This window comes from Tamandua tetradactyla, chromosome 7 (assembly GCF_023851605.1).
Source record: "Tamandua tetradactyla isolate mTamTet1 chromosome 7, mTamTet1.pri, whole genome shotgun sequence".
NCBI lineage: Eukaryota > Metazoa > Chordata > Mammalia > Pilosa > Myrmecophagidae > Tamandua > Tamandua tetradactyla.
The window spans coordinates 162,037,305-162,325,662 of NC_135333.1; the positions used below are offsets into that span (position 1 = coordinate 162,037,305).

A 288,358-nucleotide genomic window follows, 5' to 3' on the forward strand; every position below is an offset into this window, starting at 1 on the left:
TACAGAAGTTTTCATAAAATCCACCCGAGAATTTAATCAATACTGTTAAAACAAAAACCATGTCTAAATTCATGGTTATGATATATTTTTAAATAAATTGTATTTAGAATTCCAAGTAGTAAATTTATAACATAATAGTGCAATTGAGCTATGGACCTATATATAAGGAAGAAAGGTAGTCAGAAAGTTTTATAGCTCTGTCAGGACTTCACAAAGAGAATATTTAAAATAATTAATGAGTTATTGTGCAACAAAAACAGCAACAAGTGATATATTATCCATGTACATTTTTGCACTTTAAATTTGGGAGCAAAAAGAAATAAGCTATGTAACTATATTCATGTCATATGTAAGCAATGAAATTATATTTAATAAAAAAATACATTGCTATTTTCTGTCCAAAGTTTATTTACATTTCATCGGCTAATTCTAAACTCGGCATGAAAGCTGTTCTGGGAGTCAAATGGAAAAAAGTAATGAAAGATGAGCCCAAGTTTCACAAAAATAGAAGAATTTTACTGGGTATTGATAACATTTCAAAATATACCGATACTAATTTGGTCTAGGATTGCAACCACTGCCCAAATCAAACAGTAGTCCAAGTACTCTACACTAAAGTACATTTATTACAAATTTATCATTAGTGTAATACTACTCTGATGTTATGATAACCCATTATCCTTGCAAGTCATTGAAACATGCATTACAAACACGAACAGGCTTCTTGGAAGAAGGAGTTAAGGCATTTTTGGCTGAACATTCAGCACAGAAGATATTTCCACATTGTCTGCAGTGATGCTGTAAATGAGAAAAATGAAACAATTTCAAGCATAAAAATTTTACAGAAAGAATTACGAAAATATACGAATATTGTCAACTATACTAGTTAGTGAATTATTTAATGATATACTACTTAATTTAATCCCTTAGTGACAGTAAGATAAACATAACTAACATTTGTTGAATGCATCTTATTAATCAGGCACCATGCAAAACATTTGATATGGATTGTATTATGGAATTCTCAAAAAGCCCTACGATGCATTTAAACAATGTTAATAAAGCACCCACACCAATTAAAAACTAATCCTTTTCAACAAATGTTTTAAGCATAATGTCATTAATAGGAATTCATCATCCCATTATGATGGTATTATTTAGAATACTTTATGTTTTGGTCTCTCTGCTTTTTCTTCCTTTCAAAAAATTCAGTGATGGATTAAACATCTCAGTTACTACTGTAGCACTGGTCCAGAAAATGATCATCCCAGATGGTGACTCAATAGGAGGGCAATACCTGAATCTAATACTATAAAATTCAAATGCATGTATTTACCAGAAACAAGACTGCATGAAGTTTAATTCATATATGTTTAGTTGTATATTAAAATGTGCTAATAAATGAGAAAACTATTAAACCTTTCAAATACAGGACTACTGTAATGGTTAAAACAATTATCACTGAGAAATGAAATCCAGAAATATAAATATATGAATAAAATCATTTACCCGTCTCACAGTTACTGAAAAGCCTTTCCCACAGGCCATACAGTTTTGTACTTCATTGTCTTCGGCCCACTTTCTATTTAATGCTTGAGTATGCTTGATCTATTTGAAAGAAAACAACAAATAAAGAGTTTCAATACATTATAATATTCAGTGTTTTAGAGAGTTATGAATTATTTCTAATTTGCTACCAAGATTTTATAAAATTTTGACTATATGCACCTGGGATAAAAGTTTTACGATCAAAAATACTTTGGTCAACTTCCATTGCCAAAAGGAGAAACATTCATAAGTCTGAATGACAAAATTAAGGTAAATCAAACTTTTTCTCAGAGGCATTAGTGATTTCCAACTTTTGGTGATTTCCTGTCCTTTCTAATCCTGATGATCAATCCTTCCATGGGTCTCTGTGAACATACATTCAGATTGCTTCTCTAACAAATACCGACTCATTTATTCCATGGTATTTTTACATTTTGTAATTCTTTTCCTTTTCTGACAATTTATTAATGATATGGATCTCTCATTGATCCCTGGGGTCTCTCAGACAAGTTCTTTTATCTTTTATATTTAATTACCCATAACAAAAAGACAGTAGCAATTCAAAAATTATTTATTAAATATATGATATCAATTTTTAAAAAAAGGTTGAAAATATACTTTCATCAAGAGGTAAATTCTAGACTAAGAACTGCCAGGTGACTTACCTGAAGGGATTGATTTTCTCTGCCCAATTCTTGCACTGCTGCAGTTGTATTATCCAGCTTTCTTTGCAATTCTAGTACTTTGGTTTGAAGCTTTTCTATTTCACCTTCTCCTTTAAGACACCTGGAATGGATTGCAAAGAGATAATTTAAAAAATCATTAAAGACCCTTCTACACGATACGTAATGGACTACACTTTAATAGCTTTATTTAAACACTACATTATTTTCAACTATCTGAGTTTTAAGGGTTAGTTTTTAAATGGCTACTTAAACACCTGCTAGAGCTACATATTTTTCTCAAGATTCTTCTTCTATATTAAATTTTTAAGAAAAATGTGAAGTGTTAAAATCTCTTCGTCATTTACAATGGAAATAAACTAAATTTACTAAACATTAATCACCTTTCTAGTAGTGCTCTCCTTTCATCTTGATTATTTTGAACTGTTGCTTCTAAAACTGCAATTTCACCCCGTAAATCATCTGTCTGTTTCTCGAGTTCGCTAACTCTCCGTTGACCAGATTGCCACTCCTTCTTTACAGTGCCTAAATTTTCATTTAATGCTGTAACTTGCATGGTAAATTTAGCCTCATTTTCTTCATGCTTCTTAATTTCTACTTCTTTTTCTTTTATTTCAGAATGCTGAGAAAAAGAAAAAAAATCACTCATTACAAAAGTAGTATAAAATAAATTTGTACTTATTGAATGTGAAATATTGGCAACATAAATATTACTACTTGTGCTGGTTTGAAAGGATGTATGTCTCCTAGAAAAGCTATGTTTTGATCTAAATCCCATTTCATAAAGGCAAAATAATCCCTATTCAATACTGTATGTTTGAAACTGTACTTAGATCATCTCCTGGGAGATGTGATTTAATCAAGAGTGGTTGTTAAAATGGATTAGGGAACGTGTCTCCACCCATTTGGATTGGTCTTGGTTGATTTACTAGAGTCCTACAAAAGAGGAAACATTTTGGAGAATGGGAGATTTGGAAAGAGCAAAGAATGCTGCAGCACCACGAAGCAGAGAATCCACGAGCCAGCTACCTTTAGAGATGAAGAAGGAAAACACCTCCCAAGGAGCTTCATGAAACCGGAAGCCAGTAGAGAAAGCTAACAGATGACGCTATGTTCGCCATATGCCCTTCCAGCTGAGAGAGGAACCCTGACCATGTTCACCATGTGCCTTTCCAGATGAGAGAGAAACTCTGAACTTCATCAGCATTCTTGAATCAAGGTATCTTTTCCTGGATGCCTTAGATTGGACATTTCTATAGAATTGTTTTAACTGGGACATTTTCTCAGCCCTTAACTGTAAACTAGCAACTTATTAAATTTCCCTTTTTAAAAACCATTTTGTTTCTGTTATATTGCATTCTGGCAGCTAGCAAACTAGAACACTACTTCTTTAGGAAAGGAGGCAAGCAAATACATTTCATTATATACCAATAAAAATGCTTCCACAAACATTTGTCTAATTTCTACTGGCTCAGAGGCTGTAATTGCTAAACAGATCGTTAGTAAGCCTCTCAACAGGTCAAGCTAAAGTGAAGCAATTTGAGACATTTCTTTCTCTATCCAAGCAGGGGCAGACACAAGGATAGGGACAGAAAGGTGCCCCGGAGACAGTACTTCTATTCCTTTATATCTCCCAATTCCATATGCATACTTTTGTCCCTATCAACCTGCCAAAAAACAATACAAACCCTTCAAATCACTAGGAATTTGAAATTGCAATTGTCAGGTAAAGCACTGGGAGGTCAAGTTATCTGAAGGTATTTGAATTTAATTCAATAGAGGAAAGTCATATGCTTCCCATTTGGCATGCACCCCTCAGGGAAGGAAAATAAACTTTGGTTATCATCATTCCAAACTAAAGTTTCTGTTCCCCCTTATCAACCTTCACTTTGACCAAACAAAAGTGAGGTTGTGGGCTTTGTTGTGTTTTTGTTTTTGTTTTTTTGCTGGGGGGAGGCACTAAAAATATTTGTTCTGAATTATGTTTTACTCTGATTTTCACTTATATAAACTAAACTCTGATTTCAGAGTAGAATATTTCCAATCATATGTCAGCTATTTAAACAAATTTCTTAATTCAAAACTAAAATGCAAAGTGAGCATTTCAATCATCAATTCTAAGTAGAAGACTCTCTCTCACCGGATTGATTTAGAGCTCTGTTACAAAATGTCCTTCCCACCACTATTCACTGACCAGTTTAGCTTCCTTCTCAATAAATTCTTTCTTCAGCCCATCTTCTTCCTTTTTCACCTGCTCTTTTAGAATTTGCTGGTTTCTCTTCTCCTGTTCAAGAGCTGTCTTTAAGGAGTCGACTTTTCCCTGAAGTTCTAATTTCTGCTGAATCAAAAGCTGTTTGGCATCCTTGAGATTTGTTACTTCCTGTTTCAAAAGGGAGGGTAAAAATAAGCCAGCCTTAATTTTAAATATTTTGAAACCTAGCTGAAATTTATGCAAAGTATCATAATACAGTATGAGATTCCATCACTTCTTTTATAAGTTCCTAAAGTATTTAAAACAATTGATTAAAAAGATGCAAGATTATTGACTTCCAGCTCAACAATCATTAAAATTCAGGTGATACTTGGCGTGCATATGTTTTGATTAAATTACGTGAACAATCTCTACCCCCTATTTTCCCTTTTTTCACTTAGTAAGCATTTATTAGCCATCTTTTAGGCATCAAACACTGTGGTAGGGTCTGGGAATATAATTTAAGATGTTATATGCATTCCCTGCTTCAAGGAAGTCATAGTCTGGAGAAACAGAACAACACAAAGAAATAATTATAAAGCAAACGCTAAGTGTACTGATAAGACATATCGGGTCCACGAGAGCACTCGGAAAGGAATCTAACCTTCCTCTAAGAAACCGAGTAGCATTTTACAAAGCTACCGATATACAATTAATTTCTTCAATAGGCACCCTATCTATACTTATGAAAGGTAAAATTGTCCAAGGAAGAAATTATTAAAGGGTTTAGGAAGAAAAAAATTTCAAAAAAACCAGAATCTCTTAAAACCTTAATTCTAAACTCCTACATATTTTGACATTTACTACCAAATTAGAAGCATAATTTTCTAAATCAATAGTTTTCTAGATTACCGTTTCAACAAAATCAAAATTCTTAGGGTTTCTTTGCTATATTCTGTGATCTGAAAACAAAAGCAATACAGTTGCAATACATACAGAGATAACTATGTAACAAGAGAATACTCCAACAAGAGTATTGCCAAAAACAACGAAACTATGTGCCTAACATGCCGTATGTTTTCGACAAATACATATTTTTAAATTAAAGCACAATATTATCTTAACATACCTTTATGCTTTCTTCCTTGTGAGACCTGAGTTCTTCACTCAATTTAGTGATTTCTTTTTCTTGTCTACACTTAATTTCCTCTATCTCTACCAATTTAGATTTTTCATTTAACAGTTCTTTTTCCTTCAGTGACTGTAAAAAAATGATTTGTTAAAAATAAATAACAGTTTAAAAGCAAATACTTAACTTGAAAATTAGTGCAATATTAACAACTATGACCACTGACTCAAATTACTTACCCTCTCTTGCCTACTAATATTGTTATGAGGATTAAATAGTAACAGTTAATACTGTACAACGCCTGGCCTGAGTTAGAATACTTATAAAATCAACCATAATCACCATTCTTATTCCTATTACTAGTATTACCACCCTTTATATCAGGCATCAAGCTAGGAACATTATATATTATCTCAATCTCTACAAGAGAAGTTTTTTTTATTCCCTTTTTTTTGTATGCTGTATGGCGGGATCACATTTCATTCTTTTTCTATGTGAGTATCCTGTCATTGCAACACTATTTGTTGAATTTTTGTTTATTTGTTTGTTGTTTTGCTTGTTTGTTTTTTGGGAAGTGCATGGACCAGGAATCAAATCCGGGTCTCCTGCATGGCAGGAGAGTTTAATTCCCATTTTATAGGCAAAGAATGAAAACTTAGAGAAATTAAATAAATAAATACAGTACCAAAACTAAAACATGGGCTATCTGATCTAAAGCTTTAACAAGTAAATTCCTGTAAACTTCTAAACTTGAGGTATAAATAATGTTTTTTACTCCAGCTTTACCTTTCCTACCCTCACACAAAAAAAATCCCAAATATTTTCTTAGTTAAAGAGAATTTCAGGAAGTCACAATTTAGACTATATCAAGAACTTTAGGAATTGCTCACTTCAGAACAATATCCTATTTGTTAATAGGAACATATGGTTTTAACTATTAGACTAAAAATAAAATGTTTCCTAGAATCTGAATTTCTTTTTGATGTAGAATTTAAGATTTGTTTTTAATTGTATTGGTCATAAAAACTGATATTTTCCACCTTATAACTTAGTATCTTTTATTTAAGCATATATTTTTAAATATACCCTCACTTTTCTTGGAAAAAGCTTCTTAATTTTATGAGTTCTTAACAAGCTTAAGAACTATTTCTAGAAACCTTTTATGATTTATTCACATGTGGAGGATAACCAAGGGTCTGTCATGTGAAACACATTTGTTTATAAAACTAAAATGAGAAAAGTAAGAAAAATAGGTAGAAATGACAGAGAGGTTAAGAAATACTTCCTAGCATTAAAGTATAATTATCAAAAGTGTTTTTTCAGAAACTAGAGGTCCATTTGAGGAAATTGTTGAAAATAAAGGTGATGCTTGTACTGGATAAGAGGTCTAACTGGGTGATCTCTATGGCACTGCACTAAGACTTTAGATTTAAGCTAGAAAATTACAAATACCTTTTCTTTTTGAATATCTTGTAGTAATTTACATTGCTCCTTCAACTGTTGTTCTTTCTTAGCTGAATCCTGTTCCAAGGTAGCTTTGGCAGTCTTTAGTTCTTGAATCAATTTATTCTGGTTTCCAATTTGATTTCTGTTTGAAATCAAGTCCTCCTGTGCTAGAGAGAGCTTCTCTTCTACAGACTTATAAAAATAATTTCCAAAAATTGTGTTATTTTTCAGCAAATTTCCACAGAAACTATACGCTTGCAATAAGCATTGTAGAGACATATAAACATGAGCAATATACTCTTTAAAAAAAAAGCAGCATTTTATGTCCTTCAGTTAAGATTATGTAAAAGAAAAAGAATTTTAGATTATTAACACTCTTGCCTATATGTAGTATTTTAGTACAAATAGTGTAAAATATTTAAAGCTTTAAGACTGAATCAATTCCAAAACCTCCAGAAATCAATTTATAAGTATGTACTAAATGTTTGTAACACTTTTCAATTTTGCCTAGATGATGAAGGAATATTAAAATAAATAGGCACCATACCAAATACGCTCAGAGAGCATATATATGGTTAGAGAAAAGACTGAAAGAAAATTTCAAAAGAGATAGAATTAAATGCTATATTTATATAACATTATATTATATAGATATATGTATATCTTATAGGATCTATGATCTCACTTAACATGCTAAATAGAAAGGGTTTTTAATGTCTTGGGGAAAAAACAACAACAACTGTATTTCACATCTGCCAACCAGGATATCAGGTAAAAGGAGAAAAGCCAGCAGACAACTGAGACTCTAATCCTGAGAAGGCAATCTCCCCACCTTCTCTAATCTTCCCATCTATGTGGTAAAAGCAATTGTCAGTTAACACAGTCCATAGTTACCAACTGTTCTAAGACCCAAATATTTTGAGAATCTGAAATTGGGGAAAGGGCAAGCTTCCTGAAAGAAAAAGCTTATTTCTTACATAGCCAGTGCAGAAGTCCTTCTGATATAAATTAAATTTGAATTTTCAATTACTGCCCAGTAGAACACTAAGAGTTCTTTTTCAGGAAACACATTAATAAAGGGCCTTTATTAATCAGACAGCTAACTATTTATTGACCGTATTGCTAAGATACAACAGAAAGGTATAAGATAGCCTTTCATTTAGCGGAGCTTAGTAGGTTATCTGAGAAACTGAATGGGCGTGTAAAATGGAAGCCATAAAAAGTAGTAGAGCATATATTATGTACCAAATACAGAGATGAACACAAAGTTTGAGAGCTCTTCATGGAATGTGGTTTACAGAAGGCTACATGGTGCATGTGGGAACTGATCTAGACTTCACAAAGGATAAGAGTAATTTCACAAAAAATAACAATTTGAAAGCCTAGTCCATATAGTACAACACAATTGAAATTAGGTAATAGAGGCCCTGATCTAATGTTAAAGAATATTAAGTCTTGCTAGAGCCTGGAAAGCCATAGTATTCCTCATCTCTCACCACAAGAATTCCAAAATGCCCATGATGTAAATAGTAGTCTATAAAATTTTAAACTCACAAAAACCTAGACACTAATTCTTTAAAGTCAAGCTCAAAATCTTGATTGCTCCCTGAAGTCTTTTCTGAAGATACCAAGACACACTGCTCTACCCTGCTTCTAAACATTCAACTTTGTCATTCAGTGGTATGTTGCCAGGCATTTTAAGTGTTCTTTTTATCTTTCTCATAGAAGACCATGTTATTTTCATTTGCTCCAAATCTCCTTTGGGGTACACCTCCTCTCACAATCCATAGTTTTGTTGGGGCTATCTTTAACCCATCCACTCCCAATGGAATAAACAAATCCCTCAGAGTGGTTTGATCACCAATCTGTACCCTGATTATGCTAAGATTTATATTTAATTCCTAATTTATTATCCTGGAACTTTTATTCAACTCTGGGTACAAAACTTAAATTCTCCTTCTACCTTTCCTTAACAACAAAGAATAGCACACTACATAGCCAATTTGAAATATCCAATCAACAAACTTAAAAATTTCATAAATAATCTAGCAGATGGTGCTAAAGGCATTTATCTGGTCAAATTGTCTTCCATTTTACTGGCATCTTGGTATACAAGGTCAGGCCAGGGTAGCCAGTCTTGACTGAGTTAGGTATGTGGCATATTACCAGGTTCTGAGTCTCTCTCTTCCGTCTTTTAAACAATGAGATCATATAACATCATTGAAGAAAAAGAAAAATAATGATTGATAACTATCTTCTATTCTGGTCTATGGATATCATTTGAAATGCCTTAGGAATTTATTTCTCTTTTCTGTTTTAAAATTAACTTCCTAAGTATAAAGTAACTCAGACATTTCTCATTTTAGAGCCATTGTTATAGAAATCATAAATCTTCTACTTTATTAAAAAATATTATACTGAAATGGTGGTTAGAAGAATAGAGGGTTATGCATCAGGAAAATAGATCTAATGATGGTTCTGCTATTGTGCAGCATCAGGGCTGTTACAAATCAAGAGGGCCCTCAGTCTCCTCAACTGAAAAAGGAAAGCTTTGGAATAGATGATCTATCCTAAGGCCTCTTAACAGTTCTAAAACTCTATAGCAGCTTTGTCCCTCTGTCTTTTTCTTTTTGTCCATATTTACAAATATAAATTATATATACTTATGCATAAAACCACTAGCAATATGATGTCACTTTCAGACATAATAAACATAGTTGCTGGCTTAAAACATTGATTTGAGAGATCTAAGTTGTGGTACTATGTCATGTTCTTAGGTAAATAATTAGCCCTGTCCAATCCAAACTGTCTATAAACCATTTCCAGGTTAAACTTCCTAAAGTGCAACTTTTCTTCATTTTGCTCCTCTGCTGAGAATCTTCAAAGGTTCTCCCCACTTTTACCTGCAAATACAAAGTCCAATCATCTTTGCTAAGCACCTAAGATGCACCACAATTAGAACCCACTCTTTTCTAAACTTTAACTTCCAAACATAAGCAGATAATTATGTTAACTGTCTCCTGGCTTTGCTCATACCACTGCAGCATCTTTTCTCAAATATGTCCATGATTTGAAATGACCTTTCTCAGGACTCTCTGTGTCGTCAAATTCTACAGATCCTTCAGGACCAGTCAAGTCCTGCCTCCTTCATAAAATCTTCTCTATAACAGCTTGGGAATAAAAGTTATATATAGTACATTTACATAGATTATTAGATGGCATATGTACATACACATATGTGTATATATAATACATTTTAATAGTTTATGATTTTTCATCAGAATTTTGCAAAAATACGCTTCAAATTAAACAAAACAAAATAAATGGAGGAAAGAAGCACAAAGCATGATATTTCACCTCGACAAAAAAAAAAAAAAAAAAAAAGAACTTCCTGAAACACCTGAGAGGATACAAATGCTCTATTTCTCTAAAAGAACTGATGCAATATAAAATTGATTACCCTTTTCCCAAATCTTTCATTTCAACACGTGTGATACTTTAATCATAGTACTGACAAGGAAAAAGTTTCCATACATTTTTGGATAACTAAGGTTTAAGTTTATTAAATAATTTAATCTGTAGGCATTCTCACAATCTTAGGAAATAAAGAAATATATAAACTAAAGTCAATATTGCCTAGCAAGCAATGGTAAAATTGCTTGGATTTTCATAAGTGGTTTACATTTAAAACTCCTTAGGTTTTCTAAGGACACACAAATACAGCCATGTACTTAGATAAGTTAATATACAATAATCCTTTGCAATATAATTATACATACTATAGAATTAACATATTTTCTAATTGTTTATCTATAATAGATTCAAGTAATTTTGAAATAATCACATTTACACACATATTTTGCTATAGTATAAAACAATTTGACCAAAAAGTTTGATACCCCCTGAATACTAATTTAATAGAATACAAACATGAGATTCCACAAATACTAACATTTCCTTAACCATTTGGGTTTAAACCAACCATTTAATGATGTCTATAAACAACTTACTGGATTTTTTATGATATAATATTGTTTACTATACCTTAAGATCTTGCCTTGTGGCCAAAAGCTCAGATTCCTTCCCATATAAATCAGACTGAAGCTGTTTCAAATTTTCCTGACTTTTTTCATAAGTATTTTGTAACACTGATATTTTCTCTTTCTCTGCTGTGAGTTCTTGTGCTGCCTGTTTTAAATGCTGCTGTAGTTCATTCTCAAGCTCTGTCTGAAACATACAATCACCGTTTAAAAACATTATGCATACCAAATCCAGCTGCAAACCTAGAATGAAATCCATACAACAAAGAAGATCCCTGAGAACAAACTGAATCACACTTAAGTCCTAAAATTCTTCTACTTCAATAAAGAGTAACTTACTTACCTTATAGCTACAAAGTCAAATAATATTATAAAGTCAAATAAGTCCCACATTAAAAACCCAAAAATGCCAAAGTTGTGTGAAATAAAGAGAAAAAAAATCAATTTATTGGGCAAATACTGAGTACCAAGGTTGCAGGAGACTGAGAATAACAACTGCGTTCTGGGGGAGGATGCAGTGCTCAATGTTTCAGAAGATTACACAATTTTAGGATGAATTAAAGAAAACATCAGCATGAAAGAAAGAAAAAAGTTATCACATGTTGAAGTATGTAGACTCTACTCTTTGAAATTCAAGAACAAATTACAAAATTTCTACAGATCATCTTTTTTTTTTAATATAAAGGTATAAAGAGAAAATCTCCCAAAGGTCCAACTGCTCTAAACTCTAGATTGTCTTTTAGCTTTTCAGAAGAATCAGAAAATATGTGCAAATTATGACATTTAAAATATACATATACAAAGCATGAAAATAAGCACTTGGTTTAAAAAATAAATATATCAATTCAATGAAACTGCTAAGGCCACCAATAGCCAGTAACCACCATGTTTCAAAACCCAATATTCTTGCCTTGTCCACAATTTACTTGACTTCCCAACAGTATTTGATACAGTTGTTTATGTCACTTCATAGAAACATTTTTTTCAACCTGGTTTCAGGGCACCTTATGTTTTAGGCTCTCCTACTTCACTAGCCATTCCTTCTCAAAAACCTTTTACAAGTTCCTTTTCTTCTGCTTGATCTCTCAATACTGTAAGTCTTCCAGGATTCCGTCCCTTGGCACTCTTTTATTCTATATGCACTTCCTCCCTAGAAGATCACATCCAGACCCACAGCTTTAAATATCTTCTATTTACAATTTGATGGAATTTATGTCTCTAGTTCTAACCTCTTTGGCATGACCTCTAGGCTCATTACATCCAAGTATTTTCCTGACCTCTCCATTTAGATGATTGACAGACATCTATTGCAGGCAGAATGACAGTACCTCTTCACATAAAGCTGTTGCTTCCCCCAAAAATGGCATTACCATCTATACAACTCATAAATTTAAAGTTAGTTTCAACTCTTCTGTTCATTACTTCTCACCACCTAATCTTTCCTCTGACTGATAGATTTATTTATTCATTCATTCAAAAAATTATGAAGAGGTTATTTCCTAGAAAAGAACACTGTTTCCTCACTGCAAGAAATTCAAGTCTGTTAGTGGGGAGAGTAAACAAGTATATAGATAAATGCAACAGTTTATTAACTGCTTTAATAGAAGTAAAACTAAAGTTCCAAAGGAGAATACGGAGAATCATCATCTACAACTTATCCTTTACAAACTGATCAGTTTTTGCTCAAAAAAGATCTAATTACATTTCTCCCTTCTTAAAAAAACTGTTAGTTTTCAAATGCTTAATATTTTAAAGTAGAAACAACTATTCAATAGCCACTGTGATTTATTCAATCTTTTAGCTTTATCTCCTTTCACTTCTCCACTTATCATACACATGAATAGCTAATGTTCTATAATTTTTTGAAGTCTTGCAAGCTTAGACAATAGTTTCCTTTTTTTTGAAATGTCTAATTTCCCCCCTTTTCATCCTCTCTAAATTATAATAATCTTCAAAGGTCCTGTTTAAATGCTTCTTCTGCTAGAAAGCTATGTCTGATCACTCCAGTCAAAACTTCCAAGCTTTCATTTTTCATACATATCCATAAAATTCTTGTTTCATTCCCCTTTACAACAGTTTTCTTTTTCTTTACATGCCTGCTTCCTTGTTAAATTATAGGCTACTTGAGAATAGGAGACCATATCTTATTCATTCTGTATTCTTACAGTATGTTTTAAATAAAGTTGGTGCAAAGGTTGCTGACTTATAGCCTGCTTGGTGGATCCTTGATTGCCAATATTATGAAAACATTTGCATTTCTAGATATGCATATATAACTATATATATGTATGTTTGTGTATGCATGAAAGTGTATACAATCACATATCTATACCCGTTTAAACATTATCCTTGTTTCTCCTGTGGACCAGTAATAAGTTTGTCATGGACAACCACTGCATGGTTTACCATATACAGTAATACTTCCCAAATCGTATAGTTTTTTATTCTTCCATTTAACAGCCAACAAAATATTTTACTTCCACACTGCACTGGAACAGTGCAAGGTACTCTCAATATACCATCGCAATCCTTACAGCAACTCTAAAGTCCCCTTTTTTTTTTTTGAGATAAGAAAGATCAATTACTTCCCCATGATCATAACGCTAATGTGTCACATAAAATTTAAATTCAGATCTGTCTGGCTTCAAAACCTATCATCTTTCTGTTATGTTACACTGCTCTTCAACAAAACCACACTGCTCTTGCTTTGCAATCACTCAACATTCATTACGAATTCCAAACCGAATTTACAAAGACTGGCTGTTCTCCCAACACTCCTCCCCACCCCCAAATGCTGCCTCCTCCAATGTTCAGAAGGCTGCTTTTTTATTCTGGCACTCATAAACTAATATAAAAGTAAACTACTGGGCAGGCCATGGTGGCTCAGCAGGCAGAGTTTTTGCCTGCCATGCTGGCGACCCGAGTTCGATTCCGGGTGCCTGCTTGTACCAAAAAAAAAAACTACCAAAAAAAAAACTAAACTACATTAGCTCTAAATCTAATAGAGGACTAATAATCCTCTAGGTGTCATCTAGTAAAGCCATGAAAAGTGTAAGCAATAATCATCAATTACAAACCTGAAAGACAACGTATTATAACTATTAATTTAATAACAAAATAAAACGTGCTAAAAAGTTGTGTTTTTTTAATTCACTAAATTACAAAGTCATAAAAGTGATGATCTGGGGAACATCAGGCTAACAGATTTTGAAAAAATATGACTTCAAGATATCAAAGTGTGAAACGAAATATCTATTATGATAACTACATCCTGACTTTTGATTATATATGATAAAAACACAAACAAAAAGATAGGCAAGTTTGTTTACTCTTATTTGTGTTAGAAAACAACTCCTTTGTGAAGGAGCAAAATTATAGTACTAAAATCACTGATCAACATAAAATTCATATTTGTATTTTTTATATATATTCTTTTTATTCTAGTATTATGAAATCCAACTCTAAATGACAGAACAAATTTGTTCATTCTAAATACTAGGAATCTTATTGCTCCCTTCCCCTTGGAGAAATAATATGCACATATCAACAGTGTGGAAAACTAACTTTGTTCATCTATTTTATATTAAGCACAATTCATTTTTATCAACTCTTGGTTCAGACTAGTTTTAAACACATTTCAGAATGAAAATCAGAACCTCAACAATACATGAGAATAGGTTTGGGAATGGAAACCATTATGATATAACTTTAAAATATCAATTATAACTATATGAAATTGACATAACAGAATTTTTTTATTTTATAAAAAACCTTTATAAAAAGTTGTGACTTTTATCCTTGACTATTTTCCCTTAATAAGGATAATTTATTTTTTAAATCCCTTTAAAACCTTCTAAGAAGCCTAGAAATATTACATAAATCATTCCTTCTCACTTTAAGTGTTAACTATCTGTTATTTTACAAAAAAGGTAGTTTCATGTCCATCTAAAAAAGACAAGCAAATGATTAACACTAGAATTTTAACTAAGAATAATATGACATGTTTATATTGAATGGAAATCCAGACTTAGATATTTAATCACATAATCAAATATTTTCATACATTTAACTTATAAAATTTTGAGCACATATTAACTTTCCGATATTGTAACTCATCTGCATTAATCGTATTATTTTGGTAATAAATGAATTTTAATAAAAAATGCAAAGATCTTCTTCCCATAAAAAGTAAACAGATATCATATCACTACCTTCTGTGAAAGAGCAATTTTAACTTCTCCTTGGAGCACTTCAATTTGTTTTTTTTTCTTTTCAGTCAATCGCTTTAGCTCATTTATGTTCCCCTGAAGTTGTTGTTCTTCTTTTTCCTTTTGTTTTAAAGTATTCTGAGCCTGCACAACTTGTTCCTGCACTGTATTGAGTTCTATTTTCATCTGATGAGAAGTCTAAAAGAAAATAAAAGCTTTTTGGTATTCATTTTTTCATTGTACAAACATTTATTGATTACTTACTATATGCCAGGCACTAGGTAGAAACTACTGAGCCTGTGGCCACAGGTAATCAGTAGTAAACAAAAGAGAAAAATCACTACGCTCATGGAGTAAGCAGGCCCTCACCATAACTGGCATTATTCACTATTAGATAACATGCAGGATTAATCTTCAATATTTGTTTAATCCTACCTTTCTGTTAAACTTATAAATGCATATTTGGATAAAGCTTGTAAATGAACTAAATTAACTCGGAATATCATCAACAATCTCTAGAGTGCTAGAATGTCTATTGTCTTCCCAGAACATTTCAAGAAGCTAAGTCTGTAGGCCACAAGAAATCAGAAAGAATAGCTTTATTTTAAATATGATAAAACAAAAATTATTTTTGGCAAACTTGTTTACTATCTACCTGATGACATTTCACTGCAAAGTTACCTCATAACTGGGGTGTATTTTGCTACTACCTAATTTTTACAGTTCATTAGGATACATTTCTATTCAAAATGAGATACTCTATAGAAGTTTCTTCTATCTTCTACTACTATCTTCTACTTTTCTAAATAAAATCATGTTTTCATATTTTATGCACATTTCATTAAAACCTAATTTGAACGTTTGACCATATTCAAGATTTACTTCTGAAAAAGTTTCAGCACTATATACAGTTGCCTCAGCTTATCTGCAAAGAATAGAGAAATATGTATAATGGGAACCAGGTAGTGTAACAGTAATGATGAAGATAAAATAATAGCAGTTAACATTTAAAAATTTATTTTGTTATAGTCGGTGTTCTAAGCACTTTAACTACATTAACCCCCTTGTTTCTCATAATAACCCTATGGCATAGATTCTATTATTAGCCCCATTTAACTGCTGAGGAAACAGAAGCACAGAGAGATAAAGTAACCTGCCCCAAATGAGGCAAGAAAGCATAACTAATAAATGGCATAGACAGGATGTAAATCTGAACAATCTGGATTCAGAGCGTGGGCATTAAACCACGATAGTTTGCCACAATGCGGGTGTCTTCTTTCAATCAATGATCAGAATACAAGCACATCAAACCCTTGCTAAGGGTTAATATCTGCTTTATTACATCAGATTTCTAGAAAACTACATGTCCGGACTCGAGCTGCCAACAGATACATCTTCAGAGAATAAAAGCCACATATTATACCCATTTATTTACACTTATTTACTTTAATACAACCGTTGTCAATATACCATTAATACAAACGTCTATGAAATAAAGAGCCCTTAAAAGTTCATTTCTATGGAAAGTCTATCAAGATTTTTTCAACCACAATAATGCTCCTTAGTTTAGATTAATTATAACTTTTTGTTGACTCAATTTTCCACCTTTATTAATTATATTCCTTTATTTGGGCCTTTAATTATGAAGTAGTTTCAGTCTTTTTAATAGTAGGTAGAACACAAATTACAATTTTATACTGTATCTAAATATTTTGAAAATATGATGGTCATATTATGCTTTACATGTTTTATGTTACAGAAAAAAGAAAATCTTACCTCCTTTTCTATTTCAAGTGACTTTTTCAAGTCATTCTGTTCTTTAAGCATACTTTCCCTCTGTACTTGAAGTTGATGCTCTAATCCTTTGCAAGTTTTTTCCTAAAAAAATGCAAACTATATTATGCAGAAAATATTTGTAGTAAGTTTAAGGAGTTTATTATATACGTTTATAATATTCACATAAGGAAATAAATTAGAATCACTGATGGGCTAAGGTATGATAGGACCACCCATTTCAATAACAGAATTAGGCAAATATTACAAGAGTAAAGGGAGAAGGACAGTAAAAGCTTAAGGGTTTCCATAATCACTCAATTTTCTAAAATATAAAGACAAGAGCAATTATTCTATTTTCTTATTCCCTCAGATGTTGATATTCACTCTCAGAAACTACAGCATACAGTTACTGGTTTTACAGTATAAACACACACAATGCATAATCATAGACAAATCACCACTAAATATTTTAGACATCTAAAATACTTTAGACAATACCTTAGAATACTTTGGAAATCACATTTTTATGTCACAGAATTAGTTATTAACTAATGTATCATACTCTTAAAAGTAGAACAATGGGCTCTAAAAAAATAGAAGAAAATAGAAAATATTGAAATAAACAAAAAATAATCACATATATCTCAGGAGGGAAGATGATGTACAGATAGAAAATATTTTCTCCACATAGAGAGGAACAAAAAGGCAACATGCGAATATCACTATTTATTTTAATCTACTGAACTAGTGTACTCTCAGACACTCATATTGAGAGTAGGAGAACTTTGCATTATCGTTACTCTGTGCTATACTGGGTTAAAATATTTCTGAGAATATATTTATATTTAAGCATTTCCTGAGACTGCAACTTTTTTCCTCTATAGTTTAGTATGTTTTATCTCTAAAATACGGTATTCTCTGGAGTTTTGAAGATTCAGTAAAGAAATAGAAAGTTTATAGTAACAGAATTAAAAGAGTCATCAAGATCTGTCTGATCTCTTTTCCTTTTCTCAGGCAAGTGAATAACATTTCAACTAGCAGTCGTATTCTCTGTAGAAGTGTCCTCAGGGATAAATATGCTACAGTCTTCTCCTAATTGTAGTACCATACCAGCAATAGAGAAGGACTGTTATAGTTAACTGAAAATGACCTTTAGAAAATTATACACACACACACACATACGTATACACACTGTTATAAACTGAATCATGTCCCCCCTCCAAAATATATGATGCTTAAGTCTTAATCCTCAGTCCTTTCATTTATAAATTGGATCTCCAAAGATCTTGTATATTCATATTTAAACTTTTATCTTGGCTTTTTCTTAAATTTTGTAAATCTAATTCTTTCCTCATAAGAATTCTTAAATCTTTTAATGTAGAATTAAAAGTCAATAGTGAATTATGCAGAAAATTAAAGCATTTTAAATAAAATAATTATTTCTTCTTAAAGAAAGTAAACGTAAACAACTAACCAATTCTAATATAGCAGCTTTTCCTTTCTGATTTTCTTTTTCAAATTCACTTTTGGAGTTTTTCAAAGAATCAGAAACTTTTGATAATTTTTCTTTTGATGCAGAAAGTTCTGTTATAACAGTTTCTTTTTCCATCTTCACTTTTTGTAGTTCTGTTACCATTGCTTGAATTTTATTATTCAATTCATTATGCTGCATCTTTGTATCTTGACTTAAATTTTCAATTTCTTGTTTAAGGATTAGTTTTTCTTCCTCTTGCTTGGTAAGCATTTGTTTAGTATTTTCAAGGACTTCAGATTTTTTCTGCAGATCCAATTTCGTCCTGCAAACTCTAAATATTTAAGAAAATAATATTTTTAAAATACTGCATCATTTACCATTCCCAATTTACCATTTAAAATTAATAATAAATAATTTATTGATTTTAGAAGCTTTTTTACATGGTTCAGAAGTAAAATATAATGCAATTTCATAAAACAATACAACTGAAAAAAAAGTCTTAGATCATCTGATCTGATCATTTAATAGATGAAGTTCATTTTCATCTAGTCAGATAAGTTCATGGTAAAGCCAAAACCATCTAAACTCCTAACTGTATCTAGTCTTGTCTACCACAGTGGATCCCCAAAGAAAACTGTGCATAGGGCAGACAGTCTAGCCCATTATTGTCAGAAAAGTCCTTTCTGTGCTCTTTAAAGACTCTATTATTAGTTTTAGCTCCCAAGCACATGGAGGACATTACCTCTTTCCCTGCAATTTATAACACATTATGTGTGGTAGGTCTTAAACTTCAAATAGCTTAAGGTTACCCAGAAAAAAAAATTAATAAAAGGCTAAAAAAGTTTTATTTCTAAATTAGAGGAAAGGCAAATTATTTACTTTAATCCTAGGAACTAGTTAATAAAAGGGGTCTGTTACCAATTTTCCCTTAACACAGGTTTTCTGCACCTAGGAAATGAAGCAATAGTTTTAGGAATGTTTAACTATGGACTTCTATTGTTTTCATAAAAGAAATGAAATTGCATACTATTCAGGAAAAAAACAGATTCAAGAGCAACCATTTTTAAAAGCGAAATAAAACTATATACAAACTAATAATATTTTAAAAATGCACACTATTTCCAATGTACATTCCAATGAATCATTATAAATTCAAAATTATATTGAAAGAAGGTTGTTGAAAGATGCATAGCCACATAATTGAAGTTGAGTATTAATAAAAACTAGAACTGTTTTTATACCCTGAAATTTTCCAAATTTTAGTCTTAGAAACTTCTATTTTCTAAAAAAAGTTAGAAAGTTGCTGAGTCAAGTACATTAGAAAACTGTGCCACAAGGATTTTTAAAGGTCTAAATAGAAGTCATCAAAACAATATTTTACTACTTTATATAAAATCCTTGTTAAGCCACCCTAAAATTATGAGTTGATTTATTTATTCACTATGCTACTGGTTTCTAATAAATAATTATTGTTAAATCATAACATTATGTGAGGCAGAGAAGGCAAAACAGACATAAATGTTTATATAGTCACTATAAAGCTTTTTGTTTATTAAAAAAAAAAAGAAGTAACTAAAGGAAGAAATAAGCAAATCCTCAACCACAGTTGGAAAGTTTAATACCCTTTTTCAGAAACTGATAGGACAACCAAAAAAAAAAAACAGCAAGGATATAAAAATTAGAACAAAAACAGCAAGGATATAAAAATTAGAACATTATCAACCACCTTGACCTAAGTTAATTTATAGTACACTCTACCCAATAACCCAGAGCACAGATATGTGCACATAGAAAATCAACCAAGACGAATTATCTGCTAGACCTTAAATAAGATTCTATTTCAAAAGTTTGAATTTTACAAAGTATGTTGCCTGGCCACACTGGAATTAAATTAGAAAGCAAAAACAATAAGATACATAGAAAAGTTTCAAATATTTGGAAAATAAACAATAAACTTCTAAATCACCCAGGCATCAAAGAAGAGATCACACGGGAAATTAGAAATTATGTTGAAGTATATGGAAATGAAAACACAGCATTTGTGCAATGTATGTTGGAGAGAAAGATTGGGTACATAGATGTAGATGGGTCCTGAGAAAGGGGAGCTCTGTATCCTGTATCCTGTTTTCCTGCTCTCAACCTTGGCTCAGGGTTGGGCTTAGCCAAACTCCACAGATGTTTATATGACATAGGAGTAGGAGGAACCTAGCCTCTCTTTTCTAGTAGTACTCTAGAAATATAAAAGACCCCAGAGGAGAAATGTTTGCATGAAGTATATAAGCAGGAAAAAAAGACTTAATCTTAAAGGCTTTCTACTCAGTATGGTATGGAAGTCTCTGAGTGATTTCTGAACCCTGAGATTAGAACACAGGTAATGCAAAGAACCATTAGGCATACAGGCACCTTGGGGAAGAGAACAAGAACTCAGAGGTAATCTACACGAACCAATGACTGGGATATAAAGGTAACCGTGGACTACCCAGTGGATGATGGACCACTCAGATGTGCTCCCCAATACCTAGACACTGGAAATTCTGACATATATGAGAGGGAATGCCATCTTGAGGCACAGAATGCATCTTTATCCTCCAATTCTAATTATCAGGACCAATTTTACAAGATGTAAGAGAATAAGAAAATTTTATCAACACATCTCAAAACAAGGATGAAATCATGAAGGTGAGAAACAAAATAATCATCAACCGCGATGCATTTTATTTCTTCTTCCTGAAGGGTACTTTTCCTAGGCTCTCAGACTCGGCCTTTATTACCAGAAAAGTAAAGAGCCCTCATCCCCTTGGTCCAAGATAGAGTGGCCTATGAAGCATCTAGAGAGAAAAGTATATTTGAATGTGACCAATTATAAGTCTCCCAAGAAGACTGGATTAGAACTGATTTTCAAGTATCAGAATTATGGTGAGTTATATGCCCACTGGAGATATCATGGCAGGACCCCAGATGAGCATCAGCATCAAGGATGAACTGGAATTGGACCAGACTGATTCTCCTTTGAGACTGAAGCAAAGATGTGACAGCTAGGTATTTAATATGGCTATATGGGATGCACCCAGAAGAAAATATCCATTCTGACCCCTGAAACATTTAAAATTTCATATTCCAATTAACCTTAAAGCTCATATATTAGCTAAACTAAGCCACCATTATCCCCAGGGCTATAAGGAACTTATTTAGCACGTAGCACAACAAACTAGAGAAAAAGATACCCTTTCTCAAGACATTTTATTTCATCTGTTGAAAAACTGTCATAATATACTGACTTTATTAGAATAAGACACTCAACTACCATCTGCCAGAAATTTTATATCTAGCATTTTCAAAATGCAAAAAGAGCATGAAAGGGGCAAGGAACCGAGAAAAACAAAGAGATATTGAAAAGGGTAAACCAGTCAGGGAAGCTTTCATATTATGAGGCTATAAAAAGAAAAGCAAACTAAACCCAAAATAAGTCTAAGAAAACATTTGGTAAAAGTAGTAAGAGAATTATATTAAATAGAAAACAGACAAAGAAAATCAATGAAATTAAAATCTGGGTTCTTTTTGTAGACTGATAATATTGATAAATCTTTATCTAGAGTAATCAAGAAAAGGAAAGTCTCTCAATAAATGGTACTGGAACAACTTCAACAAAGTATTGAAAATAGTGGTCCTGGACCACTCATTTATACATCACACAAAAAATAATTCAACATATATTCTATACAAACTTAAACTGTAAAACTTCTAGAAGAAACACAGGGAATTCTTCATAATTCTAGGGATAGGCAAAAATTTCTTAGAGTAGGCAAAAAGCATTAAACCTAAAGAAAAAAATGACAAGTTGAACTAAACCAAAATTAAAAACTATTCATTGAAAAACATTACTGCCTGGCAGAAAATAGTTGAAAAAATACATATGGCAAAGACTTTGTATCTGGAATATATAAAGCAATCCTACGACTCAACAACAAAGAAGATACAGTGCAAAAATTTAAAATAGCAAAACTATTTAACAAATACTTTATAAATAAGACATTTGAATGGCTAGTAAGAACAGGAAAAAGTGCTTAGCCTCATCAGAGAACTGCAAATTAAAACTACAGTGATGGGCAGGACAACAGTGGCTCAGGGGCAGAATTTTTGCCTGCCATGCCAGAGACCCAGGTTCGATTCCTGGAGCTTGCCCACGTAAAAAAAAAAACCACAGTGAAACACCATTTTACACTCCACAGAGTAGCTATAATTAAAAGGACCATACTGGCAAGGATGTGAAGTAACAGGAACATTCTTAAGGGCAGTGGAAACACCACAAAATTGCTCATCAACAGGAGAAAAGATAAATTATAGCATATTCATTTAATGGAATAATAGTAATAAAAATAAAAAAGAAATCAAATAATTCACTCAATTTCACAGAAGAATTTTTAAATATTGCACTGAATGAAAATGGTTAGTCAAAAAATAACAATCTATACTTCCATTTACACGAAGTTCAAAAACACAAAAGTAATCTATGGGGACTGAAATCAGAACTGTGGTTGTCGATGGGGAAATGGTCAGGTATTGACTGGGTGGGTGCATGAGGGAATTCCAGAGGTGATGAAAGTGCTCAGTTTTCAAGGGTGAGGGGAAAACATGCTTACACAAAATATATATTTATCCAAACTCAAACTGCATTGTAAGATCTGTGCATTTAACCATATCTACTTTTTTTTCATATGTACATTTTTAACCTCAATAATAAAAACAGAAGGAGGTTTCCCTTCTGAACTGATTCAGGTGTTTCCCTTGCACTTATAGCAATAGACAAAACTATAATGCTGAAAAGGAGTGTTTCATAAAGAAGAATCTATTTCCTACTTGATGTGGTGTCTCAGCAAAAGCCTGACAATTCTTGGGTGATATATATAAACATCCCTCAATTTGTTAAATTTACACTAATTTACTCAAATTTTGAACAATTTAATTGCTTTACTTCAGAGAAACAGGTACCATCCATATTATTATTGAAAAGAGACAAGATGACCCAAATTTCATAAAACTAATTTTCAGTCCTTTCTAGTATAAACATTAATCATATTGTGATGGCCTTATGTTTCATTTACATTAACATCAGTAGTTTACTGAATCAACACAAAATAAACATTTAATAAATCTTTAAGTACTGCAATAACAAAATCAAAACCTTAAGGAAATTTCAGTATTTGAATTCACAGTCCTCCCCCATAATTAAATGCAAAGTAGGTTAGCTTACATTTCTTTCTCCACTTCAAGTTGTTTACTCAGTTCTGTAAGTCTAAGCTCTAAATCTGTGTTCAGCTGTCTTTGCTGCTGTAGATCCTGCAAAGTTTGTTCCTTGCTTGCTTTAACTTCAAAAGTATCCAATTCTAGCTTCTTTGAAAGAAATATGGTATAATAGCATTGTAATGTTAATAATTACCTATTATTAAGCAGTATAGCATTTTTGTTTATACTCAAATTGGTGTTGATGTAACATAAAAATAGACATAAAATAATTATGTTATAATAAAAACACACTCTGAAACCATTATTAAGTAAAGGATATTTATCTGAGAATCTTTTAGAGGCCCTACAATAAGGCTTTAAAACTATGGGCAGGGCCACGGTGGCTCAGCAGGCAAGAATGCTTGCCTGCCATGCAGGAGGACCCGGGTTTGATTCCCAGTGCTGCCCACCAAAAAAAAGTAAAAAAAAAAAAAAAAAAAAACTATGGGCAGTCACTAAGTATTTATTTTATAAAAATAACTATGAGTAAGAGAATATTTAAAACAATCATAAATATTCATTACTTGAATTAAAGTTATTAACACAATTACAAAAAGAAACAGGCTCACACATGTACCCACTTAAAACATACTTTATATTCATAGCTACCAAAATTGATGTAATTGTATATATTCAAAACTACAATGGAATTGTCATTTAGTTCTCTGCATTAATTCCCATTGGCCTTAATTATAAAGCCAATTCAATTCCTGATTTTGCTTCTTTAATCTCTTGATGTAGATGCAGTTTGCATCTCTTACATATACATATTAACTATGTGTATAATTTTTGTAAAATTTTTTATTGTGAAATAGACACAACAAAGCAATAAATCTCAACATACATTATAACAAATAGTTATAAAAGAGATTTCAAAGTTTGGTATGGGTTACAGTTCCACGATTTCAGGTTTTTCTTCTAGCTGCTCCAAGACACTGGAGACTAAAAAGTATCAATATAATGATTCAATAATCATATACATTTGTTAAATCCTAACTTCTCTGGTATAACTTCTCCTTCCATTTTGATCTTTCTCCCAATCTTTAGGGATATATGGGTTATGCCCATTCTAACTTTTTTCATGTTGGAAAGGGATATCAACAATATGGGATAGGAGGATGGAATGGGTTGATTTTCTTGGAGATTTTCTTGGACAGGACAGATTTGGCCTAGGAACCCTTCTGGAGGTGGTAGCTTTTTGAAAAGTAATTTCAGTAATGAAACTTTTGTAGAATCTGAAATAGAGCCCTGGATGTTCTTTAAGTTTAACAGGAATGGTGTTGATTGGAGTCTGGTAAACTATGGTAATTAGCAATATCCAGCTGAAGCTGGCTCTGGAACCATCTGAAGGTTTCAGGTTTCTGCAAAGTAAAATCAGTGCGTGCAACTTTTGTAGGAACTCAAAAAGAACCCTGGGTGTTCTTTAGGGTTAACAGGAATGATGCTGGTTGAGGTTTGGCAAACTCCAGCAATCAGCAATATCTGGCTGAAGCTTGCATATGAGTATGCAAGAGTAGTCTCCAGAATAGCCTCTTAGCTCTATTTGAACTCTCTTAGCCACTGATACCTTATTGTTACAGTTCTTTTCCCCCTTTTGGTCAGGATGGCATTGCTTATCCCACAGTCCCAGGGCTAGGCTTATCTCTGAGTATGTATGTAATTTTCAAAACTTATAAAATCAAACTAATAAAGATACAGTTTGCTTATCTATAAATAATGAATTTTTTTCCATAGTTCTAATGATTTTGTACCTTAACTCTGCTATAACCAACTCAGGTACCTGTGGCTCTTACCCAACACCTACATTGTAATTCTTCTCCCATATTATATTGGTATGGACACACACACACACACATACATTATATTTTCTCATCATATATGGGTACTCAACCTGACTGTGGAAGCATATGTGTGTGTAACTTGAGTTATTGCTGTTTATCTGAAGCAGATAACTCAACTTTATTATTTTTACTCTCTACTATTAAACAATGAATTGTTTGTTGGTAAAATGTTCTAATTTAAAGGACTCAGTAAAATCCTTTTCTGGTATGTCTAATCAACATTTTCACTTGGAGTTGTGTTAAAAGGTGCAACTTACCATGTCCTAAATTTATTATTAATTAGAAGCAATATACAAAGTATACAAACGTAAAGTCAAAAGAGGAAAATATCTACAATATCTGAAATATTATGCTGGAATAAGGATGCAAGGAGGTGGAAAAATGATGGAACAGAAGTGACTTTTCAATAACAACAACAACAAAAATAAATTCCTCTAATGATAAAATATACCCCTGGTTGGCTGTCTCTCTGCAATAGTGACATACTACCATGTGATATTATCACATTGTAAAGGCCATCCATTAATGAAGAGAAAAAATTAAGACGGGATTCTAAAATAAGACAGAAAAGTACAAGTAATTTTTTAAAAATGTATATCACAATTTCAACCTTTCCTTGTTAAATAAAAATCTTTGATTCCTTCTCGGTCATATGCTTTCATTAATATAACTGTAGAATATTTGGCTAAATTCAATTCTTGTAATACAAACCTTAATTTGACCTTCTAGCTCTTCAGTTTTCTGTTCTAAAGAGAGATGTTTCTCTTTATATTCTTTAAGATAACTTTCCAGCTGACTACAATGTTCTTGCTTGTCCTGCAACTTCATAGTTACTTGATCCAATTGAGTAGTGATCTTATTTAACTCCTAGAGAAAAGAATAATTGAAGAAAAGTTTGGTAAGGTTTATTTTATTGTAGTGCTTAATCAAATTTTAGTCAAAGTAAAATTGAAAATTCTAATTTTATTCAAGAAACCACGCCAAGTAAGAGATTAGTCACAGGATATCCCAGAAGCTATATTTACCCACCAATATAAAATAAAACACCTGAAGTGTCTCATAGTCTGAGATACTAAATTTATATACAAAGCAATTTAATAACTTTTCAATGATTTTCTACACAGAATTATTTTAGGAGCCAGCAATAAAATATTAAATAGGCTAATAATAAAATAACACTTTTATATCATAATTGTTCTCAGTGTTCTAGACACTATTTTTATAATAACATTTTTTAATATTACAGTGATTACACCTATGATACCTGTTCAATTTATTTGGAATATCCTCTTGCACAGAAAGAACAAAATAAAAATTACTAGTAAATCCACTGCCAGCAGATAATCACTATTAATCTTTGAATAACGTTCCTTGCAGTCTTTTCTGTTTGTTAGTTTATATATTTTTTTCTTTGACCTTTTAAGATAAAGACAGGATTTCACTTTACAGACTGTTTTAATGTAACCAACCACCTTTGTCTTTACATAATAATGCATAATGAATCTTTCTGACTTATTTTCTATAAAAATCATTATATTTGACTGCATAGAGTCCCATTTTATGGCTATGGCCCATTTTTAGCCAAATCTCCTGTTTTAGATATTTAGATTGCTACTAAAATTTTCTGCATTTATTAACAGAGATACAAACAGCATCCTGAAAGTTATGATTATTCCCCTTGGATAAAGGATTAAAACTAGGTTAAGAATGGGCAGGCGATGGTGGCACAGTGGCAGAGTTCTTGCCTGCCATGCCATAGACCCGGGTTTGATTCCTGGTACCTGCCTATGCAAAAAAAAAAAGTAGGTTAAGAATAAGAAAAATTTTGAGTTTTTGAAATATATTGCCAAACAGCATCCAACCAAAAAACTGAACTAATTCAGTCCCATTAGCAATCAATAAAAGTGACTTGTTCCTCTACATCCTCTCCAACCCTCTTCAGTGGTAACAGAACACACATACTTGTACACACACACACACACCATTATTGTCTTAATTTGCAATTGATTCTTAAAGAACTTGAGCACTTCCTAATATAGTTTTGTCATTTATATTTTCTTGTAGGTCCACTTTTTTTTCCTAAGTAAAAGTGGTTGAAATATCAAGGCTATAAACCCTTCAACAGACAAAATTCAGAAGCATTTTATCCTTTTGAGCCTTAGAGTTTTGAAAATATTTTTGACAGATAAAGTATAAACTTTTGTGTGGTTATTTCTAATGACATGAAGGTTTTATTTTCTTTATGGTGTCTTATAGTGATCTCATGCTTAGAAATACTTTCCAGATGTGTTTAACAATACTGTCAAGTAAAAAAGCAAGTTGCAGAACAACATATATAGTATGATTCCGTATGCATAAAAGAAAATATTGTTATGTGTATTCAATTCTTATACAGATCTGGAAGGATACACGCTAAATTTTAATAGCAAACATTCCAACTAAGGAGGACAATAGGGTTGGGGTTAAAGGCAAGCATAGGAAAATCTTTTTTTAGCTTGATATATGTATGTACTGTTAAAAACATGTTAAGTAATAGTGAGTATTACGTCTTGAATGAAAACTAAATTTTAAAATTTCATACCTGATAAAAGCTAAGAAAAATCAGTACCTTAAACTTGGAGGTAAACTGGAAGCTTCTATTCTATTAGAAGTAGTGAAAAAAGTAACTTCTGTATATTTCCTCCAGTCCCTCATTTACTCCTACCCTTGAAAAGGAGATTACCTTTATAATTAAGATGGAATATGTAGTGCTATTTTTCTGCTTCCAAGTGGTAAGTATATCTGGGTCATGGACCAATCTACCACTAAAAGCAAGTTGTAGAGAGCTATCTATATTACCCAATCATTGACATTTGATGGGATGAGGTGACAACAAGGAGCAAATGTTTCAGACCCACATCAAGGTCTAGGCTAGGGAAGAAATACACTATTAGGAAGCCTAACCACAGCTGCTAGTCTAACTTATACAAATCAGTTGAGCTTTATCAAAAACAAAGCTGATGAGGAGGGGCCCAGATGGCGGCTTAGCAATGTGCACATTTTAGTTCGTCCTCCAGAACAACTACTAAATAACCAGAAACAGTACAAAACAGCTTCCAGAGCCACGTCAGTGACCGGACACACAGCGTACCCCAGTCTGGACTAGCTGGACTGGCTGCAAGCCTCCCCAAAACCGTGAGTTCCCCAAGCTACAGCGGCTGGTGCCCAGCACCCCTTCCCCACAGGCGACTTCCCAGAGGGAAAGGAAAGAGACTCTAAACCTGGTCAAGGCAGAGTTCGCTCATTGGGCTCATGGAAAAAGAGGAAAGGGGAGGAAACAGAGGTTTTAGTGGCTGTGTATCTATGGAGACTTGGCAGCCTCTGGATTCAGCAACGGGACTTCTCAGGCTGCAACTGCCCCAGGCACAGGCAGAAATGGGCTGCTTTCAGGGCTGTCTCCCACCTGTGCCTTCCCCAGGGGAGGGTGAAGCCCAACTCAGGTGGAATCCCTTCCTCAAGGAATTCAGACTCCAGGGCCTGGCAATTTGAAGCCATTAAAACCAGCCTACAACCTCTCCTCCGTCTCTACCATGCCCCCAGCAGGGAGAGTCTTCCAAAGTTAAAAGTGCCGCAACATCTTTTGCTGGTGCGACCCGCAGGCAGACATGCCACATACTGGGCAGGATAAGAAAAACAGAGCCCAGAGACTTCACAGGAAAGTCTTTTTACCTGCTGGCTCTCACCCTAAGGGAAAACTGACGCAGGTGACTCCTTCCCCCTGATAGGAGGCCAGTTTAGTCCGGGAAAACCAGGCTGTAGTCTATACTACTTACGAAGACCCTCCTAAGGGTGGGGAGGAAAAAGGCACCATACAAGCAGGGCAAAAAAACAAGAAAACAAGAACTGAAAAATTATCCTCTGTTAAACAAAACCTAAGCTAGAGGTCCGGAAAAAGCGGAACTGAAGGTCAAAGAATAGACAGACAACAAATTCATCTAGCAAGAAAACCCTAGGTAAGAGAAGTGAAAGCAATCTCCAGAATAAACTAATCAAGGTAATTAAATGTCTGGACACCAGCAAAAAATAACAAATCACACCAGGAAAATTGAAGATATGGCCCAGTCAAAGGAACAAGTCAATAGTTCAAATGAGATACAGGAGCTGAGACAACTAATTCTGAATATACGAACAGAAATGGGAAACCTCTTCAAAAACCAAACCAATAAATTGAGGGAGGACATGAAGAAGGCAAGGAATGAGCAAAAAGAAGAAATGGAAAGTCTGAAAAAACAAATCACGGAACTTATGGGGATGAAAGGTACAGTAGAAGAGATGAAAAAAACAATGGAAACCTACAATGGTAGATTTCGAAGACAGAGAATAGGATTAGTGAACTGGAGGACGAAACATCTGAAATCCGACAAGATACAGAAACTATAGGAAAAAAAATGGAAAAATATGAGCAGGGAACTGAATGATAATATGAAGCGCACAAATATATATGTTGTGGGTGTCCTGGAAGGAGAAGAGAAAGGAAAAGGAGGAGAAAAACTAATGGAAGAAATTATCACTGAAAATTTCCCAACTCTTATGAAAGACCTAAAATTACAGATCCAAGAAGTGCAGTGTACCCCAAAGAGAATAGATCCAAATAGACATTCTCCAAACTTACTAGTCAGAATGTCAGAGATCAAAGAGAAAGAGAGGATCTTGAAAGCAGCAAGAGAAAAGCAATCCATCACAACAAGGGAAACCCAATAAGACTGCAGATTTCTCAGCAGAAACCATGGAGGCGAGAAGACAGTGGGATGATATATTTAAATTACTAAAAGAGAAAAACTGCCAACCAAGAATTCTATACCCAGCAAAATTGTCCTTCAAAACTGAGGGAGAAATTAAAACATTTTCAGACAAAAAATCACTGACAGAATTTGTGACCAAGAGACCAGCTCTGCAAGAAATACTATAGGGAGCACTAGCGACAGATACGAAAAGACAGAAGAGAGAGGTGTGGAGAAGAGTGTAGACAGAAGGAAAATTAGATATGACATATAAAATACAAAAGGTAAAATGGTAGAGGAAAGTACTACCCAAACAGTAATAACACTAAATGTTAATGGATTGAACTCCCCAATCAAAAGATATAGACTGGCAGAATGGATTAAAAAACAGGATCCTTCTATATGCTGTCTACAGGAAACACATCTTAGACCCAAAGATAAACAAAGGTTGAAATTGCAAGGTTGGGAAAAGATATTTCATGCAAATAACAACCAAAAAAGAGCAGGAGTAGCTATACTAATATCCAACAAATTAGACTTCAAATGTAAAACAGTTAAAAGAGACAAAGAAAGATACTATGTACTAATAAAAGGAACAATTCAACATGAAGACATAACAATCATAAATATTTATGCACTGAACCAGAATGCCCCAAAATACATGAAGCAAACACTGCAAACACTGAAAAGGGAAATAGACACATCTACCATAATAGTTGGAGATTTTAATTCCCCACTCTCATCAATGGACAGAACATCTAGGCAGAGGATCAATAAAGAAACAGAGAATTTGAATATTACAATAAATGAGCTAGACTTAACAGACATTTATAGGACATTACACCCCACAACAGCAGGATACACATTTTTCTCAAGTGCTCATGGATCATTCTCAAAGATAGACCATATGCTGGGTCACAAAGCAAGTCTCAACAAATTTAAAAAGACTGAAATAATACAAAACACTTTCTCAGATCATAAGGGAATGAAGTTGGAAATCAATAATAGGCAAAGCGCCAGAAAATTCACAAATATGTGGAGGCTCAACAACACACTCTTAAACAACCAGTGGGCCAAGGAAGAAATTACAAGAGAAATCAGTAAATATCTCGAGGCGAATGAAAATGAAAACACAACATATCAAAACCTATGGGACGCAGCAAAGGCAGTGCTAAGAAGGAAATTTATTGCCCTAAATGCCTATATCAAAAAAGAAGAAAGGGCAAAAATTCGGGAATTAACTGTCCACTTGGAAGAACTGGAGAAAGAACAGCAAACTAACCCCAAAGCAAGCAAAAGGAAAGAAATAACAAAGATTACAGCAGAAATAAATGAAATTGAGAACATGAAAACAATAGAGAAAATCAATAAGACCAGAAGTTGGTTCTATGAGAAAATCAATAAGATTGATGGGCCCTTAGCAAGATTGACAAAAAGAAGAGAGAGGATGCAAATAAATAAGATTAGAAATGGAAGAGAAGACATAACCACTGATCCCACAGAAATAAAGGAGGTAATAACAGGATACTATGAACAACTTTATGCCAATAAATACAACAATGTAGATGAAATGGACAACTTCCTAGAAAGGCATGAACAACCAACTTTGACTCAAGATGAAATAGATGACCTCAACAAACCAATCACAAGTAAAGAAATTGAATCAGTCATTAAAAAGCTTCCCAAAAAGAAAAGTCCAGGACCAGATGGCTTCACATGTGAATTCTACCAAACATTCCAGAAAGAATTAGTACCAATCCTGCTCAAACTCTTCAAAAAAATTGAAGTGGAGGGAAAGCTACCTAATTCATTCTATGAAGCCAACATCACGCTCATACCAAAACCAGGCAAAGATATTACAAAAAAAGAAAACTATAGACCAATCTCTCTAATGAATACAGATGCAAAAATCCTCAACAAAATTCTAACAAATCGAATCCAGCAACACATTAAAAGAATTATGCATCATGACCAAGTAGGATTCATCCCAGGTACGCAAGGATGGTTCAACACAAGAAAATCAATTAATGTAATACACCATATCAACAGATCAAAGCAGAAAAATCACATGATCATCTCAATTGATGCAGAGAAGGCATTTGACAAAATTCAACATCCTTTCCTTTTGAAAACACTTCAAAGGATAGGAATACAAGGGAATTTTCTTAAAATGATAAAGGGAATATATGAAAAACCCACAGCTAATATCGTCCTCAATGGGGAAAAACTGAAAACTTTCCCCCTAAGATCAGGAACAAGACAAGGATGTTCACTATCACCACTGTTATTCAACATTGTGTTGGAAGTTCTAGCCAGAGCAATTAGACAAGAAAAAGAAATAAAAGGCATCAAAATTGGAAAGGAAGAAGTAAAACTATCACTGTTTGCAGATGATATGATACTATACGTTGAAAACCCTGAAAAATCCACAGCAAAACTACCAGAGCTAATAAACGAATACAGCAAAGTAGCAGGTTACAAGATCAACATTCAAAAATTTGTAGTGTTTCTATACACTAGTAATGAACAATCTGAGGGGGAAATCAAGAAACGAATTCCATTTACAATTGCAACTAAAAGAATAAAATCCTTAGGAATAAATTTAACTAAAGAGACAAAAGACCTATGCAAAGAAAACTACAAGAAACTGTTAAAAGAAATCACAGAAGACCTAAATAGATGGAAGGGCATACCGTGTTCATGGATTGGAAGACTAAATATAGTTAAGATGTCAGTTCTACCTAAATTGATTTACAGATTCAACGCAATACCAATCAAAATCCCAACAACTTACTTTTCAGAAATAGAAAAACCAATCAGCAAATTTATCTGAAGGGGAGGTTGCCCCAAATTGCTAAAAGTATCTTCAGGAAAAAAATCGAAGCTTGCGGTCTCATGCTGCCGAATTTAAGGCATATTATGAAGCCACAGTGGTCAAAACAGCATGGTACTGGCATAAAGATAGATATATTGACCAATGGAATAGAATAGAGTGTTCAGATATAGACCCTCTCATCTATGGACATTTGATCTTTGATAAGGCAGTCAAGCCAACTCACCTGGGACAGAACAGTCTCTTCAATAAATGGTGCCTAGAGAACTGGATATCCATATGCAAAAGAATGAAAGAAGACCTATATCTCACACCCTATACAAAAGTTAACTCAAAATGGATCAAAGATCTAAACATCAGGTCTAAGACCATAAAACAGTTAGAGGAAAATGTCGGGAAATATCTTATAAATCTTATCATTGGAGGCAGTTTTATAGACCTTACACCTGAAGCAAGAGCACTGAAGAAAGAAAGAAAGAAATGGGAACTCCTCAAAATTAAACACTTTTGTGCATCAAAGAACTTCATCAAGAAAGTAAAAAGACAGCCTACACAATGGGAGACAATATTTGGAAACGACATATCAGATAAAGGTCTAGCATCCAGAATTTATAAAGAGATTGTTCAACTCAACAACAAAAAGACAGCCAATCCAATTACAAAATGGGAAAAGACTTGAACAGACAACTCTCAGAAGAGGAAATACAAATGGCCAAAAGGCACATGAAGAGATGCTCAACATCCCTGGCCATTAGAGAAATGCAAATCAAAACCACAATGAGATGTCATCTCACATCCACCAGAATAGCCATTATCAACAAAACAGAAAGTGACAATTGCTGGAGAGGATGTGGAGAAAGAGGCACACTTATGCACTGTTGGTGGGAATGTCAAATGGTGCAACCACTGTGGAAGGCAGTTTGGCGGTTCCTCAAAAAGCTGAATATAGAATTGCCATATGACCCAGCAATACCATTACTAGGTATCTACTCTGAGGACATAAGGGCAAAGACACAAACGGACATTTGCACACCAATGTTTATAGCAGCATTATTTACAATTGCAAAGAGATGGAAACAGCCAAAATGTCCATCAACAGAAGAGTGGCTAAACAAACTGTGGTATATGCATACAATGGAATATTATGCAGCTTTAAGACAGAATAAACTTATGAAGTATGTAACAACATGGATGGACCTTGAGAACATTATGCTGAGTGAGATTAGCCAAAAACTAAAGGACAAATACTGTATGGTCTCATTGATATGAACTGACATTGGTGAATAAACTTGGAATATTTTGTTCGTAACAGAGACCATCAGGAGATAGAAATAGGGTAAGATATTGGGTAATTGGAGCGGAAGGGATACAGACTGTGCAACAGGGCTGGATACAAACTCAGGAATGGACAGCACAATACTACCTAACTGTAATATAATTATGTTAAAACACTGAATGAAGCTGCATGTGAGAATGATAGAGGGAGGAGGGCTGGGGACATAAATGAAATCAGAAAGAAAGACAGATGTTAGAGATTGAGATGGTATAATCTAGGAATGCCTAGAGTGTATAATAATAGTGAAATGCACAAGGTACAATCTTAAAAATGTTTTTGCATGAGGAAGAACAATGGAATGTCACTGTTGCAGGGTACTGAAAATAGATGGCAATTAATATTTTAAAATGTCACCTTCTGTGTGAGACTAAAGCAAAAAAATGTTTATTTGTTATAAAATTTATATTTTGACTAGTGCATTTCCTAATATAACTTACGTAGATAGTTTGACTGAACGCCATAAGTACTTGGAATCTCAGGTAGGACATGAGATTTTGCTGGTTTGTCCAGAGTGATGCCCCGATGAATCCCAGAGTGATTTGATCAGTGAGTGGAAAAGTATCTGCAAAGCCCCCTTCAGGGAGTGGTGAGACTGGGGAGAAATTCAACTTCCCCAAGTTGAATTCTTGATATTCTCACAAGCAGTGTGGACAACCAAAGCTATAGGCAGAACCCCCAGTCTTGGGGTTTGTTCATATGAAACTTAACCCCACAAAGGATAAGTCAAGTCTACTTAAAATTTAGGCCTAAGAGTCACCCCCAAGAGAGCCTCTTTTGTTGCTCAGATGTGGCCCCTCTCTCCAACCAACACAACGAGCAGTCTCACCACCCTACCCCTCTCTACGTGGGACATGACTCCCAGGGGTGTGGACCTTCCTGGCAAAGTGGGACAGAGATCTTGAAATGAATGGAGACTCAGCATCAAGGGACTGAGAAAACCTTATCAACCAAAAGGAGGAAGAGGGAAATGAGACAAAGTGTCAATGGCTGAGAGATTCCAAACAGAGTCCAGAGGTTATCCTGGAGGTTATTCTTATGCATCAAGTAGATATCATCTTGTTACTCAAGATGTAATGGAGAGGCTGGAGGGAACTGCCTGAAAATGTAGAGCTGTGTTCCAGTAGTCATGTTTCTTGAGGATGATTGAATAATGATACAGCTGTCACAGTGTGACTGTGTGATTGTGAAAACCTTGTGTCTGATGCTCCTTTTATCTACCTTGTCAACAAAGGAGTAGAACATATGGAATAAAAATAAATAATAGGGGGAACAAATGCTAAAATAAATTTAGTTTAAATGCTAGTGATCAATGAAAGCAAGGGGTATGGTAGGTATAATCTTTTTTTTTCTTTCCTGTGTTCATTTTATTTCTTTTTCTATTGTGTTTTTATTTCTTTTTCTGAATTAATGCAAATGTTCTAAGAAATGATGAATATGCAACTAAATGATGATATTGTGAATTACTCATTATGTATGTTGTTTTATTTTGTTTCTTTATTTTTTAATTAATAAATAAATTTAAAAAAATAAAAAACAGAAAGCTGATTTTTATCTCTGTCTGACTCCTGCATCTATTACTCAACTGGTTCTGAAATCAGGGAGGAATTAAAGGGTATAATAACAAGATCATATAAAACTGGGCATCATTTTTACATGCTTGCAATTAACTTATCTACTAAATATCTAGATTATACCATTAACTTGCATCAGGTCCTCCTACCTGTTGTTTATCTTGCAATGCATTTTGGGCTGTGTCCAAATGATTCTGAAGATCTGCTCTTTGGGCAGTTTTTGCTGCTTCTGCTGATAGCAATAATTCAGTTTTGGCTTTAATCTGTAACAGAATTTACATATTATTTAATTCATAATTTTCTTTTGATTTTCCCGTGCTTGAACACACGTTACTTTTGTAAATTATTTTAAAAATTAAGTCCTCTGGCAAAATAATAATAAAATATGCATGTGAAAATCCCCAAAACTGGAATGCCTAGGAAAGAAGACTGCTAATAATGTTTATATAAATGATGAAAAAATATGGTACCAAATACTACAGTACCCTTTTTCTAAGAAGGGAAGGTATGCTTTTTTAATGAAAAGGGCCACTTTTACAGAAGTAGACATCTGAAGTATACCTACCGACATGATAAAACAAACCACTGCGCCAAGAAAATGAAGCTCTAAAGATGATCAGGAATTCCAGAAATCCAGGATTCAACACAACCAGACTATGACAATCTGAAACTGCAACTTCTTTGTGAAATTCAGTATTTACTGATAATTTCTTAATTACGGGTTTTTATTTTTGATGCCCATAAAAGGAAGACATTAAAAAAATGCACATTAAAAATTCAAAGCTTTAATAATAAGCTCTTAACTAAAACCAAACAGGTAAAAAAATTCCATCATCAAAATAAACACTTTTAAATGTTGAAATAGCTTTAATAGAATTCACCTCAAATAAGTAAAGCAAAAAAGAATAAAAAAGATAAACACATATTTGCAATTAAAGTGTCTTGAGACAACGGTAAAAAAAAGAACAGGCATTCTTTGGTTAGAGAGAGGATCGATGAAACAAAGAAGTCTAGGATTTACACTGTAGGAGTAATCTGAAGCAGGAATGAAAAAAATTCAAAATTCTTTTTTCAAGAGCTTTTTACAGAAACAATGGTTATATCAAATTATATGCATCCACAGTGAATTAAAAGTGAAAACTAGAGAAATCTACACTTTAAATAAGTAGCAAATCTCTACTAATTGATGAATATGTAACAGAGACTAGGAAAAAATACATTTCTGCAGATGTCAGTTTCATTTATGTATAGCATTTCACCTATCCGCAGAATAAAAAATTCATGAAATCTTTAAGGACATAGTAATTCTCATGATCTCTAATACATGTATTTTCAACCAATGTGACATCTTCTAAAGTCATGTTAGATGTAAAGAAAATCTGGGGGGAATTAAAATAGTTCTACTGATTTACCTTATTTCAGAAATGCTTCTTCTGAGGGTGGGGGTGGGGGGTGGAGAGATGGATTGTGTCCAGTTAGCCAAACTAGCCTCTCTTTCAGCCCTTTTATACATAAGAAGTTCAGACTTAACAAGAAGGTGCCAATTGCTACAATGGCATTGTCACAACTTCTGCATTAAAGCCCTTAAAATAGCAAGAGCAGTGATGAACCCTCTCACAATGTGCTGCCATTTATGTATATAATTTACCCTGACACTGTCATGATCCTGCAAAGCAGGAAGTACCTTGAAAGAAGACATCAAAAGGTATATTACAGAACTCAAAACTAGGAGGCAGCTTAAAATCATATTTGTGTCATTAAAGGCACACTCTAGAAAAAAATATTACCTTAACTGCCTGTATTTAATGTATGTGAGCAAAGACGGAGCCAATACCCTTTGGTCAAGCAGTTCTGGTAGGCACTCTCTTCTTAATGCTATCATTTAAAGCACCAGAAGTAATCAAAAGTCCTAATTCTTGAAAGAAAAGTCTTACATTCTACTTTATGAACCAAAAGAAATCCAAAAAGAAGTTAAAATATTTTTGAGAAAAGCCTCAAAATTAAAAAATACCTATAGCTACCATTTTTCAACAATTAAAGGCAAAGAAGAGGCTACTGTAATGATATAATAGGATCAATGATAGCAAGGAATTTGGCTGATCCAACTATAATTACTAGAATCACATGAGTAACAGTGACAGGGTGATCTTTTGTAAAGGGAAGCATCTTGCAATGTAAATAGAATCAAATATTGTCTTATTTATTCATTCAATCATATTCTGTCCCCTCCCTCTTCAAGTCTCTCTCTTAACTTGAACATCCACATATTGAGTTATCATATAACTCACTTAACCAATTACTATACTGAAAAAAAGTGTACTTTTTCTCCAAATTCTAGTAAGTGTACGAGTTACAGTACTTTATCATTGTATTTTTTATTTCTAATGGAATCAGTCTCCTAAAATAAAGAAAATTAAGGTTTAGAAAAATTTATATAACTTTCTCTATTGTACAGAACAGGAAAACAATGATGAGAAAGGAGAAAGAAATACATCTTAATTCCCACTTCATGACTGGTCCATTGAACAAGATCACGACATTGGTCTCTGAAAGAACACATGTTAAAATATGTAACAGTGCTATTTAAAGTTATTTTTTAAATACCAAACTTTTATGGTAAAGATAAAAAATCAACATCAGAAAAGATTTACACACAGAAATCTAATGGCAAAATATTGAACTAATTTGAACTTCAAAAGCAGTAAGAACTTGATCAAAACAAGAAGTTAAAAGGCCCAGGAGTTTCAGGGTGCAGTTTACTAGAAAAGCAGGAAAAAAAAAAAAGCAGACAAGAATGCTCAACCAAGTTTAACCAACTGTCTAGATTCAACGTTTATCTAATTCCAGTTGTCAACTTGTTAATATTAATAGGTAAGGCAAAAGAGAGTATCAGAATTGAAAACATTTGATAGCCTAAAAAATGGTGCTTCTTTCATACAAACTCTTATTAAATAACATAATTCATTATTACCTGTATGTCAAGCTGGGAGACCTTCTCCTTGCTTTCATTTAATTGACTATTTAATTCACTGAGACTGGTTTCTAAGGAAAGGACACGGTCTTGTGCAGCTCTAAGATGTACCTTCTGTTCCTGTACCTGATCATGTAAATTCTCCTGGGCTTGTTTATGACTTTCAGACTGATTCTTCAGCTTCTCTGTTAGTTGTGTTACCTAGCATACAAGCAAGACACTAATTAGGAAATTCATCAATGATATAATAAGAATTAAGAAACCCAAATATATGTATCATGAGTATATTAAACTGCTGTATGATAGCATTATCTCATATATGTTACAATAATAAAATATGTGAAAATAAAATTATTCACATATTTCCAAAAATAAGTAAATATACTATCTCAAAAATCATAAAAAACAAATTCAGACTCAAAGATTATATTATTTTTAATCAACTTTATTGAGCTATAATTTATACAAAATAAAATACATTTAAGTGTACTGTTTCAGATTTGATAAATGTATACACTCATTTAATCAACACTACAATCATGATGTATAACATTCCCGTTCTCCCACAAATATTTCCTCATGACCCCGTGTCCCCGCCCATTTCCAGGTCCAGACAATCGCTGATCTCACTGAGCTGTAAGAACTGCTTTACATATTCTAGATATTTCTGTATTGTCAAGTAAATGAATTGCAACTATTTTCTCCCAGTTTATACATTTTTGCATTTTATTTTGTAATGATATCTTTTGAAGAACATATTTTTCAAAACTTAGAATAAATCTAATTCATCTTTTTTTTTTTTTTTAATGATTAGAGCTTTTTGTGGTCTACCTAAGAAATCTTTACCTATCCCAACTACCATAAAGAATTTCTATGTTTTCTTCTGGGAGCTTTAGAGGTTTAACTTTACGTTTTGGTATATGATTCATTTTAAGTTATTTTTGTGTACTGTGTTAGGGGATACTCAACTTTGCTTATTGTCAGATAGACAGTCAGTTGTTCTAGCACTTTTTGTTGAAAAGACTCTTCTTTATAATAAAGTTACTTTGGCATTCTGTCAAAAAGTCAGTTAACTATATTTGTGTGGGTCTATTCTGCTGCAGAGATCTAACATCTATCTATCCATAGACAAATACTACATTGTCTTAATTACTGTAGTTTTACGTAAGTCCTGAAGTCAGGTAATGCAAGTCATTACTCTTTATCAAAAATTACTGGCTACTCTAATCTTTACACTTCCATATAATTTTTAAATTCAGCTTGTCAATTTCTACAAAAAAAAAGCCTGCTGGTACTTTAATTGCATAATACTGAATTTCTAAATCAATTTGAATTTATGCTACCTTAACAATATTAGTATCAAGTTTTCTAATTCATAAACATGGCATATTTATATAGAAAATATTTAATTTTCTTAGCACTGCTTTGTAGCATTTCATACACAGGTCTTCTAGTGCTTTCAATAAATTGATTCTTAAGCATGTTATGTTTTCTGATGCCGCTATAAACGGTATTTTTATTTTGTGGTTTGCTGATATATACAAATATTCTTATTCTTTGTATCTATTATCCTACACCCTTGCTAAATTTATTCTAAAGGATTTTTCTATAGAGTCCTTAGAATTTTTTATGTGAACCATCTTATTGTTTGGTTATAGTTCACATATTTTTTTCTACAGTTTTAGTTTTCGCTTTCTAAAGTGTATGCCTTTTATTTATTTTATTTTTTCTTGACTTTGGAATTGGCTAATACCTCCAGTGTAATGTTAAATACAAATAGAGCAGATATCCTTGCCATATTCCTGACAAATTCTCAGATTTTACTTGTCGGAATAGTCTTTACTACACTTTCATTATTGAAAATTATTTTTGCTAGATCCAGAATTCTAAACTGACAGAACTTTCTCTTGGCAGCCTAAAGAATCATCATCTCCACTGTTCTATGACTTACATTGCTTCTGACAAAAAACATCAGAAATTCTTATTCTTTTCTACTTGTTAATATACACATTTTCCTCTGGTTGCCTGTGAGATTTTTCTCTTTGTCACTGACTTTTTGGCAATTTAATTATGAGGTGCGTTGGTGTGTATTTCTTTGTATTCCTGCTTGGATATCACTGAGCTTCTTGAATCTATGGGTTTATATTTTTAATCAAATTTAAACATTTATCAGTCATTATTTTTATAAATCTTTTCTCCTTTTTTGACCCTAATTATATGTAAGCTAGACTACATGATACAGCCAAATGGGTCTAACAGATACTATTTCATGTTTTTTCCAGCCTTGTTTCTCTCAGGGCTTCACTATGTTCAATTTCAATCACCTTATGTTCATGTTCAGGCATAATAAAGTAGATGCAAACTTTAAAAAATATTTTAATTATAAACAATAAGCAAATATACAAACATTCTTGACATACAATCCGTGGCTCACAATATCATCACATAGCTTTGTATTCATCACCATGATAATTTTTTTGAACATCTCTCTAGCAAAAGAAAAAAGAAAAACTCATACATGCTATTTCCCTAACTCCTCCCTTTCACTGACCCCTCGTATTTCAATCTACTCAATTTATTTTAACCTTTGTTTCCCCCTATTATTTGTTTATTTCTTATCCATACTTTTACTCATCTGTCCATACCATAGATAAAAGAAGCATCAGACACAAGGTTTTCACAATCACACAGTCATACTGCAAAAGCTGTATCATTCATTATACAATCATCTTTGTATGGCTACTGGAATACAGCTCTACAGTTTCAGGTACTTCCCTCTAGCCACTCTAATACACCATAAACTAACAAGGTGATATCTATATAATGCGTAAGAATAACCTCCAGGATAACCCCTCAACTCTGCTCGAAATCTCTCAACCACTGACACTTTATTTTGTCTCATTTCTCTCTTCCCCCCTTCAGCTGAGAAGGTTTTCTCAATCCCTTGATGCTGAGTCCCAGCTCATTCTAGGACTTCTGTCCCACGTTGCCAGGGAGATCTACAACCCTGGGAGTTATGTTCCATGTAGACAGAGGGTGGGTGGTGAGTTCACTTGATGTGCTGGCTGACAGAGAAAGAGGCCACATTTGAGTAACAAAAGAGGTTCTCTGGGAGCGACTCTTAGGCCTAATTTTAAGTAGGGTTTGGCTATTCTTTGCAGGGATAAGTTTCATAGACACAAACCCCAAGATTGAGGCCTTGGCCTACTGATTTGGTTGTCCCCACTGCTTGCAAGAATATCAGGAATTTTTCAAATGGGGAAGCTGAATTTTCTCCCATTCTCCCCACTCCCCCCAGGAGACTCTGCAAATACTTCTTTATTCACTGTTCAAATCACTCTGGGATTTATCAGGGCATCACACTAACCTGGACAAAGCTACAAGATCTCATGCCCTATTCAAGGTTCCATGTACTTATGGTGTACAGTTAAACTGTCCATATAACTTAAATTAGGAAATGCACTAGTCAAAATATAAATTTTGTACCAAATAAACACTTCTTGCTTTAGTCTCACACAGAAGCTGAAATTTTAAAATACGAATGACCATGTATTTTCAATACCCTGCAATTTTGACATTCCTTTGTTCTTCCTCATACAAAAACATTTTTCAATTTGCACATTTACTATCATTGTACACTCTAGGCATTCTTAGATTATACCTTCTCAGTCTTTATAATCTATCTTTCCTTCTGGTTTTTCATATGTGCCCCCAGTCCTTCTTCCTCTATCATTTTCACATTCAGCTTCATTCAGTGTACTTACATCATTGTGCTACAATCAGGTAGTATTGTGCTATCCATTTCTGAATTTTTACATTCAGTCCTGTTGCCAATTAGTATACCTTCAGCTCCAATTACCCAATCTCTACCCTATTTCTATCTCCTAATAACCTCTGCTCTTAATTGAAATTTTCCAAGTTCACTCATTACTGTTAGTGCATATCAGTGAGACCATACAGTATCTTCCTTTAGTTTCTGGCTAATATCACTCAGCATAACGTCCTCAAGGTCCGTCCACATTGTTACATGCTTCATGACTTTATTCTGTCTTACAGCTGTGTAATATTCCATTGTATGTATATATCATAGCTTCTTCAGCCACTCATCTGTTGATGGGCATTTGGGCTGTTTCCATCTCTTGGCAATTGTAAATAATGCTGCTTATAAACAGTGGAGACACAAATCTTTGAACTTCAGTTTTGAAGTAGAAATTTCTTCTACTTCATATTCAGATATGAAGTAGAAATATCAGCAGGTATTTTTTCTACTTGCTTGATCTAATATTAAGTGCATTCAATGAACTTTCCATTTCAGGTATTTTTATTTTGTATCTCTACAATTTCCATTTGGTTCTTTTTTATGTTTTCCACTTACTTCTTCATTATGTGTAGGATTTCCTGTACACCATAAGCACACGTAAAAGAGCTATTTTAAAGTACTTTGATGATTCCATCATCTCATTTTCAGGTCTGTTTCTGTTGAATGATTTCTCTTACAGTTACGGTTCACATTTCTCTTTTGCTTCTTAATATCTAGTAATTCTTTTATCTGACAGGTCCAGATTTTGTTCTCTTATTTTTTTTTAACGTTAAGTTTTCTTCCAGAGGAAAGTTAAATACATGCATTTCAGCGGCATCCTTTCAAAGGTTGTTGTTAAGCATTTTTTAAAATTTTTATTGCGATATATTCACACATTATACAAACCATCCGTAGTATACAATCAATTGCTTACACACCATATAAACCAGCTGTAGTATACAATGACTTACAGTATCAACACACAGTTGTACAAACATCCCCATGATCAATTTTAGAACATTTTCATTACTCTAGAAAAGAAATAAAAATAAAATAGGAAGCTCAAATCCTCCATAACCCCTGACCCCCCATTATTAACCCCTAGTATTGGTGTGGTACATTTATTACTGTTGATGAATTAAAGTATTACTGTTAACTACAGTATACAACTTGCAATAGGTACATTTTCCCATATACACCTCTACGTACTCCTTATAGTAGTGTCATACATTTGTTACAGTTCATGAAATAATTTTTTTATATTTGTACAGTTAATTACAGACACTGCCCACCACAAGATTCACTGTATTAGATATTCCTATGTTTTAACCTCCAACTTTCCTTCTGGTGACATACATGACTCTAAATTCTCTCCTTCCACCACATTCACACAACATTCAGTACAGTCAATTATTCTCATTATAACATGCTACCATCACCTTATCCATTTCTAAACATTTAAGTTAAACCTAGTGCACATATTAATCAGCTGCTCCCCATTCTTTAGTCTCATTCTATATGCTGGTAACCATAATCTAGTTTTATATCTTTGAGTTTATACAAATTAGTTCACTTCAATGAGATCATACAATATTTGTCACTTTATATCTGGCTTATTTCACTTAGCAGTACGTCCTCAACATTCAACCACACTGTTTCCTATTTTCGAACATCATTTCTACTTACTGCTGTATATTCCATCATATATATACATACTTTGCTTATCCATTCATCTGCTGATGGATACTTGAGCTGTTCCATCTATTGTCAACTGTGAAAAAAGCCGCTATAAATATTAGTGTGCAAATGTCTGTTCCCTACATCCTTGTTTTCATATTTTCTGGTTATATTCTGAGTAATGGGATTACTGAGTCATAAGGCAACTCTGTATTTTGCTACCTAACGAACTGCCAAACTATAACTGTACCATTTTATAATCCCACCAGCAATGAAAAAGTGTTTCAATTTCTCCACACGCTTGCTCACACTTCTAGTTTTTGTTTAATGGTCACCATTCTAGTAGGTGTGAGATGATATCTCATTGTGGTTTTGACTTGTATTTCCCTAACAGCTAGTGGAGCTGAGCATCTTTTTCAAGTGCTTTTTAGCCACTGGTATTTCTTCTTTGGAAAAATGTCTATACATGTCTTTCGTCCATTTTTTAAATTGTGTTGTTTATATTTTTATTGTTGAGTTATAGGATTTCTTCATATATTCTAGATATCAAACCCTTACCAGATATGATTTCCAAATATTCTCTCCCAGTTGCCTTTTCATCCTTTTGACTAAGTTCTTTCAAGCACTGAGTATTCAATTTTGAGGAGTTCCCATTTATCTGTTTGTTCTTTTGTTGCTTGTGTGTTGGGTGTAAAGTCTAAGAAACTAGTGCCTATAACTAAATCTTGAAGATGTTTCCCCACATTTTTTTTCTAGGAGTTTTATTGTCCTGACTCATATTTAGACCTTTGATCCATTTTGAGTTAACTTTTGTATAGGGTGTGAGATAGGGGTCCTTTTTCATTCTTTTGATAATGTATATTCAGTTCCCAAAAAAACGTTTATTGAAGAGACTGTTCAATAAACAGAGAGGACTTGGGAGCCTTGTCAAAAATCAATTAACCATAGATCTGATGGTTTATTTCTAAACTCTCAATTCAGCTCCATTGATCAATATGTCTATCTTTATGCCAGTCAGATACTATTTTGGCCACTATAGTTTTATAATATGCTTTAAACTCTGGAAGCATGAGATCTCCCACTTCAATCTCTTTTTCAAGCTGATTTTGGCTATCTGAGATTCCTTACCCTTCCAAATAAAATTGGTAATTAACATTTACATTTCTGCAAAGTAAGGTATTGGAATTTTTATTGGTACTACATTGAATCCAAAAATGAATTTGGGTAGAGTTAACATCTTAATGACATTGAGCCTTCCAATACATAATACAGAATGTCTTTCCATTTATTTAGTTCTTTGATTTCTTTTAGCAAATGTTTTCTATTTTCCTGTGTACAAATTTTTGACAGGCTGCTGGCATCCAAGACACCTCTGTCAAATGGAAGACACATGGCCAGTATCTGCTGGTACTTCGCTCCCAGGTTTTGCTGCTTTCAGCTTCTGGTTCTAGTGACTTCCTCTCTGCATTTCTGTTGGTCCTCTCTGAGTTCCTCTGGGGTTCTTCTCTGTAAACCTCCTTTAATTTCATCTCTTAGCTTCTATATGTGCTTTGTCTTCTTATAAAGGACTCCAGTAAAAAGGATTAAGACACACTTTGCAGGGGGTAGGTCAGTTCCCATTTGAAATAACCTTGTCCAAAGGTGTCACTCACAATGGGTTTACACACCTAGGAATGGATCAAAAGAACATGGCCTTTTCTGAGGGACAATAACACCGTCAAACTACCACAGTGGTAATGCACCCCACCACACTCATTTCTGATTTTATTTGTACCTTCTCTCTTTTTGCCTTTTTCAATCTAGTTAAAGAATTTGGTGATTTTATTGATCTTCTCAAAGAACCAATTTTTGGTTTTATGATTCTCTTGTTTTGTTATTCTCCATTTCATTAATTTCCACTCTAATTTTTGTTATTTCTTTCCTTTTGCTTATTGGGGATGAGTTTGCTGTTCTTTCTCCAGTTTCTCCAGTTGTTTAGTTAAGTTGTTGGTTTTGGCTTTTTCTTCCTGTTTAATGTAGGCATTTAGGGCTATACATTTCCTTCTCAGCACTGCCTTTGCTGCATCCCATAAGTTTCAATACATTGTGTTCGTGTTTTCATTTGTCTCAAGTTATTTACTGATATCTCTTGCACTTTCTTCTTTGACCCACTGATTTATAGATCATATGATTTATTCTGAATGTTCCATGAGCACTTGAGAAGACTGTATATCCTGCTCTTTTGGGGTTCAATGTTCTATATATGTCTGTTAGGTCTTGTTCATTTATCATACTCTTTAGGTTCTCTATTTATTGATCCTCTGGTTAGATGTTCTATTTATTGAAGAGAGTGGTGTGTTCAGGTCTCCCACTATTATTGTAGAGATATCTATTACTCCCTTCAGTTTTGTATTTGCCTCATGTACTTTGATTAGATGCTTAAATATTTATGATTCATACTTCTCCTTGGTGATTTGCCCCTTTTATTAATATACAGTGTCCTTCTTTATCTCTAATAACATTTTTGCTATTAAAGTCTACTTTGTCTAACATTAATATTATTATCCCAGCTTTTTTTGTTACTATTTGCATAGAATGTTAATCCATTAACATTCAAAGTTATTACTGTGAAAGCAGTACTTACTTCAACCATTTTATCCTTCAGCTTTTATTTGTCAGATCTATTTTTTTCCTCTCTTTTTATCCTTTAAGTTATCCTTACCAGTAGTCTTCAATTCTGTTCCACTCCAGACTTCTCTCCTCTATTCATTTCAACTTTCAAAACTTCCTTTAATAATTCTTGTAGGGCCAGTCTCTTATTAACAAACTCTCAACTTCTGTTTACCTGTGAATATTTTAAACTCTCCCTCATTTTTGAAGGACAGCTGTGCTGGACAGAGAATTTTGTCCTGGCAATTTTTCTCTTGCAATATCTTTATTTTTATCATATCATTGCTTTCTTGACTCTATGGTGTCTGATGAGAAGACTCAGTCTTATTTGGCTTTCCTTGCATAGGGCAATTGCTTTTCTCTTGCTGCTTTCTGAATTTTCTCCTTGCCTTTGGCATTTGACAGTCTGATTAGTATGTGTGTCTATTCAGATTTATTCTGTTTGGATTACGTTGGGCTTCTAGGATTTGCATACTTATGTCTTTCATAAGGGTTGGAAAATTTTCAGCCATTATTCCTTCAAATATTCTTCCTAGCCCTTTATCCCTTCTCTTCTCCTTTTGGGACACCAAGGATCTGTATGTTTGTGCAATTTGTGTTGGCAATCATTTCCTTGAGACCCTGCTCAAATTTTTCCATTTTTTTTCTCCATTTGTTCTCACTTGTCCAAATTTGGTTGCTTTGTATTCTAGCTTGCTGATCCTTTCTTCTGCCTCTTCAAATCTGTCATGTGTCTCTAGCATATTTTTAATTTCATCTACAGTGTCTTTTATTTCCATAATGTCTTATTTTTCTATGTATTCTTTCAAATTCTTTATGGTACCCTAGGGTCTTCTTAATACCCTTTATCTCTTTAGACACATTTTCCTTCATTTCTTTGGATTGGTTCAGTAAATCTGCCTAAACATCTCTGATTAGTTGTTCTAGATTCTGTGTCTCCTCCAACTTTTTGATTCATTCCTTTGACTGGGCCATTTCTTCTTGTGTTTTAGTGTGCCTTGTGATTTTTTTTGCTGATAACTGATTATCTGATTACTTTGATAGGTCAATTTCTCTCTTGTCTAGGATTTAGTAGCTACCTGGGTTTATATTAGAGACTGCTTTGACAGTTGGATCATATTTCCCAGCCAAAACAAGGTTGGGTACCCATGCTGGAGGTGTAGACCAACTCCAGTGGGCCTGGGATAAGGTCTGAAGAGGCTCTAAAAAACCCTGCTGTCTTTCCCTGCACCTTCTGGCCTAACTTGCAGATGGTGCTCTTAGTTACTTATTTGTCCTCAGAAGCTGTTTACTTCCTGGAGCCTAGCAGTGTCTAACAAGATGGAGTTGAAACCATGGGGTCCCTGTGCTCTCACTTTGCTGGCCGTAGTGTGGCTCAGGGTAAGGCCGTGACCCCCTCTGTACTTGGGGCAGAGGACTCCCACAGAAATCCCAGTTTTCAGCCATGCCCCAAGCAAGGATCAGGTTGTCCACTGCTGATTCTTTCATGGGTGGGGATGGGCACTAGGAGTTGCAGTCATTATCTACATTTTCTCAGACTTTATCCTTCACTGATCTGGGCCTTGAATGTCCTCCCCTGTCCCCCAGGTCCCAAAAACAGTTGATTTAGACAGTTTCTGGTTGGCTACTTACTGTCTTTGGGGACAATTTTGCTGTTCTCTCCCGAATCCTCTGTTTGGAAGCTCTTCCTTGATGCCCATTTGTATTCTGTCTTCCCCAGTGGCTTAAGTCCTGCTGTGGGTCCCTGTGGGCTTGGGTCTCTGTGTCTAGATATAGGTAGGCAACTGTATTGCTGCTGTGAGAGATTTTATACTCTGTATAGGAGGTAGAAGAAATCCCAGCTACTGCTTCTGGGCACTCCCCAAGCACTGGGACTGAGTGAGGAGGGCGAGAAGAGATCTGGATAGTATGAGATGGAGGTTTCCTACCTGACATTCTTCTCTTCTTTCAATTCAGCCTTTGTAGGATCCTTTTCCAGTCTTTACCTTCTTCCAGAGTTCTACACAAGCGAGATTTGTTCTTTTTTTTTACTGAATCTCTGGAGAAAGGTTTTCAGTAGCTGTCTTATGTTGCCATATTGATTACATCACCTATAGTCTCTCTGTTTTTAAGCTTTTTAAGGTCAAGCATACAGTAGCTTTTACTACAGGGCTGGTTTATCCTTACCTCCCTCCGAGGCCATTTCTGGGACTTCTACTGAATGCCCCAAGTGTTCAAACATTTCTTTCTACTCTGACTGACTGGAACTTGAACATCCCCCAAACCTCTGGAAGGAGGGCCTACAGCTCCCCAATAATTGTTCAATGTCTGGCCTCATGGACTCCCACTTTATGAGTGCAAAGTTTAGCAGTCAACCAATGGCAAGTGGATCCTTATGAAAATTCCTGGAGCCTTTTCTCTGCATTGCCCCCTCTCCTATGGTATTATGCCTTGCCAATGTGAGTTGCCTCAATCTCCCTAAATTTCAGAGAGACTACTCCGATTTCCTTGGATTCCCCCATCCTGAACCAGTCTGGAATATGTTGCCAAGTCAAAAGTTACTCATTTGTATCTCTTCTCTAAAGGATCACAATCCTGTACTATCTCTTTTCTAGTATCTGAAAATAGTGACTTTCTACCTATTTTTCACTTTTCTTGCTGTGCATAGTAGAAGGGCTAAAGAGGCATCTACTATGCCCACATGGTCAGAAGCAGAAATACACAGACTTATTTTAAATTACTATTTTTAAAAAAAATGCATAGGATATGAGAGGCTCATAAGGCAGCCCATGACAAACTCCGGGATCTATCCTGTAACCACTTTTTGAAGAGTGCTTTGAAAACTATTGCTACTTTATTTCTTTGCTTTGTATATATGTTATACTATACAATAAAAAAAGTTAAAAAAATAATGCATAGGAGTCCATGATCATATTTGTATAATAAGCAATGTCAAGCTATATGCATCTTAAAACTATAAAACAGCTTTTAAAATTCTCCATAAAAATTGGTAACCAAGGTAAACCTTGAAATTTGAAGAAAACAACACTCTAATCCCAAATATGTTCCAAATTAGAAAAGTAATATGACCTACTTACTGATACTTTAATACTTTCTCATTTAGGTCATGACAATTCTCAATTGGACATTTATCCCCAATAAAACAACTGCTAATTCTTCTCAGTTTGAAAATTTATTACTCTTTTATCAGTTTTCCTTAAACATGAATACTGAAACAATAGACAACTTATTAGAATTATGTACATATTGTGCAAAGACATAACGCATTATCAAAATAAAAGCAATCACTAAGCCAATATATATTAGTCAATGTACAGTAGTAACAATTAGTGTCTTTAGTTTATAAATATATTTTATTATTCATTCTTTTATTAAATATTAAAAATGTCATGAGGCATGTACACATTAATAACATCTACTTTTCAAATAAACTAAAAACATGAACTGATTTACCCCTGGTCATACAGGTAAAAAGTTATAATCCTTGGACATGAATTGGAGTTTTCCTTTGTTAAAACATGTCAATTTACTTTCCTCCAATAGTAACTCACTCTACTCAAGTTAATGAAATGTTATCCATCATATATAATATTTCAAAAGTACTAAAAAGAGAGCGCATGGGTAGTTCAGTGCTTAGAATTGCCCACCTCCCATGCGGGTGGCCCAGGTTCGATTCCCGAACCATGCACCCCCCAAAAAAAGTACTAAAAAGAGCTTGAAAAGAAAATCATTTAAATAAAGCAGTTAGTAAGATTTGGAGAGATAAAAATTTAATACATTTTATAAGCTTACTTGTTCCTGTAATGTGTGGTTTTTTTCTTGTAACTGGTTAAGAACTGCAGTCTCTCCTTCACCAGCCTGAATTTTTGCATAAAGATCTTCTCTTTCCTTTTCTAGTAATGAAATATTTTCTTTACTCTTCTGTAATAAGGCTTCAAGATTCTGGATCTTTTGATCCTTGTCACCAATTTGACGTAGCACTTGTTCCAAATCATTCTGCAAAGAATTGAAAACTAATATCTTAAAATAGAAACTTTAAAAAGTTATTCATCAAGCATAAAATATTGATAAATTCTATGACTCAAACTCTTATTTTTACATTTCTTAAGCTAATTATGACATTTTGGGGTGGGGGGTTATGCATGGGCCAGGAATCAAACTCAGGTCTCCATATAGCAGGCAAGAATTCTACCACTGAACCACCTGTGCACCCTAATTATGACATTTTGACATGGGAATTCAATTAAACAATTAGAATTACATATTTAACAACATAAATCTATACTGTTGATAATAAAATAGAATTTAACAAACAGCCTTCAATTAACCACATTCTTTTTCTAACACTATGATCTCACCACCTACCACACTCTTTCTTATTCAACCCATTTCAGACATATGGAACTCCTCTATATACCTCAGAGGCTTTGCACTAATTGTTTCTTCTTCCTGGAACTCTCTTCCCCTACCTGGTTCATTTCTTTTCCTTCAAATGTTTGCTCAAATGTTACCTTCTCAATCAGCCTACCCTAACCATTTACATTTAAAATTGTAAACTTTCCTGTATTCCCTATCATGATTATTTTTTAGCTTCCATAGCTCTTATCTTCTAATATTCTAAATAACTGACTTATTTCATATTTATCTGCCTCAAACCTTCCACCACCACCCCTATTAGAATGGATGCTCCACAAAGGTGGGGATTTTTGTCTGTTTTATTAACTGATGTAACCAGGACCTTCCATGATTTGTACCAATATTAAAATCTTTGAGACCAGTCACTTTCAAACATGCTTTTCATCCCTCTAAGCTGCAATCACCAAATGATTAAAGGAAAGCTAATTTCTTTTGCTCTTACTATATGTTTTTTACTCTAATGACCCCTCTTCTCCACATTTAATCTTCTGCAATCACAGTTCTAGTCCTAAGTTTTTTCTCAGAGGATTCACTCTATTTCCAAGTCTTAATCGAAATCAGGTTTTCCCTTTATAGATGCTGACTCCCCCCTCAACCCTCTCTGGTTAGTAAGAACTTTTCCACTGGACAAGCAGGGGAGTCAGCCTTTTCCTGTTTATTCACTGCCATTATTCTCTCCTTCATGCAAAAGCTTCATGCTGTTTTGAAGAATATGCCATTCACTTATTCTACCCTCTACTCTTGGTGCTATTATCTAACTCCCTACCTCATTTACTGAAGACTTCAGACCTGATTTAGTCTTTCTCTCAATCCTAATTTCTGTACATTTCCTGAAAGATTCAAAATACATAAGGACACAGCTCAACATTCAAGTAATTTTAATTCCTGGATCTTTACTCATTGTACATTTCAATCACTTATTCATAAGATTTTGTAATCACCTGAAATTGCTCCAACTGAAATATTCCAAGAGTCCTACTCTGTGACCACAACTTCATGATAGTCTTCTAACTCTTTTATGGCCTCATTTCTGCTCTTCAATGTTAGAGATCTCAATTCCCTTCTAGCTTATCCAGCATATGCCTGGCTTCCCTTCCTGAACCTCATTTATGGATATGAACTAAAATTAACCATTCTTTCAACAACATTGTCCATTTTCTCTCATCCCCAAATTTCCAATACAGCTACCCCCTCCCCCCAAAAAAGCAGAAAAAAGAAGAGAGAAAGCAGATCTTTCTCTACTCCTATACTTTTAAGCACTGTTAGAGAAAAATTACAAAACTCAATCCACTAAAGATTTCTGAATTCTAACCTCCATTATATACTCAGAGTCATCTTAATCCTTTTACTTGAGTGAGGTCCTCACCTTCAAACATAAAAGATCTAATAATGTCTCCAAGTTCTCAATCTCTATCTGCCTGACATTCAGCTACTACTACTACCTCCAATTTTATTCCCCCCCAAAATGTGGATTTTTAGGAATGATCTACCTTGATTTTCTACTCCCTTACCTATAAACTTACAGACATCTATATTTATCTCCTTTCCTCAAGTTTTAGAGGATAAATTCAAATTCAGCCCCCCACTTGTCAGTGACATAATATCTTCTTATCAATCACTTTCTTCTTCATTCATTTTTCCCTATTTAATATGCTTAATTATTCCCTCTCTACCAGTCTCTTTGTCGTGAGATTTTAAACATGTTCAGATGTCTCACATTCTCAAAAACACTTCCCAGGCCACAACCTTCCTCCAGTTTCCACCAAGTTTTTATACAATTCTCATTTAAATTTCAAAAGTGATGTATACTTTACTTTTCCAATTTCTTCATCTTTCATTTACTAGTCAATTAAAAGCCAGACTTCAACTCTATCACTTTATTAAAATTATGTTTAACAAGGTTATCAATTTACTTCTTCATTGCCTAATCCAATGGACATTTTTTATTCATCATACTTGGCATCACCATAACACACCTGCATTTGAAGTTGCTGATCACTCCCAACTTTTGACTCTCCTGTTCCTTTAGCTTCCATTCTGTAGGCTCTCCTTAATTACTCTAAATCGTTCTCACTTTCCTTGGGCTGCTCTTCCTCTACCCATTATCCCGTAAGTGCAGAATTTCTGTTATTGGTTGCCTATTTTCCTTACTCTACACTCTCTGGCTGATTCCATATTCAAATAATTCAATTTTCTCCTTATATATACTGATGTCTCTCAAAGCTATATATTAGCATGGTCCCTTCCCCCATGCTCTAAACTAATATAGCCCAAAATTACTTGAAGAAAAATTGTCGAAAACCAAACTCACCGCATTCCCTTATAAATGTCTGTCTCATGTTCACCAATCCAGTTGCTGACTCCTCCATTTACTCTGTACCCAGTGTTATCAATCTGGAAGTCATTTCCTTTATCCTTCATTCACTACATTCAATATAAATTGGACTTGTGGACATGTTAACTCCCAAGTAATTCTCATTTCCCCATGACATTTCTTAGCAATTGCTTGGACTAAGACCCTTATTTTTTTCATCTAAACTACTCATATATTAGACTTTTAACTGATTTCCTATTCCAGGATCTTTTCTTACAAATCTATCTTTCATACAACCACAAGAATAATCTATTTACAAGGCAAATTTGGCCAAGGCACATCATTCTTAAAAACCTGCAATAACTTTTTATCTTCAAGAGTAATTATCACATAAGGCCTTCCTATACTTAACCCTAACACTCTGTCCTCTTCAATTAATCTTTTATATTTTAAACTCCAGCAAAATGTAACCGTTTCGTTTGTATTAGCCTCAGAGTTCTTGTCCTCGTAACTTCCATGTTTAGCATACTTACTCCTCACTGTCACTATCTTTGCACCCCAGGAACATTTACTCATTCTTTGAGACTCAGATTGCTACTTCAAAGTTTTCTACAACTGCTCTTTTCCAGAATCTGTCTGCGTTAGATTACTGTCCTTCATGCTACTATAATTTTATATACACATACACATCCAGAACTATGTTCATTAGGTCTCTTTAATGATTTTAGGACTTCTCATGTTTCCAAAATGAGGGGCTTTGCCTGGTTTCTTTCTCATCCTTTTATACTACTTCCAAGGGAATAAGAAGTTAACTTACTGGAAAATTTGGAATAAAAAACTAGGAATGTTCCTTCTAAGGAAAAAGGAACTCAGGCCCTTGCTCTCCCCCTCAGTATGAGAGACAACCTGCCTATAAGAATGTGAAAGGCTGACTTTTATAGCTTTCTCTGTAGCTGGATGGATAAAATTCATTGTAGGGTACAATATAAAAAAGGCTTCTTGGCTACATATCAATGCCAAATTCTCTACTTCATCTTTACTACTCCATTTATTTCCCATATTTCACAGTATAACCCCTAGAAAGAGTTAGACTATACTCACCATATCAAACTTCTTTCTTCCCTTTCTCTCATGAACTGTCTTCAATCATGCTTTTGTCCCACCTTCTACCCAAATTACTCTTAACAAGGTCACCAGTGACCTCCATGTTGCCAAATCTAATGGGATTCTCAGTCTTCATCTTGCTTGACCTCCATCCTTCCAATTTCCCAGGCCCAAATTTTGGAGTCATCATTGGCTTCTCTTTCATACTTTACATTTAATCTATCAGTAAATCCTTTCAAATTTCACCTTTAAAACACATCCAGAATCTGGCTACTTCTTACTACCTACACTATTTATACCCTGGTCAAACCACATCATTTCTTTCCTAAACTATTACAACAGTCTCTTAACTGTCTCTCTGTTTACACTTATGTATCACTATAGTCTAGTCTCAATATAGGAGCCAGAGTAATCCTGTGAAATTATAAATCAGATCATGTCATCCTTTGCCTAGAACCCTCTAACAGCTTCTCAGCTCACTCAGAGTAAAAAGAGAGTCCTTAAAATGACCTATGAGGCTCTACATGTTCTGATCCCTGTTATCTCTATGACTGTCTCTCAGAAATCTTCTCATTGCTCAGGCCACTCCAGTCACTGGCTTCTGCTATTTCTTAGACATATTCCTGCCTTATGACCTTTAAATGTACTGTTCCTCTCCCTAAAAAGTTATGATATCCATATGGCTCACACCCTCCTCTCCCTCAGGTCTTGCATCTCTCAGAATGACCTTCCCCGGCAAACCTAAATAACATCGCCATCCCACCTCCAACCCAAGATATTTCCTACTTCCCACCTCTCCCTTTTTCATCTCCATAGCACGTAACATTATCTAATACACTATCTAAAATATATTTTGCTTAAATTTATCTTGATTTGTCCCCCTCACTAAGCTCCATTGAGAACAGATATTGTGTCTGCATTGTTCACTGCTGTACCCAAAAAATCAAGCAAATAGACATTAATAAGTACTTGTTGACTGAGAGAATAAAAGAACAAATAAATTAATCTAATATTTTGATCTTTGTCCATCTGATTCCATGCCACTCAGAAGGGAAAGGGAAGCAAATTACTTACTGCCTTCCTCAAACTCCAACATTGTTTGTATATACATGATTATACTACCATTTCCAAGAAGGTAGGCACTATGTTTTGTTCATCTCTGTATTTTCAGTGCTTAGCACAGTTGTTGACATACAGTGCTAAATAGTATTCAATACACTAATGAAAGAATGAGGGAATAAATGGATATCAAAAGCCAATCTCATTTCAAATATTTGGAGAGCCTCCAGTCATAACAAAACAAAAATTTCATCTATTTCAGCCTTCTAAGCTATACTTTAAATCTGTATAAATTCAACCCACTTATATTTTCCATACATACAATTGTAATGTTCAGAATAACAGTTATGAAGCAGGGAGAGACATAATCAACAAGCCTTAAGTTCTACTGCAGGAAATACAAAACATTCTCTTAACTCAGCTAACTAAAATTTCCTGTATATTTTTAAATTTTTCAAATAAGGTATTTTACAAATAACTCAATAAATAATTTTAAAATACATTTTAGAAAAATTATCAAACTAATATTTTTTAAAAGGCGTTTTTTCTGGTTTTATCATAACAAAAGAATAATGATTTGGTTTCATCTCTGAAATGTTTACCTGGGCTTCTCGAAGTTTTGCTGTGGTACTTTGTTGAAGTGCTTGCTGTTCTTGATGCTGTTGCTTTGTTTTATCTAATTGATGCTGCAATTCTGTGGAACTTGTTACTTTTTCCTTCAACTTAAAAGAAAAAAGGTAGATGGTCAGTTAACAACTTAAAGGCATAATGCTATCATTTACAAATTAATGAAATTATTCAAATTTCACAATTCTCAAAACTGAAGAGAAAACTAAATTCAGTCAGTATAAAATATCAACTTTAAAAAAAGTATCTCCAATACAATTTTTTTTTCTAAAGCAGTATCTCACTACTAGTGAAATCTTAATCTTATGATGAAGAAATTATTCTCTAGGAACAAACTCTCATCCTAAGAAGTGTTCATTCCTGGATAGGAAGACTTTTTCTTCAACAGCCTGACACTTTTACCCCTAGAATTTTTCCTACCTAAAGTTTAAAGAGTGGTCTTTTTTGTACATTTTTTTGTTTTTGACAACTTTAGGGGATGCAATCACAACAAAATGGTGTAATGTACTTGTATTGGTTTGAAAGGATTTATGTGCCCAAGAAAAGCCATACTTTAAGCCTAATCAGTCTTGTGCGAGTAACGGTTTCTTCTAATCCCTATTCAGTACTATAGGTTGGGAACTTGATTAGATTATCACCACAGAGCTATGGTTCAATCAATTGTGGGTATTAAACTTGATTAGATGGAGACATGTCTCCATCCATTCCACGTGAGTCTTGATTAGTTTACTGGGATCCTATAAAAAAGGAGACATTTTGGAGAGAATGCCTTTTAGGAATGACAAGAAAGCTACAGCAGAGCCAAGCAGAGCCACGAGACTGAGCAAACCACAGAGCCCACCAGCCAGTGACCTTTGGAGATTTTGAGAGAGCAGAGAAGGATGACAGAGTGATGAGAGCCATGAAAGTCCAGCCTCTGACGTTTAGAAATGAAGGAAAATGTCCTTGGGGGAACTTCATGAAGCAAGAGGCCTGGAGAGAAGCTAGCAGATGACGCCGTGTTCGCCATGTGCCTTTACAGATGAGAGAGAAACCCCTGACAATGTCTGCCACGTGCTTTTCCATTTGAGAGAGAAAACCTGAACTTCATCGGCCTTCTTAAATCACGGTACCTTTCCCTGGATGCCTTAGATTGGACATTCTATAGACTTTCTTTAGTTGGGACATTTTCATGTCCTTAGTACTGTAAAACTTATTAAATTCGCCTTTTTAAAAAAGCATTCCATTTCTGGTATATTGCATTCTGGCAGCTGGCAAACTAGAACAGTAGTCAACAGGAAAGATTTTTGATTATGACGAAATGTCTCAATTTATACTTAAAAAAAATAAATTGCACAATTAAAGCTCTTCACAATTAAAAGACTGATGAACCATAATAATATAAAAACGCCTCAAGTCTATCAATAAATTTGCTAATATAAATTCATTTTAAATGCTGGTTTACCTCTTCCTCTAAACGAGAAAGTTTGAGTTGCAGATCAGCCACTTGCTGTTCTTTATCCATCAGTTTTTCACTTGAAAGCTGTCTCTGCTCCTTCAGCCTTCCGTGAGCTTCCCCTAGTTGGCGCTCTGTCTCCAGAAGTTTGCTATGTAACTATAAAACAGAAAACAAAAAGTATATTGTGTGTATAAACACACACATACCACTACCATCACTATCAACTACTTTCCAATGTTTTACTTTCGACCAGAGTAGGTATTATATGACACAATTCTCTCTATACTTTGGAGGAACTAAGATTTCATAGAACAATTCTAACTTTCTAACTACAACTGAATTTTCGTCACATGCAGGTTGTTTTGTTTTTGTTTTTGCTCTCTTTCAAAAAAACAAAAAAGGAATATAGTGAACCAGAGCCTCTAGTTTAGATATATGCCAGTATCACCTGAGGAAGTTAAAATAATAAGTGAAAATTAAGACACTCAGACCTATGCCACAATAATTGTTAAAGGTCCACAGGGATTCTTGTTGGTTTTCCCTAGTTAAGAAACAACTTAATTAACTTCTCATATCTGGCTACTGGATAAAGCCCAGAGCATTCCCCAGGTCCTCAAACTGGCACACAGTCAAGACTAAAGAATTTTACCTTGGGGCTAAGAACCATCACTCAAATTCTTTGTTTTCTCTAATACCACCATAAATAACAATTGACTAGATTTTTCTTGGGGGAGGGGCATTTTTTCTATCAAAATTTTTTTTAAAGTTTGTATTAATTTCAGAAGAAATAAATGTTTTGGGGGTATAGAACAAAAGAGTGATGCCTGGAGATAAGAGTGAGAGACATTTGCCAAGGCTTACACAATAAGTGTTCCTACATACCAGCCTTACAACACATCAAATGTGTGTCTCAACAAAATTAAAAAGTACTAACAAGCATTTTAGACAATTGTTACCATCGAAGCTAATCATATTAAATCTGAAAATATTAATAGCCTTTGCATCATATTTACATTTATTTCTCCACATAAAATCATAGTCAGCAAGGAAAAAAGAGTTCTATCAGAAAAGTTGACACCCAATATTTTCTTACACTATACTATCAGATTATACCCCATTCTTAATAAAGATAACCAAACTTAATTTCTAAAGCAAAATATCACTTCTATCTAACCAAAACAGGAAACAATAATAGTTAGAGAACATGCATTCATTTTATACTTGTCCTCATCTAACAGACGGGCACCTTTTTCCTTTTTATTCTTCTCCTCTTCCTTTTACTGGATTTGGGGCACAAACTCAAGTTCTACAATATACTCCTAAATTAGCAAATGGAAAACGCCATGAGTCAGCACTTTAATACCTACCAGCTCACTAAAAAAATTAAGCCTAATTCTCATATGTGTAACAAAATTCAATATAAACTCCATATTTAAACATCTTGCTGGATGAATCTTCTGAGACCATTGTTAATACATGGATGATTAGATTTCTCCCCTCAAAAGTTTACATTTAGCATGTTTGAGCTTGAGCCCAGGAATCCATGTTTTTATAACAAACACCAGATGATTTTTCGTTTTGGGAAATGCAGAAATTGCTTGCTAAAAAGTAACATTTAATAAAGCTATAGTTTTCAATCTCAGCTATGCAGTACAATCACCAGAGTAACTTTTAAATACACCAATGCCTAGGCCTATATCATAGATTCTGATTTAAGCAGATTGAGGGTGAGGTCTCTGGCACTGATAATTTTTTAAATCTCCCCAGGGGATTCTGATGTATGGTCAAAGTTGAGAACCATCAATTTATAAAGATAACTATTGCTCTAAAGTAAAGACTTAACAAAAAGGGCTGAAAAGGAAATATGTATTATAAGTAGCATCATCATTTTAGTATAATTCCTGATAAATCCCTAATCTTTAATAAAGAAATGAATCTCAAATTAAAACCAGCCAAGAGTACAGGCAGGTAAAAGTCACCTAACTGATGATGCCTATTCCATTGTAGAGAAACTATTAGAGAAAAAGAGGTTAAGTTAACAGTAAATTAACATGCATTGGCATAATTAATAGTCTACCTTAAAGTCATATTTTATGATACAAACATACATGTATATGTTTCTCAAGTAAATTCAGTTTGCATGTTTACATACATAATTCTTTATTATACTCCTGTAATGTTTACTAAGCACCAGGCCCTATTCTAAATGCTTTGCAAATATTAACTAACTTAATCCACATAACAACCCTGTAAAGGAGGTTCTAGTATTATCTTTACTTTACAGATGAGTAAACTGAAACCCAGAGAAGTTACATAACTTGTCCAAGATTACATGACTTGTAAACCATAGAAATGGGATTTATATCCAGATGGCTGGTTCCCAAATCCATTTTTGTAACCACTATGCTATTCTACCTCTCAAAACAGCATGTTAAATAATTTCTAGAAATTAAATTGACAACATTTAGATTTTTAATTATGTAACAAATTATTTTCTGTACCTCTGTGGCTTTTTATAGGTGCTTATTAACACAAGTATGAAAAATATAAGCTACTTTGTTTTCAAGTTCTTTGTGAATAATTGCAAGCTATCTAATTTTGTCAGCACTATAATGGATGCTGAGAATATCTAGTGGACACCCAAATAGAGCCAATTCATGCCTACATTCTTTAAAAGTATTGATAAGAGTGAGGTTTACTTCCATTCTTCCAATAAATATTTACCAAAAGCCCTAAGTATACAGGCTTATATGAAATAGAAAAAAAAATCCTGACATTATGGAACCCATATTCTATTGGGGGATACTGGACAATATACAAGTAAACAAAAAATACACAATATAAAGTGCTATAATGGGGCAGAAAAATTCTTTAAATGAACAAGACATGATTTTTGCACCTGAACAGTTCACAGTCTAGTGCAGAATGACATGTAAACAAGTTACAATAATCCTACAGTGTGATAAGTAAAATGGCCAAAATATGTGTGTGTTTAAGCCACCCATTTTTGGTGGGGGGTGGGGGAAGGGGCAATGGCAATGCTTAGAAAAGGATTTCTAGAAAAGTAACAACTGAAGTAAGTAGTATTTATCAAGGTGAAGAGGAATAGGAAGATATCTTAGGCCAAGGAGACAAAATGATTGAAGCCACAAAAGCAAGATATAACATAACATGTAGTAAAAATGCACTATATTCTTGCAGTGGAGAATAAAAGACAACCATAAGAAAAAGATAAAGTTGGAGAGGTGGGTAGACAAGGTCACTTGGCATTCTGTATGGTATAATTAGGCACCTGGACTTAATCTCGTGGGCCAGAGAAGCTACTAAAGGGTTTAGAGCAAGGTTAGGACATGGTAAGGTTGCTTTTAAGATAGATTATTCTGGGGGCTATATGGAAAACCAGTTTGTCAGGGATAAGAATTATGGTGGACAGATCAGATAGAACTTGTTAAGGTAGTTTAAGAAAGAGTTGAGAAGAACTAGGGCAGTGGTAAAATGGATAGAGAAGAGAAGACAGAAATATTCCTAATTCTTTTGGTCCATTGAATTTACAGTCTAATCTCAAAAATTAGTGATAGTACATGTGAAGTATTTATTCCAATTCCTGGAACATGGTTGAGGGTCAATAGGTTACTATTATAATTTTTATTAATATCATTTTATGATTAATGGAATTAGAGAACCATGAAAAGAATTAATTACAATAACATGAAATGTCACTTTTATTTAAGCAAAAATAGTTGAACATTATCCAAAAAAAGGTGGCTGAGTACCTTACTCTCTTCTAAATTTCCATGTTTCATGTTGTTACGTTATCTATAAACAATTAGAATACAGATCAAAATATTAATGGACTGGCAAAGTCAAAATTTGTATCAAATTTCATTCCAGTGAGTACATCTTACCTATAAAAAATAGTCATGTTAGGGCTAATTTGTTTTCTTCTTTTAAAATATCTAATTGTTATGCCATTAGTTTTATTAAAATTATACTTTATAAAAACAAACAAAAAAAGAAAATAATCTTTAAATTAAAGGCTGATCAATAATCTAAAATAATCATAATCACTAATACCAACTGACTATCTACGATATGCCAGGTATCATCCCTAAGAGATTTCTATGCATTAATTTGTAAACACTTCACAACAATGCTGTAAGGTGAATTTTCATCTTTCTAATAAGTGAAATTGAAACCAAAGGAAATGAGATCTGACTGAATGCCACAGAATTTAACAATTAGGAGTTATTTCAAAAGAATGACCATCCCTTTTTTAAATGAACTATATTGTGATCAAATAACCAAGTACACTAAGAAGAAACCATAGGGGGAATTATAATAAATAGAACTATTATTTCTTACTTGATTAATTTCACTTTGGAGTTGTAAACCATGCTGCTCCTTTTCTTCTCTCTGTTGTTGTAGCTGTTTAAACTCTGCCTTAAGATGCTGATACTTGGTCTCTACTTCTGATAATTCTTCTTTGAGTTTTTGAGTAGCCTCTCCCTTTTCACCTAGTTCTGCCTGTATTCTCTGTAGTGAGGTTTCAGATGCAGATAATCTTGATTGAAGCTGTTGACAATCTAGATCTTTTTGATGAAGACTTGCTTGTATATTCTTTTTACTGACAGATTCTTCATTATATTTCTCCTCTAACTGAGTACAGTCCAAGTCTTTCTTCAGCAACTTTTCCGTCAAGTTCTGAAATGTCAATTTAACAATTTATTTCCTTTTCTAATATTTTTAATTGCTCCAGCTATTCAAACAATCCTTAGTGCAATACTAAAAGTTTTAGTTAATATTAAAATATAAAAATACTCACTTCCCGGTGCCTGCCCATGCAAAAAAAAATACATATATATACATATATATATATATATATGTATATATATATATAGTTAAAATATTCTGGTCAAAAAAATAAATTATTACATAACTGTATAATCATTCAATAATTTATGATTTTATTATTGGCTAAATTATACTAATATAATGTAAAAATTGCCAACAAAGTTCTGACATAAAAACATTAAAATACACTTGATTTTTTAAAATATGCAGCATGTTTACATTCTTCCATTTGGGTTAAAAATTAAAACTACATTTCTGCCAGCAGTAATTACTTTGAACAATGTTATATTATAGCAATTCTGAGTTCTGACTTTGCAATTTCAGAATTAGTAAGGGTTTTCACATAACAACATCATCTACTGCTCTAGTATGCCTGATTCTGCCAGTTCCTTATATTTGCTCTTCTTGATAAAGACCATCATTTAGAGTCAAATTGAATTCAAACTGCTTGGTATATAAAAATAATGATCTCAAAATATCACCAGTTTTATAATTTTATTATTTTACACAATGCCTTCACATCCAAAAGAAGAAAATAATATCTTCAATCAAGGATCTAGATCAACCATTCTAATTAAATGGCAAAATCTGATGTCAGGGGAGTTGTTAAAATTAGTATCACACAATTAAAGTCAACATGTTTAAACATAAGATATGGATCAGAATTTTGACTCAAATCTCTAAGGAAAACAGCCAGGATAAGAAGCCACTATAAACACCTACTGAGCCAGTCAGCTGACATTTATTATACTCACTTACATGCAGTGTGCTAGAAGGAAATAATACAGAAATAGTAAAGGACAATCAAAGCCTTTGTCTTTTAAACATATATATATATATATACGTATAAACAGAATCTAAATGAAATACATCAAAAACAAAAAAAACGTTGACAAAGTTAAAACAATGTATAAGCAAGAATGAACTGACAGAAAAATTGTGTCAAATTTCTTAGGTGCACAATATTTAAAAAATAAAATAAGCTAAGTCAGATGGGGTTAACTAGTAAGAACACCTGAAAATAATATTTGAGTTTGGTATTAAAAGTGGTGAGAAGTGGGTGGGCAACCATGACTCAGCAGCAGAGTTTCGCCTGCCATGCCAGAAACCCGGGTCTCATTCCTGGAGCCTGCCCATGCAAAAAAAAAAAAAAAAAAAAAAAAGTGGTGCGAAACATTCAACAATTGAATATGACTGCTGAATCAACATATTGATATTTCTTTTGGTCTCCAGTGTCTTGGAGTAGCTAAAAGAAAAAATGAAAACTTGAGAAACTGTAACCCATACCAAACTTTAAAATTGGTTGTATAGCTACTTGTTAAAATGTACTTGGAAATTTACTGCTTTTTTGTATATACGTAATTTTCACAATTAAAAAAAAACATTGAATAAACACATAAACACCTATGGTAAAGGTAAAGAAAAAATAGATTTGCTGGATCAAATTGTGCACATTTTAAGAGCTATTGATACAAACGACGATTTTTTCTGGAGTACCAATTTACATTCCCACCAATGCTGTAAAGGAAAATGTTCTTTTCCCTACATTCTCTCCTACCTTGGGTACTATCATTGTCATTTTTGGCCATCTCACTGGAAAAAAATGTTATCTCATACTTGGATTTTTTTATTATTACTAAAGTTAAACATCTTTTCATGTGTTTATTTAAAAAAAAAAAAGTGTCGAGAAAAATTACAGAGTAGGTATAGGGAGACTTCCAGGAAGATGGCCAAATAGAATAGCTCAAGATTATCCTTGCTCCATGGAAAAGTTAGAGAAGGGACAGGAGGGTGACTGAGGCAGCGATATGGGAATGCAGCTGACCTGAGAGAGCCTTCTGCACCTCATAGGGCACCTTGCTTGCAGAGGCCGAAGAACTGAGAAGCAGAAAGCTGGAGCCTGGAAGGAGTGCACGGACGGGAGCCAGGGACTAGGAAGTAAGCCAGGCTGTGTCCCTTGGGTGTGCTACCCTCACCAGAGCAGCCCTATGACCAGCGACTCACCCAAACCCCATGCAAACAAACTCTATCACCAACTCCTATTCCCTGCACTCCAGGCACCCCCACCCCACCAGGCCCCCATGCATGGAACTGCCCCACAACCCCACCCCAAGTGCAGCCCAACCCACCTCTCCCACATCCCTCCTGAGCACTACTTCCCCCTCCCTGTTCCTTGAAGGCTGTTGCCAGGGCATAAAGGCTGCGGGAACTAACCTCCATACCCAGGCTAACCCCGCCTCCCTGCCCATAGTGTTGCACAGCCTCACCCCACCCCCCTGAGCTCTGTGCATGTTTATGGCACTCCCAGGCCCACACATGTACACAGGCCCCCAAGCACATCATTCAGCTCCGGGGACCATACTTTACAGCATTCCAAGAACTGTACATGCTCACAGCCCTCAGCCACACTTCCCAGCTCTAAGTGCTAACCTGCATAGCCAGGTCATATCTGCCCCCAATCCATGAAGGCATAATGCCAACCTGCTGCCAGAGCTCTACGCATGCACACAAAGGGCCCCATGCCTTAGATCAGTACATACCATGGTTACACACCCCAGACTGGTGCATCTGCCTAGCTACATCCTCACTGGTCGCTGGGCGGCCACATTCACAAGCATCACTGTAACATACTCACCCTGCACCTATACCTGCCCTGAAACAAATCACTACACCGAGCGCCCCCACTGTATACCCTGCTCCCTGCTGCATAGCCATCAAACAAACACAAGATCTTAGACTGCTGAAAGAAATAAACTCCCAAAGTAAATCAATCAAGATATTTACATGCCACGAAGACAGCAGAAGGTCACTAAGAATATCACAATGCAGACAAACATAGCCCTGCCTGGTGACCAAATTAAAACACCAGAAGAGACATAGATGTTGGAACAACTAACCAAAGATGTTCAAACAACTCTACTTAATAAGTGGGATAGCAAATGACATAAAGGAGATCAAGAAGAGCATAAAGAGGAATTCAAAAGAATAAATTGAAAAATAGTGGATATAATAGAGATTAAAGACTCTGTTGACCAAATAAAGTACATACTGCAGGCACACAACACCAGATTTAACAGATGGAAGAAAGAATAAGTGAGGATAGGATAACTGACTTTGAAGACTCAAAACAGCAAATGGCAAAAAAAAAAAAGGAAATGGTAGTGATAGACAAAACAAAGTGCACAAATATAAGAATCATTAGTGTCCCAGAAGGAGAAGAAAGAGGTAAAAGACTAGGAAGAGTAGTTGTGGATATAATGAGGGAAAATTTCCCAACCCTAAAAAAAGGACATAAATATGCAACTCAAAGAAGCCCAGCGAACTCTAAACAGAATAAATCCAAATAGGCCTTCCCCAAGACACATGTTAATCAGTTTGCCAAATGTTGAAGAGAAGGAGAAAATCCTGAAAGTAGCCAGAGAAAAACAATCTACTACACACAAGGGAAACCTAATAAGACTGAGTTCAAACTACTCAACTAGCACCCTGGAGATGAGAAGGCAGCAGTGTGATATATTCAAGATCCTGAAAGAAAAAGACTTCCAGCCAAGGATAATGTACCCAGCCAAATTGTCCTTCAAAACAAAGAGCGAGATTCAAGTTTTCACAAACAAAGAAACCCTGAAAGAATCTGTCAATAAGATACTGGCCCTACAAGAAATATTAAAAGGAGTTCTGCCAGCTGAAAAAAAAAAAAAAGACAGGAGACAGAGGTCTGGATGAGGGCATGGAATTAAAGAGTACCACTAAGGGTAATTAAAGACTACAAAGAGAAAAAGGGAAAAGAATATACAGATCTGACAAATTAAAAAGATAAGATGGTGGATCTGAGAAACACCTTTTCCATAATATCTTTGAATGTTAACAGACTAAATTTGCCAATTAAAAGGTACAGATTGGCAGAATGGATTAAGAAACATAGTCCAGCTATATGCTCTGACTCAGGAAGAAACAGAAGACCTCAACAAACACAAGTAAAGAGATTCAATCAGTCATCGAAAATCTTCCTACAAAGAAAACCCCAGGGCCACTTGGCTTCACAGCAGAATTTTATCAAACATTCCAGAAAGATTAACACCAATGCTGCTCAAACTTTTCCAAAAATTGAAGAAAAAGGAACTTTATCTAACTCATTTTATGAAACTAATATCACTTTAATACCCAAACTGGGTAAAGATGCTATAAAGAAAGGAAAACACAGGCCAATCTCCATAATGAACAGAGATGCAAAAATTCTCAATAAAATATTAGCAAATCAAATCCAACAGCACGTTAAAACAATTATACACCTTGACCAACTGGGATTTATACCAGGAATCCAAGGATGGTGCAACACAAGAAAATTAAGTAATATAATACAGCATATTAACAAATTGAAAGGGAAAAATCACATGATCATCTCAATTGATTCTGAAAAAGCATTTGACAAAATTCAGCATCCTTTTCTGATAAAAACACTCCAAAAGATACGAATCAAAGGTAACTACCTCAATATGATAAAGTGAATATATGAAAAACCGATAGCCAGCATTGTACTCAATGGAGAGAGACCGATGCTTTCTTCCTTAGATCAGGAATAAGACAAGGATGTCCACTGTCACCATTATTATTCAACATTGTGCTAGAAGTTCTAGCTAGAGCAATCAGGCAGGACAAACAAATAAAAGGCATCCAAAATAGAAAGGAAGAAGTAAAACTCTCATTATCTGCAGATGATGTGATACTGTACTTGGAAGATCCTGAGAAATCTACAGCAAAGTTATTTGAGCTAATAAACAAATTCAGTAAGATGGCAGGATATAAAATTAATGTGCAAAAATCAGTAACATTTCTATATACAAGCAATGGCCTAGCTGAGGAGACAGTCAAGGAAAAAAATCCATTCAAAATAGCAACTAAAAGAATCAAGTACTTAGGAATGAACTTAACTAGGGACATAAAGGACTTCTACACAGAAAGCTACATAACATTGCTAAAAGAAATCAAAGGAGATCTAAATAGGTAGAAAGACCTTCCCTGCTCATGGACAGGAAGGCTAAATATAGTTAAGATGTCAATTCTCCCCAAACTGATCTACAGATTCAACACAGTACCAATCAAAATTTGAACAACCTACTTTGAAGACTTGGACAAGCTAACAATCAAATTCATCTGGAAGGGAAAGTGACTGCGAACAGCTAAAGGCATCCTAAAAAGGAAGAATAAGGTAGGAGGATTAACATTCCCTGACTTTAAAACCTAATATAAAGCCACAGTGGTCAAAACAGCATGGTACTGGCACAAATATAAAAGCACTGACAAATGGAATTGAATTTATTTATTTATTTATTTATTTATTTATTTTTACATGGGCCGGCACTGGGAATCGAACCCGGGTCCTCTGGCATGGCAGGAGAGCATTCTTGCCTGCTCAGCCACCGTGGCCCGCCCTCGAATCGAATTTAAAGTGTAGAAATAGACCACCAAATCTATGGTCAACTGATTTTTGACAAGGCCCCCAAATCCTCTGAACTGGAACAATATAGTCTTGTCAATAACTGGGCATGGAAGAATTGGATATCAATAGCCAACAGAATGAAAGAAGACCCCTTCTTACACTATACAAAAAAATTAACTGAAAGTGCATCAAACACCTATATATAAGAACTAGCATCATAAAGCTTCCAGAAGAATATGTAGGGAAACATCTTAAAGACCTAGTAACAGGAGGTAGCATCCTAAACTTTACACCCAAAGCACAAGCAACAAAAGAAAAAATAGATAAGTGGGAATTTCTCAAAATCAAATGCTTCTGCACCTCAAAAGACTTTATCAAAAAGTTGAAGAGACAGCCAAATCAATGGGAGAAAATATTTGGAAATCACATATCAGACAAAGGTTTGATTTCCTGTATATGCTGGTTTGAAAGGATGTACGTACCCTAAAAAAACATGTTTTAATCCTAATCCCATTTGGTAAAGGCAGCCGTTTCTTCTAATCCCTATTCACTACTGTATGTTTGAAACTGTAATTACATCATCTCCCTGGAGATGTGACTCAGTCAAAAGTGGTTGTTAAACAGGATTAAATGGAGACGTATCTCCACCCATTTGGATGGGTCTGGATTAGTTTACTGTAATCCTATAAAAGAGGAAATATTTTGGAGAAAGCAGGAGATTCTGAGAGAACAGAGAATGAAATAACCACGAGAAACAGAGAGTCCAACGGATGGAGACGAAGATGGAAAATACCTCCTGGGGAGCTTCATGAAACAGGAAGCCAGGAGAGAAAGCTAGCAGATGATGCTGCGTTCGCCACATGCCTTTCAAGGTGAGAGAGAAACCCTGACCATGTTTCCCATGTGCCTTTCCACTTGAGAGAGAAACCCTAAACTTCATCAGCCTTCTTGAATCAAGATATCTTTCCTAAATGCTTTAGACTGGGCATTTCTACAGACTTTATTTAATTGGGACATTTTCTTGGCCTTAGAATGGTAAACTAAAAACTTATTAAATTCCCTTCTTTAAAAGCCATTCCATTTCTGATATATTGCATTCTGGCAGCCAGCAAACTAGAACATTGTATATACAAAGAAATCATACAACTCAACAACAAAAGAACAAACAACCTAATTATAAAATGGGCTAAAGATATGAATAGGCATTTTTCTAAAGTGCAAATGAAGCACATGAAGACAGCGGGCCATGGTGGCTCAGCAGGCAGAGTTCTCACCCCAGTTTGGATTCCCGGTGCCTGTCCATGAGAAAAAAAAAAAGCACATGAAAAGATGTTCATTTTCATTGGCTATAAGGGAAATGCAGACTACAATTAGACACCACTTCACACCTATAAGAATGGCTAATATTAAACAAGCAGGAAAACATAAATGTTGGAAAGGATGTGGAGAAACTGGCAGCACTTATGCACTGCTGGTGGGAATGTATAATGGTGCAACCACTATGGAATACTGTTTGGCAATTCCTTAGGAAACTAAACATCAAGTTGCCCTATGATCTAGCAATAGCACTACTTGGTATATGCCCAGAAGAGCTGAAAGCAATGACACAAACAGGTATTTTCACACCGATGTTCATAACAGCCTTGTTCATAACAGCCTTATTCATAATTGCTAAAAGATGGAAACAAACCAAATGCCCATCAACAGATGAGTGGATCAACAAAATGTGGTATATACATATGATGTAATATTACGCATCAGTAAGAGAAAATGACATTCTGAAGCACATGACAAGATGGATGAGCCTTGAGGACATAATACTGAAATTAGCCAGACACAAAAGGATAGATACTGTATGATTCCTCTTTTATGACCGTATAAAGGTATAATCAGAGACTTATAATACAGAATATAGGGGACTCAGTGATACATAGAAACTACAGATGGGTGAACCGTTAGCTAATGAGGTTGAACTCCAATGTAAGGGAACAGGTAGGAGTGAAGGTGGTTGTCTAGTAGATCTATAAGTAATATTACCATATTGAATTGAAGATGAACAGGATGGAAAGGGTTGTATAGACCCCTTTTAAGTGTCCGACTGATTCAAACGAGACATATGAATTAGTTGTTGCAAGAATTACTTCAAAGACGTGATTCACGTGCAAAGAGTGTTTAAGACTAGGGTACAGGGGGAAAACTGCTATTGCATGCTATGAGCTATGTTCAAAAGGAAATACTCAGCACGACCACAGCAGCAGCAGAGGTAAATAATGGGGAGAGGGACAAGAGTTAAAAGGAGATTTAGATTTCCTATTTGGCAAGAGTGTGTCTATTGATTTTCTTTCTCTCTCTCTCTCTTTATTTATTTATTGCATGGGCAGGCACTAGGAATTGAACCCGGGTCTCTGGCATGATTTTCTTTCTCTTGGGAACAATGAAATTATCTAAAATAGAGAATGTTGATAGACTGTAGACTTTGAGTTCTCTACATGATGCCCAAAGAATGCAAGTGGCACTGATGGACAAGTAAATTGGTGAACAATGGTGTATACTTATGAACAAAGGCTGTGTTGCTACAAAAAGGAACAAAGTCATGAGGTATGCAATGAGGTGAATGAACATGTGGGACATTTGATGGGACAAAACAAGCCAGAAACAAAAGAACAAGAATGGTACTGTACCACTTTAGATAATGCTTATAAGAAAACAAGAGCCTAGATTGTAAGCTTTTAGAGCAGACACATTAAGTCTGGAGTGGTGATTATTATTTCTGGATGTTGAGAGGCTGTTTTATATATATAACATGATATTAGAGATAAGAATGAAGTTGAACAGGTTAGGGTTAAAGTAATTCAGAACATAGGGGTAAGGAAGACAGTGTCTATATTTTAGAACCACACATACTCTTTGAGACCATGGGAAGAAAGATTTATTTGGTCTGCAACTGCAAGTTTCTGCAGACCATAATCTAATTCAACTTATCTATACAGCTCATTTGAACAACTGAAATACAGGGATCACAGAATAAGAAAGAGGTCTTTAATACTATAGATTATTGTAGGGCCTGGATACATCCTAGAGTATATGAAGCAGATAATCAAAAAGTATTGGAAAAGTGCCATGAGGGATGAGAGAAAGAATGTGGAACTATTAAACCTTACTATCAGGGAATCCCCTGATACTGTGTCTAACTTTAGGGACACCCAATTCAATAGGCCATGTCCTTGAACATGAGGCTTACTCTTGTGAAGCTTATGTAGGTAACAGAGAATCTTAGAATACCTACAGGCATTTCTAAGAGTTAACTCTGAAGGACCTCTTTTGTTGCTCAGATGTGGCCTCAGTAAGCCCAACTCTGCAAATGAATTCATTGCCTTGCCCCCTCTATGTGGGACATGACATCCAGGGGTGAAAATCTCCCTGGTAACATGGGTGATCACTCCTAGTGATGAATCCAGACCTGGCACTATGGAACCAACAATTCCATCCTGACCAAATGGGGGAAGAGAAGGGTAATTAATGGTGGCAAAGAGAGTTCAAATAGAGTCGAGAGGCTATTCTGGAGGTTGCTCTTACACAAGCTTCAGGCAGACCTTGCTAACTATCATAACCTGCCAACCCCCAACCAGGATCATTCCAGCCAATCCTAAAGAACACCTAGGACAATATATAAGACTTCATAAAGGTTTCAAGCACTAGAGTAACTTTCCAGAAATGTACAACCTCCATGGGTCCCTGGTCCAGATAAGTCCTGAAACTTAGCCCAGCCTCTCCAGAACATCAGATAATTCCATCTCTCTACTCCATATTGGTGATAGAACCTTCCAATATGAAACATTTAGAATTGCCATAGCCCAAACACCCCTAAAGAGAGGGATGGAAATATCAAAGGTGATGGTAGAATTGTACAGAGAAGAAAGGACTTAAAAAATGACTATGAATGCTGAATCACTAAATTGTTATCTTTTAGTCACCAGTATTTTAGAGCAGCTAGAAATAAAACTGTGAAATTTAAACACACGTCAAACTCTGAAATATGTTCTACAACTAATTATGGTGATGTGCTTTGAAATTTATAGCTTTTTCATATATATATTATTTTTCACAACAGAAAAAGGAGGAAAAAAGTCGACTGTGATGCTGTCATGGTCAGGTTCACATGTCAACATTGCCAAGTGGTGGTACCTGTTTGTCTGGTTGGGCAAGTGCTGGCCTGTCTGTTGCGATGAGGACATTTCATAGAATTAAATCAAGATCATGTCAGCTGCATCCACAGCTGATTCCATTTGTAATCAGCCAAGGGGAGTGTCTTCTGCAATAAGTGATACTTAACCTAATCACTGGAAGTCTTTTAAGGAGGGTTCAGAAGAGACACCAGGCTCCTTCCTGCTTTGGCCGGTCAACCACACCTATGGAGTTCGTCCGGGCCCTCCATCGGAATCATCGATTTCACAGCCTGCCCTGCAGATTTTGGACTCTGTGTTCCCATGGTTATGTGAGACACTTTTATAAATTTTACATTTGCGAGTGTTTCCTGATGATTCTGTTTCTGTAGAGAACGCTAACTAATACAACTTGGTACCAGGAGGGGTTATTAAGAAACAGAATTTGAAAAATGGGTTTTTATGAATAGTTTTCTACTCTGACTGGATTCAAAAGCGCTAAGGACTCTGATTCCCATAATCAGAATGACACTCCCAATCCATGGAGTGAGTCAGCAAAAGAGATAGTCAAAATATCACCATTTAATTCTCCTAATGCTTTGCTTGTACTAAGCCAGGCTCTGGGGGATAATGTTTTTGACACCTTTACGGAGTTTTGTGGAAATAAGAGGTATACAGATTTTGGCTGCTTGTTGTTAGATACATTGGATACATTAAGGAATGAAAGGGATGGGCTTAAGGCTTCAAATGAGAAGCTTTAGTGCCATCTGACAGACATAGAAGATTCTGAGTATCCTGAGGGAAAATCTTATTTCCTGTAGCCGTAGATTTGATATCTCCAAAAATAAGACTCAGAATCTTATTGTTAGAGTAGCAACTTTACAAAGTAAACTGAAATCTCAATGTTGCATGGTATCTGCCGTTACAGTGAGGAGTGGGACCCTGAAAAATGGGATGGTGATATATGGACTGATAACAATGTCAGGGGTGAGGGTGAAACCCTCGGTCACGCTGAGTCTTCTCAAGATAACCCTGTAATAGTCTGACCTGAGGACATGGCCACCCCACCTCCAGCCTGTCTTGAGGAGTTAACCACCCAACCTCCTCCTGAAGGGATTAGCCCTAGAGTGATTAATCCTGTTTCACCAGATGAAACTGCAAATGAATGTCCTGAAGCAAATGGCTTGGAAGATATTTCTAATTCTTTTCATGACCCATTCCCACCATTCCTCATTTCTTCCAGACCTATAACTAGACTAAAGTCCCAACAGGCCCCTATAGGTGAGGTACAAAGTATCACACATGAGGAGATACATTATACTCCAAAAGAACTGTGTGAATTTTCCAATTTATATAGATAGAAATCAGGGGAATATGTGTGGCAATGGATTTTAAGGGTGTGGGGTAATCATGGGAGGAATATAAGGCTGGATCAGGCTGAATTTATTGATATGGGCCCACTAAGCAGAGATTCCATGTTCAATGTTATAGCTTGAGGGGTTAGAAAAGATATTAACAGTTTGTTTGGATGGCTGGTTGAAACATGGATCAAAAGGTGGCTGACATTACCTGATTATGCCAGAACTGCCCTGGTATAATGCAGATGATGGGATCCAGAGGCTTAGAGAGATTGGAATGTTAGAGTGGATTTATCAGGCAAAGCCTGCTCATACACCCCAGGAATGTCCAGAGGATGCACCTTTCACCAGAACAGTGAGAAATAAATTTGTGAGACCAGCGTCATCATCCCTGAAGAGTTTTGTGGTTGCGCTTCTCTGTAGGTCAGATATTACTGTAGGAACTGCTATCACTGAGCTGGAATCCATAAACACAATGGGGATGACAGGATCAGAAGTCGGTAGAAGCCAGGTGGCAGCACTTAATTGCCACAGACAGGGTAGATGTGACTATTATAATAGCAAACTCAAAGCAGGAGTCAAAATTATATGACTTGCAGAAATTTGTAGCACTGGCTAGTAAACCATGGGGTACCTAGAAATACAATAAATGGGAAGTGTACTAAATTCTTGTTCGAGCTGTATAAACAAAAGAGTTCTAGGTCAACTGAATAGAAGACTAACCTGAAATACAAAAACAGAGTCACGGTCCCTTAATCAATTTCCAGACTTGAGACAGTTTACAGACTCAGAGTCCCTTGAATGAAGGGGAGGCCAGGTCCCTTTGGGAAAGAACCCTGTTACACTGCCACAAATTTATACTGTTAATCTTCCTCCCAGCTTTCCCCAAGGAGACCAATGGCCTTTTACCAGGATAACTGTGCATTGGGGAAAAGGAAATGACCAGATATTTGGGGGATTATTAGACACTGGTTCAGAAGTGACATTAATTCCAGGGGACCCAAAATGTCACTCTGGTCCACCAGTCAGAGTGGAGGCTTATGGAGGCCAGATGATCGATGGAGTTTTAGCTCAGGTCCATCTCACAGTGGTTCCAGTGGGTCCCCAAACCCATTCTGTGGCTATTTCCCCAGTTCCAGAATGTATAATTGGAATAGACATACTAAGCAACTGGCAGAATCCCCACATTGGCTCTCTAACTCATCCAGTGAGGGCTATTATTGTGGGAAGGACCAAGTGGAAGCCAGACGAACAGGCCCTACCTAGCAAAATAGTAAATCAGAAGCAATACCAGATTCCTGAAGGGATTGCAGAGATTACTACCACTCTTAAGGACTTGAAGGATGCAGGGGTGGTGATTCCCACCACATCCCCATTCAACCCTCCTAGTTGTCCTGTGCAGAAAACAGATGGGCCTTGGAGGATGACAACTGGAATATCGTATGCTCGACCAGGTGGTAACTCTAATTGTAGCTACTGTTTCAGATGTGGTATCATTGCTTGAGCAAATCAGTACATCCCCTGGTATGCCAGCTATTGATCTGGCAAATGCTTTTTTCTCAATAGCTGTTAGTAAGGACCACCAGAAACAGTTTGCTTTCAGCTGACAAGGTCAGCAATATACTTTCATGGCCTTACCCCAGGGATAGATCAACTCTCCAGCCCTATGTGATGATCCTGTCTGTAGGGACCTTGATCGTTTCTTCCTCCCACAAGACATCACACTGTTCATTATATTGAAGATTTCATGTTGATTGGACCTAATGAGCAAGAAGTAGCAACTACTCTAGACTTAATGGTAAGGCCTCTGCATGTCAGAGGATGGGAATAAATCCTAAAAAAATACAGGTGCCTTCCACCTCAGTGAAACTTCTAGGTGTCCTGTGGTGTGGGGCATGTTGAGATATCCCTTCTAAGGTGAAGGATAAGTTGCTGCGTCTGGCCCCTCCTACGACCAAAAAAAGAGACACAACGCCTAGTTGGTCTCTTTGGATTTTGGTGACAACATATTCCTCATTTGGGTGTGCTACTCCAGCCCATTTATCCAGTGACCAGAAAAGCTGATAATTTTGAGTGGGGACCTGAACAAGAGGAGGCTCTGCGACAGGTCCAGGCTGCTGTACAAGCTGCTCTGCCACTTGGGCCATATGATCCAGCAGATCCAATGGTGCTGGAAGTGTCAGTGGCAAAGAAAGATGCTGTTTGGAGCCTTTGGTAGGCTCCTATAGGATAATCACAATGCAGACCTTTAGGATTTCGGAGCAAAGCCTTATCATCTGCTGCAGATAAGTATTCTCCTTTTGAGAAACAGCTTTTGGCCTGCTACTGGGCCTTAGTAGAGACTGAACGCTTAACCATGGGCCACCAAGTTACCATGAGACCTGCATTGCCTATCATGTGCTGGGTATTATCTGACCCACCAAACCATAAAGTTGGGCATGCTCAGCAGCACTCTATTGTAAAATGGAAATGGTATATATGAGATAGGGCCAGAGCAGGTCCTGAAGGCACAAGTAAGTTACATGAGAAAGTGGCCCAAATGCCCATGATCTCTGCTCCTGCCACATTACCTTCTCTTTCCCAGACCACAGCTATGGCCTCTTGGGGAGTACCTTACAGTGAACTGACTGAGGAAGAGAAAACTCGGGCCTGATTTACAGATGGTTCAGCACGATATGCAGGTACCACCCAAAAGTGGACAGCTACAACACTACAACCCCTTTCTGGGTGTCCTTGAAGGACAGTGGTGAGGGGAAATCCTCCCAGTGGGCAGAACTTCGAGCAGTGCACCTGGTTGTTCATTTTGCTTGGAAGGAGAACTGGCCAGAGATGCGTTTGTATACTGACTCATGGGCTATTGGTAATGGTTTGGCTGGATGGTCAGGGAATGTGGAAAGACAATAATTGGAAAACTGGTGACAAAGAGGTCTGGGGAAGAAGTATGTGGATAGACCTTTCTGAGTGGGCTAAAAACATGAACATATTTGTGTCCCATGTGAATGCACACCAGAGGGTGACTTCAGCAGAGGAAGGTTTTAATAATCAAGCAGATAAGATGACCCATTCTATGGGTACCAATCACCCTCTTTCCCCAGCAACTCCTGTCATTGCCCAATGGGTTCATGAACAAAGTGGTCATAGTGGTAGGGATGGAGGTTATGCACGGGCTCAGCAACATGGACTTCCACTCACCAAGGCTGATATGGTTACAGCCACTGCTGAGTGCCCAATCTGCCAGCAGAAGAGATCCATACTCAGCCCCCAATATGTAATCATTCCCCGAGGTGACCAACCAGCTACATAGTGGCAGGCTGATTACACTGGACCACTCCCTTCATGGAAGGGGCAGCAGTTTGTTCTAACTAGAATAGACACATACTCTGGATATGGGTTTGCTTCCCCTGCATGTAATGCTTCTGCCAAAACTACCATCTGTGGGCTTACAGAATGCCTTATCCATTGTCATGGTATTCCAGACAGCATTGCTTCTGATCAAGGAACATACTTCACAGCAAATGAAGTGCAGGAATGGGCACATGCTCATGGAATTATCCAGTCTTACCATGTTCCCCATCATCCAGAAGTGGCTGGATTGATAGAACAGTGGGACAGCCTTTTGAAAACTCAATTACAGTGCCAACTAGGTGACAACAGTTTGAAGGGCTGGGGTAATGTTTTCCAGGAAGCTGTTTATGCTCTGAATCAGTGTCTGCTGTATGGTGCTGTTTCTCCCATAGTCAGGATCCATGGGTCCAGGAAACAAGGGGTGGAAATGGGAGTGATACCACTCAATATTACCCCTAGTGATCCACTAGGAAAATTTTTGCTTCCTGTCCCTGCGAACCTGAGCTCTGCTGATCTAGAGGTTTTAGTTCCAAAAGAGGGAGTGCTTCCACCAGGAGAAACAACAATGATTCCACTGAACTGGAATCTAAGATTGCCACCTGGTCACTTTGGGCTACTCATGCCCCTGGATCAACAAGTCAAGAAGGGGATTACATTATTGGCTGGGATGATTGACCCTGACTATCAGGGGGAGATAGGACTGTGACTACACAATAGAGGTAAAGAAGAGTTTTCTTCAAATATAGGAGATCTCCTAGGGCCTGTTTTAGTACTACCATGCCCTGTGATTAAAGTCAATGGAAAACTGCAACAACCCTATCCAGGCAGGAATACCAATGGCTCTGAAACTTCAGGAATGAAGGTTTGTGTTGCTTCCTATGAAACAGAGCTCGAAGGATATTAAGGAATGATGAGAAAGAAAGAATGAAAGAGAAACAAAGATGGGTTCAGGGGGTCTGAAGCTCAGCGATAACAGACCAGAGACATCAGACAACTTTCTTCTTAATTGGTTCCTGCTTATATACTGCAGGATTCACGTGGCAAAGAGTATGCATGCACCTGGTGAGAATACAGAATGCTTACTTAAGATGACCACAGAGAACCTGGGGCTAAGACAAAACAAACTTTCTCTCTTTCCCCCAGACTGTTCTCCATTAAGCAAATTACTATCTCCTCAATTTCTTGCTGCTACTTTGATGCCAGCTGCTCCCAACAAATTCTGCAGGTCTTGTTTTCACCCCTGGCTCCTACAGATTTGGGTCACTCCACCAGGCAAAGAACCACAGCCAGCTGAAGTGCTTGCTGAGGGTAAAGGCAACATGGAATAGGTAGTGGAAGAAGGTAGTGATAAATATGAACTAGGACCACATGATCAGTTACAGAAAAGAGGACTGTAATGCCGTTTTGTTCATGTTATACTATTTAAGTTGTAAGATATCAAGTCTAAGAAAGAATATTACCCAAGGATTTGCAGCCTATTCTGGAGAGATTTAATGTGTTCCAGTTATATGCAGGACAGTTGAGTATTGTTAGGTGAAAGAAAAAAAATGTGTTTATTGTTTTTCATTTAGAAATTAGGTATGGTTTAAGTGATATGTATAGCTGCCAAGTTGACAAGGGGTGGACTGTCATGGTCAGGTTCATGTGTCAACTTGGCCAAGCTGGGCAAGTGCTGGCCTGTCTGTTGCAATGAGGACATTTCAAAGAATTAAATCATGATCATGTCAGCTGCATCCACAGCTAATTCCATTTGTAATCAGTCAAGGGGAGTGTCTTCTGCAATGAGTAATGTTTAATCTAATCACTGGAGCCTTTTAAGGAGAATTCAGAAGAGACAGGCTCTCCTCCTGCTTTGGTTGGTGAGCTTCTCCTGTGGAGTTCATACAAACCCTCCATCGGAATCGTCGGTTTCACAGCCTGCCCTGTGAATTTTGGATTCTGCATTCCCACAGTTACATGAGACACTTCTATAAATTTTACATTTGCGAGTGTTTCCTGTTGATTCTGTTTCCCTAGAGAAACCTAACTAATACAGATGCTAAAAAAATATTTAAGCCCTCTAAAGCATCAAGTTTAAATTATAAAATGTATGTTAAGCTATCTCATAACATAATTACTATTTAAGACAGCAAGATTATTTCCTTCCAAATATGCAGTCCTCTTTTGATTTTCTCACCAATTTTTCTCTCAATTTATCTTACTATGAAAGTATTCCTGTATTAGGCTCCATTATTCACTTGTTACTTACTGAGCCTAAGAAGGACTTTTTAAAAATTATTTTCAAGTTTACAAACTGGTTTCAGAGATCTCAACTCATTTGTTCCTCAGAACAGTTGGGGGTAGAGAGCAATTTGAACTACTTGTAGCTCTCTGACCCCTCATATTTTATATTCTTATGTGTTTTCTATGCCTTTTGTTCATCAAAATGGAATACCATTAACCCCTCCACAATGTGAAATGTTCCTTTATCCTTAAAGACTCAGGTAAAAGCCTTTCTTCAAAAGCCTTTCCTGATTACTAACTAGACAATAAGTCAGGAAGACTTCTATCTCAGTCTTGACCCAACTCTGTATCACAGTCCTTACCAAATAATAAGAATAAAAAAGAAAAACTAACATTTACCGAGGTGCTTACTAAAAGTGACACCCTGATGTAAGCACTTTAAAATGTACTAATTTATTTAAAACTGATCAATCCTAAAAGACAAAAGGGTATAACGGTAGTTCTTTGCAGAAAAGGAAATAAACTTTGATAGGTTTAGTGTCACAGCTAGTAAGTGGCAAAGCTAGAATTTAAATATGCCTTTAACCACTGTAGTATACCGTATTATCAGTATACTACTATGCAATACAGTGGTAATACACAGTAACATAATTACTTGTATCTGGCTCCCCCAGTCTGGCCTATGAACACCTTAAAACTGGAAAGGGAGAGCAAGGAGGGACAGAAAAGGGGTGAGAAGTGAGACACAAAATAACTTAACAATGATCTATATTAGCAGTTTTAAATAAGCAAAAGGATTTTGTTCAAGGTTTATATTGAAGCAGTTAAACTGAGCTGAAGAAATTTTTTTAAATGTCAAAGATGATTTTCATTACAAACTAAGAAGGAATTTTCAATTTTCCCATTTTACTTCAAAATTTTCAAGGCCATTAATGATAAAACACCAGTTTAATGCTTACAAACTTGACATTACTACAAAAGCAATTATCGGGCGGGCCACGGTGGCTCAGCAGGCAAGAATGCTTGCCTGCTATGCCAGAGGACCTGGGTTCAATTCCTGGTGCCTGCCCATGTAAAAAAAAAAAGCAATTATCTTTCCTATCCATTATGTTTTACAGTTTTACCTATCTACATTAATACTGCCTGTATCCAACAAAATCTTTCTAAGGCAGTATGTACAGCTTTAAAAAAGGCATGTACACTTCTTGACCAAAAGGGGGAAGAGAGAAATGAGACAAAATAAAGTCTCAGTGGCTGAGAGATTTCAGAGTCAAGAGGTTATCCTGGAGGTTATTCTTATGCATTATATAGAAACCCTTTTTAGTTTATGGTGTATAGGAGTGGCAGGAGGGAAGTACCTGAAACTGTTGAGCTGTGTTCCAGTAGCCTTGATTCTTAAAGACTGCATAAAGATACAACTTTTACAATGTGACTGTGTGATTGTAAAAACCTTGTGTCTTATGCTCCTTTTATCCAGGGTATGGACGGATGAGTTAAAAAAAAAAAAAACATAAAAATAAATAACAAATAGGGGAGTCAAAGGGTGAAATAAATTGGGTAGATGGAAATACTAGTGGTCAATGAGAGGGAGGGGTAAGGGGTGTGGTATGTATGGGTCTTTTTCTTTTTATTTCTTTTACTGAAGTGATGCAAATGTTCAAAAAAATGATCATGGTGATGAATGCACAACATTGTGATGATACTGTGAGCCACTGACTGTACAACATGTATGGAATATATATGTGTAGATTTCTCAATAAAAATATTTTAAAAAACTGTTACTGTATATACCTGATGAGCAGAAATGCCTTTCTGGAATCATTTCCATCTCTTGGGTAATTAGGTAATTATACAGTGGTTGTTGTTGTTTTTAATTTCTATTTTGTTCCCAAATCATTTGACCCATTATATAATTAAACTGTATGTACTTTGTAGTTTAAAGAAAAAAATACCTTTGGAAAATTAAAAAAAAAAAAAAAACAGCATGTACAGACGTACATTGTCAACAATTATGGTTTGCAAAGGACATGTTGAAGGGGTCTGATAATGAGAATAATTTTTAAAAGGCAGATGCAACTCTTTATTTGCTGTGACTGGTACTCAAATTCCAAATCCTAGAGAACCACTTTGAAAAAATTAAAATTGTGAGTGTTACCCAAATCAATAGGCCAAGCCCTTGATCCTGAGGCTTATTCTTGGAAAGCTTATGTACGCAGCACAGAAACTCAGTCTACACACCTATAAATATGCCTCAGAGTTCCTTCCCAAGGACCATTTTTGTTGCACAGATGAGGCCTCTCTCTCTCTAAGCCCAACTCTGCAAGTGAAATTATTGCCCTCCCCGCTACGAAGGACATGGCATCCAGGGGTGAAAGTCTCCTTGGCGGCATGGGAGATGACTTCCAGGGATGACCCCAGCCCTGGAACCATGGGTCAACAATTCCATCCTGACCAAAAGAGGGAAAAGAAGTGTAACAAATATGGTATCAGTGGCTGAGAGAGTTAAAATAGAGTCAAGAGGCTACTCCGGAGTTCATTCTTAGGCACACTTCAGTTAGACATTGCTACCTACCATAACTTGCCAACCCCCAACCAAAACCATTCCTGCCAATCCTAAAGAACACCTAGAGTGTTATGTAAGATTACATAAAGGTTCCATGCACTAGGGTAACTTTCCAAAATACCTACAACCTCCAGATGGGCCCCCAGACAAGTCCTGAAATGCAGAGGGGCCAGCCTCTCCAGAACATCAACTAGCTACATCCTCCTATCCCACATTATCAACAGCCCCTTCCAACATGAAAAAGGTAGAATGGGCATAGCCCAAACACCCCTAAAGAGTGGGAGAAAGCTCAAAGAAGATGGCAGAGTTATTCAGAGAAGTTAAGGTTTAACAAATGAGTATGACTGCTGAATCATTATATTGATATTTCTTTTAGTCTGCAGTATCTTAGAGTACTTAGAAGTAAAAACCTAAAATTGTAAAATTGCAACCCATACCAAACTCTGAAATCTGTTCTACAAATAATTGTTGTGATGTGCTTTGCAATTTATTGCTTTTTTTGTATATATGTTATTTTTCACAAAAAATTTTTAAAAGGTGATTGTGATGATAAATGCACAGCTATATGATGATATTATGAACCATTTATTGTACACTTTGGATGATTAAAATTAATAACTTTTTAAAAAGATCAAGGGAAAAGGTGGAATTATAAAAGAGAAGACAGGCTTTAACAAATGAGTATGATTGCTGAATTATTATATTGATATTTCTTTTAGTCTCCAGTGTCTTCAAGTAGCCAGAAGGAAAAACTTAAGTTGTGGAACTGTAACCCATACCAAACTCTGAAATCTGTTCTATAACTAATTGTTGTAGTGTGCTTGAAATTTATTACTTCTTTGTATATATGTTATTTTTTACAATAAAAAAAATTGAGTGTTACATAAGACATTACTAAGATTAGAAGATTATTCCCTAATCAAAAATGTTACAATTTTACCACTTTAAATCATTTTGATTCTAAGTATTACTCATAAACCAACAGTACTTTCTTTCATAAAGTGCTTTGTTAATTGCTATACATTTCAGGCTATCAATATCAAATCATGCCCTTTATTACTAGTTTAATGTTTCTAAAATGAGTAATATGTTATACTGATCATTAACACTCACTGCATACAAACTGCTACTTTACAAATCCTGTTCAGTTTCCAAGAAGTAGAAGATAGGCCCTGATTTCAAATAAATTAAATCAAAGGGATAAAGACCAAACTAAATTGTAAGTAGTTTTCTGTGTATAGTTTGGCAAGAAAAAAATGGGGGGATGTGGCAGAGATTTCCAGGAAGAAGATGAAATTTTTAAAAAATTACTCAGCACCAAGAGTTAATGGAGAAATGAATAACGGTAAACTGGCACAACCAGAAAATAGTTGAGATCATCTAGGAAATCTTAACATGTGCATACCCTACAACTTAGCAATGCTACTTGGGGTACAGGTATATAGAAAAATTTTTTCCACAAAGACCTGAAATTTGTATGTAAATGTTCAAAGTTGCCATATTCAAAATGACAAAGAAAAAGAAAAAGTGGACAGAATCCTACTGTTCAACAGGAAGAAAATAATAAAGTAATAAATGTGTACTCTTCACACAATGAAATAATATACAGCATTCACATCGATGAATTTCAAAATCAATATTAAGTAAGCAAAGCAAGTCACAAAAGAATAAAAGGATATCAAAGCTACTTTCAATATAACCCTAAGAACCTATTTGCCTTTTCACTGAGTTGACATTTGCACTAAGAAGACAAAAGCAATGGTGAATAAAACTGCAGGGCTGGGAGCGCAAGGATAGTTCAATGGTAGAATTCTCATCTGCCATGCAGGACACCCTGGTTTGATTTTAAAAGATGGTTTGATTTAATGTCCGTGATGCAGTAGTGAAAATTATTATATTTAATCTTTACACTTGTGTGAATGTCTTTTTAATATTCTATGTTAAAAAAAATAGAAAGTATACCATGGAGTGCTTTTTCTGCAAACCAAAGTACCTTAGTTACAGGGAAAAGCAGTTATTTGTGGTTGTTTTGAGTTATAAGCTGAACTACTTTTTTTTCCCATGGAACACAGTTTTTAGTATAAAAAATTACTGATGAACTATGATTGTTCAGACTTTGGTACAAAGGAAACCTACCAATTCAAGGAATGGAACTAACAGTATGTGTTGTCCTGATAAAACTGAAGTTTTCAAATTAAGATTGGAATTTGGAAAGCATATATCCACCACCATGAACTTGAAAGCTTCTGGACAATTAAAGCCTATTCTGATGAGGCTGGTAGTGATATTGACAAATATGATTGTTTTTATACTGTACAATGAAAAGTATCAACATTTGGAAGACCTGGATAATTCAGTGAACTGATAAATTCTACATAACTAATGTATGATACTATAAAATCATGCACAGAAAAATATCTACTCAAAAGGCAATATAACACTGAATTATATATTTGAATGTAGTTAAAAGGGGAAATTTTAGGTTGTATATATGTTACTAAAATAAAAATTAAAAAAGAAACTTCCATGGAACTGTACAAAACAAACAACTAACCTATGGTAAACCTTGGACTATAGTTAACAATACATTTATAAAAATGTGCATTTTATTTTATAAAAATGTGCTTTCATCAATTTTAACGCAACAACTAATGCAAAGTTGGTAATAACAGGATGACGTATTTTATGCATGCTCTTTCTGTAGACTCACAATTTCTCTAAAAATAAAGTCAAGACAGAACAATGAATTTAAAGGTTACAAAGTAAAAATATTTTAATAAAATATCAGCTTTTACATTGTAAATACTTTTGACAAACTATTATTTTTCAAGTGTCAGTATAGTACAAATGAAAATATTCACAATTATCTGAAAAGGCTATTATAAAATATTCCTCTGTGAATATATATGTCTGTGAGGCTGAATTTTCTCCATGTACTTCAACCATATCACAACAGATTGAATGCAAAAGCAGATATGAGAATCCATCTGTCCTGTATCAAGCCAGACATTAAAAAGATCTGCAAAATGTAAAACATTAAAGAGATCTACAAAATGTAAAACAATGCCACTTCTCTCATAGAATTTTTTTTTTTTGAAAATTTAGTCAATATTTTTCATGTTGATATTTAATGGGTTGTTTTTAATGAAATAATACATGTTTTTAAAATTTATTTTAATTTCTAGTATGGTATGTATCAAGTATAAATAATACCAAAGAAAAAAAAAAGTTCTTTGTGATACTTAATGATTTTTACAATGTAAAGCAGTTCTGACATCAAAAAGAGAACTACTAGCCAAGAGCACGAGCAGTAAATTGCTCCAGAACTCAGCAGATTAAAAACAACATTATGTCACACAGCTTCTGAGGGGCAGGAATACAGGAACGGCTAAGGTGAATGATCCTAGTATTCTAGTTCAGGGTTTCTCACAGGGTGGTTGTAAGCTGTTGGCCAGTGCTGCAATCTCTGAAGACTTGACTACAGTTAGAGGATCAGTTTCCAAGTTCATTACATGGCCTCTCTATAGGACTGCTCAGGACATGGCTTCCTCCAGAGTGACAGATTCAAGAGCAAGAGAGCTAGCAAAATGGAAGCCACAGTGTCTTTCATAACCCAATTATCAGAAGTGACACCTCATCACTTCTGCCACAATCTATTGGTCACTCAGTCAACCTGGGTATAATATGGGAAGGATTACACAAGGGTGTGAATAACAGGAAGCCAGGATCACTAGTGGCCATCTTGGAGGTTGCCTACCTTATAAAATATTGAGAAAAAGAAAGGAAGGAAGGATAAGAACAGATTCATAACATTTCCTTAATATTTTGATTAAGCACTAGAAATGTTTTGCTTAAAACAATTCAGAAACATCTAAGAAAAGGGATAGATAACTACAAACATTTTCAAAAGGACTGGGTTTTGCTTGTCTATGTTGGAGAGAACAAAATGGAAAAGGAAAGAAATAAATACGTCTTTAAAAATCAATGTCTTTCCTATTATAACTTATGTGGACAGCTTAATTGAACACCATCAGAACATGGAACCTTGAGTAGGGCATCAGATTTTGCAGGTTTGTTCAGAGTGATGCCTCAATAAATCCCAGAAGGATTTGAACAGTGAATAAAAAAGTATTTGCAAAGTCCCCTTGGGGGAATGGTGAGAAAGGGGGAAAATTCAACTTCCCCAAGTGGAGAATTCTTGATATTTTCACAAGCAGTGGGGATAACCAAAGCAATAGGCTGAGACCCTAATCTTGGGGTTTGATCATATGAAACTTAATCCCACAAAGGATAGGCTAAGCCTACCTAAAATTAGGCCTAAGAGTCACCCCCAAGAGTCTCTCAGCCAACACAACAAGCAAACTCACTGCACTCCCCCTCTCTAAGTGGGACATGACTCCCAGGAGTGTGGAGCTTCCTGGCAACATGGGACAGAAATCCTAGAATGAGCTGGGACTCAGCATCAAGGGGTTGAAAAAACCTTCTTGACTGAAAGGGGGAAGAGAGAAATGAGTCAAAATAAAGTGTCAACGGCTGAGAGATTCCAAACAGAGTTGAGAGGTTATCCTGAGGGTTATTCATATTCATTAAATAGTTATCACCTTTTTATTTAAGGCATAACAAAGAGGCTGGAGGGAACTGCCTGAAAATATAGAGCTGTGTTCCAGTAGCCATGTTTCTTGAAGATGACTGTATAATGATACAGCTTTCACAATGTGACTGTGTGATTGTGAAAACCTCATGTCTGATGCTTCTTTTATCTATCTTATGGACAGATGTGTAAAACATACGGATTAAAAATAAATAAATAATAGGGGGAACAAACGTCAAAATAAATTTAGTAGAGTGAAATGCTAGTGCTCAATGAGTGGGTATGATATGTAGGAATATTTTTTGTTTTCTTTTTATCTCTTTTTCTGAATTGATGCAAGTGTTCTAAAAAATGATCATGATGATGAATATACAACTATGTGATAAAAAAAGAATGTTCATATTGTATGTTGATTGGTTTTATTAATAAAATTTTAAAACTAAAATAAAAACAAAAACAATGTCTTCAACAACTTCCTAATTTCTCTCTCCAACCCAGATGTCTCCCTAAATTCCCACATTACTAACCCGATATTTAATCAAACACTTTGATGTTTAATCGGCATCTCAAATTAACCTGTACAAAACTGAGATCTTGACCTTCCTTCCCTACACAAACTAGCCCCATGCAGAATCTTCTGTGTTTTAGGTAAGTCCATTTTCCCAGTTGCTCAGGCCAAAAATTTTACAGCTATGTTTGACTCCTCTCTTTTTCTTAAAGCTAACATTTGAGCCTTGAGAAAATTCTACTGGCTCTAACTTCACATATATAACTGAAAACGGGCTACTTTTCAGAACTCCCAGGAAGCCATCATAGAAGGAGCCCCCATTATCTTATGCCCAGATTGCTGCTATTAACTGGTCTTCTTCTCTTGCCCTTGTCCTTCAACATGAAAAACAATTAAGACTCTCACTCTCTGGATCTATTCCCAAGAGAGCAGTCACTTAATCTTTTTAAAATAAAAGTCGTTTCATTTCTATGTTCAAAACCTTCCAATTGTTCCCCATCGCATTCAGAGGAAAAGTCAAAGCCCTTACAAAGGCTTAAGGCCATACATAACATGGTCCCATATTATCTCTCTGATCTCATCCCTGCTATTTGCCCATGGCGCACTCTGCTCCAAGCATAGTAGCCTTCTTGTTGTTCATATCCACCCCCACTTCCACCCTCATCCCCCACTCCCACCTGAGGACCTTTGTACTGGCTGCTATTTCTGCTTGGAATGCAAGACTGATTGGTATCTCTTTCAAGTCTTTGTTCAGTGTCATCTTTCCAAGGAGGCCTACCATAAGTCTACTTTAAAATGTATTTCAAATTACAACTTGCCCTCAAGGACCTTGACTTTGCTTTATAATATTTCTTTCAAAGCACTTGCTTTCTAATTTACTTACTTATTACATATAGTATTTGTCTTGCTGCTAGAATGTAAAAATCATGACAGCATAGATTTTTCTGTTTTTCTTTTTCAGTGAAATACCCCAAATGCCAGGACAATGTCGAGCACTTAGAAGGGGCTAAGTAAATACTTAGTGAATGAAATGAACAAATAGAGAGGCTATTAGGGAGGCTACCAAGTAATGAAAAGTAAAGGAAGTAAGGAGATGAAGCCATTCTGAGAAATATTACAGTACAGTAATGTATAGACTAAGAGATAAGTGTTAACAAAATATATGAATATTTGTTCCTTGTATTATCAAAACACTAATTTAGAGAAAAATACAGAAAACTATCTAATCTTTTGAGGTAGGACAGGATTTTTACTTTATTTTCAATTGTTTCACTTACTCTAATAGATAAGCGGGGGGGGGGGGGGGGAAATGTTTAGTTTAACTCAAGCATCACCAAACATTTTCTTAAAGGATAAGACAGTAAATATTGTAGGCTTGCAGGCCATATGGTCGCTATTACACCTTTTCAACTTAACCACTGTAGCACAAAAGCATCCTTAGATAATACAAATGGGCCTATCTGTATTCTAAGAGAATAGTTACCTACAAAAAAAGAGGTAGAGAGCCGAATTTGGCCTTCAGGCTTTCAGCTTGCTAATGCTTGGTCTAAGTAATAAATATGAGCTTCCTGATTTCAACAAACATACAAAAATAATATTTACAAGTTCTCTAACTACTTAGGAGTCATAATAATATATCTTTAATAATATAATCATCTATGTTCCATTATCAGAATTATATTAAGCATTATTTTTGGGTGGTGCAATGGTGGCTCAGTGGCAGAATTCTTGCCTGCCATGCCAGAGACCTGGGTTTGATTCCTGAAGCCTGCCCATGCCAAAAAAACCTAAAAACACTATTTTTATCAATTCATTGAATAGCAAGATTTTGTTTTATTCCATTATAAATTATAGATTATTAATGTAACTTTATTTAAAAGGCACTTTATGTAGTTTAAAATACCTATAACTTGTACAATAATTATACAAAAATTACCTTCAAAAAACTGAATAGAGTTCAGTGTATTTTTATAAACAATATTTATGCCTAAAAACATTTGTATTTGACAAAATGTCAAATACATTTTGTATGTTCGAATTAGAAAAAGCATCTATTAAAAGACAGACATACTAAAGACTATAAGTTAGATAATCAGGTAAGGTTCTTTTTCTCTGGTACCTTACTATGTCAAAAAAATAGAAATTAAAACAAGAGTTACCAGCAATAGTATACTCAACTATCAAGTTACAATATTTACAACCAATTATATTTATCTCTATTTTTTACTTTTACCAACATTCTTTCCTTTCTTTATTTTTTCCTTGTTATAGTCCACCAAAATACCAGGTTCAAACTATGAAAGCAAATCTACCAAATTCACCTTGCCATCAAATAGAGGGTTTAATAACTCAGACCCCCCTCATCCACCAAAAAGTAAAGAGATGGAAAAATGTATTAATACCAATATATTCCCTACATCCACCCTCCAAAAAAAACTAAATATTCTCTCTTTTCCTTTAAAAAGAAGCAAGAGGGAAAATATTAAAATTTTAAAATGTAGAATAAGTCATACTGCTTCTGTGTCAATATATGAATAAAATACACAAGATCAAATTTAAGATACATAAAACCAATTACTTACTGTAGATAGCTTTAAAATTCTCACCTGATTTCTTTGTGTTAATTCATTAATAGAACTTTTCAGTTTTTGTAGTTCCTGCACATATACAGCAACTTCTTGGGGGCCTTTGGCAAGTTCACTCCTTAGCTGGTTTATAGTGGCCTAAAAAAATAATAATAATGAGCACAAACTAAAATGAAAAAGAAAATGGTAGTATGCAAAGGTTTTAGGGTTACATAGATTTTTGTTGTTAATGTTTGTAAACTGAAATAATCCTTAGAAGTTTCTACTTGATTATCAATCTACCACCTCATCCCACCACCACCCCACACCACTTTTAGTTGCAAACTAACTTTAAAATTGTACCCATGATACATAATTTTATATATTCAATAATACAAGAAATGAAGTGTTGACATCCTACTTTAATGTGTTTTAATAAGCATCAAATTGCAAAACTGAATTTACTGGCCTTGAAACTGTACTTTCATCTTCCTGAATTAACTACTATGGATATTAATCAAAATGTTAGGAACAACTCAGCTATTTTAAATTACTATGTTTAGTCATATAGTACAAATGCTGGCTTATCACATTTAAAACCTTACTTGTAAATACCTTATTAAAAGATTTAGCTCAGTATCTGGCACACAATAGACAAATAAATAAAAGCATATATTAAAATGCAAAGTATATATATATTTCATTGTAATACCATGATTCCACATTAACATTGGTAAAACTGTAGTAAGCCAAGTGCAACATCCATCTAATGTCTATCATGTTGATAAGCTCTAACAGCAGAAGAAACTAAATAAGAAAATATAAAACATATATACTCCGAAACAATCTCATATTTTGTAGCTGAATATTTTTAATATGTTCTTATAAATGATTTTATAATATTGACACCTACAAATGGGTCATTAGCTACATAATTTATCCCTTGTACACTAAATTCAGATATTCTGAAAGACTAAGATTAAAAAATAAATGCAGGGCGGGCCACAGTGGCTCAGCAGGTAAGAGTGCTTGCCTGCCATGCCCAAGGACCCGGGTTCGATTTCCGATGCCTGCCCATGTAAAAAAATAATAATAATAAAAATAAATAAATAAATAAATGCAAGCATTTAAAAATGTTTAATTTACTCAAAGGAGAAAAAAAGTAAAACGGGAAAGATATACACAAAATGTTACAGTGAAAGATGGGGTGGGGAAAGAGTGAAATCACGGGAGAATTTCATATTTCCTATTGAATCATTTTAATCTTTTACAATGATCATGTATTTTGTTTATATTTGAGGAAAATAAAAATTTAAGAAAAATTTCAAATGAAATAAATTCATTGCTTCATCAGATATCAGTATGAGTTAAATTCAAACAGAGAAGGATATCTAGTCTGCTACACTGACTTCCCTCACAATTTATTAGGCCAAGTCCATATGTGCCTTGGGGCTTTAGCACTTGCTATACCCTCCTCCTAGGAATGCTCCCTCCCATTTCTTTACCCTGATTCTTGCTCACTTCATGTTTCTCAAACATATCCTTCTTGAGCAGACTCTCCCTGATCATTTTATCTAAAATTTTCCCTTGTCAAGCCCTGCTCCATTACTGCCCATATCCTGCTTTATTTTTCTTCAGAGCACTTATCATTACCTAACTTTCAAGAATGATTTAATTTACTCATATACTGTTTGACTTCTGCAAAGGAATATAAGCTTTCTGAGAGCAGGCACTCTAATTCACTGCTGTATTTCCAACACCTGAATAGTTCCCAGTAGCTAAGAAGCACTCAACAAATACTCTCCAAAGGAATGAATGATTCAATCTCCTGGAAGTTAAGAAATATTTGTTCCTATGGAAACAGTATATTAGTTAGGCCTTATAAAATAGTGTGTTTCTCCTTGAAGCCATGTTAGTGAATTCAATTTGAACTTTTACTGAAAATCTTTGCTACAAAATAATTAAAGAAATATACTTCAAGCAAACATCTTGCTAGTGCTTTAGAGTTATAACTATTGCTTTAATATTCTATTACTATTAGTAAATTATCATTTACAGATGGTTGAAATTTTGCTTATTAATAAAACAAAAGTATGTCTTTGAAGTTCTGAAACTGCCTTAAACAACGAAATACAAATATGATGACAGAAGGTGCTATATTAACGATTTTACTAATATTAAAAAAGCCTTCTAAAAACACATTACCTCAAATTTAAGCATCTCCATTAGAAAGCAGAAAAAAATAATAAAATGATGGATGAAAGGTGAACGCTGGGACTGACAATGTACACATTAAACACAGAATAAAAATATTCGAACATATTGCCAAATCATGGTCTCTTACATGAGCACATTTTAAAAAGATATTAAAATTTCTTTTAACCACGTGGTAGGAACCATACACGTTCTAAGCCATTTTTGTTTTTAAAACTGATTCAAATAAGTGTATCTGGAATACAAATAAAATGTTTTAAGAGTAATTTTCATTAATGACCACACCAAATATAAGTTGATAACTTTGATATTTTCAATAATGTAGATTTTTAGAAATTCTGCTTTTTTTTACTTTAAATTCTCAATCCCCATAACAGCTATTTACAAAATATTTTCAAATGGTTTAGAATGAGTTATTTTTCTATATACCACCTAAAATATCTAGACAAAAAAAACAAGGAATGTATAAAGTACGTACTCACTGAAATTAATGAACATAAGCACATATTTACCAATGCACACCAGATTACATATCTTCACTCCCAAATAAAAATACCACTCAAATACATCAATGGGTTTTTTATCTTCTTTAATTCCTCTTTAAGTATTTTGTTTCTGATGCCTATATTTAGGTTCAGTAAAAGTCACAATATATGTAATAAATTTCTAGGAAGTACTTAAAATGTTAGAATTCACCAACACATTAACTAAGAACAAACAGAACTGAATTTTAATAAAATAATGAAATACATGCCATATACAAAGAGTAAGTAGAAGCTAAAAGCGGAGCTATAAACAAAGAAATGAAATGAGTAGACAACAATTCTTTTTTCAGATGGAAAATGGTATAAGACACAACTCAAAATATTTTAAGCTATTACTCAATAAAATATGGCAACATACATTATGGCAAGAAAGTAATAACAATGAATATTAAATCAAGATTAATTACACAAACTCACTTATAAGGCAATCATCAGACTACCTAAAATGAGAGATAACATGATACAGAAGAAAGAACACCGGCTCTGGGTAAGACCTATGTTTCAATCCTAGGTCTTATATTAGGTGTGTGCCTTGAACAAGTCATTTAAGCTTATTGAGCTTTAGAGTCCTTATCAGTAACACAGACTTAATCTGGAAGGTGTAAGCTAAGACTGACAAAAGTACTTCATTTACAGGATTACAAGAAATAAATGAAACCATGTATTTAAAGTGCCTAGCATAGTATCCAAAACCTAGTGATGTTCAAAAAGTAAGAGTCTGTTTCCAATAATAATATTACTCTTATGCTACTATTTTCTAAAATTGTTCAAAATATTGTAACATAACTTGAAGTCTCACTCATTATAAGTACATATCTATTAATTAACTAAATTAGGAAGTGTTATCCTTATTTTACTAAAAATACAATGAAATATTAAATTGCTTGTTCAATGGCTCAGCAAGAATAAAATACTTTAATTTTTAAATTTATTTCAAAATACTTTAAAAATAAATTTTATTTGCTTTCTATAATTAACCCTGTTGACAGGCGGACAAACAATGGAGATACTAAAATCCTTTCAAGGCAAATCTTTCATAATGCTAATGATAAATTTTTCACTTTAAATGCCTCTTCTCATTACTATAAAAGTATTTTAATCTACATGAATAAAGAAACAAGTTTTTTAAAACTCCCAAATTAAGTTTAGAGTAATTTTTAAAGAAAACAACACTCAGAAATATTTTCCTATTACCAAGTTGCATCATATTCCCACATATTTTTTACTAACATGCAAATAAATCTATAGTTTTTCTTCCTTGTTCAAATCCATCTGTACAACAAGTATATCTATAACTCCATAATTCTCATCTGGAAAAGTTACTGGATTTTACTTTAAAAATATGTATATTCTAAAATCACTATTACTTTAGTCCAATTTTAGTTCCATATTACATATATTTTGAAATTTCAAACATTAAAGGAATCATTTCAATGAAAAGGAAATATAATATCTTTTTAAAATTTTAGAAATATACCAGGCAGGCCAATTTAATCAAAAATAGTTTTTACTGAAGCACTAAAATTTCATCTCATCAATAAGGAGGTTAAACCCCAGGTTCTGTTATTTCTACTTTAACTTAAATGGGACGTTTCCTCATGAGTTTTCTTCAATTCATCCTCTCCTGGATTCCACACTTGCGCTCAGAGGCTTATCATTGTCTTTTGCTGACTAGTAACAGCATTAGAATCAGGAAACCCATGAACCCCAACATTGTTTGATAAAATGTGCTATTGGGCTATAGAGAGTGCTTTTGGGAAATCTGCATCTAAGGATCATAAACCTTGAAGCCTGAAGTGTTAAGCATCATACAGCCTCACATGCCCATGGGTACTATACCCACTAACTTTCACCATTCCCTCACTATGACATACAGGAAAAAGTAAACTAAAAGGTCAAAAGACATGGGTTATTTATAATATTTCTACCTAAGCAACATATTTCCAATTATGATTATAGTGGCTTTTAGATCACCAACTACAAAACTCTAAGAAAGCAATGCAAATTGGAACACCACTATGACCTAATTCTTTAAACAGAAAACATGAGAAACAGAGGTTCTTTCACATAAGGGAGTTAAAGGACTGCAAGTAGTAATAGTAACTACATATCTCCTATAAATAATACAGTAAGAAGGACAAAAGCTAATATTTTGAAGCAAATATATTTATTATATATCTCAGAGCTTGTCATCTGCTGACATAATATAAAGGTTTATAAGTCAAAGCAATGTCATAAAAGAAAAGGTGGAAGGAACTAAGAATGTTTATCCTGAAAGAGAAGACTCGGAGTAAATATGAAGAGTCTTCAAATATCTCACATGGAAAAGAGGAACAATTTATTCTGTTTAATTCCTAAAGAGAGAACTAGAACCAATACATGTAAATTATAGGGAAGCAGATGTCAACATAATATAAGAAAAACTTTTTTAAAATTTAAAATTGCCTAAATATGGCAGGACTGACTTATGAAGAAATAGGCACCACCACACAAAACTAGCAAGGGTTGAGGATTCTTATCAGGATCTGCTAAAAAAGGGAGTCCTAGATGGATGCTGGACTAGATAATTTTTAAGATTCGTTCAATTCTATGATTCAATAAGCTTGTCAATTAGAAATAGGGCTACCAGAAGATACGTATTTCTTAAATATTTTCTCTAAACAACATCAGTAATATATGTGTAGAAAAATCATATTTTCATTATCCCTACCAAAGTGATAACCCAATGACCACTTACCCACTAGCCTTGGGTAAATTTAAATTTAAATATCATTTCCCCACAATAAACATCATTTATGCAAACATTATTCTCCATATATCTAGTTTTATAAAGCAAAGGTAAAATACATTAACTATCAGAGCATACTGATTATACACAAATATTACTCAAATCAAATGAAAGAAAGGCAAATACTATTTTGTTAGGCCACACAGAAAAATCTTGAATCCTGCCTTCATTCAACATTACATGCTAAACAAGTTGATGCAGATTACATTTAAGTACATGAAACTTCATTACCTCTGAGTTAGCATATTCTGCTTGTAACTTTTTGCACTCATCTTTCAGTTTTTCAGATTCTCTCTCACGTTCCAAGGTCATGTTGTCCATTAATGTTTGAACTTGGACCAATTCTTTCTTAAGAACAGCAACATCTTCTATACCAGGTCTCTGAAGCTATGAAGCAACACATAGTTAAGTGTTAATGAAAAACTAAAGTAACACACATTTTTAGAATGGTTTCACACAAAGAAACCAAAATGCAAATCATCTTTAATATTAGCTATTTGGACACAAAACATCAAACACTGATATTTTCCCTCCAACAAGCTACCTCCTCTTCCTGCCCTTTCTGTGTCATATTTAATAGTATTAGATCTCAAGATGCAAGATAATAAATTCAAAGATATCCTTAATTCTTTACTTGCTTTCCTCTCCCTCACAAATAATACCCATTGGTTATAACAATCACATGATAAATACTACATTTCTTCATTTCTGATCTAAGGAAACTGATAATAAAAATGAACAGATATAAGCATAAATAGGATGGACTGCAGGTTGGATGTAGTATATTCATATATTTGTTCAGTGCTAAATAAAGGACACAAGGGAGTTGTTATGCTCAGGTTCTTGTGTCAATTTGGCCAGGCAGTGGTGCCCAGTTGTCTGGTCAGGTAAGCGCTGCCCTGCCTGTTGCTATGAGGACATTTCATGGACTTAAATCATGACCACATTGGCTACATAAACAGCTGACTGCATCTGGAATCAGCTAAGGGGAATGTCTTCTACAATAAGTGACATTTAGTCTAATCACTGGAAGGCTTCCAAGGCTGACCAGCCAGGCAGCCTCTCCTGAGAGCTCGGTGAGGACCTTCGTTGGAGCTGCCAGCTCACAGCCTGCCCTACAGACCTTGGAATCTACTTCCCCAAGGTTGCGTGAAACACTTTTATAAATTTTATGTTTACAGATATAATAAAATATATATACATTTTATTTATAATTATTATCCTGCTGATTCTGTTTCTCTAGAGAACCCTAGCTAATACAGCTTGGTAAGAGGAGTGGCTCTTAAGAAACAGAATCTTAAAAATGGGTTTTTATGATTGGTTTTCTACTCTGACTATATTCAAAGGCACTAATGACCATATTTCCCATAATCAGAATGACACTGCCAGTCCATGGGGTGAACTGGCAAAAGAGACAGTCAAAAAATCACCATTTGATTCCACTAATTGTTCACTTATATGAAGCCAGGCACTGGGTGATAATGTCTTTGATACCTTTATGGAATTTTGTGGAATTAAGAGGTAGATGTTGACTGGTTGTCGTTACATACGCTGTATAAATTGATGTGGGAAAGGGATGAGCTGAAGGCTTCGAATGAGAAGCTTAATTGCCATATGACAGATGCAAAAGTTTCTAAGCGCCCTGAAGGAAAATTTTATTTCTTGTAGCTGCAAACTTGAGATCTCTGAAAATCAGACTCAGAGTTTCATTGTTAGAGTAGCAACTTTACAACATAAACTGAAAACCTCAACCTTGCATGGAGTCCGCAGTTAAAGTGAGGGCATTGACTGGAAAGGAGTGGGACCCTGAAAAATGGGATGGCATCATATGGACTAATAATGATGGCTGTGGAAACCTTGAAATCCTAGATCATACTGAGTCTTCTCTAGATAACCCTGCAATAGTCTGCCCTGAGGACACAGCCATCTCCAACCTGCCCTGAGGAGTTGGCTATCCAACCTCCCCCTGAAGGGATTAACCCTTCAGTGCCTGTGAAGCATGTAATTACCTCCACATGGAGAAACAGCCCTTGTTCCTCTGCCTGGAGTGATTAACCCTGTTTCACCAGATGAAACTGCAAACAAAAGCCCTGAAACAATTGGCTTGGAAGATTCTTTTAATTCTTTTCATAATCCACCCCCACTACCCCTATTTTCTTCAGACCTATAACTAGACTAAAGTCCCAACAGGCCCCAAAAGGTGAGATACAAAGTGTCACCCATGAGGAGGTTTGCTATATTCCAAAAGAACTGCATGAGTTTTCCAATTTATAAAGACAGAGATCAGGAGAATATGTGTGGAAATGGATTTTAAGGGTGTGGGATAATGGTGGGAGGAATATAAAGCTGGATCAGGCTGAATTTATTGATATGGGCCTACAAAGGAGATTCTGCATTCAATGTTATAGCTTGAGGGGTTAGAAAAGGCATTAACAGTTTGTTTGGATGACTGGCTAAAACATGGATCAAAAGGTGGCTGACATTACCTGATTATGCCAGATCTGCCCTGGTATAATGTAGATAAGGGGATCCAACGGCGTAAAGAGATTGGAATGTTAAGAGTTGATTTATTGTGGAAAGCCTGCTCATACAACCCAGGAATATCCAGAGGACACACATTTTACCAGAAATGAGAAAAACAAATTTGTGAGACTAGCTCCATCATCCCTGAAGAGTCTGTAGTACCCTTATCTATAGGTCAGATATTACTGTGGGAACTGCTCTCACTGAGCTGGAATTCTCAAACACAATGGGGATGATCAGATCCCAAATTGGCAGAAGCCAGGTGGCAGCACTTAATCGCCTAAAATGAGATGGACATGGCTAAAGGCACAAGTTAGTTACATGAAGAAGTGGCTCAAATGCCCACAGTCTGTATTCCTGCTATATCCCCAGAGATATGGCCTCTTGGGGAGTTTCTTACAGTGAATTGACTGAGGAAGAGAAAACTCAGGCCTGGTTTACAGACAGTTCAGCACGATATGTGGGTACCACCTAATAGTGGATAGCTGCAGGACTACAACCCTTTTCAGGGATGTCTGTGAAGGACATTAGTGAGGGGAAATCCCCCCAGTGGGCAGAATTTCGAGCAGTGCACCTGGTTATTCATTTTGCTTGGAAGGAGAACTGGCCAGAGGTGCATTTGTATATTGATTTATGGGCTGTTGCTAATGGTTTGGCAGGGACTCAGAAAGAGCAAGTTCGGAAAATTGATAACAAAGAGGTTTGGGGAAGAGGTATGTGGAGAGACCTTTCCGAGTGGGCTAAAAACATGAACATATTTGTGTCCCATGTGAATGTGCACCAGAGGGTGACTTCAACAGAGGAAGGTGTTAACAATCAAGTGGGTAAGATGACCTGTTCTGTTGGATACCAGTCAGTCAGTCTCTTTCCACAACAACTCTTGTCATTGCCCAGTGGGCTCATGAACAAAGTAGTCACAGTGGCAGGGATGGAGGTTACGCATGAGCTCAGCAACATGGACTTCCACTTATCAAGGCTGACCTGGCTACAGCCACTGCTGAGTGCCAATCTGCCAACATCAGAGACCCACACTCAGCCCCCAATGTGGCACCATTCCCCGAGGTGATCAGCCGGCTACATGGCGGCAGGCTAATTATATTGGACCACTTTCATCACGGAAGGGGCAGCAATTTGCAATCCACTAGGGGGAGTGTCTTCTGCAATGAGTAAGGCTTAATCTAATCACCGGAAGGCTTTTAAGGAGGATTCAGAAGAAACAATCCCTCTTTCTGCTTCAGCCAGCCAGCCTCTCCTGAGAGTTCCTTGAGGACCTTCATTGGAGCTGCCAGCTCATGGCCTACCCTACAGATCTTGGACTCATACATCCCCAAAGTGGCCCAGCCAGCCTCTCCTAAGAGTTCACTGAGGACATTCACTGGAGCTGCCATTCAGGGCCTGCCCTACAGACCTTGGACTCTACTTCCCCACAGCTACGTGAGATACTTTTATACATTTTGTATTTACAAATATCTCCTGCTGACTCTGTTTCTCTAGAGAACCCTAGCTAATAAAGGAGTCAAGGACAGATCCAAAGATGTTAAGCCTGAGGAGTGTATGGACGATATATGATACCAATGAAAGAAATAGAGTTATGGAGGAAATATGATGATTTTGATTTTTATACTGGTTGGATTTAAAATGAACTAGAAATGCAATTGGAGGTACCCTAAAGGTAGCAGGATTTCTAAAACTAAAGTTCAAAGGAAGGTCAAGATCAGAAATACAGATATGTGAACTACTACAAATACAGATGGTTACTTAGCAACAGCAAAAATGTTTAAGTTATATATTACATATCATAAAATGTCATTTTATTTCAAAAATCATATATAGTATATATAAATTGTGAGTATATATATGTATGCATGTGTGTGTATGTGTGCATGTGTATATATATGCAGTAGAGCTATAGGGAAACTTTCATTTCCTACACTTTACTCAAGCTATATTTTTTAAACGTTTTCATGTGAACATGTATTTTTTTCTTAATTTAAAAAAGTATAAAGGTGAATCCCAATAAATGGTTTCTAGATTACCAGTTCTGTCTTCAGATCTTGAATTACAGTTGTCTCTTTGTTTAATTCTTCTGTCAGATGTGCCACTTTTTCTTCAGCAGCTTCTCTAAGACTCCTTTCTTCATCATATTTTGACTTTATATCTAATTAAATATGGTTATATATAAATATTAGAGTCAAGATATTAACTCTAGGAAAAAAGGTTTTACAAATTCCTGCATATTGCTCTGTATATCACTCTAATGGAAATTCACATTCCTTATATGGCCATATATACATAACACTATAAAATTAAATGTTGATTAAATGATGAAATTAAAAACATTAAATCTGTTTTTATCTACATAAATTCCACACAACACTAGATTATTACTTAAGCACTGATTTAATGTATATGTAATTACATGTAATATTTTACCTAAAAGTATGAAATGATAATATATATAATTGATACCATAACCAAATATTAAATCTATGTTGTATTATTTAATTAACTTCTTCAAAATGTTACTTATAGTTGTAACTATGCTTTTCTTTTCTAAAATGCATAAAAAATTACATAGAGAAAAATAAGTCCTCTTAAATTAGAAGACGGATAATCTGAAAATAATTTACAAAGCAATCCTGGTATCATTAAATTCTATTAATCATCACCTAGTCTTTAACAACTGCTTTTTGATACTAACATGCTATGTTAATTTCTTGGATATTTAATGGTACAAAGATAATGAGACTGATTTATAGGCTAAAAAGTCTTTATTCAATGTACCTGCAATTTCAGTCGCTAGTTGAGCCGCTTTCTGCTCAAATAAGTCCTTCATTTGCTTAATATTAAAATTTTCTGTTTGGGCTTCTTCTAATTGTTGTTCTAAAGACTGTAGTTCTACAAAACATGTTAGAAGTTATAAAAATACAGTATTAGTTTACATTTGTTAAACTGTTATAACTTACAATCATTGCTGTTAAAACAGTCAATATGAGTTATTACCCAGCTACAAAAGGTAGTATTTCATATTTCAAACTTTAAGCATATCTGACTTATTCAAAACTCAAGTTATAATTTTCAAACATTTAAAACAAATGAAAGGAATGTTTAGAATCACCCCAAATAATCTGTAAAGATTTCCTTAAAAGTTACTTTTATTTCACAGCTATTTTTCTATATTCTTCGACTGACCAAAGAGGAATATACTCTGCTTCACTGATAAAATTAGTTATAAAGCCATAAGTTGTTAGACATGGCTTAAGAATAAACAAGGTCTTGAATAAAATAATTGACTAAAATATGCAGTAAACTCTTACTACTTCATTCTTATAAAGGTAAAAGATTTTAGAGGAAATTAATTACAAAGACAACTTCAAAATGTAATTTTAATCATTCATTGAACATTCCTGCTGTTGAAGACAACTGCAAAGATTCCAGTTCCATCATATTATTTCTAAAGGAAAATAATAACTCATTCTTAAAAGCAGGCAAACTTTGAAGCGGGGTAGTGGAAGCAGCGGGGTCCATGGTCCAGGAATCTATCATAGGTTTCCCACATGGAAGGCAAGCACGCTACCACTGAACCACCTGTGTACCCTAGGCAAACTTTTATTAAACAACCATACTAATGTAATATTCCAGAAGTTTATTTCAAACTTCAGAACATAATGAACTAAAAAATCCTATGATTTTAGGTAACTAATTAAATTATGAAGTTTGCAGGTAGCATTCTAAACCTAGAATGTGACCATTATCTTCACTCTTTTTGAACCATTAAGTATAATCACAAAATTCATTTAGGAGGAAAAAAGATAAAGAGAGGGAGGGAAAGAAAGGAAATGAGAGAGAAAGAAAGAAAGAAAGGAGAGAAAAGAAAAAATTTGCTTTAAATAAATTTACCTGCTGATGAATCAGCCACCAATCCATCAGGTTTAGACTCCTCAAAACAAAAGACATCAACAAAGACATTAAAAGGAAAAGACAATACTGTTATAATTGCCAAAGTTAAAATTTCTGAAAACTACATTCTATCAGATAAATCAGATTTTTATTAAAAATTAAAGTTTAGCAGCTCAAATTCTTCTCAATCTCTATGGTACAATTACACAGAATGATATAATGATCTAACTATAGTTTACTAGCTCCAAGAGAAAAGTTTTTTACATTTTAACATATGTGAAACTATTACAGGTCTTAAAGTAGATGGCCTCTTAAATTTTGTGACATCTGTAATAAATAAGTTATCATAATTACATATTCTAAAGCAATTAAGTCAGCAGGCAAGATTTAATCCTATAATATATGAAGATTTGCAGAGGCTAAAATATGCCATTAAACTATTTCTACCAACAAGTTTGGCTTTTAAAGTAGAAGTTTTTAATTTAGGATTATGAATCATCTTTAAAAGACACAGGAAAAAGGATATTTCATGAGATCAATTTATCATATGTATCAGAAACAAAATAATATACCACCTTGGTAGTATTTTCACATATACAAGAATAATATACATTTGAAGCAGTTTGATAAGGCATCTCATAGTATACCTAATTTTTTTATTTTCCTGAACATTAGAATTAGATATATTAAGTGCTAAGAATCATCAATATTTAAAATACATTTTTCCCCAAAGGTAAATTTCCTACCAAGGCAAAATACACCTTGACCTGTGGAGAATTTATTTATTAAATGGGAAATAGGCATCTCAAACACAGTAAATGATTTCCTTTCTGTTTTCAGGTAGAGAAAATAATATAGTCCATGTCTGACTAACTGTCAATGGCATCTGTATAAAACAGGAAAACATGAACCATAAGTTTTTTTTTTAGATTACTAAAAAACTGTTTAATGTTAACAGCATACTCAGTTAGATGAGCACAATAATAATAAGACTGGGATCTTACTATTCATTCATCTGTTGTTTAATTTTCTATTACAACTGACAACTCTTGGTATGGATAAAAGGGCAAAAAAGATGACCAAAGGTGAGGCACAATGTGCTAAAATAATGTGCAAGTATCACTAATTACTTTAAAAAACATTAGAACTAATTTTTAGAACTATTTTTATTCTCAGCTTATCTCTTTCCTGTCGCATTTCACTATAAGCTATAAGGAGAAACCAGGCTGCACTTTCCACATTTAATTTGGAAGTCTCTTCTACTAAATATTCAAGTTCATGGTTTTTAAAGTCTGCCTTCCAGCCAAAGCCACTAGTCAATTTTGCCAGATTATCTACTTAAGAACTATTTGTGATACCCACTTTATTCTTGCAAATGAAAACTGTACCATGTATTTGGTAAAATTCAGTATTCTTTGATTCTTTATATCATTTTAGTTTAAAACTCAATCCAATTTTGGTATAATAATCATAACAGATTAAGGCATTTATTTAGAAGATATATTAAAATATAAAGAATCTAAGATACCAAAACTAACACCATGACTCAGAAATAAACATTTTTGATATCACAATCATTTCCCTCTGCTTTTTTCTATGTTTTTTTTCCCTCGCATGGGCAGGCTCCGGGAATTGAACCCGGGTCTCTGGCATGGCAGGCGAGAATTCTGCCACTGAGCCACCATTGCACCGCCCTCTATGTATTATTTTTACATAGATGAAGTCATAAAGTATAGATGTGTGTGTATGTGTTCATATACACATATCTTTAATCTGTTTTTTAAAACATGATATCATTAATATAACATTTCTCTATATCTTTAAATAAGATTCACTAACACAAACTATAGACAGCTAAACAAAAGTCCTTCCCCTATCAATGGACATTTTACTCATTTCCAGTTTTCACAAATGCAGATGCTTTGAAGAGGTTCACTGATGCTTAAATCTATATTTTATAACCCAAATAAAATAACCTGGGATAAAAAAATAATCTATAAGTGATTCTTTAAGGTAGCACCTTTAACAACTTACATCTTTGCTTCCCATATGTTTCTTTGCATTTGTTAGAAGCATATACATTGCAGACTATTAAACATTGAGAAACAAATTAGGAAGTTATTTACATCAGGCCTCCTGCTTATAAAAAAGTATTACACTTAATTTTCAATAATAAAAATGAACAACAAACATGCTTCAAATATTTGAAAGCAATTACTTGCTGCTGCAGCCCTTGAAATTTTTCTAATTCTTTCTTTAATTCTTCTGAGTACCATTTTTCTTCCTAATGAAAAAAAATATATATTTTAACTAGTAAATTTAAAAAGACTTACTCTCTGAAACACTAAAAATAAACAAATATAATCATTTTTCTTCTAACCTTAAGTGAAGCCTGTAGGTCTTGGACCTCTTGTCTGAGTAGTGTTATATCATCTCTAAATATATATGGAGGAAAAAAGGAATTAATAGTTACTATACCTTAATTAAGAATCTGGTCTATTAACAGATCATGGCTATGGACTGTATATTAATATTCTGGTCTTCTCAATTCCAAAATAAAAGAAAAACTACTGTAGCTTTTATGTATAGTAGCACATATGTAAAACCCTTCAGAAAAGGGTTTTATTGCTAAAGTTCTTTGAATTTTTATAAATGGAAAAACATTTTCTCATGGAAATCGTGATATAACTGTCAAGTGTTTAGACAGAAACAAAATGTCTCCTCACTAGATTACAAACAGTAAGCATCAATGACTTCCTATGCAGTTAGCATAAAATATAAAATCACTTTCAAGGCCAATAAAATCTGCACAATCTACTGGGGAAGATGGCAGAGTAGGGAGCTAAAGCACTCATTCCCCCTGCAAAAGCAGCTGATGGACAGGAAGAATAACTGTCTGCAACAACTGTTCTGGGGCTCCAGAGGCAAGGGGAGCATTGTGTAGCACCCAGGGAAGAGTGGGAGGAAGAGTGGTGCCCATCCCCCACAATCTAGGTTACCCAACTCGGTCTGGTTACTGGCTGGCTGCCACAGACAGAGAAGGACATGGAAATTCTCATCCACAAGGACAGGGGGGTGCAGGGCCTATACTGATCACCACTTTTGATCAGGAAAATAGATCACTGGGTCCCAGCTTTGAACCATGGTTTTAGTCAGCCCCAGACAAGAAACACTCACCATTCACTGTTTAAATCCCAGGATAAAGCAGTGGGCTGGTGGGGGGGGGCGGAAGTGGGCAGGGGTTCAAAGACACAGGACCCCCTTAAGGCTATAGGATGGCGGGTAGAAGGTTAGGGTGGTAGTTTACTGAAGAGCACCATCTGCTGGGTAGCCAAGAGAGCAAAGCTTTGAGCCCTCAAAAAAGCTTTTTGTTGTCTTTCCTGACTCTCTCCCCAGGCTCTTTAAAACTGGTCTGTGCCCCCTTCATGGGTCCCTGGCCCTGTTTTTGTTGGGAAATGTTGAATTGAGAAAGTCTTCTCCAGGAAGACCATCCTTCCAAAATTTACCCTCCAGGCAAAATCAGCCAAAGGCAATGAAAGGAGATTTAAAAAAAAAAAATCATAGAGGCATAACAAAAACGTGCAGAAGAGATTAAGATTCCCTGAAAAGGAACACAGTAAAGGAAGATTTCCCGTGAGGATTAAACAACTACACAGATAGCACAATCTTAAAAATTGTACCACACATACCCAGAATCAGATGAAGAGGAGCTGAAAAAATCTGATACGTTAAACATGGGCAAATCTAAAGTTCTAGAATAAGTTGAACCAAGTATGAAAGAAGAGCCTTGACACAAAGCCAATCAATTAACAATAAAACCTTAGGTAAGAGAAAACCTGACCTTCAGAATAAACTCTCAAAATAATCAGATACTTAAATACCAGCAAAAAAGTGTAAGCCATACTAAGAAAGTGAAAGATATGGCCCAGTCAAGAGAACAAATTAAAATTTCAGAAGAGACACCAAATTTGGAGACTTATCAAAGAAGTTCAAAAAATCTCCTAAATGGAAATGAAAGAAAATAGGGCTAAAGAGATAAATATTAGGAAGAAAATGTGTGAGCATAAAGAAGAATTTTAATGTTCAAAAAAAAGTATAAGAAATGATGGGGATGAAAGGCATAAAGGCATAATAGAAGAGACCAAAAATACAAAAGAGGCATACAACAGCAGATTTGAAAAGGCAGAAGATAAGAATAAGTAAATCTGAAGACAAGACATTCGAAATCTCAGAGACAGAAGAACACATTGAGAAAAGAATGGAAAAAACTAGGTAGGGTCAGGGATTTAAATGACAGCATGAAGCACACAAATATACATGTCATGAGTGCCCCAAAAAGAGAAGAGGGCGGGCCACGGTGGCTCAGCAGGTAAGAATGCTTGCCTGCCAAGCCTGAGGACCCAGGTTCGATTCCCAGTGCCTGCCCATGTTAAAAAAAAGAGAAGAAAGGGAAAGGGGGGCAAAAAGAATAGTTGGAGAAATAATGGCCGAAAATTTCTCAACTCTTATGAAGACATAAATGTACATATCCAAGAAGTTCAATATATCCCAAAAAGAATAAATCCTAATAGACCTACTCAGAGACACATACTAATCTGAATGTAAAATGCCAAAATTAAGAACAGAATTATGAATGTAGCAAGAATAAAGCAATTCATCACCATTACTACACTATTAAGGGCAGATTACTCATCAGAAACAATGGAGGAGAGAAGATAACGGTATGATATGCCTAAGGTACTAAAAGAGAAAAAGCCAGCCAAGAATTCTTTATCTGAAAAAACTGTCCTTCAGAAATAAGGGAGAATTTAAAATATTCACAGATAAGCAGAAAATAAGAGAGTTTGACAATAAGAGACTAGTCCTACCAGAAACACTGAAGGAGTTGGGCAGGCTGAAAGGAAAAGACATGAGAGGTAGGTTTGGAACAAAGTGTAGAAATGAAAGTTATCAGTAAAGGTAACTAAAGGGGTAAAAGTTGAGACAAAAATAAGATGTAACACATAAAACCCAAAGGATAAAATGGCTGAAGTAAGTACTGCCTTTACTGTAACAATACTGAACTTTAATAGATTAAATTCCCCCAATCAAAAGAAAAAGACAGGTAGAATGGATAAAAAAGTACGATCCATCTATATGCTGACTAGAAGAGACTCACCCTAGACCCATGAACAAAAATAGGTTGAAAGTGAAAGACTGGGGAAAAAAAAGGTACTCCACAAAAACAGAAAACAAAAAAGAGTTGAGGGGTGATGCAACGGTAGCTCGGTGACAGAATTCTCACCTGCCATGCCGGAGACCTGGGTTTGATTCCTGGAGTCTGCCCATGCCAAAAAAAATAAATAAATAAACAGTAGCTGAGGTGGCTATGCTAATATTGTACAAAACAGATTTTAAATGCAAAGCTGTTATAAGAGAAAAAAAGAAGGGCATATACATTAATAAAAGGGCAAATTTACCAAGAAGAAAAAATAATTATAAATATTTATGCACCTAAACATGGTGTCTGAAAATACAAGAGGCAAACATTGGCAAAACTGAAGGGAGAAATAGAGGTCTCTACTATAATAGTTGGAGACTTCAAAACACCACTCTCATCAATAGAAAAAGGATCAATAAGGCAGCACAGAAGTTGAATAATAAGATAAATGAACTATACGTAACAGATATGTACAGAACATCGCACTCCAAAACAGCAGGACACACCTTCTTCTCAAGTGTTCATGGATCATTTTTCCGGACAGACCTCATGTTGTGCCACCAAGCAAGTGTCAATAAATTTAAAAAGACTGAAATTATACAGAGCACTTTCTCAGACTATAACTGAGAGAAGCTGGAATTCAATAAAACATAAATACATGGAAGTTAACACATTCTTAAACAATCAGTGATCAAAGAAGAAATTGCATGAGAAATCAGAAAATATGTCAAAATGAATGAAAACTAGGACACAACATACCAAAACTTATGGGATACATGGCAGGCAATGGTGGCTCAGTGGGAGAGTTCTTGCCTGCCATGCAGGAGACCCGAATTCGATTTCTGGAGCCTGCCCATGACAAATAAAAAAAATTAAAAAAAACTTATGGGATACAGTGAAAGGCAGTGCTGAGAGGGAAATTTAAAGCTCCTAAACATCCACGTTAAAAAAGAAGAAAGAGCTAAAATCAAAGACCAAACTGCATACCTGGAGGAACTAGAAAAAGAACAGAAAGCTAATCCCAAAGCAAGAAGAAAAAAATAAAGATTATAGCAAAGTAGGTGAAATAGAGAATTAAAAAAAAAGACAGCAAATAGTAAAACCAAAATCTTTAGCTAGACTGCCAAAGAAAAAAAGATATCAGATGCAAATAAATAAAGTAAAAATGAGAGTGGGGCATTACACTGACCACACAGAAGTAAAAAGAATGATATGATGTACTATGAACAACTGTATGCTAACATGTTAAACAACTTAGATGAAATGGAAAAATTCCTAAAAACACATGAACAACCTACATTGTTTCTAGAAGAAGTAGAAGACATCAACAGACCAGACTGAATCAGTCATCAAAACCTCCCAACAAAAAAAAAGGTCCAGAACCAGATGGCTTCATAGGTGAATTTTAACAATCAATTTCAGAAGAATTAATTCCAATCTTGCCCAAACTCTTCCAAGAGATCAAGTGGAAGGAACTCTAACTCATTCTATGAAGCCAACATCACCCTACCATCAAAATCAGATAGAGATATTTCAAGAAAAGAAAACTACAGTCCAATTTCTCTGTAATGAATATAGATGCAAAACTCCTCAACAAAATACTTAGAAGTTTAATCCAACAGCACATTAAAGAATTATACACACATCAAGTGGGTTTTTCCCCAGGTATGCAAAGGTTGCTCAACACAACGAAACAATTAATGTAATACACCACATCAGTAAATCAAAGGGGAAAAAATACATGATCATCTTGATTGATGCAGAAAGACATTTGACAAAAATCAGCATCCTTTCTCATTGAAAAATTTCAAAGGACAGGAATAGAAGGAAACTTCCTCATTACGATAAAGTGCATATACGAAAAAGCCACAGCTAACATCACACACAATGATGAGAGATTGAAAGCCTTCCCTCTAAGATCTGCACAAGACAAGGATGCGCACTGTCACCACTGTGATTCAACATTTTGCTAGAAGTTCTAGCTACAGCCCCAGGGGAAGCTGTTTAAAACTGGAAGCCTAGAAACCCACAGACCCAGACATATGCCTTCCCAGATCAGCTTATCTTGAGTCAAGGTACCTGTCTCTGGATGCCTTAATTAGGACATTTTATAGCCTTGGAACTGTAAATTTGCAACAGTACAAATCCCCTTCATAAAAGCTGATTCACTTCTGGTATATTGCATTCTGGCAGCATTAACAAACCAACACAGAACCCAAACTGGAAATAAAGAAGTCAAACTTTCATTATTTGCAGATGATATAATCCTATATATGGAAAGTCAAAAAAAAAATCTACAACAAAGCTTTCAGAGCTAATAAACAAGTTCAGCAAAGTGAAGGAATACAAAATCAAGACTCAAAAAAATCACAGTGTTTCTATTCACTAGTAATGAGTAATCTGAGGAGGAAATAAAGAAAAAATCCATTTACAATAGCAACTAAAAGAATCAGATATCTAGGAATAAATTTAACTGAGGATGTAAAGGACTTATAGACAGAAAACTACAGAACATTTCTAAAAGAAATTGAAGAAGACCTAAATAAATGGAAGGACATTCCACGTTTTTGGATTAGAAGACTAAATATCATAAAGATGTCAGTTCTACCCAAGTTGATTTACAGATCCTATGCACTCCCAATCAAAATTCCAATAGCCTATTTTACAGAAATGGAAATGCCAATTATCAAATGTATTTGAATCAGAAACATATCTTGAAAAAGAAGAACCAAGTCACCTCCTGACTTTAAAGCACATTATAAAGCTATAGTGGTCAAAACAGTATGGTACTGGCATAAAGATAAATATATCGACCAATGGAATCAAATTGAGAGTTCAGAAATAGACCCTTATATCTACGGCCAATTAATACTTGACAAGGCTTTAAGTTCACTCAACTGGGGCAGAATAGTTTCTTCAACAAATAGTGCTGGGAGAACTGGACATCCATTTCCAAAAGAATGAAGGAGGACCCTTATATCCCACACCTTATATAAAAATTAACCCAAAATGGATAAAGGACCTAAATATAAGAGCTAGTACCAAAAAAACTCCTGGAAGAAGATGTAGGGAAGCATCCTCAAGATTTTGTGGTAGGCAATAGTTTCTTAGACTTTATACCCCAAAACACAAGCAATCAGAGAAGAACCAGATAAATGGGACCTCCTCAAAATTAAAGTGCTTCAAGGGACTTTGCCAAAAAAGTGAAAAAGCATCCTTCACAACAGGAGAAAATATTTAGAAACTACATATTCGAAAAGGCTTTAAGATGTAGAGTATATAAAGAAATCCTATAACTCAACAATGCAAAGACAAACAACCCAATTAAAATATGGGCAAAAGATCTGAAAAGACATCTTTCCAAAGAGAAAATACAAATGGCTAAAAAAAGTACATGGAAAGATGTTCACCATCACTAGCTATCAGGGAAATGTGAATCAAAACCACAAGATATCATTTCACACCTCCTAGACTAATGGCCACTATTAAAAAAACAGAAAACGAGTACTGGAGAGGATGCAAAGAAATAGGAACACTCAATCACTGCTGGTGGAATGTAAAGTGGCACAGTCACTGTGGAAGACACTTTGCATTTCCTCACGAAGCTAAGCATAGAACTGCATAGGATCTGGCAATTTCACTGCTAAGTATATAACCAGAAGAACTAAAAGGAGGGATGCAAACAGACATTCGCACACTGGTGTTCACAGCAGCACTATTCACAGTTGCCTAAAGATGGAAGTAACTCAAGTTGTCCATCAAGTTATGAATGGAAACACAAAATTTGGTATATTCATGATAGAATATTATTCAGTGGTAAGAAGGAACGAAGTACTGATGCATGCAACAAAAATGGATGAATCTTGAGGACATCTTGTTGAGTAAAATAAGCCAGACACAAAAGGACAATTGTTGTATGATCTCACAGATACAAACTAACTGTAATAAACAAACTCATAGACTTAGAATCCTGAATTCAGGTACAATAGAATGCAGGTAGAGAAAAGGGAACTGATGCTTAATTTGTGCAGAATTTCTATTTAGGTTGATTGCAAACATTTGGGATGAACTGTGGTGATAGAAACAAATTTCTATGAGTAATTAACAGGGCTGTTGTATGTTGGTCAATATGATTGAAAGAGGAAGTTTTAGGTTGTGTATATTACCAGAAGGAAAGATATACGATAAAACATGGGACTCTATACCACAGTGAACCCTGTTGCAGATGATGAACTATGGTTAATAGCATAAATATAAAAATGTTCTTTCATGAATTATAAAAAAATAAAGTACTGCAGGGCACTTTGCAAATAAAGGATTTTATTAACTTGTGTTTAAAAAAAAGCTATGGACAACTAAAGAAACTTGAATGGGATCTGCTATTTAGATAGCAATATAATATTATTTCCTGATTTTGTTTGTTGTAATGAGGTAATGGAAGAAAACGCCCTTGTTTGTAAAAAATGCACACTGAAGTTTATGGGTGTGGAGCAAAATGTAAGCAACTTTCAAATAGTTTAGGAAAAAACATAGGCTCTATATATTGTAACTACAACTTACAGATTGTTCTAGTTTGCCAAAGTTGCCAGAATGCAACACACTGGCGATGGACTGGTTTTTAATAAAAGGGAATTTATTTAGTTAAAAACGTATCGTTCTTCAGAAGAAAGACAGCTAACTTTTTCATCTGAGGTTCTCTCTTACATGGGAAGGCACAGGGTGATCTCTACTGGCCTTTTCTTGAGGCTTCTGGGTTTCAACACATTTCCCGGGGTGCTTCCTTTCTGCATCTCCAAAGGTCTGGGCTGAGCTGCAAGTGCTAAGATGAGGTAGGCTGAGTTGTTTGGGCTGTGCTGCGTTGAGCTCTTTCATTCAAGCATCCAGCCAATTAAATCAAACATAATGCATTGCAGCGGACACTCTCCCTAGCCAACCACAGATGTAATCAGCGACAGATGAGATTCACATGACATTGGCTCATGTCTACAGCAACAGAACTAGGCACCTGCACCTAGCCAAGTTGACACCTGAACCTAACCACCACGCAGATAAAACATGTGCAAATGATATATACACAAGGTCATATGTCACATATTCACAACATAATTTGTAATTACAAAACATTAGAAATATCTTATATGCCCATCAACAGGAAAATGATATGAAATAATCCTTAAGATACACAGAGAAACAAAAGGTGCAAGACAATGTAGAACTACTACCTTTTTTGCAATTTCACATATTTATATATTTATTTGTTAATATTAACATAGATTTAAGCATATGCTTATTATGCACAGATAATATCTGGAACTGATGACAAGAAGTGAGTGGATATGGTAAAGGGTGGAATTACAATTTTCACCATGTAACTTTGGAAACATTTGAATTTTGTACAATATACATGTTATTTGTGCATACACCTGATTGATATTGATGAAATTCAAATATAAACTGATGAAAAGAGAGCATTAAGGCAAAAAGGCTTCATTATCTACCCAAGTTATGTGGGCTTTTGATCTGAAGACATATCCTGCCCAAAGTCACATTTTATCCAATGTGTTATAGAGGAGCAGAAAATGATTGTCAGAGAATGGAGAAGTACAGAAGGACGAGAAGAGGAGATACAATAAAAGATAAGCTAGAAGCACAGGAAATAATTGGTAAGCAATAAGAAACTATTAGAATGTATTATTTAGGGTAACAACAATCAAATTTGCATTTTGAGAGTATGACTCTGGCAGCAGTTTAGATAATCAATTGGAGGCAGAATCTCTTCAGGTAAACTCGCTGCATTCCCTTCTACATGGGATATGACTCCCAGGGGTATAAATCTACCTGGCAACACAGGACTTGACTTCTGGGGATGAGCCTGGACCAGGCAGCATGGAATTGAGAAAGCTTTCTTGACCAAAAGGGGGAAGAGAAATGAACGAAAATAAAGTTTCAGTTGTTGAGAAATTTCAAATAGAGTCGAGAAGGTCATTCTGGAGATTATTCTTAAGCATTATATAGATATTCCTCTTTAGTTTTTAGTGTATTAGAATAGCTAAAGGAAATATCTGAAACTGTTGAACTGTAATCCAGTAGCCTTGGTCTCCAGAATAACAGACAAGAACTCTGCCACTGAGCCACAGTGGCCCGCCCACTATATAGCCTTTACACTGTGACCATGTGATTGTGAAAAGCTTATTGCTGGCAGTCCCTTTATTCAGTGTATAGACAGATGAGCCCCCTCCCCTTGGAGCAGGGGATAAGTTGTATGGGATGTTTGGGGTATTCATTTTTATTTTTATTCTTATTTTTATTTTTTTGGAGTAACGAAAATGTTCAAAAATTTACTGTAAGGAAAGATATTTAGAAGTATATGTAGGGCGGACCACGGTAGCTCAGCAGGCAGAGTTCTTGCCTGTCATGCTGGAGACCCAGGTTTGATTCCCAGTGCCTGCCCATGAGAAAAAAAACAACTATATGTAATAAAATCTGATTTTAAAATGTTAACTGTGAGGTGCCTTTGGAACAACCAAGGGAAGACACATAGTAGACAATTCTTGAGAGAATTCTAGATTGGAGATGTAATTTGGGGAAGTCACAGACATAGATACTATCGAGGCAGGTTATATAGAGGAAGATGAGCACAAAAAATAAAATAAAATAAATAATAAGAAGGAATGCTCACATGGTATATTGTCCAGAAGCCAAGAATGGAATGAAACAGAGTCAGCAGAACCAAACTTTACAGAGTGGGTATGGTAGATAGTCTACAAAGATGGCTGCACCAAGTCCTTTCCTTTCTATAAACAAAAGTCACTCCTCCCTCAAAAGGTAAAGTGTATTTCTTGGTCTCTTGAATCTACGTTGCCAGTGACATCTTTGACCAACAGAATGTGACAGAAATGATACTATGACACTTTTGAATCCAGGCCCTAATAAGACTGGAAACTTTTACTTCTTGCATCATGGAATGCTCTTTCTTGGAACTCAACTATTCATCTGTGAGGAAGTCTGGTAGCCCAGATGAAAGTGCTCTGAGACTCCTGACAGCCCCAGCTGAGCTCCCAGCCACCATCCAACATCAGCTCCCAGCCATGGATATAAAGCCATTTTGGACCTTTCAGCCTTCCTAGTATTCCAATAAAACAGCACTTAAAGCAGAAAAACCATCCAATCTACCCAAATAATCATGAGAAGTAATAAAATGTCATAGTTTTAAAATACTGGATTTTGGGTGGTTTGTTACACAGTAATAATAGATAGCAGAAACACAGCTAAAATAAGACCTGAAAATAATCCGTTACTATTGCCCTTTGAAGGAGCAATTTCAGGAAAAACGTGAGGCAGAAGCCAGGTTTTATTGAGCTAAATAATAAATGAAAAGCTAAGAAGCAAGAATAAGGGTAAATAGTGGATGCGCTTATATTGCAAGTTCATTTGTTGAGTTTTGTCTAATTCATAGCTGAAATAACTCTACTAAATTAAGATATTAAATATAAATATATTTGTAATAATAACAGACTATGTATTACATCTAATCCCTAACAAACGACAAAAGAATAGTGCCCAAATTATTAACTCATACATAAAAATATGGAGGAGCATTAATAGTCATATAAAAGAAAATTCATCCTTCCTGAAAACACTGGTTTTCCCACATACATTAAAAGTAAAACGCAATCATATTTTATATTCCTACATTATCTATCAATCACAAAGTTGTATGATCAGAATACCTGTACTTTATGTGGTGTTCTTTATCTAACAGCTGAATAACCTTTTTTTTTAAGGAAAGCTTAAAATTTTTTGTTTGCAAGTACAATAAAATCAAGTTTTATTCCTTAATGCAAGTAAAAGACAAGAGTTCTCAGCAATAGCAGAAGAAAAGCAAAGTTATATTGCTGAATACTCTTCTAGCTAATTATATTTTTGTTTAATTTTAATTCTCAAAACTATTTGGCTAAAAAACTAACAAGATGCACAATGTATACGGGTATTTATTATTATATGCATGCTTATAAATGTAATTTTTAAATTATATACTAAATTTTAATTCTCAGCTAAATTGATTACTCATTATAGAATCTTCTAAACAAAGTATGTCATTCTTTATGAAATAGAATACGTTAAACATAATATAACCTTCTTTCAATAACACATAATATTTATTAAAAACATAACCTTTGCACCATGTTGTAAATGCTGGTATATATAATTGCTGTTCAAAGATTGAATAGGTTACAACAATAAAGGAGGAAGACCATGCTAAACAAGGACAGATTTAAATAATACTTAAAAATCTATTTTCACAAACCTAATATTCATGATCAAACAGTGATACCACACAGACAATTCCATAACAGCATTATACTTCAAAATTACTATACTGTACCGCTTCAGAGCAAGATCAGCCTCTCCGCCAGGACTGGAATCATTGTCAGCATCATGAACAGCCTGATAGTGTTTGAAAAGTTCATCAGCAGATCCAAGAGATTTCATACACTGAGGACATATGAAGCCCTATAGAAAGGGGCAGACAAAGACTTCAAAATGCTATTTAACACTGCAAAATAACAATTTGCATACTATGAAATAAAGTCAAATGTCTTAGTCACATCAATAGTGCCATTAGGTCAATTATAATTATGGTGTTAGCCCCAATTTCTGATATTGCACAAAAGTACTTCAGTGACTATTCAGATTAAAGTTTACAAAATATAAAACACAAAGGATGACCACTGTCACTACAACTATTCAACACTGTGTTAGAAGTTCTATCTAGAGAAATTAGGCAAGAAAAAGAAATAAAAGGCATCCAAATCAGAAAGAAAGTAGTAAAACTTTCATTATTTGCAGATGACATGATTCTACATGAGAAAAATACTGAGAAATCTACAAGAAAACTACTTGAGTTAATAAATTCAGTGAAGTGACAGAATATAAAATTAATGCACAAAAATCAGTAATATTTCTATACACTATTAATAACCCAACTGAGGAAGCTATTTTAAAAAAAATCCATTTACAACAGCAATTAAAAGAATCCAGTATACAGGAATAAACCAAGGCTATTAAGGACTTCTACACAAAAAAACTACAAAACTCTGCTAAAAGAAATCAAAGAAGACCTAAATAGGTAGAAAGATATTCTGCATTCATGGAAAGGGAGGTTAAATGTTGTTAAGATGTCAATTATACCCAAATTGATCTACAGATTCAGTGCTATAGAAATCAAAAATTCAACAATCTACTCTGCAGACCTGGAAAAATTAGTTACTAAATTTAGCCTCAAATCGCCAAAAACATCCTTAAAAAGAAGAACTGGGAGGATTTACACTTCTTGACTTTAAAGCTTATTATAAAGCCATACTTGTCAAAACAGTATGGTACTGGAACAAAGACAGACATATTGATCAACAGAATCAAATTGAGAGTTCAGAAATAGATTCCCAGATCTTTGGTCAACTGATTTTCAACAAGGCCCTCAAATCCACTGAACTGGGACAGAACAGTGTCTTCAATATATGGGGCTGGGACAGATAGATATCCATAGCCAAAGGAATGAAAGCAGACCCTACCTCACACCCCATACAAAAATTAACTCAAATTAGATCAAAGGCTTAAATATAAGGGCCAGAACCATAAAACTAAAAGAAAATATAAGAAAACATTTTCAAGACCCAGTAATAGGAGGTAGCTTCTTAAACTTTACACCCAAAGTATAAGCAACAAAAGAAAAAATAGATAAATGGGAATGCCTCAAAATCAAATGCTTCTGTGTCTCAAAGGACTTTGTCAAAAAGGTGAAGAGGCACCCAACTCAATGGGAGAAAACGCTTGCAAACCATATATGTGATAAGGGCTTGATATCAAAGACATATAAAGAAATCCTACAAATCAACTACAAAAGAACAAACAACTCAATTATAAAATGAGCAAAAGATTGTACCAGTTTAAAACTGTTATGTACCCCATAAAACCCATGCTCTTTTAACCCAATCTTGTGGGTAAAGCCTTATTATGGGTGGGCTCCTTTGATTAGGTTGTTTCCATGGAGATGTGACCCTGCCCATTCAAGGCGGGTCTTAATCCTTTTACTGGAGTACCCTATGAAGAGAATAAAAGGCAGAAAGCACAGAGAGAGCACAGAGCCAACACAGAGCAGAGGGATGGAACCAAGTAGCAGACGTCTGGAGATGCAGAAGGAACTGAGACAGCCATTTGAACCCAGAAGCCAGGAGAGGATAGCAGATATTGCCGTGTGCCTTATCATGTGAAAGAGACACTCCAGACACAATCAGACTTTCCTGAGAGAAGGTAACCTCTTTTTTTTTTTTTGTATGCTATATAGCCCGGTCACATTTCATTATCTTCCCATGGGAGTATCCCATTGTTGCAGCACTATTTGTCGAATTTTTGTTTGTTTCTTTTGCTTGCTTGTTTGTTTTTTGGGGAACTGCATGGATAGGAATCGAACCTAGGTCTCCCACATGGCAGGTAAGAATTCTACCACTGAACTACCACTACCCTTGTACCTCCAAGAAGTATCTTCTTGATAGTGCCTTAATTTGGATACTTTCACAGCCTTGAAATTGTAACTTGTACCTTAATAAATCCCATTTATATAAAAGCTAATCTATTTCTGGTATACTGCATACTGGCAGCTTTAGCAAACTGAAACAGATATGAATATAAATTTTTCCAAAGAAGAAATACAAATAGCTAAAAAGTACATGAAAAGATGTTCATCTTCATTAGCTATTAAGAAAATGCAAATTAAAGCCAATAAGATATCTCACATCTATAAGAACGGCTGCCACTAAACAAATAGGAAACTACAAATGTTGGAGAGGATGTGAGGAAACTGGAACACTTATCTACTGTTAGTGGGTATGTATAATAGTATAGCCACTGTGGAAGACATTTTGGTGATTCCTCAGAAAACAAAATATTGCATTTCTTGGCAATTCCACTATTTGGTATATACCCAAAAGATCTGAAAGCAGTTTCATGAACAGACACTTGCACACCAATGTTCAAAGCAACATTATCCACAGCTGCCAAATGATGGAAATAATCCAAGTGTCCATCAACAGAAGAGTGGATAAACAAAATATGCCATATATATACAATGGAATATTATGCAGCAGTAAGAAGGGATGAGGTACTGAAGCTTATGACAATATGGATGAACCCTGAGGACATAATGCTGAATGAAATAAGCCAGACACAAAAGGATAGATACTGGATGACTCCATTAATACGAACTCCCTAGAAAACGTAAAGTCAGATTCTTAAAATGTAGAATATAGGGGACCTACAGATAGACAGAAGCTAGAGAAGGAGGAGCGAATACCTAAAATGTACAGATGTGTTAACAAGGTTGAACTTTTTTAATGTATGGGAATGCATATAGGTGACCATAGTTCATTAGTGGTATTATAAGTAATAGCACCATATTCAATATGACTGAAAGGAGATGTTTAAAGTCAAATATCTCACTGATTAGTACTACAAATACAAATAAGTTCTTGCATCAACTACTTCAAAGGTAAGGCACTTGTACAAAAAGGTAGTAACAGAGTGTTATATAGGACAAACTACCTATACCATGCTATGGACTATATTTAACAGGAATAACTCAATAGTACCATAACAATATGAAGGGTAAATAATTGAGGGTGAGGGGTATGAGTTACATAATGAAATGTGACTGGGCTATATAGCATACAAAAAAAAAAAAGAGGTTACCTTCTCTCAGGAAAGTGAGGGGTATGAGTTACAGGGTATTTTGGGTTTTCTCTTTGGTGTTCTGTTATTTTTTTCTTTGGAACAATGAAAATTGTCTAAAGTTGAGAGTGATTATACAACCAAGTTAAGATACTATGAAACACTGATGGTTTATTCTGGATAGAATGTATGCTATGTAAATATATCTCAACAAAATCTACAGATTCAAAATAAATAAGTAAACAGAAAGACTCAAATGCTAGAGAAAATATGGAGAGATGGGTTGTTTTTAGTTTGCTAATGCTGCCAGAATGCAATACACCAAAAATGGGTTAGCTTTTATAGAGGAGATTTATTAAGTTATAAGTTTAAAATTATAAAGTCATAAAAATGTCCAAACTAGGGCATCCAGAGAATAATACCTTGACTCAAGAAAGTGAGTGGCATCTGGAGCACCTTTGTCAGCTGGAAAGGCACGTGGCTGGCATCTGGCAGTCTTTTGGCTTCTGGTTTCAAACAGCTTCACTGGGGGTGTTTTCTTTCTACATCTCCAAATATCTCTGTCTGTTTTGGTTTTGAGCTTTTTCCAAGATAGTTCCCTTTTAAGGGACTCCAATAAGTGGTTTAAGATTAACCTTGAATGGGTGGAGACACATCTCCATGGAAACCACCTAATTAAAAGAGGTCCCACCCACAATTGGTACATCATATCTTCATAGAAATAACTTAATCAAAAAGTTCCTGCCCACACAGTTAGTCTGTTCTCAAAAGACTAGGGAAAAGAACACAGCTTTTCTGGGGTACACAATAGCCTCTAATCAGCACAAAGGTATACCTACTGAATGTTGGCCAGGCAGCAGAATGGAGCCCCTCTGGAGGGTAACACAGCAGATCCACAGGTAGCTAAATATAGGAATGCCATATTGAATAGGCATTTTCACACTGATGTTTATGGAGGCATTATTCATGATAGCCAACAGATGGAGGTGGCCAAAGATACATCGGCTAATGAGCATAAGGGTGAACTATGGTGTATATATATATATATATATATATATATACATACACCATGGCCCACCCTATTTCTCAGTTTTAAGTGTTATTTTTAAATTTTGAGATGCTATGCTCTCTGTGTATAACCCGGTATTTCCCCAGAACTTTGGGTACTGTGTGACACCTAAGACTTTGAGGTAGAGTTCTGCAGCTCTGAAAGTCTACATTACTCTATACAGCAACAGTTAAAGAAGCCAAAAGAAAGAGATCAGACTTCAATTAGAGATAAGAATGAGGCTGATCTGGTTGGTACTTAAGGTAAATCAGAATACAGGGTAAAGGATGACAGTGTCTGTACTTTAAAATTTCACCTTCTGTGTGAGACCAAAGGAAGAGATGTTTGTTTTGTCCAAAACAAATTTTCTGTAGCATCCAATCTAACTTAACCTGTGTGGCCAGTTCATTTAAACAACCTAAACACATGGAGCCTAGAATAGGGAATGAGATCTTGCAATTCTGTATAGCTTAATGTAACACCCTGATACATTTCAGAGTACACTGGGCAGAGAAAATGAATACAAAGAAAAGTATTGGTAAAGTCTCTGAAGGGACTAGAGAAGAAATATGGAACCATTAAATTTCCCCACCTGTGAAATCCTTGATACTCTCTCAAGCATTAGGGAGGGACTCCCAAGTTAATAGACCAGGCCCTCAATCTGGAGGCTTGCTCTTATGAAACTTATTTCTCCAGCAGAGAAGCTCAGCCTACCTATAATTACGCCTAAAAGTCACTTCCAGAGAATCTCTTTTGTTTCTCAGATGTGGCCTCTTTCTCTCTAAGCACAACTCTGCTAATAAACTCCTTATCCTCCCCACTAGTTGGGACCTGACTTCCAGGGGTGTAAATCTCCCTGGCAACATGGGAGATGACTCCCAGAGATGAACCTGGCCTGGGCATCATAGAACTGGCAATGCCTTCCTGACCAAAAGAGGGAAAGAAGTGTAACAAAATAAGGTATCGGTGAATAAGAGATTTCAAATAATCGAGAGGCTATCCTGGAGGTTACTCTACCGCAAGCTTCAGCTAGATATTGTAAATTGCCACAGTATGCTAACCTCAATCAAAGCATTAATGAAAACTCTAAAGAATACCCAGGGCCCTGAGGATCCATAAAAGTTTCACTCACTAAATTTATTTTTCAGAAACGTAAAACCTTCAGATTGTTCCTATGCCAGAGAAGCCCTGAAACTCAGAGGCACCAGTTTCTCCAAGAACATCAACTGGTTGCATTCCCCTATTCCATAATGCTGACACCCCTTTTCAGCATGAAATTAGAATAGTCATTGCATAAATATCCCTGAAGATTCAGAGAACGATCAGATAAGAGGGAGGAGTTATAACAGAGAAGACAGAATTTAACAAATGTTTATGACTACTGAGTCATTATAATGATACTTCTTTTTAGTTTCCAGTGTATTAGAACAGCCAGAAGGAAATACCTAAAACTGTGGAACTATAACCTATACCATACTTTGAAATTTGCTCTCTAACTACTTATTAAACTGTACTTTGAAATTTATCATATTTCTGCTATGTATTTCACAATAAAAAAATGTTTAAAAATATATATATATAAAGAAAATCCTTATAACCATGTTTTAGATTCAATAAATTAATGACCAGAGTATATAATCTAATCTACAATGCAGACTATTTAAGAAATCTGGCCTCACATCTTTCCTCTCTCTAGATAACCCGTTCATAAAATAATATCTGTTCCTATCTACTGCATAAAACTATTAATAAGAAAAATTAAGAAGTAAGATGATGCATTTTGATCACTAGGGGAAAAGGTAATATAGCAAAGTAATCTCACTTTCCACACAGCTCAGATGTCTACAATGGGATGTACAAGGGGAAGATGGCTTCGATGAAAAGTATTCTAGTCAGTAAATTTCCTTCCTAACCTAAGATTAACACTATGAAAGCCTAAAATTAATATGTAGTCCTATAAAATATAAAAATATTAATTATTTCGAGAACTATTATATTGTTAAGAATATAAACTAGCGTACCATGTTAAAGATACTGGTATAGAGCACTGTTTTACAATTTGGGGCTAAAATTGATCAATGAATCATGAAATCAACTTATTGAGTTATAAGCACTTTTTAAGTAATACTCTACCAATGAATATATTGGAGTTCACCATCTGTATTTAGGATAAATAGTGTTTCATAAACTTTTTGTTTTAGAATATGACAAAAAATGTTTTTCTTCACACTATGGTCATAGCAGCATTATTCTCAACTGCCAAAAGATAAAAGCAACCCTACTGCCCGTCCACCAACAAGCAGATTAAACAAACTGTGGTGTATGCATACAATAGAATATTACTCAGCTGTAAGAAGGAATGAACTCTGATTCTTGTGACAACAGGGATGAACCTTGAGGATCTTATGTTGAGTAAAATAATTGGACACAGTAGGACAAATATTGTATGGTCTCACTAAATTAATTATAATGAGAAAACTCAGAGTTAAAATCTAGAGTACAAGTTGTGAGGAGATAGAATGGCGGTAGAGAATGGGGAGCTGATGCTTAATTTGTACAGAACTTTTAATAAGGCTGATTGTAAATGTTTGGAACGGGATAGAGGTGATAGCAGCATATTATTGTTGAGAGCAACTGATGGCACTGAATTATGGGTGGGATTGTGGTTGAAAGGGGAAGTTTGGGGTTGTGTATGTTACTAGCAGAAGAAAATAGTACGTGCGACTGTATAACATAGTGAACCTTGTTATGGATGATGACTGTGATTAATAGTTTAAATATAAGAATGTTCTTCCAAGACCTAGAACAAAAAACATCACTACTTCAAGGTGCTAATAATAGGGTGGTAGAGGAGAAATAGTCCATAATTCAAACCATGGACTACAGTTAACAGTAGTACTGTAATAATCTTTAATCAATTGTAACAAAGGGACCACACCAATGCTAAGTTATAATAATAGTACAAAGGGATATGGTATTTTTCTTTTTGAAGCATTGAAAATGTCCTTAAAAAGACTGTGGTCATAAATGTATAACTCTGAGTATACACTTGAAGCCACTGACTGTACACTTTGATGGTCTGTATGGTGTGTGAATAAAACTTTTCAAAGGTATTTCTTATTGTTGTTGCCATAAATAATATTTGAGATGTTATCTAAGTTAATGTTTAATACCTAGAATTTAAGAACTTTGCTATCTGAATTTGTAGATTTTTTTCCTTGTTGCCTTCATTTTAAATTTGTTTATGAAACTTACAGAGCAAACACAGGCTTTACAATGATTATATGGCTACTTTTTAAAATATTTCTACGGTTAAGCTAACTAAGATATCCATTTTTGGTGGTTCTACGTGTACTGTTTGTTTTCTTAAATAAAAAATATAAATATAATTGAGAAGCAGTGGTATAGAGAGTTGTTAGACACAGAATAAATGGAATAATAATAATAATAGCAGTTACCATTTATTAAATCCATATTCTATGTGCCAGGTATTTTCCCTACATAATCTCATTTAAGTCAAACAACTCCTTTTTTTTTTTTTTGGTATTATTATCTCCATTTTAGAAAAAAGGAAATTGAATCTCAAAAAAGTTAAATGACTTTCAGAAAGTCATAAAACTAACTGAGCAAGAACATACACAGGTCTGTTAGACAAATCCCATGTTCCTTCAACTATCCCACACTATCTACTGAACTCAGTAAGATACACTTGAAGGTGACTTCCTTAAAATAAACTCTGATGTCTGCCAACTTGTTAGTGACTTTATTCAATAAATATTTATTGATTCTCATTTCAAAAGTTGTAATGGGTCTGTGGTAAAGTGGTAAAATACAGTCTCAGCATTTAAAGAACTGAGAAAGCAAAATATATACATAGGAAAAATACCTCTTTCCATGCAACTGAATTAATGATGAGTAACCAGATGATATCAAAATTATATTATGTGGGTACCTGACTGGAAAATTAATTAGCAAATCAAAGGCTAAGTCAGCTTTCTCCCCAAATGTTTGTTGGTTCTATAGGAAATTCTTTACTCAATTCCTGTGATCTTCAAATAGTCAATAGTCAAAATATTTTATATTATTTCAGCTTCATTAACCCAAATATCACAAAAATCTCTCTCAAATTTAAATTACTCTTCAAATTATTTGCACTAAAAAGTTTTTATGGATAATAAAGGAGTAGTTCCCACATTGTAAAAATACACACAAAAGTGATCAAGGTCTTTGAAGAGGCCCTACTCAAAAATCTTACTTTTAAAAAAGTATAACCAGAAGGAAAAATCTGAGATAATGGCATGGTAACCCATGACAAACTCTGGGATTTGCCCTGTAACGACTTGTTGAAGAGTACTTTGGGAAAAAAAAATTATATATATAACCAAATGTTAATTATGAAAATTCTTCCAGCCCCAGTTTTTCCCACTAATCTATGAGAATTTCCTTGTTCAATCTATTCTGCATGAACTTTCATATTCTACATAATATTCAGGCTCATTAATTAAATCAAAGATATACTATTAGCAAGAATGTGATAAAGTTATTTACCAGATACAATTCTGCTAATTTAAGGTAGCAAGAAATAAACTTGTTTTACTCTCATCAAGGACACTACAATTCTAAAATGCTCCTCTATTACAAATACAAAAATAAATTGGAATGGAGGAATGAATACTTCATTGTGTTTCTACACTTTAAGCAACAAGTACACACATTATGACTTCAAAGGTTCTAAGGTAAATACGTTTTGTTTTATGAGAGCACACAGCTTTCATATTTAGGGATGGTCATTCTTTTTTCATTCTATAAAATCCAAAACATCATCTTAAAGATCACTGTTCCTCAAGGCTCTCTCATTGACTTTCCCCTCTTGTGACTCATATTCCCCCCAATATATAAGAATGCAAATGGTTTCAGCTACCACATTACATTGGAATGACTCCCAAATACATACATCTAGCCAAGAACTCTCCACAACTCTTCTGGATCCATTATATCCAACAGCATACTAAACATCTCCACCTATATCCATTAAGCACCTCAAATACAACAAGTATAAACTGAACTCATTTCTTAAAACCTCTCTTTCTTACCAATATCTACCTTTCCCCCAAATTAGAAACCTAATTATGCTAAATTACTCCTTCCTCTGTCTCATTAGTAAACATTAAGCCTAAACATTGCCCCTTTTCATCGTCTCACCTCTATCCTCACTGCAACTACCTCTTTCCAGACACCCAGTACCTTGCTCAGACTACTCCAAAAACATTCCAAATAATGTTCCTAGATCTAGTCTCATCTCCCACCAACTAATCTTTCATATAGCTGCCACGGGAATCTTTCTAAACATTCTTCATTATTTTCACTAACCCTTTATCAACATGGTATAGGAGGTCCTGCATGACCAGTCTCCTAATGAACTAAGTAGTCTGATGTCCAAACACCACTCTTAATTTAATTCTCTCTATATAAATTATGAATGAGTACAGAATTTGCCTAAAAAACAGAAAAGTTTTAACAGATTATGGAACTTTTAAAGGGAAACAGTGGCCAAAGCAATAAGTACTTTGAACATGCAAAAAACTAAAAATAAATAAATTAAAATCTCTGTCCTTCATTGGGTGCTGATGCAAAATCTGTGTATCGTCATTTACCATTTACACAAACATTATGTGGCAGAATCAAGGTTCGATGAGTACTGAGGACACTTATATGTAGACAAATATTACCAAACCGTGCTATAATAAAGCATATATAAAGAACTATGGAAAACGGGAGAGAAGAGATATCTAACACTGCCTGTGGCTTTACAAAAATAAAATATATCTATATACACACATATAAATACATACAATATATTTGTTTATATGTGTGTATGTGACATTGGAGTTAGGTACTAAAGAATGAGTAGGAATTTAGTGGGGACAGAAAAAAGAAAGGCATTCTAAGCAAATGGAAGGGCACAAACAAAGATACAGAAAGAGATATGAAACACAGTCATGTGGCATATATGAAAGAGAGGCTCCTAGGTGTATTCTGATCACAAAGTCAGAGTAAGGGACAGGGGCACAAGAGGTGAATAAATGCAGTGATCCTCTACGAAATGCCTAAAATGAGCAAAGACAATAATATTGACGATATGCCTTTGGACATCAGAGTATTGCCATTAAAGACTTCAGAGATATTGTCTTCTGGATGAGAGAATGCTCACTGTCTGGGTACTAATTGAGTTGGTGCAATTCTTTCTTCAAAACCGTCTATTATCTATCATCATGTTTCATAGTGGAACTACATTATGTTTAATTTGGCATTTTTTCTATAAATCCTGCCTAGTTAGTGTTGTAGAACACTAGTTGGCATGACTTTAGTGCAAGGGTACCTAAACCCTTATACTCTTTAACCTGATATTTCTCTTTTGTCTCTCAGTTTCTGCTACTAGAAGGCAAATTATAGTGTTTCTCTGAAAATCCACATCCCCATTATGCTATTTATTCTTCACAACTTTGGCTTTTTGATTATTTTATTTCCAGGTTTGGGCTCTAGATACCTAAGAATGCCAGAAAGCGAATGACCACATAAGTCACATAAGTTAGGGATGCTATAGCTTCTAAAGCTTCTGAATATTACAGGTCAATACTCCAGAAATAACTGATTCATCCCTGAAGAAAAACTTTAGAAGGTCAGTAATACATATTTAATTATTGAAATGTTCCACACATAAGTACATTTGCCATGTAATTAAAGCTTGCATGTTTCTGAATTGATGCAAATGTTCTAAGAAATGATCATGATGAATATGCAACTATGTGATGATATTGTGAATTACTGATTATATATGTAGAACAGAATGATATGTTAAGAATGTTGTTGTTTGTTATATTTTTTTAAAAATTAAAACTTGCATGTTTAAATAAAACTTCACTTTGTTCTGATGAAAACAAATTTTTCTAAAATGTATGCGCTTCCTCACCTTCTTAAACAGATATTAAACCTTTGCTTAATGTCTCAGAGATGTAATTAATCACAGAGTGAGTGTCTTCTACTTTATTAATTCTGGCGAACCTCTTTAACAAATATACTCACATTATAGTTTTTCCTATACCCTGTTTTGTATTTCAACAAGCATTTCATAAAATTCTCATGATGCTATTTTTAGCAATGCTGGCCTAGAAGTATGGATTGAGAAAGTTTATTAAAACCACAACACTTAAAACTGACAATGAGTGAGTGCCTAAGGGATATCCCATGAATAAAGTCTTTAGTTCAAGGACTTTGTAAGACCAATTCTGTTAAGTAAGAGACTCCTCCATTTTTTCAAAACTGTCTTCAATGAGATTAAGGTTGCAAGATAGACAACTTCCAGAGAAATACTAGTAACCAACAGAAAAACACTTAAAGTAGCAGCTACATTTACTCCCCTAAATCATTCCAAATTTCTCACCAACTTTCAAAAAAAAAATTTAATTTATTTTAAATTAAAAACAAATTCTTCACTGGTAGAGTTTATTTTTATCTATAATCCTTTCACAAATCCAATGCTGCTAAGAACTTACCTTACCTACAAACATTTATAGTATTACTGTTGTATTAAGTGTTCTTTTAGTTAAAAGGAAAGCTCTTACTTAGGCGAGAGGTTTTGGCTACCCCATAAAGAAGAAAAGCAGAACCACATGTTCTGGAGGGGAGACAACTGGTAAAATGCTATGCAGATTTCAAAGAACTCTTTTATGCCTCTGTACCTTTGTTCACACTGTTCCCACTAGTTTAATTCATGTCCACCTATATGCACCAATTTCCCCGCACCAATGTGAAGGATGTCTGGTTCAACTGCTCACCTGTAAAGTTTTTCTTGAGTTCCCCTCAGGTTGAATTAACCATTGTACTCTTTGGGCTCCCACCATATCAAGCAAGTAGTATCTATCTAAAAAAAAATACCTAGGCTAGAGATCAGATCTTCTTCTTTTTATCTCCTTCACCTACCAAAATGCTGGTAGCACCTAATAGTTACTCTAAGATGATAAGTAGGTGAATGCTTGTGGGATAGTTTTTTTGTCTATGTAAATGCCTCAGAGAAAAAAAAATAAAAGTCTTATTTTTGGTCTTTCATGGTATAAAAAGTTTCATTCTTGGGCAGGCCATGGTGGCTCAGCAGGCAGAGTTCTCACCTGCCATGCCAGAGACCCAGGTTTGATTCCTGGTGCCTGCCCACGTAAAAAAAAAAAAAAAAAAGAAAGGTTTCATTCTTTTATAAGATTTGTAATAAAATCAAAAGAGCTATGGTTCTGTTTTTAGAATATCACACTGATTTTCAAGGGAAAGAGATGTATCAGCCTTATCTAAAAACCTTTTCTAACCTAAAAATTGGCAATACTTTCCCTTACTCACTCATCTCCCACTCTTAGATTGCTGAGATCCACTGTTACTGATGGGACACTAACACAGTTACTAATACATCTTTCTTCACTTCTCTAGGTCTGGGGATTCAAACCAAAGACAGAGACACTTTTGTGTAATTTCCCAGATAAGGACAGGATCACGCCATATGCAAAGTCCTCTTTCTATATTAAGAACAAAGCATCTTTCTATATTAAGAACAAAGCATTTTAACCTAAAGCATTTTAATACATTCCATTAATAAAACATTAAATAATAAAGACGTAAGTTACAAATGTTGAAATAAGAGATTATCATTCACTTTATATTTCAAATTCTGACCAAATTTATGCAAAAACATAAACAAACTTTTATATGTATTTTCAAATTCACGAAAAGCTGCAGATAGTAAGAGAAACCAAGCACACTTCCCAAGAGCCTTTTTCCTCATGGAACTTTCCTTAAAGCATGCATAATTAAAGAAATCGACATTCCCTGCTAGGATAAAAAGTTAAGCAACACTGAGGCAAGGAAAAACAAAGTATTTCAAGCAACCCATAATCAAGCTACTAAAACAAAAAAATACAGGACCCACAGTAACACTGGAATCATTAAGAAGTTTCTGTCCTCTTGCTTCATTTTCAGCGTGTACTTTCTGGTAATGCTCCGACAAATCAATAGCAGTTATACATCTTTTCATACATAACGGACAGATGAAGCCCTGTGAAATAACAACTTTTAGGAGGATATCATAAAAAAATTATAAAACAAAGCATAAACAATGAAAATAGACCAAAAAATGAGTCTATCTAGTTGATTTTCAGTATAAGTAAGGGAGATTTTCAAGTGGTATTTGTACAAAAGTAAAATAGCTATACAAATTAAGATTTTTAAAATTAGTTTTCAAACTTCTGTAAATTTCCATTTATTTGAAGTTTTTTTATTATGGTACTAAGTTAGTTGTTCTGGTTAGAATATTTTTTTTCTTTTTGTTTATGACATTTTATCCTTACTTATCTGAGAGCTATTATGAGCAAGATAATTTTTATCTTAGATAATCAACTACTGGCAGGGGTACCAAATACCTCCATGTGATAAATGTTCACAAAAAAAGAAGTCGTACAATGCAAGTCTCAACCAGTGCTAACTATAAAACTGGAAGTTTTAAAGGAGGTACTTTTTTTCCTGTTCAGTTTCCTCGTCTCCAAAATGGAACTGATATTAGCACCTATTCTTTTGGAGGTAATTATGTACATAAAATGCTTACTAGAGTGCCTAAGACATTCTAAATGTTCAGCAAATATTAACTGTCCTTAGATGTAAGGTTAGAGAAGAAAACCCAGGAAAGGACTGAGAGATAAGAAAAAATATATAGGAAATTTAAACACTGGAATACTCAGCAAGACCAAAGAACTTACATACAGAAAATATGAAAAAGAGCTGCTAGGAGACTAGGTAGTTATGGTAAAGAATCTGGAGACAGAACTTCACGATTTCTAGTAAAACTATTCTGTCTGACAAAGCCATTGGCTTGATTAATTAGAAGAGGGGTAAAAAAAAGATGAATCAACATTGACAATATTAAGGAACTAGCTGGTGAAGATGTTCTCAGATCACTAAAGTCATTTAGGATAACAGCAAGGAAGGAGGCGGAGACTGCAAACAAAGTTCCAAAGTGCGAGGCAATACAGGATGGTGGTTAAAAGCTAGGCTTCGGCTTGAATCCTGGACACACCACTCTTACTAGGTGTGCAGCCTTCAGTGTCCTCATCTGTTAAATAGAGTAACAGTAACACCTACTTCACATGGGTCTTAAGACATTAAATGAAATAAAACAGGCAAAGCGCTATTTATAATGCCCAATACAAATAAAGATTCAATAAATGTTAGCTATCATTATTCCTTTTGTTAACAACCCTCAAAGGAGATTAGCCAGGGGATGAAAGTGAGGAATATGAATTCTTTTTTCATTTGTTTGTTTGTCTCTCAACCAACTTCAATTCCATGTGTTGGTACTAGAATACACTCCTTTAAAAGAAGGCATCATTGCATTTTTGCCACCAGAGCTTCATGCTGCCTTTCACTTTAATTTTGTTTCTTGTCTAGACATTTCTACATACAATGTCCAATAATTCATTCATTCATTCAAAAAATATTTACTGAATATGATTAGTAGGTTCCAGCCATTACACTATGTGTTGAGAACACAGGGGTAAACAAGGCAAAATCCCCATCTTAAGAAGCTTATAGGTCAGAAAAGTCAGGAAATAAAAGATAATTACATTTCACACTAATCAAAATATCCTATTGGCTCTACCTTCAAAATGTATCCAGAATCCATCTATTTCTCAGAACCTCCTCTGTTACCACTCTGATCCAAGCCACCATCACATCACACATGGACCACTGCAATAGCCTCCTTAACAGCCTGCTTGCTCCTGCCCTTACCCCATGTTCTAGTTTGCTAGCTGCCAGAATGCAATATACCAAAAACAGAATAACTTTTAAAAAGGGGAATTTAATAAGTTGCTAGTTTACAGTTCTAAGGCCGAAATAATGTCCCAATTAAAACAAGTCTATAGAAATGTTCAATCACAGGCATCCAGGGAAAGACACCTTGATTTAAGAAGGCTGATGAAGTTCAGGGTTTCTTTCTCAAGTGGAAGGGCACATGGCGAACACAGTCAGAGTTTCTCTCTCATCTGGAGAGGCACATGATGAACACGGTTAGGGTTCTTCTCTCTCATCTGGAAGGGCACATGGCAAACACGGTGTCATCTGCTATCTTCTTCTCCTGGCTTCCTGTTTCATGAAGCCCCTTGGAGGCATTTTCCTTCTTCATCTCCAAAGGTCGCTGGCTGGTAGACTCTGCTTCTCATGGCTGCATTGTTCTCTGCTCTCTCAGAACCTCCTTCTATCTCCAAAATGTTTCCTCTTTTATAGGACTCCAGAAACTAATCAAGACCCACCCAAATGGGTGGAAACATGTTGTCACCTAATCCAGTTTAACAACCACCCTTGATTAAATCACATCCCCAAGGAGATGATCTGATTACAGTTTCAAATATATAGTATTGAATAGGGATTTTTCTACCTTTATGAAATGGGATTTAGATTAAAACATGGCTTTTCTAGGGTCCATAAATCCTTTTAAACCAGCACACTCCACTAACAGTCTATTTTCAACACAGTGACCAAAGTGGAGTCCATAAAATTGTATATTAAATTTTGTCATGCCCTTGCTCCAAACTGTCCAATGGCTTCCCATCTTGCTAAGAATAAAAACTAGTCTGTACAATAGTTTATGAGCCCTACATGAAGTGGGCCTGATTACCTCTCTGACTGAGTCTCCCCTTATTCACTGTACTGGAGCCACTATGGCCTCCTAGATCAACATGCCAGGTATGCTCCTGCCTCAAAAGACTTTCCACTTGTTGTTTCATAAGCTAGGAATATACTTGCTCCAGAAATACACAAAACTCATTTCCTCACTTTCTTCAGGTCTTTTTGAGCTGTCCCCTTCTCAGAGAAGCCTCCCATGACAACCCTATTTAAATTGCAACTACCCAAACACTTTCTATCCCCCTTTTCCTGCTTTATTTTTCTCAATAAACTGTCTACCACTATACATTTGTATTATGTTTTGTTTTTTGCTTGTTTCTACCCATTATAATGTAAGATTCCCCAGGATGAAGTTTTTTACTATTTTATTAACTACTGCATCTTCAGTGTCCAGGTAAGCATTTGCCACATAATAAATATTTGATTTGAGTGAATCTCAAGAGTAACAATCATTACCAAAGGGATAGTAAATACTGTTCCAAGAAGCACATGGAAGAAGCATCTATTCCAGATGTGAGAAAAGGAAAGTTTAATGGAAAAAGTAGTATCTAAGATGAGACAAAGAATAATCAGATACTAACTAAGCAAAAAAATAAAAGAAAAAGCAGGTAAGATACATGGATTGACATATGCAAAAACCCAAATAAGAAAAAAACTTGGCACACCATTAAAGCAGAAGTTCAATACATCTGGATCAGAGGACATAGAAGAGGCCTCTGAGGAGAAATTAAGCTGAAGAGGTAAACAGGAATCAGATTAAAAAAAAAAAATCTTCCTGAATGTATTAAGGAGTTTGGATCTTATTCTAATAATAACTGGAAGTTATTAACCTGAGTTTTAATCAGAAAAATGGCCTGATCAAATCCTGGCTATATATTTAAAGGACAGATTCCAGTGGGGAAAGGGTAACACAGGGGAAAAAGAAGAAAAGGAGGAGTGTGAAAATAATCTATGGGAGAGTTAATGGATAAGTGGTAGTCTAATCTAAAAGAGTGCCAATAAGAATGGACTGAAATTATTGCTGAAGTACTTTGAATAGAAAAGCTTCTCTCAGGTAATACTTAAACTGAAACTTAAAGGATTTTTAAAGAAAGGAACCAGCCATTCAAAGAGCCAAGGAAGATTGTTCCAAGCAGAGAGAATAAGTAAAAAAATTTTGAACTAGAGTCTTTTTGTTTAAGGAACAAAATGAAGGCCAGAGTGGTCCAAGTCCAAAGAACAGGGGAGACTAAAATGAAATAAGATTTGGTATGTAGGCAGAGCACATGCAGGAGCTTATATATCATGGTAACGTGATGTGTCAATTTATTTTACGCAAAGAAAAGCCACTGAAAGATCTTAATCAGAGGAGTAAATTGGGATCCTTATGGTAGCTTTCTGGAGGACTTTGAAGTAATAAAAGTAGAAAGTTCCTATAAAAGCTTAGATGAGAGATGATGTGGTAGTGAAAACAGAAAGAAAGGGATGGATTCAAAATATATTCAGGGGTTAAAGTGAATAGACAATATTCACATACTGAATATGGCAGGTGAGGGAATAGAAGAATAAAGTTCATTCCTAAATTCTTAGCTGCAACATCCAAAATTTTCCAAAATGGAGATAGCTGAAGGAAAAGCACACTGGTTGTTAGGAAGAAAAGGGAGAAGGAAAAAAATTCATTTTGAAAGTATTACATTTAAAACACATATTAGATATCTAAGTTCCCATCTAAAGAATCTGGAAAAAGAAGAGCAAACTAAAGCCAAAGTAAGTAGATAGAGAAAATTGAAAGCAGAAATCAAAAAAGCCAAAAAAGAGGCAAAAAATAGAAAAAATAAACAAAACCAAAAATTGGTTCTTTAAAAGATTATTAAATGGTTTTAAACCCCTAAAAAGTACAACCAAGAAAAAAGAAGGGAAAAGATTTAAATTACCAATATCATGGGATATCACTACAGATCTGTGCTGGTTTGAAACTATTGTATACCCTAGAAAAGCCATGTTCTTTAATCCTGTTTCAGTATCGCTGGGTGGGATTTTTTTTTCATTAAGTTGTTTCCATCAAGATGTTAACACACCCAATAGTGGGTGGGACCTTTGATTAGGTGGTTTCCATGGAGATGTGTCTCCACCCATTCAAAGTGTGATTGCTTACTGAAGTCTGTTAAAAGGGAACCATTTTAGAAAAAGTTTTAGAATCCACACAGCCAGAGACCTTTGGAGATGTAGGAAGGAAATGCCCTTGGAGAAGCTGTTTGAAGAAAGCAGAAAAGAAAGCTAACAGACATTGCTATGCGCCTTCCCAGCTGAAAGAGAAACCCCAAGCGTCATCGGCCCTTTCTTGAGTCAAGGTATCTTTCCCTGGGTGCCTTAGTTTGGACTTTCTCATGCCTTAGAACTGTAAACTTGTAATATAATCAATTCCCTTTTTAAAAGCCATTCCATTTCTGATATATTACATTCTGTAAGCTGTAACAAATTAAACAAGATCCTATAGACACTTATGCCAAGAAATTTGATACCTTAAAAATGAAATGACAAATTCCTTGCAATGTAAATGTAATTTAACATGTACAAATTTAAAATTTATATTAACAGCATAAAAAACAGTAATAACATTTTGGGCTTCAAAATATACAGAGAACTAAATGGCCAACAACTATAGCACATATGTTGGAACAGAGATAATTGAAATGTAATTGTTCTAAGATTCTTGCCTTGTTTGGGAAAAATAAAAGTACCAATTAATATTAGATGAATATAAGTCAAGAATGTGTAGTGTAATATTTAGTTCAACCATTAAAAGAATAATAAATAAGCATTTGTATACTTTTTATGTTTATGTAGGGGGAAATGGAATAAAAATTCTAAATCAATCCAAATACATGAAAGAAGGAAGAGAAAGGCAATACAGAATGCATGGAAAAATCAGAACGTGCATTATAATATGATAGCTTTAACTCAAATGTAACAGTAATTGCACTAGAAGTAAATGCACTAATGAATACTTAAGTAAATGGATGGCAGCAATAGGAGCCAGGTTTCTCATTGTTGTAGCAAAAGTTATACATAAGCAAGGGGAAAGGGCTAGAATGATCCATGTGGTAATGGACTGGAGTTGGAGATATCAGTATAAACATATGTCCAGTCTACCAGAGATAAAAAATAGTTACATATAGAAATATTTATAGATATGTGTGTATACACAGATTAGTACACACACAGATATTTCTTTGCTGTGTCTGCAGAAAGGGACTAGGGGCAATGACATTCCAATACAGTGAACACACCAAGCAACCCAGTCTTGGTTTCAAATACCATACTTCAATAAAAGGAACTAGAGCTCCTTAAAAAAATGGCTGATTTTAGGTCTAGGGCAGCAAAAATTAAAGATGAACTTGAAGCATACTGTAGTGCTAGAAAGCAAAGAAATTCTCAAAAAAAATACAGGGATGGGGAGGGGGAGAAGATGTTAAAGGGACACATGAGCCAACCAGAAAGAGCTTCCAAAGGCCAAAACTGGAAATACCTGAGCAACAAAATACTGTGGTATTAGACTACAACCCAAAGTATAAAATAAATATATGAGTTCATACTGATAAAAATAAATGAATAGTTAGATGCTTACTTAAGTTCATGATTATTATATTCTCTTGGTATATTTTATTTTTATCTTTATGTAATATACTTCTTTATCTTAATATTTTGATTTTGGACCTCTAGCCTCAAAACTGTGAGCCAATAAATGCTTATTGTTTAAGTTAACTACTGTATGCTATTTGTCACAGCAGCCCGACAAACTAAGACAACAGTACACTAAATAAATAATCTGAACCATCCTGATGATAACAACTATATGATATAAAATACATTTAGTTCCTCTAAATTGGCATAAAATTAATGTATCCATAAAGGCAAAAAATGAAACAAAAGATAGAGGTAAATAAGCTCCAAAGCAATTTCAAATTCTGTTTAGATGGCTTTGAAAGGCACAAGGTTAAAACTTAAAGCTTGTTCAAGATGGGAAGCTAACCCTCAGTGTAGGAGTAAAAAAAAACAAACCAGAGAATAAGAATGAAACACTTTGCCAAGTCTTGACCTTAGCATTAGGCATATGGAAAAAAAAAATTTTCCAAGAAACCATAACCACCAATAGCTCTCATAAGGTCAGCAGCCAGAATGTACGTTATTATGCAATTGCACAACTGCAAGCACAAAGTTTAAAGTGCCCCCAGCTTAGCGGCACCTCTAGAGCACTGGTAGAAGCAAATGTAAATCCTCTCTGGAGTAACACAGACCCAAGCTGCAAAGAGTTCTGCAGCTGCCTGGTTTTTCTGTTAGTTGTCATAATTAGCAGTCAAAAATCACAAAACACACAAAGAAAACAAGATTTATGACTGAAAAACCAGCAGAAACAATAGGCAGCAGAATCAAACCAGCAAAGGTTATCAAATACTATAATACTATAAATATTATCAGACACAAAATACAAAATAATCATGTTTATAATGTTTAAAAAAATAAAAGGGAAGCTTAAAAAAAGAACAAGAGCCTACTAAAAAGAAAGGACAGATTTGAAAAACAAACCAATAACCAATAGGACTTCTAAACATGAAGAGTATGCCACATTAGCATTTTGGATGTATTAAATAGTAGATTTTCTCCACAGTTGAGGAGAGATACAATAAATTGGATAATATTTTTTTTAATTTAGAATGAAGAACAGATAAAAAGGAAAGATATAAAATATAGCAAAGGAGAAAGGCACATGAAGAATAAAGTAATAAGTTTTAAAATATATCTAATTTGAGTTCCAGAGGCAATATCAGAAAAAAATGAGGCAACATACAAAGATAATCACTGAGAATTTTCCAGAACTGTTGAAAGACTGAAAAAGCATTCTTGACCAAAAGGAGGGTAGAGAGAAATGAGACAAAATAAAGTTTCAGTGGCTGAAAGATTTCAAACAGAGTCAAGTTATCCTGGAGGTTATTCTTATGCATTATACATATATCCCTTTTTAGTTTATGGTATATTGGACTGGCTGGAAGGAAGTACCTGAAATTGTTAAGCTGTGTTCCAGTAGCCTTGATTCTTGAAGACGATTATATAAAGATATAACTTTACAATGTAACTGTATGATTGCAAAAACCTTGTGTCTGATGTTCCTTTTTTCCAGGGAACAGACAGATGAGTAAAAAAATATGGATAAAAAATAAATGATAGTGAAGACAAGGGGTAAACTAAATTGGGTTGATGGAAATACAAGTGGTCAACGACAGGGAGGGGTATGGGCTATGGTATATATGAGTTTTTTCTTTTTTCTTTTTATTTCCTTTTCTAGAATGCCACAAATGTTCTAAAAAATGATCATGAATGGAATGTATGTGTGTGAAGGATTTGTCAATAAAAATATTAAAAAGAAAGAAAGAAAGACACATCCTTGTCTTTCTTTGAATCCCAAGTAGGATAAACCAAAAAACATCACAGCATGAAAATGAGAGAGACACACAGAGACACATAGAGATACACAGAGAGAGGGTAGAGAGAAATTGATTGATTAATTATAAAAATAACCTGAGGAATTGTGGAAAAGGAATATCAAATGGACTGAAAGCAATCTTCTCAACAGCAACAGTGAGACTCAGAGAAGACAGAGTGGATATATTCAATATGTTGAGAGAAAATAAATGTCAATGAAGAATTTCATACTTAATAAAAATAAAAAAATAAAAAATAAAAATCTTACTTCAAGAACAGGTAGGAAATTAATTTTAGGCAAAAACTGTGATTTAGCAAAACAAATTTCTTAAAAGATACCCTGAACAATGGATTTTATTTTATTCTATTTTATTCTTTTTGGCATGGGCAGGCTCCGGGAATCGAACCCAGGTCTGTGGTAAGGCAGGCAAGAATTCTGCCACTAAGCCACTGGTGGCACCGCCCAGAATGTATTTTAAAAAGAAATTAAAAATGGAAGATTTGAGATGCAAGAAGGGACTGCAAGTAAATTTACTGGTAAATAAATGAATAAATCTAAAGAGTAACAATAGAAAGCAGTAATAAGGTCTAACTTGTGAGGACAGAAAGAAAAGCAATCTAAAACAATGAATAACAACAGAATATAAAGGAGGAGGTAGTCATTTATATTAAAGTGTTCTAAGGTTCTTAAAATGTTAGGAGAAGAGTAGTAATATTGTATACATTCAGTAATATATGCTAAAATAGTACTAAAAATAAAAACCGAAGAAAATGCCTGACTTCCAAATTGGGAGAAGGGACCAGGACTGACCCCAGAGATACTCTACCACATGAAAGTTAGCTACTGAGGAGGCCAGTGAAGATTAAAAATGAACAGCTAAAGAAGTAGAAAGAAAACCATAAGAGTATGGGATCATAGAAACACAGAGAAGAGTATGTTACGAGAAACAGAAATTCAAATGAAACAAACAGAAAAAAAAAAAAGACAGAAAATGAGAACAAATAGAAAACATAAGAAACAGTAGAGACAGATAAAAATCTATAAATAATTAAAATAACTGTTCTCCCAATTAAAAGACAAATAACATGGTGTTTGTAAGAAACGTGCATGAAACAAAAGGATACAAAATTTAAAACTGAAATGACAAAAAAATGCACAAAATACTAATCAAAAGAAAGCTTCTGTCACTCTATTACATCTAACCACAATAACAAAAGAATCAATTCATCAGAAAGATCTAAACTATCTAAGAGAGAAAGTGGAGGCAATGATTTGTAAATAGTGCACAGAGAAGCCTGATTCCGAAAGAAAGCAGAATAGTTGGCAGCTAAAGGGATGATTTCAGATCAAAGGAAAGGTTTTGCTTTTGTTTTTCATTTGTTTGATGTTTTTCCTTTCTTGTTTCTTTTCATACATGCCATACTGAACACAGTTGTATGCTGAAGGAAATAATTTGGTATAGAGGTAAAGCGAAAGGTGCAGGAAGGAGACAGGGTAAATTGAGAAAATGAGGAGGAATGGACTCCAGAGAACAAGAGCAAGGATTGATCTCTGATTAGAAAAAGGACCTATCTTCCACATACTAAATTAAGGAAAAGAATAAAAGTGAAGTTTAGTTTTGCTGGCAAAACGAGCATATTCATCTGATGTTTCTTATTTTTCAATGAAGATGAAAAAGTCAAGGTGACTGATGGAACACAGAAAGGGGTAACAGACATGGGAGCTTAGAGGATAGTTAAGAGAGTACAAAATAACTGTCTCAGACCCTGCTAAGAAATATAGAAATGCCAGACACTATTCATTGCTTACTGGAGAATCTTTTTTGGTCTGACTGAGGAGGTCAACAATTACTGAATTCCCTTCCTGGGTTACAACTGAGCACTCTGAGCCCATAACATCATGAACACTGTTTGGAATATTTTTTTCAAAGTCATTCCTTAAACTTCTCTTAACAAAGTTCAACTGATACTTTTTCATCTTTTGTGAAATCTTACTACAGTTAATATACATATACATGAAGACAGATGGTCAGAGGGAGACAAAATAGAGAAATGAACGGATAGAAAGACATGAGAGATAGAAAGATTACAAACCAAGAGGTGGGGAAGAGAAGAGCAAAGAAAAGGGAACAGGATAGGTGATACAGCTGCATCAAGAGAGGGACAACTGATTAAAAACTGTCAGGGTAGTATGTGAATGTGTCAATATCTTAGTGGCAGTTTTATAAACAATTTATATGTTCTTTTCTTTCCTTTTCCCCATTTTCTAGTTTATCGGTAATGAGCAAATATTCCTTGTTAAATTAAAAAATAACAGTAATACAGCTACTAAGGTTGACATCTCAAAAAATTAGTAATGCCGTTTTTTAGACTATTATTAACTTTCTCTGTTAATTTTTAATTAGCCACCAAAGACTTTAAAGAAAGTTCTTACAAAGTTGTAAATAAGCAAATAATAAATGCATTTTATAGATAAATTAATTTTTCAATAGCTCATAACAGTATATAAACATAAATAAATAGATACTCATTAACTAGTAATCTTTATGAACAGACTAAAAAAATCTTCATTAAACTGAGATGACATTAGCATTACAAGCAAACAGCAATACCATTTAATACACACCTTCTTGGTTTTACCACTAAGCACAGGTATTCATCTACAAACATGATCCAAAAGTCACATAACAACTTTTTAAAAAAACTTTGAAGAACTTTTCCTACAAAAGACAAGTCTGGCATCATCAATTGTCATTCCAAATATTTGCTATTTCCCCCTAAATAATATTAGATTTTATTGCCAAATTATTATTTTCATACCTCTGAAGAGCTTTCATTATTAACATCCACTGTATTTATAGGAGTTGCTGATGAATCTAAATCAGAACCTTGAGAGCCAACTCTCCCAGGAGTCTGAAACACAAACAGAAGGGGAAAAAAATCAAAGCAGATATTTATAATATAGTCATAAACCATTTAATAACTTAAAGAGTAATCAGGGCCAAAGTTATACACAAGAAAAATAGTGTCTTCACAATAATAGCAACAATATTTGCAGCTATCCTGTATTGAACACTGTGCCTAACACTTTATTAAAAGATCTCTAAAGCTTTCTCTCATTTTTAGTCTTTTTAGATTAATAAAAAGTTTACATTTGTATATAGTGTTTTATAGTCTTCAACCCACTTTCACAAAACATTTTATTTAATAATGACGTCTTGAGAAAAGCAGGACAAATGTAATCTCTACGGTTGAAGAACCAGATTCAAAGGGACTGCGAAATACTCAAGATTGTACTATTAACAAAATCAGAAAGAAGAATTAAAATGTTGATTTTCTGATTCCTCTTGATTCCTCTGTTCATTAACTAGCCAAACTGCAATGATTTGAGGGGTGCTAAAGGACCAATACAGCACAAACCATCCAGTGAAAACCACTACCAGTCTCTCTACAATACTTGATATTTCACCAAGAGAAAAAAGTTTTGGAGGGGAGGAGGAGTTAAAGGTCTTTTTTTCACTGCAACATTTATGGTCTAATATTATCATTCATTAATATCTAGGCATTACCTTAGCTGAACTGGAAATCTGGTAAAACAGTAGGTAAATGAGTCAGAGCACAAGGATTGACTCAATCTCCATCAGAGATATATGTGGTAGATACTATCATCATCTCCACCTTATGAGAACTCAGACACAGAGACTAAGTAACTTGCCTAAAGTCATTTGCTAATAAATGGAAGAAAAGATTTTAACTCAAGCAGTCTGACTCTTAATCACTAACCTATAATGCTTCTCTACAGGGCATATCCAGAGATATGCCCAAGCATATCAAGTACCCAAGATCAAGAATAACTCACTACACATTTACCTCAACAAAAGAACATCCTGAAGATTACTATTAAATATTCAATCTGTCAAAGATGAATTGATACTACTATGATGATACTACTACGATGAATTGATATACTATATACTTTTTAAAAGATTAAAAAGATATACTCTAAAATGCAGATAACGATTTCTATTGCAAAACAGAATAACGGATGTTTTGGTTTTGGTTTTGGTTTCCCAGTTTTTGTGTTTGCTAAATTTTTTTGTTTTGTTTTCTTCAGAATTTTAGAGTTGTAGTTAAATTACTTTTATATTGAAAAGATTTTTACATTAAAGAAAAGCAAACTTCTCCAAATTGGATAATCCACAACCCTTTCATATTTTCCCAAAACCTAATTTTCTGAATGTACCCAGACTATGTGTTCCTTTTTTTAAAAAATATTTTTATTGAGATATCTTCACACACATACAATCCATCCAAAGTATACAATCAATGGCTCACAATGTCATCACATAGTTGCATATTCATCACCATTATCATTTTTGGAACATTTGCATCATTCCAGGAAAAGTTAGTAAAAGAAAAAACTCATATACAACCCATATACGGTTATGGGTTACCTCTTACCCCTCCCTCTCACTGACCAACAGGATAGACTATGTGCTTCTTACATTCAGTTAATGCTCACAAAATGTCCATGTTTAAACTATTATATCAGTTACCCTCTTCCAAAAAGAAAAGGCATATTCTTTCCTAAAATGGTATACTTGACACATGAATTTATCCATAAAAAAATGAAAGTCAGTTATTCGGATTTGTGGTAACAATCATGGATACAGCAAAAACGCAAGTGAATGGTGAAAAAGCTAAATTATATTCTTAAAATGAAGAATCATCATATGCAGTTAGAAATTTGTTTTTAATTCACTCACATTTTGACAGCTTCATTCCACAATGCTTTTAAAAACCACTGACTATATCAGTAAAGATGCTAGAAACAAAAGTTTTATTTCCTTTTTCCCCATTTCTATACTCTTTATTTTTCCAAAGTCCAGGTGGCCATTCACCTGAGATTTACCTTTCCTAGCAGGAAGTAATTCAAAGAAATACTATGCCCCCACGTAATCCTATTACCACCACCAGAAATACACTTCCTCAAATTTGCTTGAAATAATCCTAGTAAAAGATATGCATGTAAGTCCAAGATGCATGGAGAGTAAAAGAAGAAGCAATCGGGAAACCATCATAACATATGGACTTTTGATGGCCATATTTTAAACATCTCCCTGATAACTGCCAAATCGTCAAAGAACTTCTTGTTCTGTTCTTAGGCCACAAAAATCTCATTACAACTATAATCTTGCTGGCCCTGAAAAGGGAATATAAAGAGTTCTAACATTTCCACTTATAAATTTTATTTTGCATAAACAATGGGATAAGAATAATTTATGCCAAAAACTTAAACCAAGAGAGAAATAACCTCCAAATAATGTATTTCAAAGAAATTGTTACATAAATTTACCTCTTTCATTAACCAAAAAGTAGATAATATATTCATTCTGTTTCTTTAACAGATATTTGTCTTCCATGAAGTACACCTAGAGCTCTGCCAGCCCCAGGATGCCAAATGGGAGGAGATTCAGTATGAAGACAGGGTGAGAGAAACAAGGATCATGCCTGGCTGGGGGAAACAAACCAATGTACACAAAAAAACACTTAAGAAACAACTTTAAAAAAATTAAATGCTGAATAGAAGGATTCTGAACACAATTCAAATTCAGGGAAGAAAAGACCAATGCTAGTTTGGGTACTTGGAAAACACTTTTTTCTTGAAAGAAAAATTAAATTTACTTAAGTAGATAGGCAGCCATTCCGATTAGATTAAAAGAAAAATCAAAGCAAACAGAACAGATATACTGTACATAAAGAATACTTTACATAAAGAAAATAAATTGTCTGACAAAATTTATTATATATAACATAAATAAATATAAAGGTAAAATAAAATTCATATATAAATACACACACACACACATATATATATAAATAGGTTAAACTGGTAATGTGGAATGAGATAGAGGATCTAAATCAGTGAAATGTACCCTAGTAAAGAGATCATGTCCAGAATTCATCTTGACAGGACTCGGGGTTCACACAGAAACCAGAAACTTCTGCTCCAAGCATTGTTCAGTAATAGATAAAGAATTTTTACATATTAAAAAGACAGAAACATGCTCAAAACAAAGGTAAGTAACTCAGTGGAGAAAAAAATAAAACAGAAATACAGTATATAGGGCTCTGGGATATAAAACAAGTAGAGGCAACTAAGTTCTTATAAGAAAATACAGAGCAAAAACACCCCTAACGTAATAGGTAGTAAAAAGCCACATTCACTGTGGGAACTCAGAAAGTGGGGCAGGTTTACTATCTCTTGCCACGCATGAACAGACACATTTTAAAAAGTTGTATACCCTGCCAAACACTGTGTTTGGTTCTGAAGTTTGATTAAAACTTTTCCATGCAGGGATAAAAGGGCATTCAAAGTAAAGCATTATTTACAATAGCAAGAAATCACAAACACACTTTGAATCTTTGTTTAAAAAACCAAGAAACAGTTAACTAAATTTTGACAAATCCAATCGACAGACTCAACAATTTAAAATGACAAGTGTGAAGGTTAAATAGAAAAATAAAAATATATGTAGTATAATGTTGGCTTTTAAAAAGAGGCAAAGTACAATTGTTTTGGATGTATTATGACTTGAGTTTTATAACAAGAAAAACACTTTTTCTTTATAACTTGTTTCTTTATAACAAGAAATTGAAGGTTAATTATAGAAGTTTTACTTTAGGGCAACTTCCGTGTTTTGTTATTTTTTTCTTCATGTATTTGTGTCAAGATAATTTTGTTATTACCCTAGTAAGTGCCCCTAAAGAATTTTTATTAATATTGTCATACTTTTAAAAGTTTCAAGCTTTTCTTAAATGAAAATAAAAGAAAAATACTTGGGCTTGATTAAAAAAAGATCTAGCTAGCTATAGTTATCAAATACCTATCATTAAGATTTCCAGGAAGATGGCCCAATAGAATGGCTGGAGATTAGCCCTGCTCTACAGAAAAGTTAGAAAAGGATGTGGCGATTCGGAAGTGCAGCCGACCTGGGAGAGCCTTCTGTACCACATGGAGCAGCCCTGGTTGCAGAGGCCGAGGAACTGAGAGGCAGAGAGCTGCGGTCTGGCGCAGAGCCGCAGAGCCCACAGGAGTGCATGGACAGGAGCCCGGGACCAGGAAGAAAGCCAGGCCGTGTTCCTTGGGCGTGCTGCCCTCACCAGTACAGCCCTGTGACCAGCCACTCACCCCATACACCACACACCCAAACCCCCAAACCCACTCTCATTTCCCACGCTCCAGGTGCCCCCACTCCACCAGCCCCCAGTGGACATACCTGCCCCACACCCCCACCCCAAGTGCACCCACCTCTCCTGTACCCCTCCCGAACACTACCTCCCCTTTCCTGTTCCCCACAGGCTGTTGCAGCACATAAAGGCTACGGCACTAACCTCCAAACCTAAGCTACCCCTGCTTCTCCCCATCACCCTTTGTGTCACACAGCCCCATTCTACCCTGCCTGAGCTCTGCGTATCCATTTATGGCACTCCTAGCCCACGCATGTGTGCAGACCCCCCCAATCACATAATTCAGCTCTGGGAACCACATTTTACAGCAGTCCTAGAACCACGTATGTGCACAGCACTCAGCCACACTTCCCAGTGCTGAGAAAGTGTTGACCTGTGCAGCCAGGTCATGTCTACCCCCAATCCATGAAGGCATAACACCAACCTGCTGCCACAGTTCTACACATGTGCAGAAAAGGCCCCATGCCTTAGATCAGTGCACACCAGGATTATGATCCCCAGACCAGTGCACCTGCACAGCTACATCCTCCCTGGCCACTGGGCACCCACGTCCACAAGCATCAGTATAACATTCCCAACATGCGCCTATACCTGCCCTGAAGCAAATCACTGCACTAAGTGCCCCACCCCGTGGCCCTGCTCCCTGTTGTAAAACCATCCCACCAAAACAAGGTCTTAGACTACAAAAAGAAATCAACTCCCAAAGTAAATCAATCAAGATATTTATATACCACAAAGACAGCAGAAGATTACTAAGCATATCACAATGCAGACAGATATAGCCCTGCCTAATGACCAAATTAAACCACCAGAGGAGACACAGATGTTGGAAAAACTAATCAAAGATGTTCATACAACTCTACTTAATAAAACGTGGGATAGAAAATGACATAAAGAAGATCAGGAAGACAGTAGAGGGCAGGCCATGGTGGCTGAGCAGGCAGAGTTCTCGCCTGCCATACTGGAGACCCAGGTTCGATTCCCAGTGCCTATCCATGAAAAAAAAAAAAAGAAGATAGTAGAAGAGCATAAAAAGGAATTTGAAAGAATAAATAGAAAAATGGCAGATATCACAGAGATTAAAGATTGTTGGCCAAATAAAAACATACTAAAGGCACACAACACTAGATTTAAAGAGACAAAATAAAGAATAAGTGAATGGAGGACAGGATAATTGACCTCGAAGACTCAAAACGGCAAATGGCAAAAAAGAAGGAAAAAAATGAATGGGGACTCAGGGAAATGATAGACAAAACAAAGCACACAAATATAAGAATTATTGGTGTCCCAGAAGGAGAAGAGAGGAGTAAAGGGCTAGGAAGAGCAGTTGAGGATATAATGGGGGAAAACTTCCCAACCCTCAAAAAGGACATAAATATACAAGTCAAAGAAGCCCAATGAACTCCAAACAGAATAAATCCAAATAGTCTTTCCCCAAGACAGACACTAATCAGTCTGTCAAATGTTGAAGAGAAGCAGAAAATCCTGAAAGCGGCCAGAAAAAAAGCAATCTACTACATACAAGGGAAAACAATTAAGACTGAATTCAGACTACTCGACTAGCACCCTGGAGGCAAGAAGGCAGTGGTATGATATATTCAAGATCTTAAAAGAGAAAAACTTCCAGCCAAGAATTCTGTACCCAGCCAAACTGACCTTCAAACTTGAGGGAAAGATTAAAGTTTTCACAAAGAACTTCTGAAAGAATTTGTCAACAAGAGACAAGCCCTACAAGAAATACTGAAAGGAGTTCTGCCAGCTGAAAAAAAAAAAAGACAGGAGAGGAAGTTCTGGAGGAGGGCACAAAATTAAAGAGTACCACTAAGGGTAATTTAAAGAATACAAAGGGAGAGGGAAAAGAATATATAGATCTCCCAAATAAAATTAAAAAGATGGTGGAATCAAGAAATGCATTTTCAGTAATAACTCTGAATGTTAACAGAATTAACTTACCACATAAAAGATACAGATTGGAAAAAAAAATACAGACTGTCAGAATGGATTAAGAAACATAATCCAGTTATATGCTGCTTGTAAGAGACTCATCTTAGACACAAAGATACAAATAGATTGAAAGTGAAAGGATGGAGAAAAGACTTTCCATGGAAGCTGTAACCAAAAGAAAGCAGGAGTAACTATACTAATATCAGACAAAATAAACTTTAAATGTAAAGATATCCTAAGAGACAAAGAAGGACACTATATACTAATTAAAGGGTCAATTCACCAAGAAGATACAAAAATCATAAATGTTTATGTTTCCAACCAAGGAGCTCCAAAGTACACAAAAAAGACATTGGTAAAACTGAAGGGAGCAAAAGATGTGTCAATGATAATAGTATGAGACTTCAGTACACCACTCTCCTCTAAAGAAAGAGCAACAAGACAGAAGATCAACAAGGAAATAGAGAAGTTAAATAAATTGATAAATGAATTAGACCTAACATACATATATAGATCATTGCACCCCAAAGCACTAGGTTATACATTCTTATCTAGTGCTCAAGGAACATTCTCCAGGATAGATCATATGCTGGGGCACAAAACAGGTCTTTATAAATTTAAAAACACAAATTATTCACAGCACTTTCTCTGATAACAATGGGATAAAGATGGATCTCAATAACCACCAAAGAATGAGAACATTCACAAATACATGGAGACTAAATAATACAGTCTTAAACAACCAATGGGTCAAAGAAGAAATTGCTAGAGAAATCAGTAGCTATCTGGAGATGAATGAAAATGAGAATATAACTTATCAGAACTTACGTGATGTGGCAAAGGCTGTGCTGAGAGGGAAATTTATTGCCCTAAATGCCTTTATTAAAAAATAAGAAAGAGCAAAAATCAAGGACTTAATAGCAAACCTGGAGGAAATTGAGAAAGAATAGCAAACCAACTCTAAAAAAAATAGGAGAAGAGAAATAACAGGAGAAATAATAGGAGAAGATTAAAGCAGAGATAAATGAATGTGAGAACAAAAGAACAATAGAAAGAATCAATAAATCAAAACTTGATTCTTTGAGAAAATCAATAAAATTGACAGGCCAATAGCAAGACTGATGAAGAAAAAAAAGAGGATGCAAATAAACAAAATCAGAAATGAGAAAGGGTATTTGCCAACAAACTAGACAACACAGACGAAATGGTCAAATTCCTGGAGACACACAAACAATCTACACTGACTCAGGAAGAAACAGAAAAACTTAACAAACCAAACACAAGTAAAGAGATTCAATCAGGCATGGAAATCCTCCTACAAAAAAAAGCCCAGGGCCAGATGGCTTCACAGAGAAATTTTATCAAACATTCCAGAAAGAACTAACACCAATCCTGTTCAAAATTTTCAAAAAAATTGAGGTAAAAGGAACTCTACCTAACTCATTTTAGGGAAAGAAATATTTTAATACCAAAACCAAGTAAAGATGCTATTAAAAAAGTAAAACTAAAGGCCAATCTCCCTAATGAACATAGATGCAAAAATTATTGATAAAATATTAACAAATTGAGTCCAATAGCACATTAAAACAATTATACACCATGACCAAGTGGGATTTATGCCAGGAATGCAAGGATGGTTCAACACAAGAAAATTAATGTAACACAGCATATTAACAAATTGAAAGGGAAAAATCACATGATCATCTCTACTAAAGCTGAAAAAGCATTCAACAAAATTCAGCATCCTTTTCTGATAAAAACACTCCAAAAGAAAGGAATCAAAGATACCTACCTTAATATGATAAAGGGAATATATGAAAAACCAATTGCCAGCATTGTACTCAATGGAGAAAGACTGAAAGCTTTCCCCCTAAGATCAGGAACAAGACAAGGATGCCCAATGTCACCACTATTATTCAACATTGTGCTAGAAGTTCTAGCTAGAGTGGTCATGCAGGACAAAGAAATAAAAGGCATCCAAAATTGGAAAGGAAGAAGTAAAACTCTCATTATTTGCAGATGATATGACACTATATTTGGAAGATCCTGAGAAATCTACAACAAATTTACTTGAGCTAATAAACAAATTCAGCAAGATGGCAGGATATAAAATTAATGTGCAAAAATCAGTAACATATCAAGCAGCTCAGCATACCTCATCTCAGCACTCGCAGCTCAGCCCAGGCCTTTTTGGCAGAAAGGAATCACCCCCCGGGAAAGTTGTTGGAACCCAAAGGCCTGGAGAGAAGGCCAACAGAGATCACCCTGTGCCTTCTCACGTAAGAAAGAACCTCAGTTGAAAGTTAGCTGCCTTTCCTCTGAAGAACTATACTCAACTAAATAAATCCCCTTTTATTGAAAGCCAATCCATATCTGGTCTGTTGCATTCAAGCAGCCAGCAAACTAGAACATAAGGCATCCACAAGACCTTCTTGTAAAATTTAACTCTCAGGAAACAGCTGATTTCACCTAGTGCATCATAAAGACTAATTACAGGGCTGGCCACAGAGGCTCAGCAGTCCGAGTTCTCGCTTGCCATGCCAGAGACCTGGGTTCATTTCCTGGTGCCTGCCCATGCAAAAAAAAAAGAAAAAACTAATTAGAAAGATTTTCACAAATTCAAAAAGTATGAAATGCTATTTACTATATGAAGACCTTGGGGAGAATGCTTTAAATACATTATCAGATCCTTGTACTATAAATAAGTCACCAAAGATTTCTTAGGGCCCTCACTACCCTTTTCTTACAATTAAGAGCTAAGAATTTACCAAATACAGATGAAGTGAGAGGTATATTTGCATGTGACAAATACTATTTCATAAAAAAATCAATATCATAGAAAGTATTCCAAGGGTTTCCCAGGAAATTTTCACGCTTGAGCTCTTTTCTCACTATATACTCAGGTAATTTCATTTACTCCTTTGATTTTAATTAGCACCAACACTGACAATAAAAACCTAAATCTAGTCTTCTGCTCAACAATAACTTCACATTTTCATGTCCTGTAAATATCTCTACCCAAATGCAAAGTCAGCTTATTCAAAATCAAATTCATTATCTTTTCTTACAAACCTGTCACCTATCTGTATTCCATCTCAGATTACAAAAATATCACCCAACTTGCCTAAATCTAGAGCACCACCTTAAATCATCACTCTTCCTTGACCTTTACTTCTAATCACCAAGTTAATTCACTCACCTACATAAACTGTGAATCTATGCTCCTTTCTCCATTTCCTTTTCCACCACTTTAGTTCAAGCTGTCATCATCTCTCACTTATACTATAGAATAGAGACCTAACTTAACAATCTATACCTCTACATTCATATATCCAGTTACTTCCTTAAACATTACCTAATAGGTTTCTCACAGCATGGCAAATATATCACATTCAAAAACAAATTCTTCATTTGTTTCAACTCTTTACCATCCCAGGGAAAAAAACTTGCTTTTCCTCCTATAGCTTAATTAAAAATATCTTCACGTATCAAAAACCTCAGTCATAACACAACTGAATAACAAGTTAGTGGGATAATAACACAGAGAGAACAATTATTACAAGTAATTTAAGAGCAGTGTTTTGACTATACATCCTTAGTGAGATCTACTATAACCACAAAAAGAACTACTTAAAAAATAGTAAAATTCATTCAGCAATCTTAATAGTAATATTGGCATTGCAATTTTAAAGCTATTTAATGCATAATTTAGGAAAAGAATACTGTTCATCTCAAGGACCAAAATATTCAGTAAATATTAAAAAATATATTAAACATTTTTAAAGTAAAAATCATCTTATAAACCTAAATTTCACTCACTTTTTTTGTTTTTGTTTTCCTTTTTCTTTCTTTTCTTTTTAAAACTACATACATCCTGGTTCATATCCATTCAAAAGTATAAAAGCAGTGACAATCCAGAAGCAATGAGTACCCTAAGTGCCCAGATTGTGACCTCTAAATATCATTCTGTGATTTCAAAAAAAAAAAATCAGAGTTATTTAGAGAAATGGTTCATCCCAGCTCTGGGGCAGAAAATTTTTTTTTAAATTTTTTTATTAATTAAAAAAAAATTACAGAAAGAAACACAAACATTCCCAATATGTGTTCATTCCATTCTACATATATAATCAGTAATTCACAATATCATCACATAGCTGCAGATTCATCATCCTGATCATTTCTTAGAACATTTGCCTCAATTCAGAAAAAGAAACAAAAAGACAACAGAAAAATAAAACAAAAACAGAAAAAAAAACCATACACACCATACCCCTTACTCCTCCCTTTCATTGATCACTAGCATTTCAAACTAAATTTAATTTAACATGTGTTCCCCCTATCTCTATCTCTATTCCACATGTTCTCATCTGCTGACAAGGTAGATAAAAGGAGCATAAGACACAAGGTTTTCACAATCACACAGTCACACTGTGAAAGCTACACCATTATCAAATCACCATCAAGAAACATGGCTACTGGAACACATCTCTACATTTTCAGACAGTTCCCTCCAGCCTCTCCATTACATCTTGGATAACAAGGTGATATCTACTTAATGCATAAGAATAACCTCCAGGATAACCTCTTAACTCTGGAATCTCTCAGCCATTGACACTTTTTCTCATTTCACTCTTCCCCTTTTTGGTCGAGAGGATTTTCTCAATCCCCAGATGCTGGGTCTCAGCTCATTCAAGAGTTTTTCTCAATCCATTGATGCTGAGTCCGAGTTCATTCTCGGATTTCTGTCCCACGTTGCCAGGAAGGTCCACATCCCTGGGAGTCATGTCCCACGTAGACAGGGGGAGGGTGGTGAGTTTGCTTGTTGCGTTGGCTAGAGAGGCCACATCTGAGCAACAAAAGAGGTTCTCTTGGGGGTGACTCTTAGGCCTAATTTTAAGTAGGCTTGACCTATCCTTTGTGGGGTTAACTTTCATATGAACAAATCCCAAGACTGGGGCTCAGCCTATAGCTTTGGTTGTCCACACTGCTTGTGAGAATATCAAGAATTCAACTTGGGGAGGCTGAATTTTCCCCCATTGTCACCATTCCCCAAAGGGGACTTTGCAAATACTTTTCCGTTCACTGATCAAATCACTCTGGGATTCATTGGGGCATCACTCTGGACAAACCAAATCTCATGTCTTACCCAAGGTTCCATGTACTTATGTTATTCAACCAAGCTATCTACATAAGTTATATTAGGAAATGCACTAGTCAAAATATGAATTTTGTACCAAATAAACATTTTTTGCTTTAGTCTCACACATAAGTTGAAATTTTTAAATATTAATTGCCATCTATTTTCAGCACCCTGCAGTAATGACATTCCTTTGTTCTTCCTCATGCAATTAATTTGTACATTTAGTCACTGTCATTATATACTCTAGGCAATCCTAGATTATACCATCTCAATCTTTGTCGCCTATCTTTTTTTCTGATTTCATTTGTGCCTCCAGCTCTCCTCCCTCTATCATTCTCACATTCGGCTTCATTCAGTGTTTTAACATAATTATATTACAGGTAGGTAGCATTGTGCTGTCCATTTCTGAGTTTTTACATTCAGTCCTGTTGCACCATCTGTATCCCTTCAGCTCCAATCACCCAATATCTTACCCTATTTCTATCTCCTGATGGTCTCTGTTACCAACAAAACTCTCCAAGTTTATTCACTAATATCAGTTCATATCAGTGAGACCATACAGTATTTGTCCTTTTGTTTCTCACTAATCTCACTCAGCATTATGTCCTTAAGGTCCATCCATGTTGTTACATACTTCATAACTTTATTCTGTCTTACAGCTAAATATGCCATCGTATGTATATGCCACAGTTTGTTTAGCCACCCGTCTGTTGATGGACATTTTGGCTGTTTCCATCTCTTGGTAATTGTAAATAATGCTGCTATAAACATTGGTGTGCAAATGTCCATTTGTGTCCTTGCCCTCATGTCCTTTGCGTAGAGATAGCATATAGGTGGGTCCCAATCCCTAATCCATTCTGCCAGTCCATGTTCCCCGATTGAGAAGCTTAATCCATCAACATCAGTGTTCTTATTGCCTGGGCTTTTTGCATTTTGGCTTTTATATGTCCTTCTAATTTTTCTTCTTTTTACCTTTGTTCTAGTTTGCTAGCTGCTGGAATGCAATATACCAGAAACAGAATGGCTTTTAACAAAGGGAATTTAATGAGTTGCTAGTTTACAGATCTAAGGCTGAGAAAATGTCCCAATTAAAACAAGTCTATAGAAATGTCCAATCAAAGGCATCCGGGGAAAGATACCTTGGTTCAAGAAGGCCGATGAAGTTCAGGGTTTCTCTCTCATCTGGAAAGGCACATGGCGAACGCAGTCAGGGCTTCTCTCTCGGCTGGAAGGGCACATGGTAGACACGGTGTCATCTGCTAGCTTACTCTCCTGGCTTCTGGTTTCATGAAGCTCCCCGGGAGGCATTTCCCTTCTTCATCTCCAAAGGTTGCTGGCTGGTGGACTCTGCTTCATGGTGCTGCAGCATTCTCTGCTCTCTCTGAGTCTCTCTGAATCTCTCTGAATCGCTCATTCTCCAAAATATTTCCTCTTTTATAGGACTCCAATAAACCAATCAAGATCCACCCAAATGGGTGGAGACATGCCGTCCCCTAATCCAGTTTAAAAACCATTCTTGACTAAATCACATCAACCAGGGAGATGATCTCATTAGTTTCAAACATACAGTATTGAATAAGGATTATTCTACCTTTTAGAAATGGGATTTATATCAAAACATGGCTTTTCTTAGGGGGCATACTTCCTTTCAAACCAGCACATTCCACCCTCTGGCCCCTAAAAAAGACATGTTTTTCCCATATACAAAATACATTAATTTCATAACAATATCAGAAATTACCTATCAGTAGCAATACAATGAAGTACAAAATTAGAGATAGTATAAAATCTCATCAAGTCAGTTACAGACATGATCTGTCCTAAGGCAAAATTTTCTCCATTTGCTCTGGACCTTTGAAAACTCATAGCAAGTTATTTGCTGCCAACATATAAAGGAGGAACATTCACAGGATACATAGACACATTTCCATAGGGGGGAAGGAACACAGGGGTCACCGGACCCATACAGTTTCGAAAACCCGCAGGGCAAAGTCCATTAGATTTCAAAGTCTGAGACTCATTTATCCTCAGGGCTTTAGAAAGTGGCAGTCCCACCCTTTCCAAATGCCTACGCCTGCCTCTCTCTGAATGCAACCTTGGGGGATATTGGGGAGACCACCTTTTTCTCGGCTCCACCCTCTCCAAGCATTGGGGCCGCACCCAGGCTCTCTGCCATCTCCGGGGCACACACTCAACCCCTCCATGTGGTGGCAGCCAGGCTCTCCCCAAACCCCAAGGAATGTGCTTCACCTTCTCCAAGGCCTGAGGCGGCATGGCTCTTCCACTGCAACGAGGTGGGAGGCCCATCCTCTGCCTTTGGGGCAAACTCACCCTCTCCACAGGCTTGGGTGGGTCCGCTCTCCTGGCCCGAGGCTTCTTGACTTCAGACCTCAGCTTCCATGGTTTTGCCTCTGAAGTTATTTTTCCTCCAATGTGTCCCTTCTCTGAACCCCTCAGTCCAGACTGGCAGCAGCTCTGTTTATACAGGTCCCACAGCACTCTCGTTGGCTTTCTATGCAGTAGCCTTGGCTCATGCCCATCAGACATAAGGAGTTTCCACAAATCCTTCCTGGATAATTTCATGTCCGATCCTGACTTTCTCTGAAATGACTGGCTGGTTCCACATTTGGTTAAATCCACACACAAGACACTATACTCTGGAGTCTCCCTTTCTGTAGGCCCAGAATTTTCCAGGACCTCAGTTTCTGGTTTCTTTTTACTCAAGAGTTCAGTTCTCAGCTTATCTCTTTCCTTTCGCATTTCACTATAAGCTGTGAGGAGAAACCAGGCTGCACTTTCGACACTTAATTTGGAAATCTCTTCTGCTAAATATCCAAGTTCATGGCTTTTAAAATCTGCCTTCCAGCCAAAGCCACTAGTCAATTTTGCCAGATTATCTGCCATTTTAAAACAAGGATCGCCTTCCTTCCAGTTTGCAATAACACATGCCTCATTTCTGTGTAAGGCATCATCAGAGGTATCTTTAGAGTCCACATTTCTACCAACAGTCTCTCTAAAGCATTCTAGGCCTTCTCTATCAAGCTTCTCACAACTCTTCCAGAATCTTTCCCATATCCATTTAAAAAGCCGTTCCAGCATGTTTGGTATTTGCAAACTGCAGCAGCAGCACTCCACTCTCCGGTATCAAAATCTGTTCTAGTTTGCTAATGAGAAGCAGAGTCCACCAGCCAGCAACCTTTGGAGATGAAGAAGGGAAATGCCTCCCGGGGAGCTTCATGAAACCAGAAGCCAGGAGAGTAAGCTAGCAGATGACGCCGTGTCTACCATGTGCCCTTCCAGCCGAGAGAGGAGCCCTGACTGCGTTCGCCATGTGCCTTTCCAGATGAGAGAGAAACCCTGAACTTCATCGGCCTTCTTGAACCAAGGTATCTTTCCCCGGATGCCTTTGATTGGACATTTCTATAGACTTGTTTTAATTGGGACATTTTCTCGGCCTTAGAACTGTAAACTAGCAACTCATTAAATTCCCCTTGTTAAAAGCCATTCCGTTTCTGGTATATTGCATTCCGGCAGCTAGCAAACTAGAACAACCTTTACTCATGCTCTTCCTTTCTACACTCTTCTCCACACCTCTCTCTTCTGCCTTCGTTTCTGTCTCTAGTGCTACCTTTAATATTTCTTGCAGAGCTGGTCTCTTGGTCACGAATTCTCTCAGTGATTTTTTGCCTATAAATGTTTTAATTTCTCCCTCATTTTTGAAGGACAATTTTGCTGGATATAGAATTCTTGGTTGGCAGTTTTTCTCTTTTAATAATTTAAATATATCATCCCACTGTCTTCTTACCTCCATGGTTTCTGTTGAGAAATCTACACATAGTCTTATTGGGCTTCCCTTGTATGTGATGGATTGCTTTTCTCTTGCTGCTTTCAAGATCCTCTCTTTCTCTATGACCTCTGACATTCTGATTAGTAAATGTCTTGGAGTACATCTATTTGGATCTATTCTCTTTGGGGTACGCTGCACCTCTTGGATCTGAAATTTTAAGTCCTCCATAAGAGTTGGGAAATTTTCAGTGATAATTTCCTCCATTAGTTTTTCTCCTCTTTTTCCCTTTTCTTCTCCTTCTGGGATACCCACAACATGTATATTCATGCGCTTCATATTGTCATTCAATTCCCTGAGTCCCTGCTCATATTTTTTCCATTTTTTCCCCTACATTTTCTTTTTCTTGCCGGATTTCAGATGTTCCATCCTCCAGTTCAATAATCCTATGTTCTGCCTCTCGAAATCTACCATTGTAGGTTTCCACTGTTTCTTTCATCTCTTCACCCATGCCTTTATTCCCATAACTTCTGTGATTTGTTTTTTCAGACTTTTGATTTCTTCTTTTTGTTCATTCCTTGCCTTCTTTATATCCTCCCTCAATTCACTGATTTGGTTTTTGATGAGGTTTTCCATGTCTGTTCATATATTCTGAATTAAATGTTTCGGCTCCTGTATCTCATTTGAATTGTTGGTTTGTTCCTTTGACTGGGCCATATCTTCAATTTTCCTAGTGTGATTTGTTATTTTTTACTGGTGTCTAGGCATTTAATTACTTTAATTAGTTTATTCTGGAGATTGCTTTCACTTCTTTTACCTAGGCTTTTCTTGCTGGATGAATTTGTTGTCTCTTTGTTCTTTGACATTCAGTTCAACTTTTTCTGGACTTCTAGCTTAGGTTTTGTTTAACAGAGGAGAATTTTTCAGTTCTTGTTTCTTGCCCTGCTTGTATGCTGCCTTTTTCCCCCCACCCTGAGGAGGGTCTACATAGGTATCATAGACCCCAGCGGGATTTTTCCAGACAAAACTGGCCTCCTATGAGAAGGAAAGATTCACCTGTGTCAGTTTTCCCTGAGGGTGAGACCCAGCAGGTTGACAGACTTTCCTGTGAAGTCTCTGGGCTCTGTTTTTCTTATCCTTCCCAGTATGTGGTGCTTGTCTGCCTGCAGGTCCCACCAGCATAAGATGATGCGGTACCTTTAACTTTGGCTGGGGGTGTGGTGGAGACAGAGGAGAGATTGTAGGCTGGTTTTAATGGCTTCAAATTACCAAGCCCTGGTGTCTGAATTCCTTGAGAGAGGGATTCCACCCCAGTTGGGCTTCACCCCTCCCCTGGGGAAGTCACAGCTTCCAGACAAGCCCTCAAAACGAGTTTGTTTCTGCCTATGCCTGGGGCAGTTGCAGCCTGAAGAGCCCTGCCACTGTATCCAAAGGCAGTCAAGCCTTTGTAGAAACACAGCCACAAAAACCTCTGTTTTCTTCTCTTTTTTTCCTTTTTCCGTCAGCCCTGGCCCCATGGTGCTAGGGCAAAAATGAAAGACCTCTGCTTTGACCAGGTTCACCTGAGCTGTGGGCCTATTTTTAGTAGTCAGAATTTGTTAATTAATTCCACAACTGGCATTTGGTTGGGCTCAGCCCCCCGCTGCTGGTAAAGTCCCTTTCCTTTCCCCTCTGGGAAGCAGCCATGGGGGAGGGGCGCCAGCCGCCGTGGCCTGGGGAACTCACAGTTCTGGGAGGGCTTGCAGCCGGTCCAGCTGGTCCAGAAGGGGGTACACTGTGTGTCCGGTCACTGGCATGGCCCCAGGAGCTGTTCTGTATTGTTTCTGGTTATTTACTAGTTATTCTGGAGGATGAATTAAAACGTGCACATTGCTAAGCCACCATCTTGGCCCAGTCAGTACTCTGGGGCAGAAAATTTACAAGGCAAACCAGGAATACCTCATTAGGCCAAAAAGCAAGGAAGCTATAAAACCCTAATGAATTCTGTCAATATGACAAAGGTTGTATTGAAGGCACTCCCACCAGCTAAAGCTGGGACAATTTGTACATTGAAATAATATTGCCTGCAATTAGCTGAAACACACTAAATATTATATACATACATATATATATTATAAAAATGCATGAGTTCTCTTTTCTTTTCTCAAGTAAATAGAAAACCAAAAAAACAAATACACAAACCTCACTGATCACCACCTAGAGTAGTTAATATACCAACACTTACTCTAAAAATTAGAAATTAAAGGAAAATAATGAAGCATTTACTCTGCCTTTCCAGTATGACCTGAAACTCAGAATAACCAAATAGCCCTGGTTGATGCTGAAATTCTTCTTTAGGGAAGTATTCTAATTAATATAGGTAGAAGGAATGAAAGATTAAGAAAATCACTATTTTGCAACCCCTGGGAATCAATCTTTCCAATGCAAATGACATCATAAAACCTTCCCTGAATCTTCTCCCTCAGCTATAAGAAATCTTTCTGTCCTTTAAACTCTGTTACACTTCTTATGTATACCTCTCCTGTAGTTCTTATCCATAACACAAGGAAGAAGAAAACTGGTGTCTTTGGTAGATTGTTGCAGTAATGACCTGAATGAACCACACCTATATTTCAATGCATTTGTCCTTCTCTTGTGTAATCTTCTCCCCACTGACTCTGAGCTTAGCCATAAGAATTGCCTTGGCTGATGGCTGAGTAGCAAATGAGATACAAGCAGACTTGTTAAGTGCTCCCACAATGGGATTTGCTGTCTGACTGTCAGAAACACTCTGCCACCTCATAAGCCCAGGCTAGCCTTGGAGACAACCCGCAATACAATGGCCCAACGGATGCAAACAGCATCCACCCCAGTCAAGCAGGCAGATAGATAACTGCAATTGTATGAGTAACTGCACAGGAGACCAACAGAAGAATCACTCAGCTAAACCCAGACCAAATTGTTGATCCACAGAATCAAGAGCAAATAAAATAGTTGTTCTTTCAAGCCAAAGTCTGGGAGTGGTTTATTATGTAGCTATGTATACAACTAGATACAAGTCATATCTTCTCTACAAGAGAAGAGGAACAGAGCCTCTTTTGAGGATAGGAGCCAAAAGAAGGATCCATTCACCACAAGTCCTGAGAGGGACATAATAAATGTGTCCACCTGAATTTTAAAGACACATAATCACTTTCACACATTAAAAAAGGATTAATAGGATTTACATCATTCTGTTTTCCATATTTTTTTAAATTAGAGATGTTGTAGGTTTACAGAAAAATCATGCAGAAAGTACAGTTTCCATGTACCCCCATCCTCACAGTTTTTCCTATTATTCTATTATTAAAACTTTGTAATGTGGTACCTTTGTTACAAATGATGAAATAATATTCTTATAATTATTTTATTAACTATAGTCCATACTTTAAGATTTACTGTTTCTTTTGTACACCTCTATGACATTCTTATAATTTTTATTCTGGCAACATCTATACCACCTAAAATTTTCCCTTTCAACCACATTCAAATATATAATTGAGTGGTGTTAATTATACCCACAATTTATACTACCATCACCACCATTCATTGTTAAAACTTTAGCATAACCTCAAACAGAAATTTTATACTAATTAAGCATTAACTTCCATTTCATACTTCTACCCCAGCCCCTGGTAACCTATATTCTAGTTTCTGACTCTATGAACTTGCTCACTCTAATTATTTTATATCAGTAAGATTATAAAAGAGTTGTCTTTTTGTGTCTGGCTTATTTCATTCAACATGATGTATTCAGGTTCATCCACAGCGTACCATGTATCAGAACTTCATTCCTTTTTTATTGCTGAATAATATTCTATTATATATATATACACATACCACATTTTCATTACACATTTATTTATCTGTTGGTGGACACTGTGAATAATACTACTGTGAATATATCAGTGTGAAAATATCTTTTCAAATTCCTGCTTTCAATTATTTTGGATCTGTATGTGTATGTGTGTGTATGTATGTATGTATGTATGTATGTATGTATATATGTATTAGAGTTGCCTAGGGAAACAGAACCAACAGGTGATGTGTGTAAATATGAAATTTCATAATTGTGTCTCACACAACTGTAGGAATGCATGAGTCCAAATTCTGTAGGGCAGGCTGCAAGGTGACAGTTCCAATGAAGGTCTTCAATGAATCCCCCAGAAGACTCTGGCTGGCAGGCTGGAGGGAAGAGAAAGATTCTTTCTTCTGACATCTCCTTTAAAGCCTTCAACTGATTAGACTAAATGTCACTGATTGCAGAAGACATTCCCCTTGGCAAAATGCAAATAGAAAGCAGCCATGGATCAAATCAATGTGCTGATTTAATAAGCCAGCTTTCTGGTTTATTAACCAGCCACAAAATGTCCTTGCAGTAATTGTTAGGCCAGTGCTTGCCTGACCAGACAACTGGGTACCATTACCTGGCCTGGTTGACACATGCACTTAGACATAATACTTCCTTGTCAACTTGACATTTATACACACCACTTTAAACCATACATATCTCAAAACAGAACAAAGCACCAGACCTATTTTTTTGTCTAACAATGCTCAACTGTCCTGTGTACAACTGGAAATGTCCTGAATCTCTCCAGAATAGGATGCAAATCCTTGGCTAATATTCACTCTTAAAGTTGATATTCTATAACTTAAATACTATGACATGAACAATACAACTTATGCCATATGATAAGGGGATAAGAAAGAAAACAAAGGTATTTGTTTAAGGTGAAAATACAAACATACTTATAACAAAGCAAGGAAGAAATATTCATACCATTATAGTTCTCGTTTCTGTAACTGGTCACATGGTCATAGTTCCTATTTATCACCACTTATTCCACTACCCATTCCATGTTTCCTTTACACTTAGCAAGAACTTCAGCTAGACATGGTTCTTGCCTGATGCGGTGAGCCAAACCTTTATTCCTGAAGTTTCTGAACACTTGGTAGTCCTACCTGGATTGGGTTATTACAGTTTTCCATTTAATCACAGGGCATGGCAGTATTAAGAGACACCTAGGGGATGTCCTGTATTTCAGAAAAACTGTTCTTTACCTCTATTGTGTAGTTGCTCCTATTTTCCCTTTATACTTAGGATCAATTACCCCAGCCAGTACAATAATTCCCTTTCTTTCCTGTTGATTCAGAGGCATGAGAAGCCCAAGGTGGCCAGGCAGAAGTCTCACCTTCCAGCTCAATGTAACCACTGTTATGTCTCCTGGTAGGAGCACTCCTACTTTTGGAACTAAGACCTATAAACAGCAGAGCTTAAGATTGCAGAGATAAGAAACAAAAACTTTCCTAGTGAATGACTAGGGGTGATAATGAGTGTGCCACTCCCATTTCCACCTCTTGATTGCTGGACCCGTGAATCCTGGTTATGGGAGAAACAGTACCATACAGTGGACACTGAGTCAGAGTACACACAGCCTCCTGGAAAACACTACCCCAGCCCTGCAACATAATGCCAACTAGTTGGTGTTGTAATTGAGTCTTCAAAAAGCCATTTTATTATTCTTTCAACCCAGCTGCCTCTGGATGATGAGGAACATGGTAAGACCAGAGAATTCTATATGCATGTGCCCATTCCCACACTTCATTTGCTGTGAAGTGGGTTCCCTGATCAGAAACAACGATGGGCGGATAAAGCATTTCATAAGTTCATTGATGGTAGTTTTGGCAGAAGCATTGTGTGCAGAGATATCCATATCCAGAGTATGTGTATATTCCAGTTAGAACAAATCGCTTTCCCTTTCATGATGGAAGTGCCACCAGGTAACACCTCAGGGAATGGTGCCATATCTAGGATTGAGTGTGGGTCTCTGCTGCTGGCAGATTGGGCACTCAGCAGTGGCTGTAGCCAGGTCAGCCTTGCTGAGTGGAAGTTTATGTTGCTGAGCCCATATATAATCTTCATTACTACTATAATGACCACTTTGTTCATGAGCCCACTGGGCAATGACAGGAGTGGCTGAGGAAAGAGTCTGCCTGGTATCCACAGAACAGGTCATCTTATCCACTTGAGAACTAAAACCTTTCTCTGTCGAAGTCACCCTCTGGTGAGTATTCATATGAGACACAAATATCTTCATGTTCTTGCCCACTCAAGAATCTCTATCCATATACCTCTTCTCCAAACCTCTTTGTGGCCAATTTTCCCATCATGATCCTTCCAAGTCCCCGGCCATCCAGCCAAACTACTAGCAACATCCCATGAGTCAGTATACAAATGTACCTCTAGCCAGTTCTCCTTCCAAGCAAGATGAATAACCAGGTGCACTGCTCCAAGTTCTGCCCACTTGGAGGATGTCCCCTCACCACTATCCTTTGGGAACATCCCAGAAAGGAGCTGTAGTGCTGTAGCAGTCCACTTTCAGGTGGACCATGCAGAACCATCTGTAAACAGGCCTGTGTTTTCTCTTTCTCAGTCAACTGATTTAACGAACTTCCCAAGAGGTCATAGCTCTGGGCTGGGAAAGAGAAGGGTCCATGGGCATTAGGGCCACTTCCTCATGTAACTTACTTGTGCCTTCAGGACCTACTCAAGACCTATCTCATAGGTACCATTTCCATTTTATAATGGAGTGCTGCTATGTACTTCCGACTTTATGGCTTGGTAGGTCAGACAACACCCAGCTAATGATAGGCAACTCAGGTCTCATGGTAACTTGGTAGTCCATGGTTAAGTATTCAGTCTCGACTAAGGTCCAGTAGGAGGCTTAAAGACGTTTCTCAGAAGGGGTTCTCTGCAGAGGACAGCAAGGCTTTACCCCAAAACCCTAAGGGTCTGTGTTGTGATTTTCTTATAGGGGCCTGCCAAGGTTCCAAATAGCATCTCTATTTGCCACTGACATTTCCAGCACCACTGAATCTGCTCGATCATATGGTCCAAGTGGCAAAGCAGCTTGCACAGCAGCCTGAATCTGTCATAGGGCCTCCTCTTATTCTGGTCCCCATTCAAAACTAGCAGCTTTTCTTGTCACTAGGTAAATGGTCTGGAGTATGAGGAATATGTTGTCTCCAATATCCAAAGAGGCCAACTAGCGTTGTGCCTCTTTTTTGGTCATAGGAGGGGTCAAATGTAACAGTTTATCCTTCACCTTAGAAAGGATATCTCGACATGCCCCACACCACTGGACACCTAGAAATTTTACTGAGGTAGAAGGCCCCTGTATTTTTGTTGGATTTATCCTCCATACTCTGACACACAAATGCCTTACCAGTAAGTCTAAAGTAGTTGCTACTTCTTGCTCACTAGGTCCAGTCAACATATCAATATAATAGACCAACGGATGTCTTGTAGGAGGGAGAAATGATCAAGGTCACGGCCGACAAGATTATGAGATAGGGCTAGAGAGTTGATATATCGCTGAGGTAGGACAGTGTAGATATACTGTTGGCCTTGCCAAGTGAAAGTAAACTGTTTCTGATGGTCCTTACCAACAGCTATTGAGAAAAAAGTATTCGTCAGATCAACAGCCACATACCAGGTACCCAGGGATGTGTTGTTGATTTGCTCAAGCAATGATACCATATCTGGAGCAACAGCTGCAACTGGAGTCACCACCTGGTTAAGTTTACAATAATCCACTGTCATTTTCCAAGACCCCTCTGTTTTCTACAGAGGTCTAATAGGAGAGTTGAATGGGGATGTGATGGGAATCACCATCCCTCCATCCTTCAAGTCCTTAGGAGTGGCACTAATCTCTGCAATCCCTCCAGAAATCCAGTATTGATTCTGATTTACTATTTTGGTAGATAGGGACAGTTCTATGACTTCCACTTGGCCTTTCCAACCATAATAGCCCTCACTCCACAAGTCAGGGAACCAGTGTGGGGATTCTGCCAGTTACTGATTATGTCTATTCCAGTTATGTATTCCAGAATTGGGGAAATAACCACAGAATGGGTCCAGGGACCCACCATAAAATGGACCTGAGCTAAAACCCTATCAATTACCTGACTTCCACATGTCCCTACTCTGCCTGGTGCACCAGAGTAATGTTTTGGGTCTTATGGAATTGATATCACTACTTAGCCAGTATCTAATAATCTCTGAAATATCTGATCATTTCCTTTTCCCCAATGCACAGTTTTCCTGGTCATAGGTTGCTTTGGGGAAGACTCGGAGGAAGATTAACAGTATAAGTTTTGGGTAACGTAGTAAGGTCCTTTCCCAAGGGTTCTTGGCCTTCCCTTCATTCAAGGGGCTCTAGGTCTGTAAACTGTCTCAAGCCTGGGAATTGACTAAGTGGCCATGACTCTGTTTTTGTAACTTAAGTTAGACTTTTGTTCACTTGACTTAGAACTATTCTGCTTATGCAGATCAAACAAGAATTTAGTAGACTCCCCGTCTATTATACTTCTAAGTACCCCATGATCTACTAGCCAATGCCATAAGTCAGATGATTCTGACTGCTGCTTTGAATCTGCTGTCCATTATGGTAAGCATGCACACCTCACTTTTGGTGACAAAGTGCTCCCACATGGTTTCTGCCAATTCAGGATCCAAACATCCCCATTATGTTCAAGGATTCCAGCTCAGTGAAAGCAGTTTCCACAGTAATATTTGACCTACAGAGAAAGGCAACTACAGAACTCTTCTGGGATGACGGAGCTAGTCTCACAAATGCATTCCTCACAGTCCTGGTAAAAGATGTGTCCTCTGAACATTCCTGGGGTATGTGAGCAGGTCTTCCATGATAAATCCACTCTAACATTCCAATCTCTCTAAGCCTTTGGATTGCCTCCTCTACATTTTACCAGGGCAGTTCTGGCATTTAGAATTCAACTAATGTTGGCCGCCTTTTAATCTATGATTTTAATCCATGAATCCAACCACCCAAACTGCTAATGCCCTTTCTAACACCCTGAACTACAACACTGAATGCAGAATCTCTGCTTAGTGGGCCCATATCAATAAATTCAGCCTGATTCAACTTTATTTCCTTCCACCATTATCCTACACTCTTAATATCCATTTCCACATATATTTCCCTGATTTCTGTCTATATAAATTAGAAAACCCATGCAGTTTTTTTGGAGTATAGAGTACTTCCTTATAGGTCACACTTCGGACCCTACCTTTCAGGGTCTCTTGGAACTTTAGTCTAGTTATAGGTCTTGAAGAAAAGAGGGGTGTTGGGGGTGGGTCATGAAAATAATGAGAAATGTACTTCAAGTCAATTACCTCAGGGCATTTTGTTGCAGTTTCATCTAGTGAAACAGGATTAATCTCTCCAGACAGAGGAGTGAGAGCTGTTTCCCCAGGGGAGGTGATTACAGGTTTAGTAGACACTGAAGGGTCAATGTCCTTAGGTGGCAGTTAGATGGCAGATTCCTGAGGGCAGGCTGGAGACTGGGTGACTGGAGGGGGGGGGCGGATGGGCAGTTTCCTCAGTTTCCTCAGGGTAGACCATCAGACGTTTATCTAGCAAAGACACAACAGAATCCAAGGTTCCAATGTCCCTACCCCCATCATTATCAACCCATATATCCCCATCCCAATTTTCAGAATCCCATTCTTTTCTAATCAGTGCCTTTACTTTAAAAGCAGAAACCACGCAAGGTTGAGATTTTGTTACATTGTAAATCTGCTACTTACACAATTAGCCTCTGAGTCTGGTTTTCAGAGATCTCAATTCTGCAATCAGAGGAAATAACATTTTCTTTCAGGGCATACTTACATACTTTTACATCTTTCATAGGGCATTTAAGTTGCAAATTTGAAGTACATCCCTTCGTTTTTATAACCGTATCCGGGATATTTAAAAACAACCAGCCAATATCATTATACTTCTTAACTCCATATATCTCTATTAAGGTGTCAAAAACACTGTCACCTGAACCTTGCCTCACATAAGCATACAACTGAGCCAATTTAAATGGTGATATTTTGTGTATCTCTACTGCCAAATCATGCCATGGACTGTCAGTGTCATCTTAATTATTGGAAATATAGAGTCATTAGTGCCTTTGAGTCCAGAGCAGAAAACCAATTGTGAAACCCATTTTGAAGATTCTTTTTCTCAAGAACCACCCCCAGTATCCACCTGTTTTAGCTAGGATTCTCTAGGGAAACAGAACCAAGAGGAGATATCAGTAAATATGAGATTTTATAAATGTTTCTCACACAACTGTGGGGATGCAGGAGTCCAAATTCCATAGGGCTGGGCATGAGGTGACAGCTCAGATGAAGGTTTTCAAGTGCCTTCCCCAGGAGAGGCTGGCTGGTTGATGCAGAGAAAAAGATTCTCTCTTTTCTGACTTCTCCTTTAAAGCCTTCAACTGATTAGATTAAATGTCAGTGATTGCAGAAGACATTCCCCTTCGTAGAATGCAGATGTAATCAGCCATTGATCCAATTAAAGGGCTGATGATTTAATAAAACAGCTTTCCGGTTAATTAAACCGGCCACAAAATGTCCTTGCAGCAATGGTTAGGCCAGTGCTTGCTTGATCAAACAACTGGGCACCATCACCTGGCCACATTGGCACATGAATGCAACCATCACAACATAGAAAGTGTTCCTCAACTTTCTGAGGAAGCACCTGCACCATTTTACTTTCCCCCCAAGAATAAACAAGTGTTGCTGTTTCACCACATTGTCCCCAATATTTGTTATTTACTGTTTTTTGAACAGTGGCCATTCTAGTGATTATGAAATAATCTTATGTTTTTTTTTTTAACTTTTGAAGTTAAACTTAAGAAACTGGAAAGTCAACCTGGGTTTGAGGGTATTAAAGTAAAATCAAAGATGTTTTTAATCTTTGACAATACACATTCGTAAAAATAGTGTTAGAAAATTATAATTCTGCAACACTAATAGTGAAAGTGTAACTAAATATAAAATATATACATACTCTCTGATTCACTGCTAGGAAATTATCCAGTGGACATATTCGCAAACATACCAACTAAATACATACATAAGGATGTTCACTGTACTACTGTTTATAATAGGAAAACTGGAAACAAACTGGCTTTTAAAAGGGGACTAGTTAAAAAAAAATGTGATAACCCAAATTATACAATGCAATATAATGTTCTGAAAAATAAAAAAATGATAAAAGAGGTGGCACTGAAAGTGCTGATACTGAAAGATCCTCAAGCTACATAAGTAGGAAAAAATACAAAACCATGTTAAGAATACGATCACGTTTGTGTAATGTTAATGGATAAAAGCATCAAAAAGTTTTGTCTTCTTATATATACGAAACTATTAGCAATGACTATTGGGATCTTCTATTTTTTATATTTATTCTTCTGTTCTTCTAATCCTAATTTCCAGACCTCAACCCCAAACCAACTCCATTACAACCCTAACACCTTCAAATTTGTCTCATAATTCACTTTTATTAATTACTTTTGTTTTGTCCTCAGAGATCCTTCTCATTTCTCAACCTTCTTCTTAAAGCTGAATATACCTTGATCAATATCAAAGCTAAAGTAGAAGGCTTACTCATGCTTTTTTAACAACATAACCTTGATCTAGAAAACATGGTCCCATAGAATCCACCACATAATTGTTCAGATACTTTTCTATCTGTCATAAAACCACATACAATAGTAAGCTTCTTTCAAATATACCACATTTAACTCCAAACCTTTAAATAATCAGCTTCCAGTTGAGTACAAATACTGTTTTTGAAGTGTGAACAACCACACTAGGGCCATCTACAATTTTAATGAGCAAGTGAATACAGTCACCTACACTGTTAAATTATTAATGCTGAATCAAGTACACTTCCTATTTAATTTGCCTCTCAAAGTGACCTCTAAGAAGCTGTCTCTCATGCTGCATTTGACTTTGGCCTTCTCCAAAATTTCTCAAATACTAACATGCTATATATATCTGTATCCTAAGTCTCTCCTTCATGACTTACTAACACAAAATATTTATGCTATGCTAGAGAAAGGGGTCAGAAGCAGATGTCTATCTAACAGGCAAGCCTATGTAAATACAAGTGGCCCTTGTTTTCAGCAGGGCCTGTCAAATGTTCCAAGAGCAAATGTCCACCTTAATCTAGGTATACTGAATCAGAATAAAAGAGTTGGCGTCACACAGACTAGCATTCAACTTCCAGTTTAGCCACTTAAGAAGCTTTTTCAAGCTACTTAACTTCTCAAAGTTCCACATCCTCAATTGTAAAGCAGAACTAATAATGTCTGCCTCAAACACTGTTTAAATTGGTGTCTTGCACTTGGTGGATACAACATAAATAGTAGCTACTTACATCATTAATAAGCACCCTCTCCCCCCAAAAAAAGACCTAGAATTAAAATTTAAAAACTGGAAGGTAGCAGAAATCATCAGTTACAATTCTAGCATTTCTAAGATGAAGAAACTAAGCCCTGGAAAGTATAGCTGGCTTGCCCAACATTGCTCTGCTAGCCAATGGTAGAAATGAGATTAAAGCTTTCCAGGTCCCAATTCAAAATTCTTTCTACTATCACAAAATGTTTCTTCTTTACCTCTCTGATACCAATCAAGACAATTAATTTCTCTAATCTCAATTTCTTCATTTGTAAAATTCAATGCCTTAGGACAAGATCACAGGTCCTCCCAGTTCCAAAATTCTCATTCCATGACTAATTTGGAACTAAATTGGCAAACTTTAAAGCAAGTTCATAGAAACTAAATCAAATAATTTCTTATCTCCCTATCACTTAACTTTCTTATGGTCATTTTCAGAACTCTAAAACTTACATTACTGGTCATTAATAGTTACAAAAAAGTAATTTAACTCTCTAAAAGGAGCCAAGCCAATAGAAGACTGAAACTATTAAAACTATTTATACTTTACACCCACTACGATGGCTATTATTAAACACACACACACACATACATACACACACAGAAAATAAGTGTTGGAATGGATACAGAGAAATAGGAACCTCCTACATTGTCAGTAGGAATGTAAAAATAACACAGCCAATGAAAAACAGTTTGATGGTTCCTCAGAAAGGGGAATACAGAATTACTGTATGATTGTGGCAACTTTCCTTCTAGGTTTATACCTAGAAGAACTGAAAGCAGGGACTCAAAGAGATATTTGCACCCCAATGTTCATAGCAGCATGATTCACAATTGCCAAAAGGTAGAGCAACCCAAATATCCATCAACAGATGAATGGATAATCAAAATATAGAATGGAATGGAACATTAACCATAAAAAGGAATGGAGTTCTGGCAATATGTAAGATTCTGCAAAGGTTCCATGCACTAGGGTAACTTTCCAGAAACCTACAACCTCCAGATGGGTCCCCGGGCCAGGTAAGTCCTGAAACCTAGAGGGCCCAGCCTCTCCAGAGAATTAGCTAGTTCTATCTCCCTTCCCCATATTACTAACACGCCTTCCAACATGAAAAAGTTAGAATGGCCATAGCTCAAATACCCCTAAAGAGTGAAATAGAAAGATCAAAGCTGACAGTGGAGTTATACAGAGAAGGTAGGGTTTAACAAACGAATTTGACTGCTGAATCATTATATTGATATTTCTTTTAGTCTCCAAGCTAGAAATAAAAATCTAAAATTGTGGAATTAAAACCCATACCAAATTTTGAAATCTGCTCTACAACTAATTGTTGTGCTGCGCTTTGAAATTTATTGCTTTTTTGTATGTTATTTTTCACAAAAAAAGAAAACAAAAGTCAATTGTGATGATAAAAAAATATTTATTCTTTCTAGCCTCCTATGTTCTGGAATAGCTAGAAGGAAAAATCTGAGATGATGGTATGGTACCCCATGACAAACTCTGGGATCTGTCCTGTAACTACTTGTTGAAGAGTACTTTGAAAACTTCTGCTTTTTTTCTTTCTTTGCTTTATATATATGATATATTATACAATTTTAAAAGTTAAAAAAGAAAAAAGGAATGGACTTCTGACACATGCCACAACACAGATGAACATTAAAGTCATCAGGCTGAGTGAAAAATGTCAGACACAAAAGGGCAAATATTGTATTATCACTTATGTGAGATACCTAGAATAAGCAAAATTCATAGAGATAGAAATATTATGGGTTCCTAGGGGCTGGGCATAGAGGTAGGAGAAATGGAAGAATGGAAAGTTATTGCTTAATGGATACAGAGTTTCTGTTTCGGGTGAAGAAAAATATTCAGTAGCAGAGGGTGGTAATGGTAGCACAACATTGTTAATGTAATTAATACCATTCAATTGCATACTTGAAAGTGGTTAAAATCAGAAATTTAAAGTTGTATATGTGTTACCACAATAAAAAGTTAAAAAAAAAAAACCTAATTACAAGCATACCTCAGAAATATTGCAGGTTCCATTCCAGACCACCACAATAAAGCTAATACAGTAACAAAGCAAATCACATGATCTTCTTTGCTTCCTAATGCATATAAAAGTTATGTTTACTGCACTGTAGTCTGTTAAGTGTGCAATATCATTATATATACAAAAACATAGTATACACCCTAATTAAAATGTGACACAAGAAGAGTGAAACCAACGGATCCACACAAATGCCCTACACCACCAGGCACCGCCCTGGAAAGAAGGGGGCATAGGAGAAAGCTTCGAACAAGGAAAGGGGAAGGGAAATAATAAAGCTAATCTATAAAAGCAAATGGCCCCACATTGCCTGTAAGCTCTTGTCTCCCTCCAAGTCTTTGCATGAGTGCCCATGTATTCTCTTATATGTATATCTAATAAATTTCTTACCTACTTGCTCTAAAAAAAAAAAAAAATGACACAAGGACATGGAGTGAGCACACTGTTGGAAAATTGCACCAGTAGATTTCTTCAACACAGGGTTCCCATAAACATTCAATTTGTAAAAAAAATGCAATACCTGTAAAGCTCAATAAAGCACAAGAGAAGAAAGTGAAATAAAATTAGGTATACCTGTATAGATGATAAATTATTGATAATTAAATTGAGCTTAGAGAGATCATTAACTCAAAACTAAGTAAAATAATAAAGGTATTTTCAAATACCTAACATATAATTAAAATTGACATATACTTTAGGCAAGTTTAGGGTATACGGTATTTTGATTGCTAAAATATGGGTAGATACACAAAAACATACCAAAATAAGTGTTCACAGTATAGTTTTAAGAAGCCATTTCTCCTTTTTTTTTTTCTTTTAAGTTTTAAAATCACCTGAGGAAACAAACCGGGAAGGTGCTGATAATAAAACTTGTGGCTGTGGGCCTTACTCAAAATTCCAGCAAGCCTATCAGGTAGTACTTTATCTAACAGAAAATTGTAATCTACCAGCTATAGATTCTTGTGATAAAAGACATGCAAAATACCAGTTCTGAAGATATATTTGTAATTAAAATCCATCCAGAATAAAACAAATCTTATGATGCAAAAATCCCTGAAAAGGGTTGGGCCATGGTGGCTCAACAGGTAGAGTTCTTGCCTGCCATGCCGGAGACCTGGGTTCGATTCCTGGTGCTTGCCCATGCAAAAACAAAACAAAACAAAAATCCCTGAATAAGACTATCCCAATAGTGGATAACTGTTGTAAGTTAGGTTCCCAAAGGAAACAGACTCTAAGACTCTGAAATTTGCATACAAGAGTTTTATTGAGGGGTGCTCCCAAAAACACTTGTGTGGACACAGGGGCAGCATGACTGGACAGAAGCAGAAGATAAATAGTACCAAACAGAAACAACTGCAAAAGCGGTTTCAGCTGATTCTACTGAGAGTCCTATGAGCCTTCCCAGTTGCCCCTAATCAAGGCAAGCAGCTGATTCTTGGTATCTCCTACATCAACCAGCAATTGGATGCAGGCTGCTCCCAGGAGAGGGCTATAATCTTAGGCAAGGTAGCTTCTCCAAGAACAATTCCCAGAGAAGAACGCAGCTACAAGCCTTCCACATCATGACTCCAGGCAGCTGCAGGAAAAGTCTCTGTCCTGAAGGGGGCTCTGGGTGATGCACCAGAGCATCCTCCACACTGATGTACCTTAGTTGCATTTGATACCCATGAAGAGCCAAACACTGGAAGAAAAGATCTCAGTTGAGAAGGAGACCTCATATCTTCTGAGAGCCTACTCTTTGGCAGGTGCAGTGTTAGTCACCTTACATAAGTCTTTCTATCAATGAATCCTAACTTCCTGAAGACATTAGTTTTTTCTCAGCAGAGATGCTAGAGAATAAGTGTAAAAGGTATCAGGACTTGTTATATAACACATCTAAAATGTTACATTGGTGGTACAAATGACCTATAACTCAAACTCCTGACTCTTCGTTGCTTTCCAACTAAAACTTCAAACCTGAAAAGCACTTCAGAGGTCACCTTGCTGATGTCTTCACTGTACAGACAAGGGAAGTGAAGCTCAGAGAGCTGAATGATTTACTAATCATTAGTAGCAATGACAGAACCTGAACTCGGGTCTTTTGATTCCAAGTACAGTACTGGCTCTAATTGCTCTGGTGCCCTCATATTCAAAAACTTAACAAAACCAAAATTACCCTGAGGCATGAATTTTATTGTAAACCCCAAAATTTCAATCTCCCTTAGATGATTTGTATTTTCAAAACCACACATAAAAACCTTAGGTTTTATACCAGTTAAAAAAAAATGTCAGATGGTATTCTACTGGATGAAAGATTTTATGTTTCTATTAACATCAATAATAGCAAATAAAAATTCTGAGCCAGTCACCATGCTAAGCACTTTTTATTTGCCTTATATCATTTACTCCTCACAGCAACCCTTGGAGTAAAGTCAGTAGGACTGTTCACATTTTATCAGAGGAAAAAAATAAGGTAAAAAAAGGCAAGTATTTGTTATCTGACAAATAGGTATTATAAAGCCAATAACAGGAAAGCTGGTCCATCTGACTTCAGAGCTTATTAAACCCTCCACTGTGTTATGGCCCTATGCTACCTCTCAATTTTACTTTCCTGAATTTTTCAAATTTCCATGCTATAACATGACATTTCCATATTCAGAAACACATTCCTTTTTAAAACTAAATGATAGAAAACAGGTTCTCTTCTGGGCCAAGATGGCGGCTTAGCAATGTGCGTGTTTTAGTTCGTCCTCCAGAACAACTACTAAATAACCAGAAACAGTAAAGAACAGCTCCTGGGGCCACGTCAGTGACTGGACACACAGTGTACCCCAGTCTGGACCAGCTGGAGTACTTTTAACAGTTTAAAAGTTAACTGTTAACAGTTAACTTTTAAGTTAACTGCAAGTCCCTCCCAGAACCATGAGTTCCCCAAGCCACAGCAGCCGGAGCCCCTTCCCCACAGGCTGCTTCCCAGAGGGGAAAGGAAAGAGAATTTACCAGCAGCAGTGGCTGAGCCCGACCACATGCCAACTGTGGAATTAATTCACAAATTCTGACTACTGAAAATAGGCCCCCAGCTCAGGTGAACCTGGTCAAAGCAAAGGTTGCTCACCTTTCCCCCGGCGCCAAGGGGGCAGGGCTGATGGAAAAAGAAATTAAAAAAAAGGAAACAGAGGTTTCTGTGGCTGTGCTTCTACAAAGTCTTAACTACCTTTGGATACAGAGGCAGGGCTTCTCAGGCTGCAACTGCCCCAGGCATAGGCAGAAATAAGCTCCTTTGAGGGCTTGTCAGGAGCCTGTGCCTTCCCCAGGGGAAGGGTGAAACCCAACTCAGGTGGAATCCCTCCCTCAAGGAATTCAGACACCAGGGCTTGGTAATTTGAAGCCATTAAAACCAGCCTACAACCTCTCCTCTGTCTCCACCACGTCCCCAGCAGGGAGAGTCTACCAAAGTTAAAGGTACCGCATCATCTTATGCTGGTGGGACCCACAGGGAGACAAGCACCACATACTGGGCAGGGTAAGAAAAACAGAGCCCAGAGACTTCACAGGAAAGTCTTTCAACCTGCTGGATCTCACCCTCAGGGAAAACTGATGCAGATGATTCTTTCCTCCTCACAGGAGGCCAGTTTGGTCTGGGAAAATCTGGCTGGAGTCTATAATACCTAAGTAGACCCTCCTAAGGGTTGGAGGCTGGGGAGGCACCATACAAGCAGGGCAAGAAACAAGAAAACTAGAACTGAAATATTCTCCTCTGTTAAACAAAACCTAAGCTAGAGGTCCAGAAAATGCTGAACTGAATGTCAAAGAACAGATAGACAACAAATTCATCCAGTGAGAAAACCCTAGGTAAAAGAAGTGAAAGCAATCTCCAGAAGAAACTAATTAAGGTAACAATGCCTAGACACCAGCAAAAAATAACAAATCACACTAGGAAAATTGAAGATATGGCCCAGTCAAAGGAACAAACCAACAATTCAAATGAGATACAGGAGCTGAACCAATTAATTCAGAATGTTCGAACAGACATGGAAAACCTCATTAAAAACCAAATCAATGAATTGAGGGAGGATATAAAGAAGGTAAGGAATGAACAAAAAGAAGAAATCGAAAGTCTGAAAAAACAAATCACAGAACTTATGGGAATGAAAGGCAAGGGAGAAGAGATGAAAGAAACAATGGAAACCTACAATGGTAGATTTAAAGAGGCAGAACATAGGATTATTGAACTGGAAGATGGAACATCTGAAATCTGACAAGAAACAGAAACTATAGGGAAAAAATGGAAAAATATGAGCAGGGACTCGGAATTGAATGACATATGAAGCACACGAATATACGTGTTGTGGGTGTCCCAGAAGGAGAAGAGAAGGGAAAAGGAGAAGAAAAACTAATGGAGGAAATTATCACTGAAATTTCCCAATTCTTATGAAAGACTTAAAATTACAGATTCAAGAAGTGCAGCGTACCCCAAAGGGAATAGACCCAACTAGACATACTCCAAGACATTTAATAATCAGAATGTCAGAGGAAAGAGAAAGAGAGAATCTTGAAAGCAGCAAGAGAAAAGCAATCCATCACATACATGGGAAGCCCAATAAGACTATGCGTAGATTTCTCAGGAGAAACCATGGAGGCGTGAAGACAGTGGGAAGATATATTTAAATTATTAAAAGAGAAAAACTACTAACCAAGAATTCTATATCCAGCAAAATTGTCCTTCAAAAATGAGGGAGAAATTAAAACATTTTCAGGCAAAAAATTACTGAGAGAATTTGTGACCAAGAGACCAGCTCTGCAAGAAATACTAAAGGGAGCACTAGAGACAGATACTAAAAGACAGGACAGAGAGGTGTGGAAAAGAATGTAGAAATGAAGACCATCAGTAAAGGTAAAATGGAAAATTAGATGTGACATACAGAATCCAAAGAGCAAAATGGTAAAAGAAAGTACTGCCTGTATAATAATAACATTAAATGTTAATGGATTAAACTCCCCAATCAAAAGACATAGACTGCAGAATGGATTAAAAAACAGGACCCATCTATATGCTGCCTACAGAAACACATCTTAGACCCAAGGATAAACATAGGTTGAAAGTGAAAAGTTGGGAAAATATATTTCATGAAAATAACAATCAGAAAAGAGCAGGAGTAGCTATACTAATATCCAACAAATTAGACATAAAATGTAAAACAATTAAAAGAGACAAAGAAGGACACTATGTATTAATAAAAGGAACACTTCAACAAGAAGACATAACAATCATAAATATTTATGCACTGAGCCAAAATGCTTCAAATGTAAATTCTACCAAACATTCAAGAAAGAATTAGTACCACTCCTGCTCAAACTCTTCAAAAATATTGAAGAGGAGGGAAGGCTACCTAGCTCATTCTATGATGCCCACATCACCCTCATACCAAAGCCAGACATAGATATTACAAAAAAATAAAACTACAGACCAATCTCTTTTATGAATATAGATGCAAAAATCCTCAACAAATTTCTTGCAAATCAAATCCATCAGCATATTAAAAGAATTGCACACCATGACCTCATAGGACTCATCCCAGGTATGCAAGTTTGGCTCAACATAAGAAAATCAATTAATGTAATACACCATATCAACAAATCAAAGCAGAAAAACCACATGATTGTCTCGACTGATGCATAAAAGGTACTTGACAAAATTCAACATCCTTTTCTGTTGAAAACACTTCAAAGGATAAGAATAGAATGGAACTTTCTCAACATGATAAAGGGAATATATGAAAAACCCACAGCTAACATCATTCTCAATGGAGAAAAACTGAAAACGTCCCCCCTAAGATCAGGAACAAGACAAGGATGTCCACTATCACCACTGTTATTCAACACTGTGTTGCAAGTTCTAGCCAGAGCAATTAGACAAGAAAAAGAAATACAAGGCATCAAAATTGGAAAGGAAGAAGTAATACTTTCACTGTTTGCAGATGACATGATACTATATGTAGAAAATCCTGAAAAATCCACAGCAAAACTACTAGAACTAATAAATGAGTACAGCAAAGTGGCAGGTTATAAAATCAACACTCAAAAACCTGTAGTGTTTCTATACACTAGTAACAAACAATCTGAGGGGGAAATCGTGAAAAAAAATTCATTTAAAGTTGCAACTAAAATAAATAAAATATTTAGGAATAAGTTTAACTAAAGAGACAAAAGATCTATACAGAGAAAACTACAAGAAACTGTTAAAAGATCAAAGAAATCACAGAAGACCTAAATAAATGGAAGGGCATACCGCGTTCATGGATTGGAAGACTAAATATAGTTAAGATGTCAATTCTACCTAAATTGGTTTATAGATTCAATGAAATATCAATTAAAATCCCAAAAACTTACTTTTCAGAAATAGGAAAACCAATAACCAAATTTATCTGGAAGGGCAGGGTGTGCCGAATAGTTAAAAGTATCCTGAGAAAGAAAAATGAAGTCAGAGGTCTCACACTACCTGACTTTAAGACGTATTGCTACAGTGGTCAAAACAGCATGGTACTGGCATAAAGATAGATATACTGACCACTGGAACAGAATAGCATGTTCAGATATAGACCCTCTCATCTATGGACAATTGATCTTTGATAAGGCAGTCAAGCCAACTGTTCTAGTTTGCTAGCTGCCAGAATGCAACACACCAGAGATAGATTGGCTTTAAATAAAAGGGGATTTATTTTGTTAGTTCTTCAGAGGAAAGGCAGCTAACTTTCAACTGAGGTTCTTTCTTACATGGGAAGGCACAGGGTGGTCTCTGCTGGTCTTCTCTCCAGGCCTTTGGGTTCCAACAACTTTCCCTGGGGTGATTCCTTTCTGCATCTGCAAAGGCCTGGGCTGAGCTGCGAGTGCTGAGATGAGGTATAATGAGCTGCTTGGGCTGTGCTACATTGTGCTCTCTCATTTAAGCACCAGCCAATTAAGTCAAATATGATTCATGCAATAGGCATGCCTCCTAGCCAACTGCAGATGTAATCAGCAACAGATGAGGTTCATGTACTATTGGCTCATGTCTACAGCCAGAGAAATTGGTGCCTTCAACTGGCCGAGTTGACAACTGAATCTAACTACCACACCAACTCACCTGGGACAGAACAATCTCTTCAATAAATGGTGCCTAGAGAACTGGATATCCATAGGTAAAAGAATGAAAGAGGATCCATATATCACAACCTACACAAAAATTAACTCAACATTAGATCTAAGACCATAAAACTGTTAGAAGAAAATGTAAGAAAATATAAATCTTATAATAGGAGGTGGTTTCCTAGACCTTATACCCAAAGCACAAACACTGAAAAAAGAAAGAAAGAAATGGGAACTCCTCAAAATTAAACACTTTTGTGGATGAAAGAACTTCATCAAGAAAGTAAAAAGACAGCCTACATAATGGGAGACAATATTTGGAAATGATATATCAGATAAAGGGCTAGTATCCAGAATATATAAGGAGACTGTTCAACCCAACAACAAAAAGGCAGACAACCCAATTACAAAATGGGCGAAAGACTTGAACAGACACTTCTCAGAAGAAGAAATACAAATAGCCGAAAGGCACATGAACAGGTGCTCAACTTCCTTGGCTATTAGGGAAATGCAAATCAAAACCACAATGAGATATCATCTCACACCCACCAGAATGGCCATTATCAATAAAACAGAAAACGACAAGTGCTGGAGAGGATGTGGAGAAAGAGGCAAACTTATCCATTGTTGGTGGGAATGTCAAATGGTACAACTGCTGTGGAAGGCAGTTTGGTGGTTCCTCAGGAAGCTAAGTATAGAATTGCCATATGACCCAACAATACCATTGCTAGGTATCTACTCAGAGGCCATGAGGGCAAAGACTCAAATGGACATTTGCACATCAATGTTTATAGCAGCATTATTTACAATTGCCAAGAGATGAAAACAGCCCAAATGTCTATCAACAGATGAGTGGCTAAACAAGCTGTGGTATATACATATGATGGAATATTATGCAACTGTGAGACAGAATAAAGTTAAGAAGTATGTAACAACATGGATGGACCTTAAGGACATTATGCTGAGTGAGATTAGCCAGAAACAAAAGGACAAATACTGTATGGTCTCACCAATATGAACCAACATTAATGAATGAACTTGGAGAGTTTCAGTTAAGAACAGAGGTCATATCCAAGGATTGAGAAGAACCCTACAATGAGCTGAGACTCAGCATCAAGGAATTGAGAAAGCCTTCTCAACCAAAAAGGGGAAGAATGAAATGAGACAAAGTATCAATGACTGACAGATTCCAAACGGAATCGAGAGGTCATCCTGGAGGTTTTTCTTACACATTAAGTAGATATCACCTTGTTAGTCAAGATGCAATGGAGAGGCTAGAGGGAACTGCCTGAAACTGTAGAGCTGTGTTCCAGTAGCCATGTTTCTTGAAATCATTGTATAATGATATAGCTTTCACAATGTGACTGTGTGATTTTGAAAACCTTGTGTCTGATGTTCCTTTTATCCACCTTGTCAACAGATGAGTAGAACATATGGAATAAAAATAAATAGTAGGGGGAACAAATGTTAAAATAAATTTAGTTTGAAATGCTAGTGATCAATGAAAGGGAGGGGTAAGGGGTATGGTATGAATAAGTTTTTCTTCTGTTTTCATTTTATTTCTTTTTCTGAATAGATGCAAATGTTCCAAGAAATAATCATGATGATGAATATGCAACTATGTGATGATATTGTGAATTACTGATTATATATGTAGAATGGAATGATCAAAATAGGAATGCTTGCGTTTGTTTGGTGTTTTTGGTATTCTTTTTAAAAAAAGAACAGAGGTCATCAGGAGACAAAATAGGGTAAATATTGGGAAACTGGAACTGAAGGGATACAGATTGTGCAACGGGAGAGATTGTAAAAATTCAGACATGGATAGCACAATACTACCTAACTATATAATACAGTAATGTTAGAACACTGAATGAAGCTGTATGTGAGAATGATAGAGGGAGGAGGCCTGCGGGCAAAAATGCAATCAGAAGGAAAGATATACGACAAAGACCGAGATAGTATAATCTAGTAATGCCTAGAGTGTACAATGATAGTGACTAAATGTACAAATTTAAAAATGTTTTACATGAGGAAGAACAAAGGAATGCCAATAATGCAGGGTGTTGAAAATAGATGGTAATTAATATGTTAAAACTTTACCTCATGTGTGAGATTAAAGCAAAAAATACTTATTTGGTACAAAATTTGTACATTTCCTAATATAACTTATGTGGACAGCTTAAACGAATGCCATAAGTACATGGAGCCTTAAGTAGGGCATGAGATTTTGTAAGTTTGTCCAAAGTGATGCCTCAATAAATCCCAGAAGGATCTGAACAGTGAGTAAAAAAGTATCTGAAAAGTCCCCTTGGGGAATTTCCCAAATGGAGAATTCTTGATATTCTCACAAGCAGTGGGGACAATCAAAGCAATAGGCTGAGCCCCCAATCTTGGGGTTTGTTCATATGAAACTTAACCCTGCAAAGGATAGGCTAAGCCAACTTAAAATTAGGCCTCAGAGTTACCTCCAAGAGAACCTCTTTTGTAGCTCAGATGTGGCCTATCTCTCTCAGCCGACACAACGTGCAAACTCACTGCCCTCCCCCTCTCTATGTGGGTCATGACTCCCAGGGTTGTCTACCTTCCTGGCAACATGGGTCAGAAATCCTAGAATGAACTGGGACTCAGCACCAAGGGACTGAGAAAACCTTCTCAACCAAAAGGGGGAAGAGAGAAATGAGACAAAATAAAGTGTCGATGGCTGAGAGATTCCAGAGTCGAGAGGTTATCCTGGAGGTTATTATTACGTATTAAATAAATACCACCTTGTTAGTCAAGATGTAATGGAGAGGCTGGAGGGAACTGCCTGAAAATGTAGAGCTGTGTTCCAGTAGCCACGTTTCATGAAGATGATTGTATGATAAAGCTTTTGCAATGTGACTGTATAATTGTGAAAACTTCGTGTCTGATGCTTCTTTCATCTACCTTATGGACAGATGTGTAAAACACATGGATTAAAAATAAATAAATAAAAGGGGGAACAAATGTTAAAATAAATTTAGTAGACTGAAATGCTAATGATCAATGAAAGGTAGGGGTAAAGGGTATGGTATGTATGAATTTTTTTTCTGTTTTCTTTGTATTTCTTTTTCTGAATTGATCCAAATGTTCTAAGAAATGCTCATGATGATGAATGTACAACTATGTGATGAAAAAACAGAACGTTCATTTGGTATGCTGATTGGTTTTATTAATAAAAATTAAAAGAAAAAACATTTCCAAACATAATTTATTAATAAAGTCCATAAAGTATTACTGAATCTCGGGGAAAACTCATTTCTAATACCACACTTAGATAAAACTTAACCACAGTCCAATATTAAAATCTGAATGAGGGAAAGAATGTGATTTTTATTAAATTTCACCTGCACTGGCCCATTCAACACAAAAAGATGTCTATGTAACTTATATGTTACTGTATTTAATATGCCAATTATAGTGCATGCATAGATCCCAAATTCCAAGAGGGAATTTAAAACGTCCTGCTCATCTTTACTTATCAGGTTATGCATGGGTATCTGGATGGTCATTAGAAGTGCTTCCCCTGGGTCAGGTGTCCACTGCTCGTCTTGTCAACTGAGGGATTATATGAATGTCCTCTTCTAAGCCCTTTGGTCCATCCTAAAGTAAAGAGCTCTACCCACAGTCCATGTTGAGAATACACACTAAAACATCCAGGTTATATAATCTTGTGTCTATTGCCAATTGAACAGGTATAATCACCTGGACCTAACAGCAGTCTTTCACAGGCTAGCCAAGAGCCAATAAAATCGCCCAGGAGAGGGAAAAAAATCTGTCCCACTTCAAAATTACAGCTGAGTCCTACGCTTAATCATCTGAATTGTAAACTATGAAGAGAAATGAATAATCAGCTCCATAAAATGGCACTGAACATACAGGGCTATCATGAGATAAAGTATGATGAGGAACTTGAGCAAATAAAAGTAATATGCCAGCCAAAGTTATAACACAGCATGTTCTAGTTTGCTAGCTGCCGGAATGCAATATACCAGGAATAGAATGGCTTTTTAAAAGGGAATTTAATAAGTTGCTAGTTTACAGTTCTAAGGCAAAGACAATGTATCAGTTAAAACAAGCCTATAGAAATGTCCAATCAAAGGCATCCAGAGAATGATACCTTGGTTCAAGAAGGCCAATGAAGTTCAAGGTTTCTCTCTTAAGTGAGAAGGCTCATGGCGACCAAAGTTAGGGCTTCTCTCTCAGCTGAAAGGGCACATGGCAAACACGGTGTCATCTAGCTTTCACTCCTGGTTTTCAGTTTCATGAAGCTCCCAGGGAGGCATTTTCCTTTTTCATCTCTAAAGGTCGCTGGCTCGTGTACCCTCAGTTGCGTGATGCTGTAACATGCTCTCTCCGAATCTCCATTCTCCAAAATGTTTCCTCTTTTATAGGATTTCAGAAACTTATCAAGACCCACCCAAATGAGTGGAGACATGCCTCTACCTAATCCAGCTGAACAACCACTCTTGATTAAATCACATCTCCAGGGAGATTATCTAATTACATTTTCAAAGATATAATACAGAATAGGGATTAGAAGAAATGGCTGCCCTTACAAAATGGGATTAGGATTAAAACATGGCTTTTCTAGGGTACATATATCATTTCAAACCAGCACAGAGCATAAATTCTGAATGTACAGCAGCTATGAGGGCAAGAAAAGAAACTAGAGCAGAAGATAGGAAAATCAGTTGACACGAGAAACAATAGTATATAGACACAAGGGAAGCAAACATGAAGAATCACTGAGTCCTTTAACAGTCAAACGCTAAAGTGAAAATCTACCAAGCCTGACACTAAGATTTCAATTAGCATGCCTGAGATCTTGCAAAGCCTTCCAGTAAAAAATGTCTCAGAGGCCCAGCCATATTAAATTTTTGGTTTTGGATTTGATTTCTATTAAATTCCATCCATCCTATGGCCAACTATATCCTTATAACCACCACCATCCTACTGTTTGAACTAGCCTGTGGGGCTCTTCATTCTTGAACTAAATGAACCTAAACAGAACTATTATCACTGGTTCAAAACATGACAAAGCCTGTTTCTAAAACAGTGATCTGTAAAAAATGTATTTCATGGTGTCCAGCTGACTAGACCAGCAATGGACACCTGAGCCAGAAGATGCAATTCTACTTGCATGACCTCAAAAGAAAAAACAGAGCAAGATAGTTAAGATTTTTCTCTTAGGATTTGGAAATTGAAAAACTGACCAGTTGGCTATATAACGCCAAGGTGAAAGTCACGTAGAATCACATGTTCAGTTGGCCATATGGTGTCTTGGGTATACTGGGCAGCGAAGAGAAGGATGCAGAGAAATGGAGACAAGAAATTAGTATTCCATGAAGTCTTACAAGTCCCCCTTTCCACTTAAACTGAGTTGAGGATGTTTCTAGTCCTTGCAGATAAAAAGCTTTCACTAGAACATGTTCCAAGAATTACAAATTATACTCAAGCATTTAATATTTAATTATTCCCACTTCTACATTTTTCTTGGAAGAGTATTCTGTACTCCCTGTTTCTATTTCTTTACTTCCCAGTTATTCATATTTCCCTATGACTCTCCTGAAACTGTATGACTTAATAGTCAAATTCAGTGGGCACCTCTCAGTTCTTATTTGAGTTGACTTCTCTTCAACATTCACACATAGCTAACACTTGCCTCCACTTGTCTCCTGAATGCTAGACCTGTAATTCCACTTGCCTACTGAACATCTTCACTGGGATGTCCAGACCTCAAGCTCATCTTCCTCCTCAGACCTGTTCTTCCTTCTCTGTTTTTTACCTTGGTCCATTCCACCATCCTCTCAGCTACTCAAACTACTCACAAGTCAAAGAGTTCTATCAATTCTCTCTTTTTTTTTTTAATATTTTTTTAACTTTTTTATTAATTAAAAAAAATTAACAAACAAAACATTAAGATATCATTCCATTCTACATATACAATCAGTAATTCTTAATATCATCACATAGTTGCATATTCATTTCTTAGAACATTCGCATCGATTTAGAAAAAGAAATAAAAAAACAGAAAAAGAAATAAAATGATAACAGAGAAGAAAAAGATTATACATACCATACCCCTTACCCCTCGCTTTCATTTACCACTAGCATTTCAAACTAAATTTATTTTAACATTTGTCCCCCCTATTATTTATTTTTATTCCATATGTTCTACTCTTCTGTTGATATAGTAGCTAAAAGGAGCATCACACACGAGGTTTTCACATTCACAGAGTCTCACTGTGAAAGCTATATCATTGTTCAATCATCATCAAGAAACATGGCTACTGGAACACAGCTCTACATTTTCAGGCAGTTCCCTCCAGCCTCTCCACTACATCTTGAACAACAAGGTGATATCTACTTACTGCATAAGAATAACCTCCAGGATAACCTCTTGGCTCTGTTTGGAATCTCTCAGTCATTGACACTTAGTCTCATTTCACTCTTTCCCCTTTGGTCAAGAAGGTTCTCTCAATCCCTTGATGTTAATTCTCAGCTCATTCTAGGGTTTTACTCAGTCCCTTGATGCTGAGTCTCAGCTCCTTCCAGGATCTCTGTCCCACGTTGCCAGGAAGGTCCACACCCCTGGGAGTCATGTCCCACGCAGAGAGGGGGAGGGTGGTGAGACTGTTCGTCATGTTGGCTGGAGAGAGAGGCCACATCTGAGCAACAAAAGAGGCTCTTTTGGGGGTGACTCTTAGGCCTAAATTTTAAGTAGACTTGACCTATCCTTTGTGGGGTTAAGTTTCATATGAACAAACCCCAAGACTGGGGGCTCAGCCTATAGCTTTGGTTGTTCACACTGTGAGAATATCAAGAATTCAACTTGGGGAAGTTGAATTTCCCCCCACTCTCACCATTCCCCAAAGAGGGCTTGCAAATACTTTTCCAGTCACTGATCAAATCACTCTGGGATTCATTGGGGCATCACTCTGGACAAGCCAACAAAATCTCATGTCCTACCTGAGATTCCAAGTACTTATGACATTCAATCAAACTATCTACATGAGTTATATTAGGAAATGCTCTAGTCAAAATATAAATTTTATAACAAATAAACATTTTTTGCTTTAGTCTCACACATAAGGTGACATTTTAACATATTATCATCTATTTTCAGCACCCTGCAATAATGACATTCCTTTGTTCTTCCTCATGCAAAAACATTTTTAAAATTTGTACATTGTACATTTCACTATTATTATACACTCTAGGCATTCCTAGATTATACCATCTCTACCTTTACCATCTATCTTTCTTTCCGATTTCATTTATGTCCCCAGCCCTCCTCCCTCTATCATTCTCACATGCAGCTTCATTCAGTGTTTTAACATAATTACCTTACAGTTAGGTAGTATTGTGCTGTCCACTTCTGAGTTTTTATATTCAGTCCTGTTGTACAATCTGTATCCCTTCAGCTCCAATTACCCAATATCTCACCCTATTTCTAACTCCTGATGGTCTCTGCTACCAAGGAAATATTCCAAGTTTATTCACTAATGTCAGTTCCTATCAGTGAGATGATACAGTATTTGTCCTTTTGTTTCTGGCTAATCACACTCAGCATAATGTCCTTAAGGTCCATTCACGTTGTTACATACTTCATAACTTTATTCTGTCTTACAGCTGCATAATATTCCATCTTATGTAAATGTCATCGTTTCTTTAGTCAACTGCCTGTTGATGGACATTTTGGCTGTTTCTATCTCTTGGTAATTGTTAACAATGCTGCTATAAACATTGGTGTGTAAATGTCCATTTGTGTCCTTGGCCTCGTGTCCTTTGAGTAGAGACAGCATATAGCTGGGTCCTATTTTTTAATCCATTCTGCTAGACTATGTCTTTTGATTGGAGAGTTTAATCCATTAACATTCAGTGTTATTACTGCATGGGTAGTACTTTCTTCTTCTATTTTGCCTTCTGGATTTTATATGTCATATCTAATTTTCCTTCTTTTTACCTTTACTCATAGTCTTCCTTTCTACACTCATCTCCACACCTCTCTCTTCTGTCTTCGTATCTGTCTCTAGTGTTCCCTTTAGTATTTCTTGCAGAGCTTGTCTCTTGGTCACAAGTTCTCTCTGTGATTTTTTGTCTGAAAATGTTTTAATCTCTCCCTCATTTTTGAAGGACAGTTTTGCTGGATATAGAATTCTTGGTTGGCAGTTTTTCTCTTTTAATAATTTTAATATATTATCCCACTGTCTTCTCGCCTCCATGGTTTCTGCTTAGAGATCTGCATATAGTCTTATTGGGCTTCCCTTGTATGTGATGATTGCTTTTCTCTTGCTGCTTTCAAGATCCTCTCTTTCTCTTTACCTCTGACATTCTGATTATTAAACATCTTGGAATATGTCTATTTGAATCTATTCTCTTTGGGGTACGCTGCACTTCTTGGATCTGTAATTTTAAGTCTTTTATAAGAGTTGGGAAATTTTCAGTGATAATTTCCTCCATTAGTTTTTCTCCTCCTTTTCCCTTCTCTTCTCCTTCTGGGACACCCACAACACATATATTCGTGCACTTCAGATTGTCTTTCAATTCCCTGAGTCCCTGCTCATATTTTTCCATTTTTTTCCCTATAGTTTCTGTTTCTTGTTGGATTTCAGATGTTCCGTCCTCCAGTTTGGAAATCCTGTGTTCTGTCTCTCGAAATCTACCATTGTAGATTTCCATTGTTTTTTTCATCTCTTCTACTGTGTCTTTCATTCCCATAAGTTCTGTGATTTGTTTTTTCGGACTTTCAGTTTCTTCTTTTTGTTCTTTCCTTGCCTTCTTTATATTCTCCCTCAATTCATTGATTTGGTTTTTGATGAGGTTTTCCATGTCTGTTCGTACATTCTGAATTAATTGTTTCAGCTCCTGTATGTCATTTGAATTGTTGATTTGTTCCTTTGATTGGGCCATATCTTCAATTTTCCTAGTGTGATTTGTTATTTTTGCTGGTGTCTAGGCATTAATTACCTTAATTAGTTTATTCTGGAGATTGCTTTCACTTCTTTTATCTAGGGTTTTCTTGCTGGATGAATTTGTTGTCTATCTGTTCTTTGACATTCCGTTCAGCTTTATCTGGACCTTTAGCTTAAGTTTTTTTTAACACAGGAGAATTTTTCAGTTCTTGTTTCCTTGTTTCTTGCCCTGCTTGTGTGGTGCCTTCCCCCCTGCCACTCTTAGGAGGGTCTACTTAGATATTATAGACCCCAGCCAGATTTTCCCAAACCAAACTGGCCTCCTATCAGGAAGAAAGAGTCACCTGTACCAGTTTTCCCTGAGGGTGAGACCCAGCAGGTTGAAAGAACTTTCCTGTGAAGTCTCTGGACTCTGTTTTTCTTATCCTGCCCTGTGTGTGGCACTTGTCTGACTGCAGGTCCCACAAGCATAAGATGATGTGGTACCTTTAACTTTGGCAGACTCTCCCTGCTGGGGGTGTGGTGGAGACAGAGGAGAGGTTGTAGGCTGGTTTTAATGGCTTCAAATTACCAAGCCCTGGTGTCTGAATTCCTTGAGGGAGGGATTCCACCTAAGTTGGGCTTCACCCCTCCCCTGGGGAAGGCACAGGCTCCAGACAAGCCCCCAAAACAGTTCACTTCTGCCTATGCCTGGGGCAGTTGTAGCCTGAAAAGGCCTGCCGCTGTATCCAGAGGCAGTCAAGCCTTTGTAGATACACAGCCACAAAAACCTCTGTTTCCTTCTTTTTTTTTTTCCCCTTTTTCTGTCAGTCCTGCCCCCTTTGGCACTGGGGCAAAAATGAGCAACCTCTGCTTTGATCAGGTTCACCTAAGCTGGGGGCCTATTTTTAGTAGTCAGAATTTGTTAATTAGTTCCACAACTGGAGTTTGATTGTGCCCAGTCCCTGCTGCTGGCAAAGTCCTTTCCTTTTCCCTCTGGGAAGCGGCCTATGGGGGAGGGGCGCTGGCCGCCCCAGCTTTGGGAATTCACAGTTTGGGGGGTGCTCACAGCCGACCCAGCTGGTCCAGACTGGGGTACGCTGTGTGTCTTATCACTGACGTGGCCCCAGGAGCTGTTCTGTACTGTTTCTGGTTATTTAGTAGTTGTTCTGGAGGACGAACTAAAACGCGCACGTTGTTAAGCCGCCATCTTGACCCAGAAGTCTATCAATTCTCTCTTAACTTCTTGAAAAACAATCTATTTTTTCTGTATCCACAAAGCCACTGCCTTAATTCAAATCTTTATCATCCCCTGGACCTACAACCACAGGTCTAGATATTACGATTCAGTGGAAGAACTCAAGGATCTTTTTTTTTTTCAATATTTTCAAACAACTCTAGCGTGCAGTAATTTTAGGAACAACTACAATAACTTTCTGGCTGGTATCTCTTTCAATGTATCCATCCTCCAATACTCAACATATATTATGGAAAAAACACCAAGCACCAAACACTGTATTAGGCACTAAATATAGTAAGAAAGAAAAAAATATCCACACCCTAAGGGAGTTCATAGTCTAGTGGGGGAGAAGACAAGTAAACAAATTACAATAGCAATATAATAATTTTCTAGATATATGCAATATAGCTACCATACCTTGTTTACTGAATTGGGATACTATAATAAGTGCTTCAAGAACATTATTCCATTTAATTCTCCAGTCACTCTGTGAGGTAGATATTATACTCAGTTTACAGAAAAAGCAACTGGGTCTCAGATAAATTTTTATATAAGGTCTCACCCTGATAAGCAAAGAAGCCCAGGAGTCACTGATAGTCTAATTCCAAATGCCCATTCTCTTGAGTAGGGTGGGATACTTCCAGAGAAATAAATAAAATGCAAGCAAATAATTCCTAGTTGTCACCTGAACTGAACAATGTAGACAACTATAGGTTAGACATGCCAAGTAGAATAAAGAGCTTTTAAAGAGGTATGAAAGGATAAGAAAACAGGGCAAGTTTTCACTAATGGGAAATACAATTAGTGAGGGCTGGCAAGGGCAGAACATTTATGGAGGTATGTGAAAATGAAACTGAAGTAATGTAAACAGACCCCAGCAAGGTCTATGTGCCAAGGTAGAGTTTGGACATTTTCCTATGGTACTGAGTATCACTAACAGATTTAGGCAACAAATGAAATTACCTGGTTTGCTTTTCAGTAAAGATCAGGATGAGAGGTGCAAGGGTAGTTCAGCAGAATTCCCACCTGCCATGCAGGAGACCCAGATTCGATTCCCAGTCCATGCACTTCCCAAACAAACAAACAAGAAAGCAAAACAAATAAAAAAAAAAAAGATTCAACAAATGGTGCTGCAATAAGGGGATACTCACATGGAAAAAGAATGAAATGTGATGCCCGTCACATAGCATACCAAAAAAAAAAAAGATCAGAATGAAAAAATCTTTTTGAAGAGTTTTCCCTAATACAAATCTGATCATTTAAAAAACTTTGCCTGGCTTCTTACTGTCTATAGTATAAGGCCCAAAATCCTTAAGATAGTCTCTTACAACTATCCCATCCACATGAAGAAATACAATCCTACTCTGCTATGCTGGACTATAGGAACTAGGGCTCCCCACTAAAAGGAACCAGGGCTCCTCAGAGAAATGTAGAATTCTGGGGCTGAGGAAAGGAAGGTACTAGAACAACTTGTCATGCCAGGAAACAAGGAAGTGCTCAAAAAAATGACTAGAACATGTCAAAGGAACACAGGAGTCATCTTGAAAGGACTCCCACTGTCAAAACCTGGGATAATCTGAGTACCAAAATAATTAAGTTCAGTGATGACTTATTCATCCTTGAGGAAAAAATTAAAATTTATCAGTTCATACCAATAATTAATTAAGGAAGGAGGGATGGAAGGAAGGAAAAAAGGAACAAGATAGGAATGCTGTTTACCATAGAAAGCCAAGCACCAATTGGTAAATGTGGAGAAAGTGCTTGAATTGGAAAATCATAATTTTGCAGCCATCATGGTAAAGACTGGATTAGGCAAGAATCATCAAAGAATACTAAATTTAGGGGAAATGTTTGATAAGGAATAGGGTATTTGAATGGTCTCAAATTGTCTCTCCACAAATTGCCTATTAGTGGCAAAGGGGAAAACAAAAACAATAATTACACATTGGTGAAACTGGGCAATACCTTGACCTTTGACTCAAAATTAACATCACCTTTGAAAAGCAGATAGACATTCTGGCCCTCCAGATATGATAACCTGAGAAGGATACATCTGCTAGTCAATATTCTGGCCAAGAATGCATTATTTCAATGTAATCACAAGAAAATGTCAGGCAAACGCATGAAGAACTTTCTATTAAAAAAATTTTTAAAGGCAGGTGCAGGACTGTACTCTTCAAAATACCTTAGAAGACAGAGAAATACTGTGGAAATGTTTCAGATTAAAGGAGGATAAAGAAACATGACAACTAAATGTAATATCTAACCCTAGACAAGGTCTTGTACTAGAAGAGAGGAAGTGCTATAAAGGACATTATCAAATCAACTGACAAAAATTAGAATATGGATGGTAAGTTGAATTATTGTAAATTTATAAAACTGATAACTATAGTATGGTTATTGTGGTAGAATGACTTATGTACCCCATCAAAAGACATATTCTTAATCCACATTCCAATGGGTGTGATTTGTAAATAGGACCTTTTGAAGATGATATTCTTAGTTAAGGTATGACCAATGACATCAGGATGAGGGACCTTAGTCCGAATTACTGTATTATAAACAGAAGAAATTCAGGCAGTCAGAGAAAGCTACAAGGAGAAGTCAGAAGCCAGAAGTGAGCAGAAACTGGAAAAGCAGATATAAGAAGTGAGAGATGGCCATACGACAGGAGGCAAGCCAAGGAACCCCAAGGGCTGCAACAAGCCAACAACAGAATGACACAGGAGAAAGCACAGGCTTGTTGATGCCTTGATTTTAGGCTTCTAGCCTCCCAAATTGTAATCCAATAAATTTCCATTGTTTAAGCCAACCCATTAGCGGTATTTATGATAGCAAACTAAGTTTTATAAGAGAATAACCCTATTCACTGAAGTATTCAGGGGTAAAGGATCATACCTGACCTTCAATGGTTCCAAAAGTTTTTTAAAAATTACAGGGAGAGAAAAGTGACCAAATGATATAGTAAATAGGGTACAATTTTAACAACAGCCAAATGTGGATAAAGAAGGTACTGGTGTTCCTCGTATTTTATTTTTGCAACTTCTTGTAAGTTTGAAATTAATTTCAAATAGGTTTTTAAAATTATATAATATATACATATACATACCTATACACACATACATATATATATATATACACACACACAACTAGATCTGCACTGTCCAATATAGTAGCCACAAGCTACATGAGGCTTTGAGCAGTTGAAATGCGGTTAGTTGACGTGCTGTTAGTATAAAATGCACAAGATTTCAAAGATTTAGTACAAAAAAAAGAATGCAAATTATCTCATTAGTAAGTTTTATATTGATTACATGCTGAATATTTTAAATATACTGGGTTAAATAAAACGTATTTAAAATTAATTTCACCTGTTTCTTTTACTTTTTTTCAATGTGCCTACTAGAAAATCATAAATTATAAATTACACATGTGATTCATATATTTCCGATGGACAATGCTGAGCTAGACAGTCAATCACCTCCACAACGAGGTTCCACACTACCTTTGCAGACCTCTCTGCTCCAAATAAACATCTATCTCCAAAAATCACTGGGCTACAGGCTATTAAATGGCAGGGATTGTTTCTTATATTCCAGTCTGGCATAAAACAAGTACTCATAGATATTTGTTAAAAGGCAATATGTAAAGGAAGGAGGGAGAGCAGAAGGAATGAAATCATTCCCATCTTTGGGTTTTTTCCTTATGCTATAATTCCTTCATCAAAAGAAACTCCCAATCAAACCCATTCTTCTAAACTCCATCTCAACCCTATCTTCTCCAAGAAGACTCCCCACTCACCCAAATTCATTCTAATCTTTCCTCCTCTGTGCTACTACAGCCTAAATTGTCTATATAATTTACTTTGTCATATAGTCACATAAGTTTCTTGGATCAGAAATTAGGTCTTGTCTTTTCTTGTATCTTCCACAGTGATTAGTAGAGTGCTAACCATGTAAGTTGAGTAGGGAGCTAATGAGCAGGTTGCCAGGAAAAGAGAAATGGATTGGGAGTTGGGAAAATGTGGCTCTAGTCTCCATTTCGACAGCTACTAATTGTGTTGCTTTGGATAAATCACTATCTCTCTTGGTTTCTATTTTCTCATTTTTAAAATCAAAGAGAGAGAGAGGCCTGCTGACCATAAAAGAGCCCTTCTATTTCTACAATTCTTAAATAATTAAATCTATTTTTCTTTAGCAACATTACTAACATTTACCAGTAAAAGAGTATATAATACATCATTGTTGTATCACAGTGTGTTCCTTAAGAAAGAAATGACAAAGCAAAGTTTACAAACTGCCTAAGACACCAAATGCTGATCATCTTTCTGGCCATTAAGCACTTTAAATTCATGTTTCTCTTCAAAGGATTTTTAAGCAAAATATTCAATAACCATATTTTGGAACTACCTCAATTTTTTTTCAAGCCTCAGTGAAACACCCTTTAGTAAGGAAATAAAAAAAAAAAGAACGAGAAACTACATTTTCTGTAAAGTATCCCAGGACTTTAGTGATGATGTTCAAAGACTGAGCTATAAACAGTTACCTTGTCTGTTTCTTTTTCAAGATGCTATTTAAAGAACACTATTGAGAAGAACCTTACAATAGTTCAAATGAAAAGGTCACGTGAAAACATAATGTCAAAAGAATGCAATATAATTTCAAAGCATGTAGACCATTTCAAACAAACTCTAAATTTGCAACTATAATACTAATCACCTATCTTAATACCCCTGCTAGAAAATAAGACTGTCAGGTAAATTAAAATGGTTGCCATATAACATAATTGAAAGAGTCACGTTACACTTGTTAGTAAATATCACCTGTATAGTTAATATAGCATAAGTTCTGGTTCTCAACTACCAATACAAATCATCAGATTTAAGGCTTTTATCAAAATGCCCCTGTTAAATGCTGAGCATTAAAACTAACCCATCTATAAGGTAAAAGCTGAATATGTCTCAGAATCTAGTCTCTAGCTCCTCTGCAGCCTCATCTACCACCAATTCCTGCACAACATCTTGCTCCTGAGCTTAATTTTTCACCCTCCCCCTAGTATAACCTGTCCTTTTCATGACTCTGTGCCTTTACATTTGCTGTTCTCTGTGCCTGACATGCCCTTTCCTCTTTTGAGCAGGGAATATACACTCCTCTCTGAAGCTTCCCCTGATAGCCCCAACACCCTCCCACAAAGTGACTCCCATGGCACTCTTTATTCTCCTACTACACAACACTATAATTACTTTTAAATGTCCCCCCTCCCAGACAGGCTGTGAGCTGTTCTAAAGAGAGGACCCATATCTTCTCCAACTGTTTCCCAGGCCCTAGCATAATGCCTGGCATATAATGACACTCAATATAAGTGCAATGAATAAAAGTTAAGTTGTTAACTGTGAAAAATATTTCAAACTTTCCTATCAAAGAGTGCAGATATTAAACACAGTGGTTCTCCACCAGGGATGATTTTCCCCTAGTGAACATTTGGCAAAGTTTGGAGACATTTGGTTGTCACGACAGGAGGGTGCTACTGGCACCTAGGGGGTTAGAGGTCAAGGATGTTGGTAAACATCCTGTAATGCACCCAACAGCCCCCCACAACAAAGAATTATTTGGTTCCAAATGTCAAAAGTGTCGAGGCTGAAAAACTGGGGTTATTCATACATGATGATTCCATTGCACATCTCAACAATAACCACAGTAAATTTCAATTTTGAAACTTGTCTAACAGTTAAAGTGTATGTACCAACACTAAAAATGATCCTTGCAGGGTGGGCTACAGTGGCTCAGCAGGCAGAGGTCTCGCCTGTCATGAGGAGACCCGGGTTCGAATCCCAGTGCCTGCCCATGCCCCCCCCCCAAAAAAAATGATCCTTGTATACTACTTAACAACATTATATATATTATATATACATTTATATAATGCTTAACATTAAACCAAGAATACCGAACAGCATCCCATATTTCTGAAAACGAATCTGTAACTACCAAAAGCTACTCTTATATCAGTAAACATTTTGTTTTCTTTATAAACTTTAAAGCAAACCACACGGAAACTAATTTTCACCTGTAGAACTACGATGAAGCACAGTCTGAGGCATGAGGTAGTCAGTTTCTGTAGACCCCATAAAAGAAAAGTACTAAGTACTGCCAAGTAAATTATGTACAGAGGATTTTACTGTTGAATATAGGAATTGATGGCAAGAGTATAGGGCAAGCCCTTCCTACAGCTAGAATCACTGCTTATCAAGATTTAAAAAAACTCACGCAAAACTGCAAAAAATTATCAAAAGACAAATACAGAAGTTAACTCTTTCTTCCCCTTATATATGACTAGGAATTTCACATGACCTCAAAACTGCACTAGAGAAGCAAGAACACTCCCTTCTATGTGCCAGATGACTCAACTCTCCTTGGTATATTCCGTGGCTGAAGACTACAAATTCACTAATTTCTCTGTCCTTTGAACTAGTTATCCTACTCCCTCCATAACGAAATAACGGGTTTGGCACCTACTTTTCAATAATTCACATTTTGTTACAACCCATCTTTGTCTCAAAATAACAAAAAAACTATCTGAAATAAAAATTCGAGTACAGTAACTTTAATAGGAAAAGAGATTTTAATTGTTTTTCTAGGAACTGATTCTAAAACAATACAACCTACCGATTTCCAAAGCTCTAATCTTTACATCTTAAGGTTTCTCCAGATTTCAAATAGTGATAGCGCTGGCAGAAACTGAAGGAGTAAGTGTATATCACTTGAATCAAGATTACTATGGATTTATTCTTAGATTGCTAAAATAAGGCACCGGGCTTGGAGAGGGGAACACATTTTCAACTAAAAAAAAATGTTAAGTTTCCAACAACGAGTACTATCTTCCTTCTCAACTGACATTGCCAGTAAGTGTCGGTGCCACAACTGGGCCCATACTAGGCCGGGTTTCACCACCTCACCCTCAAACACTGTCCAGATGACGAACTGAGGCCGCGTGTGACAGGTGTGTGTCGTGCAAAGTTGGGGGCCCGGTGGGCGGGGAGGGTGGAGGGAGCTCTAAGCTTCCCACAGTGTCCCCGGGGCGTTCTCCAGCCCCTCAGGCGTCTGGCCGGCCAGTCAGCCCCACAGGCACCAACTCTCCATTTTCCTTCCCAATCCAGGCTCTGGGGAGGAGCGCTCAGCACCACACCCTCCGCACTGACAGCCCCACGCCCCGCCCGCCCCGCCCCCACCGCCGGCCCCCGGGTCGGACCACGGAGGCCTCATCACCTCCCGGGCTGCGGGGCCTAGGAAAGGAGCCCGGCAGCGGCGCCCGCTGGGACAGGCAGCCAGACCCAGGGCCGGCGGGCTCCGCTCTCCCGGCTCACGTGCTGCCCGAAACACGGTTTCACTCTTACCCTCTGCAAAATCCTCCTTAACATGGTTTAAACGCCACCCGGCGCCGCCGCGCCGACTCTCCGGACCCACCGGACCCGACGCGGGGCCACTCACTACTCGGGAGGGCCTGAGGGTGGAGGGCGACGCGAGGCGGTGGCGGCTGCCGCTCGGGCTGCCCCGACTTCCCCTCAGGAGGCGAGAGCGAACGCGCGCGAGCGAACGAGCGAGGAGACAGGCTGCGAGCGCCCGCCAGTCCGCCGGGCAGCCCCCGTGGCTGACAGCTGGGCGGGCCCGTTTCGCGGCCGCCGACGGGCAGGGCCGGCGGTGCTCCGCCTTCCAGACCCGTCCATCCGTGGGGGGGGGGGGGGGGGGGGGGGGGGGCGGGACTGAAGGAGGCTGTCCCGGGTCAGCGACCAATCGGAAGCGGTGGCGGCGTGGGCGGCTGAATGACGGACAGGCGACAAGAAGCCAGCGCCGCCGCTGCTTCCGGCGGGTCGGGCGGTCCCGCGGCGGCCTAGTGTACGCCGGCGTCCTGTGGGAGGCCGCGCCTGCCGCGTGACCGCTGGGGGCCGGGTGGGGACCCGGCTTGGGGGTACATACCAGGGCTGGGATGGGAGGACAGGGCTCCGGGGCCGGAACCTGCTACGGCACCCCAGAGTGACTGTGAAATGTGCCCGTGTGTTCCTCCCCTTCACTTAGTTTGGGAGCAGGCGTCCAACCTGAGCGGGAGCCTCCTTCCTCCAGACTTGATCTCTGGGTGGAAGCGGACCGGAGAACCACGGACAAGCTTAACCGGTGTGTTGGGCTTCCCTCCCCTTTTCCAGTCCCTGTTTTCTTCTCCCTACTCGCTTCTTGCTTCTCATTTCAAACAGAAAGTAAAGAGAATCAGAAAAAAAAAAGGGTAGGAAGAAGCTGGAATTTGAGCTGGCAGGAGAAGTTTGGGGTTGACCTTTGAGGACCGTAGCAATGGTATTTGGTGAGCCTATGTCGTTTGCCTGCGCTGTTTCTTAATAAAAGCCCACACTCCGGCCCGTTCTCCTAAGGGATTTCGAAACCTATTCTCATAATAGATACATGGAGTAAGTCGTCTTTAATGTCTTTTGTTTTATAGATTAAAAAATGTAATGAGGTCGCACGTAAGCAGTGCGCCAAATCAAGGACGTGGACTTTGAAACTGACTTCCAGGCACGTAGTCATTGTTTAATCTCAAAAATCACAGCTCTTGAGTCTTAACAAAAAGCTCCACTTTCACTCTGAGGGTGAGAGAGAAGGCATTAATATTGATTAAAAAGGGGAAGACGGCGAATAACAACACACGCCTGCTAAAGTAAAAGTGCCCTAATTCTACCCAACAATAAAATGGAGTGCTTATTGCAAAGTTCTTCCAAATTTTTTGAGAAAAAGCAAGTTAAATATTATTTTCAATTGAGTTAATGAATATGTGAAACTGTAAAGTATGTAATGTAATGTTATCTCTATCCAAACATATTCTGCTTTTGACTGTTTCTTCATACTGAAAGTCATACCTACAACTAATTATTAATCACTTTATAATAATGCACTTAAATACATTCAAACAAAAATCACAGAGCATACACTTTTCTATTTTTCTGAATGAACAGTGCTTTACTTTCAGACGATATAGGAAAATATTTACTGTTTGATTGGAACATGAGTTGATAAAAGTGACATTTGTTTCTCTTTTGTTTGTTTTTCAAAAACTGAGTTTAAAACTGCTTATTAGTGTCATATGCCAAGCCTTCCCTTTACTGGAATTCTCCTGTGGAATCTTTTGACTGATATAATAGACTCTCCATGACCGTTTATCTAGCTGGGTATTCAAAAAGCTGCACAGCCCCCTGCAGTTTATGGTAAACTCTATCACTGGAGTTATACACTAGAGAACTTAATTACTCCAAAAGAAAATGAGCACTGGGAAAAACATAATCATATAAAAATACCCTCCAGTAATGATGAAGCTTCTCACACAACAGTTTCGCTTACCCTAGCTGACCACTAATTCTTATCAAATTCTACTTACTTATATTAATATTCCCACAATATGGTGGAAATATTCTTTGACCTCATCAAGAACCTCAAATCCACTGACCCCTCATGCTTTCTATCAGCCATTTGCTTAGTGTCCTCCTTTCCATCAAAGCCCAACTTAAAACACGGCCTAACATAGCATCCCTGCACCTTTGCCAATATGCTTAACTTCTTACTTCTCTTTCCCTGGGTGGTACTGATGTAGCAGAGTCCCAACCCTAGTTCAACCCAACTGTCCACCCACTTTGTGCTGCACAGGAACAGCTGAATACCACTGGAGAAACACATATGTAACCAGGGTTATTGGTCTCCATTTACATTACAACCACAGGTCTCAGATTGGCACTGAACACTGACAACCAGCAGTCCTATTGTACTTTCCTCCTATATTCTTTCTTCCATTCTAAGATGACTTTCATGCCTATAGTTGTTTCACTTTCTTATCTTGTATTTTCTTTTCGACTCTTCCATTCCAAAATGCCACATCCAGTGATAACGCCATTGTTTTGATTTCTGTTGACTCCCAGCTACATTTAAAACAGTTGATCAGTCTCTCCTTAAATTATTTTATTCTCTTGGCTTGCTTGCACAGCACTTTCTGGTTATTCTCCTCAATGACAACTCCTCAAACTCTGATGACTTCTCCACTGCATATTTAAGATTTAAAGTGCCTGCACACTCTGTCCTAGGACCTCTTGTTTTGTCTATCACACACCACCTACACGTCATCTATTTGCCCTAGACTCAACTCTTTTCCTTGATCATAGCCTCCCATACACGTAATAAATCCATAGCAATGTAATAAGATACATGTACATAAACGAGGTAGCCTGCCCTATCTGGCACTGCCCTCTTCTCTGATCTCCCCTTATACCACTCTCCCTTTGGGTCACTGTGCCCCAGCCACATGGACTTTTATTTCCCACTTGCACCAAACTTATTCCTGCCTTTGCACCAACTGTCCCCTGCTTAGGAAATGCTTTTCCTGAGATCTAGTGGTTAACTTCTAACATTCAGTTTACATCTCAAAGGACATCTCGGAGGATTTTCCAATATCATCTCATCTAGTATGACCTCCAACTTGATCACATCACCCATTTTGATTCTCAGCATAGCAGAGAAAACGGTTTAAATTTCCTTGGCTACTCAAGCAAATACCATGCAATGGGTAGGCATAAACAGTGGGAATTTACTTGCCCAAAGTATGAAGCTAGGAAAAAGTCCAAATCAAGGTTTCATCAAGGCAATGCTTTCTTCCCAAAGCCTGGCTTTCTAGGGCTGCCTGCCAGTGATCTTTGGTCCTTAGCTCCTCTGTCACATAGCAATTGTTCTAGTTTGCTAGCTGCTGAATGCAATATACCAGAAATGGAATGGTTTTTAAAAAGGGGAATTTAATAAGTTGCTAGTTTACAGTTCTAAGGCCAAAAAAATGTCCCAATTACAACAAGTCTATAGAAAAGTTCAATCAAAGGCATCCAGGGAAAGATACCTTGGTTCAAGAAGGCCGATGAAGTTCAGGGTTTCTCTCTAGTGAGAAGGCACATGGCAAACACAGTCACAGTTTATCTCTCGGCTGGAAGGGCACATGGTGAACACGGTCAGGGTTCCTCTCTCATCTGGAAGGGTACATGGTGAACACGGCGTCATTTGCTAGCTTCTTCTGGCTTCCTGTTTCATGAAGCTCCCCGGGAGACATTTTCTTTCTTCATCTCCAAAGGTCGCTGGCTGGTGGACTCTGCTTCTTGTGGCTATGTTGTTCTCCTTTGCACTCTCTGACGCTCCTATTCTCCAAAATGTTTCTGTTAGGTCAGGAGAACAGGGATGGTCACCGTGACTCGAGCTTTGCAAAAGGTGCTGCCCCTTCCGGACACAAGCAGAAGCAGTTCCCGGAGCAAGGAGATGATCCGTTGCGATAAGACCCTTGCCAAACGTCACCTGACCCCCTTGCTTAAAAACCACGCGTGTGCCAAAACCCAGGCACGGACTCACCAGCACCTACCTTGAGTTCTGTGAGCTCCACCCAGGAGTGCAGAAATAAACCTCCTCACTCTAAGGTTTCTTTGTCTGTCTTTTCTCTCTTATGCCTTCATCTGGTGCTTAAACCCGGGAGGAAAGCATGGGTGCCGCCCGCCCGGCCAAGGGTGACCCAGCCTCCTCTCTCCTCTTTCCTCCGCATATCCAGCGACAGGGGATCTCTCGGCCCGCATCACAGATTGGGTAAGTCCCTTCCCTCCTAGCCCTGCTGTCAGGTCTCACCGTTCCGAGAGAGCCTATCCATAAATTACCCTCTAAAATCATGAATTCACGTCAGGTTCTCTTCCAAGGGCTGAGGTGAGCAGGGACACCCACAAACCTCACACCCTTTCCCGGGACTCAAAAAGTCATGGGGACACCCCACTTCTTGCTTCCCTCCCGATTCTCAGGTCCAGGACCTTTGAGACCCACCAGTATGGGCAACAAATCCTCGAAAGCCAAACCTTCTACTCCTCTGGGTTGTCTCCTGACTAACCTATCTACACTGGATTTACTTCCAGACATCAAGCTAAAATGCCTCATTTACTTTTGTAATAAGGCTTGACCCCAATATCGATTAGACAATGATTCTCATTGGCCTGAGGATGGGACTATTTTAATATCCTTACAGAACTCCTCAATTTTTGCCAGAGGAACAACAAATGGGCCGACATTCCTTATGTCCAGGCTTTTTTTCTTCTGCGCTCCTGCCCCTCTCTCTGCACTTCCTGCTCTATAGCCCAGGTTCTTCTAGCCTAAGAGACCCCTAAGCCCACACTCCTGGACAAACAGCCCAATGGAGTTTCCTCCTTTTCTGACCCCCTCGATTCCTCTTCCTTTAGATGACCAGGGCCTCCACCATATTTAGGGACACTATCCTCTTCTCCTCCACTCTACCCTCCTCTCCCTCCAGCGGCTCTCCAGCCACCATCTTGTCCTTCACTTCCTCCTTCTGCTCCAGTGGCTCTCCAACCGCCACCTTGCCCTCCTGCCCCTTCACTGGCTCCTCTGCCACTACCTGGTCCTTCACCGTCCCCGACAGCCTTGCCTTCCTCACCTATAAGCTCCCATTCCCGCTGAAAGAGTGCTTTACTCTGCCCCCTCAGGGAAGTTGCAGGACCTGAAGGGTTAATTCGAGTACACACTCCCTTCTCCCTGGCTGATCTCTCTCAGATTGAGAAATGGTTGGGCTCCTTCTCCAATGATCCAACCACCTATACTAAGGAATTCCAATATCTGGCTAACGCCTACGACATTACCTGGCATGACATTCATGTGATCTGCTCTTCTTCCCTGACTACAGATGAGATGGACCACATTGCAGCCAGGGCTCTTGCTAATCAGGTGCATATAACCGACCACACCATGCCGGTAGGGGCCAAGGCGGTACCAGATCAAGAGCCAGGGTGGGAATATCAGGTTGACACTCCAGCAGGGAAAAACGGACAGACTAGGTGAGACAAAATGCTTACGTGCCTCATAGCTGGCATGCAGAGGGCTTCCCATAAAGTCGTAAACTTTCATAAGCTGAGAGAAATTACTCAGGGTCCTGAGGAAAATCCTGCTGCTTTTCTGAACCGGCTTACAGAAGCCTTCTCCCAATATACCCACCTTGACCCTGACTCGGAGACTGGTAAAACCATCTTAGCCACACATTTTATATCCCAGTCGGCTCCAGATATAAGGCGCAAACTTAGGAGAATCAAGGACGATCCTCAGGCCCCTATTCGTGACCTGGTAAACATGGCCTTTAAAATTTTTAATACTCATGGTGAGTTGGAGAGGGCAGAAAAGGAGTCCCAGGATGCCAAAGGGCGAACCTACAAACCCAATCCCTGATTGTGGTCCTGCGGCCCACTTCAACTGACAAGAGGCTGGCTATGACTAATCCACTGCCAGGAAAATGCTTCAAATGTGGCCTCGATGGACACTGGTCCCACAGTGCCCCAGTCTTCGACTCCCCAAGGGACCGTGCCCTCTCTGTAAAAAAAAGGGACATTGGAAAAGTGACTGCCCCTCGGCACCTGGCCGTGGAAGGGCCACCCTTCCAACCCCTGACCCACCGCTGGCAGTCCTGGGCCAGGCAACCGATGACTAACGATGCCTGAGCTCAGTGACCCTGATCACCCTCATCGAGCCCAGGGTAACAATCAAGGTAGCAGGTAAGTCCACATCCTTTTTGGTGGACATGGGGGCTACCTTCTCCATCCTCCCCTATTACTCAGGTCAACTCCTTCCTTCCTAGGTCATGGCTATGGGCATAGATGGCCATCCTTCGCACCCCTTAACTACTGGACCACTTACATGTTTAATAGAAGGCTACCCCATTACACACTCTTTCTTAGTAATGCCTTCCTGCCCTGGCCCACTAATGGGGCGGGATTTTCTTAGCAATTTGGGGGCCTCACTTCACTGGATACAAAGACCTCAAACAAATTTACTATTACCCTTATGTGTGGCCTCCACCTCCACCCAGGGTTCCACCCTTCCCTCACCTCCCCTACTGCCTCACCTAGTGAACCTGGAAGTATGGGATACCTCAACTCCCCTAATAGCTTCCCATCATAAACCGGTTCTAATCCAACTGAAGGACCCCTCCTCATTCCCATCTCGGCCAGTTCTGAGTTACCCATCAGAAGGAACTCCAACCCATCATTAACCAGCTCAAGGGGAAGGGACTCCTCATACCCACTAACTCACCATATAACACCCCTATTTTGCCTGTCAAAAAACCTGATGGTTCTTATCATCTGGTCCAGGACCTCCAACTAATCAATGAGGCTGTCATCCCCATCCACCCAGTAGTACCCAACCTCTATACTCTTCTCTCACACATCTCTTCTCACACCACTCATTATTCTGTCCTGGACCTAAAAGATGCCTTCTTTATTATCCCTCTAGATCCTGCCTGATACAATTTGTTTGCCTTTACTTGAGAAGACCCGGACTCTTCTGCTGCCCAACAACTTACATGGATGGTATTACCTCAGGGATTTTGCGACAGCCCCCATATTTTTGGCCAAGCCCTAGCCAGGGACCTAACAGGGTGCAATCTAACTCCCAGTGTCATTCTCCAATATGTGGATGACCTATTAATTTGCAGCCCCTCTGAGGAAGCTTCCACAGAGGCTACTGCCACCCTGTTAAATTTTTTGGCTAATAAAGGATACTGGGTCTCCCTGGCCAAAGCTCAACTCTCTTCCTCAACTGTCACCTACCTGGGGCTCTGCCTCACTCCGACTTCCTGACATCTGATGGTAGACAGACAGAAAGCCCTCCAAGAACTCCAACCTCCAGAAAATGCTGAACAGATTTTATCCTTCCTAGGTTTTATGGGGTTCTTCCAACACTGGGTCCCCAGCTTTGTCCTCTTGGCAAAGCCTTTTTATGCAGCAGCCAAGGCAACACCCATGGGACCCCTAGATGACCCCTCTACTATAGCCAAGGCTTTTTCAGTTCTTTGTGATGCCTTACTTTGGTCACCCCCACTCGCTCTTCCAAATCCTGACAAACCCTTCTTCCTTTTCACTGATGAAAAACAAGGGATAGCGGTGGGAGTCTTAACACAACCTCTGGGACCAACTTATACTCCAGTGGCCTACCTCTCTAAACAAATGGACCCCACCACCCGTGGGTAGCCTCCTTGCCTCCGAGCACTGGCTGCAGCCACCACCCTAACTCGTGAAGCCCTTAAACTTAGTCTGGGTAGGCCTGTCCAAGTCCTGTCACCCCACCATTTACAAGACCTCCTATCCCATAAATCTCTCTCTCGGCTCACTCCTTCCTACCTCCAGGAGTTTCACTTGCTCTTCCTAGAAAACTCAGATGTCACACTCTCTGTCTCACCTGCCTCAAACCCTGCTACTCTTCTCCCCCATGGTCCCCTATCAAACTCCTCTCCACAGCCCACTCACCTTTGCGCCGAAATTATGGACGAGCTCGCCTCCCCATGCCAGGGCCTGTCAGACACACCACTCTCAAAGGCAGACCTCACCCTCTTTGTTGGTGGCAGCTCAATAATAGACCAATGGGGAAGGTACAGGGCCTCATAAGCTATAGTTTCTTCCACTGAAATACTTGAGGTGGTACGGGTCCCAGAGGGAAACACATCCCAAAAGGCTGAGCTAATTGCTCTTACCAGAGCCTTACACCTAGCCAAAAATAAATCGCCAACATTTGCACGGACTCCAAATATGCTTTTCTGGTTGCACACTGCCACTCAGCCATCTGGAGGGAACGAGGGTTTCTTACCACCAAGGATTCACCTGTAATTAACGCTAAACTTATCCAATACCTGCTTCAGGCAGTTCAATTACCATCACAGGTGGCCATCATCCATTGCAAAGGACACCAAACAGATAAATCCGAAGTCACCCATGGAAATAACTGGGCCAATGCTGTTGCACGAGAACTGACCAGAGAACCCTCACCTTTAAACCTTCCACCACCAATTCTTTTCTTTACTCTCCCCTCCCTCCAACCCACCTATTCTTCCAGAGAACGTGAAAACCTCCTTGCACAGGGAAGCTCTACTACACCAGAGGGCTGGATTTTTCTATAATAAGGTTGCTCTCCCTACCAAACAGGCCCCCAACATTCTTTCTCAGGTACATTCGTCATTTAACATCAGACCCAGGGCCCTCACATGGTTCCTCCAGCCCTTATTCCATTACCCATCCCTGACTCACCTCGTAACGTCGGTCTACTCCTCCTGTCCCACTTGCCAGGTGACAAACCCACAAGGAGGGTTGCGCCCCACTTTCCCAACCCATCAACTAAAAGGCCACCTTCCAGGGCTGAACTGGCAAATCTATTTCACTCACATGCCCACTCACAAAACATTCTGATACCTACTAACTATAATTGACACCATAACAGGCTGGATAGAGGCTTTCCCTACTACACGGGAAACTGCTGCCGAGGTGGCTGATACCCTCCTAAAACAAATCATTCCCCACTTCAGACTACCTACCTCCATCCAGTCCAGTAATGTCCCAGCCTTTATTTCTCAGGTGGTCCAGCAGGCCTCGTCTGCCTTGGGAATAGACTGGGAACTACATATTCCATACAGACTCTAATCCTCAGGTAAGGTGGAACGAGCTAACAGTCTTATCAAGATGCAGTTAACCAAATTAGCCATTGAACTATGACAGTCCTGGGTCAACCTCCGTCCTCTGACCCTTGCCTGACTATGCACTGCTCCATGGGCACCTACTTTCTTAGGTCCTTTTGAGCTCATGTATGGCCGCCCATTCCTACTCAATCCCCATCTGCTGGTGTAGCCTTCTCCCCTGGGCTCTTACTTACCTTATCTCTCCTTAATCAGGCATTTGCTACGGAAACACACGATTCCTGCCACAATCCAGGGAAACTGATCCCACTGATCCTCCCCACAGTCTCCAACCTGGAGACGAAATACTTCTTAAATAGCTCCAGCCCGAACCACTCCAACCACAGTGGACTGGCCCACACACAGTGATTCTCACCACTCCTACAGCAGTAAAGCTTCTGGGCAACCCTTCTTGGCACCACCTGTCATGGGTCAAACTATACAAACAGAATGAAAACCCATACACCTGTGACCCTCTGGGGCCCACCCGCATCTGCCTCACTCGCACTATTCACCCTCCTAACTCCCATTGAGGGCATTTCCCACATATGGAGATTCAAAATCCGGGAAACGTACAACCAAGACAACAAATGGATCGAACATGTAATTGGTACAGGAAAATACACTCTCACAGGCTGTAGCCAGTCTTTAACCATCCCCATAACTCCTAAATCGGTCGTTAGCAATCGGGGGCCATATGCCTGCTTTCCATATGATCAGACTAAAAATTACTATAACCAGGACAATTATAACAACATATATGGGGGATGCCCCTATTGGTCATGTAGAATACATAATGCTGACGATGGGGCAGGACTCTTCTACATCAGCTCCAAACAATTTTACATAAATATTGCAGATCCCTGGACACTAGATGGGTGACAGGGGTTCAAGGCAAACTGTACCACAGCGGCTGGTCCCAGTACCCCATAAGTACCATTGAGATACATCACGAGTATATCCTCATTAATAATACTCATACCCAGGTGTCTATCAACATTTTACAAGCAGAGCAGAGCCTCTCCAGCCACCTTGCCCAACTCTCTGCCCCAACAGCCCCTCTAACACGGATCCAAATCCTCCAACATACCTTACGATTCCTCAACCAAACACAAATACATCCCAACTTAGCCCACTGTTTCCTTTGTGCTTCGTTGGGAAGGCCCCTATTGGCAGCCATCCCTATAAATCATACCCATGTACACAATCAAAACCCTGATTCCTGCCATACCACCCTGAAAAACATCCCCTATGGGAACCAGAGCCCAACAACCTTCCATACCCACTAAGCATCTGCTACCTTACTCACACAACTGTGGGCCAAACGGAGCTCCATAGAAAATGCCAAACTAACTTTATCATCCACAACTCCACCCACACCCCTAAAGGACAATATTTCTGATGTAACGGGACCCTTACCAAATGCCTCAACCTCACTACCCCAGGACCATGCTTCCTGGTGACCGTAGTTCCCCAATTAACTCTCTATGGTGAATCCAAGCTAACTTGGCTGTTGCCCACCCCCACCCCTGCTCCAAAAGGGTGGCCTTCCTTCCTATTCTGGTGGTCATCAGCCTGGCTGCCTCAGTCACAGCTTCAGCCACAGTGGGAGGGGCACTGGGACATGGTATTTTAACCTCTCAAAACTTCGAGACTCAACTACAGGTGGCCTTGGACTCAACCTCAGAATCCCTGTCTTCTCTGCAACATCACCTTACCTCACTGGCCCAAGTAACCCTTCAAAACTGACGGGCCTTGGACCTGCTGACAGCTGAAAAAGAAGGAACATGCATATTCCTCCAAGAAGAATGTTGCTATTACATCAACAAGTTGGGTCTGGTAGAACAAAATATTCAAACCCTGAACAAACTGAAAGAAGATCTCTACCATAGAAAACAGGGAACCAACTCTGCCCTGAGCTGGTTTTATTCTCCCCTGGCAAAATGGCTCCTCCTGCTACTAGGACCAGTTATCCGAATCTGTCTTTTCTTTCTCCTAGCTCCCTATCTCCTCAACTTACTTCAAGGATGCATAAAGGAACTGTCATGGGTGGCAATCAACCAAATGCTCCTGCATCATCACCGCCTACCTTACTCGCCAGATTCCTATAGCCAACCTGTCCCCTCTCCTGACTATAATGGTACCAGCCTATAATCCCATGCTGTGCCAATACAGCAGGAAGTAGCCAAAAAGAACTTGGTGCCCTATTATCACAAAAAGGCTGGAATGTTAGGTCGGGAGAACAGGGAAGGTCACCGTGATTCAAGCTGTGCAAAAGATGCCGCCCCTTCCAGATGCATGTAGAAGCAGTTCCCAGAACAAGGAGATGAACCGTTGCTATAAGACCCCTGCCAAATGTCACCTGACCTCCTTGCTTAAAAACCACACATGCACCAAAACCCAGGTGTGGACTCACCAGCTACTACCTTGGGTTCTGAGAGCTCTGCCTGGGAGCACAGAAATAAACCTCCTCACTCTAAGGTTTCTTTGTCTGCCTTTTCTCTCTTACACCTCCAAAACCTTTCAGTTTCCTCTTTTATAAGACTTCATAAACTAATCAAGACCCACCCAAATGGGTGGAGACGCATCTCCCCTAATCCAGTTTAACAACCACTCTTGATTGGGATACATTTCCAAGGAAATGATCTAATTACAGTTTCAAACATACAGTATTAAATAGGGATTATTCTGCCTTTACAAAATGGGATTTAGATTAAAACATGGCTTTTCTAGGGGACATACATCCTTTCAAACCAGCACAGCAATGCACATGACAGCCTGTCCTGGACTCTCCATTCTTTTCTAAGTTCCGCTGAGTTTCAGCTATTTGCTTCCACATGGACTTGCTTTCCAAATTTCATTCCACTTAAAAAAGACTCTAATAATATCATTATGACCCATCCTGATTGAGGTAGGCCACATCTTAACTGAAGTTACTTTATCAAAAAGTCTAACTTATGATGGGTTCATACCCATACAAATGAACTAACTTTAAAAGCATGTTTTTCCAGGTACATAGCTCCAAACCACCACAGCTGCCATTTTGGATTTCTCTTGTTCAGCTATTTATGTTTTCCCCAGAAGAATGTAAGTTCCCTGAAAGCAAGGACCTTGTTTCTCATTCATTATTATATCCTTCAACAGTTAAAACAGTGTTCAACCCATAGTAAGCATAAAATAAATATTTCTTTGAGTAAATAAATAAAATGTATATTATTATTCCTATAGCAGTTGCCTGCCAGGGTTCCTCAAGCTAATATCTTCCTATTTGTGCAATACAGTCCAAATCTAACAATCTTTTAATCTTATCTGGTAATCATGTTTTTTCTTTTGATATAATATATATACTTTCCTTGACTCTTCAAAATGTCTCCATATTTGAGGGAAACAACCTTCTACCCTACTTTTCTAGTCAGGGTTCTCCAGAGAAAGAGAACCAACAGGATATGTGTGTGTGTGTGTGTGTGTGTGTGTATGTGTGTGTGCATAAAACATATAAAGAAATTTATGTGTTAAGGAATGTGCTCATGTGACTGTGGGAGCTGGCAAATCTGAAATATGTAGGACAAGCCAACAAACTAGAAATCCTGGTGGTTAGAGTGATGTTGCAGTCTTAAGCCTAAATCCATAGGGAAGACCAGTCAGCAGGGAAATCAGAGAGGAGCAGAAGGTGTGGTATTGAAGCAGAATTTTTTTCTTCCTATGGAAACCTCAGTTATTTGCTTTTAAACCTTGAACTGATTGAATGAGGCCCACCTATGTTATTAAGGGTAATCTCCTTTACTTGTCTGAAACTGTTGAGCTATGTTCCAGTAGCCTTAATTCTTGAAGATGATTGTATAACTATATATCTTTTACAATGTGTCCATGCGATTGTGAAAACTTTGTGTCTGATGCTCCTTTTATCCAGGGTATAGACAGATGAATTTAAAAATAAAGATAAAAAGTAAATAAATAATAGAGGGGTAAAGGGTAAAAAAAATTGGGTAGATTGAAATACTGGTGGTCAATGACAGGAAGGTTTAAGGGGTATAAGATGTATGAGTTTCTTCTTTTTTCTTTTTCTGGAGTGATTCAAATATTTTAAAAATGATTATGATGAATACACAACTATGTGATAATATAAGCCATTGATTGTATACTGTTGCTGGACTGTACGTGTGTGAATATTTCTCAATAAAAATATTAAAATATTTTTTAAATCTCCTTTACTTAAATCCAACTAAGTATAGATGCTAACCACATCTACAAAAGGCCTTCATAGCAATATCCAGACAAGTGTTTGACCAAAAACTTGTTTCAGTTTGCTAAAGCTGGTGGAATGCAGTGTATCAGAGATGGACTGGCTTTAGCAATGGGGATTTATTAACTTACAATTTACAGTTGTTAGGGCATGATACTTAGCCATCAACAGGATAATACCTTGATTCTAAAGGCAGGCTGTTGGCACCCAGGACACCTCTAACATATGGGAAGGCACTTGGCCAGCATCTGCTCATCCTTTGCTCCTGGATTTTATTGCTTTCAACCTCTGGTTCCAGTGACTTCCACCGTGGGTCCTCTCTCAACTTCCCTGGGGATTTTCTCTCTGAATGCTTGTGGACTTTTTCTGTCTTTAATCCTCTCATAAAGTCAAGGATTAAGACTCACCTTCAAAGGGGTGGTTCACATTTCAATTGAAATAACCTAAGCAAAAGGTCAAACCAACAACAGGTCTGCACCCACAGGAGTAGATTAAAAGAATATGGTCTTGGACGGTGCAATGGTGGCTCAGTGGCAGAATTCCCACCTGCCATGCCAGAGGTGTAGGTTTGATTCCCAGAGCCTGCCCGTGCCAATAAAAAAAAAAAAGGAATATGGGCTTTTCTTGGGTACTAACAGCTTCAGACTACCACACAACTGGATGTTATAACCTAGCAAATTGACGCAAAAAATTAACATCACACTTACCTTCTATATTAGAACAATATTGAAGCATTTTTCTTATTAATGTCATGTTTGAAAACCAAATAATTCATATGCAATTATAAACAAAACCATGAAAAATCATGACAAAATAACAAAAGGCCAGATGATGGCTCTGTATAAATAGAGTCAAAAGAGTTTATGGATTCTAAGGGATACATTTAAGGCATAACAAGCTATATGAGTTTGCAAGCTGTCAAAATGCAATATGTCAGAAATGGAACAGTTTTTTTTTTTTTGGAACAGCTTTTAAAAAGGGAGTTTAATAAGTTATAAGTTTACAGTTCTATGCCTATAAAAATGTCCAAACTAAGGCATCCAGGTAAAGATACCATAATTCAAGGAAGACTGATGGGTCTAGAACACCTCTGTCAGCTGGGAAGTCACATGGCTGGCATCTGCTGGCCCCTTCCTCCTGGGCTCTGTTGCTTTCAGTCTCTATTATTGTGGGGTTCCTCATTTTGCTTCTCTGGGGCTGACTTTCATTTCTTGGCTTCCCTTGTCTCGCTCCAGGTTCTGGCTGCTTAACATCTCATGGCAATGTCTGCTAGGTTCCAAGCATTCCAGACATCTGTGTCTGTTCTCCAAATGTAGATATCCATGCAGCTCTCCTCTGAAGTTTTGGTTGGCTCTTTCTCAGCTCTGGGGCTTCTGTCAATTCTGAGGTTTCTCCAAAATATTGTCCCTTTTAAAGACTCTAATAAACTAATCATGGCCCACCTGGAATAGGCAGAGTCACATTATCATTAATCAAAAGGTCACACTCTTAAAAAAAAGTCACACCCATAATCGGGTGTACCACACCTCCATAGAGATAATCAAAAATTTTCCAACCTACAGTATTGAATCAGAATTTAAAAATGGCTTCTCCCACAAGATTGGGTCAGGCTTAAAACATTGCTTTTAACAATAAAAAAATTTAAAATAACATGGATTTTCAGGGGTCTATGATACTTTCAAATCAGCACACCAGATATTGGCAAGTAGCTTGTTTTAAAAAATAATAATAACTAAATTTTTCACTTTTAACTAATTACATTAGCATCACTGAACTAATTAATCGACACCTAGTATCAATCTGTGCTTGTTTCAGCCCTTGAGTGTAAGGTGGAAAGGAAGGCAAAGAGGAAGACTTTAAGGGAGCAGAGAAATGCATGAGTTCTTCTATAGCTGCCTGCAGTTTCCTCCAAACTCAAGTTGACTTGAGCAACCTCAAGACAAGTAACAGGGCTCCATTGAATTTCTTTGAAGTCAGGGTTAGGGAAAACTCAAAGATAATGATTATTTTTATTTATACCTATTAACAATAGTGCTCTAAATTATGACAGGCTATGGTCAAGTCTATTATACTTAAACCTCAAGTTGATGGAGTACAAAATAGATGGTGAAAATACATTGAGATAGCACAACAGAAATCCCAACTGTGATACATAGTGAACAATTGAGTGCTGATATGATTCCTCTAATCATGGGCAGGAAGTTCATGTTTTGGAACTTTTAGACCTGATAGACTTCTCATTCCCCATGAGTTTTCTAAGACCTACAAATTTGGAGAACTAGGAAAACAATGGTAAACTAGTACAAAGCCCTTGTGTCTTTGACCTTATAAACATTCTTTCCATTGCCTGTTTGATGGTTCAGTAATGAATCAACATGAAATGAATCTTTAATCCAACTGAAGTCATTATTCTTGTCAGTCTTCTACTCCAGACCAGCCTATGGATGCCCTAGCTGAACAGCCAACAAAATGTAGAACATAGAGTAAAAGGTGGTAAGGATGAATTCTAGAAATGTGACAAATATCTCAAGCTGTATTTTCACATGCTTCTGAATGTGTTTGTGTAACAGGTGACATAATTTAAAGAGTTTTGTGTACATATGTCATTCCAGCATTAGGTTTTCTTACTCCAATGGTTTTCAAAGTGTGTTCCTCCAAGCCCTAGCTTCCTCAGAGCTGCCACTGAGAATGAGGAAAACCAAGTATTTGAGGCCCTGCTTTATTCTCCCTTGCATCAGCTGGAGTAGCTTAACTTTTATTTGACTTATATAATGGAGCTCAGAGGAAGATTTTGTTTAAAACAGGGGAATGTACAAGTCAAGGGCCTAAAGGGCAAACAATAAGGCAAAGAGATTTTTTTAAAGGAGGGCACTATTTAAATAGGTGTAGCATGGGTTTAGGGAAACCACTGAGAAATGGTAAAGCACTTTTAGGTTAGCAACAGCAGCAGTTAGAATGTCTATAGCTGAGTTAGTATCTGAAGGAACAAGAAGAGGGAGTAGTTAAGAGAATCCAAAGAGAGTATAGGAGAGGGCAGCAGGACCTTCAGTAGAGGGCTACTCAGAAACCACTTAAAAATGAAAGGGAGGGGGTGGGCCGCAGTGGCTCAGCAGGCAGGCTTCTTGCCTGTCATGCCAGAGACCTGGGGTGTATTTCCTGCGACTGCCCATGCAAACAAAAATGAAAGGGAGGGTACCAAGGGAATATACCCATAACCTCCCCCTATTCCCACTCTCTGGATTTCCTGAAGGTGCTTCCAGTTGGCTAAACCTAACCAGAAGGCAAAGGGCAAGGGAGCCTGGGATTGCAGTTGGTGAATCAAGTTCAGCCTCTAGAGGCTCAGGGTAGGGTGGAGAAGGGTGAAGAGTGGATCAATTACTATTTTCACTGGTAATTTATTACCGTAAAAGGAATCATAATTTATAAATCAAGTCTTACACAAATTGATAATAATCTCTACCTTTTCCCACTTATTCAAATCTGCAAACTAAGAATTATGGACTCTTGGGGGTCTCACCTACTTAAGTAAAATTGTTCTGTAAAAGGTTCTCCAAAGTTCTGAAAGAAAATATTTGGCAGGAGTTAATCCCAATGCTCCTGAAAGGGAATGCAATAAAATACGGTTAAGAAGAACACTGGATTCAGGAATATGGTCTGTACTAACACCAGATGCAAGTCCTCTGGATTTCTCAGGACCCTTAAAATCTCCTATTAAATAGGAGTTAAGCTGTACTCCCTCTAGAGAAATGTTAGAAGATGAACAAGATTCTATAGGATCATCAAGGCTAATTGTAAGCTATTAAGAGCAAAGCACCTGGCCCTGTACTAGATACTTTTCATATGCTGTCTACAACTGTGGTAAATATCATAGATGAGTTCACTGAAGATCAGAGAAATTTGAAATTTAGCCATGGCTACAAAGCTGTAATTCTTTCCATTTCCCACACTGTAGGGAAATATAAGGATAATAGTCAATGTTTTAAAACTCTTTTCAACTGGCAATATATGTATTATATTTGGAGTTTAATAGCTGTCAACTATGGCACACTATGCAGTCAAAATCTGTAAATGAATTGAAAGAAAAAAGAAGGGAGGGAGTGGGGGTGGAGAAGTGAGAGAAGGAAGGAGGGAGGGAGGGAGGGAGGAAGGGAGGAATTTCAGATTGGTTGTTAATAGTAAGTACATTGGAGCAACTCCTCCAAAACATATAGCCTCCATTTTTTCTGTCAGTGGTAGTTTTAAAACATATCTTCAAGTTATTTGACACCACCAACTCCGTCCAAAAAGACTCTAATTCTCCTCTCCTCTAATGTGGTCTAGCCTTAGCTACTTGCTTTAGTGAATAGAAGATGGTAGAAGTGACACTGTATGACTTCTGAGGCTGGCATAAAGCAGTTTAACAAAAACAAATGAAGTGTTTTATTATGTAATGTCTGTATAGTTTATTATGCTTTCCAAGAAATTGTCTTGTTTGAAAGATCACATGCAATAAATAAATTTGGTCTGTTCATTATTTTGAGCAAAAGAAAGAGATGTACAATTTTTAGAAATATAAAATTTATCTCTACCCCTCCCTTCCTAAATAATTATTAAAGAGGTAAATATTATTACTGTGCTCAAACACCCACATCTACTAGTCCAGCTTTACTGGACATTCCCATAGTTGTGGTGCCCACTAGAGTGGAGAGCTTTAGGTGTCTTTCTCTCAGTTCTTCACCCCATACTATATCATATGTTGTGCAGGCAAAATCCCCAAAGTCAAATCTATTCTATGATCCTATAATTTCCTCAGCTGTATACAATTAAGAGTAGCAGCAAGCCAGCTGGCTAGCATAAGCCAGGCAACAATGTTTACAGTGCAATAATAAAATGGGGAACAAAATACATAGTACTCCCCTCATTGAGCTTCCAGTCATACACTAGAACTGCTCAACATTGGAAGGACTTTGCCAAACTGCACACAGAAGAGGAAGTGGTATTGCTATTTGTTGATTTTTTTACATTTTAGCTAAGTAGAACTGCATTCAAGCTTATACCTTCAGGTTATCCACCCCCATACATTGCCTATGGGTTACTAGCCTCCCCTGTGGTTTCAATTGCACATTATTCATTTGCTAATGACCCCCAAATATCCAGTCCAGATGTCTCTTCTGAATGTGAAACCCAAACATCCAACAGTCTACTGAACAGCTCCACTTAGATATCCCACAGAATCCTCCAGATCAATTCCAATTGTCTAACTATAAATTGAACTTATCATCCCCCTCTCCTACCCAACCTTCCCTCCATCCCCATGAGCTCCTGGGTTCCTAGATCAGTTACTGCCATCACCATGCCCAAGCCAGAAAGCTGAATGTCATTCTTGATTGTTCACTTTTCATTACACATTCAATTAATGATCCAGTCGTCCATGCTATAAATTCTACTTTGCCTCACCCAATTTTTTAGAACCCCTCCATTCTAAATTGGGTTCCTAGCTTGTCTTGACTCCCTCCAATTCATTCCCTACATTATAGTCAGAGTGATCTTTTTAAAGCACTTATCTGATCATTACTCTCCTACTTAAAATTCCTCGCTGCTTCCCCCATTGTACTGAGGATTGAAAACCAAACTCCTTGCTAGGGTTTACAAGGCCTTTACATGATCTTGCCCCTGGGGACCCCTCCATCTTCTTCTCTTGCCAATACTTTCTTTGCAGTTCAGGCATACTGAATTAGTGCAATTTTCTGACTTTATCACAGTCTGTTCCATTAAACATGCCATTCCCTATGCTTGGAATGTTCCCCTCACCCATCCTTCCTTTGCTTGTCTAATTCCAACTCATCTCCAAGTCTCACCACCATCCAAGACTAACTTACACAATCTGCGCATACCTACATTTTATACTCAACCCTTTAGGACTTGTTGACTTCACTGCCTCCTCTATTAAATTGTCATACCTCTAAGGGGATTGGCATAATTGTCCCACAAAATGGGAAATGAAAGTCCCCAAAGCCAGAAGTTGACAGTTTCTATCCAGAAAAGAAGAGACCTTGGTTAACAGACTCAAAACACTTTAGGCCACATGACCTTTACAGATGGTCTTCATTTCTACATTCTTTCCACACCTCTCTGTCCTGTCTTTTAGTATCTGTCTCCAGTGCTCCCTTTAGTATTTCTTGCAGAGCCCAGGGACTTCACAGGAAAGTCTTTCAACCTGCTGGGTCTCACCCTCAGGGAAAACTGATGCAGGAGATTCTTTCCTCCTCATAGGAGGCCAGTTTGGTCTGGGAAAATGCAGCTGGGGTCTATAATACCTAAGTAGACCCTCCTAAGGGTGAGGGGAGAGAAGGCACCATACAAGCAGGGCAAGAAATAAGAAAACTAGAACTGAAAAATTCTCCTCTATTAAACAAAACCTAAGCTAGAGGTCCAGAAAAAGCTGAACTGAATGTCAAAGAACAGATAGACAATATATTCATCCAGCAAGAAAACCCTAAGTAAAAGAAGTGAAAGCAATCTCCAGAATAAACTAATTAAGGTAATTGAATGCCTAGACACCAGCAAAAAATAACAAATCACACTAGGAAAATTGAAGATATGGCCCAGTCAAAGGAACAAACCAACAATTCAAATGAGATACAGGAGCTGAAACAATTAATTCAGAATGTTCGAACAGACATGGAAAACCTCATCAAAAACCAAATCAATGAATTGAGGGAGGATATAAAGAAGGCAAGGAATGAACAAAAAGAAGAAATCAAAAGTCTGAAAAAACAAATCACAGAACTTACGGGAATGAAAGACACGGGAGAAGAGATGAAAAAAACAATGGAAACCTACAATGGTAGATTTCAAGAGGCAGAACATAGGATTAGTGAACTGGAGGATGGAACATCTGAAATCTGACAAGAAACTGAAACTAAAGGGAAAAAATGGTAAAATATAGTCAGAGATTCAGGGAATTGAATGACAATATGAAGCACACAAATATACGTGTTGTGGGTGTCCCAGAAGGAGAAGAGAAGAGAAAAAGAGGAGAAAAACTAATGGAAGAAATTATCACTGAAGATTTCCCAACTCTTATGAAAGACTTAAAATTACAGATCCAAGAAGTGCAGCATACCCCAAAGGGAATAGATCCAAATAGACATACTTCAAGACATTTACTAATCAGAATGTTGGAGTTCAAAAAGAAAGAGAGAATAAAAAGCAGCAAGAGAAAAGCAATCCATCACATACAAGGGAAGCCCAATAAGACTATGCATAGATTTCTCAGGAAAAACCATGGAGGCAAGAAGACAGTGGGATGATATATTTAAATTATTAAAAGAGAAAAACTGCCAACCAAAAATTCTATATCCAGCAAAATTGTCCTTCAAAAATGAGGGAGAAATTAAAACATTTCAGACAAAAAAATCACGGAGAGAATTTGTGACCAAGAGACCAGCTCTGCAAGAAATACTAAAGGGAGCACTAGAGACAGATATGAAAAGACAGAAGAGGTGTGGAGAAGAGTGTAGAAAGGAAGACTATGAGTAAAGGTAAAAAGAAGGAAAATTAGATATGACATATAAAATCCAAAGGCAAATGGTAGAAGAAAGTACTACCCATACAGTAATAACACTAAATGTTAATGGATTAAACTCCCCAATCAAAAGACATAGACTGGGTCTGTTGTGGCTTGGTGGGCATTGGCACTTGTTGCTGACCCTCAGCGAGCTACAGCAGTCCAAAAAAAAAAAAAAAAAGACATACACTGGCAGAATGGATTAAAAAACAGGACCCAGCTATATGCTGTCTCTACTCAAAGGACATGAGGGCAAAGACACAAATGGACATTTGCACACAAATGTTTATAGCAGCATTATTTACAATTACCAAGAGATGGAAACAGCCAAAATGTCCATCAACAGACGGGTGGCTAAACAAACTGTGGCATATACATATGATGGAATATTATTCAGCTGTAAGACAGAATAAAGTTATGAAGTATGCAACAACATGGATGGACCGTAAGGACATTATGCTGAGTGAGATTAGTCAGAAACAAAAGGACAAATACTGTATGGTCTCACTGATATGAACTGACATTAGTGAATAAACTTGGAGAGTTTTGTTGGTAACAGTGACCATCAGGAGATAGAAATAGGGTAAGATATTGGGTAATTGGAGCTGAAGGGATACAGACGGTACAACAGAACTGAATATAAAAACTCAGAAATGGACATCACAATACTACCTAACTGTAATACAATTATGTCAGAACACTGAATGAAGCTGAATGTGAGAATGATAGAGGGAGGAGGGCTGGGGCATAAATGAAATCAGAAAGAAAGATAGACAATAAAGATTGAGATGGCATAATCTAGTAATGCCTAGAGTGTATAATGATAGTGACTAAATGTAAAATTTAAAAAATGCTTTTGCATGAGGAAGAACAAAGGAATGTCATTACTGCAGGGTGCTGAAAATAGATGGTAATTAATATTTAAAAATTTCAACTTATGTGTGAGACTAAAGCAAAAAATGTTTATTTGGTACAAAATTCATATTTTGACTAGTGCATTTCCTAATATAACTTACGTAGATAGCTTAGTAGAACACCATAAGTACATGGAACCTTAGATAGGACACGAGATTATGTTGGTTTGTTCAGAGTGATGCCCCAATGAATCCCAGGTGATTTGATCAATGAGTGGGAAAGTATCTGCAAAGTTCCCCTCAGGGAATGGTGAGAACGGGAGAAAATTCAACCTCCCCAAGTTGAATTCTTGATATTCTCACAAGCAGTGTGGACAAACAAAGCTATAGGCTGAGCCCCCAGTCTTGGGGTTTGTTCATATGAAACTTAACCCCACAGGGGATAGGTCAAGCCTACTTAAAATTAGGCCTAAGAGTCACCCCCAAGAGAACCTCTTTTGTTGCTCAGATGTGGCCTCTCTCTCCAGCCAACACAACCAGCGAACTTACCACCCTCCCCCTGTCTACATGCGACATGACTCCCAGGGGTCTGGACCTTCCTAGCAACATGGGACAGAATTCCTAGAACAAGCTGACTCAGCATCAAGAGATTGAGAAAAAACCTAGAATAAGCTGAGACCCAGCATCAAGGTATTGAGAAGAACTTCTTCACCAAAAGGGGGAAGAGTAAAATGAGACAAACTGTCAACAGCTGAGAGATTCAAAACAGAGTCGAGAGATTATCCTGGAGGTTATTCTTACACATTAAGTAGATATCACCTTGTTATCCAAGATGTAATGGAGAGGCTAGAGGGAACTGCCTGAAAATGTAGAGCTGTGTTCCAGTAGCCATGTTTCTTGAAATGATTGTATAATGATATAACTTTCACAACGTGACTGGTGATTGTGAAAACCTTGTGTCTGATGCTCCTTTTATCTACCTTGTCAACAGACAAGTAGAACATATGGAATAAAAATAAATAGTAGAGGGAACAAATGTTAAAATAAATTTAGTTTGAAATGCTAGTGATCAATGAAAGGGAGGGGTAAGGGGTATGGTATGTATAATTTCTTTTTCTGTTTTCATTTTATTTTTCTATTGTCTTTTCTTTCTTTTTCTGAATTGATGCAAATGTTCTAAGAAATAATCATGATGATGAATATGCAACTACGTGATGATATTGTGAATTACTGATATATATGTAGAATGGAATGCTCATATATTAAGAATGTTTGTGTTTCTTTCTTGGAATTTTTTTTTTAATTTATAAAAAAATAGAATAATCTGAAAATTTAAAGTGGTTTATATAATACATATAAATGTTCCTTTGTGAAAATGTTAAATCTGAAATATCTTGCCAGCCAATGGAAACATGAGTGAAGAATAATAGATGATAAGGTATTTTGATAATATACTTATTTTTAGGAGCTAAATTATTATTTTGTAAAAAGTGTTCTTGGTGGAAGAGGGAAGAGTCTCTCTCTCTCTCTCTCTCTCTCTCTCTCTCTCTCTTTCTTTCCTCTCTGTCTTTAGAAAAGTGTTTTCTTTGTTGAGGGAGGAAAATCTACATGATAACTCAAGGGGAACTTCCTATTTATGTCATCACTTCCAAGTAACATTAAGAGAAATATAACCCCTTACAAATATTAACATCTGCTGATACATACTACAATGTGGATGAATCTAGAAGACACCATGTTGACTGAAATAAGCAAGACACAAAAAGACAGATACGTATGAGCTCGCTGATATGAAATTTGTGTAATAAACAAATTGATAAGAGACAGATGGTAGATTTCAGGTTACCAGGGGCCAGGGGTGAGAGAAATGGGAAGTTATTGTTTAATGGGTACAGAGTTTCTGTTTGAGGTGACAAAAAGTTCGGGTAATGAATGTTGACAGATGACTGTGAATGTAATTAATACAGCTGAACTGTACTTGAAAATGGTTCAAATGGGAAGAAGGAGTTGTATATATATTACTACAGTAAAAAAAAGATCAGTAGTTGGAGAATTACATTCAAAATAACAGTTGGAACACTTTTGTTTTTTAATTGTATGGTTCAATATTTGGAAGGTGTTCTAGTTTGCTAGGTACCCAAATACGATATACTAGAAACAAAATAGCCTGTAAGAAGAGGAATTTATTAAGTTGCAAGTCTACAGTTCTAAATTGTGAAAATACCCAAATTAAAGCAAGTCTACAGAAATGTCCAATCTAAGGCATTCAGAGAAAGATACCTTGGTTCAAGAAGGCCGATGATGTTCAGGGTTTTTCTCTCAACTGGAACGGTACATGGCAAACATGGCGGCATCTGCTAGATTTCTCTCCAGGCTTCTTTTTCATGAATCTCCCCCAGGGTTAAATATGAAGTGATCCTGCAAGCCTAGAGATGAAGAATAATGGATGACAAAGTATTTTTGGTAATATAATTATTATTAATCAAAAGATTCTAACCTACATTGTTGAATAAAAATTAAAAGAAACATTGCTCCCACAAGATTGGATCAGGATTAAAATATGGTTTTTCTAGGATGCATAATCCTTGTAAATCAGCACAGCAGGCGAAGAGGAAAAACATATTCAAGATAAAAATAAATGTTAACAAAAATAAATAAATAAATAAACAAATACGTTAACATTAATGAATCGAGTTGGTACAAAATCCCAAAAGTTTCCATTAACTTACCTTAAATGCATGCACACACTCACACACACAAAATTTTTTTTGCACATAAATGCTCACATCTATTATAACTTCTTCAGAAATTGCAACAAAATGTTCTTGATGCTTTTTGCCTTGTATCCTATTGTTTTCTGATGCTAATTTTGTCTATACTGCTCACTTTTGTATTGTATATATGTGTGTGTGTGTAAGCAATACATTTAATGGTGTTCTCTTAATAGTGCTTTGATTTTTTTTTATGTGTTTGGTATACTTTTAAAAAATGGTTAGGACAGTGATTGTTATAGGTTAGATAAAAATGGGATTCAGAAAAATATTTTATTTCATAGATTTTGGTTACAATATGAAATAGATAATTAGGTGGCTAAAAACAAACAAACATAATCTAGAGGAAAATTAAAGAACAACTTTGGGAAAATACAATCCTCTTCCTCACCTTTTTTCCTATCTCTCCTTCCTAATACTTGCCTCATGGTGTAACCTTCAAGAGAAATTATTACTTGCCCAATTCATTTGACATCTAGATTGGTAATTTTATTCACTCAAGAGACTTTAGAAGGTATGTTGTTATTGAATTATAAAATGGTGGGATAAAATTTAAAGCTAATACTAATAAATAATTTGGTTTTGTGATAAGACAAGTGACAAAAGTCATCTTTGAATCCTTTTATGTATTGAAGAAAAGTCCTGAAATGCCATATAACCAACTTCGTGGAAAATCAAGAGTAATTTTAAGTTGAAAAGATAAGGATATTGTTAGATAATCATTTTTGTCCCTCACTTTTTACAGTTTTGTTGAATTTAAAATATTGTGTGGGAAAAAAATATTGTGCAGTAGAATAGAATAAAGGAAACTGTTGTACCTTTTGCTTTGACTTGGAAAGTTGAAGGCACTTGGAAAGATCCAGTCATTTTTCAAGCCTTAAGGCATTTGGAACATCTAAGTCGTTTTTCAAGTCTGCTTAGTATTTTCTGACCCTGATTAGGAAGTGGGCTTGAATAAATATGCCAACACTTTAAATGGACTATATCTATTTTTTGTTTCATTTTATTATATTTTTAAATTTGGGGGCCTGATTGTTTCTGTTGTTTGAAAATTTTTCAACTATTGAAGTTCAGGAGATGTGAATTTATTTGCAAATCCTTTAAAGAAAGGAGAAGATTGCAAGGTCTTTTCATTGAATTGTAAATTGCTTATTCAAGCAACAGATAATTTAGGAAGTATATTTTTTCATGTAAATTAAATTCTATTCATTAAGACTTTGGCAAACAAAATTTACTCAGTGATTGTAAAATGTGCTATTATTAGATAAAATAAAGGTAAAATGCAGGAATTTCCATGCAGAAAAGAAATTACTCATTTTGATTTGAAAGAAGCTTTAGTACCTAGAACTTTTCAATATTGAGAAACACTACTGTATTAACTATTGCTAAGTGTTGCAATCTTTAACTAAATATTGCTAATTGCCAGGGTTTGCCAAACCCCAAACAACATCTTTCCTGTAAATTCCTCTATCTTCAGATAGAGCCATTCCAACACTCTATTTGAGATCCTACAAAAGTTACATGCACTAAGTTTACTTTTCAGAAACCTACAGCCTTCCAGATGGTTCCTAGGCCAGATAAGTGCTGAAACCCAGAGGGGCCAGCCTTTCCAAGAACATCAACTAGTTTCAACCTTCTATCCCATATTGTCAACACACCTTTCCAATATAAAAAAGTTAGAATGGACATAGCCCAAATAACCCTGAAGTCTTGGAGAAGGAGGTATTATAACAGAGAAGATAGGACTTAACAAATGAGTATGATTCCTAAATCATTATATTGATACTTCTTTTAGTCTCCTGTGTCTTGGAGCAGCAAGAAGGAAAGACCTGAAATCTTGGAACTGTAATTTATACCAAACTCTGAAATCTGTTCTATAACTACTTGTTGCAATGTACTTTGAAATTTATTGCTTTTTTTGTTTTTTGCTATATTTCACAATAAAAAATGTAAAAAACACATTATAAATTATTACACTTAAATTTACTAGAATTTAAGAAAGGAAATGTAACTGAAATGAAACTGAGTGGCTAGTGGACTTCACATATAAAAAAAATAAAATATTATTTCTTAGACTATCCATTAGAAATAAAAAAGAAATTGTGGGGGAAAAAAAGAAAAGAAAACCAGCAATAAAGAAGACAAAGTTATTATAGGAGTTTGAGTTTTATTTATCTTTTTTAAAATTTTTGAACGTTGTCATAGCCTTTCATCTCATCTAATTATATGATCTTCATAATTTATACTACTAATGTTTCATAACATTCTGTCAAAATTAGGATGTTAAAAATTAATCTATTGGGGTTCTTTATCTGTTTTTGTTTTTGTTTTATGTGTATTTTCTCATACAGAAGTATAACAAATCAAGATATATAAACTGTATTCTACATTAATGTGTTATTTTCATAAAAGTTAAAAACATGACTCTAATAATAAGTATATAAAGTGAACACACATCAAAGAGTTAACATCTTAATGAATGTGCCAGTTTAAAAGGATTAAGTACCCTAGAAAAGCCATGCTTTAATCCTGATCCATTTTGTGGAGGTAGCCATTTCTTTAAATCTCTATTCAGCACTGTAGATTGGAAACTTGATTAGATTATCTCCACAGAGATGTGACGTACCCAGTTGTGGGTATTAACCTTTGATTACAGGGAGATGTCACTCCACCCATTCCAGGTGGTTCTTGATTAGTTTACTGAAATCCTTTAAAAAAGGAAATATTTTTGTAAAAAGGGAGAGAGCCATGAGAACCATGAGAGCCTGCTCAGCCAGAGGCCTTTGGAGATGCAGAAGGAAAGCACCCCTGGGGGAGCTTCATGAAACAAGAAGCCTGGAGAGAAAGCTAGCAGATGTCACCATGTTCACCATGTGCTTTCCAGCTGAGAGAGAAACACTGAATGTCATTAGCCTTTCTTGAGTGAATGAAGGTTGGTGCCTTAAATTGGACTTTTCTATAACCTTGTCTTAATTGGAACATTTTCACAGCCTTAGAACTGTAAATTTGCAACTTAAAATTCCCCCTTTTAAAAGCCATTCTGTTTCTGGCATATCACCTTCTGGTAGTTTGCCGACTAGAACAGTGAGAGGGCCATCAGGATGATAAGGCAGGTTCAAAGGGAAATTCATTGGACAGACAGAAGTATTTATAGTCACTGAAAGAAAAAATGCTGGAATTAGATTACTAAATTACATAAAAACCAGTTAGTGGCCTACAGGCAATAAAATTAATTTTTAGGTTGTAATCTCTACATCTTAATATCCACTACTAGATGCAAATCATTTGCATTTTTATGGAACAAAAGTTATTTGCATTGCTATCACACAAGGCTCATTTGTTTTGCTATTTTTTACTATTTACCTTCTATCCATTACAGAGCTTTCTCTACATAATTTACATATTTAGCTTATTCAATGTCTGCTCCCTCCATTAGAATAGAAAGGCAGGGCATTTCCCCCTTTTGCATGCTACTGTATTCCTGTGCTTAGAACAGGTCCAAGCACATAGTATGCACTCAAAAATATCTGTTGAATAAATAGATTAGTAAAGCCAAGGAAAGATGCATTTAACTTTGGCTTTAAGAACACAAGCCAAAAGGGAAAAATGGGAAATATGTAAAGTGAACAATCCCAAAGTGAATAAAAAATTAACCAAAATGGCTGCCTAAATATATGTGCTTGAATGAAGGAAATTTCATGTCCACTTTTTGTTCAGAGACTAACAGGAATGACATGTGATGAGACAGAAGATAAGCTGCACCTATAGAAAATCCATTAGCCCCTCATTCTGAAGGTGAAAGTGGAGAAGGAATATTTTGTATCCTCTCTGGTGGGGGATAACCAGTGTCAGACTGAAATTCACCAACAGCAGTTCTACCTCATGAGGCCATTTGTTAGCCAGCCAATCAGCCTCCTTTGTTGGGATGTGCTCTGAAAACTAGGTCAAATTTTCTTTCTTTCCTTTTTTTAAATTTTTGTGGAAAGCCCTCCCCAAAATACAGTATTTTCTACAAAATATTGCTCTAGGGTTTCTTTCTTTCTTTTTTTTTTATTAATTTTTAAGTTAAAAAATATATATATAACAACAAACAAACTCAAACATTCTTAATATATGATCATTCCTTTCTACATATATACTCAGTAATTCACAATATCATCACATAGTTGCATACACATCATCATGATCATTTCTTAGAACATTTGCATCTATTCAGAAAAAGAAATAAAATGAAAACAGAAAAAAATTCATACATACCATACCCCTTACTCCTACCTTTCATTGATCACTAGCATTTCAATCTAAATTTATTTTAATATTTATTCCCCCTATTATTTATTTTTATGCCATATGTTTTACTCATATGTGGATAAGGTAGATAAAAGGAGCATCAGACACAACTTTTTCACAATCACACAGTCACATTGTGAAAGTTATATCATTATACAATCATCTTCAAGAAATGTGGCTACTGGAACACAGCTCCACATTTTCAGGCAGTTCCCTCCAGCCTCTCCACTACATCTTAACTAAAAAGGTGATATCTATTTAATGCATAAGAATAACCTCCAGGGTAACCTCTTGACTCTGTTTGGAATCTCTTAGCCATTGACACTTTATCTTGTCTCATTTCACTCTTCCCCCTTTTGGTTGAGAAGGTTTTCTCAATCCTTTCATGCTGAGTCCCAGCTCATAATAGGATTTCTGTCCCACGTTGCCAGGAAGGTCCAGACCCCTGGGAGTCATGTTCCACATAGATGGGGGAGGGTAGTGAGTTTGCTTGTTGTGTTGACTGGAGAGAGGCCACATCTGAGCAACAAAAGAGGTTCCTTGTAGTGACTCTTAGGCCTAATTTTAGTAGGCTTGCTGGGTCAAATTTTTGACATGGTATTTTTAAGGTTATCAGCTAAATATTCCCAAATCACTTGATCAATAATATATCAATACTGTTCAGTCTAAATCATTTAGTAATTAGAAAAAAATTTTATTGAAATATTAAATGCAAGTTTATAGCCTTTCATGTAAAAGTATTTTGTTATATTAATTAAAGGATAATTTAATACCATAAATGGGGTACGTCCCTCCCTTGGGACTGTGTTAACCCCTCTAATGGGTATGCTCTCTTTTTAATAAACTTTACTACTTATGCCTACTGGCTCTCTCATCTCTAAATTCTTTTCGTTTCACAACTATCAACCCTGGGTCAGGACTCAGCTGGCGCCATTGCCAGCAGGGCACCAGTTACATATTCTGGCAAGCTTACCAGGAGTGATTCCAAAAGATCTAAGGAAAAAGAAAGAATGGCATAGCCCAAATAACCCTAAAGAATGGGAGAAAGATCAAAGGTCATAGTGGAGTTGTACAGAGAAGATAGAGTTTAACAGATGAGTATGACTGCTGAATCATTATATTGATATTTCTTTTAGTCTCCACTATCTTAGAGCAGCTAGAAGTAAAAACCTAAAATTGTGGAATTGTAACCCATACCATTGTTGGAGAAGCCATAAAATATCGCCAACATGGCTGCCATGGCTGATGCAAGGCAACACAAAATGGCTGACCTTAAATCTGCCCTCCGCCCTAGCAACAACGGCGGCCAATCCCAGAAATCTGCCCTCCAGTCTAGCAACAATGGTGATCAATCCCAGAAATCTGCCCTCCAGTCTAGCAACAACGACCACCAATTCCAGCCCGACACATGTCCCTGCATGCTCCCAGCCTATCTAAGTCTGTGCACTTCCTGAATAAAGCAGATGCCTTCCATTCTCCCCTGAGGGTTGTCTCCTGAGTCGTGTACTGTGTGCTCTGTGTCTGTGTGACTGACTCAGTACAGCCACTTACCCCCAGCCATCAGCTAACCAGCCATCAGCCACCCAATAATACCAAACTCTGAAATCTGTTCTACACCTAATTGTGTTGTGCATTGAAATTTTTTGTATATATATTATTTTTCATTAAAAAAAGAAAAAAGTGATGATAAAACAAATATATATTCCTTCTAGCCTCCAATGTTTTGGAGCAGCTGGAAGGAAAAATCTGAGATGGCATGGTAGCCCATGACAAACTCTGGGATCTGTCCTTTAATTATTTGTTGAAGAGTGCTTTGAAAACTATTGCTTTTTTCTTTGTTTGTTTTGTATATACATTATATTGTGCAATTAAAAATGTTAAAAAAAAAAATTAAAAGAAAAAAAGATCCCAGGAGAGAAGCATCTTCCAAATAAGTACCAGCCCTCAAGATCTGCCTTTTAGTTACAGAGGAGGAGAAACCAAGGAGTAAGTGGACAAGGCATGGTTCATAACTTTGGCTGTAACCAGACATCTCAGGGCCACTCAGGGCAGAAACCATCAGGAACCTGTTATCAATGTGGAGAGCTGGGACACTGGAAGCAGGACTGTCCCCAAAGACCAAAAATAGCCTGGAAGACAGAAAGCACTTCCAGGGCCTTGTCCATGAGGTGGGAAAGCAGAACACTGGGTCCAAGAGAGTAAAAAGCCCTGTTGGCCACCCCCAACCAGGACTGCCGGGGCCCAGGGCCAATGGTTCCCTGATCTCGCTGAAGAATATTGAAATCACGGAACCCTGGGTGTCTCTAGATAAGGCGGTATTTGTGGTAAACTACAAATCAGAAATTCATCTTCAACAGAAAGCGGCTTTTAAAAGAAACAAGATTATGTATAAACAGGACCTGCCCATCTATGACGTGTTTAGAACAGCACAATCTGAATAATCACTAAAGGTGACATCCTGGGCACCAGAACTCCTGATTCAACTGCACACCAGCAGGTAGGATGGCTGTTCACATTCAGCTGTTAATGGGACATCATTATATGACAAAATAAATGAACGGGGGAGTAAAGCAACTTTAAGGGAGCCAGAGCATGCTTGCCTTCCCCCAAATGCTATTGTTTCCTCATTTGTCAACATTGCAAACTGTAAATCTGTAACCTCCCATTCCTCACTCAGGGACTGTGCTGTTTTGAAAGGAAGCATGCCCTCTAAGAAAAGCCATGTTTTAATATAAATTGCATTTCATAAAGGTAGAATAATCTCTATTCAATACTGTATGTTTGAAACTGTAATGAGATCATCTCCCTGGTTGATGTGATTTAGTTAAGAATGGTTGTTAAACTGGATTAGGGGATGACATGTCTCCACCCATTTGAGTGGGTTTTGATTAGTTTCTGAAGTCCTATAAAAGAGGAAACATTTTGGAGAATGAGAGATTCAGGGAGATTCAGAGAGAGCAACACTACAAAGCAGAGTCCACCAGCCAGCGACCTTTGGAGATGAAGAAGGAAGACACCTCCCAGGGAGCGTCATGAAATAGGAAGCCAGGAGAGAAAGCTAGCAGATGATGCTGTATTTGCCATGTGCCCTTCCAGCTGAGAGAGAAGCCCTGACTGTGTTCGCCATGTGCCTTCTCACTTGAGAGAGAAACCCTGAACTTCATCAGCCTTCTTGAACCAAGGTATCTTTCCCTAGATGCCTTTGATTGGACATTTCTTTAGACTTGTTTTAATTGGGACATTTTCTCAGCCTTAGAACTGTAAACTAGCAACTCATTAAATTCCCCTTTTTAAAAGCCATTCCGTTTCTGGTATATTGCATTCCAGCAGCTAGCAAACTAGAACAGGGACTTATCCAGAAGAGGTGGCAGAAAGACTGTAAGAGTGGTGGGATGGGGTGTATTGTACCAGAATAATATTTTTACATTTTCCAATATCCCCCAACCCTTCCAAAATTGTCAGCAATAATGCACATTCCTACATGTACTCTCAACTCTATGAAAACATAAAAATTTTATCCCTCAATCTCCCTATAAGATTAAAGGAATGAGTGCACGGGTGGTTCAGTGGTAGAATGCTCGCCTTTCATGTGGGAGACCCAGGTTCGATTCCTGGACCATGCACCTCCCCCCGCCAAAAAAAATCAAAACTCTTTCAGGGAGGGATTGAAGCAGGATGAAATATGACAACTGTAAGTTCCTGGTTTCCTATTCAACTCTGAGGGAGTTAATAGACAACTCCAAGTCCCTTGTTTCTTATCTAGCTCCAAAGGAACTAACACAGAGCTGCAAACTGCAGCTGCAAAACTTCTGGAACAAAAAGATCCCTAAAGACCCCACATCATTGAGTCCTCCCCAAACCATAAAGCTTGTAAAATTCTGGGCCCAAAGCAAACTCTTACTTAATAAAAGGAAGCATAAGGTCGTAAAGATTGTTATCCATTTGCCCAAACGCAAATTTTAGGTATGTGACAACAAACCATGAATTCTGCTAGCTATTTCCTCCTAGAACAAAGAAGATAACTAGTATTCAAAGGTTGCTATGGAAACCTGCAACTGATAAAACTTTCCTAAAAAACAAACTGGCCCACTCCACTCAATGCAGGTCCCTCCCTTAGGCACACCTGTGTTAACCTCTATAACATGTACTCTCTATTTAATAAACTTCTCTTTTTAATATACTTTACTACTTATTCCTAAGGAAAAAAAAAAGAATTATTTAATACCACAAATGAGAAAATTTCATTCTTAAATGGTACCTTGCATCCTCAGAAATACTTTATTTAGTCCTTACATAGAAACTTGTGATTATAGAAAAAGTCTCTAGGCAAGAGGTACCTGCTAAAGTAAGGTAGTCGTACTTATAACTTCTTGTTTTAATATTTTCATGAAATGATTTTATTTTTAATGGTTAAACATAGCACACATATGAATATGTAGCAAGCATTGAAGAATTTTCTCTACAAAGAGCCAGGTAGTAGGTATTGTAGGCTTATAGGCCATAGGTCTCTGTTGAAAATTTTTAACTCTGCTATTTTATTGCAAAATAGCCATAGGCATTGTCTAAACAAATGGCATTGCTGTGTTCTGATAAAACTTAATTTATGGACACTAAAATTTGAATTTCATATTATGTTCACATATGAAATATTCTTTTTTTTTCAATCATTTGAAAATGTAAAGGCCATTCTTAGGCAGGTAGAACACAAGATTTGGCATGTAGACTATAGTTTGCCCAAATCTAATATAGAAAATGTACATATAAAGTTTAATGAAAAAATAAAGTGAATCTAGTGTACGCTTTCTCCAATCACATATTTCACTCTCCTCTTAAAGATAAGTACTACCACGTGTATTGTTGCTTATTCCCTTACATTTTATCATATATGTAAATATTCCTTAAAATAACATATATTTTTAAATTCTGTCTGGGTCTTAACTATATATAAATGGAATTATATTGTGTGCATTCTTTTATTACTTTTTTCCTCTAATTTAAGGTTTTTCAATTCAGGCATACTGATATCTATAACTGAAGTTCATTCATTTTTTCTGCTCTATCATTTTCAGTTGGATGAATATTTATCCATTGTAGGTGGATATTTGAATTTTTTGTAAGTTTTTACTATTACAAGCAATGCTGTCCTGAACATTCTTATACATATCTCCTGGTGCATGTGCCAGAGAGGTACTACAAGATATATATCTAGGAGTGGAATCGCTGGAATTTAAGGAATTATACTGCTATGAAATTGTATGTACTCTGGAAAAGCCATGCTCTTTTAATCCAGTCTTGCAGGTACAGACATATTGCAGGTGGGATCTTTTGATCAGATTGTTTCCATGGAGATGTGAACCACCCAATTGTGGATGGGGCCTTTTGATTAGATGATATCCATGGAGATGTGATCCTACCCATTCAAGGTGAGTTAATTAGTTTACTGGAGTCCTTAAAACAGCTCTCAAAGAGAGCAGATGCTTAGACACAGAAACTTGAAGATGCTGAGAGCCGTTTGAAACCATAGATCTGGAGAGAAGTATACTAGATGTCACCATGCGCCTTTCCATGTGACAGAGAAACCCCTGGACTTGATCGGCCTTTCTTGAGTGCAGGTAATCTCTTGTTGGTGCCTTAATTTGGACATTTTCATGGCTTTAGAATTGTAGCTTGCAACTTAATAAATCCCTTTTATAATAGTCAATCTATTTCTGGTATACTGCTTTCCAGCAGCTTTGACAAATCAAAACAGGTATGCATATCTACAACTTTACTAGATGTTGTCCAGTTATTTTCCCAGTTGGCTGTTTCCATTTATAATTCTCACAGTGTAAATGAATTCTCCCTGCTCACAGTTGGCTGTTTCCATTTATAATTCTCACAGTGTAAATGAATTCTCCCTGCTCACATCTGTACCAGCACTTGGTATTATCAGGAATTTTAATCTTTGCCAATGAGGTATTTTGAAATGGTTTAATTTTTGCCAATGAGGTGTTTTGAAATGATATTTCAATGAGTGTTTGTATTGGGTGTGCGTGTGTGTGTGTGTAACATTTAATGAACCTCCTGATGTGGCCTCAGACCTCCACTAGGATACACATTCCACCCGTATCTCCCCCCCACCCCCCATATCTTAAGCCTCTCTTCAGCTCTTCTGCCAAGGAGTTGATCTTCACCATGCTTGGCTGCTTTAAGACCATTCCTTCCCCAGAACTTTGTAGTAGCCCAATCATACCAAATCAGTTATAAAAGCAACTTCTATCTTATTTGGGGCAGCATTTTACCTTTGCTCACTGATTAAGGCTACACAATTTATCGAAGTGAACAATTGGGCACAAGGGTGACCATGTCCTATGGTCTGATCTTCCCAGAATATCCTGGCAATTCTGTCACAATTGATCCTGTAGTGAGGCTTGACACCCATTATTACCCTGATCTCCTGGTGCTTCTGGTATTTGCCAATGTGGCACAAGCTGAGGACCACATGGCCCCAAAGGGTTTAAATTTTTCTTAGTCTAGAATAAGGTCAAAAGAACATCAATGTGGTTTTGCTTGCATTTCATAGGGAGATTGAGCATCTTTTCATATTTGACATTTTCATTTCTTCTGTGAAATTCCTGTTTAATATCATCTGCCTGTGTACATATTCTGGATATTTGTATTTTCTCTGACATATGTGTTATAAATACCTTTTCCAAGATTGTGGCTTGTCTTTTCACTCTATTATTATTTTTTTAATAGAGTTTAATAGAGTTTTTAATAGAGTTAATAGATTCAAATGTTTTCACTTATATGTTACTTGAGAAATGCTTTTCTATCTGTTGTCATAAGGATATTATGTTATATACTTCTAAAAGTTGTAAAGTTTTGCCTTTTACATTTAATTCTTTATATTCTTTAATCCATCTGAAGTTGATTTATGTATGGTATAAGCTAGAAATCCAAATTTTTATTTTTTCCATATGGATAACCAGTTGTACCATTTATTTTACGAATTTGCGTGTCATCCTTGTTCAGGGACCATGCTAATTTTCTCTGTATCAAAAATATGGAATGCTTCATGAATTTGAATACCATTTATTTTAATAGTTTACAGTACAATTTATTAAATAGTTCATTTAATAAATAGTTTATATTTAACAGTTCCACATTGATGTGCATTCCTGGTTCTGCCATATATCATATTTTTATAAAAACATATATGCAATTTGAATGAGTAACTTTCTGTCATTATATTTGTCTATCTCTTGCCAGTTTTACCCTATCTTAAATAATATGACTTTAGGCAGTAGTTTGGAGGCTGTTATGTACCCTATAAAAGACCATGTTCCATTCATCTATTCCTGTGGGTTCAGACCCATTGTAGGTGGTACCTTTTGATTTGGTTATTTCAATTGAGATGTGACCCTCTTCATTCAAGGTGGGACTTAATCTGCTTACTGGGGTTTTTTATAAAAGGATAAAACACATACAGAAGCTAAAAGAGATGAAATTTGAGAGAAGTAGAGAGAAAAGCCCCAGAGAAGCTAAGAGAGGACCCATAGAAAACAGAGGAAGCCACTGAAGCCCGAAGCTGAAAGCAATGAAACCTGGGAGAGAAGGACCAGCAAAGGTTGGCCATGTGCCTTACTATCTGACAGGGGTGTCCCTGTGCTGACAACCTGTCTTCAGAGTCCAGGTATTGTCCTTTGCATGCCTTAATAAGACATTTTCATGGCCTAAGAACTGTAAAGTGTGAGTTAATAAATCCCCATTGTAAAAACCAACCCATTTTGGTATATTGCATTTCATCAGCTTTAGCAAAAAGTATTTATATCTGGTCTTAACTGCTTGCTCCTTTTGGTATAACTGTTATCCTTGACCGTTTGCTCTTTGTTTAAATTTTTAAATATTTTGACAAATTCTTCAAAAATTATCCTGATGGAATTTATATGAAAGAAACCTGATTGAGTTTAAACACAAAATCTTTAAAATATCAAATCCTCCAATCCATAAGCATATTATCATTCTTGATTTATTTAGTTTTTTTACTTTAGTATCTTTCAATAAAGTCTGACAATTTACTGCAAAAGGGTCTTACATAGCTTTGATTAAAATTGTTTCTGGGTAGGTTATATTTTATTGTCAACATTTAACAAATGTTACTCTTGTATCAAAATGTAATAAACCTTCATATTTTGAACTTGTCCAGTAACGCTGTGTGGTGGCTTGGAGTTATGTACCCTAGAAAAATATATTCTTAATCATAATCTGTTCCTGTGGATCTGAACCCTTGGTAAAAGGACCACTTGAAGAGTTATTTCCTTTAAGATGTAGCCAACTGCATTAGGATGGGTCTTACATGCTGTTGCTGGAGACCTTATAAAAAAGACCACAGGGGAGCAGCCAGAAGCTGTGTCAGTAAAACCTGGCAGAGAAAGATGTGCATTGCCTTAGAGCGCCAAGGACTGCCACCAGTCTGAAGATACCCAAAGGAAGCCAGCCCTCTAGCCTCTGAAGCCATGAGCCAATAAAGCACCGTTATTAAACCAACCCATTGTATGGTATTTGTTTTAGCAGTTAGAAAACTAAAACACCCTGTTAAACATGATCTTATCTTCAATAATGAATCAATGTATACCTTTCTGCTTTCTTTGTAGGCTATCATTTTGTGTGTGTGTGTGACTAATGATAGTTTAAAATTATTCCCAGTCCTTATCTCTTATCTAAATGGATTGCTTTTAATAAAACCTCCACTATCATGCCATATAGAAGCAATGATAACAAACATCCAGATCTTGTTCCTGATTTTAAAAGCATTACTTTAACATTTCACCATTCAAATATGTTGTTTGCTCTATTCTTTTTCTTTTTTACCCACTGTTTTTGTCAGGTTAAGGATGTCTTTTATTGCAATTGCTGCTGAACTTCATTGAATATATTTTTCTGTATCTGCTGAGATGATCATGTCATCTTTAATATGTTAATGTAGTGAATTACACTAGTTAATTTTCCTATGTTGAGAAAATCCTGTACACCTATAATAACTCAATTTTGCAACACTGTATGACCTTCTTCTATGGATTGTTATATTCACTTTACTTGCACTTTGTTATAATATTTTGACATCTATATACATGAGTGAGAGGGCATATACATTTCATTTCTGACACTGATGCTGTCTAACTTTGGTATCAAGTTTATACCAACTTCCAAAAATTAGTTCAAAAGTGTTTCTCCTCCTCTTTTCCCACTCTCTGTTCCTTGAAAGTGTTAAAGAACTCACCTGTAAAATTATCTGGGCCTCAAAGTTTTGTGTGTCTGTGTGCATGGGAAGATTTTAAATTAGTGATTCATTTTTATTAAAAAAAATCATTAATTTTTCTATTTCCTAATTTTGATGATTTGTGCATTTTCTCTTTCTCATTTCTTTTATCATTATCATTTCCCTTTTATCTACTATCTTTGGTTTATTCATTTGTTCTTTAGCTCATTAACTTTAATTTTTTCAATGGGCAGGCACCAGGAAACAAACCCAAGTCTCCAGCATAGCAGGTGAAAATTCTGCCACTGAGCCACCATCGCACCGCCCCTCATTAACTTTTATGAGTTTTTCTTTCCAATATAAGCGTTGAAAACTATGCATTTCTCTATAAGAATTTCTGCCCAAATATTTTTATATGTATTTTCATTACCATCAAAGTTTAAATATGCTCTAAATTTCCATCATAATTTCTTGAGATATGAATTATGTGTATTTTAAAATTTCAGAACACATGCTATTTAAAAAAATCTTTTAAAATGTATTTCTAATTCAATAACATTGTGTTTTGAGAACATGCTTTGCATACACCAGTTCTTTAAAAGATATTTAAACTTGTTTTTTGGCTGTTTAATCCTAAACAGTTTCCACATAAGTGTTTCATGGGCAGCTGACAGGAATGTATGTAATCCATTTGTCAGGTGTAATTCCTCTCAGGTTTTAGGGGTCTATGTATGCCCATTAGATTAAGCCTGTTAATCGTATTATTCAGATTTTCTATATCCTTACTGATTATCTTTTCTGATTGATCTATTAATCATTGATATAGATATAGTACAATCTACCACTGTGGTGATGGATTTTTTGATTCCCCATGTAGTTCTGTCAATTTTTGCTTCACATATTTTAAAACTTTATTATGAGTCCTAAATAAACATAGAATTTTTAAAATTTAAAGTAAATCTTCTATAAAAATGTTTTTACCCTTATCACAGTAATGTTTTAATTTTTTAAAGTCTATTTTGTCTGAAACTAGTATAGTCATACCAGTTTTCTCTTGGTTATTATTTTCTTGGGATATCTTTTTTCATCCTTTGACTTTTAGTCTTTTTCTGCTTTTATGGTTTAGGTAATGGTGTTCTAGTGAATGTTTAACATCTGGCAATCTGGGGATGGGCAGAGGGGCTGATATGCAGCACTTGCCAATTTCCGTTGAATTAATACTCCCACCAAGAGGTGTCAGATGAAATACGGGATGCCTAGTTAAATTTGAACTGCAGATAAACAATGAATAATTTTTAGTAAAAATATGTCTTAAATATTGTGTGGAACACACTTATACTGAAAATAGTGTTCATTGTTTATCTGAAATTCAAATTTAACTGGGTGTCCTGAATTTTTATTTGCTAAATCTTTCAACTCTTCTTCCAACAACATGTCACTGAATGCAAAGTCGGAAAGAGATGCCAACAATCACTCACTTTCCGATAATAGCTTTATTGAGATATAACATCCTATTTACCCACTTAAAGTATGCAATTTAATACTTTAAAATACATTCACAATTGTGCAAAACCACAACATAATCAATTTTAGAATTTTCATCACCCCAAAAAGAACCCTGTTGCCATTAACAGTAACTTCCCATTTTACCCCAACTCTTCCAACCCCAAGCAACCACTAATCTACTTGCTGTCAGTAGGGATTTGTCTCGTCTGGACATTTCATATAAATGGAATCATACAATATGTGGTCTTTTGTCATGAGTTCTTTAATATAGCACAGTGTTTTCAAGATTGATTTGCATCGCAACCTGTATTAGTAATTTATTTCTGAACAATATTCCATTGTATAGATATACCAAATTTTATTTATCAGTTGATGGGCAGTAGGTCATTCCACTTTTTTTAGAAGTTGGGAATCATGTTGCTGCAACCATCAGCTCTTGTGAGTCAATATGAGCCAGCTCCAGTCCACCACTGGTTTTAAGTGTATCTTTTGTAAACACCAAATTATAATTGCCTGTTTACCTGTTTCTTTCAACCACTGACCTATCACTTATGCAAGAGTGGGAACTTTGTTCACTATTGTAATTATGGTTCCTGTATTAGTCAGGGTTCTCTGGAGAATCAGAACTGACAGGAGATTTTGGGGATAGGCAAATCCAAATTCTGTAAGGCAAACCAGAGGCTGGGAACTCTGATGAAGGTTTTTGGTGAATTCCCCAGGAGAAGTTGGTTGGCTAAAGTAGAGATAGAAATTCTTCCTTCTGAGTGCTGAAATTATCACTTCTCTTTTAAGGCCTTCAACTGATTAGATGAGTCTTCTCTCATTGCTGAAGGCATTCTCCTCAGTTGATTGTAGATATAATCAGCCATACATGCAATCAACTTACTGATCACTTAAATCCATAAAATGCCTTCACAGTATCAATCAGGCCAGTACTTGCTTGACCAAACATCTGGACACCATATTCTGGCCGAGCTGACACATCAACATAACCACTATAATTCTTAACATAGCAGATATTTAATTAATAATGTATGAATTAATGAAATGGTAAAGAAAGAGAGGGTTCTGAGTCATTTAAATCCCAGATCCACTGTGCCAGTTTGAATCTGTGGTGGACCCCAGAAAAGTCATGTCCTTTAATCCTCATTCAGTATTACTGGCTGGGAGCTTTTTTATTATTCCCATGGAGATGTGACCCACCTAATTGTGTAAATTATCAGTAAGTTGATTGCATGTAACTTTTAATTAAATGATTTCCACAGAGTTGTGTTTCCACCCATTCAGGGTAGGAAAAAGCTACAAAGCCTGTGCAGCCAGAGACCTTTGGAGAAGAAGAAGGAAAATGCCCCCAGGGTTGCTTCATGAAACAAGAATTCAGGAGAGAAAGCTAGCAGATGCCACCATGTTCACCATGTGCTTTCCAGTTGGGAGAGAAACCCTGAATGTCATCAGCCTTCTTGAACCAAGGTATCTTTCCTTGGATGCCTTAGACTGGACATTTCTATAGACTGACTTTGATTTGGGGATTTTCATGGCCCTAGAACTGTGGACTTGCAACTTAATAAATTCCCCCCTTTAAAAGCCATTCTGTTTCTGGCATATTGCATTCCAGCAGCTAGTAAACTATAACAGATTTTGGTACCAGAGAAGTGGGGTGCTGCTGCAGTTTGTAAATACCAAACATGTTGGAACATCTCTTTAAATGGATAAGGGGAGGATTTTGGAGGACTGTTGAGGAGCTTGATAGAGAGGGCCTAGAATGCTTTGAAGAAACTGTTCATAAAAATGTGGACTCTAAAGATACCTCTAACATGACTCTAGACAGAAATGAGGCTTGTGTTATTGCAAACTGGAAGAAAGGCAATCCTTGTTTTAAAATGATAGATAATCTGATAAAATTGACTAGTGGCTTTGGCTGGAAGGTAGATTTTAAAAGTCATGAACTTGTATATTTAGCAGAAGAGATTTCCATATTAAATGTGGTAAGGGCAGCCTGGTTTTACCTCATAGCTTATAGTGAAATGCAACAGGAAAGAGATAAAATGGAAACTGAACTCTTGGGTACAAAGAAACCAGAAATTGATGTTCTGGAAAATTCTGGGCTTCCAGGTGGGGAAACCCCAGAGAGTAGTTCCCCATGTGAGAATTCAGCCAAATGTGAAACCAGCCAACCATTTCAGAGAAAGCTAGTATTGGAGATGGAGTTATCCAGGAAGAATTTGTGGAAACTGCTGTCCAATGGGCATGATCCTTGCTTACTATATAGAAAGCCAACAAGAGTGTTATGGGATCTGTATAAACAGAACAACTGCCAGTCTAGACTGAGAGGGACAGAGAAGGGACACATTGGAGGAGAAATAACTTCAGAGGCAGAACTATGGAAGCTAAAGTCTAGAGTCAAGAAACCTCAGACCAAGAGAGCATACCCACCCCAAGCATGTGGAGAGGATGAGTTTGCCCTGAAGGCAGTGGATGAGCCTTCCACCTCCTTGAAGTGGAAGAGTGGTGCTACCTTAGGGCTTGGGGATTGGGAAGAGCCTGGCTTCCACCACATGGAGAGCTTGAGCATGTGCCCCAGAGATGGCAGAGAGTCTGGGCACAGCCATGATGCTTGGAGAGGGTGGAGCTAAGAAAAAGGTAGTCTGAGCAATGTCCCCTAAGGTTGCATTCAGAGAGAGGAGGGCCGCTGCATAGGCCCTTGGAAAGGTAAATGACTTTCAGATTTTGAAACCTTATGGAATTTGCCCTGCAGGTAATAGAGACTGCTTGGGTCTGGTGACCCCTGTGTTCCTTCCAATTTCCTCTTACGGAAATGGAAATATGTATCCTATAACTGTTCCTCCTTTGTATATTGGTAGAAATAACTTGTTCTGAATTTTACAGCTCCAGAGTCATGGGAGAATTTTGTCTTAAGACAGACATGCCTGTAGATGACTTTGAGATTTTGTACTATTTTTTACTTTGTATTGCATTTTTATTGTTACTGAAATGCTTTAAGGCTTTCTGATATTGTTATAGGATTAATGTATTTTGCACTTGGAAAGTACATGTCTTTTGGGGGTCCAAAGGGTGGAATGTGTCAGTTTGAATCTGTGGTGGTCCCTAGAGAAGCCATGTCCTTTAATCCTCATTCAATATTGCTGGCTGGGAGCTTTTTGATTGTTCCCATGGAGATGTGACCCACCCAATTGTGGGTGGTAAATTTGAATTAGATGATTTCCATGGAGATGTGTCTCCACGCTTTTAGGTTGCTTACTGGAGCCCTTTAAGAGGGAAACATTTCAAAAAAGCTACAAAGCCTGTGCAGCCAGAGATTCTTGAGAAGAAGGAAAACACCCCCAGGGGAGCTTCAGGAAACAAGGAGCCAGGAGAGAAAGCTAGCAAATGCTGCCATGTTCAGTATGTGCTTATCAGCTGGGAGAGACACCCTGAATGTCATCGTCCCTCTTGAACCAAGTTATCTTTCCTTGGATGCCTTAGATGGGACATTTCTATAGCCTTGCTTTAATTTGGACATTTTCATGGCCTTAGAACTGTGGACTTGCAACTTAATAAATTCCCCCTTTTCAAAGCCATTCTGTTTCTAGTATATTGCATTCTGGCAGCTAGCAAACTAGAATGTCCACTTATTATATAAATACAGACAAGCTAGCAAGTTACTTACCCTTTCTAATACTTAGTTTCCTTCTCAGTAAAATGCAGATCTCTTTCAATAGAGATCTCAGGATTAATGTTTGTAAAGTATTGAGAATTTGACTGGTGCATACTAGATAATCAATAACAGATAGTTGTTGATTTCTATATTAATAAATGTTGATAACCCAGCAGACACCCTGATATCCCAACACCTTGAACACTATCATTCCACTCCACAGTATGTTCCTTACTCCTAAGCCCACCATCGTCACCTGAAGCTTCTTCATTGGAGACATTTTAAGCTCTAAAATATCACTTCCTGGTCACAAGCCTTGTCTCTCATGGACTTGCTTAAACCTGCTCTTCAACCTCAGGAAAACCTTCAGTCCCATGATCAATTGGGTAGTATTGTGCTGTCCATTTCTGAGTTTTTATATCCAGTCCCGTTGTACAGTCTGTATCCCTTCATCTCCAATTATCCCTTCTCTTTTTTTTTTTTTTTTTAATTAACGGAAAAAAAGAAATTAACCCAACATTTAGAGATCATACCATTCTACACATGCAATCATTAATTCTTAACATCATCACATAGATGCATGATCATCATTTCTTAGTACATTTGCATTGGTTTAGAAGAACTAGCAACATAACCGAAAAAGATATAGAATGTTAATATAGAGAAAAAAATAAAAGTAATAATAGTAAAATCAAAACAAAACAACACAAAACAAAACAAAAACCTATAGCTCAGATGCAGCTTCATTCAGTGTTTTAACATGATTACTTTACAATTAGGTATTATTGTGCTGTCCATTTTTTGAGTTTTTGTATCTAGTCCTGTTGCACAGTCTGTATCCCTTCAGCTTCAATTACCCATTGTCTTACCCTGTTTCTAACTCCTGCTGAACTCTGTTACCAATGACATATTTCAAGTTTATTCTCGAATGTCCGTTCACATCAGTGGGACCATACAGTATTTGTCCTTTAGTTTTTGGCTGGATTCACTCAGCATAATATTCTCTAGGTCCATCCATGTTATTACATGGTTCATAAGTTTATCTTGTCTTAAAGCTGCATAATATTCCATCGTATGTATATACCACAGTTTGTTTAGCCACTCTTCTGTTGATGGAGATTTTGGCTGTTTCCATCTCTTTGCAATTGTAAATAATGCTGCTATAAACATTGGTGTGCAAATGTTCGTTTGTGTCTTTGCCCTTAAGTCCTTTGAGTAGATACCTAGCAATGGTATTGCTGGGTCGTATGGCAGTTCTATATTCAGCTTTTTGAGGAACCGCCAAACTGCCTTCCACACTGGTTGCACCCTTTGACATTCCCACCAACAGTGGATAAGTGTGCCTCTTTCTCCGCATCCTCTCCAGCACTTGTCATTTTCTGTTTTGTTGATAATGGCCATTCTGGTGGGTGTGAGATGATATCTCATTGTGGTTTTGATTTGCATTTCTCTAATGGCCAGGGACATTGAGCATCTCTTCATGTGCCTCTTGGCCATCCGTATTTCCTCTTCTGAGAGGTGTCTGTTCAAGTCTTTTTCCCATTTTGTAATTGGGTTGGCTGTCTTTTTGTTGTTGAGATGAACAATCTCTTTATAAATTCTGGATACTAGACCTTTATCTGATATATCATTTCCAAATATTGTCTCCCATTGTGAAGGCTGTCTTTCTACTTTCTTGATGAAGTTCTTTGATGCACAAAAGTGTTTAATTTTGAGGAGTTCCCATTTATTTATTTCCTTCTTCAGTGCTCTTGCTTTAGGTTTAAGGTCCATAAAACCGCCTCCAGTTGTAAGATCCATAAGATATCTCCCAACATTTTCCTCTAACTGTTTTATGGTCTTAGACCTAATGTTTAGATCTTTGATCCATTTTGAGTTAACTTTTGTATAGGGTGTGAGAGATGGGTCTTCTTTCATTCTTTTGCATATGGATATCCAGTTCTCTAGGCACCATTTATTGAAGAGACTGCTCTGTCCCAGGTGAGTTGGCTTGACTGCCTTATCAAAGATCAAATGTCCATAGATGAGAGGGTCTATATCTGAGCACTCTATTCTATTCCATTGGTCGATATATCTATCTTTATGCCAATACCATGCTGTTTTGACCACTGTGGCTTCATAATATGCCTTAAAGTCAGGCAGCGCGAGACCTCCAGCTTCGTTTTTTTTCCTCAAGATGTTTTTAGCAATTCGGGGCACCCTGCCCTTCCAGATAAATTTGCTTATTGGTTTTTCTATTTCTGAAAAATAAGTTGTTGGGATTTTGATTGGTATTGCATTGAATCTGTAAATCAATTTAGGTAGGATTGACATCTTAACTATATTTAGTCTTCCAATCCATGAACACGGTATGCCCTTCCATCTATTTAGGTCTTCTGTGATTTCTTTTAGCAGTTTTTTGTAGTTTTCTTTATATAGGTTTTTTGTCTCTTTAGTTAAATTTATTCCTAGGTATTTTATTCTTTTAGTTGCAATTGTAAATGGGATTCGTTTCTTGATTTCCCCCTCAGCTTGTTCATTACTAGTGTATACAAATGCTACAGATTTTTGAATGTTGATCTTGTAACCTGCTACTTTGCTGTACTCATTTATTAGCTCTAGTAGTTTTGTTGTGGATTTTTCCGGGTTTTCGACGTATAGTATCATATCGTCTGCAAACAGTGATAGTTTTACTTCTTCCTTTCCAATTTTGATGCCTTGTATTTCTTTTTCTTGTCTAATTGCTCTGGCTAGAACCTCCAACACAATGTTGAATAATAGTGGTGATAGTGGACATCCTTGTCTTGTTCCTGATCTTAGGGGGAAAGTTTTCAATTTTTCCCCATTGAGGATGATATTAGCTGTGGGTTTTTCATATATTCCCTCTATCATTTTAAGGAAGTTCCCTTGTATTCCTATCTTCTGAAGTGTTTTCAACAGGAAAGGATGTTGAATCTTGTCGAATGCCTTCTCTGCATCAATTGAGATGATCATGTGATTTTTCTGCTTTGATTTGTTGATATGGTGTATTACATTAATTGATTTTCTTATGTTGAACCATCCTTGCATACCTGGGATGAATCCTACTTGGTCATGATGTATAATTCTTTTAATGTGCTGTTGGATACGATTTGCTAGAATTTTATTGAGGATTTTTGCATCTGTATTCATTAGAGAGATTGGTCTGTAGTTTTCTTTTTTTGTAATATCTTTGCCTGGTTTTGGTATGAGGGTGATGTTGGCTTCATAGAATGAATTAGGTAGTTTTCCCTCCACTTCGATTTTTTTGAAGAGTTTGAAGAGAACTGGTACTAATTCTTTCTGGAACGTTTGGTAGAATTCACATGTGAAGCCATCTGGTCCTGGACTTTTCTTTTTAGGAAGCTTTTGAATGACTAATTCAATTTCTTTACTTGTGATTGGTTTGTTGAGGTCATCTATGTCTTCTTGAGTCAAAGTTGGTTGTTCATGTCTTTCCAGGAACCCGTCCATTTCCTCTAAATTGTTGTATTTATTAGCGTAAAGTTGTTCATAGTATCCTGTTATTACCTCCTTTATTTCTGTGAGGTCAGTAGTTATGTCTCCTCTTCCATTTCTGATCTTATTTATTTGCATCCTCTCTCTTCTTCTTTTTGTCAATCTTGCTAAGGGCCCATCAATCTTATTGATTTTCTCATAGAACCAACTTCTGGCCTTATTGATATTCTCTATTGTTTTCATGTTTTCAATTTCATTTATTTGTGCTCTAATCTTTGTTATTTCTTTCCTTTTGCTTGCTTTGGGGTTAGCTTGCTGTTCTTTCTCCAGTTCTTCCAAATGGATAGTTAATTCCTGAATTTTTGCCTTTTCTTCTTTTCTGATATAGGCATTTAGAGCAATAAATTTCCCTCTTAGCACTGCCTTTGCTGCGTCCCATAAATTTTGATATGTTGTGTTTTCATTTTCATTCTCCTCGAGGTATTTGCTAATTTCCCTTGCAATTTCTTCTTTGACCCAGTCGTTGTTTAGGAGTGTGTTGTTGAGCCTCCACGTATTTGTGAATTTTCTGGCACTCTGCCTATTATTGATTTCCAACATCATTCCTTTATGGTCCGAGAAAGTGTTGTGTAAGATTTCAATCTTTTTAAATTTGTTAAGACTTGCTTTGTGACCCAGCATATGGTCTATCTTTGAGAATGATCCATGAGCACTTGAGAAAAAGGTGTATCCTGCTGTTGTGGGATGTAATGTCCTATAAATGTCTATTAAGTCTAGTTCATTTATAGTAATATTCAGATTCTCTATTTCTTTGTTGATCCTCTGTCTAGATGTTCTGTCCCTTGATGAGAGTGGTGAGTTGAAGTCTCCAACTATTATGGTATATGAGTCTATTTCCCTTTTCAATGTTTGCAGTATATTCCTCACGTATTTTGGGGCATTCTGATTCAGTGCGTAAATATTTATGATTGTTATGTCTTCTTGTTTAATTGTTCCTTTTATTAGTATATAGTGTCCTTCTTTGTCTCTTTTAACTGTTTTACATTTGAAGTCTGATTTGTTGGATATTAGTATAGCCACTCCTGCTCTTTTCTAGTTGTTATTTGCATGAAATATCTTTTCCCAACCTTTCACTTTCAACCTATGTTTATCTTTGGGTCTAAGATGTGTTTCCTGTAGACAGCATATAGAAGGATCCTGTTTTTTAATCCATTCTGCCAATCTATGTCTTTTGATTGGGGAATTCAGTCCATTGACATTTAGTGTTATTACTGTTTGGATAATATTTTCCTCTAACATTTTGCCTTTTGTATTAATATATCATATCTGATTTTCCTTCTTTCTACACTCTTTTCCATATCTCTCTCTTCTGTCTTTTTGTATCTGACTCTAGTGCTCCCTTTAGTATTTCTTGCAGAGCTGGTCTCTTGGTCACAAATTCTTTCAGTGACTTTTTGTCTGAGAATGTTTTAATTTCTCCCTCATTTTTGAAGGATAATTTTGCTGGATATAGGAGTCTTGGTTGGCAGTTTTTCTCTTTTAGTATTTTAAATATATCATCCCACTGTCTTCTAGCTTCCATGGTTTCTGCTGAGAAATCTACACAAAATCTTATTGGGTTTCCCTTGTATGTAATGGATTGTTTTTCTCTTGCTGCTTTCAAGATCTTCTCTTTCTCTTTGACCTCTGACATTCTAACTAGTAAGTGTCTTGGAGAACGCCTATTTGGGTCTAATCTCTTTGGGGTGCGCTGCACTTCTTGGATCTGTAATTTTAGGTCTTTCATAAGAGTTGGGAAATTTTCAGTGATAATTTCTTCCATTAGTTTTTCTCCTCCTTTTCCCTTCTCTTCTCCTTCTGGGACACCCACAACACGTATATTTGTGCGGTTCATATTGTCCTTGAGTTCCCTGATACCCTGTTCAAATTTTTCCATTCTTTTCCCTATAGTTTCTGTTTCTTTTTGGAATTCAGATGTTCCATCCTCCAAATCACTAATTCTATCTTCTGTCTCTTTAAATCTATCATTGTAGCTATCCATTATTTTTTCTATGTTTGCTACTTTATCCTTCACTTCCATAAGTTCTGCGATTTGTTTTTTCAGTTTTTCTATTTCTTCTTTATGTTCAGCCCATGTCCTCCTCATGTCCTCCCTCAATTTATCGATTTCATTTTTGAAGAGGTTTTCCATTTCTGTTCGTATATTCAGCATTAGTTGTCTCAGCTCTTGTGTCTCATTTGAGCTATTGGTTTGTTCCTTTGACTGAGCCATATTCTCAATCTTTTGAGCGTGGACAGTTATCTTCTGCTGCTGGCGTCTGGGCATTTATTCAGATTTCTCTTGGTGTTGGACCCAGCAAGGTTGTAATATTTTTCTGTGAAATCTCTGGGTTCTGTTTTTCTTATCCTGCCCAGTAGGTGGCGCTCGTGGCACACGTTTGTCTGCGGGTCCCCCCAGTAAAAGGTGCTGTGGGACCTTAAACTTTGGAAAACTCTCGCCGTCCTGGGGGTTCGCTAGCCGAAGAGGCTTGAGCCGGCCCAGGGTCCGAACGCAGGGAGGGTGTCCGAACGCAGGGAGGGTTGCTGGTCGCCGCAGCCAGGGAAAGAGCCCGTCCGAATTTCCTAGTCGGCCCTGGGCAACAAGCGTGGTGGGAGGGCGCCAGCGGCAGAGGCCCGCCCGAGAGAGTGCACGTTCCCCGGGAGTCACGGGGTCACCGTTCTCCGCGGCCTGGGGGTTTCCGATCCAATTCTCTCAGTTGGTCCGGGGGCTGCGCGTGGTGTGGGCGCCAGTCGCCTTGGTTTCAGGGGACCGCCTCTCCAATTCTCCCAGCCGGCCCAGGAAGGGGGATGGGAGTAACTCCGGCCGCTTGCCACCCCGCCCGGTAAGGCCCGCGCGCCTCGGCGATCTCACCCGAGCTGCTTCTCTCAGCCAGCCAGCCGTTCCAGGATGGGGTACGCTGTCTTTTTTATCTCTGTTGTGGCTTTGGGCGCTTTCTGTATCGTTTCTACTCCCCTAGTAGGTGTCCTGGAGAAGAAACTAAGATCCGTGCGTCTTACTAAGCCGCCATCTTCCAGGAAGTCCCCCCACAATCCCTTCTTTTCTACAAGTCTCTCTCCCCTCTCCTGCCCTCTCCACATACCCATCAAGGACTCCTATGAAAGGAAGGGGAGGAAAGCTATACCAGGCCAGGTGAAAGCCTCCACTGGCTCCACAGGGAACTCTAGAGATAAAATGGACAGCAAGTGTTGTCCTACATTGGGCCCAACCGGCCCTGAGACCCAGGACTTCTTGATTAGTCGTTGGGTGTGGGCTCCTTGGGGAAGTGGAGAAGGGTGTGACTGCAGTCGAAGCAGGCTGTCAGCAGGGGCCTAAGCCTGTCTGCTGGCAATACTCCCAGCACGGGACTGCACAAGGTCATCTCTTCTAAAGTGGTAGCTACTTCGCAAATCCAAACAATTGGTGACACAATGAAATACAGACTGACAATTGCCAGGTTTCCTGTTTTCTAAGTGAACCCAGCTTTCTGAATTTTTATGTACAATCCCCTAAATATATATTTTTAAAGTTGGCAGCTAATTTTTAAAAAATCTAAATAATAAAATGTATCCATGGTCTAAAAATTGCCCATTAATTGCCAGCATGAGACCATGTAATAGTGTTACAAGAGCCCAGAAAATCCAGGCTCAGGACTGTCATTTTTCTCTGCTTAGAAAAACATGGAAAAAAATTCTCCCTGGAGCAACATTTGAGCTAAGACCTGAAGGAGAAGCAGAAGTCTGCCAGGCAGAGGAAAGAAGAGCATTCAAAAAGAAAACAGACTGGAGTCATGAAAACTCTTGGCATCTATCCATTCATTCATTCAACAAATATTTATTGAGTCACCTTTTAGTACTAGGAAATGTTTGGAACCTGGAGGGAGAGAGAGGGGAAAACAACCTGTGGGCAGACCTGGCCAGGTCCCTATCCTCAAGGAGCTTGTGAAGCCAACACTAGGAGTTTTCTTTTAAAAAACTTTTTCAATTTAGGAAGGAAATACTCTCTACTTGTATATGCGTGTTCTGCTAATGAGATAGAATGTTTTCAGTTTATTGGAACATGTATTTCTTTTGTGGTTTTTCATGTCTTTTGTCCACTTTCTATCACTATCGTTATGGGACAAAGGCTATGGATTCTTTTGCCCGATGTGCTCAATAACCAATTCCTGAAACCCCAAGTTTTCAAAGAGAGAGTTTATTACTTGATGTGTAGTAGGAGAGCAGATGCCCTAGCGGCCCAAAATCTGTCTCCCCAAACTGCAGTAATTCTGATAGCTTTATTGGAGAAAAAGATGGGCAGGGTTTAAGATAATGAGCACAGTGGTCCCACATGATGTCATTAGAGATGATTTAATTATTGAGTGTGAAGATCGCATGCTTAATCACAGAACATGTGTAAGGAAATGGTAGAATGAGGTATAGGTGATTTGTAGGTTAAAGTCTATGCTACTGGACCTGTGAGGAATCCCACTTGGGTTAGATCTGGTCTCAGTCATCAAGATTACTTCAGACTTGGGATGAGTTAGTTCTGGGCTGACCCAGGACCCTTCATTAATAAATGCTAGGGGCTGTCTTTAGTGATTATAAGACTCCAAAGTTGAAAAACTGGATAACTGGGTACAAATGAAGTTTCATCACAAGGGTTTTACAATCACAGGGGCAGAAGATAAAAGCTATATAATCATTATCAGAGATCAAGGCAGCTGGATTACAATTTAGCAATTTCCGGACTTTCCCTCTGACTACTCCAATACACCAGAAAGAAAAAAGGAATATCAATATAATGGCTCCGTAATCAAAATCATCCCTTAAATCCCATATGTTAATCTCTGTCTTTTGGATCTGTCCGAGTACTTTATAAATTAAAAATACATTGGGAGGAGGCAAGGCCTCCTCTTCCAATAACAAATGAGGTAGGTTCAGAACTGATTTTATTTGGATAACTGATTGAAAAAGTCTTGTCTGTAACCAAGGTGGAATTCACAGTATGTTGTCACGGTTACACTTGAAAAATATATCTCTGTTCAGAAATGTGCAAATTGATGTAAATATATATTACTTTCCAAGTACATTTCTTCCTTTCTCCCTGGAAAAAAAAAAAAGCCATTCAACAAGGCAACCCCTTCAAAGTAATTTTAATACAATGGATGTAAATATCCAGAAATGTTTTTAAAAACTGATTCTTCTGATCTCCTGGGTGTCATGGGAGAACATCACTGCATGGAAACGATGAGAACAGTGTGGCTTCAGCTTTCACTGGACTATATAAAATTAAGTTTCCACAGAAAATAGGCACTGATTTCTAGAAGCAAAGTCACTCCTCATGCAGTGATTCACTGAACCAATGAGGCTGATGAAGCTTCCTTTTCACTAGCATAAAGGGGTCCAGTGCAGAACTCCCGGCGTCAACGGAAATCAAGTGTGCAGTCACACTGCAGAGCTGCTGCCACGGCATCTACATGGAAAGCCAGTGTGCTCCCCTTCTTCAGATGAGGAGGGTCAACCCAATTCCGTTTCACCAGTCCCTTTCTTTCCATATTGCAGCTGTCTAGTATTTTACAAAGCACCCTGCTGCTTACCCACTTACACTACTCCTCAAGTTGATTTGAAAAACTTTTAAAAAAGAAAACACCACCACCACCACCAACAAAGAGAATATAAACCCTTTGTCCACATATATTTTGCAAATAATTTTTCCAAGTTTGCATTTAACTTTAGATTTTCATGATGTTGTTAAGTAGGCAGAATTTTTCTTTTTAATTTCTTGGAAGTCAAATATATCTATCTTTTCTGTTAAAACATTGCAGAAATACATGATATAGAAAGTTAAAAGTGCCACATATTTTTGTGATCTGCCCACCCTTTAAAACCATTGATAACAAATTAGCATATCCTCGGTGTGGAATTTCAATGTGTATCTTCAATTGTGGCTCCTTTTTCAGTGGTTCCACATTGTCTGGGCCACCATTATATCTTGCGTAGACTACCACAACAGCTTCCACTCCTTTCTCTCTCAAGCATTGTTCACATCACAGCCAAAGTGGTCATATTTATACATAAACTAGGTTTTTTTCTAAACATAATTAGCATACAGAGCATTAACCAAGTATACAAATTATTCAGCCCCTGTTTTTTTTTTTTTTTTACTTAATATGTGTTAGACATCTTTCTTTGTTGTTTTGATTTGCTAAACTTTCAGAATACAAAATATATATACCAAAAATGGGTTGGATTTTATAGAAGGAATTTATTAAGTTATAAGTTACCAGAAATGGATTGGCTTTTATAAAGGGGACTTATTAAGTTATAAGTTACAATTCTAAGGCTGTGAAAATGTCCAAAATTAAGGCACTGATAAGAGGATCCCTTCACCCAAGGAAAGCCAAATGAGTCCATGGTTTTTCTGTCACATGGGGAGGCACATGGCAATGTCTGCTGGCCCTTTGCTCCTAGGTTTGCTGCTTTTAGCTCCTGGTTCCAGTGACCTTCTCTTTGAGCTTCTGACTATCTCCAAGCATCTCCAAATGTCTGTGGCTAAGCGTCTGATCTCCGTGTCAGCTCTGAACTCTTTTTCTCTCCATGAGCTCCTTTAAGGACTACAGTAAAGGAATTAAGACCCATCTTGAATGGGCAAGGTCACAACTCCATAGACATAATCTAATCAAAAGGTCACACCCAGAATTGGGTAGGTTACATCTCCATGAAAGCAACTTAATCAAAAGATCCCTTAATCAAAAGGTCTGCTCTCACAAGATTGAATTGAGATTAAAAGAACATGGCTTTTCTGGGGGTGCATAACAATTTTAAACCAGCACAATGTTGAAATATTGCATGGGGTATACTTAAACTGAAAAAAAAAACATTGTTAATCTGAAATTCAAATTTAACTGGGCAACCTGTATTTTCATTTGCTAAATCTTACAACGTGATTACCATGTTTTATTAGAAACTATGTATAACCATTTTGAATTGATGTGCTAAGGTCTGTGTTTACATTTTTAAGTAATGGGTTTGATTACAATTGCTGGGTGGAGAACTGCTTATTCCAGCATTAACTAGAATTAGAATTAGGAAATGAAAAGAAGGCTTACTGACTCACCAAAAAGTCAGCTGAGAAAATTTTTATTTTGCTCCCAAAGTAGGAATGAACAATACACTAACCAAGAACTGCCTGATGGTGAATCAGCATTCATGAATGAATGTGGGAAGAAAAAAGCCAACTCTGTTACATCAAACTGGGCTGAAATAAAGAGTTTAAAAATGTGTGAGATGGAGGGGTGCAAGGGTAGTTCAGTGGTAGAATTCTCACCTGCCATGCGGGAGACCTGGGTTGGATTCTCAGCCCATACACTTCCCAAAACAAACAAGAAAACAAGTAAACAAACAAAAAATCCACAAATGGTGCTGCAATAATGGATACTCATATGGAAAAAGAATGAAATGTGACCCCGCCATACAGCATACCAAAAAAAAAAAAAAAAAAATGTGTGAGATGCTTCTAGATGAGTACTGTAATGGGCCAATTGAATCATGTTAAACTTACTCTGGACAGGGCTGGTCGAATACATCTGAATCTAAATATTATATACTCAAAATATGTATACACAGCAGAGTTCCAGGCTTTAGTAGTTACTACTACTACTATTATTATTGTAACATTTTTACAACATGAAATTTCCCATGTTAACACTTTCAAGTATACAGTTCAATGGCATTAATTACATTCACAATGTTTTTGGTAGGGTCATAGTAAATCTTTGTGGTAGAGGAAGGAAGGCAGGGAAAGTGAAAGGGAGGGAGGGAGAAAGGGCAGAAAGAAAGAGGAAAGGGTGATTGGTTTTTATTACCTCATTGTAACAAAGGAGTAAACATAAATGGCAATCTGTTTTTTCACACTGTAGTTAAAACATTAAATTTAGGTTGATTGTGTAAAAGAAATAAAAATAAACATTTTAGAAAGATCATTTTATGGTAATAAGTGAAAGAATGACAACAGACCATGAGTTTGAAAAAGGAATGCTGAGAATTTGTTTTATGTCTTTTGTGGTTTTTTCTTTTTTTTTTTTAACTCTGGCATCATGAATTAACGTTAACATTAAACATTCCAGAATATCAAGTCATTGACTGGCTCTCTTAGAAAACCCATTTTCAAAGTCATTTGAATTTAATTACAAATATATTTAAACACAAAAAGAGTCTAATTAATAGAAAGCAAATGTGTCAATAAAGAAAAACAATGTATAAAACAATGTTTAAATGGAATTAAACATTGTTTAATTCCTGAAATGGAATTTCAGGGCAGAACAGCTCACTATCATTCTTCCCAATTCTGCCACATGAGCAGATTTTTCCATTATTCTTTCTATGTCTACATCTCAGTCTCAGATACAAATGCAGCAGAGCAGATCACAGCCACGGTTTCAGGGTGCTCAGCTAGAAGCAGCACCCCTCAACCTTCCCTCCATTGCACAGGACCATTGTCTAACCTGCTGTGCCTTCGTCACATAGTGTTGCCATCCACCTTTCAGAAACCCACAAGGACGTGACAGGAGACGTGAAATGTTTTACCTCCTGGTCAAGATAGCCCTTCCCTTCAGCATGTTTGTCGGGTACTTTATGCAACCCTCTCACACCGCACTTTCACAGCACTGATCACTGTAATTTGTTTTAGTAGCTGTCCCAGAACACAGACTCCATATAAATAGAGTTATTATTGATTTCTAAACCTTAATTCAACAATATTCATTGCATTCCAACAATGGTCAAAGTCTGAGTTAGACATGAAATTTAGACTTAAACAAAATCAATGTGGCCCTTGAATTTGGGGGATGTGCCATTTTCCAAGGAAGAGAGTCATTACCTAAATAAACAGGAAAATTAGGAGATTGCAAATTGTGTTGTGAAGGAAGAAACCAAGATGTGCTGGTTTGAAAGGATGTGTGGACCCCAGAAAAGCCATGTTTTAATCTCAATCCCATTTCATAAAGGCAGAATAATCCCTATTCAATACTTCATGTTTGAATCTGTAATTAGATCGTTTCCCTGGAGATGTGATTTAATCAAGTGCGGTTGTTAAACTGGATTAGGTGACGACATGTCTCCACCCATTCGAGTGGGTCTTGATTAGCTTCTGAAGTCCTATAAAAGATGAAACATTTTGGAGAATAAGAGATTCAGAGAGAGCCAGAGAAGAATGACATAGCCACAAGAAGCAGAGAGCCCACAAGCAGTGACCTTTGGAGATGAAGAAGGAAAATACCTCCCAGGGAGCTTCATGAAGCAGGAGGCCAAGAGAGAAAGCTAGCATATGATGCCTTGCTCACCATGTGCCCTTCCAGCCAAGAGAGAAACTGTGACTGTGAAACCCTGAACTTCATCAGCCTTCTTGAACCAAGGTAGCTTTCCCTGGATGTCTTTGATTGGACATTTCTATAGACTTGGAATTGGGACATTTTCTAAGCCTAAGAACTGTAAATTAGCAACTTATTAAATTCTCCTTTTTAAAAGCCATTCCATTTCTGGTATATTGCATTCTGGCAACTAGCAAACTAGAACACAAGGTTCGGTAGGCCAGATCAGCAGGAGAGACACTATCGGACTGAGAGTTTAGCAATGATTTTCTGAGAAGTCAACATTTAACTTGAGGCCTGACCATTGACGAGGAGTTAGTGAGGTTGGGCTTGAGTCAGAAAGGAAGTTTGCTAGGCAGATGGGACCATGTGAGAAGCCTGGGGCCAAGCAGTTGGAATGGATCAGGCCAGCAGTGGGAGAAGGTCAAGGGACCAGATGATGTGGGAGCTGAGAGATCAAGTTAAAAATTTTGTATTTCATCCTAAGCACATACCATTGTAGGGTTTTAAGCAGGACACAGATGTGATTTGTGTACTGTGCCTTGTGTTTTACTGTCCACTTATTGAACATATTTATAAATGAATGTATGAATCAGTAAAGAATGAATCAATGATACTGTTCATCCATGCCATTTCTGAGGTCTACCAACTTTAAGAAATTAGATTAATTTGACATAGCATGTTCTTTAGGCAACACATAGTGGATTTGTTGATTTTTAGCCACTTCCCTTCAATTCTCCCTCTCTACCAACCCTCTCTTATTTTGGGTAATCTGTTTCTCCACTGTGTGCATGTGTGGTGCCCAGCTTTCCCTTGGCCTGGAGGCAGACATAAGAACCAAGCTGTTCCAACTGGACTCCCTCTCTTGGAACTTAGACTCTGAGGCAGAATAACTGGGAGAAAAGGGAAACTGTTTGATGGAATTTATATCAGCTGTGGCAATTTAAAAAGACAGCATGTATTTCAGGCTCTAGTTGCCCCGAATTTCCATGGTTCCTGCCCTGGTTTCAAGCATGAGTTACTAGGCTGTCATCTTTCATCCCAATGAAAGACCCACCAATAAACTCACTTTTTCCTTAAAATGGCCAGAATTGGTTTCTGTCACTTGCAATAGAAGAATCATAATGGAATGAAAATCTATTTTAGCTCTAAGTGTTGATCACGTGTTGGTCTCTGTTTTTTTAAACCTCTCTTTGGTCATGTCACTTGGGCATTCCATATCTTTATGGAGTCTTTACTTTTTCTTTTTTTCTTAAAACTGATTTTAGTAGTTGGAATATACTTTTCTGGATGAAAGGTTTTGAAATCCTTGAAAGCAGCGTGGTACTCTCTCCAATTTCCTTCAATAAAAATAAAACATCTTAATGCAGTTTTATCTTTGCACTATTTTAAAATTTTTGTTAGAAACCCTTCTCCTTGCTTTTAAATAGCATTCTCAACACTACATTATTCCCATGAGATGCTTCTAGATAAAAAGTGCCTGTTATTAAATATGTCTGAATAACAGTGAAGATTTATCCTTAGCATTTTACTCAGCATTTCAGAGTGCATTGTAGCATCTTAAAGCATTTAAAAAATCTGCAGTGAAGAAACCTGGATATTTTCCCAAATGTAACCGACATGGACCCTTCCTCATGCAATATCTATTAAAGAACTAGTGTTTTGTGCACCCCACTTTGGGAAGTACTGCTTTTGAAGATCAAAGCAAAATGACACTGGGATTTTTCTATTTTCTCCGTGTCATCTGTTAATACCTCATCAAGTTCTCTGGGCAATGGGTTTATTCCTTTTCTCATTTCTCTTGCTTCATATACACCTTGAACATTCTTTCAGTTATCATCCTTTTTAGAACTTTTAAAGGCTTCAATCCTTTCTGGATCAATACTCTTTGGAATTTATTCTAGATTATGTCCCTAAATTGTCTTTTAAAATAAAGGCCAATCAGAGGGCTCCAAAAGCAACCACAGTGTTTATACTTCATTTGATTTATTTACTTTTCTTTGCATGAGTTTTCTGAACGTCCCTAAGGTTAGGGGAATATGGATTCAGCCCATAATGGTATTTTATGCACATGAACATGCACATACTCAAATATACCTAATAGAAAAAACATGGATCCATTCTTGAGATTGCCTCAAAGACCCCTGATTGCCTTCGGAGGTACTCTTGAGATGAAAGGTGTGGATGGAGAGTGAGCCTTCAAGACAGCTCTTCTCTCTCCCAAGAATTGGGAAGATTGCTTTGACCTTCGTGCAGGTGATGGCAGCTAAACAACAGGAACAATTCTCTCTTGAACTCTTCATTCATTTACTGGCTAATCCATTCAGCTAATATTACTGAGCACCTATTATGTTAAGGCATGATCTTTGGGTCCCACTTCTAAGAACTTTCTGTCTTTTTGGACCACGAAGCACGATGAATATGAGCAAAAAAGTAAATCTTTATTCTTTTAAGCCACTGAGATTTGAGGTGGACTGTTACTACAGCATTACTTAGACAATTCTGACTAATCCATGAGCTTGAACACATTTTCTATGTTTATTGACCATTTATGTTTCTTTTTACAAAATTCCTGTTCATATCCTTACATGCTAACTTTTTTATTACAATTATTATTATTATTTTATCATTACAATAGACTTTTTACATGCTAACTTTTTAAGCCTATGACACTCAACTACACATTTGTCAAGGCTGAACCCGACCCCTGCTGGGGTGTCAGGGAGAATGTTTAAGTTTGTGAAATACAACATAAATACAGATGTATCACAACCTACTTTAACGTCCCAGGGCAAGGTTTCTCAAACTGTGATCCATGGAACCCATTCTACAGGATCTGAAAATCCTTTACAACATTATTTTTTTAAATGATGTGTTTTCATTTCAATGGTAATATCAAAAAGTAAGTGTATTATGTCTCATTTGAGTGGTCAGTTTATAGGTGAAGAAGGCTATTTACTTTTCTGATCCAAATGATTTCTTATGAGTGTCAAGTACCACTACTTTCATCCACACAGACTAATAAAAGAGAAAATGTGGACTTAATGTATAAATAATGTTTTGCATCAAGAGAAGGGCAAATGATGTCTCAGCATACTGTGTGATCTAAAAACAGTTTTTGCAGCAGTTTAAGTAAAGAAAATTGTAGGAACCTTGAATCATCACACAGCCTATATCAGTCCAAGCAGGCCTAACTCTAAATAATCTGGCACATCACCCAGGACCATTTTTATGTTCACTTGTCTCAGTTATGGTCCTTTGCTTGCAAACAGAAATAGATTCAGGCTAATTCAAGCAATAAAGGAGCTGATTGGAGTGGTACAAAAAAATGCACAATTTATGAAATAAAAATGGAACAAACCAGTCTCAGAAAGAACCAGACTATGGCAGCTACAGGGATCTCAGTGCCAGGAATTCCCAGATTTGTACATTTTGGGCCCTGCCAGCAAAATGTCTCAGCTCCAGCCATCTTCCAACTGTGTGTTCTGTGCTCTGGATTCAAATTCCTGGTTTAGTTCAGGATATACCCTCATCACTTGGCTGGGGTGGAGGGGATGGGATTGCAAAATGTTCAAGGTATTCAGATGCCTGTTGTTGTATTTCTCAAAGTACGTGTGAGATATCAAGGGCCAATCTGAGAGTGTATGTGGAATTTAATCCTTCCCGGGCAGGGGAGTGCATAGGGCCTTTCCCTGCTAAAGGGCTTTCCTTATAAAAGAAAGTAAAGTGAACAGCCAGGAAGGATCTTCAAGAAGAATGGAAATTACAAAAGAATAACCTGCAGCCTGAAGAAAGTGTTCAAGTAGGAAATGCTCCTTCCGTGAACCAGATGGAGAAAGGAAAGGGAAATGGCTAGAATTGGCTCTGCCTGTGTGGGGCCTCATTAGAAATAACCACCTTGCAGACAAATAAATAAAAAGGATTTTAAAACTAATTTAGTAATTTGCTGAAATATTGACATTGGGATTTGGGGGGGGGGGGGGGGGATGGAGACTGTATTTCTTTGATGTGTCCACAGTGAGATGGGAAGAACCATATATATATATATATATATATATATATATTTTTTTTTTTTTTTTTTTTTTTTAAGAGAGAGGGAGGAAGGGAAGGAAAGACAGAGAGAAGGAAGGAAGGATGGAAGAAAGGGAAACATCTTTAAACATTTTCTTGTTTTATTATATTTTGTTTGTTTGTTTGTTTTTTACATGGGCTGGGGCCGGGAATCGAACCGAGGTCCTCCGGCATGGCAGGCAAGCACTCTTGCCCGCTGAGCCACCGCGGCCCGCCCTATATATATTTTTATATGCCGTATGGTGGGGGTCACATTTCATTTTTTTTCCATGTGAATATCCTGTTATTGCAGCACCATTTGTTGAATTTTCTTTTGTTTTGGGGGGTGGGGCGGGAAGTGCACGGGCAAGGAATTGAACTCGGATCTCCCACATGGCAGGCGAGAATTCTACTACTGAACTACCTTTGCACCCCTCTATATTTATTTATTTATTTATTTATTTATTTATTTATTTGCATGGGCAGGCACTGGGAATCGAACCCGGGTATCCGGCACGGTAGGCCAGAACTCTGCCACTGAGCCACCATGACCTGCCCCCGCCCAATATATATATATATATATAAATATATATATATATATATATTTTTTTTTTTAATCGGCCACAGCTAGTGCTGAAGAAGAGCAGGCACGTCTATGGAATATTTTTAATATATAGTAAAATTCTCTGAAATTTGACAGTTAAAACACCTTATCACTAACAGGCATTTTTAAGTGCTGTGCAGTGGCTTCCCACAAAAGCACTTTCTCCATCTTCTCCCCCTGTTTCAGAAAATTCTACTCAACGAGATCCTTCTCTTTTGGGCCTCAGCTCATTTTATGGGTATCAACTGAGTCTCTTTGGATTGTTCATTTTCTTTTTTATTTGACCTATTACTTGGATTTTATGCAACAAAAAAGCAGACAGGAAATGGCCCTGAAACTAATACCAGGACCTAGATAAAGGTAGGATTAATATTCGATTCTCTTCCCTATATCACTGATTGTATGCCACCAATATTTTTCATTTTCATTTAACTAAAAATATTTTCTAATTTCCCTTTTGACTTCTTTTTTGACCCATGAGTTATTTAGGAGTATGTTGTGCAATTTCCAAATTCTTTAGGATTTTCCAGATATCTTTCTGTTGATATCACATTTACTTCTGATGTGTTTCAAAAACATACTTTCCATTTCCTGCTGAAGTTGGGTGGAGTGCTCAACAGCTATCAGCCAGGTCAAGTTGGCTCATCTTTAATTAATTGCAGTCTACCTTCAAATACTATTATACCCCTTCACATGTGGTGTTGGGACTGCACACCAGTACTCCCAATTCTTCCATCCCATTCTCTCTGCTACTAGGGTCAAGGATTTTACTTTGTATATGCTGCTCACATATAATACAGTGATACGGTTTTTCTGCTTTAGTAAATCACCTTTTAGGACAATTAGAACTTTAAAAAATGCATATTTACCTTTGTTTGTGCTATTTCTAGCACTCTTCATTTCTTTATACAGATCCAATTTTCGGTCTGGAATCATACACCTTTTGCCTAAAGAAATTCCTTTAATATTTCTAGTGGTGGAGGTCTGTTTATACCTAATTGTCTCAGTTCTTCTTTTCTGAAAAAGTTTTTATTTCTTCTTCATTTAAAACAATTTATTTTGAAATAATTTCAAATGTACAGGAAAGTTGCAAAACAATACAGAAATAATACAGGGAAATTCAATATATCCCATACCTGGATACAGCTTTTAAACATTTTGCCAAAAGTGTTATATCTTCTTTCATCTATCTAATCTATTTATCTCTATCTACCTACCTTTCTATGTATCTAATCCATTATCTATTTTCTAAACATTTGATAGTAGGTTGCATACATCCTTCTCCTTTACCACTTAATATATCCATATATATTTCCTACAAAATATATTCATTTATATAAACACATTAACAAGTGGTTACACTGTAATAATAATCAAATTCCAGAAATTTAACATTGATCTAAAGCATACAGTCTATATTCCATTTTAATCAATTGTCTTAATACTGTCTTTTTGGCCATTTTCTCCTCCATTACTTGATCCAGTCCAGGATCAAGTATTACATTTACTTGTCATTGTCTCTTTAGTCTCTCTCTCTCTTTTTAAAAATTAAGTTAATAGTGTGGGCCACAGTGGCTCAGTGGCAGAGTTCTTGCCTGCCATGCTGAAGACCTAGGTTCAATTCCCGGTGCCTGCCCATGCAAAAACAATAAAAAATAAGTTAATAAATACAACATATCATATCTCAACCACTCGCAAGCATATGATTTCGTGGTAGAATTACACTGACAATTGCTACCATCATCATCCAAAATTTTTCATCATGCCAAACAGAAACCCTACTCAGGCATTAACTTTCCATTCCTCACCCCCCCACCACCACCACCACTGGTAAGCTGTATTTTACTTTCTATATGAATGAGGATATTCTTGTTATTTCATGTAAGTGAAGTCATAAAATATTTGTCCTTTTGTATCTGACTTATTTCACTCAACATGATATCTTCAGGATCAATCGTGTTGTAGCATGTATCAAAACCTAGTTCCTTTTTACAGCTGAATAATATTCCATTGATGTACATACCAAATTTTATTTATCCATTTATTGGTTGATGGACACTTCATGTTGAGTGAAATAAGCCAGACACAAAAGTACAAATATTGTATGTTTTTACTGATATGAAATAATTAAAATAGCAAACTTATGGAATTAAAATGTAGAATACCAGGGGCTGAATTTGGGGTAGGGAGTGGGAAGTTAATGCTAACTGTATATAGAATTACTATTTGACTTGATTATAAAGTTTTGGAGGATTGTGGTGGTGGTAATAAAAAATTGTGAGTGCAATTAACAGCACTGAATTATACATGTGAATGTGGTTAAAAGGGGAATTTTGTTGTCATTTATATATTAATAGAACAAAAATTAAAAGATAAAATATAGGACTGTACAATATAGTGAACTCTTAAAAATAGAATATAATGGTTGATTTTTACTTATAGTTAGGTCATAACAATAATTTCAGTTAGTAAAACACAAAATTGATCTCAATACAGGATATAAAAATGTAATCAGGGAGACATATCTAAGAATGCAAACATTTTTAAAGATCAATCTATCCCAATGACAAAGTAGCAATAACCTTACTTTATAAAGGGCTCTTATAAATTGATAAGGACAAATAACCACCAGAATTTTTAAAAAGCAGGCAAAGGACATAAACAAAATATAAATGGCCCATAAGGTATGGAAAAAAAGCTCAGCTTCATTAGTCGTCAAAGAAATGCATATTTAAATCCCTATAAATCATTATTAACCTAACAAATTGTGGAATTTTAAAAATTATAGTACCAACTGTTGCCAAAAGTTTGGATTGCCAGCATTCTCATATTGCTAGTGGGCACACAAATTGGTGAGGTGGTTAAGCTTACATGTTAACTTGACTAGGTTATGGTGTTCAGTAGTTTGGTCAAGCAAGCACTGGCTGATTGTTTATGTGAGAGTATTTCATGGATTTAATTCATTAGTCAATTGCATGTATCTGAGTCTGATTACAAAGCACATTGCCTTCTGCAATGAGAGAAGTCTTATCCAAACAGGTGAAGTCCTTAAAGGGAGAACGGATGATTTTAGCAGTCAGAAAAGAACTTTTATCTCTAATTCAGGCAGCTAGCTTCTCCTGGGGAATTCATTGAAACCTTCAGAGGAGTTCCCAATTTGCAGCCTGCCCTATGGAATTTGGAATTGCCAATAAACCCATGGTCACATGAGCCAATTCTTATAATAAATTTACATATAGGTAAGTCAATTCTGTTTTTCTGGAGAAGTTGACTTACACAAATTTTGATACCAGGTGTGGTTCTTGGGAAACAGAATTTTAAGGATGAGATTTCTGAGTTGGTTTGGGGTTTTAGGAACTGGTTTTCTAATCTGATTATATTAAAAGGCACTAATGACTCTATTTTCAAAGAACCAGATGGCACTGATGGTCTATGGCATGAATTGGCAATGGAGATATGCAAAATATCTCCTTTGGATACTGCAACTCAAATGTTTATAAGAGGCAAGGTTGTGTGACAGTGTCTATTTGACACCTTAACAGTTCCACGGAGTTAGAAATTACAATGATATTGGCTGGTTGTTATTAAATATGCTGGATACAGTTATTAAAGAAAGGGATGAGCTCAAGATTTATATTCCCAGCTCAAGTACTGCATGAGGGACATGACAGTTTCTATTTGTGCCCTGAAATAAACTTATTTCTTATAACCACAGATGTGAAATTTCTGAAAACTGGACCCAGAGTCTTATATACAAGTAGCTGAATTAAAACATAAATTGAACCCCCAACTTGTAGGGTGTCTGCTGTTGAAGTAAAGGCATTGATTGAGAAGAAATGGGATCCTGAGAAGTGGAATGAGACCATCATATGGTCTGCCAATGGTAGGCACATTGGAACCCTAGATTCTCTGATTCTTCTTTGCTAGATAAACCTGTAATGGTGTGCCCTGAGGAATTAGCCATGGACTTCTAGTCTGCCCTGAGGAATCAGCTATCTAGACTCTACCTGAATAAATGAAGACTGTGTGCATGCCTGATAAATCTATAACTACTTCCCTGAGGAAACTGCCCTCATATCTCACTTAGGAGAGATTAACCCAATTACCCCTTTGGGTGCAGGAAATGCCGGCCAGCAGTCACAGTGTCCGGCAGGCCAAATCAGCATGGGTCAGCAACCCCCGTTCCCAGCAGAGACCCACTGGCTGGCTGCCCTTGGCGGAGCAGCTCCCCTGGCAGAACAGCCCCCTGCAGGAGCAGCCCCCTGCTGGAGGAACCCCTCTGCTGAGCAGCGGCACCACAAGGTGCTCCAGCCAGGAGGGGCAGGGCTGAGGGAGGAGTTGACTCAAGCCTTCTATCTGCTGACCAGACATAGTTAGGAGTTCAGGTTAGGTCTCCTGTGTGGTAGACAAACATTCTCCACTTGAGTACCCGTGCACCCTGGTCTACCTTATAATAGACCTTTAAGTTGAACTGTATCCCTTATATGAGATCCAGACCTTGATTTGGCAGAGAATAATTGACAAACAAAATGTGAAAGGAAACATTCAGCAAAAACTAAGTAAATACAGAACTTTGGAAGAGTGAAGGAAACCGACTTGCATCATACCCATATCAAGATAAACAAATGCCCAGAGCACAACAGAAAATCACAAAGTGCACAAAGATCCAAGCAGAAATGGCCCAGCCAAATGACCAAATCAAAATTCCAGAGGGAACGCAGAATATGGAACTACTCAAGGATATTTATAAAGAAATAAAGGATATTAGGAAGACACTAGAAGAGATAAAGAAGAATTCAGAAGGTTAAATAGAAAAATGGCAGATTTCACGCAAATGAAAAATATAGCAGACCAAATAAAAATACACTGGAGACACACAATAGATTCAGGAGACTCAAAGAGGCAGAAGAAAGAATAAGTGAGCTAGAAGATAGAACAATAGAACTAGAGTGCACAAAAGAACAAATGGCAAGAAAGATGGAAAAAATGCAACTGGATCTTAGGGAAATGATGGACAACAAGAGTCACAAAAGATATAAAAATTATTGGTGTTTCAGAAGAAGAAGAGAAGAGCAAAGGGTTGGGAAAGTTAGTTGAAGATATAATTAGAGAAAATTCCCAACTCTTATAGGATACATGAATATGCACATCAAAGAGGCCCTATGAATGCCAAATAGAATACATCCAAACAAGCCCACTCCAAGACATATACTAATGAGACTGTCAGAAAGTCTTGAAAGCAGCATGAGGAAAGCAATCTACTACATACAAGGGAAAATTCATAAGACTGACTTCAGATAACTCAACAGGCACCATGGAAGCAAGGAGGCAGTGGTATATTTTTAAGATTCTGAATGAAAAAGGCTTCAACCAACAATTCTTTATCCAGCCAAGTTATCCTTCAAAATTGAGGGAGCAATGAAAATCTTCAAAGATAAAAAAAGATTGAGAGAACTAGTTAACAAGAGACTAGCCCTATAAGAAATACTAAAGGGAATCCTGCCAACTGATAAAAAAAAAAAGGACAGAAAAGGGACATCTGGAGGAGGGCACAGAATTGAAGAATATGAATAAAAGTAATATAAAGGAAAAGAGAGAGAGAAGGAAAATAATACACAGATCTGAGAAATAAAAACTAAAGGACAAGATGGTAGAATCAAGAACTGCTCTTATGGTAATTACTTTGAATGTTAATGGGCTACACTTACCAATTAAAAGATACAGACTGACAGAATGGGTCAAAAAACATAATCCATCTATATGTTGTTTACAAGAGGAACATCTTAGACTCAAGGACACAGATTGATTTCTCAATATACAGTTAGATTGAAAGTGAAAGGATGGAAAAATATCTTCTATGCAAGCTGTAACCAAAAGAAAGAAGGAGTAGCTATACTAATATCAGACAAAATAAACTTTAAATTTAAAGACATCATAAGAGACAAAGAAGGACACTACATGTTAATAAAAGGGACAATTCACAAGGAAGAAATAACAATCATAAATGTATATGCTCCCAAACAAGGAGCTCCAAAGTATGTGAGGCACATATTGGAAAAATGGAAGGGAGCCATAGGCATATAAACAGTAATAGTGGGAGACTTGAATACACCACTCTGCTCTATAGATAGAACAACCACACAGAGGATAACAATGAAATGGATAACCTAGACAATAAGATAAATTAATTAGATCTAATAGACATATATAGGTCATTACATCCCCAAACACTAAGATACACATGCTTCTCTAGTGCACATGGAACGTTCTCCAGGATAGATCACATGTTGGGATATAAACTGAGTCTCTATCAATTTTAAAAGATTGAAATTATCCAAAGCATTTTGATCACAATGAAATAAAATTGGCAATTAATAATCACCAAAGAACCAGAGCTTGCACAAATATATGGAGATTAAACAATATATTTTTAAAAATTTTATTAATAAAACCAATCTACATACAATATGAACATTCTTTTTATCACATACTTGTATATTCATCAACATGAACAGTTCTTAAAACATCTGCATCAATTCAGAAAAAGAAATAAAAAGAAAACAGAAAAAAATTCATACATACCATACCCCTTACCCCTCCCTTTCATTGATCACTAGCATTTCAATCTACTAAATTTACTTTAACATTTGTTAACCCTATTGTTTATTCATTTTTAATCCATATGCTTTACTCATCTGTCCATAAGGTAGATAAAAGAAGCATCAGACACAAAGTTTTCACATTACTAAAGTCACATTACTTTAGTCACATTACTAAAGCTATATCATTATTCAATCATCATCAAGAAACATGGATACTGGAACATAGCTCTACATTTTCAGGCAGTTCCCTCCAGCCTCTCTGCTATGCCTTAACTAACAAGGTGATATCTATTTAACGCATAAGAATAACCTCCAGGATAATCTCTCAACTATGTTTGGAATCTCTCAGACATTGACACTTTATTTTGTCTCATTTCTCTTTTCCCCCTTACAGTTGAGAAGGTTTTCTCAACTCCTTGATTCTGAGTCCCAGCTCATTTTAGGATTTCTGTCCCACATTGCCAGGAAGATCCACACCCCTGGGAGTCATGTCCCATGTAGACAGGTGGAGAGCAGTGAGTTTGCTTGTCATATCAGCTGAGAGAGAGAGGCCACATCTGAGCAACAAAGGATGTTCTCTTGGGAGTGACTCTTAGGCCTAATTTATAGTAGGCTTAGCCTATCCTTTGTGGGGTTAAGTTTCATATGAACAAACCCCAAGATTGGGGATTCAGCCTATTGCTTTGGTTATCCCCAATGCTTGTGAGAATATCAAGAATTCTTCACTTGGAGAAGTTGAATTTTCCCCCTTTCTCACCATTCCCCCAAGGAGACTTTGCAAATTCTTTTTTATTCACTGTTCAAATCCTTCTGGGATTTATTGAGGCATTACTCTGAACAAACTTACAAAATCTCATGCCCTACTCAAGATTTCATGTACTTATGGTGTTCAATTAAGCTGTCCACATAAGTTATGTTAGGAAATGCACTAGTCAAAATATAAATTTTGTACCAAATAAGTATTTTTTGCTTTAGTCTCACACATAAGTTAAAGTTTTAAAATATTAATTACCATCTATTTTCAACACCCTGCGTTATTGACATTCCTTTGTTCTTCCTCATGTAAAACATTTTTAAATTTGTACATTTAGTCACTATCAATATACACTCTAGGCATTCCTAGATTATACCATATCAGTCCTTTCCTTTTGATTTCATTTGTGCTCCCAGCCCTCCTCCCTCTATCATTTTCAAAACCAGCTTCATTCAGTGTTCTAAAATTATTTAAACAACACATTCTTAAATAATCAGTGGGTCAAGGAAGAAATTGCTAGAGAAATCAGTAAATATTTGGAGATGAATGATAATGAGAATATAACATGTTAAAACTCATGGGATGCAGCAAAGGCAGTGCTGAGAGGGAAATGCATTGCCCTAAATGCCTATATTAAAAAACAAGAAATCCTCAAACAAAATTTGAGGATTTAACTGCTCACCTGGAGAATTTGGAGAAAGAATAGCAAACTAACGCCAAGGCAAATAAAAGAAGAGAAATAATAAAGACTAAAGCAGAAATAAACAAACTGGAGAACAATAAAACAATAGAAAGAATCAAGAAAACTAAAAGTTGGTTCTTTGAGAAAATTAATAAAATCGATAAGCCCCTAGCTAGATTAAGAAAGAAGAAAAGAGAGAGGACAAAAATAAAATCAGAAATGAGAGGGGGGTTGTTGCCACAGACCATGAAGACATTTTAAAAATTATAAAAGAATATTATGAACAATCATATTCCAACAAACTAGAAAACTTAGATGAAATGGACAAATTCCTAGAAAGACACAAATTACCTATACTGACTTGAGAAGAAATGGGAGATCGCAACAAATTAATTACAAATAAAGAGATCCAATCAGTCATCAAAAATTTTTCCACACAAAAAGTCCAGGACCTGATGGCTTTACAGGAGAACTTTATCAAACTTTTCAAAAATAACTGACACCAATCCTGCTCAAATTCTTCCAAAAAACTGAAGAAAAAAGTATGCTACCTAACTAATTTTATGAAACTAACCTCACTCTAGTACCAAAATCAAGTAAAAATGATACAAGAAAAGAAAATTACAGAGCAATCTCCCTAATGAACATAGATGCAAAAATTCTTAACAAAATACTACCAAATCATATCCAACACCACATTAAAAGCATTATACATCATGATAATATGGGATTCTTACCAGGAATGCAAGGGTGGTTCAACATAAGAAAATCAATCAACATAATATAGCACATTAACAAATCAAAAAGGAAAAATCACATGATCATGTCAATTGATACTGAAAAAGTATTCAAAAAAATCCAGCATTCTTTCTGGATAAAAATACTTCAAAATTTAGGCATCAAAGGAAACTTTCTCAGTATCCTAAAGAGCGTGTATGAAAAGCCCATAGCCAGCAACATACTTAATGATGAGAAATTGAAAGCATTCCCGTTGAGATTGAGGATGAGACAAGGATGCCTATTGTCACTATTTATTATTCAACATTGTATTCAACATCATTGTATTCAACATCACTATTATTCAACTTTGTTTTAGAAGAACTACCTGGAGCAATTAGCAGGAGAAAGAAATGAAAGGCATCCAAATAGGAAGGGAAGAAGTAAAACTTTCATTATTTGCAAATGACATGACCCTATACTTAAAAAACCCTGATAAATCTACAGTAAAACTACTTGAGCTAATAAACAAATTCAGCAAAGTGACAGGATATAAGATTAATGTACAGAAATCAGTAATGTTTCTATACACCAGCAATGACCTATCAGAGGTGACAACTAAGGAAAAAATTCCATTCAGAATAGCAACTAGAAGAATTAGGTATCTGGGAATAAGCCTAACCAGGGATGTCAAGGATTTATACACAGAAAATTACAATAAAAAATTGCTAAAAGAAATAAAAAACAACCTAAATAGATAGAAAGATATTCCATGCTCATGGATAGGAAGGTTGAATATCATCAAGATTTCAATTCTACCCAAAACTGATCTACAGATTCAATGCAATACCAATAAAAATCCCAACAGCCTACTTTGAAGACTTGGAAAAATTGGTTATCAAAATTATATGGAAGGGAAAGAGACCTTGAACAGCTAAAGATAGCCTAAAAAAGAGCAAACTGGGAGGTCTATCACTTCCTGACTTCAAACCTTACTATATAGCCACAGTGGTCAAAACAGCATGATACTGGCACAAAGACAGAAGGACTGACCAGTGGAATAGAATCTAGAATGCAGAGATTGACCACCAAAGTTATGGACATCTTTGATAAGGCCCCCAAATCCACTGAATTGGGACAGAATAGTCCTTTTCAATAAATGGGCATGGGAGAACTGGATTTCAGTAGCCAAAGAATGAAGGAGTACCCATACCTTACACCCAATACAAAAATTAATTAAAAATGGATCAAAGACCTAAATGTAAGAGCCAGTACCATAAAGCTTCTTGAAAAAAATGTAGGGAGGGTTTGTTTCCAAGTGCATGCCCATGTGAAAAAAAAGAAAGAAAGAAAGAAAAAGTAGGGAAACATCTTCAAGATCTAGTAATAGGAGGTAGCTTCTTAAACTTTACACCAAAGGCACAAGCTGTGAAAGAAAAAAATAGATGAATGGTAATGCTTTAAGATCAAGAGCTTCTATGCCTCAAAGGACTTTGTTTAAAAGGTGAAGAGGCAGCCAATTCAATGGGAGAAAATATTTGGAAACCACAAATTGGATAAAGACTTGATATCTTGTGTACTTTGTTTAAAAGGTGAAGAGGCAGCCAATTCAATGGGAGAAAATATTTGGAAACCACAAATTGGATAAAGACTTGATATCTTGTGTACATAAAGAAATTATACAGTTCCCCACAAAAGAACAAACAACCCAATTATAAAATGGGCAGGAGAAATGAATAGGCACTTTTCTGAAGAGGAAATACAGATGGCTAAAAAGCATATGAAAAGGTGCTCATCTTCATTGGCTCTAAGAGAAATGCAAATTAAGACAACAATGAGATATCACCTCACACCTATAAGAATGGCTTCTATTAAACAAACAGGAAACTATAAATGTTGGAGAGGATGCAGAGAAATTGGAACACCTATTCACCATTGGTGGGAATGTAAAATGGTTCAGCCACCATGGAAATCAGTTTTGCGATTCCTCAGAAAACTAAATATTGAGTTGCCCTATGATCTGCAATACCAATAGTCGGTATGTACCCAGAAGAGTTGAAGGTAGTGACACAAACAAACACTTGCACACCAATGTTCATAGCAGCACTATTCACAATTGCCAAGAGATGGAAACAATCCAGGTACCATTCAACAGATGAATGGATAAACAAAATGTGATGTATACATATGTTGGAGTATTATGTAGCATTTAGACAAAATGACATCCTGAAACATATAACAATATGGATAAACCCAGAGGACATAATGCTGAGTAAGTTAAGTCAGACACAAGAGGACAGATACTGTATGATTCTATTACTGTGACTCTGATAAAGCTGCCAGTGTCTTGGAGCACCTAGAAGGAAAAACCTGAGTTGAGGGCATGGTGGCCCATGACAAACTCTGGGAACTGTTCTTTAACTGCTTATTGAAGTGTGCTTTGAAAATTATCGCTCTTTTTCTTTTTTTCCTTTTTATCTATCTATCTATCTGTTATATTTTACAGCTAAAAAAGTTAAAATTATAGGCAGTTATAGTAATATTAGATAAAACAAATATCTGAAATAAAAATTTGAAAATATTTAGTAATATAGCTCACTACTATAGCAAAGTTAATACTTATAACTTTTTACTTTATATTTTGAGAACACACACAGTTTTGATATTTAATCAAACAGTATTTAAGATATGTTTAATATTTAGAATTCAGGTAACTCTGAATATGTATTTATAGATTTTTTTCCTTCCTTGCTTTAATTTTAAATTGGTTTATGAAACATATTGTACAAACAGGCTTTACAATGATTACTTAGATACTTTTTAATATGCCTAATGTTAATTGTAAAAATATTTGTATCTTCATATTTTCCTGAAATAAGGAAAATATTTGGTAACATAGGCATTACTATAGCAATGCAGCTATTTGTAAGAACTTTCTACCTGATATTTTGAGAACATTCACAGTTTTTGACAGTCAATCAGATGGTATCCAAGTTACTTTTTAACATTTAGAATTTAAGAACTTTGTTATCTGAATACGTAGATTTTTTTCCTTGTTGCCTTAATGCTAAATTGATATGGATACTTTATTAAAATATGCCTAAGGTTAACAAGATATCCATTGTTGGTGGTTCTAAGTATATTGTTTGTTTTCTTAAATAAAAATATGTAAACAAAAAAAAAGAAAGAAAGAAAGAAAAAGAAGAAGAAGAAGAGATTAACCCTGTTTCACCAAATGAAACTGTCGTGGAATGCCCTGAGATAGTTGGCTTTCAAGCCACTATGAATTCCTCTCATTACCTACCTCCATCACCCCTTTTCTTCTAGACCTATAACCAGACTGAATTCCCATTAGGACGCAAAGGTGAAGTGTAAAGTGTGACTCATGAGGAGGTGCAGTACATCTTAAAGAACTGTATGATTTTTCCAATTTATACAGACATCAATCAGGGGACTATGTGGAAATGGATATTAAGGGTGTGGGATAATATTGGAAAGAACATAAAGTTGAATCAGGCTGAAATTATTAGTATGTTCCCACCAAACTGAGATTCTGGATGTACTGTTACAGCTCAAGAGATTAAAAAGGGTACTAATTGTTTGGGTGGTTGGCTGAAGCATGGACCAAAGGGTGGTCTATATTACCTGAAGTTGAAATGCCAGAATTGCCTTGTTTTAATGTAGAAGAGATCTAAAAGCTTAGAGAGTTTGGAAAGTTAGAGTGAATTTATCATGCAATATTTGCTTACTCACCCCAGGAATGTCCTGAGGACATCTTTCACCAGAACTGGGAGGAATAAGTTTGTGAGACTAATGCCATAATTTCTGAAGAGCTCTGTGTTTGCTCTTCTCTGTGGGTCACATGTTACTGGGGGAACTGCTGCCATTGAACCTGGATCCTAAAACACAAAGGGGATGATCAGATCTGGGTTGGCAGAAGTCAAGCACTTAAGATAAGGGGGCATGTCTGCCATAATGGATGACAGAGTGAAAGCAGAATAATTTGACTTACAAAGACCTGTGGCATTGGCTAGTTGATCATAGGGTACCTACAAGTAAAATAAATAGGGAGTCTACTAAATTCTTATTTGATCTGTGTAAGCAAAACAACTCTATGTCAATTGAACAAAAGTACAACTTGAATCACAGAACAGGTAGTCTGAACCCTTCAATCAATTCCCAGACTTGAGACTATTTAAAGACCCAGAAACCCTTGAATGAAGGGAAGGCTGGGTCCCCTTGGGGAAGGCCCCTGCTACACTGCCAAAAATGTATACTGATAATCTTTCTCCCAGCATTCTCCAAAGGAACTGTGGTCTTTTACCAGGGTGGTTGTGAAATGGGAAAAGAAAATGATCAGGCATTTCAGGGACTATTAGAGACTAGCTCAGAACTGATATTAATTCCAGGAGACCCAAAATGTCACTGTGGTCCACCAAAGTAGAGGCTTATGGAGGTCTCATGATTAATGGAGTTTTAGCTCAGGTGTGTCTCATAGTGGTATATTCTGTTCCCCCACCCACCAGTTTGGGAATGCATAATTGGAATAGACATACTTAGCAATTGGCAGTATCCCCACATTGGTTCCTTGACTTGTGGAGTGATGGCTATTCATAAGAAAGTTTAAGTGAAAGCCATTAGAATCTGCCTCTACCTAGAAAAATAGTAAACCAAAAGCAATACTGCATTCCTGGAGGGCCACCATCAAGGACTGGAAGGATGCAGAAGTGATGATTCCTACCACATCCTCATTCAACTCTCTTATTTGGTCTGTGCAGAAAACATGGATCTTGGAGAATAATAGTAGATTATCATAAACTTAACAAGGTGGTAATTCCAATTGCAGCTGCCGTTCCAGGTATGATATTACTAGAGCAAATCAACATGCCATGCACAGTTGTCCACTCTCATTCTTCCCCTATTTTGGTGACCAAAGAGAACACAGATTCTAGACCAAAAAGACCAAAGAGAACCCAGGTGCTGCTGCCTCTGTCAGCCTGGATCCCTGTTTGTCCCTCCAAGAGCACCATTTTTTGAAGTCTATTCTTTCACCATTGAATGGCCTTGGCACCCTTGTCAAAAATCAAGGCACAGGTGTATGGATTTATATCTGAACTTTCAGTTCTATTCCATTAGCCTGTATGTCTATATTTACAGTAATACCACACTGTTTTGATCACTGTATGTTTATATTAAGTTTATTTTTTTAGGTATTAAAAAATAAATTTGTTTATTGAGGGCAAGAGGATGCAAATAATATAAAAAATAAAAGCTTACCTGGCATTTAATTGACTTTTCTTCCACTACTTGTCAAATGGGAGTTGGATTTATTTGTACATTTTCTAAGGACCTCAAGCTATTTAAAATCCTTATGCAGAGAGAAGCTGCGGGGCAGATTCCTTAAGTAACTCTTGGGATAATTCTTTTGAGGGTGGGGGTAATTAATTCCTCAGTTTTGCTTATTTCTTTCCCTTCTACTTCATGTGTACTACAAAACACAGTCATTGCACATGATAGTGACCCCAGCAATTAGTGAAAAGAAGCTCTGGAAGCCCACTTTGCCATCTTGACACTGGTTCAAATCCTTCTTTATTATGTCCACAGGTAGAGGGTCTTTTTTGGGGGGGAGGGGTGTTTGCTGTATAATTCTTGTCTTAATATATTTTTATTGACAAATCTTCACATACATACAGGCCATACATGGTGTGCAATCAATGGCTTACAATATCGTCACATAGTTGTGTATTCATCACCATCATCATTTTTTATAATATTTGCATTACTTCAGAAAAAGAAATAAAAAGAAAAAAATGCATACATTCAACACCCCTTGTGCCTCATTCCCATTGACAACTAGTATTTCCATCTATTCAATTTTTTACCCCTTATCCCTCCTATTATTTATTTATTTTTATACTTTCTGTTTTTACTCATCTGTCCATATGCTGGATGAAAGAACATCAGACACGAGGTTTTCACAATCACACAGTCACACTGTAAAAGTTTTATCTATATACAATCACCTTCAAGAATCTACAGGAACACATTCAACAGTTTCAGGTACTTCTCTCCAGCCATCCCAATATGCCATAAACTAAAAAGAAATATCTATATAATACATAATAATAACCTTCAAGATAGCCTCTTGATTCTGTTTGATATCTCTCAGCCACTGAAACTTTTTGTCTCATTTCTCTCTTCCCCCTTTTGGTCAAGAAGACTTTCTCAATCCCATGATTCTGAGTCCTGGCTCATTCCAGGAGTTCTGTTCCACATTGCCAGGGAGACTTACACCTCTGGGAGTCATGTCCCATGTAGGGGAAAGAGCAGTGAGTTCACTTGCTGAGTTGGCATAGAGAGACAGGTCACATCTGAGCAACAAAAGAAGTTCTCTGGGGGTGACTTTTGGCTTAATTTTTTTTTAATTAATTTTTTAAAATATATAACAAGAAACAAACACAAACATTCTTAACATGTGATCATTCCATTCTGCATATATAATCAGTAATTCACAATATCATCACATAGTTGCATATTCATCATCATGATCATTTCTTAGAACATTTGCATAAATTCAGAAAAAGAAATAAAAAGACAACAGAAAAAAATTCATACCATATCCCTTACCCCTCCTTTTCATTGATCACTAACATTTCAATCTACCAAATTTATTTTAACATTCGTTCCCCCTATTATTTATTTTTATGCCATATGTTTTACCTGTCTGTTGATAAGGTAGATAAAAGGAGCATCAGACACACAGTTTTCACAATCACACAGTTACATTGTGAAAGCTATATCATTATACAATCATCTTCAAGAAGCATGACTACTGGAACATAGCTCTATATTTTCAGGCAGTTCCCTCCAGCCTCTCCATTACATGTTGATTAACAAGGTGATGTCTATTTAATGCATAAGAATAACCTCCAGGATAACCTCTGGACTCTGTTTGGAATCTCTCAGCCATTGACACTTTATTTTGTCTCATTTTGCTCTCCCCCCTTTCGGTCAAGAAGGTTTTCTCAATCCCTTGATGCTGAGTTTCAGCTCATTCCAGGATTTCTGTCCCACCTTGCCAGGAAGGTCTACATCCCCAGGAGTCATGTCCCATGCAGACAGGGGGAGGGTGGTGAGTTTGCTTGTTGTGTTGGCTGGAAAGAGAGGCCACATCTGAGCACCCCCTTGGGGGTGACCCTTAGGCCTAATTTTTTTTTTTTTTTTTTTTTTTTTTTTTTTTAAAGGAAAGACAGAGAGAAGGAAGGAAGGATAGAAGGAAGGAAGGAAGGAAGAAAGGGAAACATCTTTAAACATTTTCTTGTTTTATTGTATTTTGTTTTTTTGTTTTTGTTACATGGGCTGGGGCCGGGAATCGAACCGAGGTCCTCCGGCATAGCAGGCAAGCACTTTGCCCGCTGAGCCACCGCGGCCCGCCCAGGCCTAATTTTAAGTAGGCTTGATCTATCCTTTGTGGGGTTAAGTTTTATATGAACAAATCCTAAGATTGAGGACTCAGCCTATTGCTTTGTTTGTCCCCACTGCTTGTAAGAATATCAAGAATTCTCCACTTGGGGAAGTTGAATTTTCCCCCTTTCTCACCATTCCCCAAGGGGACTTTGAAAATACTTCTTTACTCACTGTTCAAATCACTCTAGGATTTATTGGGGCATCACTCTGGATAAACCTACAAAATCTTATTTTTGGCTTAATTTTAAGTAGACTTAGCCTATCCTTTACTGGAATAAGCCTATCCTTTGCTTGACCTATTGATTTGGTTGTCTCCACTGCATGTGAGAACATGAGCAATTCTCCAAATGGGGAAGTTGAATGTTTCCAGAGCACCTTTTTGATTTTCCAAAAATCTGGGGAATTCCTTTTCCATGAGTACTCCCAGGTTCTCCTTTGTTAAGCAGCCTTTATCCCTGGCAAATTTGTGAAAAGTAAACATCATAGTTTCCATGGTATGTTCCATCTGATATGGCATTTTTGTGAGGTCTGTTGAAACCTTGGCCAGGAGGCATGGAATGTTTACTCTGCAAGCTGGGACATGGAGCCAGTCTATCAAGCTTTGAAACAGGGATGTGTGAGTCCTGCAACTTTGTTCTTCATTTAAAAGTTTGTTTTGGTTTTCTATGTCCTAAAGGACACATTTCCAATTGAATTTAGGATCAGTTTCTCAAGTAAAAAAAAAAAAAAGACCCTTGAGATTTTAATAGGGAGTACATTGAATCTTGAATATGCTATCTTAATAATATTCAGCTAATCCTTTGGAATGAAAGGATGTCTTTGCATTTATTAGGCCTCTTTAAATTTGTTTCATTGAAGTTTTTTAGTTTTCATTGTACAGTTTATACCCAAGTATTTAATTCTTTATGATGCCAAATGTAAATGGAACTGTACTTCATTTTTATTTCATTTCCAGATTTTTTCATTGCCAGTGTTTAGAAATACAAATGATTTTTGTATGTTGATCTTGTATCCTGCAACCTTGCTTACCTCATTTATTAGCTTTACTAATTGGGAGGGGGGGATCCCTTAGGACTTTCTATCTACAAAATAATGTCATCTACAAATAGTGATAGTTTTGCACCCTCCTTTCCAGTATGAGTGCCTTCTCTTTATTTTTCTTGCCTAATTACCCTGGCTAGGCCTAGTACAAAATTAAATAGACACAGTGAGAGCAGACATCGTTGTCTTGTTCCTTATATTAGGGAAATAACTTTCAGTCTTTCACCATTCACTGTATTAGCTGTGGGCTTTTGTAGATGTCCTTTGTCAGGTTGAAAAAACTCCCTTGTATTCCTAGATTTTTGGGTGCTTATAGCAAGAAAATGTGCTGGGTTATGTCAAATGCTTTTTCTGTATCTATAGAGATGATCATGTGATTTTGTTCTTTATTAATATGGTACATCACATCAATTTATTTTCACGTGTGAACCAACCTTGCCTTCCTGGGATAAATTCCACTTGGTCATGGATATAGTTACTTTTCAATATTGCTGGAATCAGTTTGGTATTATTTTGTTGGGAACTTTTGCATCTATAGACAAAAGAATGTTGATCTGTAGTTTTCTTATCTACTTCTATTTCTTTGTGTGTGTCTGTGTGTCTGTGTGTCTGTGTGCGTCCCAATAAAATTTTATTTGCAAAAGCAGTCAGTGTGACTTATGGTGAGGTGGTGAAATAGGATAGCCCAAGTTCACCCCAGCTCCAAGGAACAGACACAGAAGTGACAGAAAAAATAAAAACTGGGATAGTGATTCCAGCATACAAATGACCTAAGAGGGACTTAGTGCAAAGGGAGGTCTTTGATGAAAAAGCCGAGGAATTAAGATGCAGAGAACTGGAGACTATCCAGCTAGTGTTAATGTGTCCATTACCAAACTGAGGTCCAGAACCCTTAGAAGTGCACAGATAGGGAGGCACGGATGAGGAAGTAAGTCACATGGCATTCCTTTAACATGCCACACAAGCCCCCACCACTGACCGGCACCCCACCATGATGCCCCCCAGGTACCCATACCCTTCCACTCAATGCACCCATGCCCCACAACCCCCAGCACAGCTCACCCACATAGCCTCTGCAATCCACCTCCCACTGTGCCCTGCCTCCATTATCCCCCATGCTGTGCCCTGCTCCCATGCTTTGAGGCCTTCCTGGACCACACCCCATTCCCATGGGCCTGTGCACCAACCCCCACAACCCCATGTCCCACTCCCAGCACCAGCATAGCACCCCTGCCCTGCACCTAACCCTGTACCATGCCCTACCACTGCACTGCTGCCCCACCCCATGCCCTTTGCCCTGACCTGTGACTATCCTGAAAATACAAAACTTTAGACTACTGAAGGAAATCAACTTCCAAAGTAACTCTATCAAGATAATTAAATGCCTCAAAAGCAACAAAAAAATTGCAAAACACATGAATATGCAGATAGATAGAGCCCAGCTTAACAACCAAATTTAAAACACTGGAAGAGACACAGACTTTGGAACAACTAATCAAAGATGGTTATATAACTCTCTTAAATAATTTCAATGAGTTAGTTAATGACATAAAGAAAGTCAAGACACTAGAAGAACATAAAGAAGAATCTGAATGAATAATAGAAAAATAGCAGATATCACAGAGATAAAAGATATTGTAGATGAAATAAAATATATACTAAAGACACAACAGCAGATTTGAAGAGGCAGGAGAAAGAATAAGTGAAGTAGAGGGCAGGACAATTGATTGCAAATGTACAAAAGAACAAACAGCAAAAAAGATGGAAAATTTTGAATTGGATCTCAGGGAAATGATGTATGTCACAAAGCACACAAATATCAGAATCATTGTTGTCCCAAAAGGAGAAGAGAAAAATAAAAGGCTAGGAAGTTTAGTTGAGGAGATAATGGGGAAAATCTTTCCCAACCCTTAATAAAGACATAAGTATGCAAATTAAAGGAGCCCAATGAACCCTAAATAAAACAAATTCAAATAGGTCTACTCCAAGACACATACTAATCAGTGTATCAAAAGTTGAAGAAAAAACAGAAAATCTTGAAAGTGGCAAGAGAAAAGCAATCTACTATACAAGGAAAACTACCTAAGACTTAGTTCAGACTATTCAACAGGCACCATGGGGTCAAGAAGGTAGTGATATGATAGATTTCAGATCTTGAAATAGAAAGACTACCAGCCAAGAATTCTGTACCAAGACAAATTGTCCTTCAAAAGTGAAGAAGAGATTAAAAATTTCACAGACAGACAAAAGTTGAGAGAATTTGTCATCAAGACAAATTCTGGCCCTACAAGAAATACTAAAAGGAGTCCTGTTGGCTGAAAAAAAAAAAAAAGATGGGAGAAGGAGGTCTGGAGGAGGGTGCAGAGTTGAAGGGTAACTTAAAGGATAAAAAGAGAAAGAGGGAAAAGAATATATAGATATGTGTGCCCATTTGAAATGACGTATGTACCCTAGAAAAGCCATGTTTTAATCCTAATCCCATTTTGTAAAGGCAGCCATTTCTTCTAATCCCTGTTCAGTACTGTATGTTTAAAACTTTAATTAGATCATCTCCCTGGAGATGTGACTTGATCAAGAGTGGTTGCTAAACTGGATTAAGTGAAGACGTATCTCCACCCATTCTAGGCAGGTCTTGATTGGTTTAACTGGAATCCTTTAAAAGAAGAAGCTCTTTGGAAAAAGCTAGAGAACAAGAGAGAAAGCCATGAGGTTCAGAGAGAGCAGAGAATGCTTCAGCGCCACGAAAAGAATCTCATCTTCATTGGCTATAAGGGAAATGCAGATAAAGACCACAATGAGATACCACCTCAAACCTATATGAATAGCTATTAAACAAACAGCGAACTACAAATGTTGGAGAGGATGTGGAAGAATTGGGACACTTATGTACTGTTGGTGGGAATGTATAATGATGCAGCAGCTATGGAAGGCAGTTTAGTGGCTCCTTAGAAAACTAAATATCCTATGTTACTCTATGACCTGGCAGTACCACTACTTGGTATGTACCCAGAAAAGCTGAAAGTAATGACAGAACAGACATTTGTACACCAGTGTTCATAGCAATACTATTCACAATTGCCAAAAGATGGAAACAATTCAAGTGCCAATCAACAGACAAGTGGATAAACAAAATGTGTTATATACATATGTGCCAGTTTGAATCTATTATGTACCCCAAAAAAGCCAGGTCTTGATTCTAATCCAATCTTGTGGGAGCAGCCATTTCCTTTAATCCTGATTCACTATGGTAGGGAAAAAACTTCTGATTGAATTATCCCCAGGGAGATGTGACAAACCCAATTCTAGGTGTGATCTTTTGATTTGATGGAGATGTGATGCTGCTCATTCCAGGTGGGTCATGACTAGTCTTTTAAAAGAAGAAACATTTTGGAGAGATCAGAGCTGGCACTGATGCTGATACTTGGAGAAAAGAGAGATGGATATTTGGAGATACTTGGAGCCCAGCAGTACATTGCCACGTGGCTTCCCATGAAATGTTAAGCAAGCCAGAACCTGGAGAGAGGCAAGGGAAGCCAAGAGATGAAAGCCAGTCCTGGAGAAGTAAAGTGAGGAACCTCCACAGGAACAGAGGCCAAAAGGAACAGAACCCAGAAGTAACGGATCAGCAGATGCCAGCAATGTATCTTCCCCACTGACAGAGTGCCCAGAAAAGCTATCAGTCTTTCTTTTTTTTTTCTGGCTAGGTATCCTGAGCAGGGCAGACAAAATCCCATTTTTTATTTTGATCTCAGCAGGCTCCAAGGTTCAGTGATCTCTAATTCTGGGGCCATGACCTATGACCTGGTGCCCTGTGGTCTCTGACCTTAGGACTCAACCACCTGAAGATCCATGTTTAGCATTCCCAGGGGTTCAGAGGGCTTTCCAAAGATGATCCATTTGGAGAAGAGGCCTTAAGAGAAAAGGTCTTTCTTGCCAGGTTTCTGGATGATCCTCATGTGGGTGGCAGGAGGTGTGGAGTTAAACTTTTTTTTTTAGTAGAGGCCATGGAAAGTGAGAATTTGGCTTGAGATGAATGAGACCTGTTCTACAGCCATCCACAAGGGAGCAGCTGCCTCAGGGGGTAGTGAGTGGTCACTGTCACTTATCTTGGATATTGTAGGGATGCACCAAAATGACAATTAAGCGCTCTGATGTCCCTCATGGCAAAGGGAAGGGAAGGTGAGGATTCCCCTAGAACCCTCAAATGCCCTGGTGCTTCCATTCTCACAAGCTATCAGCCTTTCTTGAGTGAGGGTAACCTCCCATTGGTGCCTTAATTCAGACACTTTCACTTCCTTAGGACCGTTAACTTGTAATTTATTAAACTCCCTTTTAAAAAGCCATTCCATTCATGGTATATTGCATTCTGGCAGTTTAACAAATTAATACAACATACAATGGAATATCACACAGCAGTAAGGTGAAATGACATCCTGAAGCATATGACAACACGGATGAACCTTGAGGACATATGTTGAGTGAAATAAGCCAGATACAAAAGGATACTGTATGATTTCACTTTTATGAACTTGGTAAAGGTAAACACAGAGGCTTATAACACAGAATATAGGGGACCTAGAGATACAAGGAAGCTAGAAATAGGTGAACGGTTAGCCAATGAGGTTGAACTTGAATGTAAGGGAATGAATAGACGTGAAGGCAGTCCATTGGTGGGTCTACAAGTAATATTACCATACTGAAGGTGAACATGTTTGAAACAAGTTGTATACAGCTGTGTATCCTACCGATCAACACTGCAAATATGAATGAGTTCTTGCATGAACTACTTCAAGTTCTGAATGTTGTACAAAGAGTCAGTAATAGAAGAGTATAGGGGGAAATCTACTATGCATGCCATGGACTATGTTTAACAGGAAGACATCAACAATACCACAACTATACCAGGGATAAATGATATATGGGGGGTTGGGACAAGAGTCAAGGGGAAGTTTGGAATATCTGTTTGGTGAGGGTGTTTTACTGGCTATTTTTCTCTTGGGAACAATGAAAATTGTCTAAAATTGGGGGTGTGATGATTATATTAAGTGAGGATAATGTGGGACATGGACTGTTGACTTTAGACATTATACATGATGCCCAATTGATGTAGATGGCTGAAGGATACACTGAGAAGTAGATTGGCAAACTGTGATGTGTACATCTGATCACATATTGTGCTGCTACAGAAAGGAGCGTAGTCGTGAAGCATGCAATGATTTGAATGAACCTGGGGGATATTATATAAAGTAAAATAAGCCAGAAACATAAAAGCAAATATTGAATGGTCTCATTTAGAAAATGCTTCTAAGGAAATTGGGTCCTAGATTGTAAGCTCTTATAGCAGTCACTTTTAGTCCAGAGCTGCAATTGTTATTTCTAGATTTTGAGAGGCTGTGCTACATATGTATAACATGGTATTTCCATAGAACTTGGGTACTGGTGTGACACTAAGACACAGAGTAGGAGTTCTGCTGGTCTGAAAGTCAGCATTGCTCCATACAACAACTGTTAAAGAAATTGAAAAAAAAAGATCAGATTTCAATTAGAGTTAAAAACAAAGCAATTCTGGTCAGGACTAAGATAAATCAGAATATAGGGTAAAGGATGATATTGTCTATAGTTTAGAATGTCACCTACTTTATGAGACCAAAGGAAGAAAGGTTTATTTAGTATAAAACCTAAATTTATGTACCACATAACCTAACTCAACCTGTCTGGATAGATCATTTAAACAACCCAATCACAGGAAGCCCAGAGTGGGAATGAGGGCTGATAATTTTTTATACCTTAATGTAATGCCCAGATACAACCCAAAATATGCAGAGTAGATTATGAAAAAGTATTGGCAAAGTCCCTTGAGGGATAGGAGAAAAAATATGGAATATTAAACTTTACCACCAGGGAAACCCCTGATACTATCTCAAACATTAGGGACTTTCAAGACAATAGACGTAGCCTTTGACCTTGAGGCTTGCTATTATTTAACTTATTTCTGTAGCAGAGAAACTTAGCCTATATATAATTATGTCTAAGAGTTATCTCTAGAGAAACTCTTCTGTGGCTCAGATGTGGCCTCTCTCTCTCTCTCTCTCTCTAAGTCCAACTTCGCAAGTAAAGTCATTACCCTCTCCCCCACAGGACAGCACATCCCAGGGTGAAAGTCTCTCTGGCAATGTGAGATATGACACCCAGGGATGAACCTGGTCCTGGCACCATGAAATTGACAATGCCTTCTTGACCAAAATGGGGAAAAGAGCTGTAACAAGTAAAGTATCAGTGGCTGAGAGTGTTCAAATAATGTCGAGAGGCTTCTCTGGAGGCTGCTCTTACACAAACTTCAGCTAGATATTGCTATTTATCATGGTTTGCCAAACCCCAACCAAAACCATTCCTACCAACACTAAAGAGCATCTAGGGCTTTACGTGAGATTCTACAAAGGTTCCATGTGCTATGATTACTTTCCAGAAACCTACAACCTCCAGGTGGTTCCTTGGCCAGATAAGTCCTGAAACCCAAAATGGCCAGCCTCTCCAGAGAATTAAGTATTTTCCACCTTGCTTCCCCTATTAATGACAGCTCTTTCCAACATGAAAAAGTTAGAATGTGCATTGCCCAAATATCCCTAAAGATTGGGAGAAGGGTTAAATGAGAAGGAGGAGTTAAAACAGAGAAGAAAGGATTTAACAAACGTGTATGACTGCTGAATCATTATACTGATATTTCTTTTAGTCTCCAGTGTCTTGTAGCAACTGGAAGGGAAAACCTAAAATTGTAGAACAGGGACCCATACCAAGTTCTGAAATCTGTTCTATAACTAATTGTTGCACTGTGCTTTGAAATTTATTGCTTTTTGTACATATGTCATTTTTCACTATTAAAAAAATAAAGCAGTCAATGGGCCAGATTTGGTCCATGGGCCATAGTTGGCCAACTTCTGTTCTATACAATGGATCTAATATTTTATTTTTTGTTACAGAACAATCCTGAATAAAATACAGGAATCCCATATACCTACCCACCACTAATACCTTACATTGGTGTAGTTCATTTGTTATAATTGATAATAGCACAGTTTGTTATACAATTGTACTATTAATTAAAATTCATGTTTAATTTAGGGTTCACCATTATTATAGTATAGTTCCATGGATTAAAAAAATTTTTATTCTGTTACCATATATACAATCTAACATTTCCCCTTCAATCACATTCAGATACATAGTTCAGTGCTGTTACTTTCATTTACAATGTTGTGCTACCATCACCACCATCCATTACCTAAAGTTTTCCATCATTCCAAATAGTGACCCTATTCATTTTAAGCCTCAACTTCCCATTTCCTATCCCCACATCATCCCATAACCTGTATTCTGGATTCTGACTCTGAGTTTGATTATTCTAATTGTTTGCTATCAGTCAGACATACAATATTTGTCCTTTTGCATCTGACTTATTTCACTCAACATGGTGTCTTCCATATTCATCCACATTGTCACATGTATGAGGACTCCATTCCTTTCTATGGCCAATGAATATTCCATCATATGTATATACCACAATTTATTTGTCTGTTCATTGGTTGATGGACACTTGGGGTTGCTTTTATTTTCTGGCATTTGTGAATAATGCCACTATGAATATTGGTGTGCAAATATTTGTTTGGGTCCTGGTTTTCAATTCTTAGGGGTATATACCTAGTAGTGGGACTGCCGTGTTATATGGGAATTCTATGCTTCGCTTTCTGAGGAATTGCCAAATTGTCTTTCACAGTGGCTACACCATTTTATGTTGCCATCAGTAATGAATGAGTGTCCCTATTTCTCCACATCCTCTCCAACACTTGTTATTTTCTGTTTTTTATTTTTTAATAGCAGCCATTTTAATTGGTGAGAAACAGTATCTCATGATTTTGATTTGCATTTCCCTGATGACTAAAGATGTCACATATCTTTTCATGTGTTCTTTGGCTATTTGTATATCTTCTTGGAAAGATATTCAAGTCTTTCACCCATTTTAAAATTGTCTGTCTTTTTGTTGTTAGGTTGAAGGATTTCTTTATGTATTCTGAATATTAAACCTTTATCAGATGTGTGGTTTCCCAATATTTTCTCCCATTGTGTAGGTTGTCTTTTTATGTTCATGATAAAGTCTTTTGAGGAAAAAAAGTTTTATTTTATTTTGATGAGGTCCCATTTCTGTTTTTTTTTTTTTTTCTTCTTCTTCTTTTGGTTCATTGTGTTTTGGGTGTAAAGTCTAAGAAACTTTGTCTAAGAAAAGATCCTGAAGTTACTTCCCCATGTTTTCTTCTAGGAGTTTGATGTTTCTAGCTCTTATATTTAAGTCTTTGACCCATTTTGAGTTGATTTTTGTATACGGTGAGAGGTAGAGGTCTCTTTCTTTTCTTTTGTCGAAGAAACTGTTCTTTCCCAATTGAGAGGTCTCTCTCACCTTGTCAAAATCAGTTGGCATAAATGTGAAGATTGATTTCTGAGCTCCCAATTTGATTCTATTGATCTATATATCTGTCTTTGTGCCAGTATATGCTGTTTGATTACTGTGGCTTTGTAATGTGTTTTAAGAATGGAAAGTGTGTGTCCTCCATTGTCATTCTTCTCTTTCAAGTTGGCTTTAGAATTTTGTGATCTTTTACCCTTCCATATAAATTTGATGATCGACTTTTCTATTTCTGCAAAGAAAGTTGTGGGAATTTTGATTGGGTTGCATTGAGTCTATAAATTGCTTTGGGTGGTACTGACAACTTAATGATATTTAGCCTTTCAATCCATGATCATGGAATATTCTTCCATTTATTTAGGTCTTCTTTGATTTCTTTTAGCAATGTTTTGTAGTTTTCCATATATAAGTACTGTATATTTTTGGTTAGATTTATTCCTAGATATTTGATTTTTTTTATTTGCCATTTTAAACAGAATTCTTCTATTGAATTCTTCTTCCAATTGTTCATTGTTGTGTACAGAAACACTAGTGACACATGGGTGTTGATCTTGTACCCTATCACATGCTGAAATCATTTACTAGTTCTAGGAGCTTTGATGTTGAGTTTTCTTGATTTTCTGTATATAGGATCATATTATCTGCAAATAGGGAAAGTTTTACTTCTTCCTTCTTCCTTTCCACCTTGAATGTCTTTTATTTCTTTTTCTTGCCTATTTGCTCTGGTTAGAACTTCCTGTACAATGTTAAATAACTGTGGTGATAGTGGGCATGCTTTTCTTGTTCTTGATCTTACAAGGAAAGCTTTCAGTCTTTTGTGATTAAGTAGGATGTTAGCTGTGGGCTTTTCATATATGCCTTTTATTAGAGCTTATGAAATTTTCTTCTAGTCCTAGTGTTCTATATGCTTTTATCATGAATGGGTGCTGGATTTTGTCAAATGCTTTTCTTTATCAATTGGTATGATCATGTTTTTTCTCCTTCATTCTTTCCCATGTTGGATCAGCCTTGCATTCTAGGGATAAATCCCACTTGATCATGGTACATAATTCCTTTACTGTGATGTTGGATTCAGTTTGTTAGTATTTTTCTTGAGAACTTTTTCATCTATATTCATAAGAGATACTGGTCTGTGGTTTTCTTTTCTTGTGATATCTTTATCAGGCTTTGGCATGATGTTGACCTCATAGAATGTTTAGGGAGTGTTCCCTCTTCTTAAACTTTTTGGAAGAGTTTGAGCAGAATTGGAGTTGTTTTCTTGGAACATTTCGTATAATTCCCCTGTGAAACCATCTGTTCCTGTGCTTTCCTTCTTGGGGAGGTTTTTTTGAACACTCATTCAATCTCTTTGGTGGTAATTGGTTTGTTGAGATCTTCTATTTCTTCTTCATTTAATGTAGGTTGTCTGTGTGTTTCTAAGAATTTGTCCATTTCATCTAGGTTATTTAATTTGTTGTCATACTGTTGTTCATAGTATCCTCTCACAGTACATTTTATTTCAGCAGGATTGATAGTAATGTCCCCATTTTCATTATTAATTTTAGTTATTTGTATCCTCTCTGTTTTTTTGTCAGTCTAGTTAAAGGTTTATCAATTTTATTGATCTTTTCAAAGAGCCAATTTGTTTTGTTGACTCTATGCTTGCTTGTTTTCTATTTCATTTTTCTCCATTCTAATCTTTGTTATTTTCTTTCTTCTGTTTGCTTTGGTTTAGTTTGCTCTTCTTTTTCTAGTTCTTTCACTTTTGAGGTTGGGTCTATGATTTGAAGTCTTTCTTCTTTGTTATATAAACATTTAGAACAATAAATTTCCCTCAGCTCTGCCTTCACAAAAATGTTAGTATGTTGTATTTTCCTTTTCATTTGCTTGAAGATATTTCCTAATTTCATTTATGATTTCCTCTTTAACCCATTGGCTGTTTAAAAGTATGCCTTTAAATTTCCACATATTTGTGAATTTTCCATTTCTCTCTCTATTATGGATTTTTAGCTTCATTCCTTGGTGGCCAAAAAATATACATTGTATGAGTTCAGTATTTTTTAATTTGGGACTGGTTTGTGACCCAAACTATGGTCTATCCTGGAAAATGATCCTTGTGCACTTGAGAAGAATGTGTTTTTTGTTTTTGTTGGGTGAAGTGTTCTATATATGTTTGTTAAGTCTAGTTGGTTTAGCATATTATTCAAGTCTTGTCACTTCTTATTGGTCTTCTGACTTGATTTTCTATCCATTATTGAGAGGGGTGTATAAAAGTCTCCTACTATTAATGTAGAACCATTAATTTCTCCCTTCAAATCTGTCAGTATTTGCTTCATATGTTTGGGGCTCTGCTGTTAGGTGCATAGATATTTATAATTGCTACACCTTCCTGTTGAATTGTTCCCTTTATCAGTATTCGATGACTATCTTTGTCCCTCAAAATTGTTTTTGAATTAATGTCAATAGTATCCAATATTAGTATAACCACCCTTGCTCTCTTTTAGTTACTACTTTCATAGTAGTTTCTTCCATCTTTTTACCCTCAACCTACTCGTATATTTGAAGTTAAGATGAATCTCTTGTAGGCTGCATATAGTTGGATCATGCCTTTTTATCCGTTCTGCCAATGTCTGCTTTTTAACTGGAAAGAATAATCCATTTACACTTAAAGTCACTTCTACTATAGGGGTTTCTTTGGCCATTTTGCTATTTAGCCTTTCTAAGTCGTATACCTTCATTATTCCTCATTTTGTTAAGCCTACTGTTATATTTACTTTATTTTTTAGTTGTTATACCTTATTGAAAACCTTCTAATTTATATCTGGATATATTTCCCATCTATTTTCTCTGTGTTTACCATGGAGTTAAAATTTAACATATTAAATATATAACAGTCATGCTTGATTTTATACCAATTAACTTCAATAGTAGTTACATATACTTTTCCTATACCCCTTTGTCTCCCACTATTTTTGTGCTTGTTACCACTCATATCTTTGTACACTGTATGTCCTAAAACATAGGTTTATCATTATGTTTTATGCATTTGCTTTTTAGCCCTGTAGGAAGTAGAAAGTGGAATTATATACTAAACAATACACTACAATAATACTGGCATTTATAATTACTCAAATGGTTGCCATTACTGGATGTCTTTATTTCCTTATGTTTTAAACCACAGTATAGTGTACTTTCCTTTCAGTCTGAAGAACTCCCTTTCACACTGCTTGTAGACAGATATAGTGGTGATGGACTCCCTCAGCTTCCATTCATCTGTGAATGTCTTAAACTGTCCCTCATTTTTTAAAGAAAATCTTGCCAGAAATAAAATTCTTGACTGGCAGTTGTTTGCTTTCAGCACTTTAAGTATTTCAGCCCACTACCTTCTTGCTTCTGATGATAAATTTGCACTCAATATAATTGGGACTCCCTTGTAACACACTGATTTCCTCTTGCAGCTTTCAGAACTTTTCTCCTTGTCCTTTACATTTAATAGAGTGATCAATATATGATGGGGTGCATATTTCTTCATGTTTATCCTTTTTGTTCTCTGAGCCTCTTAGATGTGAATATTCACATCTTTTGTTGAGTTTGGGAAGTTCTCTATCACTATTTCTTTGAATATTCCTTCTTCCCCTTTCTTTCTTCTCCTTCTGAGACCCTATAATGCACATATTGGTGTGCTGGACGGTGTCTCAGAGGTGTCTTAGGTGACTTCTCTTTTAATACTTCTTTATTCTTTCTGCTTCTCAGATTGGCTCATTCCAAGTGTCATGTCTTCAAACTCACTGATTCTTTTTTCTGCCAGCTCTATCCTACACTAGAAACCTTCCTAAGCATTTTTCATTCAGTTATTGTGGTCTTCAACTCTAGCAGTTCTATTTGGTTCCTTTTAAAAATTTCTATCTCTTTACAAGGGTCTCATATTGCTCAATCATTATTTTCCAGATATCTGATCTCCTTTATTCTTTCTCACATATCTCACCAATATGTGCATCATATGGTCCCAGAAGGAGAAGAAAGAAAGGGGTATTTTTCTTCATCTACTTGAGATTCTTTTTTTTTGCATGGGCAGGCACCAGGAATCAAACTTGGGTCTCCAGCGTGGCAGGCAAGAACTCTGCCTGCTGAGCCACCATGGCCCACCCTCTACTTGAGCATTTTTATGATCATTTTTTTAAAAGGTTTTGTCCAGTATGTCCACATTCTTGTCTTCTTTATTGGTGCTTTCTGGATTTTTATCCTCTTCCTTTGGGTGGGCCGCCATTTCCTGTTTTTGTCTTGTGCTTTTTTATTGCACACTGTACACTTTAATATTTTTATATGTTAACTCTGGAATTTGTTCCCTGAGATGTCTGTTTACTTTGTAATAGCTGGTGATGAGACAGATATTTTCATGAGCTTTGTCTTCCTATCAGGAAGTCTGCCTAAGGTAAATGCAGTGTGCAGGGTTTTCGCTGTCTTTTGGGGCCTTTGTCTTATGTGGGGTTTTGCTTGCTAGTTGTTTTTGAGTTCACCTGTTTGCAGCAGTTTTGTTATCCCCTCTTTTCTCAGGAGACAGACCACCCTTTTCCAGGTGTTTGAAGCCAATTATGCCTTTGTCTCAGACTGTTCACCCCTATCATTTCTACACTCCTTTTGTTGTCTCAAGCTGCTTTTGCTTGGAGGGAATAGGACACTGGGAATAGGGCACAAAAGAGAGGGTTTTCCAAAGTCAGCCTTTCTCAGCCAAAACACGGCCAGGGGTTAATAAAGAAGGTGGGGCAGGCTCCCTAGTATTCTGGAGAGGGGACCAGCCAGGGTACTGAGAACATTTCCAATGGCTCCCCAAAGCTGAGCTTTCTGGCCTTCCCAGCAAATGCACCCCTTCAACTGACTGTCCTCCACAGCCCTGAGGAAGCGCGTCCTCTTTAAGTCCCCACCGCCCCTTCTGACGTGGGCTGAGACAATGGCTGCTGCCACCTTTGTCCAGGGCAGGCTGAAACAATAGCTGCCCTCAGGGTGGGGCCCCAGCATTCTGAATTTGCTAATAAAAAACCTACGATCACGATCACCCATGCTCACCCTGTTCTTGGGGAAGAGGATTTTTATGTTCCTCTCTGTCACCAGCAGCTAGCTAGGGCCGAACCCCACAGTGGCCTGCTGGGAGATTAGGGGATGGGCACTGGAGACCACCCTGTGGAGGGAGTAATTTTCTGTTCTTTACTGTGATTTATCAGCCTCTTCCTCCAGCTCTTCCCTGGATGCTATACGGTGTTCTTCGGCCCTCCAAAGTTTCAAAATTTTGTTTCAGACAGTTCCTATCTGTTTATTAGTAGTTTGGGTGGGTGGACTGAGTCCTGGAGCTCCCTAAGCCACCATCATCCCGCAATCCTCCCTTGTGTAGTTTTCTTTTCTTCTCATGTCTTTGCCTGGTTTTAGCATATAGGTAATACTGTAATTACTGGCCTTATAGAATAAGTTGGAAAGTGTTCCTTCTCTCCTATTCTTTGCAGGAGTTTGTGAAGGATTGGAAATAATTATTTTTGAACATTTGATAGAATTTTCCAGTAAAAATATCTGGTCCTGAGATTTCCTTTATGGGGAGTTTAATTATGACTATTATTAATTCAATAGCTTTACTGCTGGTAAGTCCATTTAAATTTTATAATGCTTATTATAGTTTTTTTCTTTTACTTTTTAATTTCTTTTTTTCCATTCTACATATATAATCAATAATTCATAATATCATCACATAGTTGCATATTCATCATCATGGTAATTTCTTAGAACATTTGCATAAATTCAGAAAAAGAAATAAAAAGAAACCAGAAAAAATTCATATATAACATACCCCTTACCCCTCCCTTTCATTGATCACTAGCATTTCAATCTACTAAATTTATTTTAACATTTGTTCCCCCTATTACTTATTTTTATTCTGTATGTTTTATTCATCTGTGGATAAGGTAGATAAAAGGAGCATCAGACACAAGGTTTTCACAATCACACAGTCACTTCGCAAAAGCTGTATCATTATATGACATCTTTAAGAAACACAGCTTCTACATTTTCAGACAGTTCCCTCCAGCCTCTCCATTATATCTTGGATAGCAAGGTGATATCTACTTAATGCATAAGAATAACCTCCAGGATAACCTCTCAACTCTGTGTGGAATCTCTCAGCCATTGACACTTTGTCTCATTTCACTCTTCCCCCTTTTGGTCAAGAAGGTTTTCTCAATTCCTTGATGCTGGGTCTCAGCTCATTCTAGGGTTCTTCTCAATCCCTTGATGCTGAGTCTCAGTTCATTCTAGGATTTCTGTCCCATGTTGCCAGGAAGGTCCACACCCCTGGGAGTCATGTCCCACGTAGACAGGGGGAGGGTGGTGAGTTTGCTTGTTGTGTTGGCTGGAGAGAGAGGCCACATCTGAGCAACCAAAGAGGTTCTCTTGGGGGTGACTCTTAGACCTAATTTTAAGTAGGATTGACCTATCCTTTGTGGAATTAAGTTTCATATGAACAACCCCCAAAAATGGGGGCTCAGGCTATTGCTTTGATTGTCCCCACTGCTTGTGAGAATATCAAGAATTCTCTGCTTGGGGAAGTTGAATTTTCCTCCTTTCTCACCATCTCCCCAAGGGGACTTTGTAAATACTTTTTTTACTTACTGTTCAAATCCTTCTGGGATTTATTGGTGCACCACTCTGAACAAACCTACAAAATCTAACGCCTTACTCAAGGTTCCATGTACTTATGGTGTTCAATAAGCTGTCCACATAAGTTATATTAGGAACTGAACTAGTCAAAATATAAATTTTGTACCAAATAAACACTTTTTGCTTTAGTCTCACACACATAAGTTAAAATTTTAAAATATTAATTGCCATCTAGTTTCAACAACCTGCAGTAATGACATTCCTTTGTTCTTCCTCATGCAAAAACAGTTTTAAATTTGTACATTTAGTCACTATCATTATACACTCCAGGCATTCCTAGATTATACCATCTCAGTCTTTATCATCTATTTTTCTTTCTGATTTCATTTGTGCCCCCAGCCCTCCACCCTCTATCATTCTCACATTCAGCTTCATTCAGTGTTCTAACATAATTGTATTACAGCTAAGTAGTATTGTGCTATCCATTTCTGAGTTTTTATAATCAGTCCTGTTGCACATTCTGTATCAATTCAGCTCCAATTACCCAATATCTTACCCTATTTCTATCTCCTGATGGTCTCTGTTACCAACGAAACTCTCCAAGTTTATTCACTAATGTCAGTTCATATCAGTGAGACCATACAGTATTTGGCCTTTTGTTTCTGGCTAATCTCACTCAGCATAATGTCTTTACGGTCCATCCATGTTGTTACATACTTTATAACTTTACTCTGTTTTACAGCTGCATAATGTTCCATTGTATATACATATATGTATGTATATATATACCACAGCTTGTTTATCCACTTGTCTGTTGAAGGACACTTTGGCTGTTTCCCTCTCTTGGCAATTGTGAATAATGCTGCTATAAACATTGGTGTGCAAATGTCTGCTTGTGTCCTTGCCTTCATGTCCTCTGAATAGATACCTAGCAATGGTATTGCTGGGTCATATGGCAATTCTATACTTAGCTTCTTGAGGACCCACCAAACTGCCTTCCACAGCAGTTGTACCATTTGACATTCCCACCAATGGTGGATAAGTGTGCCCTTTCTCCACATCCTTTCCAGCACTTGTCATTTTCTGTTTTATTGATAATGGCCATTCTGGTGGGTGTGAGATGATATCTCATTGTGGCTTTGATTTGCATTTCCTTAATAACCAGTGAAGTTGAGCATCTTTTCATGTGCTCTTTGGCCATTTGTATTTCCTTTTCTAAGAAGTGTCTGTTCAAGTCTTTTTCCCATTTTGTAATTGGGTTGGCTGTCTT

The 288,358-nt window shown here is 36.7% G+C and overlaps 1 protein-coding gene and 1 non-coding gene across 4 annotated transcripts; both read right to left on the reverse strand.

Moving 5' to 3' along the window:
- Positions 1 to 603: 603 nt before the first annotated feature.
- Positions 604 to 194,252, reverse strand: EEA1 (early endosome antigen 1). 3 transcript variants are annotated; one of them, XM_077111592.1, is made up of 30 exons: positions 193,996 to 194,252; positions 139,714 to 139,806; positions 128,687 to 128,812; positions 115,333 to 115,460; positions 104,127 to 104,181; positions 103,965 to 104,030; positions 101,747 to 101,786; positions 100,631 to 100,744; positions 99,883 to 100,004; positions 95,555 to 95,710; positions 89,819 to 89,935; positions 62,536 to 62,874; positions 58,180 to 58,329; positions 56,711 to 56,830; positions 51,008 to 51,211; positions 39,091 to 39,291; positions 36,269 to 36,382; positions 26,331 to 26,486; positions 23,747 to 23,886; positions 18,496 to 18,826; positions 17,022 to 17,123; positions 15,249 to 15,443; positions 11,042 to 11,224; positions 7,004 to 7,189; positions 5,552 to 5,683; positions 4,426 to 4,611; positions 2,615 to 2,853; positions 2,214 to 2,334; positions 1,510 to 1,608; positions 604 to 798 (listed from the first exon to the last, which is right to left on the reverse strand). In XM_077111592.1, exons 1-30 carry the CDS (start codon positions 194,017 to 194,019, stop codon positions 676 to 678), a joined length of 4,362 nt encoding a protein of 1,453 aa, XP_076967707.1. In that variant the 5' UTR covers positions 194,020 to 194,252; the 3' UTR covers positions 604 to 675. The 3 variants fall into 3 exon arrangements, with proteins under 3 accessions (XP_076967707.1, XP_076967708.1, XP_076967709.1); XM_077111593.1 differs by lacking the exon at positions 103,965 to 104,030; XM_077111594.1 differs by lacking the exon at positions 128,687 to 128,812 and having other exon boundaries at positions 193,996 to 194,251.
- A 35,571-nt stretch (positions 194,253 to 229,823) lies between these two features.
- On the reverse strand, positions 229,824 to 229,925 carry LOC143643032 (U6 spliceosomal RNA). Its single transcript, XR_013156077.1, has one exon. It is a non-coding gene; the product is annotated as a U6 spliceosomal RNA (small nuclear RNA).
- Positions 229,926 to 288,358: the final 58,433 nt, after the last annotated feature.

Coding starts and splice junctions, on each gene's coding strand:
- EEA1 (XM_077111592.1), bottom strand. CDS start 194,019: ATGTTAAGGAGGATTTTGCAGAGG. Junction 100,745..101,746: donor GGTGGCTGATTCATCAGCAG/GTAAATTTATTT, acceptor CATGTTTTGTAG/AACTACAGTCTTTAGAACAA. Junction 2,335..2,614: donor AGGAGAGCACTACTAGAAAG/GTGATTAATGTT, acceptor AATCCATTCCAG/GTGTCTTAAAGGAGAAGGTG.